Source organism: Cavia porcellus, unplaced genomic scaffold (assembly GCF_034190915.1).
Source record: "Cavia porcellus strain 051 isolate PalLab524CR breed Dunkin Hartley unplaced genomic scaffold, mCavPor4.1 scaffold_1, whole genome shotgun sequence".
NCBI classification, from domain to species: domain Eukaryota; kingdom Metazoa; phylum Chordata; class Mammalia; order Rodentia; family Caviidae; genus Cavia; species Cavia porcellus.
Window position 1 is genome coordinate 167,186,853 of NW_026947484.1, and position 288,358 is coordinate 167,475,210.

Here is a 288,358-nt window from a genome sequence, read left to right on the forward strand (position 1 = left end):
GTGTAGATGCTGTACATATTTTCCTTGCCACCAGCATGCTTCCCTTATCCAGGCAAGCAGGTCAGTCTGAAGAATGCCAACCACAGAAAGCCAAGCCACCAAAGAGCCAGCTTATCCAGTGGTCAACTGCTGAATGGCCACCTTGCTAATTCTGTCAAATGATGAACAGGAATGGCAGGCCAGTTTATCAAAAAATTGTGGGATCTTTACATTTTTGATGAAGATTTTCCCATGGCAATTTTTTTATTTATGCTGGTTTATATTGGAGTTATATTTTGGCAATTCTGATTTCATGTAAATGGTTTCAAGTTTGAAAAAAACCTTTTTGAAGAATTGATGAAAGAATACAATTCTTCAAAAAATTGTCAACATTTGAAACGTAACTGCCATTTAAAACTTCAGACCCCATCCCATATGATACACTGCAGCAACAATTGCACGGCAAATGAAATGCTGAAATTATAGTAACTAGTAGGAAACAACCAGGATGCATCTTCTTGTTAGCAATCTCAATCTGAAAGGGAAAAATATCAAAGAAATGAAACTAGGAAGCAGCAGAACTAGTTTATGCTCGTCTGGACATCTAACAAATATTACTTGAAACTTTCAACAACTCTTTTAGGTGGACTGAGTAGATTCAACTCACGACCTCGCACTTGCCAGGCAGGCACTCATGCCACTGAGCTAAATCCCAGCCCACTTAGCTCTTATTTTATAAATGATACAAATGAACTACAGATAAGACTTGGAAACATAAGCCAACCAAAAATTCATGTATGATAGATAAAAGAAATAGAAATGAGAGATGTGAGATGGACCAGAAACAGAAGAAGCATGTTGCCAGAGGAGAATGTTGACAAGACTTGTGAGAAGCAGCAGTGCAATTCTTATAAGGAAACCAGCTGAAGATACACTAAATACATTTCCAAATGAATACTAATTTTAAAAGTTACATTTTGGGAAACATCTTCACACAATTGCTTTTTCATGTTTTCCAATGGAATAAATCACTAATTCTTATTCTATTAAATGAGGACCATTGTATCTTATTTCAAAGTCTTGAAAGGCAAACTTCATGGAAAAACATTCTGGCCTTTTAGGATACTGCTGCTAAAGTTTGTTATGAAAGAAAACAAAATCCCAGCTACTTAGGAGACCAAGGCAGCAAGATAACAAGTTTGAGACCAACGTGGGGAAGTGAATGTGACCACATCTTAAAATAAACAAAAAAGCGTAGGAGGGTAGCTCAGTAATACAGCACTTTCCATGTATGTGTAAGGACCTCGGTTTGATACCCTAACTGCAAAGTAAATAGACAAATTTAAATTGAATTGTTACCAATATATAAAATAGGATTTATTAAAATTAAGCTTCAAACCTAACTTATTGATCAAATTTTTCAGACTTTCCCTATGTATTATTAATGCTCAGTTTAGAACAAAAAAAATTACAAGATAGGAAACAAAGCAGCAAAGCGTGGCCCATACCAAAAGAATATAGCCACAAAAAACTGCCTGAAGGTGCGTAGGCAATGGGATTTCTATATTGCATATCACAAATATAATTAAAGAACTCAAAAACTATATAAGAATAATGTCTGTAAACCCAGCACTCTTGGAGTCTGAGGCAGGAGGATCCAGGTTCTAGCCCAACCGTGGCAACTTAGCAATTCTGTCTAAAATAAAAATTTTTTTAAAGGGGGGAGTCTGGGAGTGTACCTCACTATGAACATCCTTGCTTCAATCACTAGTAAAAAAGAAAATGAATAAAAGAATACTATCTCACTAAAGGAGCAATATCAACAGAGGTGAAATTATAAATAAGAATGATGTAGAATCATAAGAATGATGCAGGTGAATACTAGGAAACCTGAAATGAAACATTCACCAGAGACATTCAAGAGTAGATTTGAGAGTACAGAAGAAACAATTGGGAATCTTACCGACAGATTAATTGAGATGATATGACTGAGAAGAAAAAAGGAAAAAAAGAAAAATGAAATCTCTGCATGCCATTTGGAAGACCATAACTGTACCGGCATATGCAGAAAGGGAGACCTCTGACACACCATCACACACACCAATATATGCGTAAAGAGGGTTCCAGAAGGAAAGGAGGGGAGAAAGGGCAGGGAAAAAATTTTTCTTTAATGTCTGCCTAATGATTTTTTTTTAAGAGGGTAAAACAAAACAGAGCAAAACAGAACAAAGCAGATCAGAAGAAAACAATGTAAGTGACACAGGATTTCAAAGCAAGACGATAGGAGATCAGCAGTGGCTGCCATCGTGTCTCCTGCTTTATCTAAATAGTTGTCTATATCTTCACACACAATGAATTCATACAAAACAAAATTGCATAAAACTGATCAAAACAGAATAATAAAAGTATTACTGGCTTTCAAAAACAGACAATAGGAAAATCAACAATGGCTACCATAATGTCTCTTGTTCTCTTCAAAATAGTTGTCCGTACCTTTATGTATGTTGAAATTAAAAAATACAAAACAGACTAAAACCACTCTAAACAAAGAATAAAAGCATTACTAGATTTCACAACATGATAGGAAATCAGCAATGGATACTATAATGACTTTTTCTTCAATGTAGCTATTCGTATGATCATGCATAATACAATCAATTCTCGTAAACCGTTTAGGAGAAATTATAGGCATGTATAAGCCTCTTCAGGTGCATCAATCCTTTCTGCATTAGAGGGAAAAACACAACAAAACAAAATAATTTACTAGAAAAACAAGAAACAAAAAAGACAAATAACAATAGCAAAGAGCCCAAAACAATGACAATATAGGCCTTTGGGCAGAAATTTTTTAAAGAAATAATGATCTAAAGTCAATTTCCAAAGGTGATGAAACTCTTAAACTACACCTTCAAAAACATCAATAAACTTTAAATCGGGGGTGGGCAGGGCAAAAGGAAATTCATATGATAATTTATGGTTCTCTTGAACAAGCTTTATTATTAAACTGAGGTTCCTTGTTAAGCAGCATCTCTAGCTGCATGACTGTTTACACAAGAATTGTGTGTAGTGGTTTCCACAATTGCCTCTCATTGAAGGACCGCCCTGAGCTGAACAAACTCCAGCCATGCCACTGCTCCCAGTGTGATCAACTAAAAGAGACCACACAGGGGTACATCACAATGATATCATCAAGTGCCAAACACTTAGAGAAAAATCTTGAAAATAGCAACAGAAAAGTAGCACCTCATGTAATCAAGGATCTGGGGAAATAAAGAAAGAAAACAAGCAGTCAACTTACCAGAAACCAAGGCCACAAGGTAGTGCTATGTTGTATTCAAAGTGCTAAAAGAAAAGGACTATCCATCCAGAATTCTGTATATGCTATTACTTTGGTGATTAGGATTCAACATAAAAATTTTAGGGGTCACACACACTCAGACCATAGTCTCAACTATCACAGAACCAGAAGGCACTTGTTCAGTGTTACTTATTTTATACTCTTAGGGCCGGCGACTTAGCTCAGCACCATAAGCGCCTGCCTAGCGAGTGCTAGGTTGTGAGTTGGATCCTCAGAACCAAAAAATTTAAAAATTATACTCTTAAAGGTTTCTCATCTTCTTGACATTCCTTGATCGCTGTGCCAATACATTCCTCTGCATTATTAGAGAAGGTTCTTCTCTAATGTGTGACATTTTGAGAGGTTTGTCCTGGGCATCAGATATGAGTTCACTCCTGGCTCAGTTCCCCAGAGCTGTCTGGCTTCATGGGCATCCAGCCTGTGCGGTTGCCAGGTCTCTGAACCCAGAAAGGCCCCGTACTTAGTCTAATGCTCTATTGCTGTCTTAATATTTTAATCCCTGTTTTTATAAGGGAAGTCATCATTGCTTGCCACCTCTGTCACTGCAGATTACTCACAATACTCCCTGATACAGAATTCCTGATGACACATGGCATGCAGAAGTGTAGTGTGACTCAGGGTTAAAACTAGGAAAATGTGCTAAATCTATGAGGAGCAGAAGGGCACTGACAACCCAAGTGTCCACATTTCTGACTGGAACCAGGATCTATTGTAAGCACAGAAAGAAGACAATAACATGCTGAAAAATAAGGAAATATCACACCCATTCTCACTCATTCCCCAGTGTCAGGCTCCTACTCACACGGATCATGCTAACAGCACAGAAAGAGGAAAAATAGGGCCATCTTTATCTTCTTTTCCTTCTAGACTTTCCTTAGTCATCAACTCCCAAAAATAGAGAGCATTGTTAGAATAAAGATGTCAAAAATAAAATAAAATGATTGAGTTATTTGTGTGCAGTATTTCTGCTATTCTCGGAGGAATGTATTGTAGACATCTATATGAACCATGGCACACTAAGTGTCACTTTGATAACTTCACATGAATGAAATGCTCTATATTTGTATTTAAAAACAGCTTTGTACAGTATTAAGATGAATTACAAAATTCATATCAATAATGTAAATTTTTCATTTTTCTTTACTTTCAATGACATTAAAAATAAAATTTAAGGGGCTGGGGATTTAGCTCAGCGGCATAAGCACCTGCCTTGCAAGCAGGCAGTCATGAGTTCGATCCCTGGTACCAATAAAAAGGAAAAAGACAAAAAATAAATAAATAAATAAAATTTAAAAAACAGCACAGCAAGTTAAGGGAGATATTACAGAAAAAGGAAAATGCTTTGTATTTTAATACCTTAACAGTTTTTTTATTCTCTTTTTTTTTTAACAGGGAACTCCACATTTTCATCCTGCACTGTGCCCCTCAAATTATACAGATGACCATGCTTCCTACTTTCTGTATGACTCCAGGTCATACAGAAGATTTATCTGTGAAGTGTGGAAATGCCAGATCACACCAGTCACTGTCTAGTGGCCTCCAGCAGGGGCCAACCTTTGGGGTCAGTGCAGGAGCCTAGCAACCACACCTAGCTACTGGGTGAGCAACAGCTGCTAGAATTAGATGAAGGAACTTATGTCGAATGAGAGGTAAAACTGAAAATAAGACAAGAGTCATCGGAGCCAAAGGAGTCAATAGGCTGAGCTTCATTCATTAGACAGTAGCGGATGGAGAGGGAACAGCTCAGTCCGGGTACTAAGCCATGAGTGGTGGAGCAGTGTGGCAACTTCTTTTCATGCTGTCTCTGCTTCCTCCGCAGAAAATGTGCTTAATTGCATTCCACCAACACTTGATTTCCTCTTTCAACTTATTATTTTCCACCCACCCCTACTCCTTACCCCGAAATACTTTCCAAAAATTGATTAGGGCCTGAAGTGGCCTTTTGGGTCATATTATTCCAGCCACTACTCTGGCAATTGCAAGAATTGAGTGTGAACGATGGCTTTCTTCTCCATCTTTCCTCAGTCACCCTTTGGGATTTAAATATAAAATCATCCATAGTGGATTGGGAACCTTATATTTACACAATTACTATTGGTGTGAATATTGATAGATAATGGCATGCTTTTTGTGTATTTAAGCATACACAGCAGTTGTTCTTTTTGTCTTATGTGATTTGCCTTTTTTAGGATTCTTGGATTCTGTTGTATGAATATCCAGTAATTTATTTGTCATTCTATTGTTTTAAACTGCATCTTAGTTATTGATATTACAAATAATACCACATGAGCATTCCTAGATTAGTGGCTTTAGGGTAGTGTGTGAAAATCTTTCTACAGTGTTAGCAAACCGTTTGGAGTTTTCAGTTGTACAACAACCTTCTGTGACATGCATGCCAGAGGTTCACCACCACAGAAGTATTCATTTTTCCATTAACCTGTGGTATGTAGTGGTCTGATGAGATGTTGACAGACTAAAGTTGAACCTAGAAACTGGCGCGGAATTAATAGGGGACAAGTGGTGCTTCCAGGGTCTGATGTTGATGGCTCAGGTCACTTGGAAGGAGACTTTTTAACTGAGGTGAAGACTGACCATGAGAAACAAAGAGACTGGTGTGCTAATCAGTTTCTGGTAGTATAACAAATACCTTAAATAATCAATTTATAAACAGAAAAAGTTTATTTTGGCTTACAAATTTGAAGGATCTGTACATGATCAGGCAAGCACAGTTGCTTTTAGGCTTTTAGGCTTTGGGGGACAGCATATCTTAGCAGGGGTGAGTGGCAGAGCAAAACCTTTCCCTCGTGGCCTGGAAGTGAAAAAGAGGGTAGGGTACAGGCCCCAGTAACCTTAAGATCTCCCACAACACCCCATCTCTTAAGAGTGTTACAACCTCGCAGTAGCCCCACTGTGGAAAACAAGCTTTTACCACATGGACCTTTGGAGACATACTAAATCCAAACTATAGCTGCCCGCTCTCCTTTGGTCTGATCAACTGAAAATGTTATTTCATTCAGATTTGGGTAAGCTGGTAAAGGGAAATGAATGGTTTTAAAACAATGTGTCCAAGAACCAGGGCAGCCAACAAGACCACTTTTCTTCTCCTACATCAACTCCCCTCTGCTTATACCTGTAAGATATGGTTTTGATTAATATTTGTGGCTAGATGTATTTCTAAATCCACTTAATACACACACACACAAGACAGTTGACTCAGGAGAGATATTTACTTTTAAATTCAGTTAGGTTCCCTAACTGAATGTAGCTTGTCCTCCAAGGTTCCCTTTCATATTGATGTTAATTTAAGGGAAATCACTTAAATCTGCTGTGTCTTGCAGTGTTGGAGCAGCAGCCCATGTATTACTCAACAAACTGAGAGTAAGAATAATTTTAAAGTATGAGACAGGAGGGGCTTCAGCCAAAAATCACACTGAGTGACAAATGGTATCTCACACTCAGAATCACCTAGTACCAGCCTATTTTTTGATATAAAATGCATGCTTCTCAAGTCCCATTTTAGAATGATTTAATTCTGAGCAGGCACTGCTGTTGCCCTGATGGCCTCCAGATTCAAAATAGAAACATGAAAATTACATAAATAATTATGGGCTACACCACCTGTCCTACACTAGCTAGGGATCAGGGATCTGAACTAGCCAATAGGATGAATTCTAAAAATGATAACACAATATATTCCTAGTTGTATCATTCTCTAACCTTTAATAAGGCCACCCTCCAAGTTGGCTGGTTTTGAAAATCATATATATAAAAGTCATTTGTTATGCATGAAAAACAGGTCTGTAGTTTTTATTACTAGAAAACTGATTTCTAGACGTTTACCGAAATGTGAAATAACTCTTTAAAGAATGCCCATTTGTCGATGTCGCTCCCGGCCGGCAGGAAGGACACACGACAAAGTCTGGCAGTGGACAACCTTTTCTTTTATTTTCTCTCCGTACAGCCTGCCCTGGGATCGCTCCCAGCCGAAGCCTCCTTTGGTCCGCTCCCCGCGGCTCCTTCTGGGCTTCTACTTCCGGGCTTCTTCTTCCCCCCCAGGGGTGGCACCAGTATATATACGGATACAGTGTCCAATCATGTTAAAGTAAGCAAGGCAAGCTGATTGGCTAACATCATCAGTTGCCAGGCAGACTATATTGTTGAGCGGGTTGCTTACGCGGTAAGCAGGAAACTAACGTGCTCGATGGGAGGGGTAATCTACCTCAGGCTTTACTCTTTACTACAGGCCTCACGTCCGCCAAGTGAGGCGACCGGGCTCGGGGCTGCGGCTCCCAACATCTCCCCCTTTTTTATTTTTTATGAATGTGCGCATCGTAGCCCTTCCTGGACTGGGTGCAGAGGCTTATGCCCTATGTGTAGGCCCACCGTAGGTCCTTGGCTTAGACCCTGGTCGGCCGTCCCATGGTCTGCCAAGGCCCTGAGGCCCTCGTCCTTTTTCTAGGGCCAGGCACAAACTGGACGGAACCTGGATGCACACAAGCTTGCACTCATTTCCTCTCCGTAAAGAAATCCCCTCGGAGAGAAATTTAGACCTGGGCAGCATCTAACAGTCCAGCGGCTTACGTGCAGGATGGGGTAGGGCCTGGCTTAGGTTGAGTCGCACCGGGGGAGTACGCTCTTACCCGTCATTGACTCTCCTACCCAGCTATGTCATAATTTTTTTAGAGGAGGAGTGTGGGAAGCTCACCGTCCCTAGACTCGGTCGTAGGCTAGGCGAGCGAGCCATGCATATGCCTGAGGATCTTCTTGTCCATTTCGGGCTACCGCTATTTCTATTCATCTTGTTGATTGGTCTGTGATGGATCTCCGGTAGGGCAGGTCTGATCTTCAGTCGAGGGCTTTGTCGCCCGTGTCAGTCTCTCCGGTACCCACAGTGGTTCTCGTCCCGATTCCTGTGGGAAAACACAAACCGCGCCTCGGTTCCAGCTGACCACTGGATCCGGGCCCATCCATTGTCCTGTCAGGACATCTTTCCACTTCACCCACCCTTTATGGTTGGGGGAAGGGTTGCAGTGCTCCACGGCTGGGGAGCAATTATCATTATTTAAATTTAAAAAATTGTGTGTGAATAGTGCCATGGATAATCGTGCCTTTGGGGCCAGGCCTTGGCCTACTCCCCCTTTTTGTTTAGCTAGAATTGCTTTGAGACTTCTATGGGCTCTTTCGATGATTCCTTGACCTTGGGGATTGTATGGGATACCATGTTTTAATTGAACCTCCATCATTTTGCAGAACTCATTGAAGGCTTTGCCTATATAGGCTGGTCCATTATCAGTTTTTAATATTTTTGGTTTGCCCCATGCGGCCCAAGCCGCCAGGCAATGATTGATCACATTAGACACTTTTTCACCTGTTTCTGCTGTTGCGAATATGACGTGAGAACAGGTGTCTGTGGAAACATGAACATATTTAAGAGTCCCAAACTCCTGTATATGTGTGATGTCCATCTGCCAAACATCACTAGGGATCAAACCTCGAGGGTTTACTCCCATCGGTATGGCAGGTTTGTATGTGGCACAGGAGTCACATAGTCGCACGATATCTCGTGCATCTGCTCTGGAAACATGGAAATGGTTTGCTAGTGTCCTGGCATTGACATGAAACTTATCATGGAAGGCACGGGCTCGCTCGATTGGTGTTAGTAAGGTAAAAATCCATAACGGGCGAGTGGCAGTATCAGCAGCCGCATTCCCCTGTGCCATGGGCCCCGGCAGGGATGTATGTGCTCTTATGTGGGTGGTGAAGACCTTATGGTGTCTGTTCTGAAGCAATGTCTGGATAGACAGGAACAGCCCAGCCACTGTGGAAGTGGATCTAATTAAACCGGCAGTCTCAAGCACTTGCATAGCATTGACCACATACCTAGAATCGGAGACAATATTAATGGCTTCTGAGAACCGTTCAAGAATCATTTTAACGATCTGCAGTTCCACCACCTGAGGCTGATCAGGTTCAAATTGTATGGTAACCGGGGGCTTGCCTAGGATCACATAGGCGCCTATCCCCGTCTTGGAGCCATCTGTGTATATTGTAGTTGCTGGGACTAATGGCTCAGAGGCAGTAACCTTTGGAAAAATTATAGGGTGCTGAGTGACAAATGACAAGATAGGGTCTTTAGGGTATTGATTGTTTATATCCCCATGGAAAACACATCTCAGAATGGCCCAGGTATCTATGCAGGCAGCCAGGGTCTTGATCTGGCTGGCGGTATAGGGTACTCGGATGGCTTGTGGTCCTGAGCCAAAATGTTGGACAGCTCTATCATGCGCTTCAAGGGCCAATGAAGCGACTGCCTCCGGGTAATGCTCTATGACTTTTGCAGGTGAGACCTTAGGGTGTATCCACAGTAATGGTCCTTTCTGCCAAATCACCGCTGTGGGCTGTAGACTAGTCTGTAGCAAACAGACATCAAAGGGTCGCCCTGGTTCAATTCTGTGTAAGGTAGCCCCACCTAAGGCTTTTTCCACTCTCTGTAAGGCAGCTCTTGCCTCAGGAGTGAGCCTCCTGTGGGAGGCTATATCTGGGTCTCCCTTCAGAAGGTCGAACAGGGGTTTGAGATCTGAATTTGGTATATGTAAATATGGCCTAATCCAATTAATGTCTCCCAATAGCTTTTGCATGTCATTTAGGGTCCTAACGCCATCCGTCCTAATGGTGACCTTCTGTGGAGAGACTAGGGGAGATTTTCGCGCCTAAGTAGGTCACCATTTCTCCTCCCTGAATCTTGTCGGGGGCAACATGCAGATTAGCTTGTCTCAGGGCCTCGACCAACTGGCCGAGCATATTATTTAGCATGTCTGGGTCCCTGCCGCTGAGTAAAAGGTCGTCCATGTAATGCACACATCTTATCTTGGGAAAGGATTTCCGTAGGGGGGCCAGTAGGGAATCAAGGTAAATCTGACACATAGTGGGACTGTTGGCCATACCTTGGGGCAGCGTTATCCACTCGTATCTGAGATCAGGGCTTTCTTGGTTAATGGTGGGTAAAGTAAAGGCGAACCTATGAGTGTCCTCTGGATGCAGGGGGATTGAGAAGAAACAGTCTCTAAGATCTATAATATAAACTGGCCAGGACTGAGGGATGGCTGAGAGAGCTGGCAGCCCCCTCTGGACCGCCCCCAGGGACTGCATCTGCGCGTTGACCGCCCTTAGATCATGGAGCAGCCTCCATTTGCCAGACTTTTTCTTAATTATAAAAATGGGGGTGTTCCATGGGGAGGTTGACGGCTTAATGTGTCCTAATCTAAGTTGTGTACTGACTATTTCTGACAAGGCTAATAGCTTCTCCTTAGGCAGGGGCCACTGAGGTACCCAAACCGGATCATTTGACCTCCAGGTGATTTTGATCGAAGTGGGTAGGAGAGCTTCTTCAGCGGCCCCTAAGAAAAACCCAGCCCTTGCCTACCTTTTTTGTTCTCTACTGGTATTGGGGATGTCCGACCCTGTAGGGCATTGCCCAAGCCTTTGCCGGGGGTATATCCCTGGTTCCTGAGTATATCCTTAGCCTGGGGGGAGCAGTTTGACGTAAGCGTGACATCCATCTGAGTGAGGATGTCCCTTCCCCATAGAGACACTGGCAACTGCAACACAAATGGTTGGAAATGGCCCTGATGACCCTCCTCATCGCACCAGAACAGGGTTGAAGCACTAACCTGAGGAGCTGACACCATCCCCAGGCCCTGCAGCGTGTTATCTGCAGTGTTGGTGGGCCAGTTGGAGGGCCAATCCTTTCTAGAGATAATGGAACGGTCAGCTCCTGTGTCTAGGAGCCCTGTTATATTCTTGCCATTGACCTTAAGTGAGAGCATGGGCCTTTTATCAAGTATTATATGGAGTCCCTCGAAGACTTCCCCTGAGGAACCGAAACCTTGACTTTCTCTAATTTTCTGCTTTGAGGGGAATCTCTTGTGGAGACTGGGGAGCAGCAAGAGCTGCGCTATCTTGTCTCCTTTATTGATTACCATAGTACCCACAAGAGATTGAACCATAATTTTAATGTGTCCTGTGTAGTCTGAGTCTATGACCCCCGGGACTACTATGAGACCCCGAAGGGCCGTGGAGGATCTCCCGATCACCAGACCCACGGAACTTTCGGGTAACGGTCCCTTAAAGGTGGTTTCAACCACTTGAACACCCATATCAGGCACTAATATAAGTCTGGAGGCGACACTGAGGTCCACACCTGCTGACCCAGGGGTGGCCCTTGTTGAAGGCTGCCATCCTGAGCTGTCCTGTCTCTGGGGCGGGGGCCCGCCTGTGAAGGGGGCCCCCTCTGGCCGTTTTTTGGCTCTCTAGCATCTCGTCCACAAATACGGTTGCCCTGAGCATCAAAGACCGACCTACACTCCTCAGCTTTGTGTGATCCCCTCTTGCATCGCCCACAAACATATGGTTCTTCATTCCTAGGGCGAGGCCTAGCATCTGCATTGTTTGGGCAATGACGTTTAATGTGTCCTGGCTCCCCGCAGGCAAAACACCCTTTAGCCTTACATTCCCCTTCTAACCCGCGAGGTCCCCTCTGCTGTACAGCCGCGGCCAGGAGAGCAGCCACTCCCGAGTTGGAGAGCGGCCCCCCTATCTCTCTGCATATCCTAATCCAGGCGTTGAGGTCCTTGTTCTTATGAGGAGCTATCGCTGCCTTGCACTCCTTTGTACATTGCTCAAAAATCAGCTGCCTTACCAGCGGTCGAGCCACTCCCGGATCAGAAAATATCTTATCGGCAGCATCTTGCATTCGGGCCACAAAGTCAACAAATGGCTCTGTGGTACCCTGAATTATTTTTGAAAGACACAAGGAGGCTGTTCCGGCACCACTTACCTGCTTCCAGGCGCGGAGCCCTATGGCATTGATTTGTTCATAGACAGCGCCGGGGAACTGAGTCTGATCATCAGCGTGCCGACCTTCTCCCATAAGCATTTCCTTGTTCCACCCCCGGTTTCCCCGACTGGCGTTTCTCTCAGCCTGCTCTGCAGAGAACTCTGCGTACCAGGCTCGCCAATCCAGGTAACTACCCGAGGGCAGACACGCCTTTGCCAGCTGAATCCAGTCTGCGGGGGTGAGGGGCCCAGAAGACAGGTTCTCCAGCATGGCAATGGTGTAAGGCGCAGTCGGCCCAAAGGTTGTAACTGCATTTTTAAGTTCTCTAATCTGCTTTATCTCAAAAGGCTCCCATGCATTACGTCCCTGGCCCATAGCTACTTGTACAGGAAATATCCCGTAGGGGCCACTATCTATTCCAGGTGGTGGATGTACCTCATGAGACAAACATCCCCCCTGCCAAAGCCGCCTGTAAAAATACCGACCCGCCGGCGGCGGAGCATAAGACGGCGGCCATGATTGGGCGGAAAATGGGGGCCCGTGCATCACTTCCTGTTCTGGCGAAGGGGAAGGGAGCTCCCGGGCGGCCGCCTCGCGGCGAGGGATCGCCTCCGGGAACAGCCCCCAAGGTGGGGCGGAAGGCTTCGCCTCCCTCTCGCGCCGGGGAGCGCTCAGGAGCTCCCTACTCCTCCGCAGACCAAGTTGAGCGGAGCGCAGTTCACGGCGCAACGCTGGGAAAGAACCCTGCGACTCCTTATCGAGCGACTTAGGCTCCTGACAGCTGGTCTCTTTGGCCTCCTTGCCATTCAACTTTCCCTCGTCCTCGGAGTCAGACGACTCCGAGGCTAGAGCCCCGTCCTTCTCCTTAGCATCTTTGTTCCCCTTGACGGGCCCCTCTCGGGAGCTCCCTGACTGGGCCTGCTCAAATACCCTGCGTACTTTTGTACTTTTGTAAGCTCTTGAGAGCTTACACACACACACACACACACACACACAACCAATAAAATATACAAATAGGATTCACACACAGGAATCAGTAATAGGACATTGAAAACACAGTATTAAGTGGACCAGATTAATTGGACCTTTTGAAGGTTGACATGAGATGAATTTACTGAGAGGGAATTACAGATACAGGAAGCAAATGAGAGAAAGTCCTAGCTCAAGGGTAACAGCTTGGAAGCAACACCAAATTAAGTCACTGATAGAAATTCCTTTCTGCAACATTCCTTGGTTGAACAGCAATTTCTCCAACATTAAAGACCACTTCAGAGATGTATTTTGAGTAAAAATGTATGAAACGAATAAAGAAATTAGTTTTGTGTGTGTTGAGTATCTTGAATTCCTATGTGTGTGTCGATGTCCGCTCCCGGCCGGCAGGAAGGACACACGACAAAGTCTGGCAGTGGACAACCTTTTCTTTTATTTTTCTTCTCCGTACAGCCTGCCCTGGGATCGCTCCCAGCCGAAGCCTCCTTTGGTCCGCTCCCCGCGGCTCCTTCTGGGCTTCTACTTCCGGGCTTCTTCTTCCCCCCCAGGGGTGGCACCAGTATATATACGGATACAGTGTCCAATCATGTTAAAGTAAGCAAGGCAAGCTGATTGGCTAACATCATCAGTTGCCAGGCAGACTATATTGTTGAGCGGGTTGCTTACGCGGTAAGCAGGAAACTAACGTGCTCGATGGGAGGGGTAATCTACCTCAGGCTTTACTCTTTACTACAGGCCTCACGTCCGCCAAGTGAGGCGACTGGGCTCGGGGCTGCGGCTCCCAACACCCATTGAGAGCTACAAAGTTAGTACCCGTCCAGGAGCAACTTCATGCCATGACAAAGCCAGGAAACAATCACAAGCCATCCAGTTACTTGGCTGAAATAAAGAATGGGAGCATAAAATCTGGAGAACCAAGCAGGACCTAAGTCAGGAGGGGCTGGCAATCAGGTGAAATTATTTGGGCTCCTCGATGGCAGATGGGAGGTGCCATTTTTACAAGAAAATTAAATGACTAATACAGTTTCTGCAAGATCTGAGATCTTTCTCTTTTAAAAAAGCAGTGTTTATAAAAAAAAAAAAAGCCAAAGTATTGCTCACATGTCACATTACATTAATAAAAATTCACCTTTGAGCCATGTTTAGAAGACAGATTGAGAATGTTTTTGTTAAACATAATGGAGGCTCTATACACATTATGGAACTTCTGTTCTGCAGAAAACCTTTGCGATCCACCATTCTTTAAATATTTTTACTACAGACACAGGCCAATGGTTTGCAGATACTGTTTATTAGAATTTGCTCTATAGCACAAATAAGCAAGCTTCTTTTCAGTTTAAATACAAATATCACCTATGTTGATTAGTGTTCTTGTTCTCTCTTAAATTCCTTTTCCCGAAAATGATGGCAACAGTACTTTGTTTATTTTAACTTGGCCCATCTTTCGCAACCTAGCTTAATTATTTTACAGACTTCCTTTTGAAATAAATGGGCTAGATGATCGGATGATAGTGACAGATTTTTGCCATTTCAGTGACATATGAAATGTATCGAGTTCTCCTCTGTGCTCCTTTTGTCTCCTAACAAATTCACTGTTAAAGAGTTAGCAAATAGAATCTTATGAATTCAAAACAAAGAATGCCAATGTGACCATAAAGAGCTGACTTACACAAATGTTTAGAGATACCTGTTTTATAGTTTAAAATGCAGTAAAATTGTATACTAAGGTAGAGCTTAGTACTAGTGAAAATAAAATAAAAACGTTCTAATGAACATAAAAATCCTAACAATAAATTTAATGAAAATCTTTAAAATTTTATTTCATCTAAATTTGTTATTAGACTCAGTTGTTGTAAGAAGCTTTGTGAGCCTTGGCTGATTCAGGGCCACTTGAAAATCATGTCAGTTTGAAATGAATCTGCGTGGGTGTCTGTTAATAGGAGAAAAAACAACTGGAACCTTCCAGAGGCCCTTTTAAAGATGGCACCACATCACAGAAAACACCCTGCCACAGAAGACATACCAAGAGGAAGATGATTCCTGCTTTTTTAGTCCCAGAGTCTCATTTTGGAGTCCTTTTATTTGTATTAATAAAAACAAGTCCCCCAGATATAAATTCCTGTAAAATAACTCCAGGCTTTATCGCTGGACATGAAAAGGTATACTAATCAGATTTTAGTTCTCTTACTTAAAGAGCTCTTCCTAACATTAATAATTAACCAGAGAACTATTTATCCAAATTCTTGAAGCTCAATTGAAAAGGAAGAGCATTTCCCAAAAGTTGTATCCATGGTTTAACACCACCTATAGCCATGGGCCTGTTGGGAATTCTTTGTTTTTTAATCTTCCTGGAGCAAAGTTGGAGTCAGGAACAAACGTAAGTAAAACAAAAACATCTTCATTTTACAATTTTCTTTCCATGATGAGTGAAAAAGTAAATTTAACAGATTGTGTTAATTTGAAAATCATTTTCTTTTTCTGAGTTTCAAAACCATCGTTTCATTTCTGAATGGAAAAGTGATGGAAGCATTTTCATTTGATGCGTGGCTAACAACATAGCTTTTGTCAGTTTGTTGTTTATATAAAAAAGAAGGAGGCAATTATTCAAATTCTTCTTTCAAGAAACTGAAAGGCAAACCCGAAATCATAATCTTTCTTGGCTTTTAATGCTTATTCATATTGGTGTTAGTTTTCTTTGTATTTGCCCTGGAGTGTACACAGCTAAACCAAAGTTACTTGGAGCCAATTCTAAGGCTGTGATTTGAAAATTTATTGTTGCAATTATTTCTATGTTTATGAACTCATTCTTTACAAATTTTAGTATCATTGAAATCCTTAGAGTTTTAAAGCATGCCTTATAAAAATCAATCTTCTACCTAGAAATAATGTCTTGGTACAGAATAGTAGGTTGATATTATCTAATGATATTATCTATTCATTTTATATACAAGGTAAGTCCAGATAGGGGAGGTGATTGGTTAAAGGTCCCATTGCCAGAGACAAAGGTAGGACATTTATTAAGCCCTTCCGTTTACTCTTTTTTTTTTTTTTTTTTTTTTGTCTTTTTCCTTTTTATCAGTGCCAGGGATCGAACTCATGATTGCTTGCTTGCAAGGCAGACGCTTACGCCGCTGAGCTAAATCCCCAGCCCCACCTTCCGTTTACTCTTTTAGGTTTTTTTCCTTGTCATAAACAGCATTTTTCTGTCACTCTCTTTACCAGCTGGCCATTCATTTTGGACAGGTGAGTAGTAGAAACTCATAGAGTCTGCGATTGACTTCACAAGAGTAAAAGAAGTGTTAGAACCTCAAGTTGTAAGATTCTTAGGGGGGTATTGTAAATTCTTTCAACTGTGTTACACTGACTTTTAATTGAAAAAAAGCATTCTCTTATTTTCTCTGAAAAAGCAAGAGCGTGCAACTTACAGCATGCTAATCAATGACTTTAATTGATTGTTTCAACAAATATTTATTGAGCACCAGCCATGTGGTAGGCAGTGAGGATGTACCAGATGGGAAAAGACAATTCCTAAAGCTTGCATTCTAGTGGGCAAGCCAAAAAACTAAATGGGGAAACCAATGAAAGAATGAATAAAAAGAACAACCAGTTACAGAATATGAAAGAAACCAATAATGGAGAATAAGAAGGTAACAAGGGGGTCCCTAGAAGAGTGGACAGGAAAGGTCTCTTCGGGAAGTGTTACTCAAACAGAGTTTGAAGGCAGTGAGGAAGCAAACACAAATATCTGGTAGACAAACACACTAGATGAAGGCCAAATGTCTTGGTTTCTTTGCTTGCTGCTGAGACAAAATACCTGATGCCCAAAGTGAAAGGAAGAGAGGTTTATTTGGCTCACAGTTTGAAGAGGTTTCAGTTCATAATCATCAGGCTCCAAGGCAGGGTAGCAAGGCAGAGGCACATCCAGAGGAGGAACAGCTCACAGCAGGTAGAAGGTGGGAAGGCGCCAAAGCAGCAAAGAGTGAGGCGGCAACAGCCCTACTTCTGTCCCTTGTATTCTAGCTGGGCTACGCACTGGAAGTGGGGGGTGGCACCCACACTCATGCGCCTTCCCGTTATCCACACCCAGAACTATACAAACCAATCAGTAGACTAATTCAATAACCATGTACCTTTAAGCCCAGTGTTACACATTCTAGATCCAGCCACCTCTGAAAAGCCCCACCTGTGACTGCATAAGGCTTTAAGGAACATCTAGACACGAGCCATCTCACCAACGTAACATTCTCCCCACTCTGCAAACTCTGGAGCCTGATCCTCTGCAGCTATTAAAAGAAGTAACTACGAAATTCTTCCTATGGATGATACATCAATAAGGACCGAAGTTTGATGAAGGATGGTCCCTAGAGCCATTGTTTAAGGGCTGCTAACCACCTAGTAGTTTATGTCTCATTACCACCAATAGACAATGAAAAACAATAGCAAACTGGAAAACCTAGAGCCTCTAAGAATATTGACATTGAAGCAGTCTTTGTTCCTTGATTTTTTCTGATTGCAAAATGCTTCATAAATTCAGTTCAAAATGGCTTTTAAAGCTGTTGATTCTGGAAGTAGACTGCTCACAATGAGTTTTTAATTTCTATAACTTACCTGGGGCAGGCGTATTCTTAGCTTGTTCATCTTTGTACGGGAACAGAAGACCTTCCTCACCAAGCACACAGATGTAGCAACACAATGAGTTGTATGTATAAAAAGTATTTAGAAGCTGCCTAGCACACAGGAAGGCTTTAGTAAATGTACCTTGTCACCATTCCTCCTTGCCTGTGGTTCCCTGCTAAGCACGTATGTCAGACAATGGTTAGAAATCTGGAGTCTCAGGTTCTGGTAAGTGACTCCCCTTTAGTTATGTAGAAAAACTGCCAGGTCCTTTAAAGGATTTAATTGTTGCCAACCTAATTTATTGCTACTAAAAACTTGCTTATTTTCGAAGAATTTTAAAATGCTCTAATGTTGCAGGAGACTGAAAAATTCTTCTGGGGTATGTGAGTGAGTGTGGACTCCAAGCCGCGTTAATTACCACGCCTTTTGGGATTGATAAACAATTCTTTCTTTGTAATAATACACAGCAATCACTACTCAAATTAGATAGTTTTGGGGTATATTATCACTAATCTAGTTAGTACTTGTAAGTTTTCATTCAGTGAGACAGTGAAACAAGCTACCCTTTTCAAAATGTGTTTTGAAAGCTTGTAATAGATCTATTACCATTGTTGTATAAAATGTATGAAAAACAATATTGAGAGAATAGTCTATGGTCAGGAAGGTACTTGTGACCTTCACCTCAGTGATAGGCATGATAATTGAGATACCTGACTATGCAACCCTGGTTCATTCAATTATAAGTCTTGTGCCTTAGTCAAATTAACCTCTGATCACATGACAAATAGGAATATTAGTGCTACATCACTGACTTATTCTAAAGATTAAAGCTATCCTATATAAAGTGCTGACATGGGTTCTGATATACAACTACTGAGTTACTGTTGTTATTGCATTGAAGGCTGCTGCTGCTACTGCTGGGTTCCTGCAGGTCCTCCAGCATTCACTATTTTCATTTCAGATGCACTTTTATTCTGTCTGTCTTTAGCCACTCATCAATATAATGCGAAATCTTAGTGAAATTGGTGAATCTTATTATTTATTGGCTACTAAGCATGCTGGGTACTTTCATAAACATGCTTTTATTTAACCCTAGCAGCAGCCTGATGTTTTAAAAAGTGATGTATTCCACAGGCGTACTATTTTGGCCTCAGAGATTAGTGACTTTTATATTAGTCACTCAGCCAGCAGATGGCAGAGCTGGAGTTCTAGTCCCTGCATTATTTATTTATTTTGGGGGGGAGAAAAAAAATGAAAGACACTGGCTTACAGTTCTAGTCAACGTCATTAAGTCCTCTCAGCTGCAGGAAGGCCACGGGAGGGAGGCGTCATTACTGCCTTCCTAACAGTAACCCAACCCCTAGCTCTGTTTCTTTGCTCTTAATTCCAAACTATTTTTTCTTGGAAACTATGTTGAAATTCTCATAGATCAGAAAGTAAATTTTTATTTTAATAATTGTAACTTGAAATAGTCCATTTTAAATTGAATCTCTCAAGGGTAAAGAAAGCACATCTGAATTTTACAAAGCGTTGTACAAAGATACTGCAACTTTTCTTTTTCTCTTTCAACAGATACGTCATTTCAGCATCAAAAGTATTGCGAGTTGGAGCATCTGAAAATATTGTAATTCAAGTTTATGGATACACTGAAGCATTTGATGCTACAATCTCTCTTAAAAGTTATCCTGATAAAAAGTTTAGTTATGCTTCAGAGTATGTTAATTTATCACCAGAAAATAAATTTCAGAACTCTGCCTTCTTAACAGTATGTTTTTATCCTTCATTTTCTTTATATGTGTGAAGTATTTTTAGTAAAAACGTGAACATTTGAATACTGATAATGTAGATATTGCATTTGTACCACTCTAGCACTGTGTGACTAGATGTTTATCAACCTCTAATAATAGTGAATCAAACAGAAAATTCTAAACAGAATCATATCTTCTGGGCCAGGGATGTAGCTCAGTGGCATAAGCACCAGTGAGCACAAAGTTCTAAATTCAATTCCCGGTACCAAAAAAAAGAATTGTGTTTTCTTTTGAACAATGCATGTCAATGTTTACATTCTCCCTCCCAGAAAATAAAATTGTGCTAATGTGAAAACATGTGGATGTGAATTAAAAATGCTCTGTTGCTATGGAAATTATCATTATAGAGGAATTAGAGAAATACGAATATCAATGTTGATCTGTGGTATATTATAAAAATTTAATGGGTGCTATTGAATGCTTAAACTCCAATAGTCTACAATTATACTCTTTAAAACTAATAAAAGTATTAACTACTAAGTTAAGTAGTTTTCACTGTAACCCCTAATTAATAGAACAACTTTGATCAAATAACTCTTATTTACATACTGTATATTATACATTGCTTAGAGACATGCTTTCAACTGTTTTCTTATTGCAAATTCTGATACTTAATGCAAAACAAAAAAAATTAGAGCGTATCAGACTTGGAACAGGGTTTCGATCAGTGTTTCTCTAAAATGAGTTCTTTATTTATAAAAGAAATTAAAAATCAAAATTTTATAGTTTTCAATTAAAACTACATTGAATTTTTAAATATTTTGAATTCATTTTGTTAGCTTATTTTTATTTTAATTATGTAAAAGTAATAACCATAAGATTATACCTAATTTTAGGTTTGTGTATATTTTAGTCACATTATAAGTTATTTTTTTTATAAAATTCTAAATAATAACTATAAACATAGAGTCTGCCATATCTTTTATGCCTTACAAGTGATCTAAAGATATTCTAACCAACATAGGGATTCTTTCATTAATGTTTTTATGGTCAATATCCTGGTGTCTTAACAGATACTTCCACTGACTTGTGAAAAGTAGATGAAGGTGAGAGGACTCATACAAATTACTACACAGCATAGGCTTTCAATTTTCCCTTAACGTTATAAAGTATGTTTCTTTGCCAAATATTTGATATCATGCTGCAGTCTTTTAAGTGTGTAAGTCCACTGAGTGAAGTGTCAAATCTTATTTACCAGATGTTACAAGTTAAACAAATCATCTTTGCTCTGTAATTTTTTTTCTTTAAAAGTAGAAAAAGAACTTAGAGACACTTGGAAAGCAATTTGAGTGCAGAATAAATGTGAATTTTTTTTACTGTTTTCCAAATTTCTACGATAAATTCATATACCTAATCCTACAGCAGTTGGTTTTAGTGATTAACTGTCATCCCATATTTCCAAAGGCTAAATTTTTATAAGAGCAAGTTTTTCCCCTTTTCTCATACATCATTATTATTAAATTCACATGTCATTGAACATAAAGGGGACTTTTGCAATTACATACACAAATTGGAAAGTGTGTGTCCACCCAGTGAAAGCAGAAACGAGTGATATAATACTAACTCTCCAAGGCAACACTCAAGACGCCATCCATGTAGAGGGAATGAAAAGTGCGAGTTAACCCAGTGAGCTGATTAATTGAAGACTTCATATGAGTTTCTATAGTAGTAGTTTTATTAGTGTGTATAAAAATTAGGAAACACAGAACCAAAAAGACTTTCAATTGCTTAAAACTAAATTTTAAGATAATAGACACTGAATAGCTATGAACATTAATTTTCCCCCTCTCTCCTGTATCACTTTTTACAGACTCAATTTTATTCTAATGAGATTAAGATGATTGCTGGAAAGTTGATGTGTTTTATAACCTTAGAATTAGTGTACTCTTTCTCATCAATGTTTTCTTTTACAGATACAGCCTAAACAGTTGTCCGGAGGACAAAACTCTGTTTCACATGTGTATTTGGAAGTTGTATCAAAGCACTTTTCAAAATCGAAAAAAATGCCAATAACCTATGACAATGGATTTCTATTCATTCACACAGACAAACCTGTCTACACTCCACACCAGTCAGGTAGAGTGTAAGATGTTTTTTCCTATGGGAAGGGGTGTCTAGGGAAACTGACAGTATATTTAGTTTTTAATACCTAGAATTGCATAGAGACAGATTTCCATCTTGCTCTAAAGGCACTCAACTTGTAAGAACTTTTATATTTTCCAACAGCGTTTTAAATTTAAATTTATAGAGAAATCACTAAATTGCAAAATCAGTTACATTATCTGCACTATGAAATACTTCCAAGCAGGAAAATAGAAGCTTTTTAAACATTGTCACATGTTGTTGCTTATGGAACAATTAAAGGCATAATTGCACATACAGCAAAGCATTTATTATACAACCATGTTCATAAAGAATTTCATTGATCCTGATGATGATCCTCAAATTGGGGAAACAAATCCAAGCCAGTGGGATTAATATTTCAGCAAAGAATGAACTAGACCAAAGAAATGCACAGATATTAATTTCCAAAGGGCATCTGCCAAAGAAAGTGCATGACTTTATCATTCTTCTGTTAGGAATGAAAAGGGTGGTGGTAGAGGAATGCCTGGATTTAAAACATGTCATCAAAATACGTGGTGAATGTTTAAATTTTTAAAAAATTTATTATGGTGAAAGAGACGCTGCCATTAATCCTGCTAAAAATACTCTCCTACACTTGGAACACACTTATCACATCGTTCTTCACATTCTCTGAAGCAGTTCTACAAATCCTTTTCATGAGAATCTTTATGAGAGGCGATAAAAGAAAAGTAATACCATGAGTGCTGCTACAGAGTACTCGCCAACAGAAAGGCAACTTAGAAAAGCATTGTGGTGCATCCTCATCCACTTTATTCACTAGATCTGGCACCGTGTGACTTGTGGCTCTTCCCCAAAGTCATGATGACTAGAAAAGATAAATGTTTTGAACCCATTCAGGACATTGAGGCAGCCATCACAGCAGCAGACACTCAGGCAAGAGAACTGCTTCAGAATGGTGGCATAAGTGGGTTTAAAGCAGGAGGAGCATTTTCAGGGAGGTTCATGGCAATGTGTTTCTACTATGCCACATTTTTTAAAATTCAGTATTCATCATATTTTTAATCACACTTTGCATTCTGAATGAACTGAAAGACACAGAAAAGAGTGAATGCCGCTCATTATATATATATGTGTTTGCAAAGCCTCCAATTCCCTCATCTCTCTTTCTTAACATTATTGATTTTAGAGTATATCAGAGTTGGAATTATGAGAGACTGATGTTTCATTCATTATATTGGTTGGGGAAGGACAGAGAAAGGGACCAGCAAATTTTGTTGAAAAACCGCAAATGGTAGAAAGCTGCTAAGTGTTGGTGCACCTGATGACAGAAATGAGGCAGGTGGGGGCTCTGCCTGGCGTATCTCAGAGCAGCTCCTGTTACAGTCTGCTCAGAAAGGAAGGCCGAGAGGTCATGGGATATTGCTATCAGCTAGAATACTATTGCCAAAATACTAACATGTCTTGGTTACAAAAAGATGATTTGCCTTACAGGGCAATACATTTGGATCCTCTAAAGCTTAATCATACTCAGAATTAAGCATAAACTCACTCTTTTCCTTCTCTTATATCAGAGAATGCTTTGCTGATTGAGTGCTGTTCACACTGCCTAAAACCTAATTAGGTACATGGTCTAATATTCAGAGCCTGAGACCTTTCTTAGTTGTCAAGATTCTTCTTAAGGAGGTCCTCACTATTATTTTTTAGGACTTTAAGAAAATGAAGCATTCTCAGCTCTTCTTATAGTAGAGGAAATCCACAGGATGCCCTTAATATACTGCAGGCACATTCACCAGGTCGTTAAGCATAATGAAAAGCAGATCCTGGAACCTGAGTACCTAGGTTCAAATCCCAGTCTGAGATGTTATTAGCTCTGTGATCCCATATCAGTTAGACTTTCAGAGTCCCACTTTCCTGATTTGTAAAATAAAGATAATTATATAATTTCCTTCCTAGAATTGTGAAAATTAAGTAAATTCATATATATAGGGGTGGGACTTAAAATAATGCCTAACAAATAATAAGCACTACTTATAGTAGTTTCCATTACTACCTAATCCATGGAATGATGCAAAACCTTTTTTGCACAAAAGAAAAGAAATTACTTAAAAATAACTTTTAAAAATGTGATGTCGGGTGTGGTGGCACACCTCTGCTATCCCATTGAGAGGCTGACGCAGGAGGATTGCCATGAGTTTGAGGCCAGCCTGGGATACCTTATGAGGTCAAGGCTACCCTGAATTATATAGCAAGATCCTAACTCAAAGAAGTGATTCAGTCTTACTGCTCATAGTTCTAATGTCCTGACACATTTAATCTGCAGTCTTTAGTGTATCCACCTTTAGGACTAAGATTTAAGTCTCTAAGCCTTTATAAGATAAAAGATGTTAAACTATTGACCCAAGTACCTCAGCCCTCTTCCCCAGCTTCATCACCTACGGGACTCAAGATCCTCGACCAAATCTCAATGCAGTTGCTTTCTCCACTTCTTCCTCCTCCACATCATTGCCGGATGTGCCATTATCGCTGCCCAGTACTCTCTTCTGCCCTCTTTTGCCTTGTTAACTCATACGCCAGCCTTTATGTGACCCCAGGCCCTGTGGAGAGCGGTCTTTTCTAAGCTCACTAACTACCACTTCAGTTCTGTCTCTGTCTGTCTGTCTGTCTGTCTCTCTCTCTCTCCCCCTCTTCCTCTATTTCTTGGTAGTGCTAGAGATCCACCCCAGGGAGCTGCACCACTGAGCCACATCTCTCATTCCCTCTGTGCTCTACTTTCAGGAAGCCAGGCAGGTGTCCTTTGTAACACTTCCCACTCCTGAAATCTCACCTGCACTTCTCTTTACCCCTCTTCTCCACTAAGACGTCTGTGCCTCCTTTCTTTCACTACTGTATCTCAGCACCTAGCATGCTGTCTGGAACATGGATGGCATTCAACAGTTTCTTTAACTTAATAAACCCTATTTTTAGCAGGAAAATTGCATTGATCTTGCCTTTGGTAATCATTGCTGTGGAGACAAGATTAATGATCTTAAACACAGGCTGGGTTAGACAAATACAAATCATAGAAACAATCATAAACGTTTATTGATTGCTTTTATGTGCTGCCCTCTGCAAAAGCATTGTTTCCTTCAATGCCCACAACTACACTGCGGAAACAGGCTAGGATTCCCGTGTTAACAATGAGATAATCAGGTTTAGAGAGATTAAGTATCCAACTCAAGGTCACATGAGAAAGTGAAAGAGGCAGGAGTTTTGGATTCCAGGGCCTGTGCTCTTAACTTTGGTGGCATACGGCCTGTGTTACTTTCCCCAGTGATGCTGAGGCCTGGACAGAGTGTGTCCTTTAAGGGAGAAAGAGTCAAGGCAGAAGACTGGTGTGAGAGAAGGCAGAGAGCAAACTATGGGAGATACACTGAGCAGCTTGCTTTTATCTGTGTCTTAGTAAAGTCTTTTGGGGGGGCAAGGTTTTGCACTAAGGTACATCCCTACCCCTTTATAAAATTTTTATTTTTTCTCTTGAGATAGGGTCTCACTAAGTTCCTGTTATCCAGTCTGGGTTTGAACTTGTGATCTTCCTGTCTTAGCCTCCCAGAGTGCTGGGATGACAAGTGTGTACTGCCACACCCAATTTAAACTTGGATTTGATGTAGCTTCTTTGTAGAGCTTTGTATAAAATACTGACCCTCTAAACAGTATTGAAATTACAGTACCATCAGTTCTGTTTTATAATGTGGGTAGAGTTTTGGCCATGGAATGATTTGAACATCAGCAAAGCCCTGAGAAATTACACTGTGTCATTGAAAGGGGCTGGATTGGTGTGTACCAAACAGCGAAGAGCAAAAAACTAAGCAGAGGCTTTGGTTTAAAAAGTAAAGATCTTGTATAGTATTGATAACCATATTATTAAGTTTTTGTTGGATAGTTGAACAGAACTGTTTGCAGTCTCGCTATTTGAATGCGTACTTTGTATGCTTCACTTTTGTAACTTGAACAACTATCTCTAAGAGGACAATATGTAATTCTCAACTAGTGATTTCTTACTGTTCATTTTTTTGAAATAATGTATTATGTCTACCCTTTTTCTGTTTTTTTTCTTTAAAAAAAAAGTAAGGATCTATCAACTGACAGAAAGAAATGAAAGGTAACAGCACTGAGTCCTGGCATCACTCATTTACCAATGAGAGGAAAATCTTTGGATTTGCTCAATAACTGTAACAAAAGCATATAATTCAAAGCTGCTTTTAGTACTACGAACTAATTTGGGGCCTTGTTGGTTTTTGTAAGTGGAAGAGAGAACAAACCTCTGAATCAAATGCCCAGGTTTCCATTAAAAATTTTAGTCCTGATATAAGACAATATATTATGCTTCCAATTACCACTATTTAGCTACTATGAGATTCATGATAAATAATGGCTTAATTACCGAAACAGCTAATGTTGTACGATGGATGTCTTTCCAAAAATTGTGAGTGTATTTCAACAAAGTAGATTCTACTTTATTTTTTTTTTAATATTGGAGTAGATTCTACTTTAAATTGGCCAGAAATAGCTCTTTAAGAAATGCCAGGGGATTCACTTTAAAAGAATAGTCATGTATATGTCAACAAACTAATATTTTTCTCCTTTATAATGTGTGTTTTCATGTGTGGATTATGTGTTGAATTTTTTTTAGGGGGTACTGGGAATCAAACTGTGTGTTGAATTTTTAAAGTGAAATTTGTCTCTTTTAAGGGTGATTGTTTCAAAAATCAAAATACCCTGTGTTAACAGAATTTTTTGATATCAATTATTTTTCCAGTAAAAGTTAGAGTTTATTCGCTGAATGATGACTTGAAGCCAGCCAAAAGAGAAACTGTTTTAACTTTCATAGTAAGTATTTTAGGAAAGAGTTCACCACTCATTCTTCTGGACAAGTGTCTCCTTCCATAACCTTTTCCTCACTCAGCACTCAATTGTTCAACGTTTCATAAGCAGTTATTATAGATCAAAATGAATATAGCTGTGCAGAGCTATGGACATTTGCAAAAAACCTCATTAGAACGAAATATTGCAGTTTGAAGAATTTTGAGGTAAATCATGTAAGTATGTCCCTTGGTGATTTCCTTTTTAATGAACACTCAGGTATCAGTAAGAAGTAATTTAATATTTATTTTGCACAAGATTTTTTATTTGTATAATTTTGATAAAGAATTATGTAATCCAGAGGCTGAGGCAGAAGGATCTAAAGTTCAGAGCTGGCCTCCGCAACTATGCAGACAAAATTGAGTGAGATGAGGGCTGATATAATTCTTTTAGGGAATGAAGTGAAGGAATCCTTGAGCTGGGTCTTAACGAAAGGAATTGATGTAGGTTGCTTTAAAACAGTGCAGGCTGTCTTTCATCAGAAACAGCATTGAGTTAATCTTTGGGGACAGGAAGAGGTAAAAAAATAGAATCTTTTAAAAAGTAAGAATAGTATATAAAGTGGCTGAATGATGGAAAATTTGGAAGAGAACTAAAGAGAGGCAGCATCAACTCAAATGCTTTTTTGCTGTGGAAGAATGTCACAGATGTCACAGATGTGGACATCAGCTCTTCATCCCTTGTCGCATGGTTGAACTCTAGGGAAGGACAACCCTGGCATCACAGGCAGAAGAACAGATGCCAGCCGTCCCCTGTGACTCCTCAGGGAGCAGCCTGAGGAAGCTGATCCCAGGGCCACAGGATCAGTATGCAGGAAGCACCCTGAATCTTACTTGAGAAAGATCACCTTGAAAGGACTGTGCACTGCTGATAATGGGATTATAGAAAGACACTTGGTTATAAGTGCTGCTCCTTGTTCACAATAGGCCCTTTTAAGTTTTTCAGTTTGTAATTCAAGGGAAAAAAGCACACCTTAACATTCCCGCTAGGAACTTTAAGTCATGGTAAGCGATGCTAAGTCCTTTAGCTAAGGCTAAACAGCACCGCCACGTGTAGTTCAAAGGTCAAAGCCTCATCTTACCATTTCAAACACACAGGGAAGCATATGGAAAAGCGTTATGAGTGCTCTCAAATTTGTTTAGCCACTTAGAGAGTTGTAGCAAACTCAAAATGTCCATACTGTGTATTTATCCAATGTCTAACTAAAAAACATATAGTTTAAAGAATATTCATTTTGAACAGCTTCAAAGCAGCATAGAAAAAATTAGATTCTGATATTTGTAAATCCTGCTAATTTTACATTGGTTTCATTAAAACCATCTGGGTTCACTGTTGTTTACATTTTGTTATACTTATTTTTAAAACATGCACAAGACAGTGGACTTTCTACATAATGAGGAGAAAGTGGGGAGGTTCCAGTAAAAGGAAGGGAAGAGGCTTTAAGGGCATTTTGTCTTTCTTAACATTTAATTGAATGTTATTGTTCTGTTTTTAAATCGAAGCTATATTTCTTTGTAATAATTTTGCGGGTCAAAGATTGCATAATCATTTTAACTTTTTAAAAGGCTGTAGGCTTTAAAGACTGATATGTGGGTTGAATATCCCCAAAAAGAAAAAAAAGAACAGTTATGTGTTAAAATCTTAACTCCCACACAGCAGTGTTGGCGGCAGAGCCTTGCTGGAGGTGTGTAATTCATGGGGCTCCACCCGATGGATCAATTAAGGGAGAAGTTAGCTCTTTGAGTGGCTTTGTCCTGAAGGTGAATTCTGCCATGGCCTTCCTTGCCCTTCCCCTATTCAACCATGAGCTGAAGTAGGACCAGGGCCCTGCCACATGCCACCACCAGCCTTTTAGACCTCCCAGCCCTCAAGCCAGGTGTCAAACCTCTAACCTTTATCAATTACCCATCCTCAGTATTCTTTCATAGCAAAAAAAAAAAAAAAAAAAAAAAAAAAGAAAGAAAGAAAAGCAGCTAAGACAGGCCTGTTTGTTTTTATTCAAAGGACCCTGAAGGATCAGAAGTTGACATGGTAGAAGAAAATGATTACACTGGCATTATCTCTTTTCCTGACTTCAAGATTCCACCCAACCCTAAGTATGTACAAATAATTGGTTAATAAAGTTTTCTATAAAAAGTATATCTCAAGGGACATGCTGCCTTTGCAAAAAAGGCGATTCTGAGACAGTTCCGTGTAATCCTCAACTGTTTTCACTCTCCGTCTCAGCATCTTGTGCTTTGCTTCCTGATATTTCTTTCCATATTGTAAGCATACAATATTTCAGATATTCCATATTGTTAAGCAGATATGTGATCACAGGGAGCCACCCAGTGTTACAAAGAGGTGTCACAAGAGTGGATGTGTAAAATCTTTTTTAGTCTAGTAAAAAGACAAATCTAGTTCCTGGCCAATCACTGACTAGAAAAAGAAAAACAAATTCCTGGTAGTAGATTTCAGTTCATTCTGCATGGAATATTTTATTTCCTATTACTTGAGAGGCTGAAGCAGAACCATGTGAGCCCAGGAGTTTGGGGTCACCTTGGGCACCATAGTAAGAGCCTGTCTCCAAAAACAAAACAGAGAAAAATCCCAATACTTGTCACTTAGTCTCTTTGCATATCAAAATAAAAATGGGGAAGAAGCAAAATGTAATCCCTGGGCTTTTGTTCATTAAAACCATCAACTTGTGTCTCTGAAAAAATCTAATTGACTGTTCGTCTAAAAGGCTGGTCCTTGCTGTGGGTGTTAGGAAATAAGGTCCTCTGGAGCCTTTGTTTGCATGGACTCCCAGAAGGCACTGTCCAAGGCGGAAAAAAGTGTTTTCGGGGCTGTTTCTTCCACTGGCTTCACATGAAAGGATTTAAGAGTGTGTTTTAAAAGGATTCGATTCAATATATATTTAACAAATAGATTTCTACATCTCTAAAGCACAGTAGGAGTAAGAGATGCAAAACAGACTCAGAGAATCCACAGTTCCTTCTTTCATGGAGCTTAAAATAGAACAGGATAAATAAGGCCATGATCCCTGCAAATGACTACAATATAATTCAGTGTATACTATTTTATGATCATTTTTCTTCTGATATACAGGAGAGGGTTTTAATTCATTATACTAAATTTTTCTAACATTTTGGGTTGAAATTGGAGAATATGTACAATTGGAGGAATTTAAAAATTGTGCACTTTTTAAAGAATTTCACATGCTTTATAGTACAGACTTGGAACTACTGTTTCTCTGCTATCATCTTCTCCAACTGCATCTTGTGCCATTGCTCCTTGAAAGACTCTAGATCTGCCATGGGAGTCTGTCCCAACAGGTGCTTTCTTGCCTCCTTATCTGTGCGCTGTGGGTCCTCTGCTTGGAATGGGCTTCACCTTGCTCCTCTCAAGGGACATGCTGCCTTTGCAAAAAAGGTGATTCTGAGATGGGTCGTGTAACCCTCAATTGTTTTCACTCTTGTGCATCTTGTGCATTTGCTTCCTGATATTTCTTTCCATATTGTAATTGCTTTGCAATTTGCTTGCCTTTTTATTACCTCACTAGACTGTAAACTTCTTGAAGCCAGAGGCCTTATCATTCAGTATAATGTTTCAGCACTTCAACATAGTGGGTCAATACTTGTTGATTGATGATGATGATTATCACCATTTAATGTTAATGTAACTATAACGGAAGGATTCATCTGCATGTTAATCATTAGTCCATTAATATGAATGATTTCAATATCATAATATCTTAAATCATCAAATAGATATATTAGAGATTTGTTTTCCTAAAGGCAAAGAACACTGGATTAGAAGTAAAGGCAATTAATACATAAATAACACTAATTACATGATATTAGCAATTATTGACTACAGAGGCAATCTACATGGTAGGTGTTATTTTTCTCATTTCACAAATGAGGTGAAGTCACTTGCCCAGATCAAACCTGGTGATGAATGGAAAAAGGGTATTTGAACTCCCATGGATCATTACCTCTATGAGGACCTTAGCCTTTCTGTCTTGTTCATTTTTATTTCCAGTGCTTACTTTAGTGCTTAGTAACTTTTTTTTTTTTTTTTTTTTTTTTTTGTCTTTTTTTTGAGACAGGGTCTCACTATGCAGTTCAGGCTGGCCTTGAGCTCACTTTGTAGTTTAGGCTGGTCTTGAACGCGCAGCGATCCTCCTATCTCAGCCTCCCAAGTGCTGGAGTAACTATTTTTAAATGAAAGCTGTTAAACAAATTAGCTCCCTCTTTAAAAAAAATCCTACATTGTCTTTAATCAGAATTCCGTTTATGTGAGGTATAAATCATATCATTCTTATTACATGTTTCTAGAAATATTATTATGAATTTTGTACTATATGATGGATTCTAGTATTATGTTATCACAATTAAACTTTAAGACTAAGTCAATTTTCAGTTTATCATCAGTTCTTCAAATCAAAGCTAAGTCAAGATAAAATACCTGGGGGCTGGGAATTTAGCTCAGGGGCATAAGCTCCTGCCTTGCAAGCAGGCAGTTGTGAGTTCGATCCCCAGTACCGATAAAAAGGAAAAAGACAAAAAAAAAAAGATAAAATACCTGGGGAAAAAAAGCAGTATATGAAAAACCTAACTACTAAACAATTTCTATTATCCTAAAAATCCTGAATTATTTCTATTATTATTTAAAATCTCTTGCAAGTAAAATATTTACTCAGGCCATATCTCTTTACAATAGGAATTTAGGGGACTGGGTATTTAGCTCAGTGACATAAGCATCTGCTTCATCTGCCTGGCAAACATAAGGTGGTGAGTTTGATCCCCTGGTATCCCAAAACACGTGTGATGGTACACACCTGTTATTCCGGCACTCTGGAGAGTGAGGCAGGAGGATTACCTGGAGTTCAAGGCCAGCCTGGGCTACATAGTGAGACCCTGTCTCAAACAATAATAAATGAATATGTAGGAATTTATTATATTTCCTCCATGTAAATTAAAAAATATTTGATGACACCCATGATTTTAAGTATTTTGTTTTCACAGATATGGCATGTGGACAATTAAAGCTAAATACAAGGAGGACTTTTCAACGAGCGGAACCACCCACTTTGAAATTAAAGAATATGGTAATTTCTGACAATTGCAGGTTTGCCTTTTGAAAATATTTTTGCAATAGTTTCTTTCATGAAGATTACTAATGTAAAATCACTCCATGGTGAAGAGGAGGCTGCTGGTGTGGTTGGAAGTACAGGGTAAGGGTGGGTAGGTGTTGGTGTTGGTTTGAAGGCTTATGTTCTAGATCCAGTGGCACAGGCTAACCTGGAGGGAGCAGCCAGTCTCCGTGGACTTGGGTTCCTTGTCAGAGAGCTACAAGAGATCTAATCCCCTGCGAAGCTTGGCTTATTAAGGTCCTCTCTAGAATTGGGAATTTAGGAGAAACTATCAGAGATGAGGTGAATGAGTAATAGGAATGAGTAAGGGCGAAGTGATTCACGGCAGATTTACAAACAACAACAACAGAACAAAGATAATTGAGTTTGGTTGTCCTGGGTTCAACCCCATTTTCCTTCTAGCTCACAAATCCCTAAATAGTATTATGAGTAATGACGATTTAGGGTATTCTTCTTTTGAAACCGGTCATGTTAACTACTCATTAGCATATGAATTGCAGGTAGTTGTTTACAATGGTCTCTATGCTCTGCTATCAAATTTAACTTTCTTTTTTATTTTTATTTATTTATTTTTGGTACCAGGGATCAAACTCATGTTCTTGTATTTGCCAGGCAGGCACTTATGCCACTGAGCTAAATCCCCAGCCCCTTTAACTTTGTTTTTGCTTGCAGTTATTTTTATTCTCATGAGAGATACCTAACGATAGGGAAAAGAATAAATACTTAGCACACATTTTAACAAATAACAAGGGAAACATTGGCAAAATTTTATTATAACAAAACTCAACCTTAAAGATGATAGGTTCCCAAGCGTGTGATCTAACTGGCCTCCCTTCCTCCGGGGCTTTTGCTGCTTCCCTGTAGCTCTGGAGTTCATTCACCCTCACCCACCCACAGTAGCTGCCCTCATCATTCATCACTAGGCTCCCCCCTGGACTATGGCAAAAGCCTCCTTGGTGTTGTATTAGCCAGAATAGTCTTGAAATGCAAGTGTCATCGCATTATTCTGCATTTGAAAGTCTCCAATAGCTCTGTTAATGAGAATCACAATCTTCATTTTTGAGTGGTCCCTGCCTGGTTCTCCTCCAGCCACATTTATAACACTCTTCGCCTCACCTAACCTGGAACACACACATTCCTTACTCAGCCAACTTCTCAGGTCTCAGATCTCAGTTTGAAAGCCACTTAGACCACATTTTTAAATTCTCTTTCCTGGGTAGGATCCACTGTATTTCATGTCAATATTTGTCATTGTAGTTAATGTTGTATAATTAGTTGCTTCAGTTTATGTCTAGCTTGGTCACTAGAGTACCCTCTTGGTAGCAGGTATCCAGTAGAAGATGGAATAATTCTCTGTGCCTCACATCCTTGACAGGACACACCTGCCTTGGTCTTCAGTCACACAGGAACACAGCCCAGGAACAAAACTGCTTTGTCTTTTCACTTTTAGTTTTCACTGTTTTAAAGCCCCTAAGCCATACCTGAAGCCAACCGTCTCACTTGGTGTCACTCTTTGTCTACTCAATGACTCACCCAATGAACTAATTTTCTATAACTATACAGTAAGTTATTAGAATTCATAGCCCTTATACATGGTCTGAGGTAATGCTAACTTGGTTCACAAACTTAATTTGTTCTACAAATGGAAAAGATGACCATATTTCTATTTGTGTGGGAAAGATGGCCATGGTCATGTTTGTCACCTGATGCAGACTTTGAAAACAAAAACAAAATTTTGCCAAACATTTCTGTTTGCAAACTAAATTGTTTACAAGCAAAAGCTCTTATGAACTGAGGTACCACTATATAAAGAAAAGATAGTACCATTTCAACAGATTAAATTGTCTTCTCTTAGGCCATCAAGTACCAAAGATAGAAAAACCCACAGCTTCTTTTTGCCTGAATTTTAATTCTGCCTTGATACACTTTCTCATATCCTATTTTAAGATTTCTCTGTTTAAAAATCAATATTAAGATTTTATGCTGACACTTGAATGGATTTTTATTGACTAGACCAAAAAGAAAGGTAACACTAGATAGCCTAGAATTTTTCTTTTCTGTCTTCAATTTGATAAATTCTCTTTGAACATCTACTGTGCTTAAGACATAGAAGAATGGAAGGGTGAGATATGCCAAGAAAAGTAGAGAATGGTCTTTTTTTTGTTTCTTTTTAAGGAGTCTATACTCTAGTGAAGTAATCTACTGCCCATAGTAAGTGCCATAATAAAAATACAAGCCAAATATTGCTGGCACACTGAGACTGGACTGATTCTGACTGCTAGAATGGAAAGTCTCCTCAGATACAATGGGAACATGGTGAAGGGGATGCCAGTGATGATGAGTTGGCTATTATGTTAATGCTACTGTTTGTGAACCTACACCAGAGAAAAGCCGCTGCTTGCTGTGTATTAAAGGCCACTGTAATTTAAATGGTAATATTTCCTCTTTGTTTCTATTTTCAGTCTTGCCACATTTTTCTGTTTCAATAGAACCAGAAAGTAATTTCATTGGTCATAAGAACTTCAAGAATTTTGAAATTACTATAAAAGCAAGGTAAGGAAGTTTTATTTCATTTCATTTTTCAAGTTACCAGCTAAATTAGTAATAGTTGTTCAAAAAGAGATCTGTGATTTATTTATTAACAGCATCTACCAGGACTTTGGAACAGACTTCAAAAATCTATTGAGGAGACTTCCATGCTAATACCATAGTTTATGTCCTCCTCTAATTTTAGCTTTGTTTGTTATTCACCGGTAAAAAAATGAAACATCTTGAAGATTCAAGCTCAATGTGTATATTTAGAAACCAACTTAATTTAGAACATTGAGACTCAAATACAAAGGCTTCTCTTCTTTTCATGTTTAAAATTCCTTAATCAGCTAGCAAATGCTGTGGTACTGGTTCAAATCCCAATGCTTTAAAACCACAAGCATTTCTGAGTTAACTGGGCAGTTCTGCTGATGTGCACCAGGCTGATAACACTTGGGATCACCAGGAGCCTGAAGTCAATAGGCAGATCCCTCTGGGGATGGCTGATGTAGGAGGGTCACATTCACATGTGTAGCAATGGCTAGCAATTGACAGGGACTGAGCAAATGGTTTAGGTGTGTATCACATCACCCAGCAGGCTGTCCCATGGCAGCAGCAATGCTGGGTGGGAGGAGCGCGAGAGAGAGAGAGAGAATGAACTAAATTCTCCTTGAGACTTTGGTACTTGGTACTGGCACACCATTCTTTCTACCACATTCTTTTTTCCAAAGCATGTTACAAGGTCAGCACAGACAAAGTAGACTGATATGTGGAATGGTAGACAGTTGGGCTTAATTTTGTAACAAAGCTGTCACAAAACTTAGGCCACTTTAAAAATGGCAATATCGAGTAGTTGTTAATAATCAATTTATGAAATTGCATTTCTAAGAACTTCTTATATTAGCACATTTAATCTTCATAGCTCTATGAGGTAGATATTATGACTATTCTGATAAAACAAGTGAAAAAATGAGTTACATGAATTTTACATAATTTGTTCAAGATGTCATGGCTAGGCAGCCTGTCTGCTCATGGAGTCAATCCTACTATTCTTCCTCTTTTGTAAGTATTTATTCTACAAATTGGGTGTTTGTCATTCAGCCTACACTGCCATAAAAGGCTCAGATGAAAGAAACTAAAACCTTGTAATGGAGACAATTTATTTGTTCAACCCATTAGTAAGAAAAGTTAGCATTAGTTATAGTATTATTTGTTATGCAGGAAGTTTACTTTGTTCTAAATTAAAAAGGAAACATACAGTTCAAGTTTTTTCAAAAGAGTAATGTCCTGTAGCACTGAGGTCAGGCATGCTCCTTTTAAAGACATAAAAGATAATAGCGAGTCGCTCCCCCTTGTTATCAAGTCATCTAGGAAGTAGTGCTGACTGGAGGAAAGGGCCCTTGGAGCTAGATCTTTTGATCTCCCCAAAATCAACTTTTTCATCTCCCACATACTAATAACAATCCATACTCTGACTGTATTATTGTGGCTTTCTGAAGAAAAAGTGTAGAAGCGGCTGGAGTATACGATGAGCTTTAAGTAAATTCAAATTGTCACATTTTACCTGAGTCTTAGTACTGCACCATGTCAACAGAATGATGTTGGAGTATTGCTTGACAGGTATTTTTACAACGAAGTAGTCACTGAGGCTGAAGTTTATGTCTTTTTTGGAATAAGAGAAGATATGAACGATGATCAAAAAGAAATGATGGAAGAAGCAATGCAAAGCAAAATGGTAAGATGTCCAGACCTAAAGATGATGAGAGGATGAACAGTTACTTCTAGCCTTCTTGTTCAGTCCCTCATTCTACATAGGTGTGAAGTTGAAGGTTAAAATCTCCAGGGGTTTCCCATCTCTACCTTAAGATAAAGGCCGCTTTCTTGACATCAGTCTCCCTTGCCAACTTAGCTCACTCTATTTCCTCTCATCTTGTCTTTTGTACTAATGTTACCCTCCCACTTCTCAAACTTAACATAGTTTGTGTTCCTCCAGGTCTTGTTCTTTTCCTCTGTCCCCTCCTGCCTCTTCTTTGCTTCATTAACTCCTTGTTGGCCTTTAAGTTTCAAAGTGGACACTTTCCCTGATTCCTCTGAACTAGGTTAGCTGCCCCACCTTTCCATCTCATAGGCGTCAAGACTCAGTTTATTAGCAGATCTTTCACATTTTCTTGCAGTGGTTGTTAACTAGGGATGATTTTTACCCACAAGAGCACGTTTGGCAAAAAAAAAAAAAAAATAAAGAGAGAGCGCGTTTGGCAATGTCCCAAGTAATTCATGGGTGTCACAAAGCGGGAAGAGGATGCTATTGGGATTTAGTGAGTAGAGGCAGGATTGGTGCTAAACTGTTACCGTACATAGAGCACTCTCTCTCACACAGTGAGGAATTACTCTGTTCAAAATGTCAGTCATGCAAAAAGTGAGAAACTCTTCTTTATTGGAATTTCTTATTTTTTTATGTATCATTTTGACCTTAAACTCTTTACAGTTGTAAATCATATCCATTCCGTGCCCAGAGGGAGCATATTTCCTACCAAAGAGTAGATGCTCCGAAAGTATTCGTAAAGTCTCCTGTCCATGGTTAAGGCAAGTAAGTGGTTGCTGTACCTGAGATCAGATACCTGGTCCCTTCCTCTTTTATTCAGTACACTTCATACAATAGATGGTATGAATGCATGTAATTTTTGCTCACTTTGGCATATTCCTGCATTTTGTGTCATCAATTTGTTTACCCTCTACATTTTTTAAAAAACAGCCATATTTATTGATGACATAAATTAAAGGTCATTTTTTTTTTCAATTCAAGATTCCACTCTAGATGCTGAGATTTAAAGCTAAATTAGGACTAGGAGGGCATGGCTCACTGGTAGAGCACAGGTGTGATATGTGTGAGGCTCTGGGTTCAATCCCAGCACCCAAGAATCTGGCCTCAAGTTCAATAATTTTAGAGTAAAAATAAAACAAAAATCTATTTTTAATAATTTAATAATATAATATTACTTAGTTCTATCCCTTTATTCCCTATAAATTAAATTAGAGTTTTAATTTGTAAACAGTGAAGCACAAATTAAATGTAAAAATCCAATAAACTCTTAGTGTCAGAAGTAGCATGACAGCTCTACAAAGCTGGATGAGCCATGGGGAATCAGAAAAGGCATCTTCAATAGCTGGACCAGAGACCTGTTGGGCCATGTGATGTTCAAGACTCTTTTACAACTATAATATTGTGCAAATAAATTGGAAAATAACATCCTGGGCTTCACTGTGGACTTGGAATCCACTTCACTGGTGATGCTAAACCAGTCCTCCCGCATTTGCCCTCAATCTAGAGGCAACCAAAGCAGGTATTGTCAGTCTTTATTTTTCTTAAATGTTCTTCTCTAAACTAATTCTTTCATTTTCCCTTTTAAAAAGTTGACAGATGGAATTGCACACATCACATTTGATTCTGAAAAGGCAGTTAAAGAATTGTCATATAACAGTCTGGAAGATTTAAATAACAAGTACCTTTATATTGGTGTAACAGTTGTAGAGACTAGAGGTAAGTTGTGTTTCTTTTAAGAAATATTGAATAGCATGTCAATAATGTAAATGATTTCTAGAGGATTTTTTGTATTTTTGTTCATATTTAAATGTCACTTTTTACATCATTAAAAACTTGGATTAAAGCAGAGCTCTGCTGCTATGTGGTCATTGGGTGGGCCACTGGGTCCTTATTATCTTAACGATAAAAATACAGTGATGCTGCACAGTCCCAAGTGTCTCTGCAGCCATCTACCCTGAACATCTGTCACGCTAGAGCTCTTACTTGGAGAAGAGGAAAATCAAATTGAGAGTATGTGTATCAAAATGTTTGATGTGTACTGTGGAAATGGAAGCTGTTATTCTTATCATTCTCCTGGTCTCCTTATCTGTGCAGTGACAGCTATTGAACTGAATGCTCTCTAAAGCCCTTTTTTAGGTATAAAAGTAAGGAATTCTAGCTAATGATTAGGTAATAATGTTCCTAAAGTGAGAACAATAACAGTATTTAACTCATAGGATTACGGCGGTGATCCAAGAGTGAAGATATGCAAAACACTTAAGCAGTAACTGTCCTATAATGAGGGCTGTCTATTGGACAGTCTCCTGTTTTTCTCTTCTTCCTTTCTTCCTCTGCACTTTTCCTTTCCAAGGGTCCACCTACTGCTTTCTTAACATACTTAAGCTTGTCTAGTGCTCTAAAACTCATGCCAATTTTTGTAATAGTCATTAATTACTGCTGCAAGCCAGATTCATTTTCTTATGCCTAGTATATCTTGATTACTAATATCCTATTTTCAGGTTTATATTAAGCTCCTGACTACTCTTGAATATGTAGTTTAATTATACTAACCCCATTTTTTTCATAAGATAACAAATGGTTCCGAAGACCCCTTTCACTCTTTTAAGTTTGTCCTTTCATGGTAACAGAATGAAGAATCCAGATTAATTACCTAGTTACGGAGCACTTACCTAAACCAGATGCTCAGTAGATGTTGGAGAGCAATGATGACTTTACATTCCTTATCCAAGCTATTGTTTTCACCATTTTAATATTTTAATATTTCTTGCTTACTTTTGTTCCTCAACTTATTTCAAATAAATTCAGCAGAAGTAATATTTATGAGATGGTTCAGAGCACTAATCACTACACAAGCTTGCAGATATGAATGATCCCAGCACACAAGTAACTTGCAAAATAGCATCAGGTTTAAGAAGTAAACAAAGAACCCTGTGCTTGAAGCAAGAGCTTAAGGCTATTGATTTTCAGAGATAGGTAAGTTTCTGATTGTCAGTTCCCAATAACCAAGAATGATATTGCAAAGATAATTAGCGAAGGAGGCTTTGGAAGCAGGGATAGTACACAGAGTGATGTGGGCCTCCCTTACAGCAAGAAGAAGGAAACTAAAGTTTGATCTTCAAGAATAACAGTCTTGCTGCAGTAACCGGTGTCTTGGTTACTTTCCTCATTGTTGAGACAAAATCCCTGAAGCCCAAAATGAAGGACGGAAAGGTTTATTTAGCTTACAGTTTTGGAGGTGTCATTCCATACTCAAGCTGACTCCAACGCAGGGTGGCGTGGCTCAGGGGCAACCATTGGGCAGCTTCAAGCAACAAGAGTGAAAGGGCAACAGGGAAAGGTATATCTCTTTGCCTCCCTTATATTGTCTGCCTGTTACCAATCCCTGAGCAGGTGCAGCACTCATGCCACCAATTCCAGCATTAGATAACAAACCAATTACAAATGCTAGACTCAGCCACCTCCATGATCGCATGTGGTTTGGAGGGCCACCCAGACACAAACCATAGCAACAGGACATGTGTAGGAAATGTTGTGGATGTAACACTAGAAAGGAGTTTGAGAATGCTAGAACTTCATGTGCTATTCTTAATGTTTAATTTGATTTTCAGCCATACAATTACATTATTGTGATTTCTCTCATGGACCCTTAGAGTTTTCCCTTATCAAGTTCTCCTGATTGTTCTCCATTTGTTTCCATATCCCTGCAACCTAACTGTGAAGTCATATAAGGCTAAAACTCTGGCCTCTACTGATTTCCTTTCCTAACTCTTGAACATATATCTGCAGAGACATAGGTTCAATGTAGATATCAGGCACATCATTAGGCTTCTAAAAATGGTAACATGATGCTTTTGGTTTTTTTTAGGTGGGTTTTCTGAAGATGCAGAGGTACCTGGCATCAAATATGTCCTTTCTCCCTACACACTGAATTTAGTTGCTACTCCTCTTTTCTTGAAGCCTGGGATTCCATACTCCATCAAGGTATGAGACTGGGAAGTAGCAGGTAGCTGCTGAATGTGCTCGTCTTTTTTTGTATATTGAAAACATGGAGATAGGAAATGGGAGAAATGTGTTGAAAAAATCCGAGGGAATGTACCTGCCCTCTTGGGAGTGATTTGTGCTTTCATGACGCGTGCGGGTATTCAGTAAGACAGCCTCTTATTAGGTATTCCCATTACATTATGTGTAAATAAAACCTCATATTTCCACCATGCGAAAACTACTAACATTTAAAATTACTTGGAGGCAAACAGTCTTAAGCTGAAGAAACCACTTTTTGAAAATAGGCTCCTCTCTCTTTCACTACTTTTTCTTAACCTCTGGAGTATCTCTGAGTATGCATTTCTGTGTTTTCCCACTTTGACCTGTACTGTTGTGCAGAACTCTGGTCTCTTGTCTATCTCTCCTTTTGTTCTCTGTCTTTTACATTTTGACTCTTTCTGTCCCTGACTCTTTTTATATCTTTTACGCTTCCTTTTTCCTCTTCAATTTTTATCTTCCCCCTCTACTTTTGATTTGAAACATTCATTTAATTTATTATATTTATTCTGTTAAATATTTCAATATAAATTATATTATGTATTATATTTTATTACACTTATTAAGTGGAAATTTTTATTTCCTGTCCTTAGTTTAGAAAGCCTAGAGGCTTATGGTTATGTTTTATTCTTTGAAAACATGTTACTTTTAGAAATTAGTTTAAGTAGCCCAGCATGGTGGTGCATACCTGTAATCTCAGCACTCTGAAGGTTGAGGCAGGATTGCAGTAAGTTCAAAGTCAGCCTGAACTACATAGTGAGTTCAAGGCCAGCCTAGACTATATACCGAGACACTGCCTCAAAAAAACCAAAAATCAGCTTCATTACACAATCAGCTCCCTATATTCTATAGTTCCTGTATCTGTGGATTTTGCCATCCACAGATTGAACGTGTACAGATTTTTTTCCTGTAAATGTTATAAAAACTAGCTATTTGTATAAATTTGTACCATGTTAGTTATTATAAGTAATATAGAGATGATTTAAAGTGTAAGAGAAGATCTGTGCAGATTATATGTAAATATTATGCCCTTTATATAAGGAACTTGAGACCCTTGGCTATTGATTTTTATGGGGCATCCTGGAGCTGATTCCCCATAGAAATTGAGAGATGGTTGTAGTTAATACATTGTCAATTATTACTTATAGAGGATTCTTGACTTTTAAAAGAAAAAGATTTACCAAGCATGAAGCAAGCTTTGGATATGCTTTTAACTTCTTACATACAAACATAATACATTCAACATACAAACATAATACATAATACATTCATATTAAATATGCATGAAAATGTGTAACACAATACATATAATATCATGTCATGCATATAATATAGGTATGTATAATATAATATGTAAATATATGGTATGATATCATATGTATAAATTAGAAATATCTTTTATATAATTTTATATCACATCTAAAAATATAAAAAAGATAATTTGTGGAAATTATAGATATTATATACCAATTATATGCATGCATGGTGAGAGGTAAAGGTTAAAAAAGAAAATATATCTATTTATAGTTTCTCACTTTAAAAAGAATCATCACCAAAGTGACTGCTTCATTTTCTCCTTTACTCCATGCTAAGGCAATTAAAGAAACAGACGTTAGGTAGCAGAAGATATTGGCATATCTTTGGTTGACATGTTAGAAAGCTTTTATGTCTGAGTCTGATTTATAGATGAAATCCCTCACTTGAGAAAGGTTAAGATAAATAGTATTGAGCCTTTCAACGAGCAGACAGCATATATCCCCTCAATGAATTATATTTTGCTGCACAGGAAGAACTGCTTCAGAGCTGTTAAGCTTTGAAAGGCATGATGAGTTGTTGAAATGGATCTGAATTGTTCTGCAAACAGGTACAAGTTAAGGATTCACTTGACCAGTCGGTAAAAGAGCTCCCAGTCATCCTGAAAGCACAAACAGTCGATGTAAACCAGGAGATATCTGACTTGGAACCAAAGAAAAGTGTAACAAGTCTCAGCGATGGAGTGGCTTCATTTGTGATTAACCTCCCCTCTGAAGTGAAAGCGCTAGAGTTTCGTGTGAGCTGAGTTCTCCTGCTGTATTTACTGGGACGATGTGTACTCTTGACTGTATGTTTTGGCTCGTGTGTAGAACAGATGTGGCAGGGTTTATAAATGAGTGCAGTAAACTTATTGCAAAAAAACAAATACCAGAGAAAATCTGCTAACTTCTTGAATGACTCTAAGGGAGACAAATCCATTAAATTTTGAGAATTAAGTGGGTTTTTTTGAGAATTAAGCATTTTCTCTTACACCAATTAGACTGTACTAGAATATGGAAACTGAGGACAGTGGTAGGAATACCTCCCTTCCCCCCACACACACATTCTTACTATCACCTCTCAGGACCACCAAAGGGTCAAATGTGGAATCCTATGTTTTTCCCAATGCACAAACCTTCTCTGCCTTCAAGTTTACTTACTGGCCTTCTCTTCCACATGTAGTATTTATAGTCCCACCTCAAATAAAATGTAAGCTAATAATGCAGGTCAGTGAGTACACCATACATCCACCAAGAACTTAATAAATACTAAGGCACTGTGCCATGAGCTTTTAAGGAACACATTTAATATCCACTTAATCAGCAAACAAGTTAGAGAATATTACCTTTGGACTTTTGTGGCTGAAGAAACTAAGGCTTCTAACCTCTCTTTTGATTAAGTAACTTATTCAGATGATAAAGGTTGGCACTGCAATACAAACCAATGTGTGTCTGACACCAGACTACAGACTAATAATCATTCTGCACCCTAGACTCAGGTATTAGTCCTACGTTAGCATGTGCAACCTGCCCATGTTTAGCCACACTTCTCTGTGTCACCCCATCACAATGGTCTCTGGCATGTTTGCTCATACCTCCTTTCCCTTGGAGAGTTAGAGCTGCCCCTGCACCACTGCCCCTCTTGTACCCTCAATTCCTGAATCCCATTGCCTAGGAAGAGAATGCCCCATGATGTCTCAGGAAGAGTGCCAGTTTTTGTTTCTGGAGTGTCCTTCTCACTTATCAGGCGTCTCTACCATAGCTCAGAATTATGTTACTGGTTTCTATAGTTTTATAATGGTACAGCTGTACAGACACTGGTGTAATGTAGTGCTGTTTTTTGTTGTCTTTAATATTTTATATTTTAAAACTTAGGTACTTGTAAGACTGAAATTTAGACAATATGTTTTACAAAGAGTGTTGCTCATAAACCATGTCTGTTTTTGAATTTCCTTCCCAGGTCCAAACTGATGTCCCAGATCTTCCAGAAGAAAATCAAGCCCAGGAAGATTACTATGCTGTCGCATACTCATCTCTCAGTGAAAGTTACCTTTATATTGATTGGACTGAAAACTATAAAGCTTTGCTTGTGGGAGAATATCTGAACATCATCGTTACCCCTAAAAGTCCATATATTGACAAAATAACTCACTATAATTACTTGGTACGTTCTGTAATTTTAGATTTACATCTTATTGTTCACTGATCCTTTGCTATATGGACAAATATTAGAAGGATTCCTTACATTTGTATTTATAAAACACTTTTGAAGGCATTATCTATTTAAATATCAGCTTTCAAAACAGGAAAAGCTTGATTTTTATGGTCATTTCACAAATGAGAAAACTCAAGACAAAATGTTTCAGGACTCACCAGGATCAGTCAGTTCAGAAGAGGGTTTTGATTTGAACTGACGACCTCTGACTCTTAATCTAATAACTCCTTCCACCAAAGGAAGCCTGATTAAATTGCATCACCTCTCTGTTACATGTCCAAAGATTATACAACTACATCTAGTTCAAAAATGTGCATTTCATTGACATAAAAGCAGGGACCTAAACCCTCTAAAGAATTAGGTCATACCATACCTGCTTCAATTCTGCAGTCAATAACACTTACATTAAACAGGATCAATCAAATCTGTGGTGAACCTTAGCAAAGAATGTGCAGATAATGTGAAGAGCTTCTTGCTCTGAGCCAAAGAAGTGGAATGAATTATTCCAATAGCCAGGTCAAATAGGTGATGGTGGCTTTTTCCACATTTTTGAGGAAAAAAATTGAAAAAAATAAATAAGGATGACTGAAAAATACTGACTGATGAAATGTAGAGAAACTGTGGACTACCTGCAGAACCATGTATGCGGTCCTGCTCTCCAAGGACAGTTTAAAGGAGCTTTGAAGCCATTTTGGCTTCATACGATCTTATTTCCACCTTAATCTTCCAATTTAGAATCTAATCCATGCCTTTAAAATTTAATCCTCAAATAAAATACACTCCACTTACTCAGCTAGTTTTATAAATCAACAAAATAAAGCAGGTTTTAACCACAGTGTGTGACTTTAAACAGATCTAGGTTCATATTTTAGCTGTTTGATTTCTACTTACATTGTTTTGAACTAAAATCAGTGTGACTTTTTTTTAGCCAGTTCCTAAACCTCAGTCGCTTCAGTGGAGGTGAATATTTCTACCTCTCGTGAGAATAAACAAATGTTAAAGTTCTTGATAAATATTAGGAACAAATACACAAGTTAACTTTACTTTTCTTTTTAACATAAGTGTTGCTCCACCTCCCAGCTTCACCCTGCAGCACAGATTTTGTTTATGTACTTATTGTTGCTTCCACTATTTATTTTTAGATATTATCCAAGGGCAAAATCATACACTTTGGCACCAAGGAGAAACTTCCAGATTCATCTTATCAAAGTATAAACATTCCAGTGACGCAAGACATGGTCCCCTCAGCCCGACTCTTGGTCTATTACATTGTCACAGGAGAGCAGACCGCAGAATTAGTGTCTGACTCGGTCTGGTTGAACGTTGAAGAAAAGTGTGGCAATCAGCTGCAGGTAAGACACAACCGCACATCACAACTGAATTTGCCTCTGATTGAAGGAGACTGTCAGAAAGACACTCCTGAACAAGTTTATCTTATGTACATGATCTTCTCTTTTTCAATTGACTTTTTAGGTTCAGCTGTCTCCAGATGGAGACTATTCTCCAGGCCAGACTGTGTCTCTTAACATGGAAACTGAGTCAGACTCATGGGTGGCACTGTTAGCAGTGGACAGTGCTGTGTATGGAGTCCAAGGAAAAACCAAAAGGCCCATGAAAAGAGTTAAGTCGTACAGTCCTGAAGTTGCTGTGGGGTGGGGCGGTCAGGACAATACTTCACAAAGTGTGGCCACCAGCACAAGCTGTAGGTGGAGAATTAGGATAACACTCACCCGGTTTTCTATAATGTGCCCAGTTTAGTAGTTTGCAGGAGGAAGCCTATTTCATGTTAGCTCTCACACCACAGGTCAATTCATTTTTGTTTTTTCCAAATATAGATTTAATCTCTTAAAAACAAAGGACCATGCTAGCCAAGAGTCAAAGTGTCATTGTTCAGGAGACATTAAGGATTTAGGGCAGGTTGTGGTACACAGTTACAGAGGCAGCAACAGAGAAGACAGGAAAAAATGCATAGGCTATCTTTGGATTTGTTCATTTAAATTCTTATTAAAATCTGTGGTGCTGAAGAAGTTGAAAATTAATTTCCTGAGTTGCCACTTATTTCCACTACACTCAGCTACTATTTTCTAGGCTTGCATTTTCTCTGAACAAAGAAAAAAGAGTAGAAAAATTATAATGGTAAAAGCATTCAGAGAGCTTTTGGGGGTTAAAATTAAAACTGAAATAAGCCCTGTGTGTAAGTACTCCCCTACTAAGAATTTTAAATCCTCGCCTAAAAACATAAGCGATTGTGCTCAATTTTAGTTAGAAATTTAAAGATTAAACTTTTAAATGTACTCTTTTATGTTTTCACTCATTTATCTATTCATTCATTTATTACACTGATTGCAATATGTGTTCTATGTACAAAACACCACAGATGCATTGGTCAGTTTTCTCATTGCTGAAACAAAAGATCTGACACACAAACAGTGTGAAGGAGAAAAGGCTTATTTTGGCTCATGGTTTCAGGGATTTCGGTCATGTCCAGCTGGCTCCAGGGCAGAAGCATCATGACAGAAGGGACTGACAGGAAAAAGATGCTCAACTCATGGTGTCCGAGACACAGAGAGCAGGAGGATAGCCAAGATAAAGAGCCCAGAGGCCAGACACGTTCCCCAGGGTCATACCTCCAGGACCCACACAGACACAGGCTTTACCAGTGTGCTTTGCTTGTCTCCTAGGCCTCTCTCAAAGCCATCAAGGTTAATAGATCAGTTTCTAAGAATCTGCCTTTTAATGGTGTTGCTTAAAATTTAGTTTTTGATTTAAAATTGAGTAGGTATGTTTTTATAAATACGAAAGAACAAACTAAAGGAATCAAGTTGGGAAATTGGGTCTTGGTCAGTTGATAAACGAATGCCCTGTGTGTTTCACAGGCTCAGTATAACCATGGAATGTGCAAGACCTTTAGTTCTCTGGAGAAATTCTTATACAATATTTGAATAAGCTTAACATTTTGGTTTTCTGGACAGGTGTTTCAAGCTTTCGAGAAGAGTGACCTGGGCTGTGGAGCAGGTGGTGGCCGTGACAATGCAGATGTGTTCCATCTCGCTGGACTCACCTTCATCACCAATGCAAATACAGATGAGTCTCAAGAAAATGGTAAAACGCTCAGCTTTTTTATTATTTTATGTTTATTAGTACATGTTTGCTGGACATGATTAAATTCATCATTTTTTAAACTGAATTTTACATTGATTTCTATCAGACATCACTTTTCTCTCTTCCAGAATATTCTCTACACTGCTCTTAGAATTTCATGACTGTGTAACTCCCCTGTATAAAATGTTTTAGTGACCTTAAGGATAAAATACAAATTCTTTAATGTAGTACTCAGACCCTTTATGATCTTCTCCCTGGTACTTTCCAATTATTTCTCCCTGCTCTTTCTTACTCCTCTGCAGTTCTTGGAGGGCTCCATCCTCTTTTACACCTTTAGGCCATAATTTATCAAGATTGCTTTCCCTTTTGTTAGCCTGGAGAAGCTAGGATGACAGTTGTCTCCTCTATAAGGCCTTTTCCCCATATAAAATCGATTATCTTCCCCACCTCTTTAAAAGAGAGGATATGGTAGGGACCAAATCTATACACAAACAGTATTACCCATTTTTACTCTTGGTTATAAGTCTGAACTCATACCCAGCACTGGGAGCTGTTCAAGGGCAGAGATCACATCTTAATCATTTTCTTTCTGGGGCTTTAAAGTTGTTCCTATTATACACAATATTATGGTATTCATATTTAAATCTGTAATAATATAGCTCAATAAGCAAATAAGAAAAATAGATTACCGAAAACTTTGTTCACTCCAGATGTTTTGGTACTTCTCTGTAATCAAAGGATCAAAAGGTTGCAGGATTCAGAGCCAAATTCAAATCAATTTTCTTTTAAAAAATCAACTAGATGACACTAGGAGCTCCACTATGATGAAACAAGTGGATGGTGCATAACGCCTACTTTGAAGCAGCTTCTCAGTGTGGACTTACTGGATGAACAACTTCTGAATGTTTTAAATACTCAAGTTTTATGGAAGGTTTTTAGATCTTATTTACTTCTTTCTTTTTCTTTGTCTCTATTTTTTAAACAGATAAAACTTGTAAGGAAATTCTCCGGCCAAGAAGAAATCTGCAAGAGAAAATACAAAAACAAGGTACTCTAAAGGTTTCATGTGACCCTTTAAGTGTTATGAGCATATCATTCAAAAAAGTTATAGAAAGCGAAAATTATATAATTTCATCTCATTAAAATAGAAGAGATGAGAAGAAATATACATGTGGCCCTCTAGCTCAGTTCTCTCAGAGAAACTAAAGCAAATAAACCCATTAGTTCACTCATCATAGACTTAATCTGAGGTAAATAAGTCTTCATTATGTCTATCTCTAAAATCTAAAATATTAACTTTCATTTGACACAAATATTTTCTCTCTACAAACTTCATATAATAATTAACATCACATTCTTCCATTTTATTCCAACAAAACTCATGATTTGGTTAACTTTGGGGAATACTAGAAATTACTTCTTTTATTTAACATTTAATAGCATTATGGGTTATTCTTTTGAAGTAAGGCTAGTGTAAATTATTTAGTTATTGATAAATGGCCACTGGAAGCAAGCACCAAATCTTGCAGTCTGGATCCTGAGTTCAGTCAGTAATCATACTTATGGTAATATAATAATATCTTCTATATGTATAGGAACTATTATAATTCTAATCTTCATTCTGTGTGGTCCTGAGATGAAAAGGCATAGACTGATTAATCTGAGTACTTACAATGAAAAACAATACCACTAGCAAAGGTCTACAAGCTATATCTCATAATAAATGTTTCAAAAAATAGAATAACATGCAGAAGGGAAGTTATGTAGTAATGAGAGGCATCTTCAGATACTTGAAAGCTTCTTGGACATTTAACTTATTGTATTCAAGGGATTCAGAACCCAAAGTGTCAGTTTCAAAGGATAGTATGTAGCTTAGTTGCAAGAAACTCTTTATCATGTAGTGTGAATTGGAATGGAGCACATGGTAAGGTCATATTCTTCCTATTCCTAGAGTAGTTGTAAGGAAAGGCTGGTCAGTCAATTGTGGGCATTGTAAATAAGGGCATCATTTGTCTGTAGAAACCAAGTATCCTTTGTGATTCCTCCTAAGCCTGAGATATCATGACTCTGGGCATGATCAAGGCTCATATACTATCCTTTCAGCTGCTAAGTACAAACATGTGGTGCTAAGGAAATGCTGCTATGATGGAGCCCGTCGGAATGACTATGAAAGCTGTGCGCAGCGAGCGGCACGGATTACCGTAGGTCCACACTGTATCCGAGCTTTCAATGAATGTTGCACCCTTGCAAACAAGATACGAGCTGAAGACACTCTTAAACCTATCCCGTTGGGAAGGCTACGTAAGTATTTCATTTGCTATCAGACTTCTGGCCAAAGGAGGGATTTTTTTTTTTTTTTTTCATTTTCTACTGCTCATAAAAGCAGTTTTGGGGTTTGGAGATTTAGCTCAGCGGCACAAAACCTGCCTTGCAAGCAGGCAGTTGTAAGTTCGATCCCCAGTACCGATTTAAAAAAAAAAAAAAAAAAAGCAGTTTTTAATGTTCTGGCTAAAATTGAAAGTAGAAACTATAACTTGCAAATACCTGTAAGAGAAATCTATTAGCATTTTTGGAAATTTGAAGAGGTATAATACAGAGCAAGCCCAGAGTCAAGACCCAGTGCAAATTTAAAGCAAATTTTACTCTACAAATCTGAGTGAATAGTTATCCTCTCTGAGTTTCAAGTGAGAAGTTTAGACCAGAGTATGTAGCTTAGTTGCAAGAAACTCTTTATCATGTAGTGTGAATTGCAATGGAGCCAGAATGCCTTTGAGTTTTAGTGTGCTATGATTCTCTTTGATAATGCAACATTAAAAATTCTGTTTATACCTACACTAACTAAATGCAGCAAAGGACTTCTAAATCTTAGAGAACTCTCACTAATATGTTTGTAGAACTTTTAGGACTTACCTTTCATTTGTTTAGGAAAATAAACAAAAGCAGCTAATGTTTAAAAAAAGAAACACAAGCAAAATAAGAGTTCCTATTTTTACTCTGATTGTCTTATTAAATCACATATGCTAAGCATCTCAAATAGATGGATAAAGAAAGTGTATTTACGCACAATGGCATACTAGTCTGCTATAAAGAAATATAAAATTTGAATCATTTGTGGGAAAATAGCTGTACCTCAAGACCAAAATGTTAAGTGAAATAAATCAGTCACATAATTTTACATATTGCATAGTTTCGCTTATATAAGAAATCCAACATATAAATAGAGAGCAAAATAAAAGGTAGATAATAATAAGAAAGAGGGAGACAGATATTTCCCAAATTGGAAGGGGATCTAGAGATGGAAGGAGGAGAGGGAGGGAAAGGGAATGAAAAAAGGAATTAGTATGTGTTATGTATGTGGATCAACTCCACACAAGGAATGTTAACATTAGTAGTGCAAACAAATAATAATTTTTAAAAAGCACAAACTAAAAAATTGGATATGTTTGTGTAAACATAAGTATTATTATGGTCTTTTACACACCATGTTATTACAAATATTTCTGGTATTTCCTATTTTTTATAAAATGTAGACTTTTCACAAATTTGAGTGGCATGCTTTGGGGTTATGCTAATATTCTCTGTATCGTTCCAATTTTAGTATATGTGCTGCCTAAGCGAGTACTTGTTCCTAGGTTTTACTTAGTACTAACAGCATTTTGATGAACAACGTAGAGCTTATGTTTTCACTGCCCGTTTTTTCAAGTAAAACCATCTGGTTTCAGCTGCACAGAGCTTCCCTCTGGTAACCCTGCCCCTCATCGCAGATGGTGTGGCCTCCCAAAACTCCCATCTGTCTGCTACAAGTCTTCAAGACTACCAGGCTCCGTGTAGTCTGTACTCCCTGATGTGGCCTGTTACCTCCTCCAGGCAGTACACTGGGACAGTCTTAGGGCTCACCTTTCTGTGGGATCACAGTCCAGTGTCACTTATGCTCCAAAGTCTGAACGTTGGTTTTGTTTTGGTTTGTTTCTCTTCTGGCACTGGGGATTGAACCCATGACCTTGTGAGTTCTAAGCAAATGCTCTACACTGAACTTTGCCCCAGCTCAGGTAGCTGGGATTAAAGGAGTGCACCGCTGCATTCAACCTAAAAATGCTTATTTTTTGTATTATGCTTAGTTTTCAAGATTTTTTCAGGCTAGGGGTAAATGCAGTCCCTATGATATGTCTCATGCAGAAGTACTTATTAAAGTAAATACAAATAAATGATCGATTTAAGGCAGGCTATTACGTAAAGCTTCCTTTTTTCTAATATAAACACAATTATTAAAATTATAGAAGTGCCAATAATTCCACACACTGGCCAGTATCTTGTAGAACATCAGGAACATTAAAAATTCAACAATTTAAGAAACAAATCATTTTATATATTTTATGCTTTATCAGTGCTTGTTCTAAGAGTTTCATAGTTTTATTCTGAAATCAATGAACACAATGTTTCATTTATTTTTCAGAAAACATTTAAGTTACAGATTAACACTATAAATTTCATGTATGAGTAGATTTTATATTGTTTTTTCTGTAATTGAATGTTTTCTTTTTCTCCCTAGATGTAAAAACCGTGTTACCAGTGACAAAGGTAGCAATTCGGAGCTACTTTCCAGAAAGCTGGTTGTGGGAAGTTCACCGTGTTCCTACAAGGTATTATGCTTCTTTGATGTTACTCTAGAAAAAAATGGAAATTTCAAGTATTATGGCCTGGACACGGTTTATTTCCCTACAGTTTGCTTAAGAGTTAAGATGTTTAAAAGTTAAAATTTAGTCTTATATTGTTTTGCCTCATGATTTTGTTTTTTAATATGCTTATTTTGGAAATTGGTTCCAGGGCAGCATTAATCATTGGTAAATAACAGTACTATTCCATTTCATTTCATTTCACTTTAGTATCTGTTTCCTGCATACAGACATGGGCTGTACTCTAGTAAGCAGCTCCTTTTAAACTACTAATATCTGGAGTATAAAACAAATGCTGGTAAACAAAAAAAAAAGGTTATTCTCTTGTTAAAGTCTTTGATTTGACACTTTTTGATGAAATAGCTGCTCTGTACCAATAATAAGAAAACAATAAGAAATACAGTCTCCAAGCATCATTCTTCCTAGATAGGCCAAAACCACTAGTTTTCAGGCTTATTTGTTCATGATTATTCTTGACTTGATCCTGCTCCCCTCTAACTTTTCTGTTGTCCTCTTATCTGACAGTGTTTATTAGCTAGCACCTTTGGCAAAATTTCCCAACACTGTTTCTCACCCTATATTAGGAGTTAGGTTGATTTACCCTTCCCAATTACAGTAACCCCATTTTGGATACCAGAGTACAGCACTGGCCTGTTTACTTGGCCTGTCTTCTTCATTAAAGTGTAACTACCTCAAAGACAAGAACTAAATTCAGATTACCATTTTGTACACAAGACCTGGCCTAGGACTCTGCTTATAAAGGCATTTAAATAAAGGTGTTGAATGAATACATACTGCCTATGAATTCTTTTAATGCTTTCTTGGTACAACTGCTACAGCGAAGTAGTTTATTCCACTCTACCTGACATAGAGTTGATATGCAACAGCTGTCAATAAATATACAAGTTCAATCACAATCAGAAATTTAATTGCATCAGTTTTCTGCCCACAGTATCAAGATGCATTACTTTGCTTCCCTATTTTAGAACATACAATGAACAAAAGTTTTCTTTGTTCTATTTGTTTTGCCTTTGCAGTGTTTCAAAGGCACCCTTCTAAACTTAAATGTTCACTTTACAGGTGTAATATTTAAAAAAATGGAATACGTGAGGGTTGCTGAATGCATTTTTCTTTAATGAGATTTTTGCTTACTAGTTGACATGATTTTGTCTTGTGATTTCTTCTGTCTTCTAAACTAGTTCAAAGAAAAAAGTTTGTCATGTTGGATTAAATAATGTTTAAATATAGTTCAAAATCGACTTTTTAACTTCTAGGAGTCAAATACAATTAAAGCTACCTGATTCTCTCACCACCTGGGAAATTCAAGGCGTGGGCATTTCAAACAGTGGTAAGAAACTTCCCAGTTAGACACTGACTTAAGCGGCGATTTGATTAGCAAGGTGCAGGTCTTGGTTATGTCTTTAGTTTCTCAGAACTTAAGTGATGTCATTGTAGAGTATATTCTTTATGTATAAAGGTGACTTAGAGATAGCCACATCTTTGAACCTATTGGTTTCTTCTTTTTCTCTTTTTACTTAACTGTCATTTTATAGCTGCTGTCAAGTCTCCACTTTCTTTCATTTTTTCAGTGACTAGGAGGTTGAGTAGAGTTAAAAGCAATGTATGACTTCTCCTTCATGGCAACTTAGTGCAGATACTTTATAAGTAACTTCAGAGTTGGTTTCATCTTTTTGCTCTTTGTGTTTCCAAAAATCTTGGTTTCCACAATAAAAATTCTTATTTATTAAATGGATCCAATAATATATATATATAAAGTTTAGGTACTTTTGATAATAAGTATTCTTGCACCTTAAGTAGAATTAAATAATTGTTGAATGAATGAAATGTCTACTAACACATGCCAGTAAGTATAAAAATAAAGATCAGTGGTCAATCTAAAAAGACATGGGATGAGAGAAAAACATGATCTAATATTCTTTTGTCCTTAAAGTAAAGTTAGTATAAGACATTTTAGTACTAATAAAACACGACAGGAATTCCCTAATACATGTCTATTTTGCTTTTTGTTTGGGCTAAAGGTATGTGTGTTGCTGATACTCTCAAAGCAAAAGTGTTCAAAGATGTCTTTTTAGAAATGAGCATACCGTATTCTGTTGTACGAGGGGAACAAATCCAATTGAAAGGAACTGTTTATAACTATAGAACTTCTGGGATGATGGTAAGTAGTTATTTATGGTAAATTAGAACAAATAGGCAAAAAGAAATGCTTTCTGGTTTTCTGAGAATGACATTAATGTAACACAAAACAGTAAAACTTGAACTCAGTTCAGCATGAGAAACTAAGCATCTGTGAGTATTGTGCTAGATGTGCTGTTTGATAGACGGGATATGAAAAGGAGGAAGAATTAAGAAAAATATTCATGTAACCTAGCCCTGAAGAAGAACACAGTATATAAAATATTCAGTATGCTGCAGTGGTTCAGAGGTGCGTTCACATTCAGTTTGCTGAGTATCTTTGAATTCCTTGATCTCCTTGACTCTAAAAACCCTTTCCTTTCCTCCAAGGTAGCCATTTATACTCATCTTCACTTCGTAGGTCTTATCGTTCCCTCTGACACCTTGATTTAAAACATCTGACTATACAGAAGGCCTCCTTCCTTTTCTTCTAATTCATTTCCCTTATTACTTCCAAAGCTATGGCTCTGCAGCATTGTGGAAATCAAACACATTGAAACAAACACTGTTGTAATATCAGTTAGTCCCCTGCTGCTGTCACTTCAGAATATCTGGCATCTGCAGTTTAGACAGAAGTTTATTTTGGCTCAGTTTTAGGAGGTTCAGTTCATGTTTGACTGGTTCCACACAGAAACATCATGGTGGAAGAGAGCAGCAGAGAAAAGATGTTCCACTCCTAGTATGGGGGAGTCAGAGAGCTGGGGAACAGCGCCAGAGAGGAAGGAGTCAGTGACTGATACAGACTCCAAGGCCGTGCCTCCATGACCCACCTAGACACACCTGAAAGTGTGCTTTTCTAGTTTCCTCCATGTCTCTCGTACCGACCAAGTTGACAAGCAAGATTAACCATCACTATTTTACTCCCCGAATGCACCATCATTTTAATCACAGCAATTAAAATCATACACCCTGACTCACTGCAAGGTACAATCTATGGAAAACTCCAACCATGAGGGGACCCACGAGTTGTCCTTTTTGTAGCACACCTTTAGAGAATATTACAGAGTAGGCTGTTTCCACTAGAAAAACCATAATCACAAAACTTTACGTGGGAACCCTGTGAAGTCCAAAACTCTACCTGCATTTTTAAAAGCTGTAATATTATTCTTAGAGATAACCATCTCAGCTGTCTCAAAAAATTTTGTTTCCATATTCTAAATTTTTTTGGAGAAACTATGTGTTCCATTAACACATTTTCAGGGTAGAATTTAAACTTTCTCATTCTAACCTTTGAAAAGATTCTAATCTGTAACTTCTGTATATTTAAATGTTGATTTTAAAATTAACACCATTATATCAAACTTTAAATGTAGGTAGCAGAATCTAAATACCATAACAATCCATTTTTAAATACTTGAATGAACTCATCAACAGATTATGTACAATTTTGTTTCTTTATAAACTCATATTTCCATTCTTTTATGTTTGAATTTTTTCTACTGATCATGCTATCATACTTTGATGCAATGAATACACATACATAAAAAATAAAATATTTTAAATTAAATTACTATAAGACTAAGTAGCAAATTGTTGTAGGTTTACTTATTACAAATTTTACTAGTGCATAATTGATAAAAATATAACAAATTTTAAAGTTACTAAACATAAAATCTTTATTTAAAAAATCTCATTAAATATTTTCCCTCAATTAACTTAATAAATAAATAATATTTATTATTAGAAATGAGCACTGACTCCACATACATTTATTTCAATTTTTCATTTCTATTGAGATAGGCATTTCTTATTCAACCCAACATAACCAAGAAAGTTGAAAAATCAAAATATTGTCAATTTTGTTACCCTTTTATTAATGCTTTGTATTTAAATGACTTTATCTTAACTTTATTGGAATACTGCTTTTTTTTTTTTTAAGAGTAGGAAGAAGTTGTTGAGAGAAAGAAAGCTTCCACCTGAGAGGGACAAAAAGGGGCATGGAAAGTAGGCTGCCCTTTAACATTTTTTTTTTTTTTGAGACAGAGTCTCACCATGTAGCTCAAGCTGGGCTGGACTCTGTGTAGTTCAGGTTGGCCTCAAACTCACAGCAATCTTCCTGCCTCTGCCTCCTGTGTACTGGGATTACAGGCATGCGTCACTATGCCCAGAAATCTGATTTTGTCTTAAACCTTCAAACTTCACATTTAGTTTATTTGATTTATATAATATGCAATATGGTTGCCATATAACCTAGCTGTTAAAAAACCAGTTTTCATTGTCACAACCAAAATCAGATGTAATTTTCACCATAGAAAGACAATTTTATTTTTAATCCAAATCATATTAAAAGAGGTCGCTCTTTAAACATGTCAAATTATAATTCAAATAGATACATAAATAGGTAAATAGAACAGAAAACTATGCCACAAAGGCCATAGCTAAGTCCTAGTCATGAAAGGAACAAGGAAGGGTTCCTGAGGTCACCTAATTAAACATACATAAAATAGGTGCGACACACACTAATGCACACTTTCAACGTGTGTTCTCACTAATATCATGAGAATCATTTTTCCATAGCAATATTTTATTTGCTTCCCGATCACATAGTAATTCACATATGGAATGTATTATATTTAACCATTTTTGTATTAAAGACATTCATGTCTCCAAGTTTCCACTATTTTAATAATCTTTGGGAAGTCTACTTTTAGATGTGGCCTTTCTTCATAAACATGGGTATTTCTGTAGGACAGATGTTTTGACTTAAAGTGGAATTTTATATTAAAGGGCATCAATATTTAACCTTTTGATAAGTATTATAATAATTGCCTTCCAGAAAGACTACACCAATTAACATTCTTATCAATGTATGGGAGAAAGATCCCAAATATTCTTATAATTTTTATAAACATTTTTATTCATAGAATGAATATTACCTATCAGTTGAAATGAGTGGACTAAATAGGTAATAAATGTATCATTTGGATTAAAACTCAAAAATCGTAATGTTTAAGAAAAGCAAATTTTAGGACATGATTGATGAATGCAACTATGTAATATTTGAAAGTATGAAAGACAGCACTCTGTATTATCTATAAATGCACACAAAATTGTACTAATATGATGGAGGAAAAAGGCCTGCCTTGGATACTTTCATTTTAGTACCCTGCTTTCTAACCATGTCAAGCCTCATTTCAGTTATCTGCCAGCCATTTGTATTCCTTCTTTCCTGTACTGTGAACTATGCCACCCTATGCACTAGCTTTACATCCCTTTCTTTAGCTTACTATTGAGTTGTTTCCTTGACAAAGGTAGGTTGCCTAGCCTTCCCTTGCCTAGTTTTTTGACCTGAAAAATGGGATAATAATCATTGTTGAAGGTTAAATGAGCTAGTTCATGTAAATATAATGCCTTGCTTGTAGGAAGTACTCCATAAGTGTTAACACTTGTTACTGTTTATAGGAGCACTTCATATTTAATGACGTTTAATTCCTCACCAGTTACATATATTGGTAGTTGTTTTCTTTCATCTGCTACTTGTATTTAAATTTGCAAATGAATTTTATCAAAGGCCACTGTGTGTGTGTGTGTGTGTGTGTGTGTGTGTGTGCGCACGTGTGAACTGAACTCAGGGGTTTCATGCTGAGCTACATATCCAGGTCTTTCTTATTTTTTATGTCATGACAGGGTGTTGCTAAGTTGTCCAGGCTGGGCTCTGACTGGCAATCCCCGGCCTCAGCTCTCAGAATTCCTAGGATCTTTCTTTCCTGCTCTGCCCCTGCTATACTATTGTTGGCCTCTGCTGACCAGTAATCTTCTTCAGTTGCTGCCCCACTCACTGTGGTTGTTGTTGACCCACAAAGATAGTTAAATTGAAACCTAGAAATTTCACAAAATTAGTTGTTGAATATTGATATTTGCTCATCTGTATTGTGTTGGTTTATTCCAGATTTTATGAATTTATTCTTTTGGGAGATAGTTCTTGATTCTGTCAGTTCACCAGATTTTAAAAGAAGTTGAAAAATATTCACTCCAGAATCAGTGACTACTATTCCTATTACAGTGTAACAATTAGGAAATGGAAAGTTAGAGAGGGTGTACATGCTATTCCCATAGCATGGTTAGTAAGGAAAGCCAAGGTGTGAATCCACAATTTTCAAGAGCTAAAGTTGAGTTGAAAAATGAAATGTGAGTGGGAAGTTTGTAAGATTGGAAAAGGAAGTTGGGGACATACTGGACATGCTTTGAATGGGTCAAGGGATGTAGTTTTCAGGCTTTTCTCAAACCATTCTTTATTGGATGTCAGAGGCTGAGCTCAGAGATACAAAGATGAATAAGACAGAATGCCCAGCAACGAGGCTGCCGCTATCAAACACACAAACGTGCAAAGAGATGCTGTAACTGTTGTTCTTTCACTTTGCTATTGCATGATAAAAGAACAACCATAGCTTTGCACCTATTTAGGCAGAAATGGTCAAAGGAAAGGGGTCATTTCTGAGCCAGTAGTAAGTTTCCTACTCATCGATTCGCATTGCTACGTTCTGCAGCAACTTTTGTGCATATGCAAGGAAATCCAAACCCAGATTCCTCCCATGCCTAGAACGTAAGCGCTTACTCTGGGTTTGGTAAAGCACCTAGAGAGAGCTTGTGCCTTGACAGCTAACATTCAGGGTAAACTTTCTTAGTGATGATAAAGATTTTTTTTTTTGCCATAATATGTATGACTCATGTAGAGCAAGATTTTGATAGGATTCTTCTCCTGTGATATTTCAGTTCTGTGTTAAAGTGTCTACCGAGGAGGGGATCTGTACATCAGGAGGGAGCCCAGCCACCGGCCGTCAGGGGGCAAAGACTTCTAAATGTGTGCGTCAACAAGTGGAGGGTTCCTCCAGCCACTTGGTGACCTTCAGCCTGCTTCCTCTGGAAATTGGCCTCCATAACATCAACTTTACCCTGGAGACTTCATTTGGAAGAGAAATTTTAGTAAAAACATTACGTGTAGTGGTAAGAAAAGCACTCTTTTTTTAAAAAATTATTTTTCTGGAAAAAAATGTCATTAACAATCTATGTTTAAATGATTAGGGTTGGGGGAAGGAAAGAGGGAGAGAAATGATAATGTAAATGTAACAACTGAGGAATCTGGACATTATCACAGATTTTTTTTCTACATTATTCTTGTGCTTAAAAAGTTAGCAATTATGCTTACAATTTTTAAATAAAACAATGACATTTGCTTATTATAGAAAATATGAGTACTGGAAAAACAAAGACACCAATAATCCCCACACTCTGAGATTCCAATTTGTAACAATTTGGTACATTTCTTCCAGGCTTCCCCAAAGCCACTCAAGACAAATCCAGAAAGTGTGTCTTGAAATGTATATGCCAGGTATTGAAGATAAAGCAATAAACAAAACACATTAAATCTTGCATTTAAAGAACTCACGGTCTAGAAAACTTTCCATTTATACTTGAGTAAACAGGCCAGAAAAGGCAAAAAATAAAAGAACATTTGTTAGATATTATTGACCTCACACTCTGCAGAGTGTTTGCATGTCACCAAGATGAAGATGCTTTTGCAGACGTTGAAAGAGTTTACTTCTCTTTAAATAATGCCACAATGAGTAAGGTTCTTATACAGTTATGTGCATAAATTTAAAATGGTGCTAATTTTGAAACAAGATTTGGTTCTTGCCAAGGGCAACATGGATAGTTATCAACAGATTAAGTCTTCTTAAGTCTTCATTTGGAGTTGTTTCCAGCTGTAAAATTCATGTCAGTAAACCTCTATTAATTTATTCTGTACAAGGCACATTCCTATGTATTTGCACTGTGGTTTCATGCACAGAATGGAGCAAGCTGCTTGGCTTTGAATTCTGGCACCATTAGCAACAAGACAGTGGATAAGTTACTTGACGTCTGTGTGAGTCAGTTTTTCCATCTATCAAATGGAGTAATTATAGAACCTCCTTCAGAGAAGTTTTCAGAGATAAGAGATAGGATACATAAAGCATTTAGACAAATTGCCTGGCATATAATAACTTGTATGGAAATGTTTGCTCTGACTGATACACAAATAGCCAGAAAAATCTTATAATTAAGATGCATATAACATACAAAATTAGCCTTTCTAAAATAAGAGGATATTTTTTAAATTGGGTAAGTAGTCCAGAAAAGTTGACCCAAGAAATTTGGGTCCTACAAATTTAATTATTTTCTTACTTGAATTTTTCTGTCTTTACTTTAGGCAGAAGGTGTCAAAAGAGAAAGTTTTGCTGGTGTTACTCTGGACCCTAGGGGAATTTATGGTAGGAAAATGATTTTGTAGTTTATGTATTGACTTTTTACTCTGCAAATTAAGTGTATGTGTAATTTAAAACATTACTTTTTAAAATGTTTAAATGTGTAGAATCAGAAATGCCCACTTCTTGAATCTACCTATCATGAAGATGATTTACAACATTTTATTATAAATGTCAATTCAAAGGGTACCTAATTTACATACTTATGTAACATGCATTGCTTGAAAGCCCAGTAATTCTAATTAATCACTTAAACTTAGTCCCTGTTGCTCCCACTTTCCTGCTTCTCTTTCAGTTGACATACTATGAATCCTCTCAAAGCTAAAATTTTACAAACATGTGAGTACTCAATCAAGGCCTCACTACATGTATGCAGTGTTTATTTAGAACATGGTCCAGTAACAATTATTTTCTCTTCAATAAGAGAAGACAGACTGCTGTAGTCCTTGTGCAGTGGTTATAATTTATCTTACTGTCAAATCAAATATTCTCACTTTCTTTCAGAGTTGTAGTGTTGTGTCCGGGGTCAGGGATAGGCACCACTGTTCCACCGTCCAAACAACCCACTGGAACTGGAAACTCAGACCCAGTAAAATATTAGCAAGGCAAAGTTTAGCAAAAGGAAGACACTTTATTTTTAAAGAGGAAAAGGAAGAGGAGGGGGAGACATACAGCTCCGCTTAAGGAAGAACCAGGAAAGGGGGCTTTGGAAAGGGGGAGGGCCCACAGGCCCTATGTTTCCATCTGCTTTTATAGGGGCAAGCAAGAGACCCTGGAACTTGGGTTGGCTTCCAAGTGTGGCAAGGGGTACTTTATTTGTGGTTAGCTCAGAGTTAAGGGGGCCTGTGGATATCTATTGTACTCTGTAATGATTCTAGAGGGACGCTTAGACTGAATGCACATGCACACATACACAGAGTATATATGTATTCGTTAGTGCATAGGTGTGAGTATGTACTGCCTTAAAGTTAGTTAGCCCCTTGTATTCTATTGAAGTAGTGGTGGCTTACTGTTCATTTCTGCACTTGGCTTGTTCTGCCTGTCAGCTCTTTTTCTGGTTTCTTGGTGCCAGTCCTAAAGCCATTGCCATTTGGTACTTGTCTTTACCTGTTCTCTCTCTTCTCTTTCTCCTCCTCCTGCTCCTGCTCCTCCTCCTCCTCCTCCTCCTCCTCCTCCTCCTCCTTCTTCTTCTTCATCTTTTCTCTCTCTGTCTCTGTCTCTCTGTCTCTCTGCCTCGGTCTCTCTCTCTCTCTCTCTCTCTCTTTCTCCCCCCCCTTCTCTCTCTCTCTTTTCGGTCCATCACTGCCCCACTTCCCAGAGGAATCTCCCTAATAAAGTTTGCTTTTAACTCTTTTTAGTCAGGATTAGCTAAAAGACCTAAGTAGGCCCCTCTTCTATTTTTTCATCCACAGACTCCTGGCCCTACAATAGGGCCACAGGGAAAAAAATATTTACTTATAAATCAAAGGCACTATACTCACGGCACCATTTTCTGTAGGAAAGCGAAGTGTTACCACCCTTATATTTGAAATTAGCTCAAATCACAAACTGAATGATTTCTGTAAAGTAATAAAGAAAATCCATCTTATCTTCATATATACGAATGTTAGTTGTTTTCTCTAATTTTACCTTCAAGCAGCACTCCCCTCCCCTACAGATTGCCTACTGTGGGTGATCTGCGAGCAGAGCTGTCGTGAGTTCTAAGGTTTTGGGCCTCAGAGCCATATGAACTCTCAGAGCCGGCATATTCTTTGGTTTCTCTTCCTTTTTACCGCTGATGTCTCTAGTACTGACATTTTTGCCAAAAGCTTTCTAAAATCTTACTCATCCTAGATATGAATATCAGGACAACAAGATGAGACTGATAATTTTTTCTAGAATAAATCTCTCTGGAGAAACTCTTAGTTTTAAAAATCTCTGGGCCAGAGAGTATATGTAGCTCAGTGGCAAAGTGATTGTCTAAAACACCCAGGACCCTGGTTTTAATGCCCAGCACCACAAAAACAGAACAAACAAAACAACTATGTTTCTTTTCAATCTTGCCGTAGTTTTTTTTTTCCTTATTATTTAGGCAACTCAGATTTAAACAGCTTTGTTGACATCTAGAAGGCCAAAGATTTTAAGATAACAATTCTGCACAAGATATGCCTGAGATTTTATTACATCTTTCAACATTTATGTTTTAAAATTGCTTTGCTAGTATAACACTTCTCCACATTTAGTTTAAAATAAAAACAAAAGACAACAATGCATTCAGAGGAGTAAACAGACAAGGTCTCAGAATAGGCTGTAAAGTGTTAGTAATTAAAACTGTGAGACACCAATACGAAAAGAGCCTAAACACAGAGGCATGGTGCTCAAGACTCGCTCTAGTGAGAGGAAGAGCTGGGCGGATCCGGAGTCCCTGCAGAAGCCCGTTCCTTTGTCTGAAGGACTGAATACTTCTGCAAGCAGGGAGGCATCACAGCTTCCTGAGGCACCTCAGCCTGTGGTGAGTGCCCAGCACAGTCTGCCCAAATCTCAGACTGTTCCGGACCCCCCAGGCTTCTGGGTGCAGAGAAGTGGAACAGTGGGTTAGAGGCCACTACAGCTGCCCCCCCCCCCCCCCGCTACACTTGGAAGTCTGCTGAGCTCCTGACGGATGGGCAGGCCTACACTAACCCCCGAGCCCAGCCGCGCCTAGCCATCTGCCTGCAGAGGAGGAGCTGGGCGGATCTGGAGTGCCTGCAGAAGTCCCTTCCTTTGCCTAGAGGACTGTGGATATCTCTGCAAGCAGGGAGGGATCACAGGCTCCTGAGGCACTGTGGCCTGTGGAGAGTACCCTAACCCGGCTGCAATTGAAGAGCTGTGGATCTTCCAAGGGGCAGGTGGGCGCACAGTGTCCCTGAGGCCCAGCTTGTCTGGAACTGCGGAGTTCTGAGCAGGCAGAGGAGGGACACTGGTTCTGCAGGCCCAATGGCTTGGGGTAGTGCGGTGTCAGAGGCTCAGTAGCTCCAAGCATAGAAGGGGATTTTCAACAGATCCTGAGGAAGCTTTCAAATAACACTTGAAACACAGAAATATACAAAATGACAAAACGAAAGACCAAATTACAACCTCAAACCTCCAGCCCATCTCAGGAAACCCTAGGAGCAATGTATATAGAAGAAAATATATCCCATCCACCTCATATATCGGACATAATAGCTACTGAAGTTGACAAACAACTCCAGGAAGCTTTAAAGAAATTCAAACTCGAAATAATCTCCCAGATAAAAGAAGAAATGATAAAAGAAATGAAAGAGATTCTAAATATATCTAAAGAAAACACAGATAAAAAATTGGAGGAACTAAACAAAAAGATAGAATCCCTAGACGAGCAATATAAGAAACAAACAGAATACATAATGCAGATGCACAGAGATATACAGGAAATAAAAAACTCCACTGAAAGTTGTAAAAACCGCCTTAATGAAAGTGAAGATAGAATTTCAGACCTTGAAGACATGATTGCAGCTAGTGAACAGGAAAGGAAAGATCTTTTGAAAATAACAAGGAATCAGGAAACAACAATTCAACAACTGCAAGACGATGCAAAGAAGAATAACATAAGAATGATAGGGATTAATGAAAGAGAGGGAGACAACATAAAGGATGTCAAGCGGATATTTAGAGAAGTAATAGCTGAAAATTTCCCAAGCATGAGATCAGAAACTGACATCAAGATCAGTGAAGCATATAGAACTCCAAACACTCATAACCAAAATAAAACTACACCCAGACATATAATAATCACCATCCCAGAAATCCAACACAAGAATAGATTACTAAAAGCTGTCAGAGAGAAAAGACAGATCACTTATAAAGGAAAACCTATCAGAATCACAGCAGACTTCTCAGCACAAACGATAAAGTCAAGAAGAGCATGGAGTGAAATATTCCAGATCCTAAAGCAAAATGATTTCCAACCAAGACTGATATATCCTGCAAAACTATCATTCAAAATAGATGGTGCAATACGATATTTCCATGACAAAGAACAGCTGAAGAACTTCATGAACACCAAACTGACCCTGCAAAAAATATTGAAAGACAGTTTAGATACACAAAGGAAAAAACCACTAAGCAAAGCAAATAATTAAACAGAACCGAAAGATAAAGATGCAACAGCAGAGAGATAACATTCCTACAATTAACCAGCATTTAACAGTAATAACCATTAATGTAAATGGTCTCAATGCACCAATCAAAAGAAACAGACTAGCAGAATGGATCAAGAAACAAAATCCAACCATATGCTGTTTACAGGAAACCCATCTAACCCAGAAGGATACTCACAGACTGAAAGTCAAAGGATGGAAAACAATTCTTCATGCAGCAGGAATCCAGAAAAAGGCAGGAGTAGCCATTCTGTTTGCAGACAACGTGAACTTTAAACCAACAATGACCATAAAGGACAAAGAAGGTCACTACATACTTGTAAGGGGAAAACTCCAAGAGGAAGAGATAACTATCTTAAATATATACGCACCAAACTCCAGAGCACCAAGTTATATAAAACAATTATTAACAGAAATGAAAACTCAAATTATCAGTAACACAATTGTAACAGGAGACCTTAATACGCCATTGACACCAAGGGACAGATCAACCAGACAGAAAATGAGCAAAGAAATAACAGAACTGAATCATACCTGTGAACAAATGGGTTTGATAGACATATACAGGATGTTCCACCCAACAACATCAGAATACACATTCTTCTCAGCAGTACATGGATCATTTTCTAAAATAGACCATATATTAGCTCACAGAACATATTTAAACAAGTGCAAAAGAGCTGAAATCATCCCTTGCATGTTATCGGATCATAGCGCTCTGAAATTAGAAATTAATGATAAAAGATACTGCAAAAATCCCACAAACACATGGAAACTGAATAACACACTCTTGAGTAATCAGTGGGTCACAGAGGAAATTAAAGAAGAAATCAAACAATACCTAAAAGAAAATGAAAATACAGATACAACTTACCAGAACCTGTGGGATGCAATGAAAGCCGTCCTGAGAGGAAAATTTATTGCACTGAGTTCCCACATCAGGAAAACAGAACGAATACAAATAAATAACTTGATGCTACACCTCAAACAGCTAGAAAAAGAAGAGCAAGTCAAGCCCAAAGCCAAAAGAAGAGAGGAAATTATAAAAATCAGAGCAGAAATCAATGCAATAGAGACTAAGAGAACAATCCAAAGAATCAACAAATCAAAGAGTTGGTTCTTTGAAAGAATAAATAAAATCGATAAGCCCCTAGCCAACCTTATTAAAAAAAGGGAAGAAAAAGCTCAAATTCATGCAATAAGAAATGAAAAAGGAGAAATCACTACAGACCCAATAGAAATACAGAAGATCATCAACACCTACTTCGAAAACCTCTACTCTCGAAAGTTTGATAACACAGAAGAAATAGACAGATTCTTAGAAGCATATGAAGTGCCAAAGCTAGATCAAGAGGATGTAAAACTGTTGAATAACCCAATCTCTGTTACTGAAATTGAAAATGTAATTAAGTCCTTACCCACCAAGAAGAGCCCAGGCCCAGATGGATTCACTGCAGAATTCTACAAGAAATACAAAGAAGACCTAATGCCGACACTCCTCAAACTGTTCAATGAAATTGAAAGGGAAGCAATCCTTCCTAAGTCGTTCCTGGAAGCAAATATTACTCTAGTACCAAAACCTGAGAAAGACCCAACTAAAAAAGAGAACTATAGACTGATCTCCCTAATGAACACAGATGCAAAAATCCTCAATAAAATATTGGCAAATAGGATCCAGCAAATCATCAAGAAGATTATACACCATGACCAAGTGGGATTCATCCCAGGAATGCAAGGATGGTTCAACATACGCAAATCAATAAATGTAATCCACCATATCAATAAAGCCAAAAATAAGAATCACATGATCATTTCTATAGATGCAGAAAAAGCCTTCGATAAGGTCCAACATTTATTCATGATAAAAACTCTACAGAAAATTGGAATAGATGGTCTTCACCTCAATATAATAAAGGCCATTTATGACAAACCAACAGCCAGCATCATTCTAAATGGCCAAAAATTGAAAGCCTTTACTTTAAAATCAGGCACAAGACAAGGATGTCCTTTATCACCACTCCTATTTAATATAGTACTGGAAGTACTAGCCAAAGCAATTAGGCAAGAAAGAGAAATAAAAGGGGTAAAGATAAGAAAAGAAGAAGTTAAGTTATCATTGTTTGCAGATGACATGATACTCTACATAGAAGACCCCCTAAACTCCATTGAAATACTCTTAGATACAATAAATAAATTCAGTAATGTGGCTGGATACAAAATCAATACTCAGAAATCAATAGCATTCCTATACACGAACAACAAAATTACAGAGAGGGAAATAAGAGAAACTGGACTATTCACATTAGCAAGCAAAAAAATGAAATATTTAGGAATTACTCTTACGAAAGAAGTGAAAGACTTATACAGTGAAAACTATAATACACTGAAAAAGGAAATTGAAGATGATCTCAGAAAATGGAAAGACATCCCTTGCTCATGGATAGGAAGAACAAACATTGTGAAGATGGCCATTCTCCCAAAACTCTTATACAGATTCAATGCAATCCCAATAGAAATACCATCAACATACCTTATAGATCTAGAGAAATCACTCCTAAATTTCATCTGGAACCAGAAGAGACCTAGAATCGCAAAGGCAATTCTAAGCAGCAAAGGCAAAGCAGGAGGCATCACAATCCCTGACTTGAAATTATACTACAAAGCAACAGTAGTAAAATCAACATGGTATTGGAATCAAAACAGAGGCGAAGATCAATGGAATAGATTAGAAGATACAACCACAACTACAAACACACTCAACCACCTTATCTTTGATAAAGGAGCCAAGCAGGTTCACTGGAAGAACGACAGTCTCTTTAATAAATGGTGCTGGAAAAACTGGCTCTCCATTTGCCGAAAACTAAAGCTAGACCCATGTCTATCACCATGTACTAAATTAAAATGTAAATGGGTCAAAGATCTGAATATTAAAACAGAAACACTAAATCTATTGGAAGACAAAGTGGGTAGAAACCTTGGAGACATAGGAGTAGGTAGAGAATTCATGAACAGGACTCAAACCGCACGGGAAACACTTCCCAGAATCAATAACTGGGACCACATCTTATTAAAAAGTTTCTGCATGTCAAAAGAAATCTCCAGCATAGTGAAAAGAAAACCCACAAACTGGGAAAAGATTTTAGTGAACTCTCTCTCAGACAAGGGACTCTTGTCTAAAACATATAAAGAATTAAAAAAACTCAGACCTCCAAAATTCAAAGATCCAATCCAAAAATGGGCATCTGAGATGAATACGCAATTCTCAGATGAAGAAATGCAAATGGCAAATAAATATATGAAAACATGCTCATCATCATTGGTCATCAGAGAAATGCAAATTAAAACCACACTGAGATTCCATCTCACTCCTGAAAGAATGGCCAGGATCAAGAAAACCAACAACAACAAATGCTGGAGAGGATGTGGGGAAAAAGGAACTCTCCTGCACTGTTGGTGGGAGTGTAGACTGGTACAGCCTTTGTGGAGGTCTGTCTGGAGGTTTCTCAAAAAGTTGGGATTGGAAATCCCATTTATTCCAGCTATTCCACTTCTAGGCATATTCCCAGAAGAACTGAAAGCATCATACCACAGTGATTTATGTGCACCTATGTTTATAGCAGCACAATTTGTAATCGCCAGATCTTGGAAACAACCCAAGTGTCCATCAACTGAGGAATGGATAAAAAAGTTGTGGTATTTCTATACAATGGAATATTATTCAGCTATAAAGAAGGATCACATTGAGATATTTATCAATAAATGGGCGCAGCTTGAGACCATACTCATAAGTGAAATAAATCAATCTCGCATGTACGAATACCGAATAGTTTCCCTAATGTAAGTAATGATTCAAATATATGAAAATATGTGGCAATCATGATTCCCCATTATGTGGCCTTGAAGCCTTATAAAATTTTCACTTATTAATTAGAAAGGCTTTATTCCGGGCTTCTTGATATGGAAATATTTGAAGCTATAGTATATGAAGTTTTATCCAAATATCTCAAGGAAAAAGACAGACACTATGGTAACTATTATTCTTTAAAAAAATTATTTAGTTATTTCTTATGTTTATTTTAATTAAGGGAAAAATTTAAAAAATTAGGATATATAATAGTAACTCTTTTCGATTTCCTATTAACTTGTTTTGAAGTCCTGTAATGCTCCCACGATCTTGTTTTGACTGATTAGACTCTGTTCCATTCTGTGGGATAGTATCAGGTCCGAGGGTATAGGCAACTACTTTGAAGGCAGTAAGATTCACTAAGATGCCCATTCTGGTTTGACTATTGTCTCCTTTGGAAGTCCTGTAATGTTTACAATGTCTAAGTTTTATTGGTCTTGTTCTCTACTGTTTTGTCCAACTTTATAATATCTAATGAGATAGACAAATCTTTTTAAGGAAACAAGAGACAACGTTGATAACTATTGTTAATAACCGTATACTCTGTTCTACATCATGTGCTAAGTCTATCCTTGGTTTTCACTGACAGCTTTGTTCTGCCATATTTGACTTTATTCTCCCCCCCCCAAAAAGTAATAAGAACTAAGGAGTAATAAAATCTAAAATGTGTAAATTTTGTTGTAAAAAGAGAGGAAGGGGAAAAAAGAGCTCTAACGGATATAACAGCAAGTGTGTATAGGGATGTTGAATAGCTGACTATATTAATGTTTTTGGATCATTGAACACAGCTGTTTGTAGTCTCTCTGTTTGAATGTCTACTTTGTATTCTTTGATACTGTGATTTGAGCAACTATTTCCAAGATGATAATATGTAATCTATTAACAGGTGATTTCTTACTGTTATGCTTTTTTTTGTAGTTCTGTATTATATGTAACCTTACACTGCTTTGTTTTGTTTTGTGTTTTTCTCTTTTTCCTCTTAAATAAAAAAAAAAAAAAAAAGACTAGCTCTAGTCCAGCTCTGTCTTCTCTCCTTCGCCATCCCTTGCTCCTGACTCTGTGATCTTAGCTGCAGAACATTAAGTTCTCCACTCCCTCAATTCCCGGCTCCCCAGCACCCTAGGCTTGGTGGATCATTCTCATGTTTTATCTTCTCCTTTTATCCTTGACCCCATTTTCACTTCCCTTCTTCCAAATACATCCACTCAACTGTGTTTGGCATATGTCTTCAAATAGGCAAGTACTATATATAATTTTCATATATAAAAAAGTTATTTCCCTATATTGTTCAGGTCTGTTTCTTAAATTTTTAAACTCAACACTAAATAAATGAACTCAACACTCAGTTTTAAAGAAATACCTCTATTGCTATATGAACATTTAATTCACTACTTTTACATAGAATTTCAGAGTATGTTTTCTCACAGTATTTCTTTCTTCCTTTTTTTTTTGTCTTTTTCATTTTTATCGGTACTCCCCAGGGGATTGAACTCACGACCGCCTGCTTGCAAGGCAGCTGCTTATGCCGCTGAGCTAAATCCCCAGCCCCCTCTCACAGTATTTCTTATTTATCCCCTGGTGATGGACTCCTCATTACCATTGAACAACATTGCAGAAAAAGTTATATATATATATATATATATATATATATATATATATATATGGAGATACATAGATGATAGGTAGATAAATACTTAATTTGAAAAAACTATATAAAAAGCTCAATAGGCATTTATCTAGACTACATTTCCAGAATCCAGCAATGGGACTGTTGAATCAAAGATTCTGCATACATATGTCATTCATTTCTACCATATTGCTCTTCTAAATGTCTGCATTATTTACACTTCCCCCAGCAGTGTGTGATGGTTCTCTTTGCTCCACATCCTCCCCAACACTTATTGTTACTCACCACTCAAAAACATGGCATGTTTGATATGCATAGAGTAGTAGCTCATCGTTTTAATTTGGATAATTCTGTTTACTAGCATTTTAAGCTTTTCTTCATATGTGTTGGTGTGTTTGGGTTCATCAGTCAATTGCCTATTCATGTCTTTTGAAGTTTTTCTAATTTCCATTTGAATTTTTCTTGCATATTTCTTCTTAGTTTTGTTTCTTTGTACTTCTTTGAGCACCAACAAATCTTCATGGATTTTAAAAAGGAATTCTTTATTCCAAAATAGTCAAATTCACCATAATGCCATCTTATGGTTTTTATTTGGGAGACAATCTTTAAGAAATCTTAGTCTACCTTTCGTTCACAAAGACAATTTGTTATTGTACTGATTGTCCAGATTTGACTTTTAAATGTTTTAACCTTTCTGGAATCTGCCTTTATATGTGAGGTCATGATCAATCTTGTCATGCTCTCTGATAAGTAAAGTTGACTTCCTTAGTTTTGTCATTCTTCTTTAGCCTTCTATCTCGTAGTGGAGTTGCCAGTGAAAATTGAAATAATCAAGTGCAGATATCAATGGAGAAAGTGGTGAAAAATCATATTTCAACATTCACAAACAATCCCTCAGTAATAAGTGCCATCTACTGAGGATGAACTGTATGCCAGGCTCTTTGTCTATATTATTTTTATCCTTACAGAAAGACTTTGAAGAAAATATCATTACTTCCATTTAACTAATGAACAAACTGGGGCACAAGAAAGTTGTGTCTTGGGTCAGGGATTTAGGTCAGCAGCTCAAGCACTTGCCTGGTAAGCATGAGGTCCTGAGTTTGGTCCCAGGTACCAAAAAAAAAAGAAGAGTGTGTCTTGCTCAATGTCCTATACATAGTAAGTTCTTTTGAACTCCATGCACTGGTAAACACATTGCAAAACTCTTAAGTGCCTTTGTGGAGTTTTATTTTAACATAAATACTCAGTGTTTATTAAGGATTAGTGAATAAAAAAGTTTCATGTGTACATTCCTGCATCTTTGGTTTGTTAGTTAAATTACAAGATGCTCACTGCTTTAGCCTCCTCCATGTGTCAAGGACTATGCAGAGTGCTAAAGCTGTAATTTGGGTAAGAGTTGCTTCCTGCTTTGAAAGAGATTTCTTGGCAATACCATGGGAGGTGTATACTCTTTATGAGGACTACAGTGGATTCTGGTAAAACCTCCTTGGCTCAGATCATGATTCCATCTGTACTAGTTCTGCAACCCTGTTCAAGTTACTTTCTAAACCCAATTTCCTTATCTATAAAATTAAAATAATAAAAATAGGCCCAGCATATGGGATTCATGAAGATTCAATGTAATTATGCATTTAAAGAGCCCAGTACAGTGGTTGGTAGTCTATCAGTACAATAATAAATGTTATCATTTTATGATGATGAAAAGCAGTGACAGATTATAACAGAAAAATTCTCGGATACCAGTGTGCTAAAATTCTACAATCAAAGGCATATAGAGAACATCTCTAAATTAGAAAGGAAGGAGAAAGTGGAAAACTTTTCAGATCTTCCCAATGGAGCTAGTGTTCAAATAACCTTGAGTAGGAAATTACATGCTGTTTATTTTTAGATTTCAGTTCCAGGAACAAATTTCTCTCTTTGGACAAAAAGCCATCTTACCTTTTACTGGTGAATAAAATTGATACAACCTATTTATTTCATATCTTGTTATGACCTGCAATCTTATAGCCAAGTTTAGTATTTTACTTAAAGATATTATACAAGCCTGGAGTTTGATTTTAAAATCTTTTTCTTTCTTTGTAACTTTAATAACATTATTATAAAAGAATATTTTACTCCAAAAAGTCTTTGGCTGCAGACACATTATAAATAATCAAAATAGTTTCTTCCCTGAAAAACTCTGTAAACCTAATCATTTTAAAAATTACAGGTACTGTTACCAGACGAAAGGAACTTCCATACAAGATACCATTAGATTTGGTCCCAAAAACAAATGTTAAGAGGATTTTGAGTGTAAAAGGTAAATTAACACAACCTATTTTTGTTACTTATTTCTCTGTGTATGTGAATGTGCGTGCCTGTCTGTGTGTGTGTGTGTGTGTGTGTGTGTGTGTGTGTGTGTGTGTGTATGTGATACTGAGAATTAAACCCAGGGCCTTCACACTGAGCTGTAGCTTCAGCCTTATTTACTCATTTATTTATCAGACAGCATCTGGCTAACTTGATCAGGTTGGGCTTATATTTGTTATCCTTTTGCTCCATCTTCTGAGTATTACAGGCATGTACCACCAAGCCCAACTTAATTACATCATTCTATTTATATTTATCTGATTCCCTGCGCACTCACATCTTCTTTGACCCACCTATTATTCGCCTACAAATACTTGATCACTTTTCCAACCATCTTTTTCCACTGGCCTGACTAAAATGAAGATTAATTCTCCCATGATGGAGAACAAAGACTGCCTGTGGTCAAAGACTTCTCTTAAAAAAGTGCAGCTGCTTATAGACTTAAAGAGTTTTTTATGGTTTCAACTCCAAAGAAAGCTTTATGCTTTACTCTGGCCCCAAGACAACATCACTCTTCTGCTGAATACTAGTTCCGGAAGGGTTATCTTAGTCGGATTATGCTGTTATAATGAAATACCTAAGCGTGGATAATTTATAAAGAACAGACATTTGTTTCTCACTGCTCTAGAAGCTGCAGAGTCCAAGCTCTAAGTCTGGTAGATTCGATGTCTACCAGGGGCTCCTCTTCACTTCTCAACTAGTGTCTTGTCTCTGCATCCTCACAGGGCAGCAGGAGGAAGAGCAGAATGACAGGAAGGGGTGAACAGCTCCCTCACATTTGTTTCATAACTTCATTAATCCCATTGAGGAGGACAGGGATCTCATCATCTCCCCAAATTCTCACCTTTTAATACCACACCCTTGCTGAGTAGATTTCAATATATGGGTTCTGAATGGACACATGCATTGGTAGGGACTCTCTTCTCCCCAGGACACTTGAAGACATGGCGTGTTTGATGGACTTTGCTGATGTCTTGCCTTAGCAATTCAATAATAGACCGTCAGAATGATGGAATGCCCTGGCTATATTTTACCTCACAGAAAACCTTGGAATCACAGGATGTTAGTTTGGAAAGTCCCTTTTTGATCTTGTGCAATCTTGTTGTTCAATCTATAAGAAAATGGTTTGTAAAAGATTGCACAGTGAGTTACAGAGTGATTACCATACTCCCTGCTCAGGCCTTTGCTTTACTTTGTAGGAGGACTGGTGAGTATGCAACGTCTAAACCCATGAACGGCCACAGATTTGCCATGTATTATGTCTGTGTAATCATGGCAGTTGCAATAATCTGTCCACTGCATCCTTATATCATCTACTACTATAGTATAGAGATACTGCTTAAGGCTTCATTTTGTTTCTTTTAAATTCAGGTTCCAAGCCAAATCCTTTTTCTCACCCATTTCTGAGAAGCAAGTGAACTGCTTAGATAAAAAAAAAAAAAAAGAATAGAGATAGTTGTTCTTCTCTTTAGCGTATGTGCTGCTGAAGCGTGCACAGCTCCTCTCCTTAGAATGCTCTATGATCCGCTGGTAGGCAGTAGTCATGTCTACTTGGCTTCTTCTTGTTTCAGGGATGCTGATGGGTGAGGTCCTGTCTACTGTCCTGAGTAAGGAAGGCATCGATATCATAACCCACCTCCCCAGGGGCAATGCGGAGGCAGAGCTGATGAGCATCGTCCCAGTGTTCTACGTTTTTCACTATTTGGAGGCAGGAAATAATTGGAACATTTTTTATCCTCATTCATTGACTAAAAAACAGTACCTGAAGAAAAAAATAAAAGAAGGTAAAAATAAAAAATACTCTCTTTTCCTTAATAATCTAGTGATTGTAAAATAAATATTATAAACTAGTATTTAAGTTGTTATGATTATATAAATGCTTTATTTCAAAAGCATTTTAGCCAAAAAAGGTTCTGAGAGGGATCCTACTGTGTGAATAAATATGTGTACTATTTCTGTAGCATTTTGGCTTCATGTACCAAAATGCCTGGATGAGAAACAAGACACCTGCATTCCAAACTCCTTGGAGCACTTCCTTCCTCTTTGAATGAGATCAGAATGTTCTGCTCGATAAATTCCCAGTTCAAGTAATTCGCATGCTTCCTTTGAGGAGCTCAGTTTTGGCTGCACAGCATGTGTTTACTGCCCAACACCAAAGGAAGCTTACCGCCCCCTGGGGCTGATGTAGTCCTGTGAGTAGAAATGAAGATCAGTAAGGCATTGTACCCTTCTGCTGTCTTTAGGGATGGTGAGCATCATGTCCTACAGAAATGCTGACTACTCATACAGCATGTGGAAGGGTGCAAGTGGTAGCACTTGGTAAGTAGCAAGTCTTAACTTGTACTTTCACATGGGAGCCAAGTAAAGCATAATAACTGTAATGGAAATTCCATTGTCCAGTTGCGCAGTCTTTAGTCATTCTAAACTTAGTCATTCTTCAACTCCTCTCTTTCTCTTACAACCCACATCAGATCCAGAAAGTATGCCTGGCTATACCTTCAAAATAATACATCCTGAGGGCCTGGGACTTAGCTCAGTGGCACAAGCACCTGCCTGGCAAGCATGAGGTTGTGAGTTCAATCCCTGGTACCAAAAAAAAAAAATCCTGAATCTGACTACTTCTCACCATGTCTACTCCATCATTCTAGTTCACACCATCCTCCTCTCTGAATTACTGCACTAGCCTCCTCTAATCTTCTGGGCTCTGACTTTGATCCTCTTTACTCTATACTCAACACAGCAACTAGAATGACCGTACTAAAATGTAAGTTGGTCATGGCACTCAGAACCATTGGGGAGTTTCCCATTGGCCCTGGATCATTGTTAACCTTCATATACATGTGATGTACATGATATATACGGATGTATATGACATATATGATATATATGAATTCATATACAGTCCCTTCTTGAGGGATTTAAATAATCATAACTAGTGTCAAACCATAGCTGTCATTCTGCAACTTGCCTTTTTCTTATCAAGATTTAGTCATTTAGCTCTAGCATAACTATATGTACAGATATAGTTCATTCCTTTTCCTTGTCATGTTATATTACATTTTTACAAATATATATATAGCATATATTTTTATCCATTCTCATTTGATGGACAGTTATTTCCGGTTTTTACTCTTAGAAACAGTATTGTAATAAACAGCTTCATGTGTCTTTTTATACATGTATATGCGTCTCTCTAGGTTACATCCCTAGAGATGGAATTGCTGGAGAATAAGAAATGCATGTCTTCCATTTTTATCATATTTCTCTTCAAAGTGACTTTACAGATTCTTTTCTACTAAAAAATTTTACTACTAGAACCTATTGAAAAGCTTAAGGAGTGAAATCAAACTATAAGAACATCTAGAGGTAGTCTTGGGACTACTATAAAAGCAAGTTATGTAACCTACTCTTTCTCTTTTCCTCCAAATCACAGTCAAAGTATGAATCTCAAGCCAGTGTGAAGAAGAGGGGGGGGGAAAAAAAAAAGACAACCTGAGCAGAATGTATTTGCTTTACTGCTAGGGAAGACCTGTCTAGAAACCCACCCTCTGAGGGCTCTAGGGCTGGGGCCATGACCAGAGTAACAAGTACTAGGAGAGAAGAGCGCTTATCCCTATTACACATTTAACTGCCAGAACTATTGTAGGTGTGTTCACACATTTACTCCTTATAATAAAACTCAAGAGTTGGAATCTTTTTTCTCCTTATTGCCATTGCCTGTTTCAAGATCAAACTGAAACACAGATTGGGAAATAATGGCCCAGCTGCTAAGAAACGGAGAACCAGCCTGGCAGTCTGACTACCTTCCTACTCCTCCTTAGCATGCTAGCAGAAGAGCCATCCTAATCCCAAATCCCAGGAGAGCCCCAGGTAACACACAGGCCGATCAGTCACCTGGTGTGGGATCAGTACAGGGACATAGTCCTCCTCTTCCGCCTGGGAGCAGACTGTGAGAGGAATGGAAGGTGTTTAAATTCTTTCCCCTAAAACTCCTCAAATGGAAAATGAACTTCTGTGTGTCACCAGAAGAACCACCAGAAACAAGCACTTAATTGTGGAGAGGCAAGTTCCAATTAATGTCAACAAATTTCTTCTAATAATTAAAGCTGTTAGAGCAAAGATTTAGAACAAGCTAAAAATTCATAACCAGATAAATTGTTTTGTGCATCTGCATCAAAATACTGTAATGAAATATATAAAATCATCTGTAAAAGAATGAGGAAATATTATATGTAAATATAGACCTACAAAGTATATAATCAAATATACAAAGCCAAGAACAAGACACTATAAGTAATATAAATGTTATTTGGTGTAGTTGGGATGGAAAGGTAGACAGGAAGCCTGAATCCCTATGCTCACACTTCAGAAGGAGACCCTAGAAAAAGTGCTAGCTGACTATTGCAAAGCAGAGGAGAGGAACATGGGCAGCAGAGGGTCATTTTATTATTTTATGCCAGTTATGCTCTCAGATTTTTTGAATCATATGAAGATTTCTCTCCTTCTTAAAAAAAAGTGTTTAACATACATTGCTAAACAGCAGGTGAAAGCAAAAATAAATAAGATTTTAAAGTGAAAGATGAGGTACAAGAATCAAATGGCTCAAGTCTTCAACCTCTGAGATGCTCAGAGTGAAGGTTTTTGGGGGAGCTAGAGAGGGAAGAGGCATTCAGGAAGCAAAGTGTGAATTGCATCTTCCCTGATCCTCTGCAGCAGATGTTAGTAGAGACCAAAATTGCTCTTTGTCTAAATATTCGGGACGTTACAACTTCCTTGAAAGGTAACAAGTTCTGTGTCAGTGATAAAGCTCGAGGGAAAGAAGTGAGATAAAAACCCCCGTGGCGCTGGAAAAGGAGACAGGAATTAGATGCTGCAGTTGTGCAGATTTTACATCTAGAATTGTATGATTTTACCTGTCCATGTCTTCTGTTCACAGGTCAGTGCCTTCTCCCAAAACTATCTATTTCACCTGTTGTCTTTAATTTTAGAGAATAATTATTTTGTGATCAGGGATCAATTTTTACTTATGCTTGTGAACAGTATTATAATCACAGAAGATGAGCTGTTGGCTTTTGCTGACTGAATATTTTAGAGATCTTCCAAACATCTTCCCTTGTCACCTTTTAAAATGCTGATTTACTATGGAATTGTGTGTTTTAAATTTTTATATTTTTTTCCAAAGAATAAAATTGTGTGAACTAAAATGCCCTCCAAGATAAAAGCCAAAAGGGGCTCAAAGTATTTGTTTGTTTGTCTTAAAGGTTAACAGCTTTTGCTTTAAGAGTACTTGGACAAGTAAATAAATATGTAGAGCAGAATCAAAACTCAATTTGCAATTCTTTATTGTGGCTGGTTGAGAACTGTCAATTAGAAAATGGATCTTTCAAGGAAAATTCTCATTATCAACCAGTAAAATTACAGGTAAGGAAACCAAATATACAAGTTAACAACTGTTTGATTTATAAGTTTTGAGTTTTCTTCTCATCTTATTATGGGAGGATGAAAAGAAAACAGGAAAATATATATTATCTGGCAAGGAATGTCTCCTGTGAACACAGCAGAATACAGAGGCCTCCCTTCCTATAGTCTCTGAAGTGGAGAGGTCTCAGGCCTTGTGGTGAGGTCCTGGACATCTGGTATCACAGGTGTTACGATTCACATGGGGTAAATTTCAGAATAAGTAAAATGTCCTCATTCATCTGTCGTTGGTATGGAGTCTGCACCTAAAGTTCATGGCCTCCTCACGGATCAAATTTCCATGGTGTCATCCTGAAAGATGAGATCCTATCTATGTGCTGCTTGTAAGAGAAATCGGGGCCAATTTATTCAAAAGGGAACAAGGTGTCTTCTGAGATTAGAATCTATTTACAAACTTGAACTACAGTGCAATACAATGTTGCTCCAAGATACTTTAAAATGCCTTCTACTCCTTAGAAGGCCACAGTCCAGTTCCTTTTTATCGGGCATGAATGACCTCTGTGGCTGCCTGTGGGTCTCATACTGGCCTGATGATTAGTGATGTTGGATATTTTATTTTCCTATTATGTCTGGCATTTTGAACTGAAAAGAGAGAGTGTGGTTGATTCGAAGAACTGGAGGCATAAGAACTATGAAATAAAGCTCAAGAGGTAAATAAACTTCACTGAAAGCTTATACATCCTGCATTGAATTATCTCTACGGTAAAAGGAAAAAACACGGAGGGATAAAAACCAAACAGTGCTTCTTAGAGGAGGTGGCACTGTAACAGGGGTCTTGACCAAGGGAAAGACTATGAATGTGGTGAGGGAGCATGAAGTGGGCTGGAAGGTGAGGGCAAGGGGCAATGGACAGGTGAAGCCACTGAAATAAAACACCCAGAGCCCGCGGAGACATGGTGAGCAGCCTGCTGGAGTGACTGAAAGAAAGGAGTAGACAGGCTCAAAATGGAGATTAAAAACGGATCGTTTGCTTTAAAGGCACCATCTTTAAACACTGTGTTTGTTTGTTTTTGTTTTAGGGCACCTTGCCTGTTGAAGCCCAAGAGAATGTCTTATATCTGACTGCTTTTACAGTGATCGGAATTCGAAAGGCTTTTGATATATGCCCTCTGGTGGTAAGCAAGCATTTGCTTTCTCTAGCACCCATCTATAGCTGGAGGACCCACTGGAAGGGCCACCAGTTAGAAGACCCTTAGCTTCAAAAGCTTCTTTTCGCATTCCTTCAAGGCAACCAGAATCAAAGGTTTTCACACCTATCAGATATTAGAGACCACTGAGCAAAGGTTGAGTACTCCTGTCTGTAAAACAGAAGTCAGTAAGATACAGGAAGCCCTTCTGGACCTTGTCGCAGTATGCAGTCCACATTTGTGATCCTAGGGAAAAGTTATCGGAATTCCATTATATAATTCCAGTCTTCTAGTTCATCCAAGACCAGTTCCCTGGGCCCTGGAGGACTAGTTAGACCCGGTGGCCAATGCAAGTGTGAGACACAGGGGGAGACAAGAGGGAAGGACCAACCAGGATATTAGTGCCCTCCTTCAGGTTTTCTCCTGACGCACTCATCCCAACTGAAATCCTCAGTGGCCTTAGCACAAAGTGACAGGGACCCTTTTCCCAGGAATTTGCAGGATCAAAAAGCACTTTGGCAGATGGCCAGTTTTTCTGCTGTTTATGGTTTTGTTATTTGTTAAGTATAATTTCTTTGAAACACATGAACCTGTCTCAGCCATGCTGAGAAGGAAGGATGAAAGTTGTATTTATTTTTGGTGCTGCTTCTTCCTGGAAGCCAGACCTGATGTTGGAACCAGGAATCAAGAGACCAAAACCTCTATGAGGAACATGGGAGTTCAGAGGCCAAAGCTTAACCCAATCTGGACAGCCACTTTCCTCTTCTGAGGTCATGTTCTACCCCTTCTTAGAAGGACATGCTCTGCTGAGCTGTCATCCACTTCCACTCTGCTGTCTCCATTGCTCCTTTTATCTCACCTGCCGCAGGATGGTGCAGCCTGGGTGCTGTATCCATCTGCTGACGGCTGACACAAAGAAACTTAGGTATCTTCTGCTCTTGTTTCCAGAAAATCAGCGCTGCTGTAACTAAAGCTGACACCTTCCTGCTTGAAAATACTGTCCTATCCCAGAACACCTTTACGCTGGCCATTGTGACCTATGCTCTTTCCCTTGGAGACAGAACACACCCACAGCTTCGTTCCATTGTTTCAGCCCTAAAGAGGAGAGCGTCTGTTAAAGGTATGCCTCCTTTCGTGCATTTATTCAGTGGGGATTTACTGAGCAATAAAGTTTGCTAATCCTAGGAAGTGGATGGCATAAAAAGTTGAGTAAAACACAGCTTGTCCCTCAAGGAACAAAGAAAGCATCACAATCAAAGCAATACATGCTCTTCACTTATGAATTCAGTTGGTAAATATTTATTTATTCCTTTATTCAACAACTGCATGTTAAATAGCCTAGGATATTTTTTGTGTGCAATTATTCTAGGCTCCAGTGATAAAGCAACAAATAAAACTGCCCAAAAGTATCCACATCTTCATAAACTAACATTCTAGTGGAGGAGTGGAGAAAAACACAATAAATAAGTAAAAATTTGTGAGTAGGTTAGTGATAAACTGAAATGAGGGAGGGGGAAGCCAGGAAAGGAGATAAGTTAAGGGGGTGGGGTGTGAGTTCAGATACGGAGATTGGACGTGAGCCTTCCTGGAAATACAGAAGTACATTCATGTGTCACTTGATGGGGATTTGGAGAAATACATCATTAGGCAATTTTGCCATTGTGTGAGCCTCATAGAATATACTTACACACAATATATGGCACAGTCTATTACAGACCTGGGCTGTCTGGCCCCAATGTATACATGGTTCTCACTGAAATGCCATCATATAGCTCATGACTATTTGAGTGGAGACCTGAGAGGAAGTGATGAAGCCACGTGGCTGGCTGGAAGGGTGTTATTGAGGGAGAAACTGCATAAGCAAATGCCCTGAGACAGGAGCATCCATGCTGCTCCAAGAATTGCGAGAGACAGTGTGATTGCACAGGAGTGAGATAAGGAGCAGGACATGAACTCAGGGAAAGAAAGGGTGAGGGAAAGTGAGCTGTGTAGCACTTTAGAGATCATTACAGGAACTCTTCGTGGCTTCAGTGTGCAGCTGTGCAATGTGAAGGCACCTGTTTGGATCCATTTTCTGTTACTATAACAGAATACCAAAGACTGGGTGATTTATAAAGGAAAGAAGTTTATTTTGGCTTATGATTCTGTAAACTCAAGAGCATGGTCCTAGGCTTTGCTTAGCTTCTGGAAAAGACCTCATATTGGAAAGTGCATGGGAAGTGAGCCCATGGGGAAGAGAAGAAAAGGGCTGAACTCCTGGAATAGCTCACTTTTTTCCACCAAAAAAAAAAAAAATCCATCCATGAGGGCTCCCCCACCCAAGCAAAACACCTCGGTAGCCTCCACCTCCCTACAACACAGCTAAACTGGGAACCAAGCCCCACCATGAGTTTTGGTGAGGACAAGGTACACCTGAACTATAACAGCACATAAGCAATCGGGAGAATCCAGGCTGAAATGTGGCCCAGGCTCCACAAACCCTGCTGTAGCTGCCTGCATCCAGAGCAGGGCCACCTGTGTCTCATTCATACCCGAGTGCTGAAGGGAAAGGGCAGAAAAAGTCATAGAAATTTATTTTCCACTTTGAATGAGAAAAAAACCATGAAGAACTTTAAGAAAATCAGTGTGTAGCCTACCTTATATCTTACCAGGTAGCTGAGGCCATTGGCAGAATTGGATAGTTTGAACCCTCTCCTTGCTGAGTTTTCTAAAAATTTTACAAATCTTATATAAGCTTTATGACCATCTGTAAAATTTCACATCACTTAAAGAGGACTAAATTGGAACATATACCTCAAAACTATTCATATGGTATTTCAAAAATAACACAAAATAAATCCCTTGGGTATTATCAGATATGAACCGTAAAATCATAGAATTTAGGAACTTGAAGGGAACTTAATGATTTAAATACTGTTTGAGCTGGAATTTTCTTTTAAAATTCATATTAAATACACCATCTCTGAGAGGAAGGGGAAACTATTTTGTCCAAGGTCATGACAATAATGTAATTAACAATTCTAAACAAATGCACCAAAACTGTGACCAACCTTCAAAAATAATTTCAAAATATACTTTACTGTGTTTTAATATTTTTTCCATAAAGATTTCAAGCGATTGGTTTATATCACAAAGCAGTAACAAATATAATTTATGAAAAGTGTTGCATATATGAAATGGCCTTTGTTGCTTTAAATTGAAAGAAGACAATAAATGACTGAAATAAGGATTTGGGTGTGATCTCATAATTTCCAGGATGTGAATTTTTCAGGAAAAATGGTTCTCTAATTTATCTTACAGTGTCAAAAATAATTTTTTATATGTGTGTGGTGCTTTTTTAGTTTGCAAATACTTTTCCATTTAAGATCTCATTTGAATTTCCCTATATTAAAGAAAGTATTGCTTACCTAAAGTCTTAGAAAATTGAGCCCCACATTACCAAAGGAACTTGCCCATGTTAATTAGTTAATTAGTAGTAGAATAAAAGACTAGAATCTAAGCTTACTAATTCTCAGTTTATTACACTTTCCATTCTAACTCCAACCTCTCCCTAGTACATGTGGCCTTTTCATGTTGGTCTTTATAGAGATGAGTAAGTAGCACTATACTAAAGAATCTTGATTGGCCACCTTGAAGAAGCTCTCACCAATAAAAATCCAGCTGTCTCCTAAAAAAACAAAAGGCCTTAATATACCTGCTATAATTATGTCAAATTCACATTTTTAATCATATTAACAAATATGACGTGTTGATATCAGGTAATCCACCCATTTACCGTTTTTGGAAAGACAGTCTCCAACCTGAAGGCAGTTTTGCACCTAATGCCGCTACGGCCACAATGGTGGAAACAACTTCTTATGCTTTACTCACCAGCCTGAACTTGAAAGACATGAATTATGTCAATCCTATCATCAAATGGCTATCAGAAGAGCAGAGATATGGAGGCGGCTTTTATTCAACCCAGGTATTATGTCTTTGTCTTGTATCATTCCTCTACGTGCTTTTTGTTTTCTGCCCCACACTTTCCACACTCTGCCCTCTATGTCCTTGTCCACCAAATGTCTAGCGTGGAAGGATCCCTAGAGAGGAGCTGCAGAGGAAGAAATATACTCAGCGAGCTTCAGTCAGACACACAGTGGCAGAGCCAAGATCAGCACTCTTGCCTCCTGAGTCTAAGCCCAGTACTTTCCTTTCATGATTCTTACTGACCATGAAAGTCTAAAAAGACCACCAGCAATTTTATCATGTTCTGTGTAATAGTAGTTGCTATGTAGAGGGAAAAACTGACATTTTTCTTCACCTGAAAAATATAAAAATTGAAAGAAATATAAAAATTAAAATAAAATTTGATGATTGTATTACTCATTAGAGTATTATATATACACATATTTATAGCTATTACCATGTGCCACCTAATGATATTTTTGTCAACAGCACATTGCATATTCAACAATGGTCCATAAGATTATAATGGAGCTATTATTTATATATATATTATTATATATATTATATTGTATATAATATATATCTATTATATAAATTATATATGACACTAGTAATTATAGCTATATATTGTCTACTGACACTGTAGTAATATATTATAGCTATATATTGTCTAGTGACACTGTAGTAATTGAAATGTCATAGTTCAACACATTACTCATATCTGTGGTGAGATTAGTATAAACAAACCTATTTCCCTTATCATCATATAAAAGTATAGCACACAGGCATAGTATACATGCTTGATAATGAATTGTAGAATGATAATCAGCAATGATGTTTCTGGTTTCTGTATTTAGTACACTACAGTCTCTGTGGGGAGAATCTAATCTAGGGCCTTGCTCGTTTCCATTGAACTACACTTTCTGCCTCTCTACTATGTTTTTAGCATTATCTTAAATTTTACTCATTCTACTTACGGAAAAAGTTTACTATAAAATACACTCCAGCAACAGCTTCATGCATCTCATGTTTACCGTGTCCCTTACTCTGTCAAGTGGTCACACTGAATGACTGACCTACACCACTGGTGATGAACCTATGGTATACGTGCTGCAGGGGCTGTCTGTATTACTGAGAGCTCTACAGAGTTCTCCCTCATGACCCACTACTATCCAGGCATATGTGAGTACACTTCAAGATATTTGCACACCAACAACTTGCACAGTGCATTTTTATATTTCTGCCATTAACTAGTACATGACTTTATATCTGTATTCAAAGTTTAGCTCAAGTGTCCACATCTGCACTGTGTCCAGGATGTTGAGATAATAACACAGTATGTATATGTAGACATGTAAAATTTAGAGGCACAAGGAACCTTTAGGATTGACTTAATGAACATTTCATGGGTTTCACCATGGGTACAACACAGGCGGGGGGTCTGCCTTGTATTTAAATCTCTGACTTAGTTACCTTCTCTGATTCTATAGATGAGGAAGATGGATTCCAAATAATACTGTTCATTCATTTATTCCTTCAACAATTATGTATTGAATAGCCACCATATGTATTCACTAAATGCAATGGACACTTTCAGTCAGTTTTGTGCTGCTAGAACAGAATACCACAGACACGATCATTTATGATGAACAGAAATATTCTAGAGAGATGCTCATGGTTCTGGAGATTGAGATGTCCAGGACTCAGGGAGCATCTGAAAAGGGCTTTTTTGCTGCATTATCCCATGAAGGAAAGACAAAGAGAGGGCAAGAAGGAACTAAAAGAGAACAGAAGAGGGGACAAACTCATCCCTGTATAAGGAATCCAGTAATCCACTCACTGCTGTGACCCGAGCTCCTCCCATTAGGCTCTGTCTCCAACCTCCCACATGGAAAATTAAGTGACAACATATCAACTTAAGGAATGCATTCAAGTCATAGGAAATACCAAGAAATATATGCTACCTGTTTGTCCCACAAATCTCACTTTATGGAGTAGGACAGTCAACAATAAACTAACTATAGATAAAATTATTATAGGTTGAAGTAGATGATAATAGAAATTGATATAATAGGTAGAAAAATCAGCATCATAACATGAAATAATGGAAAAAGAGAGTTTGTAGCCTCACTATAGAAGTAATTATTCTAAGACTGAAGGACAAGAAAGATAGCCAAGCAGAACTGAGGGCATTCCACAAGGAGTGACTTGCCCAAGGTTACACACGCCAGAGTACAGAGAAGTCCCAGATAGGAGTCTGTATTTCCTCTCTATTCCTGCTAACATCTTTATTAGGGAGAGAGAGATCTTTCTTCTCCACAATGGGCCTTTAGTTGGCTTCACTCAGTCAACTGGAGTTTTTTTTTTTTTTTCAGACAATGCTCCCTACCTGTTTATAGACATGGGTTATATAAATAAACATATTTCTGTCTCTCTTTGATTGCTGATAGGATACAATTAATGCCATTGAGGGCCTGACAGAATACTCACTCCTCATTAAACAACACCAACTGAATATGGATATCAATGTCTCCTATAAGCACAAAGGTGACTTCTACCATTATAAGGTGACAGACAAGAATTTCCTTGGGAGACCAGTAGAGGTAATTAATTTTTCTTAATGTTTTAACAATTGTATGTAACCACTGAAATCATCTGTTCCACCCTTAGTGTGCAAATATATTTCACTGTGTAAACATGTTGAGTACCTGATTTGTCCAAGGCAGGGACGTCTGTTATATTTTGGGCCTTAGATTTCAAAAATAAAACCCAAACACAGTCATTTAAACAGACAGTGAAAAATAAGATTGTTGGTAGGAATATCAAATGCAGAAGGAGAGGCCCTTAATCCAGGCTGGAAAGTGGGAAGTTTGTCTAAAACCCAGATGGAAGAAGCAGAATTAGCTAGCCAGTTGTAGAAAGGAGAACATTCCGGGCCTAGGTAATGGCACACACAAAGTTAGCATCATAGAGTAACAAGTAAAGATGTTAGGGAATTTGCTGGTGGTTTAGGTCTTGGTCCTATATGCAGACTCCAGCCAGGTTGAATATGGCTTTTAAATTTCCAAATTTCTTGCCTTGTGTCCTTTGCTACTGCTGGATTTTTAAAAGTGAAAACTTTGGTTTATGAAAATTTCCCAAGAAAAAGGAAACATTGGAGAAAAACAGACTGTATACTACCATTCACTTCCAGGATATAACTACTAATATGTATTTTTCTAATTATAATGTTTGAATTAAATGTACAAATAATTGGAAATAGTACTCCCTGTCCACACCATCCACAAATTTATGCTTGTGAAAAATAAATAAACATGAAATATAAAATTCAGTATAAAAACAAAAAACCATTGGTCTAAAAGAGAAATAATGTGGATATAAATAAAGACATACACACAGAACTATGCCAGTTTTTAAACAACAGATTTCAAATACAAATCTAATTCTCACCTTTCCTTGAGACCTGAGTCCAGGATGCTGCTTCCATGTGAAGCCTGGACTATAAAATCCAGGGCCTGACTGTTAAAGTTCTCTACACCAGCATTTTCTGAAATGTGTTACACAAAGAAAAGTTAGGTGGTCAAGTAAGCATGGAAATTCTAGTTTAAATGAAGTCAAACAAATTTTCAGTGCAAGATTTTCCTGTTCTTTAACACATATGATGGTAAAGCGATGGGTACAACCTGCAATGTTTTCCAGACTTGTTTGTCTTAGGAATCTTTTTTCTTGTAGCATCTCAGAGCACTTGTTCTCCATTAAAGGCTACTGCATTTTATCTGGAGAATAGTAAAAGTGGCCAGTTTCCCTAGGCAAAGGCTCAAGAAACTTTTATGCACAGCAAATCCAGGTTGTATTCATGTGCTAAGCACAGGAAAGGGGAAGCTGCACACTTGAAATGAAGGAAAGGCTGACTCTTCAAGCTCTTGCTCCCTTGATCTCCCCCATACTTTCCAGAAATTAGAAAGCATTTGGATCACAGATTTTCTCTGGAGAGGAGAGGAGAGGAGTTCACGTCTTCACTTTCCTCTTAGCAGAGCAGGAAGTAACAATGGATTTAGCTGGCTTGGAGAATGGAGGCAGGGTGCCAGATGTTTGGACAAAGGCCGGTGACAAGCAAACAAGATGAACTATCAAGATGTAGAAAAGAGGTGCAAAGGGAAAGGCAGAGAGAGCTAAAGAGATCTTGCACCCACTTTAGAGTCAAGTATCTCAGTGATAATAATGAAAACAATCTCCAACTACACATCAGATGCTGAAAATAATCCCCAGTGGTGGATACTAATACTTGAACTATAGATACTGAAAGAAATTTGTTCACTGGGCCAAAGGAAATGAAGATCCAGTTTTGCCATAACCATGAATAAGTAAAAATGCAAACGAAAGTGAGCTCTGAAGTGCTGGCTTTGTTGGCTCGCTCAGGAGATCTCAGACATCTTATTTACACACGGAAGGGAGAGAGGAAGTTCTAATGTCTTTTAGTGGTGACTGGGGGCATGGGATTTTCAATGTCTTATCCTTTAATCTCATGAGAAGCCCGGAAGTGTCAGCCTACGCTTTTCATTGTTTCCTAAGCACTTTTCATTCTTCCCATTATTAAACAATGATTGAAAGCCTGGTTTCTCTATCCGTCTTTCCAGGTGCCTCTCAATGATGACCTCATCATCAGTACAGGACATAGCAATGGCTTGGCTACAGTGCATGTGAGTGTTTAGTTGAGAGTCAATAAGAAGTTTTGTGTCCATGTGTTCTAAGTTGAGGACTTTGCTACAAAATAATACATCTGAGGTTGGATAACCATGACTCAATTAGGACTCCAAAAATTTTATAGTTCTTTTTAGCTATCTTGACCAGCTGTTTTTACAACTTTTTTATAATGACTATGTTAATCTTCATATATATATAAAAGGATGCCTTCTGTATATTTGTAGAAGTTATGTAGTATATAGTTATATATATTCATGCACTGCATAGTGATTTTGCTATCAAAGATGGCCTCATATATGACAGTGGTCACATTAATTTATATCATAAGTAACACCAGTTTTTTTGTTTGTTTGTTTGCTTGCTTTGTTTCGTTTTCTGGTACTGGGGATCAAACTCATGACATTGCACTTCCCAGGCAGGTGCTGTGCCACTAAGCTATATGCCCAGTTCAGTGTGTTGGTTTTTATAAATATACTCTATGGCATTTGCACAGGGTTAAAATCACTTAATGACTCATTTTCCAGCACACATCTCCATGGTTATGTGGACATGTCTGTACATAGATATATAATTTGTATTATATATGTGTATATACATATGTCACGTATACGCATATGTGTGTATATGTTTTCTGTGATCAGTAGGCATCGCACTTAGCCAGTACCTTTGGGAATTGATTATATGTAAAGATTTTAAGTTTCTTTTATTTTAAACAATTATCAGTTGCAAATTTTCCTCAGCACTTCATGAATGGCCATGCTATCTTAAACTGTATTCTAAGCAGAAATTAACATCTTATTGGTGCCTTAAATTATGCTCTTGTCTTTAGTACATTTATACCTTCCAGGACTCTATGTAAGACTGCATGAGGGAGAGTGGATCATCTGCTTCTCTGTCACTTCTGGTAACACCTTTGCTGGTCCAAACACACCCATAATTTGTTATTTATCTTGGTGGTGTGTAGGCTGGGATAAAATCACACTTCCAACTTTGTAGTGTTATATGTAAATTTAAAGTGTACAGAATCAGAGAGAACTTGGCATCTTTCCTGTAGTCTAGATTGTTCATAGATGATGAATGGCCTGAAGCCATTTTGTTTGTTTGTTTCTCAGTTGTGCTTCAGATTATGGAGTTTGATGAAAGTCCAGCTGTTGAGAAAATGACTTATTTATGTTCACCACTCCTTCTAGATGCTGAAAATGATACCACAAGCATGCCATTAGCAGTAGGAGTACTACCATAATACCTTTTTCATTTTCCTGTTTTAAATAGAATCTTCTTGTTTTCATGTCCCAATGTAGGTAAAAACTGTAGTTCATAAAACCGGTACTTCAGAGGAAGTTTGCAGCTTTTATTTGAAAATTGATACCCAGAACATTGAAGGTAAAACAGCATGATTTACATTGTAATTTGGGCTTTCATGTAGTGTCACATAGAGAGCTTCCCTTAGTAGGGAAAATGTTCTTGTTCAAAAAAACAAAATATCTTACTCTAATTCTCAAGCAAGTTGACATCTCAGTAAGCCATTGCCATTTATTATAATGTATATAACTCTTTAATAATAGGAACAAATGTTAAATAACTTAATAACTAACTATTCACTATGATGATGTTTTGATTAAAGGAATGTAACTATCTGTAAATTAGACCACAAAAAAAGGTCTAATTCCTTTGAATTTCCATGCATTTGTGTTGGCATTTCATTCCTGGGCCCTCAGTTTTCTTGTCACCCTGTTAGTTTTCCACCTCTTACCTCTCTGCCCTCTATGGGATCCCACAAGTGTACATTTCTCTGTCTGTATTTTATCTCAGTCTCTCTAATACATATGTTCTTTTCATTAGTGCCCCTCCCCACCTTTTCTAAAAAACCTGAGGGCTTCTCATTCCTCTGAAGGCTGGATCTCACTTCCCTCACTTCCCTCTCCAAAAACGAAAGTGGCCACTTGTACTGTCCAGTCCTCTTCCTCTGCACTTTGCCCAGGACCACAGTGTATACTGCTTCCATTGGTGGCTCAGTGGCCTGTTCCTACAGGAAACTTCCAACGACCAGCAAATCCAGGCATCTGCTGTTGCTCCTTTCACCGTCTGCCAAACACGTTTCCAATACATACTTAAGCTAAACAATTTCCTCCTGAAATTATAAATTCTTTGACAGCAGAGAACTGTTCTAATCACTTAAAATCTTCTTGATATGATCCATAGCCATGACTGGGCATTAAAATCACCCCAAGTGCCAATTTTCAAATTATAAATCTTTTTTTAAGTATGTTGCAGACTTTCTCATGGATGATCTGTTCTGTCAAGTTCCAAAATAACTAAAAACAGTTTACTTCCTGTCTGTTTTTACTAGCATCTAGATACAGCAGCATCGGTGACTCAGGATACAAGCGCATAATAGCATGTGCCAGGTGAGATATTTGCACAAAGTAGAATGTAGATTTCAGTATCTTACTTTTGCTATCATGTTTCTCTGCATCTTTTTGAATTTTAAGATGTCCAGAAGATACAAAAGTGTCCAGTTTTTAAATGCAGCATACAGCAAGGATACTCAAATACTTGCTTTGATTTTGCTCACATGTAGTTTTCTCTCCTGTTTGTCTTCTCATTCAAACTGTATGGCCATAATTTTTTCAATTTGGTCTTTCAGAAGGGTAGAGGTATGATTGAAATAACAGAGAAAAAAATGAAAAAGTTTCACCTATAACCAACTCCTGCTCTCTTAGAAAAAGCACATTCACCCAACAAAATTCTCAGCCATTCTCAACTCAGGCTGCACATTGCTGTCAAAACTTTCAGAAACAGCTTATCTCAGACCACAGGCTCAGATGTCATCCTAGCATAGCCAAGGTTAAGAATCTTTGATGCTGAACCACTAAATGCTGAGGCTTAAACTGGCCAATGTCATCTCTTAGGGTTGTTAGGTAACAATTTACTGAAACTTCATACAAATGTCTTCTCCTATAATTCTGAAGGTCAGAAGTTGTAAATCAAGGCGTTGTTGAGGTTGTATTTCTTCTGGAAACTCTAGAGGTGAATCCATTTCTTTGTCTCTTCCAGATTCTAGTTCCTCTAATGTTCTTTGGCTTTTGGGCTTTTCCTCTGTCATCAATACTAGTGCTACAGAGTCGTCCAGTCATTTTCGGACTCTGATTCGTGTTTCCATTATCACACCTTTCTCTCTTTTATTAAAACCCTTGTGATTCTACTGGGCCCACCCAGATAATCCATAACAATTTTAGATTTTTCCTTTTTTTTTTTATCGGTACCGGGGATCAAACTCATGACCGCCTGCTTGCAAGGCAGGTACTTATGCCACTGAGCTAAATCCCCAGCCCCCAACAATTTTAGATTTTTAACTTCAACTGTAAAGTCCCTTTGGTTCTAGCAATTAGGACATGGGCAACCTTGGTGACCTATTAATCTACTTATCACAGTCACCATCCTAAAATGTTTGTGAAAGTGTCCACTTGTTTTGAAAATATGTATATATTTTTTACATAAGTTATCACAAAAAGTGAGTCAGTTAGTGGGGAAGACAGAATTTAAACACAGATTTCTTCCCTCTTCCCCCAATCCTTCCTGCTGGCCTCTGCCTTCTTAATTCTTCATATTGTCAATACAGCAACACCCACGAATGGTATTTTTCTGTTTTTATTTACAATGGCACATACTACCAAGGCACTCAATATGGATAATTTAGTAGTTGGGTAATAGACTGGAGCACAGAAGGACTGTGGGCACAATTCAGAAATTCTTCTGTTTTAGAAATAAAATGAGACTCAAAAGGTGAAGTAACCTGCCAAGTTTTCAGTTAGAGGCAGAACTAGGGGTTACAATCCGTGTTTCCTGGTGTCCAATCTAGTATCCCAGCCAACTCTTCCAAATGGGGAAAACTGAGACCATTGATACCGAGAAACAATGAATTGTTTTCTACTGCCTCCTTCCTTGTTATTCCTCAGCTTTGTTTGTGATTTTGACAGCATCGCTCTTCTGCAGATTCCTTCGATGACCTCGACCTGCTTTCTCTCTTGGCAGTATTCCACCCTTGCAGCATTCCCTGCTTCCCGCCTTGGCCAGTTCTCTTCTGCTCTCTGTTCCCTCTCAAACATCTTTCCTCACTTGTTAGCCCTTTTCTAGCAGCCTCTTTCTTCCTAACTACCATTCTTCCTCTTGGGTACCTCCAGAGGCATGGTCATAGTTACCTTTAAACCCATAACAGTAGTCACAAGGAGGTGTGAACAAACTTCTGAGCAGAGCTGGGGTCAACATGAGACTGTACAAGGAAGTATCTGCAGTTGGCATGAAGAAAGATCCTCTAATAATAATGGAGTGGGAGTCCTGTGGGTTTGCCTCTGCCAGGAAGTACTCTAGTGACCTTCAGCAAAAAAGCCTGCTTCTGCAGAATTCCTGTAAACCAAGGATGCTGGGCCATCTCACCTCAAAGTTCCTGCCAGTTCAAATGTGTAGATCTACTCTATATAAAAAGGCTGTTACCAAAAACTCATTCTTTTGACTTCATTAACAGGAGGCCAATTTCCACAGTGTCAGTATATAAAAGAAAACAAGTAAAAATGTGATATTGAATATTCTGACCTTTGGTTTTTACAAATTGGAGACAGAATGTTCAAGAAAGGTGGGTGGAATATGCATTTGGCTCTGTGACACTGAAGTTAGTTTGGGTAAATTCCAAAAGTAACTGTGTAGTCCTTATTCATGTAAGAAATTCTTTGCCTTCAAATATTCTGTCTCCTGATTAAAAAACAGTTTCTGCGTTCAGAGGGCCTCTTTTATATATTTTGTTTTTTACAACTCTCTGTTGTATTCATAAAGAAAAAAAGATTTAATTTTTCTTGCAACAAAATGCCTTTGGGGAAGATTGCTGGTTTTGGCAGCAGGCAAAGAGCTTCTTAAAAGGAGGATTTCAGTTCCTTGGCTGAAATGGTCACCATGGCAACTGGTCATCAAGGCTCTGGCAACCTTTTCACAGACACTCTGCCTTGGAGGCCCTTTTCCATTTTGGTGCTGGAATATTTGCATCTGTGAGCAAAAGTTCTTTGCCTCTACCCATCCAATTAGGGAAAAGCTTAGGTGTCACCATACAGTTCAGAGATGCCTTATATTCTGTCTTAAATGGTGCATTTGGTAAAGAACAGGATCACATTTTTACAAGTCAGAGATTTTCCAATACTTTCAATTATTTGGTAGATATTGTATCGAAAAGCTTCTAACAGGGACTGTTTTATGTATGCTGTATAAGGTATAATTGAGAAAAATATACGCCCTGACATCTCACTAATTCATGTATCTCCCATTTCACAAATATTTATTCCACTGAATTCAGATCAATTCATTTCCCCCTTTTATGAAGCTATCTCCTCAATTTCTTCTTTTCATTCTGACTTCAAATTCCAGCCTCCAATTTAGGTCAGCTTGTGTAGACCCTGCTGTCTTTGCCCCTTCCCACAACCCGTCCATAGCACCAGGCCTTTGCCATTCAAAGCCTTAGTCTTAGAGTCATAAAGATAAGTCTAAACCACAAGTTCATATTTCCTGTATAAATAAGCTCAGAAAGGAGAAAAGATTTGTGGAAATCCTCAGCAAAACGGGGATAAAACTCATTTCCTAAATCTTGCTTTTAGTGCTCCTTTCTTTCTTATGAAACAAAACAAAACCTCCCATTTTATCACCTTTGCGATTCTCGTTAACTTGCCATTAGCATGATTCCTAGGCAAGAGACAGCCCTTGAAACATTATTTTTTAAAGAAGGTATCTATTAAGGAAAATATGGGAAAGAGGAGGCATAATCAAATATAACCTCATCATTCAGAAAAAGTAACTGCTAATGTATTTCTTCCAGTCTGTTCCTGGATATGTCTCTTTTCAATATACAATCAATCTTTTTTTTAATTTTTTATTAGGAAATAGGGGAGTCAATCTTTCACAGCTAACTTTACCTTTAAATCTAGTCCATTAGAAAAAGAACTAGAGTGATAACCAAGAAATCTGGATTTATATGCAGCTGTGCTTGTACTAGCTACGTAACCTTGGAGGAGTGTTTTCCTTTCTTCCTCAGTATCCACAGCTAGCTCACTTGGGGTGAATGACTTCTGTGCTCAGAATGGTGGTCCCTTGAAATTACTGCCAGGTTGAGTGAAGAGTTGAGATAGATGACTCAAAGATCTCTTGCAACTCTTAACATTCAGGGATTCTGACCTACGTGTTACAGAGGACCAAATAAATAGAGCCCCAAATTCAAAAAGTAAAGTCTGCTAATGAATAAAACCCTATTTTAAGGAATCTTATGCATATACTTATTCTGTTTGCTAATCTCTTATTTGATTTAGCTACATTCCCAGCAAGGAAGAATCGTCATCCGGGTCCTCCCATGCGGTCATGGATATCTCCCTGCCTACGGGAATCAGTGCAAACCAAGAGGACTTACGAGCTGTAAGTGTTTTCCTGTAAACGCTGGGAATGCTTGGGATCTTTCCTGCATTGTTTTAGAGACAACAGATAGGCTTTCATTTTAATATGCCTTTCATACCAGTGCCTAAAACGTTCTTTCCAAAACAACAATCTACCTAAGTTTCGGTTTATAAAAGTAAATCAGGAGCATATTGTGATCCAAAAAATGTCAGTGCCTGTGCTAACCTGTTCAAGCTTTTTAAGAACTGCCCTTCAACTTCTTTGACTAGTGGGTCACATGCTTGTGGTTTAACGGCCCACCAACAGATGAATGCAATTAAACATTAATATGATGAAATTAAATTCAACTGTTTCCATTTCTTTCCTTAGCTTGTGGAAGGGGTGGATCAACTATTAACTGATTACCAAATCAAGGATGGACATGTTATTTTGCAACTGAATTCAGTAAGCTTCACCTCTTGCTATTTTTCCCATACTGTCACCATTCAGAATTCAAGGCTAAACTAATTGCAAAGATCCTCTCCCTCATAATTTTCTTAAATCTTCAAATTTGTCAAACAGATTCCCTCCAAAGATTTCCTTTGTGTCCGGTTCCGGATATTTGAACTTTTTAAAGTTGAGTTTCTGAATCCTGCTACTTTCACAGTATATGAGTATCACAGACCAGGTAATCCATTCTACTCTGAAATTTCTTCAGAAGATTACATAACCTGTAGAAATTCACCAAAGGCCTATGAACTGTACATTGCTTCTCTTAGCACCTACTTTATAAACCTCTCTACCTGAACATTCAGACTACTGCATACAAGCTTTAACTACTGTATTCAAACTACTTCATGATAATGAGAAAATCATTTCACATCTCCAACTTCAATGTCTTCATTTTCAAAAATCACTGGAGCATATTACCTCCACCTTTAACATTCTTTGCCTCAAACTTATCCATGGTGTTCATTGTTAGTATTCACTGTATCTCTCATTCTAAGAGAAGCCAGTTTATTCTTACTCTCCTGTTTCATTAATCCAAGAATAACTTTTACCTGTCTTTATTCTCACTGCAACTTGACAAAGCCTTATTACAATGATTGCCACATCGCACTGAAATTATTTTATATTATGTTGTGTATCTTTCTTACTTACCAATCTCAGACAAAATATTTTCACCTTTGTATCGCTAGTATCCAACACAGTGTCAAATTCATAATCTGAACTTATTGTGTTATTGAATGAATTATCCCATATTTGATCGCTCAACCACTTCCACGAAATGTTAAGTGACAGATGATTAGACCTTGGGCATTTTTCTTTGTTAGAAAATTCTTAAAGCGAGCCAAACTCTAACACCAAGCCTAAATAATTGCAATTCTTTCAGTCATTCTTCATGTAACTATTTTCATCTCATTTATGGGAGTATCAAATAAGTTTCATCTGAAACGATGAATAATGAACGGCAAAATTTCAAGCACAGAACATAGCTAATAAAGGGCTAGTACCAGGATCTTTCCCAGATCAGCCAATTCAAAATGTAACCACTCTTGGCCTTGGCCATAAAAAGTGTTTGGAATAGGCAATTTCTGAAATTTCTTGTAAGAGGCACCCTAATCAGTACATGTGTTATATGTCAATCAAGCCGTTTCTCATAACCACACTCTTTTTGACACAGATAAACAGTGTACCATGTTTTATAGCGCTTCTGACACCAAACTTCAGAAAGTCTGTGAAGAAGCAACATGCAAGTGTGTGGAAGGTAAACTCCATTTAACATGTGGAGGTTGCAGTTTATTTAATGCAGCCACTTCTAATCGGGGGTTAATCTGGGAGGAGCTGTTTGGCAAACTATCATTTCTCAGAAGTAGAAATGTAGGAAGTAGAAAGGGAATGACCATTGTAAACTCCTTTTCTATAACCCCTGCACAACCCGATGGAATACTGTACAGGAGCAAAGAAACACCATCTAGATGGTTGTTTGCTATCATCAGGTAACATGGTATGGAATTTCCACTTTCAACCAATCTTTTTAACGTAAGACCACAACCCAGGACAACAAACTCGGGCTAAGCCTAAATTCCGCTCTCTTCCACTTATACCACCCAGTTAATGTAATTCTCTTTTATTGTGTAGCTCCATTCGGTCTTTTGTAAATCAAAGAGTCTTTTTGACCCAGCAAAAGATCCAGAATTCACCAATGGAAATTCCACACCATGAGGGTCTGAGTTACTTTTGGTTTCATTTGCAAAATCTTTACTATCTACACATTGCATAGGCAATGTGTAGATCTTATAGTTATTAATCTTATAGTTATTAATCCATCATATTATCACTTTAAGTCCTTTGAAGAATTTTGGGTACACTCAAAATGGAAAATACGCCCCTTTATTTAAAAGAAGCATGTACATTTCTAAAGAGTTGAGTGTCAGTGAATGCCAATTCTAAGAATGTCTTATGGTCAAAATTTTGTTTTTGTTTAGTTTCATTTTTGCTTTAGATAATTTTTTGCTTTATATAATGCCTTAAGGAAGACAGGAAAATAGGTCTTAGGATTCGGGCATTTAAGATTGTACTGGAAACCATGTTTACTCCCAAAGATAGTGAGTTTCTTTATATTAACCTAACTATTCTCTTTTTCATATAATCCAGCTGACTGTGGGCAAATGGAGAAAGAATTGGATTTGACAATCTCTGCAGATGCCAGGAAAGAAATAGCATGTAAACCAGAAATTGCATATGGTAAGTTCAAATATAGTTTTTTGTATGTGAAATTTTATGAATACACGATCAATTAGAAAGATCAAAAACCTTTTTCTTTTTAAAGAAAGACTAAAGACAGTAAACAGGTAGATATAATACATACTTTCAAAGAAAAAATAAACAGTAATAAATCACTAGTTGATGTTTACATATTGACCTCTTACAAATAATTGTTCAAGATACAAAAGTGGAACATATAAGTGTGAATTCAAACAGCGAGATTGCAAATAGTTCTATTCAACTATCCAACAAAAACTTAGTAATATGGTTATCAACCCTATATACACTTAAACATACATGCAGTTCTCCATATCTTCATTTATGTTGAGATTAAACAAACCAAAGCAGACTAAAATCACTCTGGACAAAGAATAATAACATTGCTGGATTTCACATCATGATACTTCAGAATTAGCATTGGGTCCGGTAGTACCTTTTTTTTTCTTCAAAGTATTTGTTCATTTCATCATGTGTCATAAGATCAGTTCTTGTAAACTGTTTATAGGTTCTACACATGCATGAGTCTTAACATGTATTTCTATCAAAAAGATCGAAAACTTTATTTAATGATTTTACAAATATAGCATTCCATTTGTTCCCTGGAAGGAAAATGTCCTCAATTTTCAGTGTGAAGATGAAAAGTTACTTATTCTTCAATAAGGAAATGTGATTTTCATTTAAAATAATGGAACTGACATGCATACCCAGCCAAGACACTTTAATGTGTTTGAATTGCAGGCACTAAAATGTATTCAAAGGAACTTTTGGAGAAGCTACGGAGAGACATTTAAGATTTCAGTTTTGTATTCTGGCTGATAGAGCAGAGGCAAAACAAGTGAGGTTTGGGGGCTCAGTTCCTTGAGTATCTCTTCAACACAAAGTAGAATCAAGTAAATAATTTTTATTATGTGCTTAGCTTTGATCTGTATTTGAGACTCTCTCCATTTCAAAAACAAGACATCGTCCTGGCTGTCCGCACCTCAGAGTTAAATCAGCGCACAAGGACATTTATAGTTGTTGTCACGTTCCTGATAGAATTAGCTCTTGCTTTTCTATCCATATTTATTTTTACCACATTTATTCTTGGCTATTCTGTTTTGAGAAAGAGATTGAGAGAAAAGGAGATACACACACACACACACACACACACACACACACACACACACACATATGGGGTACAAAGATAATAGTGTGTATTATCTCAACTTTATTTTTAAAGATTAAAAGGGTACTACATATAAATAAAACTAAGCATTGCTGGTTTGGCACTTTGTATTTACCTACTGATTTCATATGTGGTTTTTCATTAGGGTCTATAAGAACCTTTATGGGCAACAGAACTTTATTACTATTTTACCAGTGAAGAAATTGAAGCTTTGAGAGATCAGTTTGCTCAAAGCCATACAGGAAGTGCACGGTGAGCTAGCATGCAGCCTGCACTGCAGTACTATTTCCTCCATAGTCTACTGAAGTCCTTTAATGGAAACACCCCATTCAGAATAAATTCTGTGTACTGTAATTCATGTTGGCTTTTTTAAAAGCTATAAAAGCTGCCTATCTCAGCCAAGAACAACTGCAGTCTTAAAAATGATATATCAAGACCTGAAGAGTGTGCTATATTGTTTTAGCAAGCAACCACAAATTTCACTGAATTATTTTTTCCCTCCCTCTTAAAACTATTTTAACTCTGAAATGTCAGAAATCTATCCTATCACAAAGAATAAATGTCATGTGAATTTTTTGTACTACTTTCCAGAAAACACTTTGCTGATTTTTTCTTTGAATGGTACTCATGGGCATGAATCCACTCTGGTTCCTAAACGGTTTGTATCTGAATTTTGCCTCTAACACAAGTTTAACTTGTCTGTTTATTTCATGTGTATCTATTATTTGGTATGACTGTTATCCTAATCAGCCTGTTCGTTAGCCAGGGCTACGGACTGTAACAGTTTGATCAAAGGGATCGGGGGAGGATCCTTCCAAAGATCTTTTTTTTTTTTCCAAAAAAAGGATCAACTTCAGGGTGACCAGTATGGTTTGCCCTGCTTCAGTTCTCATCCATTTGACCAATTCTAGCTTTTTTTTACTGGACCTGGCATTAGTAATATTCAGCCCAAATTGTTTAACTTTTGTCCTGTTTTGTTTTGTTATCAGTTTATAAAGTCAGCATCACATCTATGATGAAAGAAAATGCTTTTGTCAAGTACACTGCAACTCTTCTGGATATCTATAAAGCGGGTGAGAATTCATTCATTCATTCTTTCATTCAACAAATATCTAGTACTATGTGCTCAGAATTATCATAGACACAGAGGACATACCTTGAATAAAATAGGCTTCTGCTTCATAAAGTTTATATTATATTTGAGAAGACATATCTTGAAAAGCCCAAATTATAAATAAAAAGCAAAGTAAAAGGCAGATAATAGGAAATAGAGAGATCGAATTTTCACAAATGAGAAGGTGATCAAGAGATGGAGGGAGGGAGATGGGTGGGAAGGAAAGGGGATGAAAACAGGACTGAAGGTTTGTGATGTGCGTGGACCCACTCCACGCGGGGAACGTAAACTCCACACGGGGAATGTAAACATTAGGTACCGCAAACTTACAATAATTACAAGTGGAATTAAGTTTTTAGCAAGTCTACATAAATACTTCCCACTGACTCCTTTTACCTCAAAGTGCAGCAAAATAGTTTGATTTTTTTTTCAGTTATTCATTCTAGTAGCTTGGAATCAGTAAAGAATCGTAAGCCATCTTCAGAGTCAACTTACTTTTAAGTTACTTAAAACAGTTTTCTTAAAATTTATCTTACTGCCTTATTTATATCTTCCAAAAAGCTGTTTGCTCATTTCAGTGGCTATAGATTCTGCAATAAGTAGAACCATAAATCTAAATTGCAATGTTATTTCAACTTTTTCTCTCTTGAAATTCTCTCAACTATCTGATCTGAAAATATTTGATTATTGTTGGCTAACGATAATCAAGTTGGCTACTCCAAAGAGGATTAAAAATTCTAATAATACTCTAAAATTTTTACTTGCTTTATCAACACTGACAAAAACTTCTCTATTTTTGTTATACTAGTTTACTATGTGTATTTTATTTCATTATATGAAATTGGCATGTGATGTTATTTTATTTTTTTCTCATTGATGGCCACAAAGTTCCTTTACTGGAATATCTAATTGACATCCTGATGAAATAAGGAAACATTTAGCGCTATGATCCTTCCTCCACCCAAATGTTGTGCACCATTTGCCCTCTGTATCCAATTCACAGCATTGATAAGCCATTTTTCTAAACTGAGATAATAAAATGCTTTTCATTCCAGAAATATAAGTTGTTTTACTTTGTATCAACCTTTTTTAATAATTTTATTAGTATATATTTGTAATACACAGCAGTTATTTCTGTGTGGGGGAATTTATATATCTATATATACATTACACAAATATATAATTTTGATCCTTTTATCTTCTTTCCTCGTACTCCTCTCTCTCTCTCTTCCTTTTCCCATCTCCAAACCGCTCGCCTCCTTTTTTTTCTCCCACTTCTATTTTTGCATAGTATGGAAAAACATTCTAGACTATTTGGAATTTTGTGCAATATCAGATGATTCCCAAGATGCTATGGATTCAGAAGATTAGCTATTAGGTTACCTAAGATGAAATGTTAAGTAATTTTTAGGTATTTTACTCTCCTAATTCTGGATGTTTCTTTTTTTAATACTTATTACATTTGATCAAAATGCTGCGTACTACTACACAAGAACTGCTGTACACTAACAGTTAACTACTTAGAGTCAAGGCTAAACTATGTGGTTTCTGAACCTTGGTGAATTCTTATTTCTCCTGGAACAGTGGATATTTAACTGCAGGTGAGGACATAGGTGAAAAAATGATTTGCGATTGTTGCAGATGAGTTAATCTTCTTCTGCCCTTTTCTAAATAGGATTGAAATTTCCTACTGACAAAAAACTTTTTAAAAGTAATAAGACTAATCTTTTGCAAAAAGGAAGGGGACCAAGAGTTGGAAGGAGACAGAAAAGAGACAATGGGCAAATGATGAGAAAAGAATTAAAATGTGTTATATACAATTACCAGTTCATTATGCACTATGGACTAACAAAAATGAAAAGTTGGAAAAAATAATAAGGCTGCAATACCTGTACTCTCAACACACTGGAAACCTGAGGCAGAGGGATCACAAGTTCAAACACAGCCTGAGCAATTTAGCAATTTAGTGAGACCCTGTCTCAAAATAAAAAACAAAAACAGGCTAGAGATGTAGCTCAGTTCCAAGCCTTTGGGTTCAATCCCAGTAGCACAAAAAAGTAAAACTAAGGCCCCATGTTCCCACACTGCTTACTATGACAAGGATCAAAATGGCAGACAGTACTGGGCCTGTGGGTGGGATGTTGCTGTGACAGGATATCTGCCTGACACATTTCTTCAAGAAGTTTCTAGTCTATCTGAGGAGACAGACACGTGAGTAAAACACTGTAGTAGGGATTTAGATTTTAAAAAGTAAAGGAGAAGGCAGGGTGCAGCTCAGCAGTAGAACCCTGGCCTAGCATGTGTGAGACCCTGGACTCAGTCAGCCCCCTTTACTCTCCTGAGAAAGAGTAAATAGGGAAAGTTTGTTAAATACTGTGAGAATGTAAGGGGGGCTTAAAGACAGGTAAAGCTCAAGAGGCCAACATGAGGAGTAACACATTCCTGGAATGGAAATCAGTTTCTTGGATGCTTCTGAGCCCTTTGGAAAACCAAAATTTTTTTCCTTAACAATTTCCAGGTCATTCATGAACTTTTACTTATCTACAAGTCTTTTGGACTTGGACTTATCTACAAAGTTGATTGTTTCCAGCTACCAAAATACTTTTAGATTTTGCTATATAATATCTAGAGGTTAATGTTGTTCATCTACAATAGTAGTAGCAAAAAAAAGATGATTCTTATTGTATTCTAAGCATTGTCATATAGTAACCCATTTAATCTCATAACAGTTCTACAAGGTAGGTTTTATTATTGTGCCCATTTTCAGATGAGGGGACTGAGTCCTCATCCAGAAAGCATAAATCATCCTGCCAGAGCTACACAGGTGAGGCCCCGAGAAGTGGCACAGCTAGGGTTTAACCCAGACAGTCTGGTTCCAGAGCCTGAAGTCTTAACAGTGTGAATATTGCCACTCTCCAGCTGCCCTGAGGAGCTGGATATCTTGACTGAGTTCATATTGTGACTTTAAGATGTCGATTTGACAGTCTTCCTTTATGTCTCTCAGGGGATGCTGTTGCTGAGAAAGGCTCTGAAATTACCTTCATTAAAAAGGTGTCCTGTGCTAATGCTGACCTGGAGAAAGGAAGACAGTATTTAATTATGGGTAAAGAAGCCCTCCAGATAAAACACAATTTCAGCTTCAAGTAAGTCATCAATATTGTGGCGTCTCTGACCTTCCCTGTAAAACTGAGTGTAATTCATTCCTACATACCTCTTATGTACCCTGCCATTAACCAATAAGCCATGAAAAACATGAAATAATAGGAGTTCACAACAAAGAACTGCTGAAAACACTCCTGACAGCTGAGCACTTACTTAGCGGAAGGCTACACCATTTAAAAGGCTGACACCAAGGGTCAGTCTAACCACTCTCCCGACCTCCCTTAGTCACGCCACTAGTCCTTCAGTATGTTCTCAGACTGGTCTGTTTGTAAGGAAAAGTTTAAATATCCACCTTATTACCTGTTTTTAAAAAAAAAAAAAACAGACCTTGCTGTAGATGTCGTTCCTGCCTTGAGTCATAGGAGCATTTGAGGATTTGGGAACCTTTCCCAAGCTGATCCTGAAGTGTGGTTGGCAGCTGGGCCCCTGGGGACCTTCAAGGCAGCTTCCCTCCATGTGTAGCCATCATCACAAACCCTATGTATTCATTTTTTCTTGGTAGGTACATCTACCCTTTGGATTCCTCAACGTGGATTGAATATTGGCCTTCAGTCACATGTTCATCGTGTCAAGCATTTTTAGCTAATTTAGATGAGTTTGCTGAAGACATCTTTTTAAATGGCTGTGAAAATGCCTGAAAAGATTCTGTGGCATATAGTTTTCACTTATAGACTCCTATTGTTGAAATTCCTCTTTTTGTTCCCTTTTTTTTTTTTTTTTTTTTTTTTAAATAACAGTCACAGCTGGTCTTATTTGGAAAGCTCACTTTCCTTAGAATTAATAGCACTTGCTTGTATTAAAGGACAATTTTAAGAGCTGTAACTTTCTAAAGTAACATGGTCCTGAGGGGGTGTGAAGACACAGATCCTCCAAGTTTATGGGCCACCGGAGCAATGAGCTGGAACGCCTCCCACAGCCTACCATTCGGGAATGTTTTCTGGAACCAAAAGAATAACCCCATTGAAATGAAGTATCTTACAAAAACATGGCCTTTGCTTGAAAGAAAATACCAAGGAACCAAAAACTGATCATTAAAGCTTAATTCTGCTTTCAAAATGCTCTAAAAAGCATGATACTTTATGCTAGGCCAGCTTCAAGCATACAAAGACAGACAAATCGCGAGTCGAGCAGGAGGCAGCAGTAACGAACTCCGACCTGAGAAGGCCAAAGCTCAGAGCCCTGGCACCCTGGGCAGGTGGGAGAGTTTGTCTCTGGCCCCTTCCCTTCCTCTGTCCTCCTTCCCGGTGACTGGAGGTCTCTCTACCCTCCTCCCTTGCTCCCCCTCCCAGCACAGATTCATTTCCCCAGGAACTTGCTCTTGCCAATAATTGCTCTACCAGAAAGTGGGCTCCAGTGCAGCAACCTAGCAAAAAGAAACCAAGTAGGAGTCGAGACTTTTCGGTTCCAGCCTCATCTCTCCTTGAGCCTCCGACAGAGTTTACAAAAGAGTATTCAAACCAGGAGCTTAAGTTTTCAGTGGTGTTTTATAGCCCTTTAGATCTTATAAAAGAGTTCTCCACATACACCCATTTAATGTTTCAGAAATCTCACAGAGTACAGGGATTGTTTTTACCCCCATTTTTCAGATGCAGAAATTAAGGCTTAAAAGTGAGGAGCAATTTCCAGTTCTAGGAAAAGGCAAAACCAGAGGTCAAATCACCAGGCTCCTTCTGAATCTAAACACATCCCTTTGCTGCTCACTGTACATTGCATTACTTGTTAGGTTTAATTTTCTAGGACAAAAGCAGATGTCACTGGAGTCTCCTAGACACAGATGAACCTGCACAACCAGAAGGAAACATACAGATAAACCCTGCATGTAGCTCGGGGATGGAAAGGCATCTTCTTTTGAAGAATCCACATTTTACCGCTTAGATGAGCCTAAATGAGGCTTTGTGGTGTGTCTTGTAAATACAGTAACACTAGCATTTCCCACTTCCAAGAACTAAGGACTATTTTTGTTGTTGTTATTATTGTTGTTTGTTTTTTGTTGTTAATGTCAAAGCGTACACTGTAGGGACTCCGTTGGCAAAATAACCAACATGTCCAAGATGTCCAAATTCTGTCAATGAGAGGGCAGAGGTCTCCTCCAGGGCAGGCTTGCCAGTGTCTCCTGTCACCTTGCTGAATGCAAACAGAGGAAACCACTGGAGTTACTGCTGAGATGAGAGAGTCTCAGAGCTACTTGGCTGCCTTCCCCCTGAGTATGGTGGCAAATAGGAAAAGCCACCCTGGTCTCATTAAAGCAGCCGAGTTGCCAGAACCAAAGCAAGTCTGGCACTATTTAAAACCTCCGCAGGTCCTCCTCAGTGGACTCCTGGGTCTACTTCCTTGGTCAGGCTTGGTGACCCTCCACACTAGGCTGGCTTCCATTCAGAGTCACAGTTCAACTTATTCATGCCCTTGCAGTGATGTCCTTCATCATATAAAGTCATTTGCATAGTGTGCGGCTTCCTGAATACACCCACTGTAAGCTCTCTGTGGTTGAAATCTGACTCTAATTCATCCTTAGCCTCTGTGCCTGATACAAGGCCAAGCACATGATAGGGCCTTAATAAGTGTCTGAATTCCCACTGAAAGCGATGAATCAGAAGGCTCTATTCTAAATTTAGCTTTGCCCCTTAATTGGCAATGATTTGGGACAAGTCTCTTAATCTCTTTGATGGCCTCCAAAATAGTAGAGTTGAATACTCTTACATCTCTTTACCATAGCTCTAAGAATTTATTTTATAATCTTGTGGTGTGAAGCATAAAACAAAACCAAATGTTTATAAGCATCTAAATTATGGATTATGCATTTCTGTCTGCCAGTGTGAGGGATACTCAGAGAAGTCAAGCCAGAAGAGCAGCCAGGGCTTCCTGGAGAAAGATGGATTTGGGGGAGCCAGAGGGCCAGGAAGGCCTTTCTGATGGAGAGGAAAGCATAGGCAGATTACCACTGAGACACTCAGCATCATCCTAGGAAATACAGATGAAGGTTTTATAGCTATATGTTCATGTAACAGCTCTATATGTAATCTAATGGCTATAGATTCAATAGCTTTATGTTTAACAGCTATATGTTTATTTTAATATATGTTAGGAAAATTGAACAAGCACATCAACACCATGATATAAAATTTTCTTTTAAAATAAATTGATTGATCAGACAGTAAGTCTATTTAAGGCAAAGAAGTAAATAAAAACTATATATTGCTCTTTGGGCAAAAATCTCAGGTTGACATCCAAATAGTTGAAAAATTCCATCCTAAGAAAATACATGGAGTTAATGACAATGAACCATATCTGAGGAAAACACCCTCACTCTCTTTTCCTCAGTGGACCACGGTCATTCAGTCCCTTTTGCCAGCCCTGTGATACTTATTCAGCAACACCCAGTAAGCATGTTGATGGCAAATGTAGGCCAAGTCATTCTCAGTGACTGGTACCGAGATCCAGGACTTTGTGAAACTTAGATTCCAACTAGGGAGAAATGCAGCATATCAGTCAGGCTTTTACTAGAGAAACAGACATAACGCAAGATAAACGAATGTATAAGAAATAACAAAATCAGCTTACCGTTGACGGTCAGCCAGGGAGTTAGACAAGGAAGAAAGCACAAAGGCCATCTGCACACTGGAGATGGAAGGTTTGAGTCCAAGATCTGGAGTGCACAGCAGTGTTCCAGGCAAGTCTGTATTAGGCGGTCAATGGGTCAGGGATAGAAGGCTGAAGAATCCAAGGCAAAAACCAGAGTCGGCGCCAGAAGCCAGGAGATGACGTCCAAGCTGAAGGCGGAGACTGGGTGGAGCTCCTCCAAAGAACAAGCCCATCCCTTCTCATGTCCCCTTTATACTATCTAGGGCAAGTCCTCTAAACCCTAGGATGTAGAACTGTTGAGCCAATTTAATTAAGCTTCTAAACTTCTCAAGCTGACACAATCAACCACTACACACAGTAAACAATAAACAGAAAAACTAGGGATTTGATCCTGAATGTTAAAAGTTAATAAAATCTAATGGGAGGATATGAATGGTCAGGGGAGGGTTTTCAGTTTTAAATAGGTCAGTCAGGTCAGGGTGGGCTTCAGTGAGAGGTAAGATTTGAGCACACGTTGAAGGCTATGAAAGAGTGAGCCATGTGGCTAGCCAGGGGAAGTGTTGCAGGCATTCTTGAGGACTGAGGCCTATGCCTAAAACAGGGGCATGCTGGTGTCCCACAGAGAAAGCAAAGCAGCTGGGAAACAGGTGCAGAGGAAGTAGGAACCGCTGCAAAGTTTTGGACAGAGAAGTAGCATAGTTTCACTATTTAAAACTGCAATCAACCTTATTAAAGGGTTGTCCTAACTGCTATGTTGAAATAAGGCAAGAGCAGAAGTAAAGAGACCATTAGGAGGCTATTGCAATGAGCCAGGTAAGGCATGCTGGTGCTTCGGGCAGAGTGGTAGATACATCTTAAAAGATTCACCTGGGTTCTCTGATCTGCTGCAAGTAAGTATAAGAGGAAGAGTCAGGATGATACCAAAACTTCAGCTGGAGCAATTGGAAGAATGGAGGTGCAGGTGGCATAGGTTGCAGGGAGGCAGAGTCGGTTCAGTGTGGATGTGCTGTGCTTTAGGAAGGAGTTATGACACGTTCAAGTGAGAGTCCAGAGGCAACCAGTTGCGTAGTTTGGAGTTCAAGAGAGAGGTCTGAGCTCAAAAATAAAAATCTGAAAGTCATTGGTATATTGAAGCCAGAAGGCTGGAAAAGGTCACTGAGCAGGATAAAAAATAACCAGGGATACACCTTTGGAGTATCCCAGGATTAATCGTTGGAGAAAAGAGATGGAGGACCTATTGAGTGAGGAGACAGACTAAGAGAGTGGGGTATCCTTCAAGGTTAAAAATCGTGGGCTTTTAGGAGCAAGAGAATTGAATCATACCAAATTCTGCTGAATGAAGATGAAGATGTGTGACTATTGGATGCCAGTGATTTCAACAAAAGCATTTTAGGTGAAAGAATGAAATACAAGCCTGACTGGAGTGAACTTTAAAGCGAATGGAAAAGAGAAGATTTGGGGACAATGAGTACAATTCTTTCAAGAAGTTTAACCATGAAAGGGAGCAAAGAGAAGGGTTGGGAAAGCAGAATAAAGAAAAGGCTAAGATGGAATAACACATTCATGTGTGGAAGGGGTGATCCAGTAGAATAAATGATTGGTGTTGCAAGGAAAGATAGGAAGCTTGCTAGAGGAATGTCCTGGAGGAGGTTAGAATAGGTGAAATCTGGAATACAAAAGGGGACTGAACTTTACCCCCCGCTCATCTGTTCCAGTGGTTGCCAAACATCTATAAAGATCCATGCATTAAAATATCTGTAAACAGTTTAGAGTTTGGAGGGAAGATGGTTTATGTTACAACTGCACAACTGTCTCACTGCGGCACAGATGTTGCTGCAGATAGTACATGAAGCAGTAGACATAGACAGGGCAGGCTGGATTTAGCCCTTGGGCAACCGTGTTCCCAGCCCTGATCCATGGCAGTGGGCAGGGAGTCAGAGGACTGGGCAGAGGTGCTGGAGAGCCTGGGGGTTCCTTCCTCAGCGAGGAAGATCCTCACCTGAGGTGGGAGAGATTGGAAGCATAAGGGAAAGTGGCAAAGGTAACACCGTTGTCTAGAAGAGACAGAAACTGAATGGACTAAGGGCTGGTGATATAATTGCCTGTCAATTATAGGTTCACTTGAGGTCTCTGGCAATTAATTTAAAGAGGGACTAATCAGCATGGGGGCTGGGATTTTCTCCAGTTACATTCAGACCCTTTTCAGACTGTCATGAGACCTATAGACTTGTCAGTTTCCTTCAGGCAAGATGACCAGGAACAAAGTTAATTTTATTGATTGCAAGCATAAGACAGAGAACATACACCATGGGTCCTCAAGCAAGAGGGTATTAGAAAAGACAGAATTTGGGCTTGTGGTAAATTATTCTGAGAAACATTCAAGGCAGGGAGCCTTTGCTCCGGACTGGATGCTGTTAAGAAGTAGAGGAGGTGTCTGATCCTCCAATGGGGCACCTTGATGAAGCAGTACTCACATTAGCCAGGAAAGGGGGATGTGTGGTTATTTTTGTGGCTTCAACAGTGTTCTTGTTTTCATTCTCGGATCAAACATGATTGTGGAGCAGTCTTTTTTATCTTGATCCATTTCATCTAGTGTTGGGGTTCAGTCACTAACACCACAGCCCAACTCTCAGCAACAGGCCAGCTCCGAGAGACTCCTCGGCTGACCTCCAAGGCCAAGAGCTGCTCTTTTCTCTCACAGACCCCTTTCTCCAGAGAAACACACATGCACATTACTTCCAAGGTTCCCTAAAAGTCTATGCAGGGACCTCATGATTGAAAAATACCTGTCTTGAGGGCCAGGAATTTAGCAGTCAAAATTGAAAGGTCTTAAAACCACCCTGAATTGTTTCTATGGTTTTCCCCTTATTCCTGAAAATACATCAGTTCTGTTTGTTTAATGAGTTATGAGAAATGCATCACAAAAGACGTCATCTTTTACTGTGATTAGGACAGCAAAATATTCCTTTGTGCATTAAAATGGAAAGAAAAGAGGGAGGGGAAAAGAAAGGGAAGAACACAGAAGAGTGAAAAGAAAGAGAAAAAAGGAGGGGGAAAAGAAGGGAGAGAGACTGCGGATTTGGTTTTAAGACAAGATGAGAATTCTGTTTTTGAGAACCTTCTGGAACCTTCTCAACTGGCAGGTTCACCACCCTCACAGACGTGTTGGCAGAAACAGATCTATTCCTTGGAACATAACATCTCTCCTTCACTGTTTCCATCATTATAATCAGATATGTGCATGTTACCCACACTGTTCTGAATTATATAACTAACATGTCTAAACCAGAAAAGACCCGGAGTCTATCTCATCCAGTCCCTTCAGACTCACCTGAGAAAACGGAGGCCCTGAGGAGCCACTTCTGTGTAGCTCTGGTGCTACACAGCCCGGGCCCTCTGACTCTCGGCCCGGTGGGCTTTTCCCCACACAGACAAGCAGAAGCCACAGAGGACCAGAAGTGGACTCCCTGTGAAGAAGCACAGTCTCCTACCCGGACCTGTGGAAAGACAGAGTAGGGCTCTCTGAGAGAGGCCAAGGGCCCTGGTGCTGGGGACATCTAACCCAAGGGTCCACCTCCCAGAAGGTGGCAGGGCAGTTCAAGGTGGAGGCTGGCCCTGAGAACAGTCCAGTGTGTTCCTTCAGCTGTGAGAAGCCACTGGTAGTCTACTTCAGTTCTACTAACGAGGAAAACTGAACATTGACTACAGTTCTTTCACTCTCACTTTTCACATCTGAAAAATGGGAGTATAATAATTCCCAAATCAGAAGTTTTTGTGAGCCTTAAATTAAATAATTTGGATAATGCATGTAAAATGACTAGCATAGTGCCTGGCACAAGAAAAATAACTTGTGGTTGGCTAATTACATGTCACCATAGATGATAAAATCGAATTTTTTTTCTCATGAATATCCTACTTTGAATCATAAAATATTGACATTTAAAGATGCCTTGAGGTTATTTACTCAACCTCTCCCCATTTCACAGATGAGGGGCCAGGCCCAGTGAGGAGGAGCAAGGGTCGCCATGGTTTCAGTACGAAGTGGGCCAGATGCACAGCACCAGGCTCCCCTTTCAGGGTTGGCAGCCTGGTGTCCCCTCCCACCAGCTGGGCTTGCAGATGAGCAAAGGCCAGAGCCTGGGTGCGTAGGCACGTCCAGGGCTAGCATTTCTGAAAGTTGACATGAGAGAAATCGGAAGTGTCTGATGAGAGAAGTCAGTTTTTGTTTGGTTGGAGTTGGTGTGTGTGCAGAGATGTGTGTGCATGTGTGTGTGTGCATGCATGTGTGTCTGTGGCACGTGTGTGATAGTGATGGGAGTGTAGGTGGAAAGCAGTTGAAACTGAGATAAGAGAAACTGGGCTTGAGGAAGGATTGCTTCCCTGAATAAAAAATTTCCAGAGTCCTTAGGAAATTAGAGCCAGGAATGGACTCTAGTTCTCTGAGAGCCACCGAAGAAGGGAAGGGAGATATGTTCAGAGCTGGAGAACACAGAAAGGTCTCCTGGGTCTGTTGGGGCCTTGGAGCCATGTGTCATCATTCACCCTCTTGTCACCTCCTTTCATCTCTAAAGTCAAAACAAAAGGCCGAATAGTGATCTGTGTGGAAGTCAAAATGGACCTTTTGTTCGGCTACCATGGAGGGTGGTCAGACAGACATACAGACAGAAGGACAGACAATGACAGAAGGACATTCTTTCTACTGTAGAGAAATGACATGAAGAAGTGAGGTGTGGAACCATGAGACAGAAGGGCTACATTCCTGACGGAAGCCTGGAGCTTAATTCTCTGGAACTCTGTCTGTCTGTGTGGAGCTGCCCTGGCTTTTGGAAATTTCCTGAGCCTGCCCGGGTGTCCATGTGTCCATCGACAAAGCGGGAGCGAGTCGCAGGCCCGAGGCCTGAAAGGGTTGCTCAGTTGGCCTGGCTCTCAGAGCTCCCCATACCTCATTCTGTCCCAGAAAGCAGGTCATAATTTTCTCCCAGCCTAATTTATAGACCTGACACAAAGATGAAATAAGATCAGAGAAGTCAAGGACCTGTAAACTGGAAAATTTTGAGCATAGGCATTCGTAGCATTAGTAACTATCACCATCTTTGTGCTCTGATACCATAGGTGTGCTCTTAAAAATTTGGAGAAAGGCTACCATCTAAAACACAAAAGCAACCTCCCCAAGGCCGCCAGCTCCCCTGGTCTTGGAGGCTGCCACCCTCAGTGCAGTGGTCAGCAAAGTAAGCACCCTGCCACCGGCATCCACGTCACCCAAGAGCCCATTAGAAACAGATTCTCAAAGGAAGGTAAAAGGTGGGGTGACATAACCAATCATGGAAGTGATACAGGGAAAGCCATTAATTGTATAATTCGTACATAGTAATAAACATACTTTTTAAAAACAAATTTAGGTTTTCAGTCCCTACCCTAAAAGCCTATAAGCTTATCATTTAACAAGCTCTCCAGGAACATGCTAGTCATGTCAAGGTTTAAGAAGTGCTGTTTAAGGGCTTGTGAAAATGCAGGTTCTAATCCAAGTCCTACTCTGTGTCCTGGCTGCCAACCCCTCCCAGCCTCCCAGCTAGACAACTGGGACCTTGCTGAAGCCTCGCCAAGCCAAACACCAGGTGCACCTGTCAGCTCTTCTGCTCACCCGCAGCACATGCGTGTCCCACCCTCAGCCCCGCCGTGGGAGTGAGGCTTTGAGCCTGGCTCTTGTCCCTCCTGCCAGGCCTGCAGAGAGTGCTGACTGCTGCCGAGGCAGCAGCTGCTGGTTCCCTGACTCCTACTTCCCGCCTCCCTCCCTCCTCCCCGTGACAGAACTCACTGCCTTGGCACTGACAATCCAGTAGGTTGCCTAACAAATAAAAACCAGTCTTATCTCTTCATGAAGCAATTTGGCAATATATTTTAAGAGTCAAAACATGTTTATATCTCTTGATCCAATAATCTCCTCCTGTTCAATTATTTATATAAATTCCCTAAAGGAAGAAAAGAAATAGCTCAGACACAGAGCTCTTCTAGAAAGAACTATTCACTCAATAAATCTTCCATCCAGACTCAGTTCTAGATGGAATGTGTGGAATCAATGTCTCTGCTCTCTTGGAGATTCTAATTGTTGGGCTAAAAAAAAAAAATAAAGTATATATATAAAATTTTAAAATAATATATTTACTAAGTTATTTGCAAAATAAAGGTCTGAGTCCAGTGTGGTGGTGCACTCCTGTAATCCCAGCACTTGGGAGGTTGAGGTAGGAGGATCATTGCAAGTTTGGCTGGGCTACAAAGTGAGCCCACAGCCAGCCTGAACCACATATTGAGACCCCATCTCAAAAAGACAAAACATAAAAAATAAAATAAAACAAAATGAAGGTCTGTGACAGAAAATAATTGGGTGGCCAGGGGACATCTACCAAATACCACCAGGAAAGATAACGTTTAAGCTGGGATCTCATGACAAGAAGGAGCTGCTATATTTGGCTCCAGGAAAGAGCATCCTAAAAGCAAGGTGAAGCTCAACATCCCAGGGGTCCAGGGAAGGCAAGAAAGCTGGTGTGTGCTTGGGTCAAAGAAAGCAAGTGAGGGAGCTTGCTGTGATAGCACATGCCTGTAATTCCAGCAATTTGGGAGGCTGACATAGGCACACCAGCAAGTTTGAAGTCAGCCTGGGCAACCTAGTGAGACAAACTAGTGCAACTGTCCCAGTAAGAAGTGACAGTAGCAGTCTGAAGAAACCAGACCAGTCACCACCTATTACTCTTTCAAGGTGGTTTGGGTTACTTCTTCAGAGAGGGGATTGTTATAGGCAGCTGAGTTAGATATAAATATTATAGGCAGACAGGACTAGACCCTCAAAGGAGCCAGCACAGAAGGCCGGATACTTTGCAACCTTGGAGGAGACAGACACTTCCCTCTGTGGGCCAGACCTCAAGATAAAAGATCAAACAAATACCCCCACATCCTAAGGACTGATATTCTAAATAGGTCTCTCACACTAAGGAAGCCAGGAGTCACCATCCCAACCTCCAAGCTGCTCTTTAAGCATGCCCGCTTTTGCTATGTGATTGACTTCCCAATTTGTCCCCAATTTAGTCAATTTTACCTGAGCAGTTATCTCATTGGTTGGCCACAATTCTGTCCCACCTCATGCCCACCTTGCTAGTTCCTATATTTTCCCCACCTTAGGCCTACCTCACTTTATGGTTTTGCTCTATAAAAGTCCGTAGAAAAGAAGTCTCTGTCAACCCACTCGGGACCCCTTCTGTCTCTCTTTCAGACAGAAGCCTTTTTTCTCTCAATAAATATATTCTGCTCTAAAAAAAAGTAATGGTAGCATCAGTGGAATGATAGAAATGGAGATGAAGAATATGGATGTATTTGGGGTAGTTTTGGAAGTGAGGTTGAAAAGATGCACTGAAGGAATGGGGGATGGGTCAACAAAAGCAGAAGAATCACAGATTATACGTGGATTCTTGGCTTGAGCTTCTATCAGTGCCATGTAGATAGGCGGAGGAGACCAGAGAAGGAGCAGACTCAGTGACATAAGGAAGAATGACCTCATGGGTTAGACTGTGGGTCCCCAAAAAAATTATGTTGAAATTCTAGCCCATACTACCTCATAACGTGATTTCACTTGGAAATAAAACTGCCATAGATATAGTTAGCTAAGGTAAGATGAGGTCATCCAGGAATGGGATAAGCTCTTAGCCCAATGGGGCTCTTGTCCTAAGAAGAAGAGGGAACTTTGGATGCAGAAACAGACGTACAAGCCAGACACAAGCCAGGTGAAGACATAGACACAGAGGCAGAAACCAGAGTGACATGTCTACACGTCAAGGAGTACCAACGCTTGCTTCCTGCCACCAAAGTAAGGAGAGGCACATGGGACAGACTCCTTCACAGTCCTTAGGAGGAATCAGTGCTGCTGACATTTCGACTTCCGGCATCTAACCTCCAGAACCATGGAAGAATAAATCTCTGTGTTTTCAAGCCACACAGTTTGTGATAAAGTAATATGAGTGAAGATAAAGCTTTCCATGACAGCCTTGTTACAATTCAGAAGACTTAGATACGCTGGTGGAAACATTAAGTAATTGGATATGTAAGTCTAGAATGCTGGTATATAAAGTAATGCACCATAGCTTATTGAGGTACTTTAGGTGACCTATAAAAATATGACATATAAAGTGAGGTCCTAAAATGGAGAAATGATTGCATAAATGATGGAATGTACATTCCATGAGATATTATGCCACCTCTTAAAAGAACTGTGATAAAGCCAGTGGCTGCCATTAGGTAATAAATATAAAATGGGTAAGAAGCAGGTGTTAAACTTCTCTAACTCTTCCAGATGGCCTGGGATGCATCACATGTCACTACCCTGTGAGTTATATTTCTCAGAATGTTTGTAGTATTAAGCAAGGTACGTGGACCCAGGGCTGAGTTGCAAAGTGCTAAGAAGAAAGAACAAAGAAGCAATTAGAATAGAAATAGAATTAGACAAGGAAGACTTTCTGGAGGAGCTGAACTTTGAAAAAGCAGTGCATCACCCAAGGGAGGTGCTTACCGTGGGCCCAGATACTACCCACACACCAAGAGGCAGACTCAGTACGGACTCCAATAAGCGCTCTCTGGGGATCTTTCCATAGCTGTGCTGGGGCTCTTGCCGCACAAACATCTGATTGCTTTCTGGGTCTCCCCAACCCTCTGGGAGCATCTTCAGGACAGGGTTCCTAGCTCATTCTTCTCTGTTTCCTAAGCATGAGACCTTGTGCAGGTAGGTATAAAGTCTGAAAAACACTGGAATATCAGAATCAGAATCTGATTGTCATATAAGAATTTGCAGTGGAGACACATTGACATGAGTCACTTGACTGAGGACCAGGAGAGGTAGTGGCTTGAGGCCTGCAGCACAGGTGAACTCCCCGGTGACAGTTATAAGGTTTTGTCTGTGGGGAACACAGACTCTTAATTTAATGGAATCAGCGATCAAAGCAAACTCCCTCAACTGAAAAATATAATGGAAGAAGAGAGCCTGTTTTACAGCAAGTAGAATTTCTACATTGATTAAATAAGATTCCCAGTATATACTCCTGAGTCAACATTACTGTGTCTTCCAACCCCCTAGAGAAACATATTAAGAGGGAAGAGAGAGAAATCCTTTCTTTACCCATTAATAAAAACTGAAGCCTCCTCTGACTGTTGTGATCACTCTTACGCAGTAAAAAGTCCTGTGATCACATCGATTACTAAATAATTCTAATCACAAAGTAAACATTCAGTACCACACAAAAGCAATATTCCAAACTGGATTTACAATCTAGGCTTCTTGGGTAGTGTAGCTACCCAAGAGTGTGTAGCTCAAAGTTAGAGTGCTTGCCTGCCTTGCCTGTGTGAGGCCTGGATTCCATCCTCAGCACCGCAAAGAAGGAAAAGACTTTGAATCCCAGCTCGCTGAAGACAGGACCCCTAAAGCTGGGATATGATCATGGGCATCGACGTTTCTCCCCTCAGTTTTCTAACTGTGACTTCTTTTTTCTAACGGTGGCAATGCATTTAAAATGCATAATATGAAATGTGCAATCTAACCACTCCTAAGTGCACTTCAATAGCATTAAGTAGCTCCGTGCTGCTGCAGACACTATCTGTGACTTCAGCCCTGTTTGGGACCAGAGAGGCGCAGTAGGGGGAAGAAGTGGAGGAAAGGGAACAGCAGAGCTTGCACATGTCCAAATCCATTGTAAGATGATTTCAAAGGGCTCTAAACCTGACTCTCATGTGGGCACATCCATGGTTTTCAGGCACTTTCCTCACCTCCAGGGGCCTCTTGTCCTTACACAGCCCTGCACTACCCTCTATCCTGTTGCTCACTTCTGCATCCCTAGAAACCCAGTAGAATCTTCCATCCCCCACCCCCCGCCATAGGACAAACCTAAGGGTCTTCATACCAGATTTTCTTGTGCATGGCCCACTTCCTGTAGACAGGAACAGGCTACTTTGCCCAAACCACCTTTGGGAGTTCAGATTAATCCCAGCAGAGCCACTTCCCCTTTGTCTCATTTGCCTAAGGCAATGCTCGTCTACCTTTAATTTTTCAGGACACTGTCAGGTGCTACCGTGAGAGAAAATCCATCTTAGCTCTTCTCCTTAAATGAAATGTATTAAAACCTCTAAGTCAATTCCACAGAGCAGGAGGATTATCATCAACCCTCTACCGCAAAAATTTTCCTTCAACCTGGCCTTCCAGTGATAGGACTGAGGGTCTCAGGGCTCTCTCTGTAGAACCTCAAGTTAAGCAGTATAAGGAGCACATGCATACATATGTGTATGTGCACACACACAGAGACCCCGACATGTTTGTTAAAAAGAGACAGGTGGAGGCGAAGTCCAAGTGTGCCAAAAATGAACAAGGCAAGAAGCTTAGGTTTTTTCCCCACAGGAAGTGAGAAGTCTGGAAGGTTTCTGAACAGGGTAGCAGGATGGAGGATGGCTGAGGGAGGGCGGCAACTGACTCTTGATGAAACATGTTGTTCATTTCCTTGCATCATTAACCGGGTCCTATTAAGAAAAAAATAAAACAGAAACCGTCCAGGAGCCACTTTCTTTTCCAGGAAAGCTCCTGCCCCAGGGAGCCTTTCAAGATATGGTTTATAAAGACATCCAACTCTCTGTCACTATTCATTAAGGGGCCAAGGCACAACTGCCAGCCTTAGGACCCCACTGCCAGCTCTGAGGCCTCAAACTCTTAGAGGTCGGGGTGCTGCTTGACCCACTCACCTCAGCCCCCCCCAACAACATTGCCTTCTGAAGAGTCCAAAAAGAGGGGCTTCCCTCTGTGAGCAGAAGGACCAATACATCCTGCCCTGAGACTCCAGCCGAGGCCCCACTGAATTCAGACCTGAAGCCAAATGAGAAAAATCCAAGAGGCTGCAGAGCCAAGAAAACAGTGGGCTTAGATTAAAATCCCAGCCCTTCCCTCTTCTTTTTCTGATCTTTGGACCTCACTGGGCCTTTGTCTTAATCTTTTAAATGAAAACAAAACCACCCACCCTACAAAGATGCTTGTGAAGATTAAATGATAGAGCTTTGCAAATAGAAATAGCAACTAGCAGCTGCTCAATTAATAGTCCTCCCCAGTAACACTCTGCACCGCAGCTTCCTCTATTCATTGTGGTGGGTATTTAAGAATAAAACTAAGTCAGACAGCCATCTGCCCACAGAGGGGCCCTGGGAAGAACAGAGGACCTTCATTTGAGCTTTGAAAACTATTTCTTTAGTATTTTCAACAACGGAAAAAATCACAAAAGACCAGTTACTGATAGTACACATTGACACACCCTTGGAATGAGCCTGCGCCCTCTAGCCTTTCCCCTCTTAACCACTGTCTGTTTCCCAGCTATAAAGCAGAAAGGTAGGTCTGACTCTTTCCTCCCAGAAACTGTCCACTAGCTTGGGAGAACGGTGTCCAGCAGAGGGCGCTCCAACTGTAATCTCTTGGCCAAGGCCCTGGAGAAAGGCAATGGGCCAAGGAAAATTCTAGTGGAAAAAAATGAAAAAAAGATTCCAGGTTTATGAGTCCCAGATTTTGAAAAACAAAACTGCTGAGTTGTCTCCTGAGTTAGGGAAAAAGAACACCACAACCGCCTCAAGATTTTCAGAAAACTATTTGTTGAAGGCTTTGGGCTAGGCAAGGGGATAGGAAGAGGGAACTTAAGGCAGCCCGACTTAGTTAGGCTCAAGAGCCCCGGGAGGTGGGAAACAGAAGTGGTGGTGCACATGAGACCTTAGGCCTGGAGGCACTACGTGTGCCACGCTTCTGTGTGCCACGCTTGCCAGTGTGCTTGTGTGCAGCTGCAGGTATACCCTGATAAATATTTATTGAGCAACTTCTATAGCCTGCTGGGCTCAGTGTCGATGACTGAGATGCAATAGCAAATAAGACATCGTCCCTCAGCTCATGGAATTTAGTTCAGCTGAGATGCAAAATAACAAGTAATTTCAATTCAGAGTGTAGACATTGGGGGTAGTTGGTGCGGCAGTTGAAAACATTGGCTTTGTAGTCAGGTAGTATGAGATTCTAGTCCAGCTGCTGCTGGCTATGTGACTTGGAGAACTCTCCAATACTCAGTCCATAGCTAGAAAATACAAACGTAAAAGCTACTTGGAGGAGACAGAGTGCGTGCACGCCAATTTTTAATGACGTTTTTTAATGATTATCCTGCAAGCACAGGGTCCACATCTGGATGAACGCATGTAGACTTGTGTATAGTCCAGATGAGTTACATGTCAGCACATTCACGCGTGTGCTTATAATGTGTTTATGGAGTGCCAGGTCCCACTAGAGGTTGCAAATAGTGGCCCACAGACATGGTTTTTGGGGAATCTCATGTGGTTTGGGTTTGGTTTTTGGCTCATGGAATCTTCTAAAAATCAAGACATTTCACATAAAATCCCAGATTTCTATTTTCTCTTGAAGCCATTGGCAATCCAGCTACCCTGCAAATGTGTGCATGTGTGCACTTGCATGCCATGGCCTCTGCTTCCTGAGAGATGTCTCCTTCCCAGGGGCACCCTGCTCCTGGCTGGTCTCCAGGGCTGTCCTTGGAGGGGTTCCAAGGCGACTCAGGAGAGCTTGTGTGCAGACATGTTCTCTGTGAAAGGAGAAGTGGCAGGAGCTGCGCCAGGCCCTGGGCCTCCCCCGCCAGCTCTGATTTCAGCAATCGGAGGGGCCAACGAGAGCTCCAAGCTCAGCCCAAGTCCCTCTGGCTGTGCAGCTGGATATGGGTTACAGGAGACAGTAACTGAGGATAACAATTATACTGGATGTCTTTTCTTGTCTATTTAATGTTCCATTTTAAATGATGCAAATATAAATCAAAAATGAGTAAATGACAATGATCTCCCTAGAAAGTATTGCCAGATGTAAATACAAAGAAGATTCTCTCAAAAAAAAAAAAAAAAAAAAGTGAGCAAAGAAGCCCAGACATGGTAAGGCATGTCTGTAAACCTTGCACTTGGGAGGCAGGAGGATCACTGTGAATTCAAGGCCAGCATGGGCAACAAAGTGAGTTCAAGGCTACCTTGAACTGCATATGGTGAAACTGCCTCAAAAACAAAAGTAAGTAAATGAATAAGAGCAAAGAGACCAGGTACACACTATAGTCCCAGCCACTCCAGAGACTGCAGCAAGAAAATCACAAATTCAAGGCAAACCTGGGCAATTTAGCAAGACCCTGTTCCAAAATAAAAATAAAAATGAGGATTTAACTTGGTGGTGAAGCACTCTGAGTTCAATCCTTGGCAATGCCAAAAAAATTAAATTATTAATTATAGTATAAGAACTCACAAATGTGCAAGGTAGGATTGATAATTTTCTAGTATTTATGTCATTGGATCCTCATGGGATGGTGAATCGGCCTCTCAGTAGCTGGTACTTGGGTCCTTCTGTATGCAGGATGTAGGCTGGGCACAAGCGGTCCTGTAGAGATGTACATACCCTGTGGTTGGTGCTCTAGAAATTCAGTGCCCGGGAGACATATCCAGCAACAAACGAATGCAACCTCCAAAGGGTGGAGTATGACTGAGCTATTTTGGGACAAAAGGGCAGCAGAACCTAGAGGAAAAGGCTTCTGACCCTCTGACTGTGCAAGCTGGTATTCCTCTCTGGGCTCCCATTTCCCCTTTTGTTGAGATGAGGAGGTCAGAAGGGATGAGTAAATGCCCTTTCACAACCCTGCTGGTACCTAAAGTTAGAATTCTTTGAGGAGTGAGGGCTGTGGTCATTAGACTCTCCTTCCTACCCCACTCCTGCTCCCAAGTCTTGGCTTATGCTGAGAATTCATCTGGCTCAATGCAAGAAATCCAGCTGAGGAGGTTTTTCAGGTATCTTCCCTTAAAAAAAATAGTTTATAGAGTCCAAAAAGATCAGGCCCCTGGTGGGAATTTCCAGGATCTCTTATTGGGATTCCTGGTGCCACCTCATGCCAGATGAGAGAACAGCCCCAAGACAGGCTGGAGGGCTGCTCTCCTTCCCCAGCCCCAGCGTTTGAATGAATGATTGAAGATTAAGTGATTAAAAGGTCGAAAGGATTCCTCTGAGGCCATGCTCTCACTTTGCAGGTGGGAGAAAAAGAGCTTAAGCGAGAGACTTCCTCAGGCAATGGCCAAAGTAGGTCTCCGGGTTTCTGAGAAGAGCTCTCCTCACTCTGATTTTTCTTTCTCTGGCTGAGCCTGAGATGGGGTGAGTTGGGGACCACCAGGCCTCACTCCTACTCAACCAGAGGTTGGCTGCTATTCATTTAGAACGCAAGTCATTCTCCTGCCATATGACCAGTGCCAGGGAACCAAAGGTCACAAAGCTAAGCGTGAAGGAAGAGTAGTAATTCCACAGCCAGCAAAAGGCCCCAGTCTGGTCTTCCTTGGGAAGGACTTTGTTTCCGCCATCACTAAAAGAAGAGATTAACACATTGCAAAACCAGGCTCTCAGAATAGGAGGCTGAGCCAGCAAAGAGAAAGAGGGGGTGGGCCAGTATCAAAGTTTTCCTTGTCCTTATCAGAAGATCCACCTGCTGGGGGTTCCCTGGACCACACCACCTGCTTATGAGTTTCCTTGGCTCCCTACCCACTCATGAAGTTTAAAATCCCTGCTGCCTTCAAAGTGGCCAGTCTCGTAGTCAATTGGAAGACCTCCAGGGACGGCATGGTGCCCAGAATTCAGAGATCTTCAGAGGCGCTTGTCTTCTTCTTAAATCTGTAAACCTTTTGAGATAGAGAAAATCACCAGACAGAAACTCCCTTCAACACGTGATTCCAGATTTCTTTTCAGATTTTTACTAAAATAGCATTTCTAAGCACAACACCCACAAAAGGCCAGGTCAAAGATAAGCTTGGTAAATGTTTCCTAATGAAGGTGAAATCCTCCTTACCTCTTGTTACCTGAAGTACCAATTTTCTGCCTAGTGTCCTGCATATTAATCATTAAATATGGGACTCATATTTAGTGACTGCCTGCTAGGCCCAGGAAAACAGCAGTGGAGAAGTCAGACATCACTTTACTCTCACGTTTTCATTTATAAGTTTAATATACGTATTCTTATATATTAATGTACTCAGATACTTTCCTGGGGAAGAAACAAAAAATTTATATAAGCAGACACATCCCTTAAATTGCCAGTTATAATAAATTTAACGCGAACCAAGATGGAGAAAGAATCTCAGGACCTTTTAAATCATCACTCCTAAGCAAAAAATACATGCAAGGTATTCTGGGTTTTATAAGCTCATTCAGTGTATTTCTTTGTTTTGTTGGTATCAGCTACTTAGGTACCATGAGGAGATTCTGTATTTGAGTTGAGCCCAGTATCATCTGGTCTGCTAATCTAGTAGGTTCCTGATAGCGTGTAATCAATCATCTGTGTGATTAAATTTCCCAGTCTGTAAGTCAGAAGCACTCAGAGGAGATTAAGAAGACCCAAACAGGAAAACTGGTCACTACGCAAGCCATGAATGTGACAGACGGGCAGAACAAGGGATATTTGGCCTTATTAAGTAAAAGGGCTCCGTATTGTAAGGGCTGGTGGCAAATGGGAGATACTCAGATGGCTATCATTAGACTACTGGATTTATTCACTTTTCTGTCCACATCACCTGCTCTAGGAGGAAGCTGTCAGGACTCTAGGAAATTGTTCAGAACATTCACAGCCATCAGCTAGGGCCTGCTTGTGCCCTAATACATTACATGTGCCAGACAAAAGATGTAAAGCAAAGTCAATGAAAGCCACCATGGCTAATTCCCTGTCCCCTCTGCCCTCATCTTCTTCCCTGTCACCTGACAAATGAGGAAACGGAGTCCCAGAGTAAAATAACAAACCAAAGCTTGCCAGTGATAAAACCAGGTGATATCCCAGGTTGGTCTGAACAAGTGGAAAACAGAAACACACACACACACACACATACACACTCCCTAGAGTGAATGCCAGCCCTTAGCTCCTTAGTGCTGCCAATTTCTGGGTACTTGACCCTGACCAAATTACTTAGCTCTTTTAGCCTTAGCTTTCTCAGCCAGAAAAACTATTCTCACCACATGAAACAGAATAGATACTATGCTCGGAGCAGTGTCTAACACAATTAAAGATAGCATTTTTGTTTTTGTACTGGGGATTAAACTCAGGACCTTCACACTGAACTACACGTCCAGGCTTTTTTATTTTATTTTATTTTATTTTAAGGAGAATAAAACCCAACAATACAAAACAGAACAAAGCCAATCAAAACAAAGCAGTGAAAGTGGTACAGAACTCCAAATCAGAACAATAGGTTATCAACAGTGGCTACCACAATGTGTCTTATTATCTTCACAATAGTTGTCCATTTCCTCACACATAGTAAAATCAAATAAAACAAAACAATAAAGCCAACCAAACACAGCATCGAATAAAACAAAACAATAAGTTAGAACAACACAGTGAGAATAATACTGAAATTCAAAAGCAAGACAGAAGGAAATCCCCCATATTTGCCATATTGCATACTGTAATCTTCCCAGTAGATGCTCAGACTACGGGCCTTAGGCCTGCAAAGTCAATCAAACAATACAAGCATTTAGTTGTTTTTGTATCTCAGTTGCTATCAATTCAGCCTGTCCTCCGAAACCAGCCAGTTGCTTATGGGGGAAGGAAAGTCTTCTTTCTCAATAACGATGACTTAGGAGTATATACAGTGAATCTTATGTAATCACTGTAGAACTCAGGACCTTGCATTTGCCAGGCAGGTGCTTGTGCTGCTCAGCTATATTCTCAGCCCTGAGCCCTTTTTAAAATGTTTTATTTTAAGACAGGACCTTGCTAAGTGTCTAATTTGTCCAGTCTGGGCTCAAACCTGTGGTCCTCAGCCTCCCAGAGTGCTAGGATTACAAGGGTGCACCACTACAACCGCCTAATTATTCTTCTCATTATTTTTACTACACTCACAAATCCCAATCTTCCAGACGGGCAGGCCTGGGTAGAGGGCTAACAACCCAGGCCAGTGCATGGTCTCCCTTCTGTAGTACCTTGTCCCTTGGGCCACCAGGGTTTTGAAATACAACACAAGTTAGGACACCTTTGTCAGGAAAAAAAAGTTGTAAAGGCTGGGACAGCAGAGGCAAGCCAGCTGCGGAGGGAATCCCACAGCACAGAACATCAAATTAGGCCTGAGATTTTCAAACCGTGTGGCTCTGTGAGGACCTAAAGCCCCAGTCAAGGTAGACAGCGCACCTGCTCTGCTTAATGGAGCCTCTTGGCCTCTGTGTGTGTGTGTGTGTGTGTGTGTGTGTGTGTGAGAGAGAGAGAGAGAGAGAGAGAGAGAGAGAGAGAGAGAGACAGACAGACAGACAGACAGACAGCATTTCAAAACAAGGTCGCGCAGCAATGGGAGGTTTGAAAATCTCAATGCATGCTCTGATCATTTCTTTCTTCTTTCTTTTCTTGAAGACCCTACATAGGGTCTCCCTATGTAGTTCATGTTGGTCTTGAACTCACCATGTAGCCTAGGCAGGCCCCAAACTCACTGTGATCCTCTTGCCTCAGCCTTCTAAATGTTGGGATTATAGCTATATGCCATGCCAAACTAAGATTTTCTTGTGCTGTGTGTGTGTGTGTGTGTGTGTGTGTGTGTGTGTAACTTAGGCAAACATTTATTAACCCACACCCCAAAAAATCAACTGAGTAGGTGTCTGGGGAAAACAAAGTGGAATACAAATCTCTTAACTCCCACATCACTACAGATTTCAGTTGGGGCTGGAAGGAAGAAAGGAAGATGCAATTCTTTTCATCCTTGAACTCAAGACTCAGCTTTCACGATTCTCCTACTCTGAATCTTCTCATGCATTCTCAATCTCACTTGAGGAAACGAGATAGGCCAGGAGGCTGTCAGATACCATGACTGAGGAACAAGACAGCAAGTGGTAAAGGAGGCGACGTTTGGGCCTCAGCCTTTTCTTGTATCCACATCTGTTCTCAGAAGAGCCCAGAAAGGCTTTCACTCTCCGGTTTTGCCCCAATCCTTCAGCTGCCAGACCCCTGATGTCGAAGTGGTCTGCCTCTTGGAGAGCTGTAGCTATCCAGAGAGAGCCTGGGGGGAGGGGACACCTGTGCTCTCTCATCTTCCATGTAGACAGCCTATACCTGTAAGCATGCAGACACCATCCTGGTCATCTGGTGCTTAGCCACTGTGCAGGAGCTGCAGCTCTCTATGGGGAAGACCGCTTTGACATCAAGGGTCTGCCAGCCAAAACCAGAGAGTGAAAGCCTTTCCGGGCTCTTCTGAGAACACCCTGAACAGATGTGGATATGAGAAAAGCCTGAGGTTCAAACATCGCCTCCTTTACCACTTATGTCTTGTTCCTCAATCGTAGCCCCACACTCAGACCACTAGACCTGAGACCTCGGACAGATGGGATATTTGTCTTTTGAAACTTACTTTTAGGGGAAAAAATTCTACTGGGTAGAGATGAGTGATCTCCAAACGGTTTTAGTTCTCCTTTTAAATCAGGTTCAACCTTACAGAGCTGGACTTTCAATTTCTGTAGCTTCACTGTTTCCTGGGCACTCAGAGGTCCTTTGGTGATGCCCCCTCTATTTCAAGACCCACCAAAATTAAACGGAGTGACTACAGATAAGTTTTTGGTACTTTCCAAAATTAAACTATTTCCCTTGGTAAATTTCCAGCAAATGAGCTCACTAATCTGAAAACAGGATGTGGCACATGAGGAGTGTGAGGTCAGACTGCCTGCTCTTTTCACTCATACTGGCCCAGCGGGGACAGGGAAGAAGGGGGAGTGGGACAGAGGTGAGGCAGAGAGTGGCTCTTGCAGACCTCAGATCCTTGAGACAGGGTTAGCCTGACAGCTGATGCACTGTTAAATCAGCACAGGGGAACTTGGATGCTTTACTGTTAGACTTGAAAGGCCTCACAGGCTGCCGCTGGGCAGCTTCCTGTAGATTCTAGGGGTTCTCTCTCAGCTCCTGAAGCCCCTCAGTTTGTTCCCCCACCAAAAACACCTCCCTTCTAGGTGGGACCCCACAGTCTCCTTTTACCCACGGGACCCTCCTGCAACATCCACCTGCCAGCCACTTGCCTACATCCCAGGTCAAAAAGTGAGAAAAGCAAAGGGTAGCTCCCCCTCACCCCCTCTTTTAAGGCCAATTGGGACTCAAAACAAAAACAGACAAGGACCCTAATACATAAAGATTGTGTCATGTGTGCCTCATGTGTGAAATTAAAACCGAGGAGGACAACATCCCTCCTCCCTCAGCAGCTGGACCTACAAGTGTTAAATCAGATTAAAGAAGAGGTGTCAAATTAGTGGTTTGCAAAAATAAAAGTTGAAAGTTGTTTGTATTTTCTTTCTTTTTTTTATTTTAAAAACAAAAAAAGAACAAAAGCAATGACACAGAATTTCAAAGCAAATAATAGAAGATTAACACTGGTTAATATATCGCGTATTGTTATTCAGTTGTTTGTATCTTATAAACAAAACTCCTACTCCAACACCAAATTCCATTAACTCTTGTGAGTAATATAAACAAGCTCACGGAGAATAAGTGGCAGTGCACGCGTGCTTGTGTATGTGTTCGTGTGTGTGTGCGTGCGTGCCTGTGCATGTGCGCACACACGCTGTGTTTAGACTAAAAAAAGCAGAAATGGCCCCTTAAAATCCCCGGGTTTGCAAACGCACCGTTGGAGCCGTTCAGCACAACTCTACAGATTGTGCCAATCCGCTAGCGAGGAACTTGGCAGCGCGCTGGCTCCGTGCGGGGAGTCCACCAGGGTAAGACTTCGGTTGCTACGTTTCAAATCACCGGGCTGCGGGATGCCATACAGGCCGGGAGCCCGCAAAGGTTCAAAGGCCAGGCCTGTGCAGGTCTACACTGGGCGAGCGCTGCAAACGTACTCGGTGTGCGCGGACGCGGCAGTAGGCAGGGGAACATGGCGCGCTGGGGAGGGCTGCCCGCCGGTTAGCCGCCAGTGGGAGCGCGGGGCCTCAGTTTCCCCGTCCGCAGAGTGCTCGCCCCGCCCCTGGGGGCGGCCTCCGAAACTAGTTTGGTGTGCAGGGACCCGGCCCCCAGCCCTGCCTTTCGTGGCTTCCGCCGGCCGGGAGGTGTCATCCTCTGCGCCTCACCGGAAGCTCCCGGACTGGCCGCAGGGAGGCGTCGGCACTGAGGTTGGTTGCTCTGCACCCCTCCCACCCCAATCTCTCCGCCTTGCGCGGCCCAGCCCCTGATCTGCCGCACCGGGGTGGGGGCTTCCCAAGCTCTAGCCCCACAGACCTCGGGACCTGGGCTCCGCGGCTGTGGCCCTGCTCAGCTTACTGCCCCCAGCCCCACCTACGCGTTCCGGGGGGCCGCAGTGAGGCTGCTAGAGTGTCGGAGTGTGCTCGCACCTGAACATTAGCTGCTTGCCCTGGGGTCAGGGCTGGGGACCACAGAGGCCTCCCGGGCAGCAGGCGGCTGTGGAGGTCTGGCAAGCCAGGGGTCCAACTCCATTGGCCCAGAGAGACTTCCCAGGGGGAATTGTGGGGTCCCTGGAAGGAAGAGTGGGAAGGCTTGGAGATGGAGGTCATGGCTCCGAGACTGCAGTGCTCAGAGCCCTGCAGATGGACCAGTGGAGGTTCCCGGTGGAAGAGAAAGGGGTCAAGAGGATAGTTAAGAAGCACAGTAGTGGTGATGGGGTTAGAGGAGGGGAGGAAAGAAAGGAGGGATTCGGGAAGAGCTAAGAGTGTGGACCAAGGGCTGGGAGGATATACTGGGACAGGCCCAGGCAGCTGGCAACCTCAAGGGAATGGTTCCAGAAGATGCAAGCACCTCTATAGACAGTCTTTTCTGTACATTCTACTGCTGAGTGAGAAGACAGAGTAGAGGAGAGAGGGGAATTGGGGATGAAGGTGCAGAGCGTTTGGAAGCATGTGTGGTTAGAGTGCAGGCTTTTGGTTCCAGCATCCTGGCTCACTAACCAAAGATCAGGTAACTCCTCTATACCTCAGTTCCCTCCTCCATAAAATGGACGTGATGATGGCAATATCTAGCTCTTAGGGGTCACGTGACAATTGGATGACATGTCTAAAAGTACTTAACAGCACTAAAAGTAGTGCTTGTTATTTTGCACTTAGTAGAGTGACTTGCACATATTTTGGTGCCGATAGGAAGGAGCTGGTAGAAGGAGTCAGTGAACAGACAAGACAGCAGAATGACTAGTGAGGAAGGGACACAGAAGCTGGATGGGGAGGTGAGGCTTGGGTGCCTCTTTTGTTCCAAACCAGGGCGGGGAGCGAACAGGGGGGACATGCAGGAAACTGGCAGGTTCAGACAAGCAGTTAACATAGTGCCTTTCTGATGATCTCAAGTGGACCTTGAGGTGCCTTGCTGAAAAGGCCAGGCAGGCCCAGGTGAGGGTGAAGTCCTGATATAAACTGCCACCACAGGACACAGTGACCTCTATGCCATCTGCCCCAGCAGCTCTTCTATCCCTGGGAAGGCTGGCAGTTGAGTTTATCTAGGATCAGATGACAACATCCAACCTGCCCTACCCAAGTGGGAGGCTGAGGTCAGTGGCTATGAGAACATTATATTGGTGGAATTTACACTTTTTGTCCTCTTCCCTGGTTTTCAGTAGAGGAGCTGTGGCCATGAGCTGAGCAAAATGCTGAAGCCTTCCAAACATTTCACTTGGGCCATGAGCCATGCTACACTTTCACCTCTTGGTCATCACAACAATTGGATGAAGTAGGTATTATCATCCCCACTTTATAATGCACAATTTGAGCTTCAGAGAAGCTAAAGACCTTGTACTAGGAGCCATAGCTAGTAAGTAATGGACCCAGGATTCCTACTCAAATATGAGTGCCTCAAAAACCATGATTTGAAACCACTGTGAAAGTTTGAAAACACCTGTCACAGCCCAGTGATTTTTCCATTTGATAGGTAAGACAAGGTGGATACTCTGATTTCCATCCTAGGCTCCAAGGTTCCATCACCCTGCCTTGCATTCATCGCTTCTGTGGTGGAAAAACACAGAACTTGAAGTCCCACAACTCTGGTTTGGAGCGTGCATCTTGCTTCTCTAAGCTATATGTGGCTGCAGAATTCCCAACAGGTTGTGGTGAGTGTTGGAAGGGCACGATAGCCTCTGTTTCCACAGCTTGCTTTTCCTACAAACATAGAGCTCCAACTCACTTGGCTGCTGAAGCCATTTCAGCTATCTTGTTCAGTGCTTTGTTCTCCCTGGGGCAGGGAAGTGGTGGCGCCCAACCTGAGCACGTATGACTTCCTGAGTAGGGCTGTGGGGAGAGGGCTGTATGGAGTCTGAGGTCCCTTAGACTTCAAAGGAACGGGGGAGGGCCCTGTTTGTCACTGTCATGATCTGCGCAGGATGCCACAGGCAGGGTTGAGTCCTCAGAGGCCTCCAGCTGGTTCTGGTGGCTTTGGTCATAGGGTCGCAGAACTGTAGAGCCTGAGACCATTTGTTGCAACTCTTTTTTTTTTTTTACAGATGGAGTAACCAAGAGCCACTGTGACAAAGTGACTCCTACCTGAGGTCCCCCACATGCATTGAACAGATGCGCTAAAGACCTTAGAACTTGAATTTTTGGACCTGCCCCCTAGGACCCTGGGGATTTCCACCAGGAAGGCGAGCACCCCTGCTGAAAATTCACTGCTGCTCAGAGGTCCCAGGTAACAACACAAGTGGCCAGCTCTGGCCTCTCCACCAGTGAGCCCCTGAGGAAGCAGAGGAAGTCCGAGACAGCCTGCAGATCTCAGACAAGAGAAACTCTGGGGTCTCTGAAAGTCTGTGACAGGGTTCTTTGACTGTGATCTGCTCTCTTGCTCTTGTTCACTGTGAAAAATGACTGGACACTCCTGAAGCCTTCACTCACCGTCCAGGGGATTTTTTTTTCACCACAAAGGGTAATTCCTGTTTCATCCTTGCTGTGACTCAGCTGTGACGTTGAACTTCACAAGCCAGACAGAAGATAAAGTCACTAGAGACTCCTGCTCACCAGAGAGGGTGGCCCAGGCCTGTCTCCCCACGCACTCCACAGAGCTGGTCCTCTGCCGGCCCTGCACCCTGGGATGGCCTCCAACTCACCCAGCAGCCCCCGCCCCGCACCCGATGAGAACGAGTTCCCCTTTGGATTGCCCCCCACCATCTGCCAGGACCCGCCAGAACCCAGAGCCCTCTGCTGCACAGACTGTCAGCCCGAGAACCTAAGGTGAGGGTGTGAAGAGTGGGCAGGAAGGAGGTGCGGGCAGGGATCGTGGGGTGGCCTGGCACAAGTGCTGCTGGCGGTGCGCCTCTGCTTTCTTATCTGTCCAGCTGTTTCCTGCCTCACAGAATTGCTGCAAGGCCTGGTATATTATATTCAAAAAGGTGCTTACAATAATGAGTATAAACTCCCTTGATAAATGACAAATTTATTTATATTTATGGTTTTTATTTGTTGTTGTTTATTTAATTCTGGGTCTTGTTGTTTTGGGGAGTGATGGGGATTGAACCCAGGGCCTTGTAATCTACTACTGAGCTATCCCCTCAGCCACTTATATTTATATTTAAAACATAAATGGCTCAGAAATGTGGGACATCAAAAGTAACATTAACATCCCACGTTTGGCAACTATTAGGTACCTACTGTGTGCCAAGTTCTCTTTCCTGGCGTCCTCAAAACAGCCTGCAGAGGTGGGTAATGTTACTGCCCTATTTTACAGATAAGGACACTGAGGCTTCCTGCAGAGAAGAGCTCAGCTTGTCCAAGGCCAGTTTGGCAAATTTGCCCTTAAATGGTCATGCAGCACCACCATGACCTTTGGCTTGGGTGTAACAGTTTAAGAAGGTGGGAAACTGAATCAGGCAAGTGAGAAGTACAGGGTGATAAAGGGCAGGTTGTGGGAAGCAGTAAGAGGCCGTGGTGATGGAAAGGCCAGGTGTAGGACGGAGGAGTAAATCCTTCTGCCTTTCTGGATTGCTGTGGACTGCTGTAGAGTCATCTCGGGCTTTGGGGATGGCTCTCTGGGCCTCTCCACACAGAGGAGGGGACAGGAGCTGACCAGAAGACAAAATGGCTAGATCAGTAGCACTCACTGTGAGTCAGAACCACTTGGAAGCTTTGTGAAAACCCAGGTACCCATGTGCCACCCCACAGAATCTGACACCCACTCCTGACTCAGAGCCTTCAGGGGAGGCAGTTTCTGAGGCCCCTTCTTATTCTAATAAGAATGGCCATGGTCATCTGTAGCTATTAGACCAAGAGGTGGCAGCCAAATACAGTGGTCCACACCTGTAATTCCAGCCCTCTTAGAGGCTGAGGCAGGAGGCTCACAAGTGCAAGCCCAATCTGGGCAAGTTATCAACTTAGCAAGAACCGATCTCAAAATTTTTAAAAAAGGGACTGTGGATGTAGCTCAATGCAAAGGCCCTGGGTTCAGTCCCCAGCCTATACCAAATCATAATAAAAATATCAATAATAATAATAATAATAGACCAAAATCACATAGAGGCTGCTGAACAGAGCAAGTATAATCATGCATTCACCATCCCCTCCCTAAACCGTTGGGGCAAGATATGTTTGGGAATTCTTTTTATTTTTCAGGGTTTAGAAAGGCTAGCCAGCACATGATATAATTCTTCTAGTGGGGACAGAGGCTGCACCCTGTAATCAAACACTTTAATGTTTCTACAGTGCAAGATAAATGTACACACCAAGTGGGATGAGCGAGGTCAGGTTTAGCTGCAGAAAAACATCCCATTTCCTGTGCTTTAGCAATTTGGGACAATGGACCTGCCTGCCTGATCACTGGTATCGGCACTCATGCTGGGCAGAGGTCAAAGAGTTTGGCACTGCAGGAGAATGCATGGTGCCAGGGAGTTGCACACCTCACTCAGCAGGATTTGTTCATGTTTCCCCAGGAACGGCGGCGAGGATCAGATCTGTGCCAAATGCAGAGGGGACAGCCTCCAATCTGAGAGTCCTGGAAGCCTTCTAACCCAGGAGAAGGTATGTTGGTGTGGCCAGGAAAGAGTATTTGCCTGTTCTCCTGATGGGTCCAACTTGAGGCCAAGTAGGTTGAGGTGGCCCTGGCAGACACCTTTCTCCTTTGCCTTTAGCCTATGCTGAGTTCATTTTACAAACACTGAGGAGCCTGATGTCCACAGAGGTGAGGCACCTTACCCAAAACTACCCCCATTGGTCTGTGAAAGATTCAGGGTGAGATCTACTGTCTGAATCACGAGTCCATGAATTGCAATGCATGGGCCATGTCCAGCCCACCACCTAGATTTTTGTATAGTCCTGAAGTGAAGAATGTTTTTGTTTTTTTAAATAAATGGGGGGGGAGGAGAAGAATGGTATTTTGGGACACATGAAAATTATATGAAATTCATACTTTGTGTCCATAAGGTTTTGTTGTTACATAGCTATGTCCATTCATTTATACATTGCCTGTGGCTATTTTCTCCTTGCAATGGCAGAGTTGAGTATTTTCAACAGAGACATCAAAGGCCAAAATACTACACTCTGACCCTTTACTGAAAAAACTGTGATGTAGCCAGCCTGTGATGTAGGGAGAGGCCACTCTCAGCTCCCTGCCTGGCCGTGCTTCTAGGGTGAGAGATATCTTTAGAAGTATAAGAAGCCACAGAAACAGCCTTGGGGACCACAATTTATAACTCTGGTGGGCAGGACCCTCAGCCAAGCATCTGTCTAGACAGATTCCCACATGCCATGCAGAACTTGTCCATTCCCACCACTTCAGGATCCCATAATAAAAATCAGGAAACTCTAGTCAATTTCTTATGACATTAAATTGTTCCAACTGAGCAATCAGCCTTTACTCTGAGCCCACCACGTTCCCCTGATATATTTCATTGTGTAAATGTGATGGTACAATAGTAGATGATTTTTTTCAGTAAAGCCATTACTAGATATAACAAAATGATGTCAATCTTTGCATTAATCTCCCAATTTAAAAAAAAGTATATGGGTCCATGGCGACAAACATATAGAATCACTGCTTAAAATCCAACCCCCTTATTTATTTGTTTAGATATGAGGCCCAAGACCCCCTGGGAAGTCCCAGGGCCAAAGCTCCCCACTAACCAGCCTCACTGCCCCCGCTGGGAAATAGATGCAGTTCCATTTTCTCCTTTTAGCAACAGTGACCTGCAGATTTCGGGGACAGTTTTGTGGCTAGTGATAAATCCCAGGCCTTGTTTTTCCCTGTTTGCAAATAAGGCCTGACTAAGTTGGCTCTGCAGGGCCTTTCCAAGGTCTGTGATACCCAGGTCACAGGTCAGTGGCTCCCACAATTGCTTTCACCCTCACCTTCTTCTCCCTGCTATGCACTGGTCCTTGTCATTTAGAAAGTTTGGGGGAATTTCCTGCCCTGTGCAGGAAAGTTTGGAGGGCTTTCCTGTCCTTTTCTCAATGGTTTTTCCTTAGGCAGGGCCTCAGAGAAAAATAATCAGGATCCAATGCATTTTCCTGCCACTTGACGTGCTACATTTTGAAAGAGTCGTTACAATATACTTTGATAAGTGGAGAATTTCCTGAACCTTCTTGTTTGGCTGATTTAGAGCACTGGCTATGACACAGGAGCAAACCCCTGACTCTGTGGGCTGTCTAAGGCCCTGCCTGATTGCATGGTCCAGGGCTACTGTTTTGAACTTGTTTTATTCCTTGTCAACAAAGTTAATACCCACTCATTAGATTACACAGGTAGGGTAGGGCAATCTCTTAACCTGGTGACTTTCATTTCTTCCCCCTTTGTCAAAGCAAAATCCAATATGAGCAAGGGGAACCTGGAACCCCATCTTGTTAGTTACCCTGGCTCTTTTGTCCCCACCCCTAAAGGACTCTGGGTACTCACAGAGCCCCACAGCACACATGTGACACTTGCTGCCATAAGCCCAAAGTGGCTGCTGCTTACAGGGCACGCTGCTGCCTGGGTTTGGGGGACAGGAGCCTCCTTGACCCAGCCAGCCCCTCTCAAAGGAGCTGCTGGTTTCCCACCCAGTGCAGTCATCAGTGCCCAGGCAATGAATTCTGCACAAAGCCACAGAGTAGAAAGACCAGGGACTACTCTGAATCCTGCCCTTCGTGGAAACTTTGGGGGACTTTTGACCAAAAGAAAGAAGCTAATAAGAAGTTAACACTTTGCATATGTGGGAATTTCTAAGATTGTCTGTGCCTCTGAAAGAACATGGGAAACAAAAGCAAGGCAGAAAAGCCAGGCTGGACTGGAGCCCTGCTGAGTTAAGTCCATCTCAATCAGAGGATCAGCCAGGGCTTCCAGAAGGAGGTGGCAGCCATCCTTGAAGACATTTTCTGTGCCATCTGCTTATCAGTTTGTGTTCATCCTCCGACTATTCAATTACAATCTCCTGGAGAAGCGCACAGAGCCACGGACAGGTTACCTAATATAAGAAGCAGATAAAAGAGGATTGATGTTGACCTAGTTAGAGACTAGGTTTTCGCCTGGATTGATCTTCCTGATGAGGTAAAAATGAAGTAAGGGCCAAACCAGTGGCTGGGAAATAACATGCAAATTTATTTACCAAGACCCCTGCATATGATATTGTTTCTCTCACTTCCTTCTGAGACCCTTTCAAAAAGGTCAGAATTATGCTGGCATCTGATACTGGTGGCTCACAATAATGCCACAACTTTTTCTAGAATCCAAAAATGACAGGAGCTTAAATTTCTTAGTCCTATTTCCATCATGTACCTGATTCCTGCTGCTTGACTTCATGCCCTTCTAAACATAGGGCGCTCTTTACTCCATGGATGGCTGCCTCATGTTCCAAGGCCTCTGAGTATAGCAACTGTTTCTTCTTTATTTGTGCAGAGCTGAAGTCTGTCTCCTTTGAGGGCCACAAAGGGCAAGGCAACCTCCATTCTGGGCTCCATTCTGAGGAAGACACCAACCTGTCCCTCTTATATCTGTCCCCAGTCTTCGTGCATCTCAGGCAAACATGTTCCTGTTTATCTGTGTCCCTTGAGATGAACTTCCAAACCCTTACACTTCGGATTTCGGCAGTTTATAAGCTTATCAGTCCAGTGGCATCTCACATGGGGGTGGTAGTGTTGCCTCTGTCTTACTAACAGGTGATGTATCTAAGGCCCTGCGAGGAGATACTGACACCCGGACCAAAATCACATGGCAAGTGAAAAACAAAGGCAGGCCCCAAGCTTCTGCCTCCTAGGCTATACTGCCTCCAAATGGGGATTACGCCCCAAAAGCTTTATGTATGTTTAAATAACACAAACATCCCTAAGTGCCAGAATCCAGTAAGTGCAATGGGAACGTCCAAGACTGCTCTCAACCAGAGAATCAGCCAGGGCTTCCAGGAGGAGGTGGCAGTTGAGCTGAGCAGAGGAAGGCAGGCAGGAAACAGGCACTGTTACAGAGGAAGGCAGGAGCTGACAGGCAGCGACAGACTGACCAGGTCCCCTCTGTAACTAGGGTGCTCTGCTTCGGCACCAGCTGAGGCCTGAGCAGCAACAGTCCCTCAGGCCTCCAAAGCTGAGCTGTGTCCATGCCCAGCCCAGCAGGCAGGCAGCCCCGGAATGCTCAGCTCCTGTTCTATGCAGCAGCTGCACAAACTCAGCACTCAGGCAGCTGGCACCCTCTCAACACTCACATTCTTGAGGCCCCCAGGTCTCGAAGTGGGGGCTGCCCATTGGGACCCTCTGTGACCTCATCACAAAGGCCCTGAGTGGCTGAATGACTGAAAACACCCCCCAGCCTGAGGCCTTGCGGGGGCAAGTGTTCCTGCAGGTCCAGGACTCTCTTTTCTCTTTTTCTGTTTCTTCCTCAGAGTAAATTCCACTGCCAACTTTATTTTTAGTAACTTGCAAGCAGTACAGTCATTCACACAGGGGCCACTTGTGGCACCGAGGAGACCCCAGAGTTGGCTCAGGACAAAGCACTGTTCTTTCTCCTCAGCCGGGCTTAATTCCCTCTCTGTCCCATCAGTCCCCAGCCTTCAGGAGAGGCCATACTTTGGTCAAGGTGGGGACTCTGGTAGAGAAGGAATTCAGTAGCAGGCTGCAGGCCCTGGGGCTGCTTTGCTCGGCCTTGCTGCCTCCTATAAGCCCCTTCCACCCAACTCCCAGTTTCCTTTCCATGGTGAGGAAGCAAAACCTGAGCCCTGTCTTTTTCCTCCGGGTGCTGGGAGGATCTGACAGGCCACAGACGACACACAGCTGAGCAAGTCACAGTGACCTCAAGCAAACCATCTGCTCCGTTTCTCTGTCTCTATTAAGGTGAAGCTAATTCAGCCCTGCCTGCCACAGAGAATTGTCAGAGGAACCCTTTGAGATAGCATGCAAAAATATTTTGGTCACTGAGCATGGTGGCACATGCCTGTAATCCCAGCACTGAGGCAGAAGGATCACCCCAAGTTTGAGGCTAGTTATATAGTAAGTTTAAGGCTGGTCTGAACTACATAGTGAAACCCTGTCTCAAAAAAAAAAAAAAAAAAAGCTTTACTCCTCTATAATTAGATGTTTTAGGGGCTTACATGTGTAGGAATGTGCCTTGTCTGTCAGAGAAAATCCAATGAGAAAACAAAGTTGTATTGAATTAATTGTTAAGAGTTTGAGATGTGAAAATTAAATGAGATCCAGGTACTGGCAGATGGGGGGGCCGTCGGCATAGTACTGGTAACAGTCACTCCACTACGCACAGCTAATGTATCTTGAACACTGTGTTAGACAAAAAACATTCCCCCAAAAAAGATGTCCACATCCTGATGCTGGGAAACTGTGAATAGATCATCTTGCATGACCGTATTCATTCACTAGGACTGCTATAACCAAGGGCCGCAGACTAGGTGCCAACAACAGAAGTTTGCTTCCTGAAACACAGTGTTGGCAGGGTTGATTTCTTCCCAGGTGTCTCTTTGTGGTTTGTAGATGGCCATTCTTTCCCATGTTCCTATGTTGTTATGTGGTCTCCCATGTCCACACCAGTCCTATTGGATTAGGGCCCACCCATAATAACTTCATTTTCATTTAATGGGCTCTTTAAAGGCCTGTAACCACATTCTAAGGGATATGGGGTTAGAACTTCAACATACAAATTTGCAGGGGAGGCACATGAAGCCCATGATCCAGGACTCCTAGGTGAACACGATGTGAGCACAAACACTCTCGTAAGAGAGAAATAAAAGATTGGCAGATGCTGTGCTCCTGGCTTTGAAGCTGGAGAAAGAGACCCCAAGCCAAGGAAAGCAGGCAACCAGTTGAAGCTAGAAATCAGGAAAACAGACCTTCCTCTACAGTTCCAGAGGAAACACAGCTCCTGATACCCTGGTGTTAGGACTTCTGGCCTCCAGAACTGTAAGATAATAAATCCCTACTGTTTTAAACTATTAAATGTATGGTATTTTGTCACAGCAACAATAGGTAACTAATACTAGCATTTCTGTTACCTCATTTAATCCCCACAATTACTCCCAAAAGGGTAGATACTGTTATTATCTTCCTTTTACAGATGAGAAAACTAAGACTGAGAAGTTAATGATTCCCCCAGGGCTACCTCTCTGGGATATGAAGTAACAGAAATAGGCTCAAACAGGCTGGTTCTGGGACCCACACCCCTAACCTCCATACTCTAAGGAATCAGGGACTACAGGTAGGCCAGGTAGCCTGGCTGGCCGCCAAGGCCTCGGAAGTCCTCTGGAGTGACCCCTGTCCCCCCTCCATCAACACACCAGGCCACACTGGTAACACATCCTACATAGTAGGACCTGGACATCCATGAAGCAGGCAGTCACCAATCACATGACACGGGAGGCCCTGCTGCCCGAGGACGCACCCCCTCTACTCAGGTGGTGTCTGAAATGCCACTTTTAGCTTGACCTTTCGCCTTCTATCTCTGATGACTCACATCAAGCTTCCACTGTTACAACCACAAACGATTTGAGTCATGGGCGTTTAGAGAGTTGTAGGGCCCAGGGGTTTCCCAGGTCCAGGTACCAAGCACTCAGATCCTCAGCTGGCTTCAGGCTTCTCTTGTTCCTACATAGCATCAAAAGCTCCCTGTGAGGAGAGGCTTCATGATCACTGGTTTCCCAGAGTTCACTCCCCATAAAACATCTGCTTCTCATTCTTTGTTGGAACATTTGTCCCCAAAGCAGCAGAGTGAGCCATGGTCTGTGTCCCAAACCAACTGGACTCAGCAAGCCCACTGATTGGGCTTGCTTGACTTGTAGAGAGGAATAACTAGTGTGGCTTTGTATTTGTTCAGCCCAAGAGACCTTGGTCCTCTTTTCTATCCATATCCTCCCTGATTTTGACTGCATCAGATCATTCTACCAAAACAAGATTATAAAGCTGTGTATAATGACATTACTATTTTCAAGCAATGACATTCACTCATTGTTAGCGAACAGTTTAATGAACCTTCATTACTGAATATAGTCACATGACCACTATTACTGTCAAGATGGCAAACACTTCTGCCCCAAAATAGGCTACTTTGTGTCCTCAGTCATCATTCTCCTGCCCCCCACACACACCCCTGCAGCACCAGGCAACCGCTGATTTACTTTGGGTCACTATCATTGTGCCTTTTATAGAAACGCTTCAGAATGGAATCAAAACATGCTGTCTTTTGTGTTTGACTTCTTTCATTTAGCATAAGGTTTTGGAGGCTCACCCATGCAGTTGTGTATATTTAATTCCATTTAATTGCTGAGTGTTTTGTTTTCTAGAATGGATATACTGCGGTTTGTTTTATCCACTCACCACTGACTACTGTAACTTGCTTATAGTCTGTGGCTATGGTGAATGAAGCTGCTATGATCATTCATATCTGCATCTCTTTACAGACATACATTTTCACTTCTCCTGGGTCAGTTTCTGAGAGAGAGATGTGTGGGTTATATGGCAACTTTGTAAGTGCGGTTTGTAAATAAGTTATTTTATAAGCATGCTTTAACTTCACAAGATACTTCTATAAAGTTTTCCAAAGCATCTGTACCATTTTGCATTCCCACCAGGAGTATAGGAGAACTCCCATTGTCACTGTTTTCCATTTTAGCTGTTCTAGTGAATAGATAGTGATACTTCACTGTGGGTATAGTTTATATTTCTCTGATGATTGGTGATATTGAGCATCATTTCATAGGCTAATTATCACTTGTGTGTCTCCTTTCATGAAGTATCTGCTCAGGCAGCTGTGTGGACCTGTCCTGCCAGAAATAACAGTGCTGCTTGGAATGACAGCTGGGAATCTGGTCCTATTTTGAAGGAAAGTCACAAAAGGGCCAAGGGTCAAAGAGTGGAAAGGAGTTACCAGGCAAGGAGAACTGCATGTGCCAAGTCATGTGCCCAGATCCACTCCTGCCCTGGTGGATATTGGTGCCTTACGGAGAGCCTTAGGAGTGGTCACATGAATCCCTGTAAGATCTAATGACATGGGGCTGGGGATTTAGCTCAGCGGCATAAGCGCCTGCCTTACAAGCAGGCAGTCGTGAGTTCGATCCCCGGTACCGATAAAAAGGAAAAAGACAAAAAAAAAAAAAAAAAAAAATCAGGAAAAAAAAATAAAAAGAAATTATTTTTTTAAAAAAAAAGATCTAATGACATGCTTGTTATTTCCAGGTTCCCCCTGATGTGGCCAAGGCTGGAATTGGGTGTCCCTTTGCAGGTGTTGGCTGCTCCTTCAAGGTAAATGTTGTTAAGAGGATCTGTCCACTGCAGTCCCAGAACTTTGGGTCTCCTCCATTCAGCAGCTCCCCATACCATAAAGCTACCCTCTGGATGTCCATTGTACTAATGACTTTCCAAGCCATTGATCTCACTATTAAGCCATGGTATTAGGTATAGTATTCAGAGAAGTTTTCATTTTTGTTTCATTTTATGTACTGGGATATTGAACCCAGGGCTTTGCCACTGCACTAATTTCCCAATTTTTATATTTGAATTTTTGAGATAGGGTCCACCTAGTTTCTAAGTTGCCCAGGCTCAGCTCAAACTTGTGATCTTCCTGCCTCAGCCTCCCAGAGCGCTGGCAAGAAAGTTCTTAGTTTCTTACTGAAACCTTGGCAGTTAGTAATTAAAACCACCCCTGCGCCTCTCTCCATGGTCCTGAATCATTACTGTGCTCAAAAGCAGGGCAGGATTTTTGCTCTAGAGGTTAGGATTCCTGAGGCTTGGGCCATCATGTCTGATACCAGAGTCTTCCGGTCCCTCCCACTGTACAGAAAGCCACTTCCCTCTGGTGAGCAAAAGAGTCCAATGTCCCTTGGCAGCCTCCAGTGCCAGGGTGCTCCAATGTTCCCCAGTCCGCCCTCCACCTCTCTTCTCATGATGGTTCTTTTCTCTCGGCAGGGTAGCCCACCATCCCTACAGGAACATGAGGCCACCTCCCAGGCCACCCACCTGAACATGCTTCTGGGGTTCATGAAACAGTGGAAAGCTCAGGTGGGCTCAGTCACAGGTTCCGGACCCACAACACTGGAACGGAACCTGTCAGACCTGCAGCTACAGGCAGCTGTGGAAGTGGCAGGGGACCTGGAGGTGGATTGCTACCGAGCCCCCTGCTCCGAGAGCCAGGAGGAGCTGGCCCTGCAGCACTTCATGAAGGAGAAGCTGCTGGCCGAGCTGGAGGAGAAGCTGCGTGTGTTTGAGAACATCGTTGCTGTCCTCAACAAGGAGGTGGAGGCCTCCCACCTGGCCTTGGCCACTTCCATCCACCAGAGCCAGCTGGACCGTGAGCGCATCCTGAGCTTGGAGCAGAGGGTGAGCGGGAGAGGCAAGTTTGCCCTCGAGGCCAGCTCAGGGAGCACCTGTGGCCCTATCCGGCCTTCCTCCTAATCATTCATCCTGCTCAGAGCAGCCACACCCCATTAAAACTAGCTCCCTTGAGTCCTAAGACACTCTAAGAAGAACCTTGGGTCAGAAACGCTAGTCAAGGCCAACCCCTTGCCCCGCCCAATGCTTCAGTCCCCTTGCTTGAGCTTCTCCTGGGATAGGACTCTCCCTCCTGAGATGGCTTTTTCCACTACTGGACACTTTTCACTGTCAGAAAGTTCTTCCTTCAACTAAGCCAAGATCTCCCTGGCAACCCTTTAGGGATAGAGAGTAGCAATTATGTCTTACCCCAGTCCTTCTTTAGACCAAATGCCCAGCATCTTCTTCAGGGAATGCTTTGCTTGCCATCCCTGTATGCTCTGACCTAGTCTCTAAAGGATTCTGTAGGTTTTGGAGGCTGACCCCAAATAATCCATTTATCCAGCTGTTCTTGGCTCAACAGAACTGTCCCTCATGCCACGGCTTATACTTTTCCTAATGTAGCCACTCACCACGCAAGTGTTGCTTTCTTGCAGCAGTCCTGCATCATACTGAGTTAGGCTTATGTTTCACTTCCAGCTCCACCATTAATTTGCTGAGTAGACCTAAGCAAGTCACTTTCTCTCTCAGGACCTCAGCTCCCCCAGCAGTAAAATTAGGGCTTACATGTCTTTAAGGAGGCTCACTTCCATTCCTGATTCCCCGTACTTGTGCACACCCAAGACTATAGCTGTCATCTTTCAAATCTCACAAGGAAAACCTAGTAGGAGAACAAGATACCGGATTCATATGGCCAAATAAGGCCTTTGTTTATGTACATAGCCCAGTAAAAGGTAGGATCCATGCAGGCAGCAACTGTGTCATTTTCCCACCAATAAATTTCCTGGCTCTACTCTTCCAGGCCAGACACCAGGCAAAGCATGGAAACAACTAAAATGAGCATGGGTCAGTCCAGTGGTGGGGGAGAACAAATAGTAGGAAAAACACAAAACCATTGTAAAACTCTGTGGGGACACAAGCCAACTGAGTTTAGGCAATGGTTGAAGGTTTCCCACAGGAAGGGCTAGATGCGCTGGATTCTTAATAAATGAATAGGAGAGAAGGAACTCCAGGCAGGCGTAGCACATGCAATCACAGACTCATGCACCCGAGTGAGGCATGGTCAGGAAAACATTTGGGGACAGAACTATCTCTAGACCTTGCCATCCTACCTCATCCCCAAGGTGGGTCCCTGGCTGAGTGAGTGTCCTTGCAGGTGATGGAGTTGCAGCAGACCCTGGCCCAGAAAGACCAGGCACTGGGAAAGCTGGAGCAAAGCTTGCGCCTCATGGAGGAGGCTTCCTTCGATGGCACCTTTGTGTGGAAGATCACCAATGTCACCAGGCGGTGCCATGAGTCTGCTTGTGGCAGGACCATCAGTCTCTTCTCCCCAGGTAACTGCTCAAGGGGGCACAGAGAGCAGATGGGGAAGGAGGCCCCTATTGCCCCAGAAAACAAGCTGAGAGAACAGCTGTCCTGGGACAGCATGGTAGGTCCCAGTTAGACCACAGTCCATCCCAGTCACCTGTTGCAACCCAGATCTGTATTGGGACCATGGGGGCAGTGGGCAAACCATGCTGACCCAGGGCTATCACCCACTCACAAAAGTGGGCTTCTTGGCTCTGGGAAACCCCTTTTTGCTCCCTGAATGATAGCACACTCCACAAATAGAAAGGTAGCAAACATTGTTATCTATTTCATGAGGCTGCCAGATGTGAGAGAAAGGACCCTTAGAACCAAAGGGGGTGCAGGTGAGAAAGATGTAGGTGGTGGCTTTCACAGGGGAATATGTGGGACCCACATCCTCAGGGAGCTAGCAGTCTGCAGTTAGCTAAGTGGAGGACTGAGGCAGAGTTCCACTTGTATACAGTTGCGGGCCACCTGTGGATGTGTGTTGTGTAAGCTGGGGCAGTTCTTGGGAAATGTTTTTCTTAGCTGATGTGTATTAATATAACAGTGCTTCTACTTGTGTGTATAAAACACTTTCTCTTTCACACATGCACACAGCTGTGGCTCCATTTAAATAAACTAAACCCCAAGAAGGCCAAGTCCCTTCCCAGAAGCCAGCTGTAGATACGGGCTCAGCCTTCTGTACTTGTCCCCTGTATAACACGTGTGACACAGTAACCAGGGCAGAAAGAATGGGGAACATGAAGGTGGAGTTCTGCCTACCCTGCCTGGGCTTCTGCCCTTCTGAGTTCTAATGTACCCAAGACCAGCTAAACTGGATTCATGAAGGAGCAGTGGAGTTTGCCTGGACTGTGGAGCAGCACAGCTTCCAAAAGTTGTCCTCTTATGGACATGGCCCTCTTCAAGGGTGGCCACACCTCCTACCCACAGACGGTTCCCCCTGGAATCTTTGCAAAAAGGAAAAAGCAAGTAGTCCCTCTGGCTTCCTGTTCCACCACACGTAGTGGACAGAGATGAGTCAGCCTGGCAACATGTTCTTGCTCCACCCCCTTCCTGCCCAGCCCCACACCCCGTCCCCACCCAGGGAACTGTCCCCAGATTGCAGCAGTTGTCAAAACCCATGCCCAAAAGGACAAACTTTTCAGCTGCCCAGGGAGCGAGCCTCATAGGTTCACGCGCTTAGTCATCTGCAGTGATTTGTCTCCTGGGGCATTTGCCGGCCAGTTCCCTTTGGTAGGCTGTTTCCACACTGTAAAATGAGGCTGGTGAAAAGGACCGTTCTCGAATGTAGTCCCTGGGCCTGCCACGTTGGCATCGCCTGCAAACTAGTTAGACATGCAGATTTTTCGTCCTCTCCCAACACCTCTGAATCAGAAACCCTGAGAATAGGGCCCATCCGTGATCTTAAAAGCTAGCTGACAACCACAGGCTGGGCTAGGAGATCTCAGACAGCTCCTTCGCTCTTCTATACTGCTGTATAGTGAAGGAAGGCTGACTCCAGCCCCAGCTGTCCTACAAGCGAGCCACTGACCTTGGGCATGCCTGACCAGTACACTCCAGTCTCATCTGTGTGATCAGTGTTGCCTCGCCACATCCAGGCTGCACTGACTGTGGCCCCCACATTTCAGCTTTCTACACTGCCAAGTACGGATACAAGTTGTGCCTGCGGCTCTACCTGAATGGGGATGGCACCGGCAAGAGGACCCACCTGTCACTGTTCATCGTGATCATGAGAGGGGAGTACGATGCTCTGTTGCCATGGCCTTTCCGGAACAAGGTATGGGTCAGGGTGAGGGGATGAGGGATAGCGAGGGGAGCATGAGAACCTGGGTTTTAGTCCTGGTTATGAATTGGCTGTGTAACCTGGGCAAGTCCCCACTCTCCTTACATTATCAGTTACCCCTTTTATACTACAAGAAGCTGAGTTCAGATCTAGAAGCCAAGGCACTCCCTGAGCCCAGGCACTAAAATAAACTCTGAAATAAAGCATTCCTGAAGGACTTGTAGAGGCAGAATCCACAAGTGGAGTGGATGAGGGGATCTTTCCAGAAGAGGAGATGTGAGGCCAACTTGAACCTGTAGAACTTCAGAAAAAGGGAAGAGAACAGAGGCCCCTGGCCTCTCAAAATGCCCCAAATCAAGAACATTCACCACACCATGTGCTGGTAAGGATGTGGAGCAAAAGGAGCTCTGATTCCTACTGGTAGGGTGGAGAATGGGATGGCCCCTTGGGAAAAAAGTTTACTAATTTCGTACATCAGTAAGCATACTCTTACATATGATCTAGCAGTTACACTCCACGTATTTACCCTGGAGTTGAAAATTTTTGTGAGTCCTACTATGTATGACTGATGAAAAAGGCAAACCTATGAAGACAGTAGAAAGATCAGTGATTTCCATGGGGTAGAAGAGAAGGAAAAAGGTACAGAGGAATCACCAAAGGTAGAAGGCCAGTGAAATTCTTCTGTATGATACTACAGTAGTGAATAGGTGTCCTTACACATTTATCAAAACTCAGAATGAGCACCATCATGAATTCAAGTGACAAAGATGTATCAGTATAAGTTTATCATTTGTAACAAAAGCTCCCCCCAGGTAGGATGCAGATGGTGGGAGAGCTTGTGCATGCAGGGAGAAAAGGGAACTCTTATTTCCTGCCCAGTTGACCTAAAACTGCTCTAAAACATAAAGCCTATTACAATGTTTAAGGGAGAGTTGGGAAGGCGAGGCTTTCCCTTCCCTGCAGGTTAACAGCCACGTGGAGTGAGGGGAAGGTGTCAAGCCTGCAAGCTTCAGCTGCAGTGGGAAACAGGCAGATGAGCAGGCCAGGCAGGTCTGAGAAGGAGTCAGTAGGCAGCTGTTCCCCTATGTGTTGGGGACATTTTACTTTCTGGTCTGAGGATGGTATACAGGACTCTTGCATGCTAGGTATGTGCTATACCACGGAGACATAGCCATCCAGGGATATTGTTAAAATACCTGGAACTGGGGCTCACCCTCATAAGGGGTAAGGCCAGGGCATCCAAGTGTTTGAGCCTCCCCTGGGGATTCTTAGTGCAGCCAAGTTTAAGATGGAAACTTCAGTTGGAAACAGAGGAACAACCTCAGTTCCTGATGGGCATTTCAGGACATGTGCCAGGGAAGGGGGTTTGTGTCCTGGTCAGATGAGCAGCTTCTTTGGGATGTGTGCATCTGCTCTGTATGTGTCCCAGAGTGTGATTAACAGGGTATCGAGTGACAGCCCCTCAGGAGAAGGCCTATCCATTCTCACCCCGTGCCTGCTCAGGGTAGCAGGTGCCTTTGATTATAGGGGTTGTGCATAGCACAAGTGTGGTCCATACATTGTTTCTTTGGTTCCTGGTCAGTCTGAGCTAAGGGTTCACACAGGCAACAGGTTCAGTGCCCTCTAGCCCTGTACACTGGGCCTCTGAGCCTGGATGCTGCTGCCTGGGATCTGATCTCCCACCTGGCCCTGTCCTGTCCTGCAGGTCACCTTCATGCTGCTCGACCAGAACAACCGTGAGCATGCCATTGATGCCTTCCGGCCTGACCTGAGCTCAGCATCCTTCCAGCGGCCCCAGAGTGAAACCAACGTGGCCAGTGGCTGCCCACTCTTCTTCCCTCTCAACAAGCTGCAGTCGCCCAAACATGCCTATGTGAAGGACGACACCATGTTCCTCAAGTGCATCGTGGAGACCAACACTTAGGCCAGCTCTTGAGGGAGCCCCAACCCAGACTGGGGCTCAGCAGGGAGACTGATTCCCTCCCATTGTACTTACAAGCCCAGGAACAGGATAGATAGCTTGGCTGTGGTTGCTGGTAGGATGACAGGAACTTGGGCTAGGCCAAAAGGGTAGATGGTTCAGAAGGGGGCAGGGAGAATTGCTCCCCTCAGCACAGACCACACAACATGGGGTACCAGCGAGCCACTCAGTCTTGAAGATTGGGGTAGAAAGACTGAGCCAGGCAGGGGTAGTGCCTGCCTATAATCTCAGTACTCTGGAAGGCTGAGGCAGAAGGATCGTAATTTCTGGCCCAGCCTGGGCTACTTAGTGACTTAGTGAGATCCTGTCTCAAAATTAAAACAAGAAATAAAAAAGGGGACTGGGGATGTACCTTGAAGGCTCCAGGTTCAAACTCCAAATACTACCAAAAAAAAAAAAAAAAATAGGGAGAGACTGGACTGGATCTGAGCTATAGGTGGTAAGCCAGAGCTTTGGGCCTGAGCAGAGAGGCTCTCAGGATAGGAAGGTCTCTCCAGGGCCCCCGTGGAGACTTGTCAAGAAACGTACTGGCTCCTCCCTGCTGGACTCAGAACCAGGATAGGAGATGGAAGCAGGAGATACCAGCATGAATTCAGCCCATCCAGGCCTGTCACCGCTGCTGGAGGTGGACGTGCAAATCTAGAGGAGTGCCATGGGGAGCGACATCAAATTGGGCCCTGGATTTAAAGACCTTAGGGCCATACAGGGGCTCACCCCTCTGCCACCTTCCCTCACCTTCAGCATCACAGGCAGCTGAGCTGGCACACAGGGCACCATGCCCTGGGTCTGGAGGCTTCTTCTTCCAGAAGCCTCCAGAAGGAGTGTGAAGAAGGCCAGGGAAGGACCCACTTTTCCTGCCTTAAGGCCTACCCCTTGAGACTTTCCCAGAATTCCATGTCACCAATTCACCAAGATATTCACTTCTTTCTGTTGAATTATCAGGGCCTCTGAGCCACCAGGGCAGAAGTTGTCCTTATAAATATATAAAACTAAAGAATTTTTAAAGTCCCTTTTGAAGTTTTCATAAAGTATATGGCTGTGGGATTCGGTCATCCACAAAGGTCATCGAATCTGAGGTGGTGGCGTTAGAGGCTGATGTGCTGGCAGGAAGACCCATGCCTGGCCTCCGTCTCCTCTTCCCTACAGTTGGGGTAACCAGCCCACCTGCCTCCCACATAGTGTTCTGTGACCCTCTGGGGAAATGCTACGTGAGATTATGAGGAGAACTGTGTCATAGTTGTGGTTTGTCAGTGGTGTCTTCAGAGGTACCAGGCACAGACCTTGTTCCCAACCTGACAGCTTGTGGTCTCAGGGACTGACTTGCTTCCCCTAGACAAGTAAAGGTCTGGCCCATCAAGTCCAGGTGGCTTCTGCTTCTAAGCTAGTGTCCTAGCAGGTGACATCTTCCTCCATTGTTGCTGAGTGCTGAGCTTCAGTGGGGTGTGGGGCTCACTACTGCTCTACTCAAGACAGCTGTCAGCCTGAGCCTTTTGTTGCTCATTTCTGATGGGAAGAGACATGTGTTGACACCTGCACATGACATTGGCTGTGCTGGTCACTGGGGGTGACAGTGAAATATGCACCCTGCTCTTTTCATTCAGTAGGGGAAACAGGCACAGTAGCAGATTATTATCACCCAAAGTATGAGAAACTCAGAGAAAGCACAGAATCCACTGGGCAAAACTGGCAAGACTTAGTGGTAGAGACATCATGTATACATAGTCTGAAATATTTTGAAATGCAGAGGATGGGAGAATAGGGAAGAGTGACCTCAGAGATGGGGGAACCTTAGTGGCAGGCAGGATCTAGTGGCCAAAAGATAGAGAAAAAAGGAATGAGGACAGGAATCAGAGCACAGAATGCATCTGAAACTGAATCACACCCATTACACTTCTGTGCTCTGCTTTTTGCCTGTAACATTCCACTGTCACCTATTCTACCATTAGCCCCTTTCTTACAGGCAAAGACAAAGAAATCAAGGAAAGTGAAGTTGCTCAAGGCCACTCCAAATAAGTGGTGGGATCAAGATTCATACTCAGGTCTTTTGACTCCAAAGCCAGGGCTCAAATTATCATGACTTTTCAGATGGAGAAACTGAGACACCCGTGGGTTGTACCTGAAATCACAAGACCAGTTCCTGAGCTTCAAACCCACACTTCAGGTCTCCCAGACTCTTCTGGGTGCTGAGGAGAGGACTCAGTTCAAGAGTATGGAGTAGTCAAGGGACCCGGAAGTTGTCAAGTGAGAGCTACTCACAGAGGGACAGACCAGGCAGGATCCACTTCCCTTTGCAGAGCTGGGGTGTGGAAATTCTCTAAGCCTTGATCTCTCCTTCTACCATCCAGGTGGCATTCGCAGTGCGGTTGTGAGGCTGTCAGGATCACAACAGGCACTCATTTTGTGCATTGAGAGTTCCCATCTAATAATGACAGGATTAAAAACATCCATGGGTGCTTAGCTAAGTGCCAGGCACTTCCCTGAGGTCTCTCTGTATAAGTCCCTGCAATTTCCATCAAAAAGCCACAAGAGAGGCAACACTGTTTTTATCTATGTTAGAGAGGTGTCCCTATCTCTCTGTGTTTTCAAGGAGTAAAAGTCATTCATCCAAATTCACACAAACGCCAAAAGCCAGTACTTGAAACCAGATCAGGTTATGCCAGGTTCAAATCTAAATCTAGTGATTTGATCAATATAGCCAGAAGCAGGCTAATGTTGTGACAGCTGTCAGCTGAGATCCAATTTCAACTTTCTACAGACTGAGACTTAATTTTTTAAATAGTCATAACAAAATGGCAATACCTATCATTTATTGGTATTATTTTTTAGTATCATTACCTTACTTCCTATAGCATCACAATAGGGCTGGGAGGAAGACAGTGTTTTCTCACTTTATAGATGAAGAGACAAACTCAGAGAAGTAAGGCAGTTTTCCTGAGGTCATATGATCAATACTTGTCTCTGCCTCCACAGCCAGAAGCTTCTCCCACTGTGGTGTCATCTGCAGTGACTTGGGGGACCAGGAGGTAGTTGAATGATTCGTGATGAGCATGCTGGATAGTCTGCCAGCTGTTTCTGGGATTCCCCCATCCAAAGGAGGTGGCCCTGGGCTGGAGTGCTCTGCTTTAGAGATCTTCATATCTGGGGTTCACAGCAGCTTTGGGTCAGATGAAGTCAGAGAACCCACTGCTGTGCCAGTGACCCTCTGCCAGGACCTGGGTTTCATCTGCCCCCTCAGCATCTGGGAAGTGGTTGTAGTTAACAAAGCACATTCTTGTGGCCCAGATGAGCTGGGGACCACTCCAGGGGGAGCTGGGTATGCACTCATCTGGGCCAGTGTATTCTTCTTTATTAGATCTCTTCCTTAACCCCCTGCTTCAAATCATTTTTCTCCATGGAAAATTGGGGGGGGGGCAGTGCTAATGTCATCATAACTGTCACAGTTAACCACAGTAGAAGCAGGGAGTTCAAGATGTGGAAAGAATGTATTAGTCAGCTCTCCCATCACTGGAGCCAAATACTCACCACACACAATTTAAAGCATGACATGGTTCCACTTGGCTCACAGTTTTGGAGACTTCAGTCCATGGTTGGCCATCTCCAAGGTAAAAGGGCACAGCAGAGCAGAGCAGAACAGCAACCAAGAGGAAGGGACTAAGGAGCAGACACAGACCCTGAGACCACACCTCTGTGACCCACTCAGACACCCAGAAGTGTGCTCTACTAATCCTTGGATGGATCCCAAGCCCAATCAAGTTGACACCTCACCCTAACTACTACAGGGGGAAAAACACTGGACAAAGCCTCCTGGTGGTTGATGGCTTGGCCTCTTCTCTCATGGCAAGAAAGTCAGTAAAGCATCATCCTACCCCATCCTTCACCCCCACCTTCCCACTGCCCCTTGGGATAGTTGGATCCATTCATCCAGCAACAAGAACTCTGCTCCTTTGAACAGAGAAAAGAAGATCAGAGGGAAGGAAAGGCCTTCTCGGGGGTGCCTAAAGGACACAGCCCCTGAACCTGGGTCCTCTGACTACCATTCGTAACCCTTCTTGATGCATTCCCCTGATGAACAGAGTTGATTTCTTTCCATATGTCCATCCCCAAAACAGCTCCATCTATGGAGAAGTGCCCAGGTCAGCAGTGGAATGGAATCTACTTGGGACACTACCCTCTGGAATTAGGCGGATAAAAGCCCCTCACTGCTGCCAACTGTCCTCCTTGGGGAGTCACCAGCCTCCATGCACAGGCAAGACCATCACAGAGTCCAGCATTCAGCCTGCCAGAGATTCTATCCTCTACTGTGAAACCTTGGGCCAATCACCTGCTGTCTCTGATTTTGCATGGTAGACTGGTAGGTGAGATAGGTACAGGCCTGCAGCTCCAGGTCACACTGAGGGAGGCCCTCTTTCAGGGGGAGGGGGGCTGGTGGGTCCTTTTGCTCATCCCAGGCCCAAGCTTCTTGGAAAATTAAAGATCTGGTCCTGCCCTCCCTCACAGGACCACCAGTGAACATCCCCACAGCCTAAGTTCCCCAGCTTAGGAATTCGGAGATCATTTGAGACAACATGCCCAAGCCTTGCCCTGACACTTGGTCAGGAAAAAATGTGTTAAGAGTCCAAGAGTCCAGTTCCAGGCCTGACTTAGTCATTTAGTACCTGTGTGTCCTTGGGCAAGTTATTAACTTCTCTGTACCTTGGCTTATTGTTTGGAGTTCTCTAGAGGAATCCATAGAAAAAAAAGAATATATATGTATTTTTTCCAGGTAATGTATTAGGCTTACAGGCTCTCCTATAAGGCAGAAGAGCTCACCATGGCCACCTGTGCCTTAGAAATCCAAAAGATCGGGGTCTGGGAATTTAGCTCAGCGGCATAAGCACCTGCCTTGCAAGCAGGCAGTCGTGAGTTCGATCCCTGGTACCGATAAAAAACGAAAAAGACAAAAAAAAAAGAAATCCAAAAGATCCAGTATGTGATCAGCCCAAGAAGCTTGAAGCCAAGGCAGGTAAAATGGCCCATGCCTATAATCCCAGCCATCAGGAGGCTGAGGCAGAAGGTTCACCATGAGTTTGAAAGCAGCTGAGGCTATATAGTGAGTTCAAAGCCAGCCTGAACTATGTGGGGAGACCCTGTCTCAATACCGAAGAAAGAACAGGAGACAGAGGAGGAGGAGGAGGAAGACAAAGAAAAGAAGGAGGCTGGAAGCCACAGAGAAAGAAGTATCAAAGATGCAATACTAGTCTAAGACCAAAGAGCCAGAAGTGCCTTAGAGAGCTGTTGGTGTGAGTTCTCATAGAAAAGCTGAAAAAAACTGGAGACTGAGGTCCAGCAAGAGATGCACCCACCCAAATGCAGTGGCACTTCCAAAAACATACAGCGACTTTCTTTTTTATTCCACCAGGGCTACAAGCCCATTGGATGATGTCTACAATGAGGGTAGGTCCTTCTCCCTCTGTTTGCTGGCCCACATGCCAATCATGTCTGGAAACACCCACAGATATACCTGGAAGTATCTCCTAATCTGCTAGTCATTTCTTAATCCAGTTGACATATCATGACTTAGTTGACATATCATACTCAGTTCCCCATTTGTAAAGGTGACAGTCAAGCCAGGCATGGTAGTACATGCCTATAACCCCAGCATTCAGGATGCAGAAGCAGGAGGATCACAGTTTGAGGCCAACCTGGAATACACAGTGAGCTCAAGGCCACCCTGAACCACAAAGTGAGACCCTGCTGTCAGTATCTGTCTGATTGCTTCTTGCCCACTGTGCAACTGTGAACGGCCCAGCCCAGCTTAGTGAGCACATGGGGTGGTCAGCAGCAGTCCCTCAGGCTGGTTACTTCTCCAGGCTACAAGGAGACCTGGCCTGGCCCCTGCCCTAGGTAAAATGCAATCCCACAGGAGGAGCAGAGCTGGGTGAGAGAGAGCTAACGATGCAGAGGGCACCTACCAGTGGCCGCCGCTGAGGCATGGTTCTAGAAGAGGGTAAGGCGAAAGAACAAGACAGGAAAGGCTTTGAGGGCTATAACAGTCTCCATGAGGTCCTCTGAGGTGTCCAGAACCCTCACCCTCACCCTTAGCCCAGGGCCATTTCATAACACCTGTGTCCAGATGACTTTGTGACTCTTCTATACATCCCTCCAACTGTTCCAAGAGCCCTTCACACCTGCGAGGTCTCTGATCTCCACATTGGCCCCCTTTGTATTTTTACAGAGGAAACTGAGGCGCAGAGAGAGGATAGACAGTGTGATATAGTGGGCAAACTGTTACAATGGGGTCCCTTTTCTGGCTCAACTGTCAGCTCACCAGGAACTCCCAGAGAGCCTCTCCCTTGGTCTGGGCCCTGCTTTTCTAGTCTCTCATCCTCCTGGCTGTCGGATTCCCTACCCCTGGGGATCAACTGCCCCTAAACTGCCAGATGATTCTGCCCTGTACAGATAAATAAGCTCTTATGCAATTGGTGGCATACTGCACCTGCAAGGCAAGCACAGCCAGCCAAGGAAAGGAAGGAGCTTTGCCCACCATCCCACAGCCCATTCACAGCTGAGCTGGGCCGAGACTCTCCCCCTTTGTTCCCTGGCGCTGCACTGTCCAGGGTGGTAGTCACAGGTCCACGAGGTAGTAAGCACGTGAGGCAGACAAATGATTGCACATGGCAGAGAGGACCTGGAAGACATGATCCAGCTAAACATCTTCGGATGAGTGAGTAGTGTCCTGGTTACACAGGTGAAACCCATGTCATCACAAGGGTCATTATAGGGAAAGTCAGGAGGGCTCAGGACAGAGAAAGCAAAGTGACAACAGTAGCAGAGAGAGAGGCAGAGACAGAGAGATACAGTGACACACACAGAGCCAGAGAGACAGAGGAACAGAGATGTGACAATAGAAAGGAGAGTGAGAATAATGCCCTTGGAAGACAGGATTATAAACCATGGAATGCAGGCAGGAAAGGACAAGGCTCAGATTCCCCCTGGGCCCTTCCAGAGGGAATATAGCCCTGAAGACACCTTGATTTGTCTCCTGAGTCTCATCCAGACTTCTGACGCCAGCACTCTGAGACAGTAAACTGTTGCTGGTTTGAGCCACTACGTTTGTGGTAATGCGTTACAGCCAGCCACAGGAATCCAACACAGCACTTGAAATGTGGCCAGATTAAGATACGCTATGAATCTGAAACACATAGCAGATTTTGAAGGCTTCATATAAAAGAGAATTTATTTTGTTTGTATTTTGATATGGATGACAAGCTGGCATGATAAAAAGTACATTACTAAAGTTAATTTCACTAGTTTTTAACATGGCTGCTAGAAAATTTAGAATTATGACTGTAATTCTCATTATATTGCCATTGGATAGCACCAGCCAGACTTTTCTCTGCCTGGCCACAGGGAACAGTGGTCATAGCCAGCTCTGTTGGAGTCTGGAATGGGGGCCGTATGCTAGGTAAAGGAGTCACCCACCCCCCTGCACACACACGCACACACGCTGCAGGTGGGGAGTGCTGGGTGGTGGGTGAGTGTCCACATCCCTTCTTCTTCCTCTCCCATCTGTCTCTGGGACAGTCCATGTCCCTGTAAGATGTGCTGGTTATTTTTAGAACTCTCCGCCTCATCACAGCTGGCTCCAAAGCTTGCTGGGTGTGAGCCAGCCTCAGGACTGCCATCTCCTGCCAAAGGGGCACGTCTCAGGAGAACCCAATTACGTAGCTCTGAGGTCTTTCGAGGCCTGCAAGCAAGTTTCCAAAATCCCTGGCAAGTAAAGGGTCGTAATCTGCTTGTTTTCAGATAGTGAAACCAAGGCAAAGAGGTCTCTAAAGCTACAAAGTGGCCCTACTGGCCCTGGAACTTAGAAGTAAGTCATCTAGCCTGCCTTCCTTCCTCCCAAAGGCCTGACACCTCCTGAGACTGGTTGCTATGGATCGTGCCCACTTCACTCCAGAGTTTGCGACGTCTTGTTCAGGCTTTCTCTGGAAGCTTTATCTACATTGGAGAGGAATGTATTCTGTTTTGCCGTTTGTTTGTTTGTTTGTTTGTTTGTAGGGCTGGGGATAGATCCTGGAGCTTCACTAAGCATGAGTTCTACCACCGATCTATATCCCTGGCCCAAGGGAAGTATTCTAAGCAAGATAAGAGCAAACTGCACATTTGGAGGGAGGCAGGCAGGCACATGAAGCTTAGCTTCTGGATGTGAGACTCAACACCTCCAAACAAAGTGGGTCAAAATAATTCAAAAGGCCCATAAAAATGACATAAAAACCACAATTGCCTTGTGGTTCAAACCCCAAGCTCCAGTCCCAGGAGAACCTGTGTTCTGATCCCTCACGCTTCTTTTCAGCTCCCTAAACCTCTGTCTCTTCTGCCACCCAATTAACTTCAGAATGGTCAGAGGGCTAAACGAGGTGACAGGCACAATGTACATGCTTAGTATAGTGCCGAGTACTAGCAACCTTTCCCAAATACTAGCTATTGTGGACTATAGCTCAGCACAAGCACTTGCCTAGCATGCCAGAGGCCCTTGCATTCATCCCCAGAACCACAAAAAACCAATCATAAAAACCTATCGGGTGGTAGTGCACTTGTATCAATGCCCAAGGCCCAAGGCCAAACCCCAGCAATGACACACACACACAAAAGATCACAACAAACCTCATGGTGTAGCTGCTCTTGTTAATACCATTTCACAGACTAAGAGAGCGAAGCTGGGAGCAGAGTTGGCACTATTCAAGGTCACATGGTTAATGAGAGCAGCGCTTGGGTTTTGGGGGCAACAGCTTTATTAAGATACTAACCACATACCGTGCAATTCATTCACTTAAAATATACAATTCAGTGGCACGGGATACATTCAACAGTTGTTCAACCAATAGCATGGTCAATATGAGAACCTTTTCATGATCCAAAAGAAGCCCTATGCCCTTACCAGAGCTCTCCTCAAGCGGGCCCAGCCCAGGCCTGGCAACTACCCACCTACTCTCTGTCTCTGTGGATCATCCCATAATAAACATTCAGCATCTCACATGTTTTCAAAAGTTTATCCATGCCATAACCTGTATCAGTACATGATTCTTTTTTGTTGCCAAATAATATTCCATTAAATGCCACATTTATTTATCTTTCCATTCATTTATTCATTATTCACTCTGGACATCTGGGTTGTTTTCACCTTCTGGTTGCTATGCATAATGCTACTATGACTGAGTGTACCAGTTTTTATGGAGGCATTTGTTTTACCTTCTCTCAGGAATATTCCTAGGAATAGAATTAGTGGCCGCCTGGTAACTATGTTGAATCTTTTGAGGAGCTGCTAGACTGCTTTCCAAGGCAGTTGCACCCTTGCCTCTAGCAGTCCAGGTTAGAAACTCAGTGCTACCACCTAGGCTAAAACACTCGCTGTCCTTCATGAGAAGGAGCCACAAGATGAAGCGCAAGGAGCCACTGAAGTGAACTGTGTCTTCTACTCCCTGCCAATAATTTAAGGAGCGAATAGTTCCTTTTCCTTGTCTGTAAAATGGTGTGATGATTCATATTGATTAACAACTTGATTGGCTTGAGCAATGCCTCAGAGATTTGTACAGCACACCCTGGGTATTTGGGTGAATGGGTCATGCAGGCAGGACCATGGGGACCATATCTGGTCCCTGGTCCATTTCCTCTCTGGGTCTTCCCCACTTCTCTACTTCCCAGCTGCCATGGGTGAGCAGCTTTTCTCCACCAGGCCCTTCCACCATGTTTCTGTCTTGGAGCCAACCAGCCATGGACTGAAGTTCTGAAACAGTGAGCCTAATAAACCTCTTCTCATTTAAGTTATGTGTGTCAGGTATTTTGTCTCAGTAATGGAAAGCTGACCAATCAAATGGGATCAAATGGGTTGGTGTGAGTATTCATGCATTAATCCACATAAAGGGCTTGAAACTATGTCTGACTCAGTGAACATTTAATTAATTTTAGTCATTGTTGTTATTTCATTTGACCCTCTCAAGAATCAGATAGGCATTCAAGAAATTTAGTTATTGCTTGTTTGGTGCCGGGTGTAACTCAGGGCCTCGTGCATGCTAAGTACATGCTCTACTGCTGAGCTATACCCTAGCTCCTCAAGAAATGTTTAATGACTGATGAAAAACAAGTAACACTATCAGGATAGTGTCCACAACCCTCTTCCTCTATTGTTTTAGGTCTTGGAGATTGAGCCCATGGCACGGCACACGCTAAACAAGCACTGTAGTACTAACCTGAATTCCTGTGCCCCATCCCCCTTTTTAACTTACTAAATTTTGAGACAGGGTCTCACTAAGTTGCTCAGGCTGGCCTCAAACTTGACATCCTTCTAACTCAGCCTTCCAAATGTCCTCCTAGGGTTACAGGTGTGTGCCACTATGTTGGGCCCATACCCCATTCTAAAAACCTACAAATCGATGCCAAGAGAGTTTAGGGAATGTGCTCAAGGTTAAGCTATTATATCAAGAGTCTATGAAGCAAATTCAGGTTCAAAGTGCACCTTCCTGGGCCCATAGTGATAGCTGGCCAGCCCCCTTGTAACCTGTCCCTTAGGATGGCACTAGGCCAAGCCTGAACCTGGATCTAAGTTCCCTGCATGGTTTAGGCTGCCTCTCTCAGTCTGTTGCACATCCCATTAGACCCAGGAGACAAAAACTTTATCCCCATGAGGGTTAATCTTACTTGGCCAGGCTCCCCATTATGAAATCTAATAATTATCTGGGTGTTGTAGATATATTTAATATTTCTAATCCATTGACTCTAGTAAAGGAGATTAAACAGCTTGGTCTGGGTGGGCCTGATTCAGTCAGTCAACAGCATTAAGAACAGATCTGGAACTTCTCTAGAGAAGGAAGAAAGTCCCCTTGTACCAAGACCCTCAGTTCCTGCTGAGAGTTCCAGCCGACCAGCCTGCCTCCTGCCCTGTGGGTACAGACAGGCCTTGCCGGGCACCACAATCAAGCAAATCAGTCCTGGGGCTGGGGATTTAGCTCAGCGGCATAAGCACCTGCCTTGCAAGCAGGCAGTCGTGAGTTCGATCCCCGGTACCGATAAAAAGGGAAAAAGCCAAAAAAAAAAAAAAAAGAAAATCAGCCCTGCTGATCACAGTCTAAAGACTTGTTTATAAAAATCTTATTTTCTAAATATGAATTTGTTTTTAAGTGGACTAAATATAAAAATAAAGGTACATTGCATTATACGATAAGTAAACTATACTTCAACAAAACTATTCAAACAATTACGTTATTTGTGCCATGGTAGGTAGCCCAAAAGCACCAGGTGAAAGTCATGGACTCCTCTTTGTGGTGATCACATGCCCTTCACTAAAATGCTCCAAACCCTCTCAGAGAGGAGCAAGTGAAATTTGCTGGAGGATTCTATGCTTTGTTTTCTCCAGGGAACAATTCCTTACTTTGTGAGTCTTAGTGAATCTGGGGTTCCAGGAAGATAAACTGCCCAGGAAGCCAAGGCAGACTTTGCTTCTGGGAAGAAGGGCATCCCTCCCTCTGGGATTGCATAGAAAGAGCACTGGACTTTGAGTCTTCTGATGGAGATTAAGATTCTGACCTGCTCTTTCCTAGCTGTATGACCTTGGACAAGTCTCATTGCCAGCTCTGAGTCCCACGGGTGCACACAGTTGTAGAACAAAGTCCCTGACCTGGACTATAAGCATGGGTCAGCATTACATATAGAAATGAAGGGACTGTCATCCACCAAAAGCTCCCAAGAGCATCTACTGAAGTCGAGACTCCCAGTCATGTGCTGGGTGTACTCAAGGAGGAGAATCTTGGGGCTAGCACACCAAAGGCCCTGGACTTGATCCCAAATACTGCAAAGGAAAAAAAAAAAAAAGACTCTCTAAAGTCTTCCAGCATTTAGTGTTCATCCATCACATCCTCTTGATACGCCTGTGTGCCCACCCTGGGTTAGTCCTGGTAACGGGTGATAAACATCCCAGTACCCAGGCTGCTGGGTGACACAGACAATAAATGAATGCAAGTCAATGCTCTTTTGCGCAGCCAGAGGCAAGCCAGGGGCTGAGGGAGAGGCTGGTTGCCAGTCATCCCTCCCATCGTCCCCCTAGGTCGGCCAGCCCGGGCCTCCTGCATCCGCAGCCATATGGAAGGCATTGAGCAGCGCTCATATTCCAAACGCTTCGTCTCAGGTCTCAGCTCCCAGGCGCCTGTTCCTGAAACGCGCTCGCCGGCCGCTGCTGGCAGCCAAGGCCTCCTGCGATAAGCAACAGCCGCTTCCCCCCTCCCCACCCCCACTCCGCGCCTGCTCCTTCACCCAGAGGCCACCGCCAGAGATGCAAGGGTATCGCGAAGCCCGTATGGGGGTCGGCGTGGCCCTCAGGGGCCGCTCCATCTGCCCTCCCGCACTGAGAGGTAGCCCCAGGCACAGCAGAATCCCAGAAGCCCATTGCTTTGTTGAGAAAAGTAAGGGAAAGATGTAAGCCTCCATCGCAGGCAGACTAAAACTCCTAAGACTGGCATTTAGGGCTCTAAGCTTTCAAATAAGAATTTTCTTACCTTTATCCTGCTTCTCCTCTCTGCTGGGGGCTTCTCTTGGGGTCTGACTGGCACAGTACAGCACTGGCTGGTTTGCTGACCCTCTACAATCAGTTTGAGGAAACAGTTGTGCAGCATCAACTAACAGCCAGGCAGCGACTCCACTTTGTCCTCATGCCCATTTCAGGGCTGCATGAATATAGTCCCTGTTTTCAGGTGAGGTGACAGAGGCTGAAACTGAAATCCACTGAAGTGTCCAGAGCTGTCAAAACTGACCCTGCATCTGGTCACCCTGCAGGGCTTGTCCATGAACACAATGTGGGGTTTCCCCCTAGGAGATTTGATTAATAACCTGGGGTGAATGGAGGTTTCACGTTTATAATAGGCTCCCCGTTGACAGGATGCTCTTGGTCTGGGTCCAGGCTTTGAGAATCTCTGCCCTGCACAACAGGTCTTCATCTCAATACTGTACATTTTTGGCACTTAGGCAGACCCTAAATTCGCAGCAAACAGACTGAATTTACCATAGACTACTGTCTACCACACAGATCTCTGGCAAATTACCTTCTACTCAGCAACACTAGAGGTTTGGTTTCCTGACTGTCCACCTGGTGTCCTATGCCTCTGAGGGGGACCCTCAGGGGTCACTGAATGCACCTCCTATGCCCCAGGTGACCTGCACTTCCACAAGAGTGCACATACCGGCCATGCAGGCAGAAATCTGCCAGCCGTTTCCAGAGAAGGGAGAGGAGAACGGGCAAGTGCCAGAGAGCTGAGTGAGCCCAGCGCCTGAGCTTCCCAGGAGAGTAATGGGGCAGCCACACTGTCTTCGAGCCACCTGCCATCACTGCCATCACTGCTGTTCCCAGGTGAGCCCTGGGAGATCCATGAGCTGGGAGACTCATGGATCTCTGCCTTTCTTGTTATCCTGAAAGAAGCTGAGTAAAGAGTACCCTCATGCAGAGCACACACCTCATTTATTTAGTGCTTTGTTAATGATGCTCATACACCAGGGTATATACTTACTATTAAAATAACCACAGTTATTGTTTATTGCCTATTATGTACATACACAGATTCATTCATTCCTCCCAGAAACTCCCATAAGGATGGTTTGCTGAAACCATCCCCATTGCACAGATGAGGACACTGAGGCTAACAGAGATTCAACAATGTGGCGAGGTCCCGGGCATAGGAAATGACAGGGCTATTATCTTGTCTTCTCTTAACTGCTTCTTTCCTTCTGTCATCCTGCCCCTCATTTCCTGAACACCTGCTCTGTGCAAAGTTCGGGTCTGGAACCGCAAAATGAATCATTCAAGTAGTCATCTATTCAATCACCTTCTTTTTCTTGAACGCTTACTATTTTTACAGACTTAATTTATAACATGTCATATTCCAGAAAGCACTTAACCTCTTTAGTTGATATACAAGAAAATAGAATTTTCCAGGAGTGGCCACATGACAAGAGACAAGTGGAAAACAGAAGTTGGAAGCTCAGAAGAACCCAGGAATGACACAGGTATGCAAAGCATGGACCTCAAAGTCCCTCAGGCCAAGTCACAAATTGCTCTTGGAGCTTTCTAGACCCCACACAGCTCACAGTGTCCACAAGACACTGACACAGCGGTTGCTGAGACAAAATAAAACCTTCAGCAGCCCCAAGACTATCGAGGTCTTTGCCTAGTGAGTTGGCATGAAGAGAACATGTGAAGCATAAGCATCAATGTCCCCACACAGCCTTCTGATTGCACGTACAGCACAAATCTCAGGGACTGTTTTCTAAATCCCCTCTGTGCTGGCCCAGGTCCCAAAAGGAAAGGCTGCCCAGAGAATCAAGAGGCTACCCACCAATGTAAGGCAGGCATGCCCCGCTCTAGCCTAATCCACAGGCCTGTTTATAGCAAATACTTGTAGGCAAATGTGAAAGCTAAATTCATTCTGCAAGTGAGCTTTATTTGGCCTGCATTTTGTATTTAAATTGTTTGACCTAGCTGTCAACTTTTAGCAGTTAGTATTCACTGGAGGAAAAAATTCCAGATTTTGTCTCTCTATAAAAAAAAGGAATTTTTTTAAAAAAGGATCTGACAAGAGACCCATGATCCCAAGGACAAGAATTAGCTAATGCTGGTCACTTTTGGTCACCTTGAAAGCCTTTGTTTGCCTTTGGTGCCCCTACCTTGCCCCAGTCAGGATGTTTTGATCTGTGGCATCACAATCACCTGGTAACTGCAGGGTCTCAGGTCAGGGTCCTTGGGTTGGTGGCAGTGGAGGTGGGGGGAGCATGTTTGGTGACTGTGATCTCTTCTAACAGCACAAAAAACTGAGTGGGGCCTGAAGTTGGGGGACAAATTCTTCGCTTGCAACACAACTCAGCAAATGTGGGGATGCAAGTTCAAGCTCATACTCCCTTACAGGCGGGTGGCCAAGAGCAGCTCTGTGAGTGGCTGTGTCAGCCCTGAGTCACATGCTGCGTGTACATGAATGTCCTCCACCTTGGCTGCAGATGAAAACCACCCGGAAGCCTTTCAAGCCACACTTTCCAACCCTGTGCCCAACCCACAACCCAGACCAATTAAACAGAACCGAAGAGGAAGAAAAAAGAGGCCGTGCGGTTGTGCATGGTCCCAGGGGATCCCCATGTAACAGTCTGTGTGAGGAGCAGGGCTTAAAACCAAGCATCCTTCTCAGGGCTAGGTCTGGTATTGACTATAAATAAGCAAGAGATGAGCAGAGCCCCAGGGGAGAGGCAGGGGAGCAAAGGGACTGTTACATTAACTGTGATGAGTGGGAACATGGGGCACTACAAGGACCCCCCAGAGCAGGGGAGCCTAACCCAGCCCAAGGAACCTAACCTACCCCAAGACAGTCTTCAGCTGCACTTGGGGAAAAAATACCATCCAGCTACATAAAAAAGGGAGGCAAATCCTAGCCAAGACAGCATCCAGTCCAGGGCTCTGAGGCCCAAACAGGAGGCTGGGGGAGCTGGAGGTTGTCAGACACATCTGGGGCAAAGGGTGGGGGTGGGGGGGAGCATGAGAAGAGGCCAAGGAGGTAGAAAGGAGCCTGCGCACACCAAGCTACTACGGAGACTGAACTTGACCTTAAAGCTAGGAGGACCCTCTGCAGGGCTTTAAGCCAGGGAGTAGCACCCATGAGCAAACCCATGATGGGCTGGGGTTACCGAGGAGGGCTTCCTGAAGAGGGTGAGGCTTGAGGCCAGTGAGGGACAGGACTGGGAAAACTGGGGCTCTGACCAGCCACTTGAGTTAAAGCTGCGGAAACCCTTCCCTTCCCCACGCCCTTTGAAACAGTTTGAATCACAGACTGCCTGTGTTAAAGATGTGTGTATCTGTTATTTGAAAGCTGTGGTTTCTCTTTAAGAGATGCTGGGCCCCATTCTTTGACTAGGAACCAGAAAGAAATGAAGGACACATTCTCTTGCAGAGAGAGCTAATTACTGAAATACAGTGGGCCTCACTATGGTCCGTGGCGTCACTGACTCTTCCTCCAACAGTTCTTAAATTCTAACTGGTCAGAGTTTTTCAGTACATTTTTATGGGCTGCCCCAAAGCCAGCTGGAAGCTCTTTTTCCATAAAGTCTCCCTGAGACAAGTAGCTGGGTTTCACATATTAAAATGAAAATGTCAAAAGGGTTGCTTAAAAGAAAAAAATAAATAGGCAAAGCAACCCACTCATTTGTGTGGGCTCTGTATATGAGGGCTAAGTAGATTCCCAAGGCATCTGCCCATTTGTTGGGTGATTTTTGGTTTGTTTTTGCAAAAAACGGTGGTCAGGTTAGAATGGTGATCATAATCACTTGTTTATCAAGCCACTCAGCAGATTCTAACTGGACATTTCTGAGCCTTAGCTGGGTGCCAACATGAGAAGCTGCCCCTGGACTGGTTGTTCCCTCCCCACTGCCCTGCAGTTTCCAAATACTTCATCATTGACAGCATTTTCACAGGCAATTTTGTGAGCTGTATGTGCTGTTAGTACCTCAGCTTTCAGAGAAGGAAACTGAGGCACTCAGAAATTACATATCTTGCCCATAGTGGCAATGCTACTAAATAGCAGAACTCGATGTTGGGTCATCCAAGTCCAGATGCTAAATTCTATGCAATATCTCTTGCTCCTTTTAGCAACACCAGCCAACTATTATTGGCTTAAGTTAGGCCACCATTCCAAGAGGTTTCATTGTCACCTATAATCTGCCTAGCATCTAGCTTTGCCCTAAAACTCATTTCCCTGTTGCGAAAGTTCCTATTTTACAGAAGGAAAATCTAGCGCCTATATCCCTTGGTCATCTTGACTACAAAAGCCTATTGGAGCCAGATCATTTCCCAGCATGTCTTCTTGCTTGGATGGTGGACAGGTATGTGCCTGGGGCTCTTCAGTGGTGAGGGAACCCTTAGGTTGATCCTGAATCAGACTGTGCCTGCAATCTTCCCTCGACTGGAGTTCCTGCAGTTTTCTGGGCTCTGCCTTGTGTCCAAGACTTTTCTCCAGCCTCCAGTTCATTCTGTGGAGCTTTACATTTCTCCAGCAAATTCCCCCTCTTTTAAGATGAACTGAGTTGTTGGTCCTTGGTTGCTTGTAACCAAAAATCCTGGTGGATAAAAATCACAGCACTCCAAAATACAAAAAAAAAAAAAAAAAAAAAAATCACAGCACTCTATCTTGTTTGCAGAGCTGGCAGAAAATACCTACCTCCATGGCGCTGTGGCACTTTTAGATGCTATGAAAATGTTGGCACAGCCTCTTGTCCCAACGTCTGAGGAACATCACAGCAGAGAGGCCCTGTTGCCCAGACTGCTGCTTGCACCCTGTGGAATCTCCTGTTCCCGAGTTCCTGCTGGGCTCCAGACCTCTTGGCTCTCTGGGCGGCCACCAAGCTTGTCGTCCTTGTGATTCAATTCCTACCAAGGCCCTGCGCACCTTTTAAGGGTGGTGGATGTGGAGAAGGAGGCTGAGTAAAAGCCATACGTCTGGTCTGCTGAAAGGAGATCTATGGAGGGTGCAGCAGAGGGCCTGGCAGCTAATGAGGTACTCGGGAGTGAGCCTGGAGGGGATTCACCAGCCTCCGCTCTCAAAAACTGCAAAAGGGGTTTTCCTACCAGTTGCTGGAGAAATAGAACCAATAGGAAACACAGACATATATATTATTCATCTGAGATGTATTTATTTTTAAAGAATGAGTTCGGGGCTGGGGATTTAGCTCAGTGGCATAAGTACCTGCCTTGCAAGCAGGCAGTCATGAGTTCGATCCCTGGTACCGATAAAAATGAAAAAGAAAAAAAAATAGTTTCTTAAAGAATGAGTTCACAGGATTTGGGACTGGCAGGTCTGGGGTCTGCAGAGTGGCCAACAGACTAGAAATGAAGTCTTAGTCTGAAGAAATGCTGCAGTCTCGAGGCAGAGTTTTTCTCTCAGAAGCCTCCGTGCTCGCTGTGAAGGCCTTTGCCGGATTCCTGTGGGCCACCCACACTCTCTGCCCTAATACTAGCTGGTGGGAGATGTGAACCACATTGGAAGAGACAGTCCCAGCTCCACAGATTGGTGTTTCATTATACAGCGGGATCCTATAGATTAGGAAGGTTGACACAAAAATTAAGCAGCGCAGAGCAGTTGGCTCCATGACACCTCCTGTGATGGTCAGGAGGACAATTGGAAATAGTCAAGCTGATGTTGGGTCGTAAAGAGGACAGGTCTCCTCAGCCACACCAACAGTGGGGTTGGACATGAAGGGTGGGTGAGTACATTTCTCACAGTTCCAGTCTGAGCTCCTATTTGCTTTTCCTTGACCTAGACACACTAAACCCCTTGCAGTCTCACTGTGTTTTTGCTCAACACCCCTCTGTTTTGCTTTGATGTTCAGTGAAACTCTACTCTCTATGCCTACCTATGTAACCCTCAGAATCGCCCCCCTATATGCTGGCTGTCTCAGATTTTCTGTCCCTTTATCCTCTACCCACCCCGCCTCCACTTACCACATACACCTAGAGCAATGGAAGCCTCACAGGTGGGATCCAGACCTTAGTAGTCCAAAAATCATCTGGAATGAAGCACTCTCAACCCGTGGCTCCCACACAGATATCTCACCTCTTTCATGAGAGAAAGATGGGACTTGCAATGTGATCTTGGGAGAAGACATGGATCTCAAGGTTCCAGCTAAATCTTTTGGGGCTATGGCCCAGCTCAGGCCCAAAGACTGAGAGCAGAACAGACGAGAGACAGAGAGCAGTAAGAATAAAGGTTATCTTTAAAAACCCACAAGGGTCTAGTGACAGAATCAAAACCTCTTCAAGCAGAAAGAGATCCTGAACATCACAGAGATGTTCCCTCACCCAGACAGGGACTCCCCCTGAAATTCATAAGAATGTCACATGTCACAGAACACTCAACTAGAAGGATTTTTAAACAAATGCGGACAATGGAAAACTCAGGAGGACTGCTAAAGTCCTGAAAAATCAAAATGACATGAATCTCTGGACAGAGGGAAAGACCCTGGTCAAATTATGGCTCATCTGCTGACTGCTCATTTGACCTTGAACAGCCTTTCCTGCTTTCAAGTCGTCAGTGTCATCATCTGAAAATGAGGAGAAGAGTGACAGCTTGGAAGGTACTGTCTAGTGGACCACTAACCCTGACTCTGAGTCTTACATTTCCTAGCTGCATGGCCTTAGGCATATCTCTGAATCTCCTTAAACCGCATTTTCATCATCTACAAAATGAGAGAGCCCTTGTGTGACTCACCTTGCAGAAGTGCTGCAGGGAGAGGATAAGAAAAGGATTACACCTTGTTTAAGCCCCAAGAACTTGTTCTTATCAGAGGTATTACGTAACATGAATATCGATGTGCAATATTGAGGTGTCTTAAGCTGTGTAATACGTAGGAGAACAAGTAGCACCCACAAGAGCAGAATAGTGTGGTGGCCAAAGGCTGGGGGAGTCAGATTATAGGGTTTGTGGCTTACCTCTGCCCCACAGGAACCCATTCTCATGCATAAAGTTAGATAATAAGCACACACGAGACCCAGGATGGTTCTTGGTATGTAGTATGATCTCTGTCCATGCTCAGGATCACCACGATTGCCCTGCAGTCATGACAAAAGGGAGGCAGAGTGGGGAAGTGGGGTGAGCATTGGCTTTTGGACACATCAGACCTGGGTTCAAATCTCAGTTCCACCATCACTAACCAGACCCTATGAATGATCATGTTACTGCTGCCAGTTTCTCGTTTGCTCTCCTCTGACTATTTTTTGAGTCGTCAATGTATATTTTGTCTCCTTTATAAAAATGCCCAGCCAGGGGGATGGCTCCTGGGGAATATAAGGAAGCACAGAGGAGGAGACTAAAAGAGGAAAGATGCACCTGGTCCTACATCAGGAAAAGAGTGGAGGGCACTAGGGTGTCCTGCCATCTGCCTGTCTCTTCTACGTCTCCTACTCACAGACAGGCCAGACACTTGACCTCTCTCATTTCTCTAAAAAGCCACAGGGGAAGGTGTTTATGGCTTGGCTGCCAACTGAGGCCACACTTCAATATGTCATAGGCTGACCCTGTCAACCCACTTTTTAAAAAACAGTGTTAATGACTATGTTTTCTACTATGATTTAAAAACTCTCAGCACCTCCACCCTAAGCACATTTTAAACTGACCCCAAAATTCAGGCAATGAAATACAGACCCGTCTGACTGTCACCTGCATAACCATTTCCAAAGTCTGGATTATAAGGATGATGATTCACAGTTGTAAAAGGTACACTCTGCTTTACAGTGCCCTTTCATAGATGCTAAGTTCGAACAAGTATTTCCAAAATAAAATTTTGCTGTCTCAAAATAAACTAGTGACTGTACAGCTAAATAGAATTTATCCTCTGTGACTTATACTTCAGTAAAACAAACATCACAAGTGACTTTTATTGTCTTCCTTGAAGATGTATGTTTTCTTTCATGGAAGACTAAAGAGAACAACACAGAAATGGAGGAAGACAGGTTAGTGAAAGACAGGAGACCCACTTTCAAGGTTCTTTGGCTTTCCTTTTCCTCTCCCCACAGCCAGGTGTTGAAACCCAGTCAAAGGTAAGGGACATGTGTGACAATGGGGAAATAAATAACACTTCCATTCTAACCTCCATTTTCTCCCTGATGCATGCCGAGCCTGACTTTCTAAACTGTGAGTTTTCATTGAGGATGGCGACCAATGTCAGACATAAGAGGTCACCGTGAGCTATACGCACCCTGCACCCCTAGCAAATGTCACTGTACTCAGAACCTCCCCTAGTGCAGTCTTGTCGCGGCCTCCCTGACCCTCCCATCTTTACAATGATCAGAGAGTTCAAAGGCAAAGAAAATAGATGGAGTTGGAGAGTAGGGAAGGAGAAGGACCAGACAGAACGGCTATGGACCAGTCACCCACCTTTGTCAGATCCTGACATGCGGCCACATTTGCTTCAGATCTTTTCACTTTTTCCAAGAAATAAAGCAGCATAGATGTGATTAAATCCCCTGTGTCTCTCTCTCTTTATTTCAGTCAGTCTTATTTTTCCCTTCTAAATTTGGAGCCTTTCATTTCCCATGCATGGTTTTGTTTTTTGTTTTGGTACTGGAGACCAAACTCACGACCTCGCGCTTCCCAGGCTGGTGCTTATGCCACTGAGCTAAATCTCCAGGCCCTATGCGTGGTTTTTATATTTCTACATCCTACCTGATGCTCTAACCAAAAATATACACATAATAATTTTTTAATGTTTTCAAGAAAATTTTTCGTGTATGTGTGAGTGTGTGTGTGTGATACTGGGGTTTGAACTCAAAGCCTTTGTATTAAGCTACATTCTCAGCCCTTTTTAAATTTTTTATTTTTGAAACACACTTTCTCTAAGCAGGCTGGGCTTGAATTCTTAATCCTCCTGCCTCAGTCTCTCACAGTGCTGGGATTACATGGATGTACCACCATGCTCAACTTTATTGTATTATTATGTACCTCTGCTGCAATTTGATCTTTGTTTTGACCTAAAATATGTATATGTTGAGACTTAGAGCCTTAGTTTTACTCTCAGTACATTATCATATGAATAGGTGATAATTTATCTAAACTGCTGTGTAAATGCCCAATTTTTACTATTGGATGTTGAATGAGGCGTGGTCCTTGCATTGTAGGTATGAGTACCTTCAGCTTTATGAGCCGCTACCAAACTGCTATCCAAACTGTATCAATTTACATCCCCATCAGTGGGGTATAGGGGTGCAGCAGTGTGACATTCTCATGACCTCTACTGCCCCAAATCAATAGACTTGTTACACTTTGCCAGACTGGTGGGTGTGAAATGGGGGTAACGTGGTTCTTTTCATTTGAATTTTTCACATGACCAGTGAGGTTAAACTTTTTTTCTTATTTTTGGTCATTTTGGCCATTTAGGCTTCTTTTTTTGTGAATTACCTGTTGATATCCCTTACCATTAAAACAAACAAACAATAACTTGGATTTTTTTTTTTTTGTCAGCTCACTAAACTTCCTCCACCTGGAACTCTAACCCGCCATTTCTGCATTCTATCTAAATGTCACTTGTCCCACAAAACTTAGCTTCTAATCAACCACAAGTATCCCCCACCTTCTTGTGGCATTATAAATTCCTGTTTTATAGTGTTGGAACAACTCATTTTGCATTCTGCTTGGTAGTTTATCAAACTACCTGCTCCTTCATCATTTTACATCAAAACAATAGCCTTTATCTAACCTTTATCTAGACAAAGATAGTATTATTACCGCCTTTGAACATGTCATTGGGACTGGTTCACCTAAGATCCCACAGTCGATAGAGACAGAGCTGGTCTCAGGCCTGGGACTCCCCAGTTCCATGTCCACTACACAAGTCCCTCTTATTGGTACTGCCTTGCTACCTTATCCAACAATGACTCCCCCCAAGATCATGGGTCTCCTGCTCACTTGTATGCCCCAAGCTCCCAGCTCTAGCCCCACCCAAAGGAGCACCGAGTATGGAATTCTTGACACTCACCTTCTGCATCCACTGGGCATCAGAGGCTCTGCAAACATTACTTCCAACCTTCCCATCACTATCTGGAGGAGGAAACTGAGGATTATCAGTTGAAATAACACTCTAGGTTCCACAGCCAGTAACAGGTGGAGCTGGCCTGTGAACCATAGAGGGGTGGGTGCCTTCCCCTACAGTCTCTGCCCCCACATCTTGGTCTAAGGTGCACCAGACCACCTCAGAAGCTGATGTAAGTGTCCTGTTCACTTCTTCAGTGCTGCATGCTCTCTCTGCAGAGCCAGGGTAAATGGCATAGTCTTGCAGGTCCTCTGGGGACTCACAGATTTGCTGGGGAATTCAAGAAGGAGACTGGGAGACCCTGTCTAACAGGGCTGCTGCCACCTTTCTTTCCAGGTTTGCCAGAGAGGAGGCAGGTGCTCAAAACTACTGGGATTCTGTTTCAGCTCACAGAGTCAGAACAGGGCACTGAGGCAGGAGGGGCAACAAGACCCAGGGGGAGGTAGAAGGAAGCAAGGAAAGGGTGAGATGTTCCACTCAGCCTGGAGGACTGAGCCAGAGGGCCGAGGGTGGATCACTTGACAGTGAGCAGGTTCTGGGGGAAGGTGTCTACTGGCCACACCCATGAGTTCGGCCTCCTGGTTGTCTGCTGATCTTAATGGTGGCAGGTAAGGGGGCACTAAGGACTGAGGGCAGGGATGGTGATGAGGGTTTGTTCGCCAGAATTCTCTTCTTGTCCTACCCCTACAGGGTAAGTCTGGGTAGGGACAAGTCTGCCTTTTCTCCAGAGGGCAGGGACCTTATCTGATTGGAACCATGCCCACTGTCTCAATCTGTCATTCTCTGACCTTGGGTCTGTCTTTCATTGCATGCCACTTATATGCTGTGTTGTCGTATATGGTGTGTTATTTTTCCGTGCACGTGTGTGTGCAGTTTACAGTTGTATTCTCCTGTGTTTGTGTTACATATTGCAGCCCTTGCATGCCAAGCTTGTCACCTTTTATGTAAATGCTCCTGGGTCCGTACTGGGGGCACTGCAGCTCTCCCTGTATGTACGCCCAAGCACTGTGTGGACTGTAATTCATGGTACGCGTTTGTGCCGGGTGTGTGTTGACTGTGTCTGAGCTCCGGGCGCACAGCCTGTGTCTTGGGCTGTCCTATACTGCCGCTTTCCCTCTCTGGGTGGAATGTCTGTGTTGTAATGCAGGTGCTGGGCGACCCGTTTGGGTTTTCCTGGGTCTGTGGTTATGCTCCGCCCCGCACCTCCCCGCGCTCGCCCCGCAGTGTCTGTGCAGCCGCTAGCAGTGCAGGGCGCTGGGCTGTTTCCCCCGCGGCTGCCCGCGGGCTGTGCCCGGAGCGCGGAGCGGTGTTTCCGCCGTGGGACCGCGCGGGCCGCGGGCTCTGCGTGTCTGCGCCGCGGCGGGCGGGGACCCGGCGGCCGCGGGCTCCAATGGCGAGGCCAGCGCGGCCCATGCTAATTACATAAGCGGGACGTCAGTAATTCGCGGGAAAACGCGAAAAAGATGGCGCCCCGAGCCCTGGGGGCCCCTTCCTGAGCGCCCCGGCCCCTCCCTCCCCCGCCTCCCCTCCTTCCCCGCGGCGCCCCCGCCCCGCCCCGCCCCCGCCGAGACCCCGACCCCGGCCCCACGGGCGGACACTCGGCCGGGCAGCCGCGGGCCGCGCGCAGCCGCCTCCGCCGCCGCCGCCGATGCGCCTGGTGGCCGGACGCCAAGCGGGACCCGCGGACACGCAGCCTCGCGGTAAGAAGCTCCGCGCTGCGGCCGCCGCCGCCGGACCCCGCAGCTCGCTTCTCCTTGCACGCGTGCCCCTCTCCGCAACCTGGCTGAACTTTAGGCGGACTAGCGCCCGGGTGTTGCAGTCCTGGGGGCCGCGCGCCTGGGAGACGGGGACGAGAGCGATCGGTGCATTCAGGGCGGCAGGAACCCCATCGGGGTCCCCAACCCTGGGGCGCGTGGGTGACAGGTCGCTCTTGCTTGCCCTCAGCCATTCTTTTCTCCGCGGAGCGGCTGGGAGGGAGGGTGGACGGACGAGGCGTTTGGGATTTTGCTCACGTCCAAAGTCAGGCTGCGGCGGGTTGGACGGGGTGGGGGGCGCTGAGGAGAGGAGCGCTGGATCCGAAAGGGGCACTTCTGCGAGGTCCCCCCCCCGCCCGAACACTTTTTAAAAAGCCAACGGCCGCCTTGGGAGAGGCCCTGACGCATGAATCACCCTCGCTTCCTGCCCCCGCCCGGCCCCGCGCCCCGCGCGCGGGGCGCCGCAGATTTGAACTGGACGCAGACTGGAACCCGCAAACAGCATTTCTTTGCAGATGTGTTTGAATCAGCCAATCACGGCCCGCGGGGGCCTCTCCGGGAGGATGGGGCGGGGGTGGGGGCAGCCGCGGAGGCCCCCGCTCGGTCAAGTGGGGTGCCGCGACCGGGCAGGCTTCCAAAGGCGCAACTGGGGAGGAAGTGTCAGTTTGTGAACCTGCTGCGACCTGGCCAGGCAGGCGGGGACCTTGCAGCGCTCCAGGGGCCAGGTGGTGGGAGAAGACAGGAGTTCCCATTGCAACCCCTGCCCACTGCTGGTGCTCTCTGCCCGGGAGAAGAGAGGGACATATGGCCACCCTTCTCCTGCAAGCCAAGACCCCGGAGTGCCCTGCCCACCCCAAGGCCCCTTACATGCACACAAATACTCATTTATGCATACGGTGCTGTAGGAATCCTCATACACAATCTCACAGGAGTGCTCATGCACACACACACACACACACAAACTCCCATGCAAACATGGATAGGAGTCTGGATGGACCGATAGTCATGACAGCATGTGCCCACTGCCACCGAGAGGGAGGAGACCACATTAAGAGTTGCTGGGAACCAATCAAGGCCGTTCAGCTACAGTGAAAAGGCAGGGTGCAGTGTGCCTGGAGCCAGGTGAGCCCAGACAGGAGGAGGAACCACCTGAACACTAAGGAAGGCCATAAGATTTCTAGGAGAGTCTGGAGGAGAGACAAGAAAGCAGGACTGCCCTGGGCATGATGGCGAAATTCCAAAGCCCAAGGGCCCAGCACAGGTGAGCACCAGGCTCAGAGAAAAAGTACTGAAAAAGTTGATGAATAAATGGCCCAAGCAAAGGAGACCTGGGCCCAGACCAGGACAGAGGGATGGAAGAGAAGGCACAGACCCAAAGTCACTGTGCTGGAAGCTGGCCAGCTGTGACAGTTCACTGGTTGAAGTCTGGGTGTCTGGGGCTCCTGGGGACCATGGTAGCAGCTTCAGCAAGGAAAGAAGACAAAGTGCAACAGGATGGGGAGAGCCAGACGTTGGAGGCTAATGGGGCTGGCTGCATTGCTTAGAGCAAATGTGCTTTGGGGTAACAGAATGAGCAAGTTTGAATACCCCAGAACTGGTATCCATGAAATCATGCCATAATTGAGAACACAAAAGGGGATTACAAAAAATACAGGTGGCCAACTCTGAATTAATTCACAAGCCACTCAAGGAGTTTTTCCTCCTAGAGGTGGATCTCAGGAATAAGGATGGGTGCTCCTTGGAGATAGGGTCAACCAGAGAACATTAAGTGCATTTGCATAATAAGAGAGAAAACCTCAACCTGTTAGGACAGGGTTATAGCTCAGGGGTCTTGGACAAGGCCTCGTTTTTTGTTGGTTCACGGATTCATTTTCATTAGAAGCAGCAGGGTCTGGGGTAGGACAGCAGGACTTAAAGTCAGCTTACCTGTTTATGAACTAGGTCTCTGTCTTGCCACCTGCCACTTGCCATACCTGTTTTCCCATCTGCAAAATGGGAATAGTAATGTTTCCCTCCCACGAAGTTGTCATGAAGGTTCAATGAAATAATAAATGTGTCTGGCACACAGCATTGATGACAGAAAAAACAGGATTTTGTTTTTTCATTCCCCTGATGGACTCAAAAGCAGAGAAGCAAGAAGTAAAAACCCTCCCTGTTCTTTTCCTCTTTAAGTGTCAGCGGAAGCTAATGGAGAGTCGAGCTCTGGATTCAGGGACTCGGGATTCCTATGGTGCCACTAACCACCTCCCCAACAAAGGGGCCTTGGCTAAGGCCAAGAACAACTTCAAAGACCTGATGTCCAAGCTGACCGAGGGCCAGTATGTGCTGTGCAGGTGGACAGATGGACTGTATTACCTTGGGAAGATCAAGAGGGTAAGGCTTCCTTTTCTGGCCTCTCTTCCCAGGATCAGCTTTTCTCTGTTCATTCCCTGTCAGGTATGCATATTAGTGATAGATTACTAGAGAGTTCTCCTTATGACCCTCATGCTCAGAAGCTGATTGTGGAAGGAACCAGAACCTAGTTTTTCCAGGACCATCGCTAGGATCACCATTCTCCAGCCAGCTTCTTAGAAGAGTACCCTGAGAACCCATAAAGCAAACAGAAACAGGCTAGAGAGGAGCACAGGTGACCACGTGACCTGTGTGTCTGCTTTTGCCATGGCCAAGTTGCCTGCCAGCCCCTGGCTGTCAGTTCCAGGACTAGGAGTTAGCTCCTAGGAAGCTAACATCTTCCTGGCTTAGCCCTGCTTTCTGAAGCACAAGGTAACAAAAAGTTGGGCTGTTCCCCAGCTACTGTCTCACGCTGTTCCTCTCCATGCTCCAGGTCAGCAGTTCTAAGCAAAGTTGCCTTGTGACTTTTGAAGATAATTCAAAATACTGGGTCCTGTGGAAGGATATACAGCATGGTGAGTATTCCTGATATTTAGGATACTCCTACCCTCCCCTGTCCTCTCTCCTCCACTTACTTCTGTGTTTCCTTCTCTCCTTCCATCTCTTATTCCTGGCATCTGTCCTAGTTCGTGAACTTCATGATGATCAGTTTATCAGACATGTGACACTTGTCCTCACCCTCAGTGCTCAGGACGCGTGAGGGAGACAGCAGATGGGGAAATGGCTCAGGGAGCTGTGGAGAGCACTGGGACTGGGTCTCAGGCCTGTGTTTCCTTGCCCCCACTCTGTTTCCTGCTGCCCAGAATTCTCGGTCAGGGGAAGGGGGTTGCTAAGAATGAGGAGGACAGCTGACAGTCAGAATGTCACCTGTAGATTTGAGCAGTGCCCCAACAGCATGTGAAGAAAGCTAGTAAACAACTTTTTTCCTGGGGTAAAGGATGGAGAAAGACATAGAACACAGATCAGTCAGGCAGCATGAAGGTGAACATGCCTGGGTAGGGCCGAGCCTGCTTTCAGGATGGAAAGGGAGCTGGATTGATTACCCTCCTGGCCTGCAGAGAGCTGACACTGCTGTCTTATAACAATCACATATCTGGGGCATTTTTGTCGCCATTCTCTCTCCCATGCACATAAACAGATGTCAACAGACAACCGTGACACTCAGAGCTCCAAGCAACCACTACGAGAGCTGGTGTAAGAGAAGAAATCTTTTTGCCATTTATCCTAACAGGAGAACAGATGCAGCCCTTTGGAAGCAAGAAGCAGGTTTTAGTGTCAGATACACCTTGGACCAAGTTCTAGATTTGCTTGTTACTAGCTGCAGAGCCTTGGGCAAGTAATATCACCCAAGTTTCAGCTTCTTTGTCTAAAAGAAGATAATGAAAGTCCTGACTTCATAGGGTAATTAGGAGGATTAAATTAAGTAATCCATGTAACATGCATAGCCCACTGATCCTGACAGGAAAGCAGTTTTCCTTACAGGAAAGCAGTTTTTAAAGGATATGTTACAATAGAAGGTGTTTCCAAGAATCTGCCAGCTGGAGACCTCGGAACCAAGCTGGTTGGTAGATCTTTCAAATAGTGCCACCTCCAAGAACTAGTGGCCAACACACACCGACTCTCTCCCAACCCCTTACCCTAAAATGATAATATGCAAATCCAAAACCATGAGACTCTCCTCTCCTACCTATCCTCTTATTGAAAGCATAAGGACCCAGGGGGAGAATAAACACAGTTCACTGTTGCAGGGCTTCTGTAGAAGGCCGACTGCATCCAGGCACTGTGGAGATACTATCGTTAAGGAACAGCTGTGTCACCAGCTGGATGCCTGTTCCTCCTGGGCACCATTGTGGCCCCCTTCTAAGATGAGAACACCGACTGGGCACCCTGGGGTTATGATCCATTGCTTCAGTAAGCTAATGAGAACTTAACTAAGACCAACAGTGGTACCACATTTCCTGGATCACATTCAGGAATAGGAAGCAAGGTCCTTAGTTGGTGAATTATTCAACAAACATGTCTTGACCACCTATTGCAGGTCATATTCCAAATGAGGTCCAAAGGATATAGCAATAATGTGACATCATTTTTGCCTTTACAAAACTTTCAGTCTGCATACACACTGAAATGTATTCATACAACTCTTACAGACATAAAAACATTTTTTTTTTTTTTTTTTGGTCTTTTTCTTTTTTTATCGGTACCAGGGATTGAACTCATGACCACACACTTGCAAGGCAGGCACTTAGGCCGCTGAGCTAAATCCCCAGCCCAAAAACATTTATTTTTCAATAACAAAAAAATGGAGATACAGAGGACCAGTAGATGAAAAAAATCCTAAAAGTGTATCAACTGATCACTACATATGAACTTTATTTAGATCTGGATTTTAAAAAAACCAAAATTATATTTTTGAGAGACAAATATGAGCACTAACTGAATTTATTGATAATTAGATGCAATAAAGGCTCTGTTGTTTGTTTTTAAAAAGAGTCCTGATCTTTCAGAGATACAACCTAAATATTTATGGGAAAATGATTTTGATTTAGATCTTGATTTAAAATAATGACAGGAAGGAAAAATGGGTTGAACTGTAGTCAAAACAAAGTTAGCCAGCAGTTATAATTGTTGATGAGACCATGGAGTACCATAACATACCATTATTACCCCATAATAAATGTTATCTAACGTAAAAATGTTTAACAAAGCAAGGTACAGCATGCAGGAAGGGGTGTATGATATAGTCAAAAGAACAAAGGACTTGAGGTCAAACAGCCATGAGTTTGAATCCCAGTTCTTTCTAGCTAAGCAAGGGGCTGGTCCCCCTTGAGCCTCAGTTTTCCCATCTTTAGATGGGATAATTATAACTGGCCCCTTAGAAGGCCTGGGCAGATTCAGTGAGGTGGCCTGTGAGGCCCATCTTGGAGTAGAGGCTTGGCCTTGAACTAATTTTAACTTCTAATTCCTATGAGCTGGACCTGATCCAAGGCGGCCTCTTTTTCAGCTGGCGTTCCAGGGGAGGAGCCCAAGTGTAACATCTGCCTGGGGAAAACATCAGGGCCGCTGAATGAGATCCTCATCTGTGGGAAGTGTGGCCTGGGTGAGTGGGTGAGCGGGGCACAGAGAAGGTCCTGGCCTGTGGATCCCTGCTGCACTGGCCTCTATGGGCACTGCCCCCACCGCTGTGGCTTCAGCTGGCTTTCTGTTTCTCCCAGAGCACCAGGGAGTCCTCTGGGAATGAGGACCCAGGGGGGAAAGTTGAGAAAGTACAGCGGGGTATGCAGTTTGGCGCCCTCCCAGGTAGACAGGATGGATGGGAAAGAAAGAAGAGATGCAGGTGCTGAGGCCAGACCTTGGTGCTCTGCCCATTGATCAATGCTTTTAGTCCCCAGCCTGGACACCAACTTGGCTGAGTGAGCATCACCAGGCAGTCCCCTGGCAGCTGGTGGGCAGAGCTCCTCCTACGGCTTGCTGTAGCCTTCCCAGCCTTGCTGCCTTTGGGCCGACTGGCCTTCGGTCACTGCTTCCTCACAGGCACTCACCTCCCCCTCCTCTGCCACAGGTTACCACCAGCAGTGTCACATCCCCATAGCAGGCAGTGCCGACCGGCCCCTACTCACTCCCTGGTTCTGCCGACGCTGCATCTTTGCACTGGCTGTGCGGGTGAGCCCTCCATCCTTTCTGCCTCCTCCCATGGGGAGCCCAGAGGGCCCCTGGGTTCAGGCCTGACTGCTGATCACAAACGATAAGCTCCAAGCAGAAGGGCTGCCGTGGGGCTTTGCAGACAGATGGCATCTCTGCCTCTGACCAACTGTATTATGTCCATGGTTTAGTTCTGGAGCCTTCCTGAACCTCAGTTTCCTCAGCTGTAAAATGGACATGGATAAGGTGTCAGGAGTAGGGGGCTCCTGATTAATGGTGCTTTACTATTAAAATTCCCATAAATGCCCACACTCAATATCTATTGGTAATTGCTCCCTGTATTATAGGTGCTCACACTAATGCTATTACCATTGGAGATCCATCTGGCACAGAGGATGAGCTTGGAATTGGGAAAAAGCTTCTTTTGTTGTAAAATATTTGTCCTCCAAGCCCTTTCCTTAGTAGCAGGGTGCAGACTTGTGTGGCCCGAGCAGGACCAGCAGGTGACTTTGGCCCTTGTCTCCCCCCAGAAAGGCGGCGCGCTAAAGAAAGGAGCCATCGCCAGGACACTGCAGGCCGTGAAGATGGTGCTGTCCTACCAGCCTGAGGAGCTTGACTGGGACTCGCCCCACCGCACCAACCAGCAGCAATGCTACTGCTACTGTGGCGGCCCCGGAGAGTAAGGCCGCGAGGGTGGGGCCAGGGCTCCAGGCAGGTCCCCAAGCTTCCGGAGTCCAAGCTTCCGGAGTCGGGCGGGGCGGAACCAGGGTGTCAGCCGCGGGGGCGGGGCCTCAGGGAGTGAGCCGGGCATGTTGGGAGCATCCTACCCCCGGAGAGTCCGGAAAGTCGCCCAAGGACCTTGAGAAGTGGGGCCTGAAGGTCAAGCTTTAAGTAGGGCCCCACGGGACAAGATCCAAGGTGAGAACCTGAAGCTTAAGGCTGGAGGACAGGGCTCCTTGAGGCATGCAGCACTTTCCCTGCAGCTGGTCAGCAGCCAGGAGCAGAGTTACTTTCTTGGAGCCCAGTGGGAAAGAAGTACTGAAGAGTCGCTAAGTGACTAGGCCTCACACTGGGTCCAAATCCTCCCAGGATCTCCAGAACTCTGACTCTCCCCCTTATCAGCTCAAGTGCAACCCCTAAGCCGTAGTTCTCTTATTATTTTTTATCTCATGTGGTGGTTATGAGCCAATAATTCATATCAAGCCTCACAAAGTGTCTGGTACTTGGTAATTACTTAAACTTAAGCTCCTGGTGATGATGCTACTGTTGCATGGCAGTTAAGTTTGTCTTTGCACTGTCAGAGCCAATTAACCGGGTAAGAGCCTTTGCCCTTGAGAAGTGCAAGCAGGGGGCCTTTGCTGGGGATGCTGTGGAAGGAATTCTTGCCCTGCTATGGAGCCAGTTTGACTGACTCTTCCTGGTGGACCTGGGCCTTGGCTGGCTGCATCAGGCATTGTAAAAGGAACTGCAGACATAAGAGATTAGGTCTTTGTCCCCAGGAAAGCAGCCTGTGGGACCCCCTAAATTCAGAGTCGCAGACTACAGTCCTTTTGACAAGAACTGAAGGCTTAAAGGCTAAGCTCTGCTGGGTAACTCAAAAAAATTACTGAAACTATTGCCTGTCTTAAATGGATTTAGTTACCTTAATAGCCCATGCACTTCCCAGAGGGTTGGGAGGCCTAATGGATAACAGATGGACAGTGTTTATGGAAACCTTTACAGCTTCTCACTAACAGTGAGTTTAAAAATGCATCTCTAGATGCTTCCCCAAAGATTGAACCGTTCCAAAGTGGACCAAGGAAGCTGCATGTTAACCTGCACCACACCCATCAAAGGGTAAAAAAACTAACTACTGTTAACAGAATACCTCAGGAATACCTCCTTCATAATCAGTGACTAACTGTTGAATGACCATGAAAGGGCGGATACAGTAACAGGCAAGCAGACACAGGCCTGCCCCCAGTGGTTTACAGGAGGCCACCATTCTTCCACTTAGTCTCTCAGGCAAACTGGGCTTGTCAGTGATGTTGGGGAACCAGTGTGTGGGGGCACAGTCCAAAAGCGAAAGCTCCAGTGTGCCATGGCAGGAAAGAACATGGGCTCTGAAGCTGAGGAGACTAGGATTTGAGGTGCCATCATCCGCATATTTTCTGAGTGACCCAGAACTTGGAGCCATTTTAACCTTTGACTCATCTGTACTATGGGGACAGTGGTTTACCTTTCATAGATGGTAAGATCCAATGAGGGGGCATGCACCTGGTTCCCAGCATGTACCCTGTAATAGCCTGAAAACACTTAAGGGCAGTTCTCTTGTCTCTCTTCTGGTGGAGGGTAAGTCTGTGTTAGGAAAGATTGCTGAGCCTCACGCCTAGCTCACCCTGGTTCTTCTGCTTCTCCAGATGGTACCTGCGGATGCTGCAATGTTACCGGTGTAGGCAGTGGTTCCACGAGGCCTGCACACAGTGCCTCAATGAGCCTATGATGTTTGGAGATCGGTAGGTGCTAATTTGGTCCAGCTGGGTCTTGAGGGTCTTGTGATGACAGGACAAGAGGGATGGCAGCAGCAGATTCCTACAGATTGCCTGCCAGGCTCCCTACAAGGTGGGGGACATTTCTGTTAGCCTACATACAGGAAGTAGCTCAGGGTAAATAAGGCCCCCTGGCTCTGCAATAAAGGGTGTGCTAGACTGCATCCTTAATTGCCATGCTTTGTGGGGTACCTTAAGCAAATCCTACCCTTCCCTAAGTCTCTTCAATGGTCTGAAGAAGAAAAGCCAACTGTCACAGTTCCTACCCCAGCTCCGCCCAGAGTTGTGGGAGCCATTGGGGAAATGGATGATTTCTGACCAATGGGACTATGCTACTGGGAGATATTATATATGGCAAACCAGATACTGCATGTTTTTGGTTGGTGTCTCTTGTGATTGTGTGTGTGTGTGTCTCAGAAGGAAGAGGGTGACTACTACAGCTAACCTAGCTCAGTGAATTCTGTGAATTCAGCTGCATTCCACAGCAGTATCTGGGGGAAGGGCTTGTGAATAGGGGGATATTCTTTGGTCTCTGTCCTGCCCTGTCCTTACCATTCCCACCTCCCCAGAGGCCAGTGGCCCCAGCAGTATTAATGCTAACTGTGGAGACAGGTGGGAGGTGAGGGACCTGGCCCAGACTTGGATGTCAGAACCCTTCCTACCACAGGCCCCTTTGTGCCTCCTGCAGGTTCTACCTGTTCTTTTGCTCCGTGTGTAACCAGGGCCCAGAGTACATCGAGAGGCTGCCCCTGCGATGGTGAGAGGGTGGGGCTTGGTTCAAACTCACCGCTGTCCTTTCCCTGTTCTCCCTTTCCTCTTCCTCCAGTTGGCCCCTGCTCCTCCTGGGGCCCATCTCCTTGCTTTCTCGCCTAGGGTGGATGTGGTTCACCTGGCCCTCTACAACCTCGGGGTGCAGAGCAAGAAGAAGTACTTTGACTTTGAAGAGATTCTGGCTTTTGTGAACCACCACTGGGAGCTCTTACAGCTTGGCAAGGTATGCAAGGCAGCAGACTTGAGTGGCAGGAGTCAAGGATGTTTGTGCAGGGCCACACAGTGCAGGGCTAGGGCCTAGGTGTCTCCCTTGAGCTGCTGCACCCAGAGTTCAGGCCTCTGACCCAGATTTTGACAGTGGGCAATTGCCACCTCATCAACTCAGCCCCTAGGATCTAGGACAAATCTGGGCAGAGCAGGGATTTTTGCTAAAGCATTTGGACCTCCAGATTTGCCAGTGAGGATTGAAAGTGGAGTGGGGCTGCCCCCTGCTGATCCTGTTCTGAATAATGGTCTCTAGGGGCCTGGGCACCTCAGATCCATGCAGTGAGGTAACAGAGACTTCGAAAATGTCAGAGCTGGACAGAAAGTTGCTGGTAGTCACTGTTAGGCTGGGGCCAACCTAGAACTGGAGCTAGGACCTTCCTAACAATTTCTGCCATGGGGATGCACTCTTCGAGCCCTGCTGGCACCTTCAGGATCACCCCTGCTACATGCAGAGCCAGGCATCTTCTCCACAGACTGTCCCAAAGTTTCTTTGAAGAAAAAAGTAACCTTTATGCTTCGTAGAAGTTTTACATAACATTTTCATTAATAGTGTTTAATCATTTATAAGACATACCTATAATAAGCCTTAAAGATAGCATTTTAAAAACAATTTTCCCTGATTTATAAAAAATTCATACATGTTCCTATTAGAAAAAATTTAAACTGGCAAAAATTCTCCATATTAAAGTCCATATTCTCATGTCATACTACCTAGAAATAATTAGAAACACTGCATAGGTACATTTTCTTCCTGTCTCTCGTCTATATATATTTTTTCCTGTTTACAAGGTTTAGATGATATAATTATTTTTAAGTCATTTTTTTCAGTTTACATAGTTATTTTCCCATATTAAAGAACCTTCATAAAGCCGGGTGTGGTGGCTCACGCCTGTAATCCCAGCACTCGGGAGGCTGAGGCAGAAGGATCACTGCGAGTTCTAGACCAGCCTAGGCTACCGAATGAGCTCAAGGCCAGCCTGAACTGCATAGCAAGACCCTGTCTCAAAAGACAAAAAAATAATCAGAACCTTCATAAACATTTTTTAGTGGCTGTATTAGTTTGTGCCACAGTTACTGGTTTCCTTACTATTGAATATAGGGTTTTTTCTCTCAGTATGTCTAGCACAGTAAAAAATTTTGTAAAGTTTTAGTTACTAAGGTTTTCTGTGGCGTTCCATATGTTTTTGTTGTCGTAGTGTAGATCAAACCCAAAGGCACTCTACCATTGAGCCACACTGCAGGCCTTGTTTTTTATTTTGAGATGTCTCACTAAGCTGCCCAGGTATGACTTAAACTTATAATCCTCCTGCCTCAGCTACTCCCAGTACATAGACTTCATCGAGAACTGTTCCTGGGTTAAGGGTATGAATGTGACTAAAGCTCCTGAAAACTTTAGGCCAGGGGATTTGTCTCTCCACTTAGAGAGGGGGAAATGATACCTGAAGGACTTGGGAACTTCAGGAGGGGTAGGGGAAGGGAACAGCAGGGCCTCCTCAGATTCTGCAGGCAGGGACTGACCTTCCTGGTGCTCTGTTCTCACCTAGCTCACCAGCACCCCTGTGACAGATCGAGGACCGCATCTCCTCAACGCCCTCAACAGCTACAAAAGCCGGTGCGTGCAGGGATGGAGGAAATGTCTCAGCCCCCAACAGGAGGAACTGCAATCTGAAGGCTTCTCCTGCTTGTAGCCTTTGCCCAAGCTGTGCTTCCTGCCTGTTTTCCTCCCCTTCTCTTTGACTGAATCATTCCTTCCCGTTCTTTAGGGTCCAGGGAGCAAAGGAAATCAGGGATCTTCTTTTGCCAAGCACCCCAGCATCCTAATTCCTCTGAGTACTGGGCTCAGTTCCATAGGGGAGAAGTCCTGTTCTCAAAGAGTCCCTCCTGCTCAAGCCAGCTAGGGTCCTGGGCCAGGCACTGAGTGGTGAAATCACCATCTTTTTAGTGGGCTGCAACCTCCTAACCCAGCCCCAGCCCATGTCTTGCCCTTGAGTTCTCAGAACCCCGAGCCAGCTACATCCCTTCCCCACCCCACCCCCACCACAGGAAATGCCACAGCTCCCTTCCCAGGTATTCAGGGTCTTTTGTGATCAGGCCCTGCCTTCATATTTTCTGTCATTGTCCCTTTGCTTTGTGCCTTAGTTATTTTTCTCTCATTGTTGAGACACAATACCTGACACTCAAAATTAAAGGAGGAAAGGTTTATTTTGGCTTATAGTTTGTAGAGATTTCAGTCTATAATTGGCTGGCTCCAAGGCAGGGTGGCTTGGCAGAAGGGGATCAGAGGAGAAGCAATTCATTGCAGGTAAAGACAGCAAAAACAACAAGGAAGGGACAAAATATGCCTCTTTCTGTACCTTATATTATATCCAGGCTAGTGGGATTAAGACAGTGCCAAACCAATCAGGGGGCTGATCCAGGAATCACCCACCCTTAGTTCTAGCACGGCACCATGAATCACTCACTCTGTATTCAGCCACCTCTGAAAAAGCCCCACCTCTGACTGCATGAGGCTTTGGGGGACATCTAGCCATAAGACACCTGGACTGGATGCCAGCCACTGTTGCCCTTGGCTCCTCCACCTCCTGCAAGTGCCTCTGCTGGTGCTCTTCCCTCTGCCTGTGACGTTCTTCTATCCCATTGAGTTGTTGCTGTTGGGCCCCGTGTAGGTCTGAGCCACTGTGGGGAGTTAGACATGCACCCATGAAAGCTCTGCACACTTTTCTAGCGGAAAGACCCACTTCTACTCCAGGTTTGGGGCCCAGCATAGCCCACTGTTCAGTGTGCAGCCTCTGGCCTCCCTGTGGACAGGGAGGCCTGGGTCCGAGGCATCTCTGCAGCCTTGAGGCTGCTTGGATAGTGTTGAGAGGAGGAAATGCCTGGCAGTGCCTCTCTGCTTTTGAGGGAGAGTAAGATGGAATGTATCAGGGACCCCAGGAGTTCCACTGTGAACTGAAGGGTGCTTTCCTGTAGGAGGTAGCCTTGGAGCTGCTTGAGATCGAGAAGAAAAGGGAGGAGTGGAGCAGTGAGAGCCATACACTTATTGGAGGAGGCACAGGGAGGAGTCCTCAGCCACATTCTCAGCTGGGACCCTCACTTGGTGGGCTTGGGACAGTCAAGGGAGCCCAAGAAGCTTGCCTAATATTAGCTCCTCACAAGGACAGACTGACTCACTGCAGGGACTTACCTCCCTGTCCACCCCCAGGTTTCTCTGTGGCAAGGAGATCAAGAAGAAAAAGTGCATTTTCCGCCTGCGCATCCGTGTCCCACCCAACCCTCCAGGGAAGCTGCTACCCGACAAGGGTCTGGTACTGAGTGAGAATGGTGCCTCCTCCTCTGAGCTGCGTAAGAGAAGAAAGAGCAAGCCTGGGTCAGTGCTTGGGGACCCAGGGCTAGGGTTGCAGCCAGACTCAAGTTCTCTGCTCCCAGCTCCCATGGCCATCAGATGGGCCATGCAGTGGGCCCACAGTCTGGTGGCATCCATGTAAGCCAGAAGTCCCTACAGCCAGCTAGTCCCAAGCTGCAGGCACTCTGAGAGGACAAATTAGTGGTTCCCAGGTGCCTTCCATTACCAACCTTTATGCCTTATTCAGGGGAAGCCAGAGCAGGAACCCAGCCTGTTGCATTAGGGCTGGGCTATGAGAAGAGGATGTCTGAGTGTATTAAGGCACCCTTGCCCTCCTGGCTGAGGCTGCCCCAGCTTCCTGGGTGTCGGGGCAGGGCATATGGACACACATGACCTTTTCTTTTTCCGCTAAAGAACAGACGTTCCTATACCTTCCTCCCCAGAGGATGTGCCCTCCTCCCCAGGCTGCATGGGGAGGTGCTGCCATCTGCCAGGCTTCTGAGCCCATCCCCACTCCCACCAGTGGTGAGGCTCCTCCCTCTGGTCCATCCTCTGGCCCTCAGGCTCTGACTGGGCCACCTCTCCCTTTTCTGTCTCCACAGTTTGTTGCCTCACGAATTCCAGCAGCAGAAAAGGCGAGTTTATAGAAGAAAAAGATCAAAGTTTTTGCTGGAAGATGCTATTCCCAGTGTTAGTTCCTTGTTTTCTTACTCTCCACTTTCACACGCAGGGCCAGCACACATTAGGGATTCCTTGCTGAAAGGAAAGTCCCCCAGGCCCAGGGAACTGTCCCATTCCCTATCACAGTGACACAAAGCAAAGTGGAGCACTCCTGAGACCACTTCCGAAACTTCCCAAGACCTCCCTGAGAACCCGGGGGCAGGGGCATGTAATATCCTCGCCCGCACTGAGCAGGTGGGGAAACAGAGAGAAGGGCGGGGCAGTGAATTTCCTGTGGTCGCAGGTCAAGAAGCAGGACCCTAGGGCACATCTTCCACATCCTTAATTAAGCCCTCCCTGGGAACAGTGGTGGTAACCATCCTCATCTCCCTAGCACTTTACAGTTTATAAGACACTTTTCCAATCATTGTTTAGCGTCATTGTACTTCCAGACACCTCTAGGAGTGAAGCAGGGAAGAGGTTACTGTCCCCATCTTGCAGCTGGGGTAGTTGAAGCCTAGAGAGATCAAAGGTCATCCAGAGGACTGGAGATACCAAGTGACGTGGCTCTTTGGTCAGGACATGGAATAGAGGAACTGATTGGCCTTAACCCTAGTAGTCCTGGCAGGACAGCGGACAGCTTGTGTGGCCCTCAGCTGGGGAGAGGGTATGTGGGGGAGGCAGATTTGACACTCGCTGACAGTGTCCCCGTCCTTTTCTCCTTCCTGTGTCCACAGAGTGACTTTACCTCGGCCTGGAGCACCAACCACCACCTGGCCAGCATATTTGACTTCACGTTGGATGAAATTCAGAGTTTAAAAAGGTATTAGTGAGGGTCCCAGCAAAACAGGCTGCTCGAGACTGGGATAAAACTGATGGAGGGGCTCCCCTACACCCCAGCAGTGGGCATGGCTTTGGGAGGGGACAAGGCAGAAATCACATTGTGAAGGAGTGGGGCCTCCTTAGGGTCCTTCTAGAACCTCCAGTTAGAGTCCACATCGCATGGGGCTACAAGAGGCTGTCTGAACACTAGCACTTGCTTGCTTCCCAGGGCAGGCCCCTTACCCCCTGTGGCACTCCCTGCCTCACACAGTGGGCTGAAATCTCTGTGGTTACCCCACCTTCATCTTTGTTCTTGTCGTTCTCTGTGTGCAAAGCGCAACCTGCCCTGCTGCACACATCTGGAAACTCAGGAGCTGGCTTCCTCCAGGAGGCCTCTGCTGCCCTCTCCAGCTGTGTTGGACACCTTACTGTGTCTGCCCACAGCACCCCAGAGGAGGGACCATCTTATTTCCAGTGTCACCAAAGGTCATTCAGTGCTTTCTGGAGGCTATGGAGGAGTGAGAGACTTAGCTTCAGAGAAATCTGAGCTCTAGACCCTGCTTAGCAGTAAATGTGGCTTTTAATTAAATTCCTCTCTGAAACTTCAGAGAGTTTTCCCCAAATAAGATAACAAAGCTCTTCATCTATAATGGAAGCACAAGTGTCCTGTGGCTCATTAAATATTGTCACTAGAGCGTCCATACCACCCATGGACAGTGGGCAGGGAAAGCTTTCTCAGCTATAGAGTTTGAAAGCTGGACAAGTAAAACACGGACAGGCAGGTGTGAGAGTGGGCAGTGCAGCACTCTGCTGGCATGAAGGGTAAATCTTGGACAGAAAGAGGCCTGAAGTCCCAAGGGACCCCCAAGAGCCAAGCTGGCAGCACCCTGCTGGGTCGGGCTAATGTTAGGCTCCCCCTCTCCCCTGTCAGTGCCAGCTCAGGCCAGACCTTCTTCTCAGATGTGGACTCCACCGACGCTGCCAGCACCTCTGGCTCTGCCTCTACCAGTCTCTCCTATGACTCCAGGTAAGCTTCTTGGGATCTACCCATCAGGCTTTGCAAGCACTGCCGCCGGCCCTTGCCCCCACTGTTGCAACCTGTGAGGCTCATTCTGTGCAGCTAAGTCATAGCTGGGAGACTCTGACACTGGGATGGGCTGGCCCTCGGCTGCCCTGATTCCAAGTGACTGGGGTTTGGTCGGGGCTTAGGACAGGCATTTGGGCTCCATCTCCTTGGAATGTTCCTTGGGAGCTGTGGAATGTCCTGTGACTCCTCTGACTGATTTCAGTTCTAGGGTTGTTTGATCAGAGACTGCTTCATTCCGGGGTTCTTGGCCTCTGCATGCCATGTTTTGCATGACTGTGCCTCTCAGACTGCAGGGTCCCCTGCTCCTGGTTCTTGGCTGTCTGAATCTGGTGTCTGTTTCAGGCTTAGGGAAACAGCCATTTATGTGGGTGGAGGGAAAGATGGCAGCTTGTAGAGTTCTGCCTTGGAAAGGGAACAGAAATCCTTGGGGACTCAGTGAGGCTACAGCCTCTTTGGCAGCAGCAAATTGTAGTACCATCAGGAGGGGCGCATTGCAAAGCACAAGGATTTCTTTTGCTTTCAGAGGCCTCTAACTGTATTTTAGGATAGATAAGGCCATTGCAAAAGGAGAACACCAGAAGTGTGTCTGGAAGTATCTCTCCATCTCCAAAGAGCTCCGTCTAGGTGTCTTTCTCTATTTTCTCTGTACTTTTGTTTTTCACTGCTAGGGGCTGAACTCAGGATCTTCTCATACATGCTAGGCAAGCATTCTACTATAGTTAGCCCTGTATTTTAATGTCTTCCTGTTTCTTTGGTTCTCAATAATGCTTTAGGTTTGGCTTTTGTTTCTAAGCATCTGTGAATGTGTACTTTGCCTTGTTTGTCCACATCTTTAATACCTCTGCCTGTGTGGTACAAGAATCTTTACTTCATGATCCCTTCTCGTCCCTATCCCTACTTGTCCCAAAGAAGTCCCGGTGAGGGGTGTGGCGGCAGAGGCAGGATCTCTCTACTGTACTACTTAAAGAGGCACAGAAAATGGCAGGAACACAGCTACACTTGTGCAATCCTGGGTCCCAGATACAAAAAGCACATGCTTTAGAGTCAGACTACCTGGGTTGCATCCTGGCTTTGCCAGTCCCCAGCTGCTCATTTCTCCTCTGGAGCCTCAGTTTCCCTTATAAGACTATCATGAACATACGGTGTGATAATCCAGGGCCTGGCACTGTTCCGAAAACCAAGATGATTGCTTGCGGCAAGAAACTGTTAGTTGTTCCACCTCATTCCCATCTTCTTCCTCTTCCCCTGCCTCATACAGACGGACAGTGGGCAGCCGCAAGAGGAAGCTGGCAGCCAAAGCATACATGCCGCTGCGGGCCAAGCGGCGGGCAGCTGAGCTGGGCAGACACTGCCCCTCAGACAGCAGTGCCGAGGGGGCTTCAGGACCCGAGCGGCCAGATGAAGGCATCGACAGCCATACATTTGAGAGCATCAGTGAGGATGACTCATCTCTATCCCACCTCAAGTCCTCGATCACCAACTACTTTGGTGCAGCTGGGAGGCTGGCCTGTGGGGAGAAGTACCAGGTGCTGGCTCGGAGGGTCACACCAGAGGGAAAGGTTCAGTACCTGGTAGAATGGGAAGGGACCACCCCTTACTGACAGCCTCTTGGGGGGATGCCAGGAGCCCTGCAAACCAAAGGAGGGACAGCAGAAGCCATAGCTCCCACTTTTCCCCAGGCTGGGGTTGGGGAGGGAGGCAGGCCGCAGCTGCAAGTGCCTGGCCAAAGGCCCCACCTACCTGCTCACTAGGCCCGAGGCCAAAACCTGCACTGCTGCTTTGCCAGTTCTCTGGTTTTTCAAGGCCCATCACCCCTGTGCCTGGGTCTGAGGTCCCGCTGGCTCTTTTTCAGTGTCTATACACTCCACACCCCTTGAACTTTTCATTAGGTCCTCTGAATTTGTGTGCCCTTGGCTCTGTTAACCCCCTTTCTCCTCAGACCCAATTTTTTTGTTCCTAAGTCTCCATTCCTGCACCTCTCACCTGTTTTGGGTATGTTTGTGTGTTTACACATCCTCCACGTGCACATCTGTCCCTCCACTGGAATCCTTCACACCTGACCCCTCGTCAGCAGTGCTCCCTGGAACCCCATTTTGAGAATGGGAACATGAGGGAGAGTAGCTGAAAGTGGAGCTTGCCTCCTCCCTTTCCTGCCACTTCCTCCTGCTCCTGGAGAGAGTGTGTGTACGTGTGTGTGCATTGGCCTCTGGGAAAACCCATGTGGCAGAGACACCGGGACCCAGGACCTGGGGAGTGAAGAGCCAGATCTCTGATGCAGAAGGCATCAGCATCAGGCCCCATCTCAAGAGAAACTTTAAGTGGGGAGTGGGGTGGACCCCTCATTTTCACCACTTCCAGAGATACTAGAAACTGACTCACTTGATTGGAAAATGGAAAGTGCCTTGACTGGGAGTAGTGGACAAGGGTACCAGACTAGCACCAGCCTTGCTAACTGCTGCTGTGGCCTCCAGCTTGGCTGGGCTTTGCAGCCCACCAGCTGGACCTCGAAGGGAAGTGAAGAGAGAGGCAGCAGCAGGACAGCAGGCCTGAAAGCTTGTTTTTCCAATACTAGCCCTGTGCCCCCTACCTGCCTGTGAGCATTCAGAGGCTCTCTGACATAGGTTAGACCGCCTCTGCCTTAAACTTGGGCTCCTCCAGTACCTCTCAAAGGGCTCTTATCTCCTAAGCACAGCCCGCTTACTTCTCTCTGCATCCTTGGCACAGTGAGGCAGGGACAAGTAGGCACTGGGCCCAGATCTCAGCCTCACAGCTGCTGCCACTGAGCCCCCCAAATGGGGCCACGTGGAAAGGGAGCTGGGAAGCCATCCCCCAAGCTCAGCAGGTGTGTGGGAGCTGGGATGCAGTCTGTGGCTTCCTGCTGGTCCCAAAGCACAGTAAGCTCACAGGCCTGCTTTTCAGACCCCTGAGAAGCCAGGATGTGTGGGACCTGTTTCAGCACCTTCCCCACTTGGGCTCCAGAGACTGGGCTGGAAGGGAAGGGGTGCCCACTTGGGAAGACAGCACAAGGCCTAACAAGGTCACCTGACCCCCCACCCTAGCATTTCATTCATACCAGATAATAGCTGCATTACTGCCAACTGACCTTAATAACCCTGTGCACCTTCTAAAAAGATCATGGTTTTGAATTGCTGCTTTTAATAACATTTGTTATATTAAAGTTATAATTAATGTGTCTGGTTTACAATGTAAAAATTCTCTTTAAAAATTCCTGTCCAATAGCGGAATGAACTGGCTGTGGCTCCTGTGGCTTCTTGAGGTTAATCTTAGGATGATGGCTAGACCCTGTCCTCTCTTGCTGTCTACAATCAACAATATTCCTGTCCTTACCGCTAGAGAAAATCTGGGAACCTTTTTACTCTGAATCCCTGATACATGGTGTGTAGTGGTTAGGGGGAGAGGGATGGATTAGCTGAGTAACAGAGAAAAGATGGAAAATAGACCCTATTAAAATGTATAAATACAGGCACTACAAGTTTCACTCACTACACCCAGGCACACAATTCCAGGAACGTGAGCTAGTTCTACAGTACAGCCTGGCTGTGCTGGTCATGACCTGAAACACTTTGATAATCGCAGGGACACCTGGCTCCCCACATGTTGGGAGGGTAACTTCATATGGTTTACTAATTATTACTTTAAGCCTCTAAATTTCAGAGTTTGGAGAGAAACACAGATTGAAAGGATAAAGAACAGGTCAGCTGTATAGAAAGATGAAGGACACAAGTTCAGTGGAATTCTAATAGTTCTGGAGATGTAGTATAGCTTCTTAACCCCGAGTGGAACGTTTAGTTGTGTTAATAACAGCTGCCTTTAGACATCTGCTGCTGCAGCCGTGTCGTCTTCCTTGGAATAAAACCACAGTGAAGCTGGGATGTGGGGATTATTCTTTGGGCTAAAATCAACAGACTGAAAGAAATGACTGGTGTTAGATGTCAAAAGACTTCAGTTCTGGTCAAGTTTTGGTCTATTGTGAACAGCTCTCTAGCCCCTCAGGAAGCCTGTGGGCCACTGGGCTACAGAGTGCTGCCTCTGTGATCTGGACTAGTGCTTCCAAATTCACAGCAAACATTCACCTTTGGGGTTGTGGGACAAAAAAATCAGAATTCTCCAAACTGTAAGTTATTCTTCAGATACTTTATTCCTTAGGCTTTTTCTTCATCATCATAAGATACCCGAAAATATTTTATTTAATAAAAAGGCATATTAAGGTTAGTAGTATTTATAAAGGACTGCAGAGGAGATTTAGAAGACTAGAAAATGCCAGAGAACATCTACTGGATGTATTCAAAAAGCACAGTAATATTTGATTCTTTTTTTTTTTTTTTTTTGTCTTTTTCCTTTTTTTATCGGTACTGGGTATCGAACTCACAACTGCCTGCTTGCAAGGCAGGCGCTTATGCTGCTGAGCTAAATCCCCAGCCCCAAAAAGCACAATAATATTTGAATATCCTAGAAAGGGTAACAGCTCATAAAATCAACCAGGGATCCAAATTGGCAACTTAAGAATTTATTTTGGTTCTGAAGTTTATTTCTTGGAGTGCCACTCATAGGATCTATATAAAGTATACTATGCATATAAAATTACCTACATTGATTGCAGCAGACAGGACAGGATATATACACTCCTGGCATGTAACAACCAACAGCAGGACTAAATAGATGGTAATCTTTGCTCTCTTACATGCTCCCGTCTCAGTTCTCTCTCTAACTCTGCATGTTACTATTTTGTGTTCCTGTTTTTAGCTTAATACAGGTAGATTTTTCAAAGCAGTAATGTTTTTATACTAATAAGCTTTAGTACTCACAGGATAATTATGAGACTTTTCTTCATTTCCTCAATTGATTTCTCTAGAGATTCTAGATTTAAAACAGATTGCCTAAGAAATCCTAGAAAGGGATTTTTCACATGGAGGTAATGGTCAAGGATCTAGCTCTGACTTCTACGATGTCATCCTGGAAAGGCAGTGTGGGACAGTGACCATACAGATCCTAAAGGTCACTGAACTTCTCTAAATCTAGTCTTATCTGTGAAACTGATCATCAACTCGCAGATCTCTGGTGAGAAGTGAGGGATGCAATACATGTGTAAACACAACACCAACTGACATAGAAAGATATGTTTTAAAAACTAATAGTCTTTAGAGCTGACTACAGCAGGTTCTCTAGATCTACAGGGATTTTTATCTAGTTTCTTTGAATCAAAGGTAGTAAGAACATTAGGTTTAGAATTATAGACTCAGGTTGCTAGCTTGAAGTGTCTTATGCTTTCTGTTCTCAGATTTCACCTACCAAAGGAGGACAATGAACAAGCATAACTTTTAAGATCTTAGACGATAGGACAGTACCTTGCTGACAGAGCTAATGCTTAGTAACTGTCCCTCTCCACTCCCATTTCCTATAATAGTCAATTTAGACACTTAGGCAAATGCAAACCACCAAAAAGTTTTCTGATAGCAATGTAGCACAGAAACTGAATCAAAAAAAGACCACAGACAGACAAATTTCCTTTGGAATTAGTTCCCCTTTAATAAAGTTCAAGGAAAAAAGTTAAGACTTCTCCATTGCCACAACTTAATAAAGAAACTGTACTGGGCAGAAAGTTTAAGTCCTTGAAACATCAATCAGAGATACTTAACAAATTGTGTACAACAGATTAAACAGATTCAGACATACATGCCCCTGACCTTGAGCAGGTCACAACCCAACAATACAAGGCCAAGAAAGGAAATGCACAAAGCTAAAAGGAACACCAGGGCAGAACACACTCCACCTGGGGAACCAAGCTTTACAAAGGAGCAGCCACATTTCACAAGCATTCAGGTAGAAAGGGGACTACAGGAGCACAGGAATGACATCACACAGTGCAGAGGAACCATCTGTCTGAGGGAGATGATGATGATGGAAGAGGTAAATTGAGGCAAGGTTCTGAAGGGCCTTAAAAACTAGACTTAGAGCCAGGCATGGTGGTGTACTCCTGTAATCCCAGCACTTGGGAGGCTGAGGTGGGAGGATTGTTTCAAGTTTGAGACCAGCCTGGGCTACAAAGTGAGCCCAAAGCCAGCCTGAATTGTATAGCAAGACCCTGTCTCAAAAAGAAAAAAAAAAAAAACTAAGAAATTGGACTTTATCCTAAAAGTAATACAGGCAATCAACAAGAAACTGTAATGCATTTTAAGTAGTGTTTATTTTGTACAAGATTTGCATATGTGTCAGAAACTGATCAATTAAAAAAAAAAGATCAAGGGACATCACCATTAGCATTCTCCAGTCCTCTCCCCATGCAGCTCCCCAAGTCCCTAGTAGCATCCTCTGGACCCCTGGAAGCGCCTCAGCTAACAGTTCCTACAATGTTTTCATAGATGGGTCCTTGGACATCACTCCCATTTCATATCTGGGAGTACTAAGGTGAGGGAGGCAGAGCAGGTGTCAGAACTAGCACTGGCACACTTGGCTCACACTCTGCCCCTCCAGGGGCCCCTGCGTACCATAGCTGCCTGTGCTTCCTACCTTAACAGCCTGTGGTCCCCACAAAATGGAGTTACTTTGTGAAAGTTTGTGAGTCAAATTTCTCACTGCTAGGACCCAGCACTCTGCCCTCCTGTGCTCTTCCACCATGGAGCTGACACAGCATGAGCCGAGACTGAAGCACCATGTGGAACCACACGCCACTGCCTTTCTGGACATCTGCGCAATTCAGTCTTCCTTAATAATAAAATGGTGACTAGCTTCGAGCAGTGGTTTACTAACCTTTGACAAAGAAAACTTTCCCAAAAAATCCTCGAGTCTTAGAAGGAAGCTCAGTGGCTAACAAGCAAAGTCACAGTGCATCACATGTAGAGTAGGGACCTCCAACCTTACCTGCACCTCAGTAGCACCAGGGAGCTCTGTCAACTCCTGGAGCTCAGTGTTCCCAGGGCTTAGTTTCTGAGCTTAGAATCTACATGTCACTGAGCAAGGCACCAGAACCTTGCGATGTCTGTCACACTGAAACAGAGTCAAGACACTGCCAGTCCATGAGACCATGTTTCAGCCCTAATCCCCAGTGCCACTTCCTCAAGACTCTGGAGCAACAAAGCCTCTTTAGGAGAAGTAATCCTACTGATCTCTGAAATTCCACTATTACAACTCATCCTTTTGAGCACTGCACTTGCCTAGTCCCTCAAAGAGGCATCACACACTTTCAAGTGAGCAAGGTCACTGGATCCACTCCTCCCCATAAGCAGCAGGGGAGCAGTTCATCTCTTCCAGCCTCAGGAACCACGGACTCTCAGCCAACATGTGTTAGCTGCTCCTCTGTGCTGAGAGACACAGAATCCACAGATTCTAGGAGGTGCAAGAAGACTCACTCCTCCCAGAGTGCAGCCACTGAAGGGCAGAAGCAGTCAGCAAGATGCACAAGATTACCCCACTCGGTCCACCTCCATGCTATCTTCAAGCCACTTCAAATAGTGCACATCTCCTTGATCCATGGCAAGACTGAAGACCTCTGGGATTTCAAAGGGATGCACTGACCTTTGGGAAGAAGGTGACCAGGATTAGACTCTACCCAACTGGCCAGCCCCACAGGAGGCCCTCTAGTCAGCCACAACCCACCTGGCCAGCACCACAGCCACTACTCCTGAGGCCAAGTTTTCCAATCGTCAGCAGTTGTGAGTTGGATTATAGTTCTAAGAGGCTCACAGATACAGGTTCAAAGTCTAAGGTGGCCCTTACCAGTTATGTGGCTATGGACAAGTCACTTACTTTCTCTGAAGGCTGCTACAAAAGAAGAGATAAAAAAAACACTGCCTATGTAATGGGATGGATGAAAACTAAGACAAGGTAGACAAAGAACTTGCCTAGTATCTGATCGGCACTCATGCTCATTACAGGTTGGCTACTGTTTCATCACTGTCTCACCCTATCCTTGCCTTCCCCGGGGTCACCGCTGTCTCAGTGCATCCCTGTCTTCCCTGGGGTCACCACAGTCTCATGCATCCCTGTCTTCCCTGGGGTCACCACAGTCTCAGTGCATCCCTGTCTTCCCCGGGGTCACCGCTGTCTCACCCCATCCCTGCCTTCCCTGGGGTCACCACAGTCTCATGCATCCCTGTCTTCCCCAGGGTCACCGCAGTCTCACCCTATCCCTGTCTTCGCTGGGGTGACCACAGTCTCATGCATCCGTCTTCCCCGGGGTCACCGCTGTCTCACCCTATCCCTGCCTTCCCCCGGGGTCACCCCTGTCTCACCCTATCCCTGCCTTCCCTGGGGTCACCACAGTCTCATGCATCCCTGTCTTCCCCGGGGTCACCGCTGTCTCACCCTATCTCTGCCTTCCCTGGGGTCACCACAGTCTCAGTATATCCCTGTCTTCCCCGGGGTCCCACCGCTATCTCACCCTATCCCTGCCTTCCCTGGGGTCACCGCAGTCTCAGTGCATCCCTGTCTTCCCCGAGGTCACCGCTGTCTCAGTGCATCCCTGTCTTCCCTGGGGTCACCACAGTCTCATGCATCCCTGTCTTCCCTGGGGTCACCACAGTCTCATGCATCCCTGTCTTTCCCGGGGTCACCCCTGTCTCACCCTATCCCTGCCTTCCCTGGGGTCACCACAGTCTCAGTGCATCCCTGTCTTCCCCAGGGTCACCATGTCTCGCCCTATCCATCCCTTCCCCAGAGTCATCACTGTGTTCCTCCCAGCCCAAAACAGCTTTCTTGATCCTGTTAGTTGGTCCAAAGCCTCTCTCTTCCTCAAGGTCAGTGCCACCACTGACTTCTTCCAAAGTGTCTTCACTGACTCTCAGGCCACAGTAATCTATCTTCACTGTTTCCTGGGTCTTGTCACTCTCCAGACTAAGGAAACATGAGGATGTGGGCTTCAGGAAAACTGTAACATTACTTTGTCATTCATCTCTTTCCTATGTTGTTTGCTTGATGGTGCATTAGAAATGATGGGTAACATTACTGGTACCTTAGTATGAATCAAGACAGGGCCACTGACTGTACTCACTCACTGTATTCTTTACCAACACACACATGTATTTTTAAACAGTTTACTTAACATCTTTGAAGTGGTAAAGATTACTATTTTTATTAAAGTTCAGCCCTTCACTATGTGTCTTTGTAATATTCTGAGAGGAAATATGGGAAGTACACATAAAGCACTTCTGCTGTATACCTAGGTTCAAAAGTTAGCCAGGTATGGTAACACATGCCTATAATCCCAGCACTTGGGAGGCTGAGGCAGTTCAAGGCCAGCCTAGCCTATAAAGTGAGTTCAAGGCCAGCCTGGACTACGTAGCAAGACCCTCTCAAAAGAAAAAAAATCTGTTACAGACTTGTGTACCTGAGTTATAGGCAAACTAAACAACTGTTTTTGGAACAACATTCTTGCTCTGCCATAATTTGTAAAACTGAGAAATTATGATAACTCCTTTGAGTATTAGGTAGCCATTTTCTTAATTAGGAACAAAGTCCATAAGTCAAATAATGACTGTTTATATCATTTATTTCCATTAATATTTTAAAGTGAAAAATTTAAGAATTTTAGAAAATCTGAGTTTATCAAATGCATAACATTGTCCCAACAGGGTTCTAAAGAGATACAGGTGTCTTAGTAAGCCAGGTCTTAAAAAAAATATGAAATGATTTCATTTTTCTCACTAATTCCTTGTTTTTGGAAAATCTTATTTCTATAAAAATGCATGTTTGGGGCTGGAGGTACAGTTCAGTGGTAGTATACTTGCCTACTGTATATGAGCTCTGAGTTCAATCCCCAACACCACACACACAAAGATAGGAAAAAGGACTTTTTCAGAGCTGGTGGTTCAATTCCAGTTCTCCTGCTGCTCAACTTGGTCCCCAGGACATCCAAGGCTGATCTTGTGTTAAATGAGTGACAAAAGATGCCAGCCTTACCTGATATAGCTGGAGAGAATGGGCACCTTAGAAGTCCTTGTCTTTATTAACTATTAAAAAAAGAAAGAAAAATTCACTGCTGCAGGACTGGAGCCTCAGCTCCATCCCTGCTCATTCATCTGGGTGCGTAAGAGACAGTATTTCTCCCAGGTCACCCGGGCAACTCATTGGCTCCCAGATCAGCCTTGAACATCTCAGGTGAGCAAGAACTTCAGTCATTTGATCTTCACTAACTTTTAATTAGGACCTGGGAAAAAGCGTTTGTCTCATTCATTCCCCTGTTAAGACTTCCTCTGCCCCACCTCACTCACCAACAAAATCTCAGTGGCTTCTTCTATTTCCCCCTTCCAAAAATACCTGAAGAGCAGAACAAAACCAAATTATAATGCTCACAAGATGACCCAGTGAAATGTCAAATTTGGTCCAAGTAGGTGACCCACTGCAGAGGAAACTTTAAAATCTGCCCAAGCCCATATACTGAAGGTTAGAGTTGTCCAACACCACATGGTCATCTAGCCCAACCATTCGTACACATCTAACATTGCCAGAACATTCCTGGAGGCAAAAAGTTCCTCTTTCTTTTTTTTTTTTTTTTTTTTTTTTTTTGGTTACCAGAATCAAACCCAAGACCTTGCATTAGCCAGGCAGGAGCTGCGCCACTGGGCTATATCTCTGGTTCTCCATTCCTTGAAGAAGTCCAAATATAAAAGTTTTTACATAGGATTTTTCTTCCCTCTTTTGTACTCCCTCCTTCCCTCTCTCCCTCCCTCCATTTCCTTTGCTTTTTTCCCTTTCCCTACTCCTTCCCCTTCCTTTCAATGCTGAGGGTTGAATCCAGGGCCTTCCAAATGCTAGACTCTGCTAGTGCTCTGCTACTGAAATACTACTAGAGATGCTTTGCTCTTATAGAATGCCAACATCTGCTACCTAGTTGTTTCCTGCAACTAACTACATGAGAAGACACACCAGTACCAGACACACCAGTCCTCGGGTATTTCCTCACTCTTCCAAGCCAGGTGTCTCTCCCCATGCTCTTTCTACTTATGGCTTCCAAGCCCCTCCCCACCCTCTGGACTGGCACAACTTTGATGCCACTACTGACTCTCAAAGCTAAGTACCCATGAATGGAAAAATTTAAAACCTCAGATGGCTGCAGGGTAGAAGAAAGTCTTATATGGAAAGTTTCAGAAGTTAAAAATAAAGTCACTACATTTCAGAAAAGAGTATAAGAATAACATCATGAGAAAAAGAGAGATTTAGCCCCAGATCTACATCAACTCAGGACAAACCTAAAATTACCTAGGCCAGTGGTGGCAAACCTATGGCATATGGCCATAGCAGGCTATTTGCATCATTGAAAGCTCTAAAAAGTATGCCACCAGGGACCTGGGTTATGGACCCTCCAGTGTCATACAGCTGTGTTAAAAGAATCTATTATGAGCAAGGATGTACACACAAAGGCAATGCTAGGCTGATATTCTACTTCAGTTACCAAACACTGGTACCTTCCACTGAGTCACATGACTAGATCCTGTACAACTTTAAAAGATTCAGAGACCTGGGGGGTGGGAACGCAGCTCAGTGTTAGAGCACTTGGCTAGTATTTTTAAGGCCTTGGGTTTAATCCACAGCACTGCAAAAACAAAGATTCAGAGAACTGGACTCTATCCTCAGACTGAGTAAATCGAAGCTGAAGCTCAAAAATAGGAATTACACCCAAATTTGGGAGCTGCTGCTTTAGATATGTGAGCAATTAGGGAATGACATCACTTTTTTCTTCCTTTCTTTATAAACAGCCTAGTTTTGCTTTTTGTAAGTGAAATAAACTGACTGATCACCCCTGAATATTAATCAGCTGTGAACTATTGATTAACTGCCCTTGAATTATTCTCTGACAATTCCCTGCAGCCAAGACCTAACCCTGACTCCCAATTCCCCTCCTTCAGTCAGCTATGGCAAAACTCACAGTGAAGATGCCTTGGGTAGGATGTTCACAGAGGCAGCAAGCTTCTTCTCCAGTACTGCTCTAGAACAAAGTAAAAGGGAGGTAGTCACTAGACGTCTCAGGGTCTTCAGAGAAGGAAGACTGGACTAGTGCAAATTAATCCTGGAAATTTGAGTCTAAGTAGACCACTGTTTAGGGTCTCTGTGATGCTATGATTTTGGTATGGGCCCCAGAATTCACTGACAGTTACAGCTCAAAGTAGTATGCTAATGGTATTTGTAGGTGGGGCCTTTGGAAAGTACTTAGTGGAGAGGAAATGGGTTGGAGCAGTAGCAGAGTCCTCACTAAGGCAATGCCTGTAAGAATCACAGGGGCTGCCTGTCACTGAGACCCAAGACTGTAGAGCTACTCTCATGTGATACCAACCATAGTGAGCTGAATTTGGTGTGTAGCCAGCAATGCCACGAGGCCTGGTAGCCCAAGGACCTAGAAGTCTTGGGCCCACTATAGCCAGGTAGGAAGACATAGACTCAAGGAAGATTATTCTGGCACCTTCAGAGTTACTACTGTTCATCCTATTGGGTTTTGGGCTTACACGTATAAGCTGCCAGTGACTCCTACTTCTTGCCTGTCTCTCCACGTTGAAGTGGAATGTCTGTCCTTTGCCTGTTACATTATTGTACCTCAGAAGCAGGTGACTTGTCTGATTTCACAGGCTCATGGCTGGAGAAAATTTGGTTCAGGGATATTTTGAGTCTCACCCAAATCTGACTCAGAAGAGACAGTGGACTTTGTACTTCTGAGATGGTACTGGAACCAGTTAAAACTTCAAGGCTATTGGAATGGAAGAATTGTATTCTGCATGTGAGAAAGTGGTGAACATTGGTGGCCACAGGTCGAATGCTAGGGTTTAAGTATGTCCCAGAACTCCCAGAATTCATGTGTTGGAAATCTAATCCTCTAGATCTTGAGGGTGGTCTAAAATGGCATTAATGGCTATGTGTATGTTACTAACACTTGAACCCAGGGCCTTAGCAATGAGCTACATCCTAGTCTATTTATTATTTTTTAATTTTAAGATAGGTTCTTGCTAAATTGCTAATTATTCCCTAGACTGGGTTTGAATTTGCAGTCTTCCTGCATCAGCTTCCCAAAGTGCTGGAGTTACAAGAATGTGCCACCATAACTGGCTGCATTAAGTGGCTTTAGGAAAAACGAGAGACCAAGCAAGATTCTTGCTCTGCATTGCTACATGACATCCTCAGCTATGTTATAATGTAGGAAGAAGGCATCACAAGTTGCCAGCACTGTGTTCTTAGATTCCTCAGTGTCATGATTTGTGTCTAGATAGCCCTCCAAAGCCTCACGCAGTCAGTCAGAAAGCATGCTTTTCAGAGGTGGCTGCAGCTAGGATGTGCTGTGCTGATATCAAAGGTGTGTGATTACTAAATTGGTCCACTGATTGGTTTGGTATAGATTTGGCTAAGATTAAGGATGGGAGTGCTATACCCATGCTAGGGTGGTTAGCCATAAAATATAAGCAATAGAAAGAGGGTTAATGTGCTGTTACCTGCCCACTTGCTGGGGATGATTATTCCTCTATGATACCTCTGTCTCTCACCCTACAGTGGAGCCAGCCAACTATGGACTAAAACCTCTACAAACTGTGAGCTAAATAAACTTTTCCTCCTTTAAGTCTGGGTGTCAGGTATTTTGTCTTAGCAATGAGAAAAGTAACTAAGACACTTAGCCTCCAGAAATATTAATGAACTTTTATTATTAATAAATGACAGCAACCAGAAACAGACTGAGAGATCAACTCATCACCTCCCTTCCTCAAACTAGCACATTCTATAACCCCCACACACAGAACCTCTGAATACAGAGCTAGTGCTAAGTCCTTTCCTGGGTATGAAGTAGGGAAGCAGCTATGGCTAGGCAGTTTTAAGGACATATTCTGGGATACAGAAATCAATTAACACTCAGCTCCATTCCCAGTCCTGCAGTAGGATGACTGTGTGACCCTAGGCAAGTTCTCCCTCTCCTTCTTGAAATAAGTTTTTGAAGATATATTCTGACAGGCATCTTTCCCTTCTCAATCTCTCCTGCAGTACTAGAGAACAATTTTGGTCGGTGGTTTCAAACTTTCTTACTACCAAGAACTACCTGACTATACCACCTCTCCCTTAACTCTTAGATGCACCTTCATGACATGCTGTGCTTTGGATCTGTAGACATCTGTGTGACCCCAGACAGCTGATACAACTCTGTAAAACCAAACAAGATCATACTCGGTGTTTATTTTGGCAAACATACTTTTCATTTTTTAAAAAAAGGTTTCTACCTTAGTCTGGATTTCCCTTTTTGATTTCATTTCATTTTTTCATTTTTCATTTTTTAAAAAAAGGTTTCTACCTTAGTCTGAAGAGCAGAATTACCTCCTCTGCAGACCACTAAAATTTTTTTTCACATATATAGGTTAAAATCCCAGGCCAGATAATCTCTAAAGCACCAATCACTTTCAGTCTCTGTTTCCTGTGCAGAACTCAGATGAACACAATAAGGCGTATCTTAACAGGTATTACAGAGAAAAGAGCACCACTGTCTGAGTCACTTTCCTTGTTACGGGAATAAAGTACTTGATGCCCACAAATAAAAGGAGAGGTTTATTTTGGCTCATAGTTTAAGAAGTTTCAGTTCGTAGTGGCTGGCTCAAACTAGAAATGGCACGATGGAAGAGGCTGCTACAAAGGAAAGCTGCCCGCATCACGGCACCAGGAGGAAGAAAGAGTGGGAAAGAGCCGGGGAAGGAAATACACCCTTCCAGGTCCTCCCCCAGTGACCTGCCTTAACCCGGCCCTACCTCCTAACAGCAAGTCAGCAGTAATTCAGTCACTCCATAATTCAGTCACCTTTCCCTCCAAGCACAGGAGGCTTTCGGGGGTATATTCCAGACCTAAAGCATAACAACAAGTCATCAAGCAAGAAGGAAGTATAGCCAAGCATCTACTTCAAGGCCTCAGGGTCAGGCAGCTCTGGCAAACCTTTCTCAGATCCCAGAAAGATTAAAGAGCCTTGTCTCTGTTCTCTGAAGTGCTCAGGCCCAGCCAAACAAACCTTATCTGAGGCCTGGTAACTGATCCCTCCTTCCTTCAGCTGTTGCCAAGAGAACTGACCTCTTTTTTCTTCCCTTGAGTCCCAGGCTGGAGAGTATTCTATTTAAGGACCCATATTAATGAGACATTATCGCCATCATTATTCTCTTGGAAAATTCCCCAGTGTAAAAAAAGACCTGTGGCACAAACTTTAGGTAACTGCTCGGAGTCTTGCTCAGTCATCCACTAAAACACTATTATGGTTTTTCTCAGGATGACAGGCAGACATGATGAGTTAAGTTATACATCTAGAAAAACTAAGCCCATTGCCTCACAGGCCTTTCCCAATCTCTTTGGGGTGCAAACTTCTCAGTGACTGAACACACCAACTTGTCTGCAGGGAAGAGATGGCAAAACTAAGGGGGATTGTCACACCAAGGCCCCTTGGCCTTAAAAAGGAAAGACGGGGTGCTTGGGCCTACTGACCTCAATTTTAAAGCACACACACAGCCACTCAAAACTAGCAGTGAGCCACACACAGAGGGCTCAGGCTCCAGGAAACAGAAGAGAGAAATGCAGAGCTGTTAGGGCCCCTAGAAACTGCATAGGTCATAGGCCAGTGCCTCACAGACCAGATTCACAGTTTTGCCCTCTGGCAGTTAAAAAATCTTGAATTTGTCACCAATGTTTAATATCAGGATAGTCCATACTAAAAAAAAAAAAAAAATACAGATTATCTAGTTCCTTGCAAAATAATAAATCAACAACAATTAGCCTGGGGGCTGGGGATTTAGCTCAGTGGCATAAGCGCCTGCCTTGCAAGCAGACAGTTGTGAGTTCAATCCCCGGTACCGATAAAAACGAAAAAGACAAAAAAAAAAAAAAAAAAAAATTAGCCTGTAATCTCACTAGGCCCCATTTTAGCTAAGCTAGTGCTAAGCAGCAGCTACTCCCTCTAGCAGGAATCGTGCATCTCAGGTTAACACAGTTCCCACTGCTCCTTTCTCCTAACACTCAGGAGTTGGAGGGTTAGCATCTACCCTCATCCTCCACTGTCACACCCCAGCCCACTTTACTAAGTTACAGGCATTTGTTTCTGTGACCCTGGATTACTCTGTCTACCATCAACTTCAAGAACGCTAAATTGTAAAGTAAAAAGAAAGGAAGGAAAAGCCACTAGCTCCACTAGTCTTCTTCAAACCTACATCTAAACAGCCAAGCATAGCAGCACATACTTGTAGACCTAGTATTCAATAGGCTGAGGCACGAGGAGGATCACTTCGAGTTTGAGGCCAGCCTGAATTACACAGTGAGACCTTGTCCCAAACAAACAAATACCCTAAAAAAGGTACAACTATTCACAGAAGGGAAATCCAGATACAACCAACACTTATTGAGCATTAACTACATTCCATTTGCTGGGGTACACACTATATAGAAGGGGAGACAACGGGAGGCAAGGAAAAAGGGGAGGGAGGTCAAAGCAAAGCAAAGTAACTTGCCCAAAGGTCCCTTAAGGTCCATATATAATCAGTGGTTCAGTCAGTATCAGCCTAATCCCAAATTCAGTGCTCTGTCCCACATAACCACATCTGATTCCAGAAACTTCCCAATACTTAAAATAGCTTCTTGCTCATAAACAGCACATGTGGAATGACTCCATGAAGCAAGAGAATACCTCAGTGAAGAGAATTAGGCCAACAATTGGGTGAACTAAATTGTCAACCTGTAAGGTTCCACTATTCTCTTACTTAATGCCTTCAACAAGCCATACATCTCTGTAGGTCTTACATCCCTCCCTTTTATGCCCCATGGACTGGTCAGCATTTTCAGGCCTGGCAGCAGGGTCAGCTGATGAATCATCCAGCTGAGTTCTTCCTGTGCCCCCAAACAGCCTGGAGTCCACCTTTGGAAAGACAAGGTCATCAGATGCAAGGGGCCCCAAAGTGTCTTTCTGGTGCATCCTGATGGCTCCCCAGACATATGGAGCAGCACTGGTGCCCATGCACTGTACCTGGCAATGTCTCTGGCAATTTGCTCGTTGGGACAGTTGACGAAGACAACAGAGTGAGTACCAGAGACATAGCTGCCCATGATGGCTGAGTGGAGCTGTAGGCTCAGGGTCCTGAACATGGGGTATGTCAGAAAAGCAGCTGGCACGATCTACGCGGTAGAAAAGAAAAGCACAGGTCACCAACTCCCAGCTCAAGCAGACTGGGACCAAGGCTGAGATATCTTTTCATCCCCTCACCCGATCCACAATGCAATCCCTGAGACCTGCACTGAGTTTTAGTGCTTATGCAAAGTTTTCATGCCTAGATATTTTCCTTCACAATTTTTAGATGAGAAAAAAATGGAGGCTCACAAATATTTTTTAAGAATGCTTAAAATCTCTTTTGGTTGGATCCTTCTCTAGTTTTGGTATTAAGATAATACTTGCTTCCAGGAATGATTTTGGAAGTAGTACTTCCCTTTCAATTTCACTAGAGTTTCAACATTAGTGGCATAAGTTCTTCTCTAAATGTCTTACAGAATTCAACAGTCTGGGTTATTCTTTGTTGATAAGTTTTTAATTACATTTTCAATTTCACTATTGATACCAGGTTATTTAGAATTTTCGTATCTTCTTGATTCAGTTTTGGCAATTCGTATGTGTCTAGGAATCTATCCATTTTTAAGAGCTAAATCTTGGAAACAACTCAAATGCCCATCAATTGAGGCATGGATAAAAAAGATGTCTTTTATTATAATGGAGTACTACTCAGGCATAATGAAAGATAAACTTGACACATTTATAGGTAAATGGATACAACTTGAGACCATACCCATAGTGAAATAAATCAAACTCACATATATAAACACTGTATTATATCCCTAGTGTGAGCAACTGAAAGAGTAAATAGGAACCAAATTGTACAATAGTATTTGTGAAGTGGGAAGAAATTGTTTAAAAAGAAATAGGAACTAGGGTGGGGGAAAGGGGAAAGGGAGGGGAAAAGAAAAAAAATACAAAGCAGTTATGCTACTAGTTTCTCCTAGTTCACTGAAAAGGACGGCTTGTGCTAATATTCTTTGGAGAATTTTTTATGCTCATATCTTGTACTTTGAGTAACTACTTTGAAGATAACAGTACATAATGTATTAACTATTGTTATTTTTCTAGTATCTGTTATAACATTTTTTATTTTCCTTAAAATAAAGAATAAAATAAAATGCTTAAAATCATAGAGCTTTAATCAGTGAAACCAGAATTTGAACTCAAATCTGGATGACTTCATATTGATTTTTATTGTACAAAACTGCAGGCAATACTAACTGGAATCTACTAACCTGATGTCATCCTGTGGAGATTATAATGAACAATAAACTCTTCCATCTATTAATGTTTGGAAGAGTAATTTCATGTGCATTCATCTGTATCTGCCAGCTGCTATGCAGAGTCTAATGTAAAACATAGGTATGCAAACAGAGCAATTCTAAAATAATATAACCTGTGTCCATATGAGGAAGAGCTAGGACATCCAACAGGAAGGCTCTAGAAGAGAACAGAAAAAGACCTTCGAAGAGAAGGTATGACATAGAACAGAAACAAAGGGATCTCAGCTGAGTTGGATCTGAAACAGTAAGAATCTAACCAGGTACAGCAGCGTACAGCTATAATCCCAGCACTCAGGAGGCTGACGCAGGAGAATTACTAGTTTAAAGCAAGTCTGGCTACACAGCAAGACCCTAGTTGTAAAAAAAATTTTTTAAAAAGCAGATTATAAGAGGAAAGGGGCCATTCTAAGCAAATTACTACATGTGCAAGTGAGCAGGTACTAAGGACAAATCAAATATCCAATCTGTGTGGGCTTTAGTGAGTACCAAGAGATCAAGAACTAACAAGGCTGGCTAGAATTAAACAGAAATGGAGCAAACCAAGGAATTTGGGATTTATACTCAGGTGACAGGATGCTTTTAGAAGTTTCTAAGTAGGGCAGCAATGATATAGTCAAGCCAAGTAGAGTTACAAAAAAAGGTCATGAATGGGGAAAGACCAGAAGGCAGCTTACTTAGGTACTTTGCTGACCCTGGAAAAAGATATTAAGATCCTGATGCAAGGTGGAAGAACCCATGTGAGACGAAAAAACATTTCTTTAAATGACAAATAAAATAAGAAATGAAATAGACTAGAGACTCTCATTCTAACGTTCTCTACTGAGGGGAAATAACAGAGATAGAGGCAATCTGAAAGCAGGCAGGCCATGACTCAGCCACTAGGAACAAGGTCTGTTTCTCTGGCCTGACAGCCCAGGGCTCAGGCTTCACTCAAATAGACCTCTGTCCTCCCCTCGCTGTACATTTATTGCCTGGGCCCTGGCTCCTACTTCTTGGCAGGCTCTGAGTAGCATGTTTATGCTTCAGTTTGACTACGGCAGTTACAAAAGGTTTCCATTTTCTTCCTGCCACCTCCAGCACTGCTTCCAAGTCAACACTCTACACCAGTGACCATGCAAGAAGAAAGAAAACTTAGTGGTTGTTCTTAGTGATAACTTGATTATAGGAAAAAAATAATAAAGGACAGGATTTAAATCCTGGTGCCAGTACTGCCTGTAGCCTCTTGACAAGTTACTTCCTCTTCCTTTATAAATCTCATTAAGAAATTAAAGATTATGACACTCTAACTCAGAGTTGTCAGGCTTTCAAACAAGACAGGAAAAGCAATTTGTAATCACTACATCAGTCAAGGAAGTGACTTATCTTTGTTCACCATGCCCCAAGAAAGTTCCTGGCACACAGCAGGTTCTCAATACTTGTAGACTAGAACACACAAGAAATGCAGTTCCCATAACTAAATATCCTCGTGATATAAGGGCTACTTCGGGGAGGGAACAGTCAGCCTCTGTCAGTAGTACTTATAGACCTAGATATCCGAGAACACTGTAAGGTGGATGTAATTTCCTAACCAACTCCAAGGAGGCTTGGAGTCTGCCAGCGCTTACCACAGGATGGTTGGTCCAGGCAGAACAAAAATGCAAGGTGGCTGAGAGAGGGAAGCAACATGTAAGCCTGTTCTTAAAAGTCACTCTTAAAGAAGATTTGAGGTGATTCAGCCAACAGGTATAAGGGGGCCACAGATCTAATCGGGTTAAATACAAACCCACCTAGAACATACTCGAAGTCTTAGTTGAGCACATAGCCAAAACACTAAGAGGAAAAGAGGCCTTTGGGTACAACCAAAGCCAACCCTTAATTCAGCAGAGCAGGTAACCAAAGCAAAACATATGGAAACCCAGTGACAGAACCAAGTCTTGCCTCCAAGACTCCTGCCTTCCATTTGAGGTTCAATGTATCGCAGTAGTTAAGGCTAAGAACAGACACAGTGGGACCTTTCTAGCTTGACCTAATCCAGTGCTTCTCAATTAGGGTGATTTTGTCCCCCCAAGGAACACTGAGCAGTGTCTGAAGACAATGTAACTGTCCTTATTCCTATATTCCTGAGCAACCCAGGTACAGAGTATATACTTGGGAAATGGCCATGAACCACATAAACAAAGTATCATAAGCATAAAAGGTTAATTTGGACCCAATAGTGGAATGCATTTTAGAAAGTCATATTACATGAACACAAAATCTATGGAAAATACATTAGGAAACATCTACTATAATGAGAAAAAATTTATCATTACTTTTTAAAAGTATGTATAAGGCTTCATATTTATGTTCTTTATACTTTTTATTTATGTGTTTTACTATACATTTTTTATAATTATGCATTCTTACACATTTTACGTATTCTTCAGTTATTTTCTTTTTTTGGTGGGGGGGATACCGTAGATTGAACTCAAGGCCTCCGCATTGAGATATACCCCAGCTTTGGAGACAATGTCTTGCTAAGTCACTAAGTTGCCCAGGCTGGGTTTAAACACGTATCCTCCTGCCTCAGCCTCCCAGTGTTGGTATTAGAGGTTTGTGTCACTACATCCACCTACTCTGTTTTTTCCTATTTCATCAGGCCTTTTTCCTTTTTGGGTCTTACGAGTATATACATAACTTTTAAAGAGGTTATGGTTGACTTTTAGTCTGTAACTGGGCAGAAGGGGCCTCAGAAACTACCTAATCCAGTAGCTTTAAGCCAGTAATTTCCCTAGTTTTAAGGAATTTGTAAATATTCTAAAATCAAATGCAACATTTCCCCAGGGTACGAATTGAAAACTTTCAAAAAAAAAAAAAAAAAAAAAAAAAGAAAGAAAGAAAGAAAAAGAAAAAAAGAGATTTATAATCCCCAAAAGTTAAAGAGTCACTGATCCGTACCACTTTTCATAGAGGAGGAAATAATGGCCAGAGAAAAGCGATCACTCCAAACGTGAGCAGCAGAGCTGTGCCAGAGCCTGAACTTGTGACTCTCTCCTACAGCTCTCTCCCCTTGAATCCCTCACCATTGGAGTTACTGTAGTCTCACTTTCAAGATAAACATGTTAAGATATTTCAAAGAAGAGAACACGTAGCTTCCAGAAAATTACAAAGAAATTAGATGGTAACTGCAAGACGATCTATGGCTTAGGTGGGACTTCCGCGGCAAACACCCCTTCCCCTCCCCCACTCTAAGAATGACCGCCCAGTCACCTGTCCCACAAGGTGGAGTAAAGTTATTCTGGTAACCTTGAGAACCACCCCACAATCTCCACACCAGCAGTGCTCCAAAGATCTTCTTACAGTTCACCTCCTACCTGCCTGCCCCCTGCTCAGAATCCCATGAGCTGTTATGAGAAACGTCTTCTTCCCTCCAATCCTTTTCCCTCAACCCTCAGATTTAAGGTTAAGGGGTTTGCAGCACTACTGATTGGGGTACTCACCAAGAGGCATATAAGGACAGAGGGCCGAGCGTGGCCTGGCAGAGGGCACCGTGATCCCAGCATGTTCATAGTGCTGCAGGTAGTTTGGCTCAAGGCACAGGCAGTGAACTACAGTCCGGATGGAGGGCGGGTACATAGGTCCTTAACTGCCCTCTCCCCGCACCCCACGCCTTCCGCCTGCAAACTGCTGCGCCCTGCCCCTCTCCTTTAGGGCGGGTAGATACGGCAGCCAGCCGCAAACACCCATCCTTTGAACCGCAGAAGAAACTCTCTCTCTCTCCTCTCCTCTCTGTCTCTGTCTCTCTCTCCCTAAACATTAGGGGGGAAAAAAAAAAAAAGGAGAAGAAGAAAAATCCCCAGAGATGTACAGATAAAGACAAACTTTTCTTAAAGTACCAAACCTTCGGGAACCACAGCACACAAAGAGGAACACATCCCACTGTTCTCTAAAGGGGCCTACCAACAAGCCATGCGAAGTACACTGATAGCCGCTGCCTCTCTGTTCCTCCCTTGGCTTAGAATACTGTCGCTTCCTACTCCTCTTTCCAGACCAGCTACTCTGGGTAGCCTTGCTTAGAGGTAACTCAGTCCTCTTCTTAAGGCACATTCCACACACTGAGTTTGAAGGCATTTAATACATATTACACAAAGCTGCAAACAAATAAGAAAACTACAAGCCAAGAGCTAGCTGTTGTCCTCTGAGAATACAGTGTCCACTTTTGCCAAGGTTCCCACATTTTTAATCTAGCTTTTTAAAGTAGACTATCCTAATTTCAAAAGGGCAACAACTCTGCTGGGCACAGTGACATATACCAGCAATTCCAGCACTTGGGAGGTGGAGGCAGAAAGATCAATAGTTTCTGGTCAGCCTGGGCAACTTAGCAAGACCTCAAAAAAATAAAAATACAAAAAATGATGACAACTCTGGTCAGAGGGAAAGAGATTTAGTGGACAGGGATACAGGTCAATTAGGTCAAGAGAACTGTTTTATCTTCATCTGGTTGTAGTCACACACGTGTTAAAAAGTTCAATGAACTGTACATTTAAACAGGTAACTTTTACTTATGTAAATACCTTGAAAAAATAGAAAATGCTGGAAACCAATTAAAAATTTTTTCAAACTGGAGAAGTAAAACAACTGGTGGATTTTAATCAAATCTGTCTTGCAAATTGTCAGTTCACAACCTCCTTTACTGTAACTACCTGTTTAACTATTTCGCTCTTTTATGCTGAATTCTTGAAGGCTTTATGCACTTTGTGGCAAAGTATATGACAAAGAAGTTAATCAGTGGAAGTCCTAATCCTATTGTTTACATTATTGGTGTGCAGCCTCAAGCATACTCATTAAACTGTGAGTGTTGGAATTTTTTTGGTAAAAACAAAAAAGGATTAATATTTCCTTACTAGGTATGAAATCAAGATTAAGAGATTAATGTTGAGAGTTTTATAACATGTAAAGCAATACCATTTCAAAAGCAAGTAGAATCAACTATCAATCTTTGTATGACTGAAAATTTTATGTATAAAATGTATTAGAAAAAAGGAAGCTTAGTGGACCTAATAAAACCTTTATATTTCAAGTCCACTAAAATAAACCAGAACCATGATCTTTATATCCACTACATTAATAAGTACTATGTAATGACTATTTATCTCAAATACTCAGATGGTTTCCTGATGATGTTTAGTGCAGGAATCTGTGAAGTTCACTCTCAGTGTATGTTGAATGAAGAAATACTACAAAATGGTTGGCAGCTGATGATAAGAATGGAAGTGATGAGGGTGATACCGAGGTAACCAGAGAAGGATGCTAAAGAGGAACTGTTGTTTGGAAGATGCAACCTCTGGATCCTTTTCATCCTTCATCTCAGACCCCTCATTCTCTTTGGATTCCATTCTAAAGCTACACTCCAGAAGTCCAGTTCTTATGGTCTAGCAGTTTCTTCAGATATCCGAGTTTTAGTACAGCTGCCTGAGTATCCAGGATCTCCTGGAGATTTTTATTTTTCCACCTTTCCTCCTTCTCTGCCTTATGGGATTCTGATTCAGCCTTAGACTGAGCAATATCCCAACTTCCCTTCAGACTCACACTGTAGCCATCTTCCTCACCCACTTAATCATCTTCCTTCTTTTATTAACTCCTTTATTTTGAAGGCTCTTTTACAGGTATGCAGAAATTTACTAAAATCTTTCTGAAAAGACAAACTTTATTTCAGGAAAGGATCCATAACAACTACAGCACCAATGAGGTCTGAAACACAAAACTGCATTCAGTTACCTTAGACTTTTCTTTCATCTTTGGTGGTGAGGATTGGTCCTCTTTATTGTCTATGAATATACTCTCAGTTATTGCCAATGATTCAAACTTCAGTAGCTCATTAATTTTATTTTCCTTGATGTCAATGAATTTATAACACTTCCATTTTGCAGACTAGGATTTTTTTTTCCAACTTCAACTCTAAGAAAACATGCAGACTCACTCCCAGTATTCTCGTTTCCACCAACCTTTATCAATAATGGCTGGTTTTATATTACCCATCTCTTTTATTACTACTCAAGCATCAGCAACATTACAGTATCATCAGCTGTGTTTTAAATAGGGTGTTATCAAAGTGGTCAAATACATGCTTGATATAATACCTTGTGAGCCCTTTAATTATATCCAGTGATTCAAGAGAAAGCCAGTGTCTTCATAAAGAAGAAACACAATAGCAACATGAGAATGAGCAAAGAACACTGGGCTTAACAGTGACTGTGAAACTTTTAGAGCTTTCAGTGATGACAAACAGCCCAGGGTGGTAAATCTACCATCAGTTCATGACCAGGACTTCTATCCACAATTGGCAATGCTTTGAATCCAGAATTTCTTTTACTACTAAATTAACTTTGAGCTTCATGGTCAAACAATTAACAAACTAATCCAAGCTGGATAAGGTGATGCATTAGTAATCCCAATTATGAGGCTTTCTAGTTACAATTAGTAGGAGCCTCGCTAGTTGAGGATCAGATGGGGCAACAGGACCATCTCAAAAATTTAAAAGGTGAGGGGGTAATTCGGGATGTAGCTAAGCAATAATCATCTGCCTAACATGTATGAGGGCCTGGGTTGATCTCCAGTATCAAACATACAAATAAAATACACTATAAATCTAAGAGAGGGCAATGGTTATGAGTACTCTTGTGCTGTGATCACCAGAATACAAGTTATCTTTTTCTAAGACAAGTGGAACTAATGTCTTTGTGAAACTGCAATGGTTTTTTATTTCGTTAACTGGGGCACTGGCGAAAGAGACAGACAGAAACAAGAAATTCTGTCATTAGTTTCCACTAGGACTTTTGCATATTTCCTTAAAATAAGCATGCATTTCCAAAACAGGCTCATTGCCGTGGCACTGAGAACTATTTAGGAACACAGCGCCTATCTTTGACCAGTCTTTCTGATTGCTTGTGATATATATTCTGATTGCTTGCCAAGTCAACATAAAACGGTTTTTCCTGCCCCTGTTAACCTTTTATACTGCAAACCGCGATTTTTAAACTTCTCATGCAATCCCTTGCTTGCATGAAAGTTATCTAGCCAGCCCTGACCACTGGTTTCCACTAGACGCCAACAACTGTGGTTAACCTGTAGAAAATGACCTGAGTCAGAGGCCGCCCCGATAGTCTGCTCTTCCTCTGAAAGTCAACGCACTTTCTATCTTCTTGATGTTTTCATCACAGGAATGTCCAGCATCCTCGAGCAGATGAGTGAACATTCTCCACGCTGCCCAGTGGCCCTCTGGTTTGTTTTTTTAAATCAAGCGTACGGTTGAGTCATCGATGCCAAAGAGGCGCCCCAGCACCGTACTACTCACGCCTTCATCCTGCTTCCCTAGCTCAGTCCTGTTGGGCTCAGGAATGCCGCTCTCCCTACCACGGAGAGTCCGGCTAACGGGCCGGCGGGCCTTCCGAAAGGCTGTATGGCTGCCGATGCGTTCTCATCCTTTCCGTTCCGACTGTCGAACATCTGGTGAAGGTTCATTCTCTGTGTCCTTTACCAAGCCGGAAAATCGGCTGTGTAACCAACTGCACATTGTCCCAAATATAGCCAAACACAGGCGCCAACCACTGGTGACTTTTGACCCTTTACAACCCCATCTCGCGATATTTACAGATCAGAAGAGCGGCTACTTCCCCAGATCTCGCGAAATTTAGAGCAGCTACCCGGGAACCTGCTAGGTGGGCGGGGAGGAGCCGGCATGATGGCGGCTCAGGTGCTGTCCCTGCTGAGGGAAGTGGCACGGCTAGAAGCTCCTCTGGAGGAGCTACGTGCGCTGCAATCGGTGATACAGGCTGTACCACTCAGCGAGCTTCGAGAGCAGGCGGCGGAGTTGCACCTCGGCCCCCTTTTCTGCCTGCTAAATGAGAACAATCGGTAAGAGAACCTCGAAGCTGGAGCATGGGCGAGAGTATCGCCAAGTATGATGACGAGGTTATGTGGATGCGGAGGGAATCATTTTCCTAATTTTCTGCCAGGCAGAAATTAGGCAAAATTGCAGAGAAGGGAAGGACCCAGGGCTGAGATTCAGGGCCAGTCTTTGAGAGTTGACTAGACCTGATCGCCTGGCCTCACTGATTTATCGCGGAGCAGGAATTGGAAAAAAAAGCAGCAGCAAGGTTGCCCACCTACAAAACTGTTAATTTCTTCCTCTTCCCTGTCCTGGCAATGTGACAGGATCAATCAATATTTTAAATTTTCTCAATTGCTTTAAATTTTTTAATTTGAGTCTTAGAATTTAAGAATGCAGATTATACGCGCATAAGACGTATTTTATCTTTTTTTTTAAAATCGGTACCGGGGATCGAACTCACGACCGCCTGCTTGCAAGGCAGGTGCTTATGCCGCTGAGCTAAATCCCCAGCCCCAAAACGTATTTTATATACAGCAATGTTCATAACCGATGGTGTGTGGCAGCGAAGAAACCCCATAATTATAAAAGAAGTTATGTGACAGTGTGTAACTGTGCAACTATTTAAAATATTGAGGTAGGTGTCAATATGGAAAGATCTCAACTATACATTGTTCAACGAAATCGCAAATTTTATGATCCCACAACGTATAATTTTAAAAATGAACTACATCACTCATCTCACTCTCTACCCTCAAGGTTTGTATAGCTTGTACAGCATGGGACTGTCTGCACAGGTACAGTACAAATTGCTCATATGGAAGTGGAAATTAAAATGTTAGGACAATAACTTATATTTTTATTAATACACATCAATAATGTTCGATTAAAACTTTTGTATTTGATAATGTGACCATTTAAAGGAATTTTTAAATATTTGTGATCCATAATTTAAAAATGACCTTTCTACTTTAAAAAACCTATTGCTAAGTTGACACTGGATGATTTAAGGCATCTTCCCCTGGCTCTGGCCTTTTAAGATTCCTGCCATTTTTATTATGAGTTTCTCCCCTCCTTAAATCCATGATTAAGCTCTACCTATAAAATATCTCTGATTTGTTCTCTTTTTTAGGGTCTTATTTTGTCTCTCTTGCTAGGTCTGTTGTAGTTGTGACTGTCATTACCTCTCAGGTTCCTTTCCTAACTAGTCCTTCCCATCCTCTAGCCGCAGTGAAATTCTTAGGATAGTTGGCTCAAATCATTCCAGTTTCCCTTTCCTATATGTGAAATCGTGTCTTATGTATTACCACCTACTTTTCCATCCTCATCTTTTCCCTTTACTCCACCTGTTTTGCTGACCTTGCAACACCACTGACATTACTTAGAGCATGACTTGCATTTTCCTAACAGTATTCAGTTGTCTCTCTATTACTCCAGTTCCAAGTGACTGTGCCTCAGATCTCCTAAAGGACATTATCATTATTTCTTTTAAGTATTCTAGATACAGTTGCCTTGTTATAGATCTGTGTGTATTTCTGGTTTTTAGTTCCTTAAAAGTTGAAAGGTAGGGGCCGTACTTTGTTCATCTCTGCATCCCTCCTAGGACACATGAAATACCCTAGATGCTTGATACACGATGAGGCTCATGGAGGTTAGACGGGGTGCCCAGAATGACTCCTGAGGAAGACAGTTTGCAAAATGATGAAGTAATGTTCTAGGGGGAAAAAATTAATGAAAATTTAAAGACAGAGCAACTTAAATTGGATATGTACTGTAGGAATAATAATTCTCTGGATAGTATACTGGCAGTCACCAGGTATATTGCAGTTATCCTGGCTAAGTCACATAGGTTGCTGTATGTTGGTTCAAGTTCTGATCTTGGGTATACAAATTCACAACTTTTTTTTTTTTTTAATGACATGTTACAGATCAAACTCAGGGTCTTAGTACAAGTTAAGCAAACATTCTACCACAAAGCTACAGTAAATCTAGACTCAACAGTTTTCATGAGGAAAATTAAGTTTTAAGATTATAACTTTATAATGTGAAAGGAAAACAAGCAGATTATAAAACATAGTGTGAAATTTGTACACTATGCTGTTTATCCTACTGCTGCTGCTTTTTTAAAAACTTTATAATGTCCATGCAGTGAACTGCATATAATAAACTGTACAATTTGACAAATTTTGACATATGTGTATATTCATGCCACTGTCATCACAATCCAGATAGTGACCATATCTTTTGCTCCCAGAAGCTTGCTCATGCCCCTTGGTAATCCCTCCCACTTTAGACAGGCAACCAGTGATCTGCTTTGCATCAGTAGAGATATGTTTGTTAGCGTTTTGACTGGTATATGGGGAGGCGTGTAACATATTCAGTCATTCAGTATGGTTTTTTTTTTTTTTTTTTGTCTTTTTCCTTTTCATTGGTACCAGGGATTGAACTCACAACTGCCTGCTTACAAGGCAGGCACTTATGCCGCTGAGCTAAATCCCCAGCCCCATATGTATTATTTTTTAAACATTTTGTATATGACTATGTGACATATAAATGAATAGTTCATTCTTTTTTCTTGGTGAGTCTATTGTAAATAGTCCATTGTTTCTAGATATACTCAAATGTGATTATCATCCTCCCTATTAGTGAACATTTGAGCTGTTTTCAGTTTGGGGATATTACAGATAGCACTTATGAGAATATTCATATACAAGTCTTTACATAAACATAGTTTCTTTACTCTTTGAGTAAATATTCACAAATGGAATAGTTGGGTACTATGCTAGGTATGTGTTTAACTTTTTAAGAAACTACCATAGTCATCCAAAGTGATTATACCATTTTACATTCCCACTAATAGTGTATGATAGTGGTTTATAGACCCAAATATAAAATCCAAAGCTATGAGGCTTCTAGAAGAGAATATAGGAAAAAACTTTTTGTGATGTTGGGTTTGACAGATTTCTTTGCTGTGACAGCAACAAAAGTGTATTCCATAAAAGAACAAATTGATAAATTGCAATTTATCTAAGTTAGAAAGTCTACTCTTCAAACATCACAGTTAGAGAAAGTGCAAAGACAAATCATAATGGAGAAAAATCTTTATATAGGTTATATCGGATAAAAGGTCTTAGATTCAGAATATATAAAGTACTCACCAAATTCAGTAACAGAAAATAAAACTACCTGATTAAAAATTGGCTAAAAGGGTCAAGGATTTAGCTCAGGACCCTAAGTGCCTGCCTGGCAAGCACGAGGTCATGAGTTCAATCCCCAGTACAAAAAAAAAAATTATAAAAATTGGCTACAAGATTTAAACCAGAAGATATATGAAGAGCAAATAAGTACGTGAAGAGTCTTATCATTAGTCAGTCATGTCATCATTATGGAAATACACTCACAATGAGATTTTATTAAACATTAAAATAGCTAAAGCAAAAAGGGGATGAGTAACTAAAATGTGTGTATCTGCCTAAAATGAAAGAAATGCTGACTAATGAACTTTGAAAGCATTATACTAAGTGAAATAAAATATAAAAGGAAAAATATGATTCCATTCATACGAGATATCTAGAATACTCAAAATTTAGGGAGAAAGTCGAATGGTGCTTGCTAGAGTTGAGGGAGTATTTGATAGCTCCAGTGTTTCAGGTTGCAAAGATAAAAAAGATGGACAATGGTGATATGAATGTTCTTATTGTACATTTAAGAATTGTTAAAATGGTGAATTTTATGTTATGTATCACTTTTTTTAAGACAGGTTTTGATCAGTTGCTCTTGAACTCTCACGCTTAGGAGATCCTGCTTGTCAGCCTTCCAAGTGGTTGGGATCATAGGCATACACTCATTGCCTTGCTCAGCTTTATTCACAGTTTTTCTTTAACAAAGAAAATGAAACCCCATTCCCAGGAGCAGTGAGTTCCCATTTCTCTTCTATTCCTTCCCCTGGTCCCTAGTAATCAGGAATCTACTTTATATCCCTTGTGAATTTGTCTTGTTTATTGTCCTCCAAAGAAACCTTTTGTTTCTAGCTTCTTAGCGTGTTTTCAGAGTTGGTTCCACTGTAACATGTATTATGAGTACTTCCTTTTTAAAAATGTATTTAGGAACTTAGTTTACTGGTATATATTTGTACTACATAATTTACATTCATCTTGGGGAGTGGGAAATATATAATACAGCTTGTTTCTTTTTTTCTTTTAAATCCCTTTCCCCTTCTCATCCTCCTTCCTCCCTAATTTTTTGTGACTGAAAAATTTTGTATGGCTATAACACATTGCATTTATCCATTCCTCATTTGGTAGACACAACACTTAGACTGTTTCCATTGCTGTGAGCATTCATGAACAGGTTTCTGTGTAAATGTGTTTTCAATTATATTGCGTATAAAACCATTCTTAATTATCCCTGTAGAGTCATGTAAGCAGTGGAATCCCTTAAAAAAATGTTCATTTTTAAGCTTTTGATTTGTATTTCTTAATTAACCATCTTTAAAAAGTAACAGAACTAACTGTACTGACTGTTTACTCCCATTAGTATATTAGTGAATTTATACTGTCTAGTAAGAGGCAAGAAAATCATTCTTGAAATGAGTCTGTATCTAGTAGTCATGAAATACTGATAAATTTACCTCTTTATTAACTATTTTCTTTTCCCTGTTCTCCATTGCCACTGCTATTTTCCTACACACTCCTTTATCCCTTCCACACCAATTGCCTTCTAATTGACAATTTTTTCTCTCTCTGGACAGTGATGGTGTGTGTGTGTAGAGGTGCTAGGAATCAAACCTAGGGCCTTGCACACGTTCTATTGCTGAGCTACATTCCCACGCATAGAATGATTTCTGTAAATCATCTGTCTCATCGAGTAAGTTCTGTGTTAAAGCCATTTCATGACTTGCCATTGGTTTCCTGTAAGAATTCCAAAACCACGCCTGATACAAAAACCTCAAAATCTGGTTCTGTGCATCTTTCCTGTTCATTCAGCTTTTGCCTTTTCCTCTGACCCTGATAGGTTAATCCATAGATAGGTCTCTACTGACCTATCTCCACTCCTAATCTCATCTTAACCCTAGTCATACCAAGCTCCATGTGTTTCCTTGAAAATATCACTGTGTCTTATTCCTCTGTGCTTTTTCATGTGCTGCTATTTCCTCTGCTTTGGAGCACCATTCTTCTAGATCACACCCACTTTTTCTTACAATTTAGTTTAGGCATTGTCCCTCTGGAAAGCCTTTCCTATAGCTTACATTCTTTTTTAAATTCTCATACCTTCTAGTTAGTATATAGTATTTACTGCACTATAGTTGCTCTGATTTTTCTGTATCTTTATTAGACTGAGCTCCTTGGGATTATAGAATGTATTATCTTTTGTAACCCAACACAGATATTGCGGATTACAGGCACTTAACAAATGTCTAATGAATGAGTGGAAGCCATTGTTTCGAAGACGAGCCTTGACGGAAGAAGTCCCTATTGAGCCAAGTGTCAGCCATTGTTAGTTTTTAGTTCTAGTTTGAGACATGAACTAGCAAGACATGAACTAATGAGATGGATGGTGTCTCCTTTAGAGAACAGAATGCTTTGTGTGTATCCATTCTGGAGAGATTGCTTCAAGCTTTGGAGCCAGTTCATGTGGCCAGGAACCTCAAGATTGACCTACAGAGGGGACTGACACACCCAGATGATTCTGTAAAAATTCTCACTCTGTCCCAGGTATGAAATTTTACTAGCACATATAAGAAGGTACCAACATTAACCAGCTGTTCTAGGCCAAGTCCTGTGCTGGGTACCAGTCTCTTTCCCTAGGCTATGTTTATTCTATTTTGTTGTGTCTACCTAACTATAACCTGGAAAATACAGGCTAAAGTAAAATGTTCCATCATGCACTCAATTAAATACTGACCAAAATAAATAAATAAAAATTAAATATTGACTGAATTTCTTTGATGCCAGGAATTGTGTTATATGTTCTTGGAATTACCAAGGTAAATCTGGGTTTTATTCAAGTAGCTCCTAAAGATAAAGATTTCCCAGTGTTCAAACTGCTTCCCTGTCTTCAATGGTGCTATTATAGTACCCATGAACTAAGTGCTATTGTACAAGTCAATAAGTCCACAAACTAAGATAGTAACTCTTATCCTGGTAACCAAAACATCCTACTTTTTGAGTGAAGAGCTGCTACTAAGGATGATCTTACTGAAATGTTAGGAACTGAAGTTTTCTTTAGACTATCTAGTAGTCTTCCTTTTGTTAACTGAACTGTTTATTCAATAAAAAGGAAAGAGGATTTAATTTATTCACTGACCATGTATGTGTTAGACATGGTAATCAGTTCTTTGCCTACTTGGTCTCATTTTTACTCACTGATCTAGCTCCATTGTTAACGCATTTATTTATTACTTTCATTTAAAAGTGTCACCACACCATAGATATATTTGGCTTTAATAAATTTGAATCATTGTGAATTTTTAGCAACTTGTCTTATGGCTGTAATCACTAACTTTGGGTAATTGGGCACTGAAGAATGTGGCCATCATGTATTCACATTTTGTTCTGCCTTGGAAGTGTTTATGATTGCCTTTTTTTTCCTTTCAGGTTGAAAGAATTGTTGAAAATTCTGATGCTGTTACAGAGATTCTAAATAATGCTGAACTACTAAAACAAATTGTTTATTGCATTGGTGGAGAGAAATTATCTGTAGCTAAAGCAGTGAGTTTTCTTAGAACCTTCAACTTAATATGCAGAAATATTAGTTCCTAAAGTCAAAAATGGTTTCTGAATAGAGAGATGAAGGATTAGAATGGATGATTTGTGGTAAATTGATTTTTAATTTTATAAGGGTGCTAGTAAATAAATGATTATCAGATAAATAATAGTGTGCTCACTTTGGCAGCACATATACTAAAAAAAGATAAAAGTAGTGAACCCCTTCTATTTTCTAGGATGTAGATATCTAATTATCTGTCAGGCTTCCATTGGGTTGCTTGACTTTGCCTGTTGTAAATACCAATAGCTAATTATAATGAATGCTCATTGGGTGAATGTATTTTATGCACTAGTTTTCACATAAGTAGATAAAAGATATTCTTTATTTTTGTAACTTAGATTTTTTTTTTTCTTTCCTTATAAGGCTATCAAATCCCTGTCAAAAATGTCACTAACACAAGCTGGACTTGAAGCTTTATTTGAAAGCAATCTGTTGGATGATTTGAAAAATGTAATGAAAACAAATGATGTTGTTCGATACAGAGTGTATGAGGTAAAGCATACTTGTGATTCTTACAAAGCAGGATATAGTAAACTTGTAATGGAAAGCAAGATGGCTTAATATCCATTTCTTCAGTATTTAGGCCCTATATACCCAGCTGGGGATGCAAAGATATGTTCCCAACTCTGTGTCTGGTGTAGTCATATAAAAAAATTTATAATGCAATGTAAATACTAAAAGAGCCTTGAAACCAGACCAAAAAAGTTAGTAGTCATGAGAAAAATAATAGCTCTTATTTCCACTAGCTTTTCTACATATAGTCTGATAGTAAACTTTGTGTGTTGTTATTAACCCCAAGAGTTTCTGATCCAAGAGTGTACCTTAATTGCCTACATGTTCAAAATGGAACCCTATACAGTCTTAAATCTTCTTCAGAACAGTTTCTTACTTTCATGCCACACTACCCTGGTTTTCCTTGTTTCTTTCCTATGGTTCATTATCCTCTATTGAGCCTTTAATTGTCAGAGTTCACGAAGGTAAAGTACCAACACCTGCTTTCACCATAGTCTTTATTCATTCTTTTGTTTTTGTTCAGTAATGAGGTATAATCTAGGGCCTTTGCACTGAACCATATTCCCAGCTCTTTGTTTTTTATTTTCAGGCAGGATCTTACTAAGTTACCCAGGTTCAAACCTAACTATATGTCTGCCAGAGAGCTGGATTACAGGCATGCACCACCACAACCACCTCCTGGGCACTTTTATTTTCGCCTATGTGATGATGGCTCTGAAATGTAAACTTCCAACCTAGATGTCTCTTCTGAAGAAAGACCTTCATGTCCACTACCTACTTGTCCTAGTGGATATATTCTAGATGCCTCATATCCCTAAACTAAATTTCTGATCCACCACATTCCTTCATAAAAAAGACAGTGGCAACAGAATGTCCCTGTGTCGAAGTCCACATAATTGGTTGTTAGACTTTGGACTCATTCTGTCAAAAGGGCTTGTTCTTTCACGTATCCATTCAGTCATCATGTTGTGTCAGGTTTACCTAAATCCAGGCATTTTTCATTGGCAGAGCCACATGACCCTAGAATAACTTAGCAGTGTCCAGCCTAGTCTTCCCCAACCCACTTTGTCATCCCTGGTCTATTTTACATACAATCATAATGATCTTTTTTCCCCTAACATTCTTTTTGAACTTGACAGGTAAACAGCATGACGTTTTAAAGTATATTTTAAAATGATCTTTAAAAATTCCACATCTGATTCTGTCACTTCTTTGTTTAAAACCCTCCAGTGTCCTTTCTGTATCAGTAAGCCTTCTGTAATCCTTCATTGTTGAATAAAGAAATGACTCACAATGCTTGAATGAATTTTGTTTCTTTTCGTGGTGCTAAGGATTGAACTCAGGGCCTATACATATAAACAAGTACTCAACCTGTGAGCCACATTTACTGAATTAGTGGTTTTTAGAATCCATCTGTTCTTGCTGATTCAAGCTTTTATACCCCGATCGATGGTTTCAGGGGGGAGTACAGATATACTCAGAGATAATGGAATATTTTGATACCACAGTATTTCCTTATATGTTCAGTGAAGTTTTCCTAGAGAAAATGGAGTTTTTAGAAATTCATGGGGTTCAAAATGTACCTAGTTCCGTATTTAACTTTAAATGAACCTAACAAGTTTTAATATGATTTGACCTTTCTTCCTTTTTCTGTTTTCTTTCAGCTAATTGTAGAGATTTCTTCTGTGTCACCAGAATCTTTACAGTATTGTACCACGAGTGGATTAGTAACCCAGCTCCTGAGAGAGCTGACTGGTGAAGATGTACTGGTCAGGTGTGTTGACTAAGAGAGTTATTAAAGTGAAATGTCCTCTTCTGGAGAATCAGGAATTGACCTTGGGACCTACCATGATAGGGATGTAGGTCCTCAAATGAGTGTGAATTCCAATCTTTTCCAGCTCCCTGTTCCCCAATTCCCCTTTAATATGTGCTAAAATGTTTGCTTATTGATATTCCACAGTTTACTAATAACTTCTTCTCTTTTGGGCACCTCTTGTTTCAAGTATTTTGATGTTATAATAGCATTACAATTATCTTTTTGTGTATATATTTTAAATTTTCCTTTTATTAGGACTTTCTTTTTGTTTTTTGTTTGTCTGTTTAGTTTTGGTTTTCTGAAATAGGATCCCATTATATAATCCACGCTGGCCTTGAACTCACTGTGTAGCACAGACTGTTCTTGAACTCACAGTGATCTTCCTTTCTCAGCTTCCAGCTGGGATTACAGGCATGAGCTACTACACCCAACTTTATCATGATTTTGGGTTTGTTTTTTGGTTTTGTTTTTTGTTTGTTTTTTGTTTTTTGTTTTGTACTGGGAATCAAATCGGGACCTAGCACTTGCCTGGCAGGTGCTGTGTGGCTAAGCTATATCCCTGGTCCTATCATGATTCTCTAATTATCTTGTATTCTTTAAATGTGATTTAACTTGTTAGTACATATAAATAAATCAGTTATTAATTACGTTGTCTCAAAGCATTTATTTTAGTATAACAAGGGCATAGGAAAAAACTCCAAGTAATCAGTGAATAAACCCTACTGTAAAAATACAGTTTTTGGTTATTTGAAGCACTTTGATCATGATTAGATATTAGATGATTCCAAGGAATTGTTAATTTAGTATATGATAATGAAAGTGTAACTGTAAGGAAATATTTCTTCACATATTTGTACTGAAATATGCAGAGGTAAATGATAAGATGACTAGGATTTCTTTATGATAGTTCAGCAAAAAATGAAGCAAGAAAGATTAAAAGTAAAATCTTGGCAACTATAAAATCAAGGTTATAGGTGCATAGTAATGTATTGTGCTACCTTTAGTTTTGTGTATTTGACATTTCAAAATAAAACCAAAAAATTACCTTAAGAATCAGCTGTGTTGGGGCTGGGGATTTAGCTCAGTGGCATAAGCACCTGCCTTGCAAGTAGGCGGTCATGAGTTTGATCCCCGGTACCGATAAAAAGGAAAAAGACAAAAAAAAAGAATCAGCTGTGTTACAGTAGAATAGTAGTGAACTTTACGTCGTAAGACTAAGTCATAGAAATAAAGTTTAAACTCTACCTGATATAACAAGTGTGCTTCCATGTAAGTCACTGCAATGTTGTAGGTCTTGTTTCCTCATCTGAAAAAAAGAGCTAGGAGTATGGACCTTTCAGATTTGGTGGAAAAAATTAAACAAGATAACTTACTTGAAAACAGTTTTTAAAACATGGTGTTCATATGGAAAATCTTGATTTTGTCCTTTCCTTTTAGGGCCACCTGTATAGAGATGGTGACCTCACTGGCATATACCCCTCATGGGCGACAGTACCTTGCTCAAGAAGGAATAATTGACCAAATTTCTAACATAATTGTTGGGGCAGATTCAGACCCTTTCTTTAGCTTCTATTTGCCAGGTAAGAGACACTGATGCCTCTGGAAATGACTGTGTATGGTGTTTGTTTGTTTGTTTGTTTGTTTTTGACAGTGTATGTTTTACTTCTGGGTTAAATCAGGGAAGTCTAAGGATAGTTCTCCTTAGAGCTGATTACTGTTAGAAGATACACCCACCAAAGTCAATTATACATTAAAAGGATCATTAATCATAATCAAGTAAGATGTATCCTAGAAATGCAAGAACGATTGAACATAATATAAATCAGTATACGTGATACACCACAGAATGAAGAATAAAACCCATGTGATTGTGTTAGTTGATGCAGAAAAGCATGTGAGAAAACTGAATATCCTTTTGTGAAAAGCTACCAATAAATTAGGTATAGAACGACAGTATCTCACAGTGAAAGGTAACATCACATTTAACAGCAAAAAGTTAAAAATACTGGTCTTAACAATCAGAAACAGAAAAGGATGCCCACTTTCACCACTTCTATTTAACATAATACTGGAAGTCTTAGCCGGGACAGTTAGGTAAGAAAAATAAAAGACATCCCTATCTGAAAAGAAGTTAAATTGCTGCTGTTTGCAGATGATGTGATCTTAATGTAGAGAGTATCTTGCAGCCATCACCAAAAGCCCATTAGAGCTAAAAAATGAATTGATAAAATTTGCGTCATATAATAGCAATATAAAAATATAACATTTATATAGACCAGTAGTAAACTATCTGAAATAGAAAACAAGAAAATTCTATTGCAATATCATCCCAAAGGAAAAAGATACTTAGGAAAAACTTTGGCTAAGAAAGTAAAAAAATCTACACAATAGATTGAAAACTAAAATACTGTTAATACGTATGAAATGATATCTGAGTTTATTGACTGGGAGAATTAATACTATCACAGTGTCCATACTATCATTTAAAGAATTTACAGATTGAATGAAATTTCTGTCAAAATTCTGATAATATTTTTCACAGAAGTAAAAGAAGAACTCCTAAAGTTTGTGTATAAGCCAAAATAGCCAAAGCAACATTGAGTGAAAATAGCAGAGCAGAGACATCACACTACCTGACTTTAAAATATACTGCAAACCTATATTAAAGCAGCATCATACTGCTCTAATAAAGAGACCCAAAGACCAGTAAAATAGAATAGAAAGTCCAAAAATAAATTCATGATCAATGGTTTATGGCTAATCAGTTTTCAACAAAGTGACCAAAAACACATAATAGGGAAAAGATAGCATAAGAGAAAACCTTGATGACATTTGTCTGGGCCAACATTTTTAGAGATGACCCTCAAAAGCATTTGCAAGAAAAACTAACACAAATGAGATTCTGTCAAACTTCTGCAAAGCCAAAAAAATACCAGCAGAACAAAGAATCAACTAATTTTAAACTGTCTAGTAAAGAATGAATGCTAAAATATACACAGAACACAAGTCAGTAGCAAGAAAACAGCTCAAAAATTGAGCAGAAGATCTGAATAGAAGACTATAAATGCCAAATAGGTACATTAAAAGATGCTGAACATTACTAATCAGGGAAATGCAGGTAACAACCACATGAAAAATTTCCTGAGACCTTTTACAGTGGCTTATATCATAAAAGATAAATGATAACAATATTAACAGTTATATGAAGCCTGTAATCCCAGTTTCTGGGAGACTAAGGCTGGAGAATTGTGAGTGTGAACCTATTCTAGGCAACATAACCAGATCCAAGATTTAAAAAAAAAAAAACCTGGTATAATGACACATACCTGTAAGCCTAGCACTTGGGAGGGTGAGGCAGGAGAATTCCAAGTTCAAGGCCAATCTGAGCTACATAGTGAGACCCTGCCCCCCCCCCCAAAAAAAAAGATTTACATAAGATTATGAGAAAAAGTAGAAGTTCCTCAAAAAAGTAAAATTAGAACTAGTGCCATTACTAGGTATTATAACCAAAGGATATGAAATCATTATGTCAGAGATAGCTATGTTTCCATGTTAGTTGAAGCATTATTCAACCTCAGTGCTCATTAATGGATGAGCAGTCAAAGAAAATAAGTATTATATCCACAATGGAACACTCTTTAGCCTTAAGAACAAGGATCCTATCACCTGCAATAGCATGGGTAAACCTACAGGATGTTGTGCTAGGTGGAATAAGCAACACACAAAGACTACCACATGATGTCACATATATACACAATCTAAAAAATTGAACTCATGAATTACTCATGACATAAAGAAGGGCTGGTGATACAGCTCAGTGGTACAGCTCCTGCTTAGCAAGTGCAAGGTCCTGAGTTTGATTCCTGATATCAAAAAATAAATGTAAAAAAAAAGTGGAGATTATAGTATAATCACAGGGGCTGGTGGGGTAGAGTTGGGTAGTTGTTGGTTAAAAGATACAAAATTTGTTAGAAGGAAGTATAACATTGACTAAAGTTAATAATGTATCATGTTCCTAACAATTCCTCTACAGTAACCATTTCACAATGTATACATGTTTCAAAATGTTATATACTATATATACTATATATATATATATATATATATATATATATATAAAATTCTTGTCAATTCAGAAAGTTATACTGAGTTTAGTGATACACACCTGGAGTCTTAACTATTCAGGCAACAAGAATGCAAATTCAAGGTTAGCTTGGGCAAGTTAGCAAGACCTTATCACAAAATACTGTACAGTGATACAGTACCTCAGTTGTCAAACTCAGTTCATTCCAGAATTTATTCTTTTTTTCTTCTTTGGGGATGTGGGTACTGGGGATCAGACTTATGACTTCATGCTTACCAAGCAAGCACTTAAGCCACTGAGCTAAATCCCCAGCCCCAAATTCAGTTCATTCCACATTCCTGTTCAAGCATCAAAAAGTTTGAGAACTGAACATATTTTCCCCATAAAAAATATTGGAAAACCAAATAATTGGGTCCAAGGCCCAAAAATTGTGCTTGAAAATTCATTTCTTCAGGACTTTAACAAATTTATTGATTTCTTTCTTTAACTCTATCATGGTTCTGTTTTCCTCTTAGCTTTACTGCTGATACCACTTTCTTCAGAGCCATGATTATGATATGAAAAACAAAAAAAGCACCGTGCTCAATGTTTTAACACATAAATACTAACAGAAGTGCTCTATCTCATCAGGGTGAGAGGGCTGCTTAGACTGAAGCGTCACCTCTTTATGCGTCAAGAATTGACATGTGACTTCCTCTCAGCCCAGACAGACTTTTTCAGGTTAGATTTTCTGTTCAATTATTGAGCAAAATTGTGAACACCAAAAGAATTTTTTTTAAACTTTATTGTTTGGAAAGTTTGAGCTTAGAGCCATTTGACAACTGAGGTATCATTATATATGGGGCTCAAGAAGCAGCTCTTTGGTAGAATGTATGCTTAGCATTTGTGAGAGCCTGAGTTCCAACCCTAGAACCACCAAAAATTTTTTATAGTTAGAAAAGGATAATCACAACCCTCTTAAGGATATGGAGTCTAGTGCCCTGGGAGCCACACACTGTTGTCTGTTATTTTCTGCTAACATTGGGTCATTTTTTAAGAAGCTCAATGAAAAGACAAAAATACTAATAATGACATTTACAGTGTATGTCACAGATTCATCAAATCTGAGTTAGAATCTAAGATGAACTCGCTTAGTAGCCAATATTTTTTGTTGGTTTTTTTCTTTTTTTTTTTTTCCTTTGGTGGGGGGTTTGTTTGGTCGGTTGGTTTTGGAGACTGTATTTCACTTTGTAGGGCAAGCTGGCCTTCAACTCACTATATATCTCTGTCTGGCCTCAAACTTGTGGCAATCTTTCTGCCTCAGCCTCCCAAGTTGAGATTATAAGCATTCGCCACCATCCCAACAGTTTTAAACAGTTATCTACCTGTTTAAAAGTTTCTCCAATGACAATTCCAAAGGCTGAAGCAGGAGGGTGAAAAGTTCAAAGCCAGCCTGGTTTACACTGCAAGTTTAGGCCTGCACTATATAACAGTACCTGTCTTTACAAAAGTAGTAATAATACTGATTTTAGCTTGTTCTCCTATAATTTATATTTACTAATCTTGATTCTCCCTCTTGCACATAACAATACTTTGGTGTTCAGACCTACCTTCATTGATGCGCTGGGGTTTCTCTTCTCTCAGAACCACACATTACAGGTTCTTCAGATGTCTTCATGATACCTGTTTTCTATGCAAAGCTGTACTCCAGCTTTTTTTTTCTTTCTGGCCTGTGTTTTATAACTGCTGTTATGAGAATACAGGGCGCTTAGTTTGTAATCTTACTTCTCTGTTAAAATATATTTTTAGGATTTGTGAAGTTTTTTGGAAACCTGGCTGTCATGGATAGTCCTCAGCAGATCTGTGAGCGTTATCCTATCTTTGTGGAAAAAGTGTTTGAGATGACAGAAAGTCAGGATCCCACCATGATTGGTGTAGCTGTAGACACAATTGGAATCCTGGGATCCAATGTTGAAGGAAAGCAGGTTTTACATAAAACAGGTTGGTATGACTTATCTGGGCTTTCTTTAGGTGTGTCTTAATTTGTGACAAAGGTAAAGTATTCAAATTCATTTGCTGGTGGGATAAGTACTTTATGGAAACTAGTCTTACAGGTAGTAGTCTGTGACAGAATTCATCTCTAAATTTGCATTTATTGCTACTGAAAACCTTTTTACTTCATACTGTCTAGGGTTCTACCAACCAATTAGGACCCAATGCTATTTCTTCCCCACAGCTTTTTGACTAGTATTCGTGGTACAAAGACCCTGTCAGGTTCTAGTTCTAACATTTCCTAAGCCCTTTGAATATTTACTCTTATCATTTTTCTAGGCCCCAATTGTTTATAAAAAGGGCATTAACAACTACTTCTCACAATTCTTATGTATAGTTAATGAAAACTTCTTTGTATTCTGTCAGAAAGGAATCAAAATTTTGTTACAAGATTTTGTTAAGAAAGATACTTCTGTGGCACAGCCATAAGTATCAAAAATAGCACAGTGAATTCTACACAAAAAAATATGCAGCACCTTGAAGAACCTTGTGAAATAATATTGAAAGTTAAATTAATATGCCATTGTATATTGGAGCTAGTATCCTTATAAAAAGACTGAAAACAAACAAATGCAAAAATGTATATATACTTTCCTAAGCACTTTCATCTATGACATAATCCTTTATAGTCCTGTAAAGAACATACCATTGTCATTCTCATTTGACAGATAAGGTAGCTGAAACTCAGAGAAGTTAAGAAAATTTTCTAAGATCATACAGACTGGGGCAGCTGCTACTCAAATCCAGGTCCTTTGATTGCAGTCCTATACACTTTGCCTTACATATGCTGCATTACATATAATTGTGTTGTAGGTCTATCGGTTGGTCTCTGAGTACATACATATTTTTTTGCTGGTTTAACTTTCTAGGAGTCATGCTATTTGCAGGTATACTTCTAAAAATTTCACTTTTCACTTTATATCCATTAGGATATTATTTAAATTTTTAAAAAGTTAAAATAACAAGTGTTAGTATTATAATCCTATGTTTTCTGATGGAAATATGAGGTGATGCAGTTTAGAAAATAATATGGAAGTTCCACAAAAAATTAAACATGATGCAATAATTTGATTTGTAGGTATTGAAAGTATTGAAAGCAAAGACTCAAGCAGATATTTATATACCCATATTCATACCGGTGTTACTGCAACCAAAACTAGTGAAAGGAACTCATGCTTCATCAAATATAAATAAATAAACAAAATGTGGTGTATACATAGAAGGGAATCTTACTTAGCTTTGTAACAATATGAGATTGTGGTACATGCTACAGTACAAAGTTTGAAGACACTGCACCAAGTGAAATAAGCGAGACATGGGAGGCATACTCTACTGCATAAGTCCACTTACATAAGGTACATAGACTAGTTAAATTTATAGAAACAGAATGTGGGGTGGTAGTTACCAGGAGTTAGGAAGGGAGGGATGGGAGTTACTGTTTAATGGATACACAGTTTCTGTTTACATTATTCTGGAAGTCTAACATGTAGTAATGATGATTATACAACAGAGTGAACATTCCTAATGGCACTCGACTATATGCTTAATATGGTAAATTTTACGTTATGAATATTTTACCACATTCAAAAAAATCTTCATTATCCTTCAAAGGAACTCGCTTTGAAGGCTTGCTCATGAGAATAGGACATCAAGCAAAGAATGCCTCTACAGAACTAAAAATTAGATGCTTGGATGCAATTGCGTCTCTTCTGTATTTACCAGTAAGTAAATTGGAAAATTAATGAATGACACTGGGGCATATTTGAAAGTATAAATCTGATCTGTTGTGAGTCAGTTTAAGTTAAAGGAACATTATAGGATGTTAGAATGGAAGAGACCCTAGTGATTGTTTCACCCTAGCCAGCAAAAACTAGGAAAGGTCTGATCTGGGTTTGGGGAGAAGCCTTCCAGACTTAGCTCATACAACAAATTCAATACTGAGTGCCAGTAAGTCCTGACTTTTTAGTATGTGAGTTTCTCTAGATGTTAAGTTTGTCATGACATTTTCCTTTTCTGTCCTGTAGCCTGAGCAACAGACTGATGACCTTCTGAGGATGACAGAATCCTGGTTTTCCTCTTTATCTCGAGACTCACTGGAGCTTTTCCGCGGCATCAGTAATCAGCCCTTCCCTGAGCTGCATTGTGCTGCCTTAAAAGTGTTCACAGTAGGTAATCTGTTGGATCAGTGAGTCCTCTGGAAACTTATAATGAGCCAGTACATAGCTCTGTTTCTCCTCTCTACTGTTTTGGGCCAATGAGAGAGACAAATGTATAAACAGACTGCGGAGTGAAAGGTATTAGGTTTGGAGTCTGAACAGGGTGCTGTAGGATCACAGAATTACTTTCAAGCTCCTTATGTGCCACACTCAAGTCACCAAGTCCTTTCTTCTTGAGCCTTTTCCTCTATTTCTCTTCTGGCACTTAATTCTCTAGTGATACCAGCCCACTGGTTTCATTATCTTTGGACCTTTGTTGTATTTTCTGTATCCAACACTCTTCCTTTACCTTCTTTATTTCTCTTTTATATACTCATCAGGAACTAGAAATCTCTTCAGTATGCTTTGCTCAGACCAACAAGGTTAACACAGTCACTGTCAGGCCATAATTCTGCCTTGCTGCCAAGCAGCCCTGATTTGAATTCAATCATCCTGCTAACTTGAACCACTAGTGATACATGCCTATCTGAAAAAAATGGGTGCTACTCTGCCACAGGAAAACCAAACATTATGACATTTTGTGAACTCTGCATAAATCAGCCATGTTTATGCACAAAATGCTGTAAAGAAATTCATGAATATAAAATTATTTTAATGAAATAAACTTCTTGTGATAATATTTAATTGGTATAAATACTACTAACATTTATTTTTGGGTAGTAATTCTTCCAGTTTAAGCAACTAACTAGATTTGGTCCATTTATGCACTTTATTTTATTAGTATAAAGGTTGATAAAAGTGATTAGGTCCATTTATACCACCAGTGATACAAGCTGCCCGATGACAGTTGTGCGTGTACCACAGGTGTTGGCAAGCTGGCAGGAATGTGGATAAACAGTGCTAATGCTCGTACACCTCATTCATTCATCCATTCAGCAAATATTTGTTGAGGCTTGTTTGTTTTTGTTTTTGTTTTGCTAAGTGTAAGGGATACAACAGTGAATAACATATGTATGATTTTCCTTTCCTGAAGATACCTGTCTATTATGGAAGCCAGACAGTAAATATATTTGTAATATTACTTATATAATTATAACTGTGATACAAATTATATACGGAATCCACCAAAAAAAGTATACATACCTCAGGAAAAGAAATACGTGTGTCAGTATTTTAATACTAAATTTATTTATTCATTTATTTTTTATTTTTTTGTGTCTTTTTATCGATATCAGGGATCGAACTCACGACTGCCTGCTTACAAGGCAGGTGCTTATGCCGCTGAACTAAATCCCCAGCCCAATACTAAATTTATTGACACATCATGAGATTAATACAAGTTAACTTTGGCCTCTGCAGTTACAAGGGGTGCTCAAAGAGGTGGCTGTCAGCTTCCAGACATGTATTAGTATGGCCAAGTGTTGCTGGGTTACCTTTGGTCATTGAGATTGCCACACATGAATTTTCAATTTCTTCTCTAAGGGCTGGCAGTATAGCAGGTTTTCTGTAACACATAACATCCTCTAGGTAACACCATCTTTTGAAAAAACATACTATTTTTCTTTCCCTAAAATGTGTATACATTTTTTTGGCAGCCTCTTTAATATATTGAGAATGTTTGTTAATTATCTCTTACCCTATTAAGGAGAATAGGCGCCATAACCTGATTCACATTTGTAGCCCCAACCGTTACCATGATGCCTGTGCTCCTTGAAATCTAGTAATCACCTTCGTAATGTTACAGTGGGGTTCAGGCTGCATCTAGACTAGGAGGAAAAAGGAAAGGCAAGGCTTCCTAAGGATGTGATATATAGTGACAGATATTCCTATCTTCAAGAACATCTTTTTTTCCCTTAATTTTTATTAATGTTTTCATTACATAAGAACATCTGCTTTTAGCCTGTTTTACCCAAGTAGTCATTGATAAGATGGCCATTTTGGCTCATGCATTGGTATTAGTTGAATTTTTGTTCTTTCATTTTATACTCTGCTTAGTTGTCACAGTTGGTCACAGTTGTTAGGCAGAATTTTTGATTTACTGATTGTGATGGTTGTTTTGTTTCAGAACCCTGAAATAGTTAATTTAAGGAATCTTTTAGAATCGTATAATTTTAGAGATCCCTTAGAATCTAATCAGTAGAACTTGAGAGCTTGAATTTCTAACAAGTCCAGGCAAACCTTATAGTGTCAATCTGTGGAAACACTGAGAGAAACAAAGGTAGGTTATAAACGTATTATTTGTTTTTTATTAAAATGTAATGTTTACACTGGAGTGATGGTTCATGCCTATAACTCCAGCACTTGAAAGGCAGAAGCAGGAGGATTGCTACTAGTTGGAGGCCAGTCTGAGCTCTAAGGTGAGTTCAAAACAAACGTGAACTACCCAGTCTTCAAAAGAAAAAAAAAAGTGAGAGAGACTAAAAGGGGTCTTTTTAATGTAATCTTGAAATTTTAATCGATATAAAAGTTGTTTATCCATCATTTTAAAATGGGAAAAAACTGCAAAGTAGAAATTTTTAAAATCACGTAAAGTTGTATTTCGTTTTAATATTTATTTTGAGTGGAAATACTGTAAACAGTCGTACCTTGCTATCCCTGCCCAATCTTACTTCCCTGCCTTCCTCCTTGGATATAGTCACTGTCCCAAATTCAGGATTTGTAAGGTCATACATGACTTTGTATTTCTACTATATATTATGTATTTAAACAGAACAGTACCTCACATATTTTTAAATTTTATGAATAGCATACTACTTATATTCTACAATTTACTTTGTTTCTAAGAAGCAATTAGAAAAAAAATTTTAAAAATAAAAAAAAGAAGCAATTAGTCAAGATTTCATTGAATACTAACAGTTTATCATTCTCATGTAAATGAAGATTTAGGTAGCTTGTGTTACAACTGATGCTATAATGACCATTCTCAAAAATTCTGTCTTGTGTGCATGTATGAGAGTGTCTTCAGTATATTCATTCTTTGGTTTCTGCTTTCACTTTTCTACTGTTATGATCATGTCTGCATATAGCTAGGATCTGCTCTTTTGTGTAACAGGTTTGTCCTTGTCATTACTACTTAAAAACTGTTTCTTTTTTATGTTATATACCATAATTTATTTAACCATTTCTTCATTATTGGACATTTATATCGTAACTGTCACGCTGTGGTGACCATCTTTGTATAATAAAACTTTAATATTTAGAATTTTCTTAAGCATGTTTTCAGGAGAGATTTTAATTTCTAAAGGCCCAGATGAGTTCTATTCTATCTACTTTCTATTTTTCTATTTTAGGCTATTGCAGACCAACGCTGGGCTCAGAAACTTATGTTTAACAGTCCAGGCTTCGTAGAGTATGTGATGGACCGGTCTGTGGAGCATGACAAAGCTTCAAAGGATGCCAAATATGAACTGGTGAAAGCACTTGCCAATTCCAAGACAATTGCAGAAATCTTTGGAAACCCAAATTATTTGAGGCTTAGAACTTACCTAAGTGAAGGTCCATACTATGTGAAACCTGTTGCCACAACAGCAGTGGAAGGAGCTGATTGATTTCTTTTAGAGCCCAATGTAGAGGACCATGTTTTGACCAAACACTTCTCCAAATACATTTGCCTCCGTCTATATTTTATAAAACAGAGATGTCCCTTCCCCCAGAATACCTTGGAGTGTCAAATGTAACTTTATCTGCAACATTGTGTCTTTTGTGTGTTGAAATATAAAGTGGAACCAAGAGTTTGGAATACATTAAGAGGAACCAAACATGATCATAAAAGAACAAATGTTTCTCAGATTCTTATGGCTACCTTAATCTTTGCAAGAAGATGGAAGTTCTGTTCTGAGAACATTTTCTTGGATCTACTCATGGTTTTAATTAAAAATCTATTCAACCATATGAAACCAAATTATTTTGGAATTCTTTCTCCTTTTTGTTATTTTTCATCTTGTAATTCCACTTTCATTCAAAGTCTTGGGTTCTTGAAATTATGTTCTATATATGAAAAATAAATACTTTCAATAAGATCTCAATTTTTTTGTTGTGTCGTTGAAAAAGTACATAAACCTTATAAGAAATGTTCGTGGTCGTAAATCAAATTAAGCCTCTTTCATTTATTATTTTAAATTTGGAGGGGTTTTGTTCTGTTATTTTGAGGATTTTGCTGTGTAGTTCATAGGGTCAGGCTGGTCTTGAATGTATGGCAATCCTGCCTCTCCTGCCAAGTGCTGGGATTATGAGTCAGTGCAACCATATCCTGTCTCTCCATTTAAAAAGAAAAAAAATAATTATGGTTGTCCTTTCGATGCTTTTTGCTGTTTACCAGCAAATTGTACCATGTTACTGTTGTAAAGGAAGGAGAATGGACACCAACCAGAAAGGCTTCAAAGCTGTTCTATCAGTCATTGTTGAGGATTTTGCTATTGGTTTTTCAGATTCATAGTCATCTTGAGTAATCAGACAGGGATAATGACTTCTAATGTGCAGAGTCAGAACACATATAAATAAGAATACCATCTTACTAACTTACAGAGGGTTAAGTTTTTATTGACAATTCTGCCCACCTGTTTTCTGGTACAATTTGCACACCAAATCACTGTGCAGAGGTTTTCTGTATGAGCACATTGCCAGAGTAACAGCTTTAAAATTGAGAGATCTGTTTCTTTTAGACCATGATGAAGTTTAGGTGAACCATCCCTTAGCTATAAGAAATGGTTCTCAAATGACTGGACTCCTGAATAATCTCTTGGTTATCAGCAGTATTTCTGGATCTCCTTTTTCTGTGTTTATATTTTGGCCATTTCTCTAGTTATAATCACTAATTAGACTACCATCAGATTTTTCCTGCTCTAAAATGTTCTCTTTAAAATGACTTCTACGGGGGCTGGGGATTTAGCTCAGCGGCCTAAGCACCTGCCTTGTAAGCAGGCGGTCGTGAGTTCGATCCCTGGTACCGATAAAAAGTTAAAAAAAAAAAAGGTAAAATGACTTTTGCTTTAGTTTCATTCATGATGTTAATTTCTTATTGGGGTAAAATATACATAAAAATGTATGCTTATACATATATAACAGTAAAGTTTACTATTCTAAGCACTTTTAAGTGTATACTTTAATGATATTAAATATATGTGCAAAATGTGTGATTACCACTACCATCTCTCCAGAATTATTTTTATGTTGTAAAACTAAAACCATATCCGCTAAACAGGTTCCTATTCCCTGTTTCCTCCAGCTTCTGACAGCTGCCATTCTAATTCATGATCATTTTATTCACTCAAAAAAATATATAAGAGACTACAGATAAAATATGAAATCAGAATCTGATGGAGAAATACAAATTTATGTAGAAAGTGATAAGAATAAGGGGAGTATAAGTTTTTAAAATTCATTACAGTCAAAGACTTTGCCATTGATCTCCCCTTCAAACACTCCCTCCTCACTTTTGATGCATTTGTCCTATTGTTCTTGCTACTTTCTGAAGCAGTTCTGAAAGTCCTGTTTCGTCAATGCCTTTAATGGTGCTGTTGTGACTGCTTCAATGTCCTGAATTCTTTGAAAACATTTACTTTTCATGGGCACTGTGACTTTCAGGGAAGAGCCAGAAATCACATCGTACCAAACTCTTGTGAATAAGGTGGATGAGGACACACTGTGAGATTTTCATTTGACAGAAATCACTAAATATTTTGTATAAATTCAGCTCATTGAGGCACAAAAAGGCACAAAAGAGAACTTCCACAACTGTTCAGAAAGTAGCAAGACTGATGGTGTAAGTGTTCAAAGTGAGGAAGAGTATTGTGAGGGAGTTTGATGGCAATATGTCTTTTACCATAATACTTTTTAAAACAATAACCTTTTTGATCAACTATAAGCCTTCAGTATCCTGAACAAGATGCTCCACCTGAGGAAAGTTGCCAGCATAAATGGAGAGGTGGAGAAGGAGAAGGAATGTGTTAATGCGTTACTGTGTTGAGATGTTGAGGTGTTGAGGCATTGTGGGTTCTCCTACGAGTTGCTGTTTGAGCCGTTGGTTCTCCTGGAGAAGCTCTGGTCCTCACATCAAGCTTTTCTTCCTGGCTCCGGAGGAGAAGATGTGTGCTGCTTGGTCTCCAGGATGAACTCATCACGCTGGCTTGCTGGCACATACCCCACTGTGCTTACTGTTGGAGGAGCTCGGGGCCTCCATGTCGTTAAGGATGGTTGTGGTGCTTTTCAAGACAACCCTCATCTTTGTTGTGAGTGTGACTTTTCGGCTTCAGCGTAGAACCCTCATCCCACCAGCACAGCTCCTTCACCCCGCTGGTTTGGACTTTCTGGCTTCTTCCTCTGCTGACCTTTGGGCCTTTCCCGACACGGATCCCTAAAGAGACTGGCCTGAGTCCCTCTTGTGGGCTCTGGATCTCCAGTTGGACTTGTAGGAGGCATTGTCATCTGGACTCATGTGGGACATTGCTGTGGGGTGTAGGCCCTTGACTAAATATTCTATGTCTTTGGTGTTGCGGATTTTCTGCATTTTCTTGTGTTAACTCCCGGTGACGATTATAAAAATAATATTATAAACTCCATGTTCTGATTCTAATTGTTCTCTGCACAACCCCTAACTACAACAATTATTATCTTGATTGATTTAGCCTCGACATAAATTTTGGTGTGCTCATATTCCAGCCATGGCAGATATGTTTCACCTTTAATGAAATACAAATTGAAAGTGAAAGAATGGAAAAGATATCCCATACAAATGGAAATGTGAGACAGCAGTAGTTACACTTCTAGAAAAGGTATACACATAGAAAATTATAAAAACATTAAATACTAAGTCAAAACCTATCAAACTAGACAAAAGAGGTCATTATATAATGACAAAGATAAATTTATCTTTAAATTGAAGCTGTACCAATTGTAAATACATATACATGTAACATCAGAGCACTAAACACAGAACAAATATCGATAGATCGGGAGGGAAGGGAGAAAATAAAAGTATGGAATTATAAGCCTTCAGTATCCTACTTTAATAATGGACAGATCAAATCCAGACAAAATCAATAAAGAAACATTGGATGTAAACCATTTTGGTTAGGGTTTTCTTGAAGAACACAATCAACATATAGCAAGAGTGACTGGATGTCACAGTAGTCCACAATGGCTCTCTGCACACTGAAGAGTCACAGGGCCCAGCAGCTTCTCAGTCCAAGAAGCTGGAAGCTGCAGAACAACATTTAAAGACGCAGTGCCAGTCTGAAACTGCAGCCCTGAAATCTCCCTGGAGAGTCACTGATACGAGTTCAACTTGAAAAGCTCAAGATATTAGAGCCTGATGTCCATAAGCAATGATACGAGCTCAAGCTGATGGAGCTTTTCAAATGCAAGCTGACTGTCTCCTTTTCCCCCCTATCATTCCATCCTGGCTGCAGCCCTGGTGGTTGGTGCCATGCAGGGTGCCCCCCTCTTAGTTTGCTCACTTATAGCCAACTATCTCTGGAAACACCTCGCAGACATTCTGAAGTATGTTTTATTAATCTGCCAGCTATTTCTTAATGTAATTAAGTTGACAGTTGTGACTAATGGTCTTATAAACTTTGCTTTAGACCAAATGGATCATATATCTATATATGATACATATATATTAATGCATATTCTAGTCTATATTGATGCATATCCTAGTCTCATTTCTTTATAAATTGCTTGCATGCATATTCTTCTGAAGAATATAGAATAGCTCACATATTAGGCTATAGCATTAATTTTAGCAAATTTAAGATATACAAAAATCATACTATTTTTTCTAACCATAATGTTATCAAACTAGAAGTCAATAGTAATTTTAAGAAATTATTGATCAATATATGGAAATTAAACAATATACTCCTAAACACCCATGAGCTAAAGAATAACTTAAAAGGGAAATCTTAAAAGGGAATAACTTAAAAGGGAAATCTAAAAATATCTGGAGACAAAGCAGAAACACAACATACCAAAACTTATGGGATGCAGCAAAAGCAGTTTTAAAAAAGGAAACTTACTACAATAAATATCTACAATAAAAAGGTCCTGAACAAACATCTCAATGTTATAACTCAAGGAACTAGACGCATAAACTAAAACTCATGTTAGGAAGAAGGAAATAAAGATCAGAGGAGAAATAAATTAAGCAGACTCAAAAAATAATAGAAAATATCAACAAAACTGAGTTAATTTTTTAAAAAGAAATAAAGTCAACAAATTGCTAGATTATCAAAAAAGGAAAAGGATTCAAATAAAGAGAGGTGTAGAAAAAAATCAGGAATACTATAAGGATTATAGTGACTACTGTGAATGATAATACACTGGCAAATCAGAAAACCTAGAAGAAATGGAAATATTCCTAGGCAAATTAAACCTACCAAGAGCACATTGTGAAGAAATGAAAACTCTAAACAGAAAACAGACAGTAAGGAGACTGAATTAGTAATAAAGTGTTTTCTATTAAGGAAAAAACCAACACCTGCTGGTCTCACTGTTCAATCTACTAGATACCTAAAGAAGTACTACTATCCTACTCAGCTTTTAGAAAATACACAAAGAAGTACTGCTTATCTTACCAAGCTAGCATTATAGATAAAGTCACCACAAGAAAATCTAATTACAAGCCAATATCTCTGGTAAACATATATACAAAAATCCTCCAAAAAATGCTAGCAAACTCAATGAAGGAGCACACAAAGGGGTAATTCCCCATGGTGAAGTGCAAACATAAGGTCACTTTTTGAGTTGGCTCAATATTTGTAAATCTACATCTGTGACACACCAAAGTAACAGAGTGAAAGAAAGTCATATGAGTATATCAACAGATGCAGAAAAGACATTTGATAAAATTCAACACTCTTTCATGAGAAAAAATTCAGTAAATTAGGTACCCTGTGATAAAGACATGTATGACAGCTACACAGCTAACATATACAGAAGGGTGAAACATCAGGGATAGGACAAGATTGCCTACTTTCACTGTTTCTTTTCAAAATGGTACTAAAAGTTCTAGCCAAAAAATTAGAGAAGAGAAAGAAAAGACATCCAAATTGGAAAAGAATAAGTTAAAATGGTTAGTTTGCAGATGATATAATTTTATATCTAAGAAATCCTAAAGACTTTATCCAAAATGTTTAGGACTAAGAATAAATTCAGTAGTTTCAGAATAAAAAATCAACAATAGAAATCAGTAGCATTTCCATAGACTAACCATAATGTATCCTTTATACCAAAAAATTACCTAGGAATAAACTAAGGAACTGGATGCACAGATGAAATAATCAAAGAAAACACAAAAGAAAGAATGATGTCCTGTGTTCATAGGTTGGAAAAATTAATATTCCACACTATTACCCAAAGTTATCTACAAATTAAATGTAAATCTATCAAAATCCCAATGACATTTTTCACAGAAATAGACAGAAAATCCTATAATTCATGCAGAAGCACAAAAGACCCCAAATAGAGCGATATTGAGCAAAAAGAACAAACCTGGCTTCATCATACTATCTGACTTTAAACTATACTAAAAAGTTATAATAAAACAATATGGTACTGCCATCGGTATAGACAAATAGACCAATGAAACAGAATAGAGGGCTCATAAATAAATCCTTGCATTTAGGATCAATTGTCAGCAAAAATGCCAAGAACACTCAATGGCAAAGTACATTCACTTCAATAAATGCTGCTTTAAAAACTGGGAATCTACACACAAAAGAATAAAAATAGATCCTTATTTCACAGTATGTACAAAATTAGCTTGCATTGGGCATGGTACAATATATCTGTAATTCCAGGTCTTGGGTAACTTGAAGAAGGAGGGTCAAAGTTCAAAGATAGCATGTACTGTTTAGTGAGACTCTGTCTCAAACAAAACCAAACACTGTGGATGTAGCTCAGTGGTACAATAGTGGCATATTCTGTGCAACGTTTTGAGCTCAATGCCCATGACTGAAAAAAAATCAACTCATGGTGTATGAAAACATTGAACATAAGACCAAAAACTGTAACATGACCAGAGTAAAGTGTAAGAAAAGAGCTCTATGACATTGATCTGGGCATAAATATTCTGTACAAGACCAGACAACACAAAAACAGGTTAATGAGATTATATCAAGCTAAGTTTTCTTTTTTTTTTTTCTTTCCTTTTTTCCAGTACCAGGGATCGAACTCACGACCACCTGCTTGCAAGGCAGGTGCTTATGCTGCTGAGATAAATCCCCTGCCCCCCAAGCTAAGTTTTCTGCATAGCAAAGGTAGTGATCAACATAGTGAAGGGACAGCACATGGAATTTGAGAAAATATTTGCAAACCATACTATTGGTAAGAGATTAATATTCAAAATTATAAGCCACTCAATTCGATAGCAAGAAAACAACCCAATTATAAAACAAGCAAAGGAACCCAATAGACATTTCTCAAATGAAGACACAACCGGCCCACTGTGGAATGCTAGTGGGAACGCAACTATTCAGGGACTAACCTGGAAGTATCACTTGAGCCCAAGAACTTAAGAACACCTTGGGAAATCTGGCATGATCCTGTCAAATAATACTCCCCCCAAAAAACCCAAAAAGCATAAAAGGCCAAAGACTGTACGGAAAAAGTGTTCAACATTAATAATCATCAAGAAAAAACAAATTAGAACCACAATGAGATATCATGTCACACCAATTAAAATGGTTAATATTTTTTAAATGAAAGAAACAAGTGTTGAGGAGGATGTAAAGATAAAGGAAGCACTGTGCACTGTTGGTGAGAATAAAATTAGTATAACCATTATGAAAAACAGTATGAAAGTTGCTCAAAAATTAAAATTAGATCTAAAATATGACCTGGCTATTCCACTACTGGGTTTATATCCAAAAGAAATTAAATCAGTATGTCAAAGACATATCTATACTCCAATGTTCACTGAATCATTATTTACAATAACAACGATAAGGAATCAACCTAAGTGTCCATCTGTTTTCTTTAAACATATAAATAAAATGTGAATTATATCTAAAATGGGAAAATTGTTTTAGCCTGAAAAAAGGGAAATCCTGTCATTAGTAACAATATGGATAAGCTGAGAGGACATCATGGTACGTGAGATAATCCAAGCATATGATCTCATATGCAGCATGTAAAAATGTCAGACTCAGAAACAGAGAGTAAAATGGTTACCCAATGCTGGAAAGTGGGGGGATCAGGGAAATGTTAGTTAAAGGGCAAAAAAGCCTGGCCAGTTTACATGAGAAATAAGCTCAAGAGTATTGTTCACCTTGATAGTAATGAGCATTCATAGCCATAATGTATACTTGAGAATTGCTAAAAGAGTAAATTTTAAATATGCTCACCACAAAAAAGTATGTAAGATAGTTGGATTAAATAGATAAGATATTAAATAGCTGGATTTAGCCATTCCAGAATGTACACATATAAAACATTATGTTGTATATCATAAATATACACATTTTTACATTAGTTTTTTAAAGGACTGTGTAATAATTAAATATAGCTCTATATTCTGAAAGATTTTATTTTGAAAAAAGTTAGGCTGCATTAACTTAAATTTCTTAAAATGAGACTTCTAGAAGATTGAGTACATCAAAGCATTAAGAACATTTGGTATCTTGCAAAGTATGAACAAAGATTCAGAGAAACCACATAAAACGTGAGGACAGTGGGCTGCTTTCTCTAATGAGTAGAAGGAAATTTAAAAATAATAGACTTACAAGAAAAACAAAGAAATCTTAATCACCAAAATACATAGCATTGTTTTTTATGGTCCCCATGCGAAAATGTTTAAAGCTGTCAAGGTATGTCAGAAGTTTGCAGGAAATGAGCCCATAGTAAGTCTCAAATAGTGAACAGTCTTTCCCATCATTAAGTTCCTTCCATGCCAAGGGCATTTCAGCATCAATAATTTCTGAGGATGTAAAAATAAACTTATAGCAACATCTGTTGTATCTGACATGCCTTTTTCCAGAAAACTTTGAACTGTGTATAGGTTTAAGGCCAATGGTCTTTGCACAAATTCCTACAAACACATCGGCAGGCACCATAGTGGATACTTCTTTAAAAACCACATACATCATCCGGGCCACATTTTGGGACATTATAAAAGCCTCACCACTGCAGTAATCTGGGTAGTATGTTTCAGGATACTCACTAAGAGAGACAAATCCTTGGCTATTAGGGTCTCTGTTGGGTATATCATGATGGATAACTCTTCCTACATAAATATCTTCAAGATGTTCTTTCAGATTAAGAAGGTAGGCTACCAAGGTTGGTAGATTGACAAACATCTCTTCATCGACCTTGAGGATGAATAGGGCATTAGGGCAAAAACTGACAGCCCACTGAGTCATTTCAATGATCTTTAGGGTCTGGTTCTCAGAACTGTCTAAAAAGAGTCCTTCAATTATATCATTATTTTTATGGGATTCTTTGTCTATCTCTTTCTGAGTAGTTACCAAAACAGGCATTCCCAAAACAAACAGTGTAAGAATGGTGTGCCCTTGGACACTTGTCACATTACCCCAGGTTTTCCTAATGAGATCTCGTCTTGTTCTATTTTCTGGACTACTGAAGACAAGAGAGAGCAGAAAGATACTCTTTTCTTTACACACCTCTGGCTGGCTCAGAATATAATATTTGGAGGGAATACTTCGTATAGATTCCATGTTCAATTTTCTTGCCTTATCTTTAATTTCAAGAACTTTCATATTGACAGGAGGCAGAGAGTGCAGAAAGTATTCTTCCATAAATTCAGCCCCAAAAAGCAAGGCGTGAAATAGTACGACATTAAACAGAATGAAACACCATTGATGAGTCCGAAGTCTGCAGAATGTCATCTAAATAAGAAAAAGACACATCATTAAAGTGTGGTCTCCATTCCCATTTTTTGCCCCCAGTGAATCCTCTACAGATCATTGTAGCACTCAGTAGTCTAGGCTAGGTGTTTATTATTTATTATTATCTGTCTCTTGTACTGGACTGTGATCTCTTGGGCAGCAGGCATCATGTTTCTTTCTTCTCCAGTGCTGCCATGTCCAGTATTTGACACAAAGTGGACACTGAGCAACATGTTAGTTGCTTTCTTCCTTGTTTTGATAAATGCTGACTTACTATATGCAGGACACTATGTTAGAAACTCAGAGTATGAAGCAGAATCAGGCATTCACACATGGGTATTACAAAATAAGTAGTATCATTGTGACACAAAACTATTGGAAAATATATGATGTTCTCTCTTGAATGGAAGCACTTGGATCGAATTGAATGGAAGGACTTCTCTAATTACAAAGGTCAAGGACTATTTTTCCATGAAGCAGTTGCTTTTGTTGGTCACCATACACTGGCTATTATGCAACATTTATGTTCTTCTAGGATGACTTTATAATTTAATCTAATACTGAATCAGAGTCTGTTTGGACAATGTCTCCTAATCCATCTGAAATGTCTGTCAACATGGGCAGATTTCTATGACCTACATAACTAGTACCTCTTCAAAGATCCAGGATGGACCTGTGCCAAGCTTACTCACAAAGGAGGTGAAAACTTTCCATCTGGAAAGGAAATATGCAGAACTTTAATATAATAGAACTAAGAAACATTAAAGGAATTAAATCTCTTTTCACTAGATCTTTGATCAACAAAGCCTTCCATAATAATAGTTACCTCTTATTGAGCACTTCCTGTATACCAGATGCTGTGCTAAATACTTTAGCTCAATTTAGCTCTGATAAAATCCCTTCCAGATAGCTTCAAAATTAAGCTGAGCAACTGATTGGTAATTTGCCCAAGATCACGCAGTGGGTAAAGCATTGGAGTAGGACTATGATTTGAATTAGACTGTCAAATTCTAAAATTCACTCTCAAGCACTAGCAGATCCTGAGTCCTGCGTTTCTTTGTCCAGTCCACTGAATAAGACAAAATGTAACAAACTCCTATACTTATACTCTGAATTCCTTTCCATGTTCTCAGTACTGATAATTTACACAAAAAGAAACTTATATTCCTCAAAGCCTGTTTTGGTAGATAGCAAATGCTTCAAATATTATCAGAAACTTACCTGCATAATGTGTCTGTGAACAATTTCAGGTCTTTGGAAGTTACTGAACCCGGATGCCAACTTATGTCCAAATGTATCTCAGGATCACTCCAGGCAAATAGCAATAGCAGTATAGTATTTTGCATCTCAAACTTTAAGGATAAGGTTTCTTGCCAATCAACCTGAGCTTTTGTCCTGGAAGAACAGCCTATTGCATAGGAGAGTGAGTGCTGATACTGTTACAGCTAGAGTGAATTCAGAACAAAGAATAGAAAAAGCAAACTCCTTCAAATACTTCTAGCCTTGGTATCTCATGAAAAATGATCTTCTAATTTATGCTGAGTTCCTGGCGAAGTATATGTGAGCATTCAAAGAACAGTTTACTCATACAACTTCTCCATAGCATCATCACCCAAGGAGAAATAGTGTAGAGTGGGGTTTTTTGGAGTACATCTCAAAAAGCTAAAAAAAGGATCTAATATGTGCTCCCTGGTACATGAACATATTAAAACTGTTTTCTATACATCAAGAAGCTTTTTCCCAAAATACATTTTGATTTTTGTCACCTCAAGGAAATATCATAGTGAGATTGGTGTGTGTCTCATTGGAAAAGATTTTGAATACCTATGCAAGAACTTTAGTAAGTCAATTGTAAATCATGAAACTACCTCTTTCCAGTAAGTGTATCTCCAAATAAGAATTACAGATGTTCCTTTTTTAACAATGGAGTTACATTCCTGTGACTAGATCATTAAACAAATTGGTCACTAAATGAGGAACTGTATATAATGTATATTATAAAATTCAGAACAAAGAAATGGCCAAAGGAAACTCCAGCTTGAAAACTTTGCTTTTATTTGCATAACTTACATTCAGTACTGTAATATATAACAGAACATAAAACTATAGCACTATACAGTACAATCAGCAAAAAATATAGAACTATGTAAACAAGGAGTACTATATAGAAAAGACATCGAGGCTATATCAACAAGATGTACAGAACTATACACAAAAAGGGGTGGATTTTAAGTCCAAACAGTGGGTCATAAGTTTGAACAGCATGCCTCAGTTGTAAACCCTATTTTAAATAGGCTGTTAAGCAATGAATATCTGTACTAGACATATTATCAAAAAATTCAATGAAAATGATTTTTCTTATGAACACATGTTCTCCAATAACTTTTCAAATAAAATACAGTAGCCAGCGACAAATCATCACATTAGCTGGGTTTGGGACTATTGATCCCCTACATGTCAGAAAAAGCAAGGATGAAAATTAATCAGAAAATTCAGGGTATCTTATGATACAGTAATGATATAGAAAGTGTTCATCAGTCGTGATTGCAAAACAGATACAATCAAAGATATGATTTTAGCAAATCAATAAATCATCTATTCCTATATTTTCTCATCTGCCCTTTCCTGGGATTTTAGCAGTTTCCATGAATGCTTCATATTGTTCACACAGCAATCTCGATGCATTAATGAAGGCATTTCTGGGGATCACTGCAAGAGATCAATGAAACTAAAGTATTGCTAATAAGATCATGAACCATGAACCTGCTTGGCACTAGAAAAATAATGGGAAATGTCAAATATCTTTGATAGTGAAATTATTGTTAATGGAACCACCACTGTCTACCTCTGCAGTAAATACCTGGAGGATAGGAAATAATATAAAGTACATAGTAAAGGATCTTACTAGCCAGAAGTGTAAGACAAAACTTAAAAACATAAAATAATCACAGAGCCAAAAATAACAGCATTAATCACTCAATTGTTTTCTGTGATTCAGAAGTATATACATAACCCTTGAGAAAATATATGTGTCCATATAATATGAGACATCTCTACATAGCAAAAAGTTTCCAAGGTAATATCACTTCTTAAAATTTTGATTCTATCTCTGAGAATTTATTTGACTTCAAATTACTCAGTTTTATTATCACCTGAAGGACTGTTGGAAGCAAATAGTCCTTATAAGTGAGCCAAATAAACATTGAGGTCCTATCAATATGCTATATAGAACTGTACAAAAAAAGGCATGGGTCTTAAATCAGAGCACCAGGTCATGAGTCTAAATAATCATTAAACAGCTAGGCCATTTAATGAGAAACATCTATATCATATAGCTCCTTTTAGTGTGAACAGAAGAAAGTAAGCATTTGATGTTTATCAGTTTATCTTTTTGTTTTTTGAGCATGTAGGAATTACTCTAAATACCATGTCTATTAGCAAGTTTATTTCAAGAAAAGAAACAACATTCATTATATTTTCATGTTCTTGTTACAGAACCATTCTGTTTTCATTTGGAGTTATATTTTTATCTTACTTTTCACATAATGATCTTCCTACTTGCCACACACAGGAATTTGGTAGTTACTGTTCATATCTGGCTAGGAATAACTTCTCGTATTTACAGATGGCTATTCCCTCTCTCCACCCCCTGCTTGCTTTCTTCTTAGTAACAGCAGGGAGTGAACACTGGGACTTTACACTGGGTTACTTTCTCAGCCCCTTTTTAATTTTTATTTTGATAAAGGGTCTTGATAAATCACTAAATTGCCTAAGTTAGTCTGAAATTTGTGACTATCTTGACTCAGCCTCCCAAAGTCCTGAGACTATGTGCCTCCATGTCTGGTCTTTAGTTGTCTATATTTTCTGAACAATCATAACGCAAGCTTGGAAATTTTTACCAAATGAGAATGGCTAAGCTAACAAAATTCAAATGAAAGGGGTTTTTTTTACATATACTAGATCTAACAATTACATAGCTCATAGCTCATGTGAGTCGTGTATTTAAACATGAATTATATTTTACATTTTTTATAGTCATACATTTTCCTCCTGGACCTCTTCTGGTCTCAGACTTACATAGTTTGGTTTCTTTGCTTTGAGACAAACAATACTATCCTTGAAGCAGCTCCATCTGGAATTTTCAGTTTATTTATCATACATCTATCCTACTGGGGTTGAGACCATTTTCAGCAAAGAGATAATACTTGCTTAGTTTTATTACCTTTTCTTTCATAGAGGTAATCTATGTCCATCTTTTCTTAAGTGTCTTATAATGTCACCAGTCACTCTTTGGCTTAGAAGTCTACAATAATTTATCAGATGGATCCCAGAAGGTTCCCTAAAGTGGAAATAACATGGGGTACAGATAAAGAATTTTCAAGACATGGCAGTGAAAGGCATAAAGAGGTTTATTAAGCCAAATTTAAAACATACACACTCAAAAAGAATAAAATGTGGGTCCTTGAGAGAGGCTCATTATAGCCAGGGTTTGGAGGGTTTATATGGCCTTAGCAGGTGAGCTAAGATGGGTGAGCTAGGATGTGTATTTCTACTGTTTATCAGGTTACTCATGGGGGTATTTCAAAATGTAAACTGTTTACATGTGTTTGAAGCGAGCTATGCTACCTGCTTTCTGTGGTAGGAAGTGTAGTTTACAGGTGAAATGTGTGATTCCAGGTTTACTGTGTTTTTAAGACCGTTGGGAAATCAACTTTCTTCTTTCCTTCCCTCCTTTCCTGAATTTTCTGGATGGGATTAAGGCTCAAAATTTTTGTGTCTTGAAATTCCAGTTTTTCTCAAAGTGCAAATTAAAAATTATGACTTTGTTTTGGTCTTTTTTTTTAGGATTATCAATGGCTTCCTTTGGCTAGCAAATAAAATTTGTTCTCTTGTGGACTGACCTTGAGGACCTATGGTTGACTTCCTTCTCACACAATTTTTACTTATTTCCTGTGTTTCAACTATGTTTCGCTTGTAACACCCAGCTGAACTGAATCAGGTTACTCAGCCCCTTAGCTATGCTACCACTAGCTGGATATGTGACTTTTTTACTGTCTACATTGTGTGTTATGCCTATATAATTGGACTATTCTGTCTAATATGGTAGCCATCAACTGCATGCAGTTTTATAAATTCACATTAACTAAAATTAAAATTAAAACTTTAGTTCCTTAGTTACATTGGCACTTTTCAAGTGTTCAATAGCTATAAGGTTAGTGACCATTTTAATAGCACCAAGAGAGAACATTTCCATCATTGCTGAAGATCCTAATGGACAGTGCTGTATACATACATGTGAATATACTTAATGGGCCCTTAAAAACACACAAGGAGACTTGGGCCTGGCACAGAGGCACATGCCTGTAATGCCAGCATTGGGTAGGCTGAGGTAGGAGGATTGCCATGAGGCCAGCCTGGGGTATTGTGGTTGACCAATGGTCAGCTTCTAACATCCAGCTGAAATGAATCAGTGTGATGCTGGGTGTGGAAGACCCTCCTGAGGACTGCTGCCAACAGCATAAAAGGGGAACTAGTGTGGAAGGTCACCTGTGCTGTTGATCCTCCTGGAGAAGTTGGATTTCCTGGTATGAACTCAGCTGTTCTATCAGAGGAGTTCATCCTGATTCTTGGGTCTCTGGTGTGTGGGCAGATTTCCCACACTCTTTTTGTATTTGACTCTTTGGGTTAATATTATAAAATAATCTCACTATTTGTGTCCTGTATTAAATCCATTACCATGTAAATCCTGATCACAGGTACATAGTTCAAGGCCAGACTCAACTACACATCAAGACCTTGTCTCCAAAAAACAAAACAAAAAAAGGCAAGTTGATTTAGATTGAGGTTCTAAACCACTTTAGACTTTAGTTTCCTCATTTTGGATATAGAGGTAACAACAGTAACTACTTTGTAATACTCGTGTGGGATCTGAACTAGAGGGTACTTACACAAAGTTTCATAGTCTGTATGCTTGGTGCAATTTTAGTCCTTGACAGCATAACCCTTGTCTTGTAGTCTTCAACCCTTTAAACAATCAGATGGGGGATACAGTAGTATCGTTATGCAAAAGTGCCAGAGGTTAACTACTCTAAGTTTATCTCCTATGTAGTATAACCAGAGTTTAAGTGTTGTGATTCAAATCACCTGACTGCTTTTTACTTTTCTTCCTAGCACTTGTTAAGAGTTGTCCTGTATCTTGTTTATCTGGCTTTCGCCTTCCAGATACAAGCCCCAGGTAGAAAATTTTGATTTTTGTTCACTAAACCAACTCCTAGAACAATGTTCGGGATATAACAGGTGTTCAGGAGATTGTTTGAATTTGTCAACTTCTCTAGCAATAGCTCCCTCTTTTCTTTGAAGTAGGAATAAGAAAAACTGCTGCTGAGCTGGTGCAAGATAAAATTCGGCGACATTCAGAAGCACTCAGATAATTAAAAAATACAGCACGGAAGGAAGCTTTGGTGAGGTGCCAGAAGTAAAACAGGCAGGTTCACGCCACACTCCCGCCGCCCCTTTCCCTTGGGACTGGGGCCGGAAGTGTAGCCGCTTCCGCCGACAGCAGCGGGGCTGTGAGACGCGCGGAGATGACGTAGGCAGCACCGGAAGCCGCTCCCCTGTGAGGCTGCGGACCCTGAGCGGCGGCCGCAGGTCCAGGTCTGTGTGTTAGGCGGTGCCCGCTGGGGAGGGGGACCTATGGGGCTTCGGTGCCTGTGTTGACCTCCGTGCCTCGGGCTGTTTGTCTTTCCTTCCCTGCAGGCGCCATGGCTGCGGAGCGGACCCGGCCGCTGCGAGGCTCTGGCGGCCCAAGCGCCCCTAGTCGGTGTGAGCCCGGCGCGAGGTCCCAGGCCCCGGGGCGCTCGCTCAGGTCAGTGCCCCGCAGAACGCGGCTGCGGGAGCAGGATACCTGGGAATGACAAACGGGCTAAGGGACCAGGAGTATGTTTTAGGGATTGGAAAATTAGGTCTCGGAGTCCTGCCACTTAGTTCCTCCCTCCTGGTGCCTGCTTTCTTAGCTGTGAAATGAGTTATGTTCCCGGGCTGCCAGGAGTGTAGAAGATGGTGAAGCGCAGAGGTGGTTTCTGAAATACAAAATGTTGTAATAATGTGAGGGAGTGCGCCATAATTGTGGGTATGCCATGGAAACAGGAGTGTGTGCAAGGTGCAGTGCTTTAAAGAAGAAAAAAACCGTAACAACATTAATCCTAAACAATAATAACTAGCATTTATTGTAGGCTTACAGTGCCGGGTAATATGCTAAACAGTTTATGTGTATTGTTCTGTCTAAGCCTCACAAAACCCCTTGTAGGTAATGCTGTTTGTGGCTACATTTTACAAGAAGCTGGGCTTGTGAAAGGTGAAGTGATTTAGCCAAGGTCACTCCACAACAAGTGCAGTTGCAGCGGTGGTATTTTATAAATATATTTTAAAATTGACTCTATATTAAAACTAATAGCTTTTCAGTAGGAACCAGATCCACACTGTTTCAAATTTGAAATCGTATGTAATTAAAAGGAACTTCCTGCCCCTTTTTCTCTCTGGAATTTGCCAGTGTTACAAGTTTCTTAAATACTCAAAATGTATTTTGTGCATATATAAGCTTATAGGTATACATACATTTTCAAAACCTTTGTATCTTATAACTGGTTGTGCTTATAGGGAAAAAGTGTAAGGTGACTCCTTCCTAATAACAACAAATGTCTGGCTTTCATGCCAAGTCCTGATGGAGTAGCCTGGGAAACACATTCACAGTTTTACCTGGAATGCCCTGTCTCTAGGTTTTGTTTTGCTTTGAGGGAGTGAAGACTGGGCAAGAATCTGAGCATGCTGTTTCCTATGCATCTTTGGGAAATCCACTACACCTCTTGGATTGTAAATTTCCTTGTTAAGAGTGATACTACTGATACGTCCTATGAACTTGTGAAGATCAAATGCGCTAATGTTTATGAGCAGTACATTAGTCTTTAAAACCAGTACAAATGTTAGAATTGCCCAAAGAAACATAGGGGATCAATAGTAGAACCATAGACCAAGCCCAGATACTCATCTCTTAATTTAGGAGTCTTCATGTCACTCATACCTTTTGTGATTGTTTGTATCATAAACAGAAGAGCAAGTTTAGTGTTTAGTTTGTGGTGGGAGTAAAAGGGAGCAAGACAGCAGAGCATGTGGAAAGGGTAGAGAGAAAAAAGTACTTGGCAGTTATAGCCTCAAGTCAGTGACTGTCCTTAATTTTAAAACTAAGCACCCAGTAACTTTGGTTCTTGAGTTTTTCTTCCAGGTGTTAAGAAAAACTATAATATGATCATAAAGTTGAAAGAGATGTTAGTGGTCATGGCTGTTCCAGCCTCAGTGCCACAAAGAGGATTCCTGCCAGGTTTCATAATACTGAAGTTAATAGAAAGTGTTGTTTGGGTTATCCTAAACTGGCTTCACATGTCCTTTATTTCTGATTCTTAGCTTCCCACATAGAAGTTTGTTCAACATTCCTATGATAATGTAGGAAGTGGCTAAAGAAATAAAATAGAGTAGAAAGCATTTTCATTCATTTCACGTTCTGCCTTTTATACAGCTGTCCTTTCACAGTAATGGGAAGCTTACTATTTGGAGGTGGCTAGCCCATTTTTGGAAAGCTTTGATGATTTAAAAGCTCCTCCTCCTCCTGTTGAATTGAAATTACACTTCCTGTGTTTTCCCCTGGGGACTTTGTGCTACTGTTACATGATATTGCTAGAGTTTTTCTATAAGAATTCAGTTTAAACCTAAGACCTTAAGGAAGTCCCCTCCAATGTTTGTTGATTATTTAAAAAAGTAAAAATTGATGTTTTTAAATAATACATTCTGTAGAGTTAATGACTTTTAAAAAAAAAATACATACCTTTTCCAGCTGGGTGTGGTGGTGTATAATTGTAACCCCAATTACTTTAGGAGCTCAGTCAGGAGCATCACAAGTTTGAGGCTAGCCTGAGTAACTTGGTGAGACTTTCTCAAAAAATAAAAAAATGATTTGGGATGTAGCTCACTGGTAGAGCTCCCCTGGTCTCAGTACTCAATACTAGGGGGAAAATGTTTTTCATAACCATCAGAGATGAGGAATTAGAAAACAGCCTCCTATAAGGAGTTGAACAGCTTATAGGACAATCTGTAATGTACAAGCTGGACAAAAAAATTTATGTAAAGATTTTTTATAAATCTCAAAAATGAAACAACATTTAAAAGGTTCTTATTGGAAATCTTGTGGGCAAATTTATTTGGCCTGTTTAGGGTATCTTTCTTTCTTTCTTTATTTTTGTCTTTTTCCTTTTTATCGGTACCGGGGATCGAATTCACAACGGCCTGCTTGCAAGGCAGGCGCTTATGCCGCTAAGCTAAACCTCCAACCCCCTAGGGTATCTTTAGCTGGGAGCTTGATAATATTTTAGGGGGTACTATAGATTTGCCTTGTGACTGTTTAAATAATTCAGCTCGTATGAATACAACATTTTAATAATAGCTGTGTGTCATAGTGTATGTGCAGATATAATGGAAGAAGCCCTTCCCTACTTTTCACTGTGAAAAATAATTTAAGGACTTTGTTTTCCCCAGTACTGGGGATTGAACTTAGAACCCTGTGCATGCTAGACAATGCTGTACCACTGACCTACATTTACAACGTCCATATTTTTTTTGATTGACCAGTATTTTTTAGTCATTGTGACATTGTATGAATGCCTACAGAAAATTGTCATGTGAATGATTATTCTTAAGAAGCTGAGATAGGAAGATCACAAGTTTCAGCCCAGCCTGGATAATTTCCAAAGACCCTGTCTCAAAAAAGAGGGGAAGATAACTCAGGATGTTCTGGGTTCAATCTCTAGTGCCTCCGAAAATGAAGGTTTGGGTGCTTCTGTTAATAAATCATACTTTTTTTTGTATGAGATTTTTTTTTTTTTTTGTGCCACATTTGCTACTGGAAACTTGATACTTAATGCAGTTGGAAGAGCATAGCTGAGTTTTTGTGTAGGTCTGATCTAGGTGACACATCTGAAAAGAAATGTATTTTTCTCTTACACATTAATGTGGGCATAAACCCTTAAAATTGGACTAGGGTCTTGTAAGGAACTAAGTAATCAGATTTAGTGTTTGTAAGCATCAGAATTACTATGTTTTGGTGTTTCGTTTTGTTTTTTTGGTACTAAGAATCAAACTCAGGACCATGCATTTACTAGGCAGGCGCTGAGCTGTATCCTCAGTCCCTTGTTTTGTTTTTGTTTTGTTTTGACATGGAGTCTTGTTCTGTTGCCTGGACTAGCCTGTAACTCATGATCCTCTTGCCTCAGCCTCATAAATAGGGTTACAAACATGTGCCACCACACCTTGCATCATCAGAATTATTAATTTGCCTTATTTGTCTAGTCTTCCAGAAGTCTCATGGCTCCCTGGAGAGTTGACATTAACTGATATGAAACTTATAAAAATAGACTTTATAAAGCCTTTGCTAATTCATGTTATAACAGGTAGTAACATAAAGGAAGTAAAAGAATCAGAATACCTGAGATATATAACTTATTACACCTGTTCATTTTCCCTCTTCAGATACTTTTACCTGAATATGTGGTTCAAAAGCAAGTAGTTAGTTATATGTTTTTGTGACAGGTTAGGTTGTGCCTAGCATGATAACTAATGTCTCAGGTTACTGTTCCAAATACTTGCTTTTTGGTTGTCATGTGCTGTTGTTTGCTTTTGTGATTTTAATCCCGAATAAAGGTATATTAAGGAATTCACTAAGGAAGTAGTTTTATAAAGGTTTTGATAGGAGAGGGTATATTATAGAATACAGTTGATGAATAAATGCTGTGCCACTGACCTACATTTGAATCATCATGAATAAATGACTGAATATTTTGTAAATCTTTTACTGTGACAGTGCATGTAGCATGTAATAGACTTCAAAAGAAATAAGTTACACACACCAGTCTTATGCTGATTTAGATTTCAGAGATCATGATTTATTACAGTATGTTTTGTCAAATGTACTTTCTTTTGTGTGCATGGGAGTTGTTCAGATAAATATAGGGTATTAACTATAAAGTTGTAATGTAGCAACTAAGCATAAAGTTGTAATGCTGAATTTTTTAACACTAATTTTTAATACTTCCTTTGTTAGCAGTCTTGCTTGAATGGTCTTTTTGAGCAGAACTAATACAATATTTTGATGTGCCACAGGTAAATTTTTCCATAACCTTATGGAGAGAAAGGACTTTGAGACATGGCTTGATAACATTTCTGTTACATTTCTTTCTCTGACGGACTTGCAGAAAAATGAAACTCTGGATCACCTGATTAGTCTGAGTGGGGCAGTCCAGCTCAGGCATCTCTCCAATAACCTAGAGACTCTCCTCAAGCGAGACTTCCTCAAACTCCTTCCCCTGGAGCTCAGTTTTTATTTGTTAAAATGGCTCGATCCTCAGACTTTACTCACATGCTGCCTCGTCTCTAAACAGTGGAATAAGGTGATAAGTGCCTGTACAGAGGTGTGGCAGACTGCATGTAAAAATTTGGGCTGGCAGATAGATGATTCTGTTCAGGACGCTTTGCACTGGAAGAAGGTTTATTTGAAGGCTATTTTGAGAATGAAGCAACTGGAGGACCATGAAGCCTTTGAGACCTCATCATTAATTGGACACAGTGCCAGAGTGTATGCACTTTACTACAAAGATGGACTTCTCTGTACAGGTAAGAGATGTAATAGATTTTTTTGTGTGTGTGCTTTGCTTTTTTGAGACAGTGTTTCACTATGTAATTCAGGCTGGCCTTATTCATTATGTAATCCAGAATGGCCTCAAACTCTTGGCTCCTAAGTGCTGAGATTACAAGTGTACCATGTGCCTGACTGTTTTTGTTTTTCTAAGCTTACATGCCTGCTTCTTTTCTTTGCTGTTGTAGGGAAAAAAAAAAACCCACTACTTAGGTTTCAGAATGGCAAGTGTTGACCCAGTCGTTAGATATCTATAATAGCGTTCTCTATTTGGAAAGATTTTCCCACCACCCTTATCGTCATCTTTTCTTCTTGAGAAGACATTTTTATGAGGTTTTATGAGAAAAACACTTCAGACATTCTTTTAGGCATGATATAAATCAGAAAGCTGCAGATTACTCAGTATTGAACCCAGGGCCTTTGTAATGAGCTACATCCCCAGCCCTTTATATTCTTACTATTTTTAAATTTTGAGACAGTTTGTCACTAAGTTGCCCAGGCTGAGCTTGAACTTTCATTTTTTTTCTCAGCCTCCCTAAATGCTGGGGTAATAAGCATGTACCACTATACCTGGCTTCATCAATGACTCTTTTTGGGGAAAGAAGTTAAAAAAAAAAAAAGGACATTTGTTGTAATCCTAGCAAATTGTTAGATAATTTTACATGAATTAATCTGTTTCTTTTTGTGTAAAATATACAAAAGGAAGTAAAAGCAAGTATCCCTTCCTTGATCTGTGATTCTAAGAATTGGAAGTTGAGATTGAGGGTATAAGAATGAAGGCATTTATTTTTAAATTAGTTGATTAAATAACTTTGTATAAATGTATACATTAAAATGAAAAATTGTGTTATTGTTGAATTATAGATAGGTGCTTCTATATGCGGTTGCCAACTGTCTCACAATTTATCAACACTTTGATAGGCAGTGTAAATAATTCTTAGTGTTTACAATTGCTCTCAGCAGCTCTTAACAAGTCTTATTTACTTACATTGTATATAAGTGTGCATGGTGCTCTTTTACATCCAGTAAAACTTGGTAATGTTTATGTATTAACTATATGTAGTTGTCACTTTTAATAAGTACAAACTTCCTTTGTATAAAAGAATGTGATATCATCAGCTATTTCCATTAGTGCATATTCAGGGGTTTGTTCTTTTTAAAAATGTTTGTTTGCTTTATTTTTTTCCTCTTGAATTATTTGGGACAGAAGCTAAAGAGTAGAGTTATCAAATCTAGAAGTACGAAAGATTTTATAGTTCTGTCTTAGTGTCCTTTGCAGCTATACTAAATTTATGCCATTCCCACAACAGTCTTAAGTAACTTGTTTCTGCTTTAGTCTTACTGGAGTGTGATTGATTGATGGAGTGATTGAAGACGGGGGAGGGATTGAACTCAACTTCTTGCCTGCTAGTCAGTTTTAATACTTTCAATAGTTAAGAAATATATAGGGGCTGAGGATTTAGCTCAGTGGCATAAGCACCTGCCTTGCAAGCAGGCGGTTGTGAGTTCGATCCCTGGTACTGATAAAAAGTTAAAAAAAGAAATATATAATTGCTAAGGATTGTTTTAAAGTTATACATCTTTATTAAGATGTGTATTTTCCCATATGATAGTACCTAAAATGCCAGATACTTTGTCAGTTTAATAAAGTAGGTATTTAATTTAAGGCATTTTGTGGTTTGGTTTGTTACCCTGAAGTTATTTTATGGTTACATTGTTTTGCCTGTCTAATATGCTGGATTATTTGAAAAACATCATTCATTCTACTGTACTTTGATGTACATTCCCATTTGTGGTGATGGCTTTCCCGTGTCTTTTTTGCCTCGTGATGCGTTGGAGATATTTTTAGAGTAAGATCAGTGTTGCTTTAGAGCTCATTTCCACTTACGTAAACTTTGGCAGTTGACTCATTGTTTTTACAATCATCTACTACAGCTCTTTAATTTTTTTTTCTCTCATCACACTTTACTTTTGAAATGTATTAAAACCTTAATTACTTGGAGTAGAAGTAAATGGTTAACAGTTACTGAATTCTCTAATTGCAATACTCGGAAAGTTAAAAAATATAATTAGTGGACCCAATCCTACATTTAAAAAAGATTATTTAATTCATTGGGATTAAACTCAGGGCCTTGGGCATGCTAGATGGGATTTAACCCCTGAGCTACATCTTTAGCCCCCTAACCCTGCCGTTGAAGATTAGTCTAAGTGGATCTATATGTTATGTTACTTTGATTATGTTAGCAGATTGAAAATTATGCAGTGGCGAGGTGGTCAGACATCCACACCCAGAGCAGTGCACCATGCTGGAGACTTAAAGTCTGCTGTTTGTATTAGCCCCATATTTGGGCAATGCTTATGTCATTGCAAAATAAATTTGATACCAAAAAAAAAAGAAAAGAAAATTATGCAGGGGTGCTGAAAATGATCTAAAGTATTATTATTATTATTATTATTATTATTTTTAACAGCAGCAGTTTTGGGACTTCACTAGTACGAGAAGTACTTGTTACAGAACTTGTTTGTGTCATCTGGTTTCTTAAGAGTATGAATTTTTGTAGAGTTGTGAGATCCTAAATTTGGCAGTAAGCTTGCAGTGACTGAGGTTAGCACCTTGAGCAAGTAATAAGATAATATTATCAATGACCGATGGAAAATGTGATGGTATAGATTGTGAGATAGTTTTTTGTTCTGCAGTTTATTTTTGAAATAGTAAGAAACGAACCAAGTGTGCTTTGTGATGTTTGGTAGAAGACAGTGTGAGAGCATGCCTGGAAGAATTAGAGCAGTTCTCCCAAGAATATGCCCAGTAGGGTCATGAATGTGATTTGACTTAGGTAAAAATCTCCATTTGATGAACTATGCCATCCTAAAGAATGTAGGCACCATTATAGTGAATTATTATCATGTATGATTTAGGCTCAGAGTGGCCAAATCTCACTTGTAAGAGAAGCCTTAAATCTAGATTTATGTGAAATAGTGGGGTTTTTTTTCAGTATTGATTTTTTAAGTGTTACACAGATTGTTTAAATATGATCAGGTTGTGTGCAGCTGGGAGCTGCTGGAATATGACCTTTGGTTTAGAGTTGAATAACAAAAACAATCTCTAATGATTAAAGTGACATAGTTGAAAGTGCACGGAAAAAAAATTATACAGTTGTTCAGGAAGAATAATCTCTTGCACTTGTAAAAATTGCACAGTTATTTATATTGGCGCTTGAAGAATGAGTAGATCTTAGATAAGATACAGAATAAGGATTTTCCAATATGGAAAGGCATGGAAGTGCTAAGCATGGAGCATGTAGGAGGAGATAAAATTCATTTTAGTTGGACTTTTTAGACTACATATAGAACTCATATGCTGCTTAGACTCATATAATATGAAAAATAGATGTACCTATGTTGTAAAAAAATGGAATCTGGGAACATGAATTTGGACAACTTTCTAGAAGTAAAGCCGTAAAAGATTCTGAGTAGAAAAAAGCCAGGGTTAGAACTTCTTGCTCCATGTAGACCAGTGGTACATATTGTCATACTCAAGTTCTCTTTTATGAAATTTTATATTTTCTTGTCTTGAATTCATAGAAATAAAACCAGGCTTGACTGACAGCTTTGTTTTGCCATATTTGACTTTATTCTCTCCCCCCCCCAAAAAGTAATAAGAACTAAGGAGTAATAAAATCCAAAATGTGTAAATTTTGTTGTAAAAAAGAGAGGAAGGGAAAAAAAAGAGCTCTAACGGATATAACAGCAAGTGTGTATAGGGCTGTTAAATAGCTGACTATATTAATGTTTTTGGATCATTGAACACAGCTGTTCGCAGTCTCTCTGTTTGAATGTCTACTTTGTATTCTTTGATACTGTGATTTGAGCAACTATTTCCAAGATGATAATATGTAATCTATTAACAGGTGATTTCTTACTGTTATGTTTTTTTTTTGGTAGTTCTGTATTATGTGTAACCTTACACTGCTTTGTTTTGTTTTGTGTTTTTCTCTTTTTCCTCTTAAATAAAAAAAAAAAAGAAAGAAAAGAAATAAAACTAGGTGTGGTGGCACACGCCTATAATCCCAGCATTCGGGTGGCAGAGACAAGAAGATCCTTGCAAATTCAAGACTAGCCTGAGCTACAAAATTGAGTTCAAGGCCAGCCTGAACAGAAAAACCCTGTCTCAAAAAGATCAATAAATAAAATAACATGGAAATAAATTATCAACACCTATACATATTTTTAAAGTTAATAGAGTGCCTAAATACTGACTCAGAGGAGTAAAAAGGGTTAATTTATTTAAAAGAACACTTTTAAATATGTAATGCTCAAGTGTGGCTGTGCAGGAAGATAGTGAAGTCAGTGAAGTAAACACGTGATTACACTTGTCATCATGAATGTAAGTTATACATGCATGCTGTATTTGTGTTATAGTTAGCATTTAATGATGTACTTTCACTTGGTGAATGACTTTCTAAGTTTCTAACAATTCAAAGTACATTATTCTTGAATTTATCTGGCCTTTGAGCTGATAGAAAATTCAGTGAGTAGTTAAATATACTTTGCAAAATAGATTCTAGGCTCAAAAAACTAAAAATAATTTCTTTTCTGAGTTCTGGCAGAGCCATCAAGGGTTCTTTTTATCTACTGCCTCAAATATTCCAAGATATCTGGTCTTCATAGTTGATGACAGTAAGGTCCCCCATCTACTTCACTGACAATTGAAACAACTTCCACAAGCCTCTTAAAATACTCCTTTAGGTGGTGGTACCACTCCTTTTGAGACCGGACAGAAGTTTCAAAACCTCTGAGTTCTGAGTGTAAAAATTAAAGTATTAGTCTACTATAATGTAGGTCAGGATAAATAGGTCTGGAATTTTAAAAATAAGAGAAGATTTTAAAAAATACCAGTTGCATAAAAGAGCAGTCTTTAAATAGACTTAACATGATTTGGATTAAATATGTGGCAAGGAGAGATTTCAGAAGTGGATGAGGTTTCTCACTTTATTTTCCTAGGAAAGTAGTAGATATAACAAGACTAGGAAATGAAAGAATGAGTTTTAGAGAGCAGATGAAGTTCAACTTGGAGATGAACCGAATTCATTTGCTTATTGTATAGTCAAATGTTGGATTGCAAGTAGCTTGCTCCACGAGTGTTTCACAACAGTAGCAGACATCTCTAAGACATTTAACTTGATAAGTGAGTGATATCTTGTAATACGAGTAATATGTCATGCTGAACATCACATGATCACAACTGAGTCTCCCTCTCGCTGCTTTGATATACAAGTGCTTTAGATTGCAAATGGAATTAATTAATCTTTCAAATTAAAGTTTTATTTTTATCCCTAAGTAGAGATTTCCATAGTACTTGGAAATGCAGAGTCAGAGTTTTGAATAGTACTCAGAGCTGGACAGAAAGATTAAGAAGTTAGTAACATCACAACTATGGTTAGAGCAGTGAAATTTGAAAAGCAGATTGAGAAAGGAAAAAGAACAGAGCTAGAGTAGATCTTTGATGAATGTACTTGGAGAAAGAAACAGAAGAATATGAAGAGTTTCAAGGAGAATGACGGCTGGCTTAAAGAGGCACTGGTAAATGGTTATTCAGATGGTCAATAGAGCCAAATGCCTCGAGAGGTGTTTGAGAGCTGAGATCTGGTTCTTTTAGTTAAATATTTAAACTGGATAAGATAGTTTACTCCATTTGGGTATACAGTTCGTTTTTCTGTCTCTCTCTTACATACCCATCCCTGTGGGCTTTTTAAAAAATCAATATATTAAATAACATATTAATAATATATTAATATATAAATAATATATTTTCTGAATTGAGAGTGATTTTTTTCTTTCATGCAACCTAATAGTTCTCTTTCTAGTGGTCTTTAGTCCTCTTTCACTGCTAGGATTCATATTGATTATCTTTGTTGGGTCAGTGCAGCAAATGGGATGGGAGGACTGTAATATAACCAGAAAGAGAGACAGCAGTGGCCTGCGTAGGATTAACAGGAGTAGACTTGTACCACTACAAAATGGAGCTCAACCTTATTTTTTAAAATGTTTCTTTAGAGTTTAAAGGTTTTTTCAAAGCATAGTAAAGCATATATAACAAAAGTTATAATTTTAACCATTTTTAACTGCAATTTCATGCCATTAGTACCTTCACAGTGTTGTGCAGCCATTGACATCATTAATCTCCAGAATTAAACTGTCCATCTACCTCCCACCCTCAGGCTGCAGCAACTGTCCTACTTTCTATGAATTTGACTCTTCTGGGAACCTCATATAATATAAGGCTTATTTCACTTAGCATAATGTCTTCATGTTGTAGCATGTGTCAGAGATTCATTCTTTTTTTAAGACTGAATACATACTCTGTTGTAAGTAAGGCTTGCATTTTGTTTATTCTCTCGTTAGTCTTCTTGCCCCTAGTTTTGTTTCCCCAAAGCAGTTTCCATGATACAGTCATAATTACCTTTCAGAAATGTGGATAAGGGACCAGCAGCATAAAGTGCTTGCCTGGCAAGCGCTAGGTTGTGAGTTTGATCCCTGGTACCAAAAAAAAAAAAAAAAAGAATGTGGATAAAGTTATAGAGCTCAAACTTACTTTACTTCCCAATCATACCAAAAACATAGTTAATATCTTATACAGTGCATTTTGTGGTGTGATGGAAATAGTTCTTTGTTTTTATGAGGCTTCCAAAAACTTGTTTATGGATTGTCCTCAATGCTTATTTGTATGTATTTAGTATACACATATGCAGTAGGTATATCAGGGTTTGGCAAATAGTGGACTGTGGGCCATATGCTACTGAAAAGAGTAGACAACAGAGACTCCTCGTAAAGCCCATGTATTTATGGCTGGTTTTTTTTACAAAAGAGGTTTTATTGATCTCTGGTATATATGTAAAAAATTATTTTTGACTTAGTTAACTTATTCATCCTTTAAATTTCAACTAGTTAAAACATAAGTTTTTCAAAGACATGAAATCCCTTCTTCAAACATCCCAAATCCTCACTTGAAGACAAGTAAGAGTGAAAGTGAGGAGCGTGTAATTCCAGCTGGTGAGGCCTGTATGTGCAATGCTAGCATGTGGAGGAGCACAGTCACCTGTCTCAGTAGGGCTTTGTCACACACTTTTTGTCCCCATCTTCTGTTTGCTGTGGACTTTGTGCTACCTAACACTGAGTACACTGAAATTATTGTTTGTTTGACCTTCTTGTCTTCCCAAATAGACTAAGTACCGTGAGAGCAGAGCCAGGACAGAACTTCCATTAGTATGTGTTGAAGGAACGAGACCCTTGTTGAACTTGGCAGTAAATCAGAACCAAGCTCATGTAGGACCTAAAATGATTTTTTTCCCTTTTCTGGCTTCTTAAGAATATAGTTACAAAATACCCAAGGTAAAGAACCTGAAAAACTATCTATTCAGATGTGTTGTCCAGCGTAGTAGCCACTAAGCCCCACTTCACACTTGAACTATGGTTAGTTAATGCAGATTGAGATGTGAAATGTGAGGTATCAGACTTCAAAGACTTTTAAAGTGTAAAAATGTAAAACATACATTAATAGTTTTCTGTACTGATTACATATTGAAGTGTTGACATTTTTGACATATTGAATTGAACCATTAAATTGTTTTCACTCGTTTCTCTCTCTTTTTTTTTTTTTTTTGAGTCAGGGTCTCACTATGCAGACCTTGACTCAACTGGCCTTGAACTCACTTTGTAGCCCAGGCTCTCTTCAGATTCACAGTAATCCTCCTGCTCGGCCTCCCAATTGCTGGGATTACAGGCACGCACCACTATGCCTGGCTCTTTTTACTTTTCTAAATATTAGAACATTTAAAATTGTATGTGTTTTAATAGTACTGTTCTAGGGTGTTGGTTCTTAAAATATTGCTGATGAGTGAGAATCATTTGACAAATTGTAAAGATTATTGGATTCTACCTCAGATACTTTGAACTAGAATCTCTGAAATAGGGCCCTGCTTGTGGGGTTTTTTTCTTTTTCTTTATTTAACATGATTGTTCACTCTACCATTGAGCCATGCACTCAAACCCGTCTATGTGTTTTCATAAAACTTGATGATTCTAATGTCATTGAAAACTCAGTCCTTCCCCTCATTTTTATAGAGATGGAAACTTGAATCCTGATTCACAAAGTAACAATAAATAGTTTTCATTTTACTGTGCCCACATAGTTTGCCAGAGTCAAAATCATGTTTGTTTGTTTTTCCTAAGTGGTTTTTTAAAAAAATTGAAACAGTGGTTCTTGACTAAAGTTGGGATTCTTATTGTCTTTATTTGGTCATTTCAGCTTTTTGCCTTTTCTGATGTAAGTCCCCCCCCCCCCTTTTGAGTACTGAGAATTGAACTCAGGACCTCACACTTGCCAGGCAGGTACTGTGCCACTGAGCTATAGTCCCTTCCCCATTTCAGTTTTTTGAAAACTAGTTATTTGATGCTTTTCTGATTATAGTTTATATATTTAATGTCAACCTCCCAAATGTCTTTCTGTTGAGTCTTTTTTTTTTTTTTTTTTGGTGGCATCGGGGATTGAATTCATGACAGGCAGGCACTTATGCCACTGAGCTAAATCTCCAACCCTTTCTCTTGACTCTTTAAAGGTAGGCTGTAAGATTCAGGTTTATCATGATTTTAAACTGATTTAAAGCAAAGTCTTGAATTGTCGCCATGGTTATTGTAACACTGTGGTTATTATAACATTTTTTTCAGAGACAAATAAAATATACTTTTCCTTATAGAATGTTAAGGAACTTTACAACTTCTTAGTGTAATTGCTATGAATGTCTGGGGCTAACTTATCTCTGGTTTTCTTTGACTTATTTCATGATAGTTCAAAAAAGTAATGGCTAGCTTTTGCAGAAGTTAGTCTATAATCTGAAATTTACCTTTTCTTTTTTAATGTGTACATGTTAGGGGAAGATGCCAGGGATTGAACTGACCTACAACCCCAGCTCCCTCTATATTTTTATTTTGATTCAAAGTTGCACTGAGTTGCCCAGGTGAGCCTTGAACTTGTGATCCTCTTCAGTGTCCCTCAGTGTTGGAATTATAGCCATAAGGCGCCATGCTTGCCTCTAAGGCTTATCTTTGACTTGCTTTAAAGTGGGCTATATTCCAACATACAGCTTTACTAGTCAGCATTCCTTGTTTATTCTGGACTGTTGTGTAGAGGACAAGCATGCAAGTGTAAACTTGACATTATAGGTTAATAGCCATGCAATTCAAGTTCAAATTGAAGAACTTACAATAACTAAAGATGTATTTGTTTGTTTAGAGCCAAGGTCTTGCTATGTAGTCCAGGCTGGCCTCAGATTCATGGTGGTCCTCTTGAGTGCTGGGACTACAGACATGTATCACTATGCCTGGGTGATTTATGAAATTTTTTCAAGTGGAAGTGCCAAGCTGTGTTTCAGTGTAATACTCTTTTATAGCTTAGAAAATTAAGGTAAAAGGACTAAACCAAAAAGCTTGAGTTCTGTCCTAGTGCATTTGATATGATTTTGGTGACTGTTGTGGTTTATGTCAGATATTTCCCCCAAGTCTAATGCTGTCATGGACACCTACCATTTGTGATTGGTTACTGTCTGGCACTGGGTTGGTGGTGTGAGTGCTATACCCACCCATGGGTGAAGCCAGCATACAGAGAGAAAAAGGCGTGTCTTGCTTTTTTCTGTTCGCACTTGTTGTTTGCGGCCACCATGAACTGCTGCCCCTCAGCCATGGCACTTTGCCTTGGAGCCAATTGAGTATATACTAAAACCTCCAACCTGTAAGAAATAAACCTTCGCTTAACTTTGGTCATCCAGTATTTTGTCTCAACAACAAGAAAAAAAAGTAAGTGTGATTGAGGCAAGTTATATTACTGTCTACTTTGGTTTTCTAAGTATTGAAGTGGGAGTGCTGGAGAATACTAGAGAAGGTGGCCTTTGAGACTCTCCTTTGAATAGCATGGTTAGGGTCTGATTTTTTTTTTTTTTTTTTTCTCTTTCTTCAAGGTGACTTTTCATATTAACCTCCCTGCTTTTCTCTTGAAGGGTCAGATGATTTGTCTGCAAAGCTGTGGGATGTAAGCACAGGGCAGTGCATTTATGGCATCCAGACCCACACTTGCGCAGCGGTGAAGTTTGATGAACAGAAGCTTGTGACAGGCTCCTTTGACAACACTGTGGCCTGCTGGGAATGGAGTTCCGGAGCTAGAACCCAGCACTTCCGGGGGCACACGGGGGCGGGTGGGTTGCCTTTTTTTTTTTTTTTAAGGGTTTTAACAGTTGCTTTATTCTCATTTAAAACATGGAGTCAAGTACATAAAACCTTTTCTTTTTCATGTGTTTTAAAATTGCGCTTCCATTTTATTCTGTTTCTCAATTGCAGTTATTTCCCTTTTTTCAGTTATTCTTAGTTGGGCTATTTTGTACAATTTTACTTTTTCTTGTTGCGTTTAAAAATTCTATATACCCTTGTGCTGGGAGAGTTACTTTCCCCTTGCCTGTTTTCATTTATATTCTGTTTAACAGAATCTAATTCCATATTAACAAACTGGATTAAGTCCCACACTTGTAAATTCTGAGGGCTTTATTTGTAGATTCAGGGCTGACAATCCTTTGAAATAAAGGTGGTTCACAACTGTTGTGGTCTTCTCAGATTACATTTTTCGGGAGTGTGCTTAACAAATTATTAAAGGGAGTAATCACTGAGAGATAAAAATATTCCTGAATATTTTCTAATATAAGTACAGCAGCCTTATTTTGCAGAAAACTGGTCTTTTAAATGTAACCTTGAGACTCAAGCTTCTCCCTCTACTGTATTTTGGGGCTGTATATAGAAATCATATTGAGCTATTTCCCAGCCTCTTGTGCAATCAGCTCCCTCTCTTTTTGCCTTTATAAATTGCAAGCTATGCCCTTAAGCATCACATTTATGGGAAGCCTCCTGGGACTTCCTGAAAAGATGGGGCCTGTCTGTTGTAGTTTCTCCATAATCTGTGCTGTCACAACTTTCATCATACAAGTAAGTATGATAGTCTTGCTTGCTTACCAGACCATAGCCTTCCTAGGACAGGAATCCTTCCTGCTTTGTTCACCCTGTGTCCTGGGTTCCTTGTACTTTTATCTGGTGCTCAGTAATTCTTTAGATTAAGTATCTGTTTTGCTGCTAAAGCATCCTCCTGCCCTCCCTTTTTGTTTATGCACCTGTTAAATTTTTCTTCTTTATTTGCTATCTGCTGCCATTTATTGTAGAAATATTTCATGACGTATAATATAGTATAGAACTTATGTATTAAACTGTATATTGATATTCTACAATGTCAAGATACACTATGACATCAGATGCTTTTACTCCTGACCAGCTTTGAGAACCCTATGCTAAAAAGATATTCTACTTGCTGTTTCCTGGACATTGATGTGGCTTTTCCATGTCTCTGCTGTTCCCTCTACCTACAATATTCTTTTTCTTTTCTTGATAAACTCTACTCATCCTTCAGGGCCCATCTCCAAAATCGCCTCTTCCCTGAAGTCCTCCCTGGTAGCCCTGGGCAGAGTTAGTCATTCTCCTTGGTGTTTCCCTAGCAAGAGGTAAACTTTTACTTTTTTCTGGACTTCCTCCTCTTTTCTGTGCTTAGAATTTCTTAAAGGGAGGACCAATGTCTTCATCTTTGGGTCCCCAGTGTCTCTTGGCAGATACTTAAAACAAGTACTGAGTATTTGCTGTACTGTCTGCAATGATTTAGGTGCTAAGTATACAGCTGGGAAGAAATTCAGACACTTTTGAGTGAATGACTTAGTCTGACCTTTTGGTCCTTGGATTTTCCTATGTTGGCTTTTCTTGAGTCTGAGTAGTGTTTTGCAGATTGTGTTCTTTACATTTTTGTCTTACTGTCATTGCAAATCTGAGTAGGGCTATGTATGTTTTCTCTCCTGCACAAGGTAGGCAAATTTTTGTCAGGTGTCAGGGAGGCAGTCCTAAGAAGGGATGGCATTACTTTCATCACTGGTTTTGCCTTACTCTGAAGCTGGCATGAATACAAAATTGCATTGTTCCTGGGAATTTCTAATCTTAATAAACTATAATTGTAATAAAAATTTTAAAATTGTTCTTAATCACAAAATTGCTGGTTGAGTAGTACCATTCGTGTAATAACTCTGATTAGAAAGCTTTTGAGTAGCTAAGGAAAGAATAAACGTTTTTGAACATTTATTATAAAAAATTGCCTTGACAGAGATGTATTTTAATTTTGTGTATGTTATATGTACTAGTGTTTAGCGTGGACTACAATGATGAACTGGATATCTTGGTGAGTGGCTCTGCAGACTTCACTGTGAAAGTATGGGCTTTATCTGCTGGAACATGCCTGAATACACTAACTGGGCACACGGAATGGGTCACCAAGGTAGGAAAACTTAGAAGAAACCTTCTTTATGTCAGGCTTTTCTTGATGGGCAATGGAGGTTGGTAGACAATGCCTTGTAAGTGTTAGACACTGCCTTATAAGTATTAGATGATTCATAAATGAACTAGATGCAGTCACAAAGAGTGATAGCGTATGACAATGACCAGCATATTGAAGACATTTAGTAAATAGTTTAACAAATGAGTGACATAAATGTTTATGCACCAGTTTTTTTTGTTTGTTTTTTGGTGTTTTTGATACTGGGAATCAAACTCAGGACCTTGCACTTCCCAGACAGGTGCTGTACTGCTGAGCTGTATCCTTGGCTATGCACCAATATCTTGAAGGTGAGGATTGTGGATACTTTATTTTCCCCTTTGGAATGAGCCTGTTTCTATTTTAACTAAACTAGCAGTTTTCATTATGAGAAACTGATGTTTCCAGAGTGGGGCAGGTGCTAAAAATATGGCTCAGCAGTAGAGTACTTCCTTAAGGTTCAATTCTCAGCACTGCAGAATCAACACTCCCCCTCAAATGGAGCAAAGAAACGTGTACAAATTCTTTTAAAAAGTGCGTGGTATTACCCAGTTTCAAGCCAAGATTGGTGTGAGATCAACTTTAACATGGATATGCTATTTGGAAGCACTTTTCTTCAGCTTTTAGCACTCTTTTGTAAGGGACTGAGGACACTGGATTGAGCAAAATACCACAGATCCAAACTTTACCCCTATTGATGTTAGTGTAGTAGGAGAAAGATTTTACTAAGCAGTAATTTTGCAAATAAATGCTGTATAGTTACAGATTATGTTAAGTTCTGTGATGGAAAGTACAGTATTCTATAAGAAAGTTAAGGAAAAAGGGGTGTTTTTTTTTTTGTCTTTTTGATACAGGGTTTTGCTATGCAGTTCAGGCAGACTTTGAGCTCACTTTATAGCCCAGGCTAGTCTTGAACTTGCAACAGTCCTCCTGTTTCAGCCTCCCAAGTGCTGAGATTACGGGCGTGTACCACCACTTCTTGCTAGGGAAAAGCTTTTTGAGAGCAAAAAATCTGATTAGCAGGAAAGAGAAGCTGAAAGAGTGTTTCAGAAGATGTGATACATATATAGACCCAGGAATGGGAAAGAAATTTGAATATTTAGTGGCCAGAAGGTAACTGGTGAAGCTCTGCTGTAGTTGGGGAAAGTGGATATGTAAGTGACAATTGTATATGATTTACTAAGCCATAGTAAGGACAGTGGACCTCAGAATTTTACTAGGAAACATCAAGAAGTTCTGATCAAGGGCCTGATGTGACATGTTTTGAGAAACCCAAGGTGAGTAAGGAGTGGATGTATTAGAGTGAGGCACAATAGTAGATACAGGATGACCAGTTAGGCTTAGTGTAATCAAGAGTTGCCCATGATTTGGACCTAACTTGTGTGGCAGTGAAAAAAGAAAGGAATGTATCTTTAAGGTTAAAAGCACCTGAATTTGCTCATTCACTTTGGGGAACAAGGAAGAATGAATTAAAGATAACTGAATGAATTAAAGATAATTGGGTGGGAATTAGTTGGAGCTAAAGGGTGAACAGTGTGAGATCAGTAACTACATGTTCAGTGCCTTCAGTTTTTAAACAGAAGTCACTAGCATTTACAGATTATCCGAAGTGCTAGTGGAGTGTCAGCTTCTGTTAATTACTATTATTTACATAGTTTTTATTTCATCTTCATTTACCTGACCTGAAGTAATAGGTGCTTTGACTCCTATTTTCAAGATGAGGAAAGTAAGAAACAGAGCTTAGATAAGACTGGTGATGTAGCTTAGTGGTAGGATACTTGCTTAGCATGCCAGGTCCCGAATGTGATTCTCAACACGTTAAAAAAAAAAAAAAATTAGATGATTTCTCCCAGTTTTGCAAAGTTAGTACATGGCACATTCTTCTGGTTTCAGGACTAGTGCTTTTTCCTTTGTAATGTATATGAAATGTGTATGTATATGAAAACAGATCATTTGCATATACTGCTGTGTCTGTATTCTCTTTTCCTTACATTTTCTATTGTTATATCACATTTTATAATTTTAAAAATTAGTCCTAATGATTGTTTCCAGACTAAAGATTAAATACTGCCGACATTGAATACTTTCAGATACTGCTAATAATATTGAACCTAGTTTTGGTAAAGTTCTCAGTAGCAGTTAACTTGGTAATGGAGTTTTAGCTTAGTTCTAGCATACCATATAATTTCAAGTGCACTTTCATATTTTAATTTAAAAATGAAATGAGAGCAGTATAAACATAGGATTCATGTTAATGTTTATGTTTGCAGGTGGTTTTGCAAAAGTGCAAGGTCAGGTCTCTCTTGCACAGCCCTGGAGACTATATCCTCTTAAGTGCAGACAAATATGAGATCAAGGTGAGGTTTTTTTCTCCATTGCTTTGTTTCAACAATAACGACAACAAAATATATGACAACTACAAGAAAATTAAGTGATATAGCAAGGGAGACTGTAAGAGAGAGGCTGAAAATGTCTTCCTCCAAGTCATTATACCCAGTGGAAAAGGAGATGGTGCACTAGCTCTGTGTACTGTGCAGTTTGTAACTCTGATTTCTATCCACAGAAAAAATTTTCACTATTACTTTTAAGACAGCTGCCTACTTGTATTAGTTTCTAGGAATAAACTATGGAAACAGTCGTTTGTTATAATAATCTGCAAAGCATTTATAGATACATATATTCTTATTGGATCTTTTAAATCATCTGTGTGGTAGACATTATCTTCTTAACAGGAATAGAGATTCAGAGGTTAAGTATTTTACATAAGATTATACAGATGAATCAGGTCTCAGATCTGTGACTCTTGACTATAACACCTGAGTCTTTAGGAATATTTTACTTTGTCTCTTATATTGGGAAATGCAAGCCAGATTGTTGAAGGGCAGTTTTTTTCTATGGTGATGTCACAAGTTTCCTAATTTTTTTCCCTCTAGATTTGGCCAATTGGGAGAGAAATCAATTGCAAGTGCTTAAAGACACTGTCTGTCTCTGAGGATAGAAGTATCTGCCTGCAACCAAGACTTCATTTTGATGGCAAATACATTGTCTGTAGTTCAGCACTTGGTCTCTACCAGTGGGACTTTGCCAGTTATGATATTCTCAGGTGATGTTTTGTCAGACCTCATATTTTAACTTTGAAAGGCTGCTGTAGTTCAGTACTAAAGAGAAGACTGTTTGAATATACTAGTAAATAATCTTATTTTGGGGAAATATTTACTATAACAGTTACAGACAGTTATATATGTATTAAATGTAACAGATAAAATGTTTTGAGGCAGTAAGTAGATGAAAAAGGGTTATATGCTGAAACCTAAAGATCTTTAGATTTTTTAATACAGTTTTGAGGTTTGAACACAGAGACAAGCTATGTTCTCAGCCCTTTGTACCCCTGTCTGGTCCTGCCCCCCCCCCCCCCAGCCTTTTGAGACAGGGTCTCCCTGAATTATCCAGGCTGGCCTTGAACTTGGATTACTCCTGTGGCAGCCTCCTGAATAGTGGGACCAGATTCTAATTCCTTTTTTACTCTTTTTTTTTTTTTTTTTTTTTTTAATTTTAAAGGGGGTAAAATTGAACACAATAAAACAGAACAAAAAAGGACATAAGAAAGCAATGTAAGAGATAATAAATTTCAAAGCTAGATAACCTGAGATCTTCACTATCTATCATATTTGTCTCTTGTTTTCTTCCAAATAGTTGTCCATGTCTTTGCATACAGAGAATTCATACAAAACAACATAGTATAAAACTGATCTGAATAGAATGAGGAAAGTGTTTTAGGTCTTCAAAACCAGATAATAGTGGCTGGGGATTTAGCTCAGCGGCATAAGCACCTGCTTTGCAAGCGCATGGTCATGAGTTTGATCCCTGGTACGGATAAAATAAAAAGACAAAAAAAAAAACCCAGACAATAGGGAAGTCACTAATGGTTGTCGTAGAGTCTCTTGTTCTCCTCAAAATAGCTGTCCATGCTTTCATGTTCATTGAAGTTCAACAAAACAAAACAGGCATGGGGGGAAGGGTTGCTTGGTTTCTCAGCACTCCAGATCCCAGCACGGCATGGGTCCCAGTAAATGCCAGTGACTCCTGTCCTGGGCCACCGCAGCCTGCCATGCTCACAGTCGCTCACAGGGTGGTGGCTGCTTGGTTTCCTGGCGCTCCAGGTCCCAGCATGGCGTGGGTCCCAGTAAACGCCAGTAGCTTCTGTCCTGGGTCGCTGGAGCCTGCCTCGATCACAGCTGCTCACCAGGGTGGGGAGGAGTTGCTTCAAGCTGTTTTTTTTCTAATGAATTGACCATTTCACTGCCCAAGTTCTGAAATGGCCAACAGACCATAGAAAGACATCTCTTTAGGCTCCTGCTTGAAACCAACAGTGTCAGGAAGCTGCCAGCCTTGATTCAGGATCAGTCCTCTTTTTATCTTTTTTTTTTTTTTTTAACTGTTATTGGGGATCGAACTCACGACCGCCTGCTTGCAAGGCAGGTACTTATGCTGCTGAGCTAAATCCCCAGCCCCAGTCCTCTTTTAATGCATAGAAATCTTGAACTACTTCCCCTTACATGATTTAGCATGCTTTTCTGAAAAATGAGGGACTCAGATGAGACTACTAATATTTAAAGTTCTGCTTTGTAGTTCGTTGCAGTTCTGCATTATTATATGACCCTTGCCACCTTAGTGGGGTTGAGAGATTATGTGGTATTCTATTGATGAGTAGGCAGAGGAACCTACAGAAAGTATAGCTTGTAGGGTTTCTCTCCAGAGAAATAAGTAAAAGGTTCTTGGACAAATAATTTTGTGATTCATCCCATACCATAGGTCAGCTTGGATATTAGCAGTGTCTGTTGGCATATTTGAGGCTGGTAGCAGCCAGTGCTATGTGATAAATTAGAAAATTTATTGATAGGCTTTGGTTGAAGACCCAGTGCCATCTATTACGGGCTGCATGATTTTCTGTAGATTTCTCAATTCCCCTGTGCCTCAGTTTCCCCATTTATAAATAAATATTAAATATAGTGAGAACCTAGTACAGGGCAGATCTTTACTAGCAAGAACTCTGAGAAACCTTACAGTAAGAAAGCTGTTAGAATTTGTTTAACCTGCTGTACTTGCCTGTTAACAGTTCAGAGTTAATGTTACATAGCATAGTCTGGAAATGCTGACCAGGCAGAATAGAGGAAACTGATCATTCTCTTCATTGTTTTTATGCATGACTATTTGATGCGCTGGTGTGGGAAGCAAAATTTTTATTTATTTATTTTTTAAAAAATATTTAAAGAAGAGAAAATTTAAAAAGCAAAATAGAAAAAAAAAGTAGAATACAGAATTTTTAAAAAATTAACATAAAATTGCTAGTTGTCATCTTAACAATAGTTGTTAAAGTTACAAAATCAAAGCATAAAAGTTAGCCAGCAAAATTTTAAGAGCTTTTTTTTTTTTGTCTTTTTGAGACAGGGTCTCGCTGTGCAGTTCAGGCCTTGAGCTCACTTTGTAGCCTAGGCTGGTCTCAAACTCGCAACAATCCTCCTGCCTCAGCCTCCCGAGTGCCGGGATGACAGGCGTGAGCCACCACGCCTGGCTTAAGAGGCCACATCTTACTGGTCATGAAGTTTATAACCTCAATTCTTGCTGAAGTCTGATCAGTGTTGTGACCAGTAAGATTTCAGAGGCATCAGAATCATTTCTAGAAATAACTGATGATTGTGCTTTGAGAAAATAAGATTGAAACATCCTTAAACACATTAGCCTAAGGTCTTTGTTTTATAGATGGGGAAATCGAAGCTGAGACATGATGGAGGCTTTGCCCAGCATTGCATATCTTGCATTCATCCATCCATGGCTGGGCCATCCAGTAGCCATGTAGTTAATGTACAGGGGAAACGATGAAGTGAGAAAGGAACTTTTGGAAGAAGATGATATTTTTTTTAAAAAGTCATGGGATGATCACATCTTCTGACTGAATATTGCTTTTACTTTGAATTACAGTTTTTGAAGGAGGATGCAAAAGTAACACGGAATGGAAGTATCATAGCTGTTTCATTGCTTAGTTGCTAAAGGTTTTAATTTGATCCTGCATTTATTTTTTTCACATATAGTTTATACTCAGAATGGCAGTTAAAGACCCTAGAGCCCACATGAAGGATCTGGTGGGTTTTAGTGTTTGTTGCACTGGCTCTAAAAATAATGAATCAGCAAGATTGTTTGATGATGGGAAGTACTAAGTTCAGAGTTGTCTTTGAATTTTCTGTTTTCTCTCTTATCTGCCCTTTATCCTCCAAAGACAAATAAACTGATCTCTTTTGAGACACTAGTATATATCCTGTGGCCTCATAGGCTGGATCTGGTAGGGCCACTTAAACTTTGAAGCTAATCCAAAAGAAGCAAAGTACAAGTGATAGAATGTTGCTAGGTAAGTCTAAGGTGTGATTCAGTCTCTTCAATTTGGTTATCTCAGTGTAGCAGGCAAAGTTACTTAGGGTCAAGAGCCCAGTTTCCCAGCAGGGATACCTGTTTACAGTTTTACTTATTTATTTACTTATTTTTGGTACTGGGGATCGACCTTGTGCTTGCCAGGCAGGTGCTTATGCCACTGAGCTAAATCCCCAGCCCCCTCAATGATTTTTGTTTTTTAAAGTTTTTAAATGATCAAAGTAAAAGACCTGGCAAGCCTATCAAGATCTGCATTTTGTTTCTGCAGCATATTTGTGTTTCTGTCTTTGGAGTCATCTTTACCATTCTTAAGCCCTATTTCTAGACCTATGCAGTTTCCAGTTGTACTCTGCTTTACATTGATGATTGAGGAATTACCAGACTTTCCAGCTGTTTTTCCTAGTCCTTTTGGATCTTGTTAGTAGGAATTAGTGTTTGCATTCATTACAGTACTGCTTTGTTTACTAGCAACATTTATTGAAACTTGTCTGTGTCAGGCATTGTGATGCATACTGGAAGATAAGAAATATTTATCAAACCCATGGAAATTGCTAAAGAGAATATTGATACTTAGTAGCTAAATATAGGGGTTGGTGTAGCTTACTGATGGAGCACTTGGCTAGCTTGTATCAGGGTCTATGTTCGCTTGCTAGTATGAGAGTAACAAGAAAACAAGCACAAAAATTTGATTACATACAAGTTATTTAATGCTTGCAATAAAAGGAACACAATACAGGGTACTTTTAAATATATATATATATGCTTTAAGATATATAGATTCTAAGTGCCAGGGCTAGGTATGTAGTGTTGGTGTGCTGCAGAGCAAGAGATTGCTGTTTGAAGAATTCACGTGTTAGAGATGGGAAAACAGTAGGAAACTATCAAAATATTTAAAAATTTAAGCAAGGTGGTAATAGAATCAGATTTTAGGGTGAAATTTACTAATTAAGAGTATATGAGTACATGGGGAGAGACCAGTAGAAAATTTAGCAATTGTGTAGGCCAAGATGGTGTCTTGCGCCAGGGCTGTGGTATTGGAGAGTGTAATGAATACATTAGAGAAAAAGTTAGACAGTAACATCAGTAGAGCTTGGTGATGAATCTGTGATTTGAGTAAGGAGGAAAATTAAACGGTTACCATGTTTACCAGCTTGAGCAGTTAGGTGAGTGAATGAGGAAACAGAGAGTGGTGGTGCACCTGTGGCTTTGTGCTGCAGCAGGCTGTTTGTTATTCAAGGCTCTAATAGGTTTGCTGTCCCAGAAATAGGGAAGCAGGTTTGGCTAATATATTTGGCTTTGGGCAGACTATAGGTGAGGACCTTTGCTTTATTTACTGTTCATTGCTGTTTCCAACCGTGGCTAGCATATTTTACAAGGGTTTTCAATAAATGCTGAGTAAATGAACATGAGTCATGCTGATGGAAAATAGTAATGAGTTCATGATGGTAACTCATCTAGAACACCTTATCCCTTTTTCTTGTGGTTAATTCCAGCTTTCCCAGGGATCAGACTCCATCTTGACATGTTCATAAAGGATTGCACCATGGGATATAGTTAGAAATGATTTTGGATGGATGCGCTCCTTGAACATAACCTATGGACCTAAAACAGCAATTTATTTTCCATCTAGAAAGGTGAACTCATTCTAAGCAAAAGATCAGAACTTACCTGTTTTCTTATTTTTATAGATACTTTGTGTGTGTGTGTGTGTGTGTGTGTGTGTGTGTGTGTGTGTGTGTGTGTGTGTGTGTGTGGTTTTTGAGGCAGGGTCTTGCTATGCAGTTCAAGCTGGCCTTGAGCTCACTTTGTAGCCCAGGCTGGTCTCAAACTTACAACAATCCTCCTGTCTCAGACTCCCGAGTGCTGGGGTTTGTAGGTATAACCCACCACACCTGGCTCCACAGAATTTCTTTTGCTTTGTTTTAACAATAAGTTGGACATGGTGGTATATGCCAGTAATCTGAGCACTCTAAGAGGCTAAGATTGAAGGATCACAATTTTGAACAAAGCCTGGACAGCTGAGTGAGATGTTGTCTCAAAGGGATTAGCAATATAGTTCAATACAAAGGCCCTGGGTATGGTCCTCAGTATGGCAAAAAAAAAAGAGCCCCCCACTCCCAACCGTTATTAATGCCACTTAAAATGCTCTCCCTCACTTTCAGCACACTTATCCCAGTGTTCTTGCTGCTTCATGAAGCAGCTCTGGAAGTCCTCTTTTGTGTCTTTTGTAGCACTGTTGAGTCTCCTTTTATTTCTTAAATTAATTCAGAACATTGATCTTTCATGGTCATTCTTACTTCGTGGAAGAGCCAGAAGTCACATTGTGCCAGATGTGGTAAGATGGATGATGACACGCTGAAATGTCTTCATGAGCCTGCCTTTCCACTGACTGACTGTACTTGGCAGCAATATTCATTAAAATCTTGCCTATGCAGGGAAATTCTTAAAATGTAGAAAGACCTTTAGTATTCTCTTAATGTGGAATACTCAGTTCCATTTCTTCAGGAAAAAAATACACAAAAGCAAAAATGCTTCTAAGTCCCCTGATAAAAGAACAATTTTGATTACCTTGATATTCCCATTATATTTATTGCAGCATTTGTACTGAGCATGTTCCTACCTTCTCAGTCACATGTTGTTTCTTTCTTATTCTTATGGACAAACATTGTTTAATCATCTCTACCCAGGTACCAGTCATCACTCAGCATGTCTGACACTCAGAACATCTATTCAGTTGAAATCCATTCATTTGTCCTCTGATTCATTCATTTAGGAGTTATGTGTCTATGAGTGGAGATGTCTTCTTGGGAAGCAGCTGAAAATGAAAAAAAAAAGCATGGATTCAGGAGTCAGATCTGGACTCAAATGCTAGGACTCCATTGTATTAGCTGTGTGATTAGCCTCAGTTTATTCACTGGTATAAAGGAGATAATATCATTACCCCACTGCATTATGAGAATTGAGATAACGTTATTTATTAGGGTCAAGGCCTGCCATTTAGTAAATGATAAATAAATGTCTTCTTTCTTTCTAACATTAGATTGAACTCTACTTCTTTATAACTCTTTCTCTTTCATCTTGGTTCTGTCTTCTACAGCAAGCTTTGCTCTTAAACATCCTGCTGAGAAGTAATGATGTATAGTTTCTTGGCTCTGCCATTCTCCGCCTCTCAGCTAGTATCCTTCAACTGTTCCTTCTTAATCTGGTTACCAGGCCCTCCCTGTTCTCACCGGCTTTGTAGATACATATTAGTTTGGTCAGTGTACTTGTTAACACATAAACTCTCTCTTCCTGGAGCCAGTCATACTGTATAGAGTAGTATTTTTATACCTTTTGTCTTACAGCTTTTGCCAGTGCTTCTAAAAAGAAACCAGATTTTCTGGTCAACCTTGTACTTCACTAATCCAGACAACAAAAACAGTGCTTAACTGTTTTGTTTTTTTTTCTTTTCTCATTTGTGCTGCTGTTTACTTCTATTTCTCCTGTTTTGTGCCGTTGTCATTGATGTTTTTGGAAATTGCCAGCCTATGAAAGTTGGAGCTGCCCTCCCAGCTCCTGCAGTTTTCTCTAAAAGATCTTGGGAACCTGTTATTGTTAAATATTTCTAAATTATTTTGAGAACTCTAAATGTTTGCAGCTTCTGTTTTTAGAAAGAAACCTATGTGTTTGGTGCCTGTTGAGTAGAGAAGCACTTCAGTCACTTAACTTTAGGTTTCCTCTGGGCTTCAGGATGTTTCGGCATTCTAGGAGCTGATAAGTCTTTTTAGTGATAGGAGTTGACTGTAGCCTTCTAGTTCTGACTAGTAACTGACAAATTGGGAATCCTTAGCTGAAATGTTTACCCTGCCTGGGCTTTAATTTTTCACCTCAGGAGTAAGAATGCTAGATGATATGTAAGAGCCTTCTTAGCCTGGATGGATGTTTTGTGCTTTTATGAACTTTACCAGACACTACTTACCCCCAACATGTTAATCAGACTAAAAGCCTCCTTCCAGTAAGTGGACTGGACTTTGTCTTATTTTCATTTTTAGCAAACTCTTTCATTTAATGATAACTTTGCTTGAATTTTATGCTGGTTTTAAGTGTCCCCAGAAATGATTACATTATCATCAACAGAAGCAAAATTGACTTCTGCTTCATGATCCTTTAACTCTTATTCTTGTAGGGTCATCAAGACTCCTGAGGTAGCGAACTTGGCCTTGCTTGGCTTTGGAGATGTCTTTGCCCTGCTGTTTGACAACCGCTACCTGTACATCATGGATTTGCGGACAGAGAGCCTGATTAGCCGCTGGCCTCTGCCAGAGTACAGGAAATCAAAAAGAGGCTCGAGTTTCCTGGCAGGCGAAGCTTCCTGGCTGAATGGACTGGACGGGCACAATGACACAGGCTTGGTCTTTGCCACCAGCATGCCTGACCACAGTATTCACCTGGTGTTGTGGAAGGAACATGGCTGACACCAGGAGCCACCACCACTGACTGACTTTGGGTGCCAAGGCTGCAGGTTTTGGGTGCAACCTCTCTGGTAGCCGACTGCATGAACCAAAGTTCTCTTCTAATGATATCATCACGCAGTGCACAATCATTTATCTATGTTTGCCAGGGGCCAGGGTTCAGGGTGGGGGAGGGCTTGTTTTATTGACATACAGCACAGCATGCTAATGGGGTACACCATTGACTTCATTTGTACTTAGTTTTGTTGGTCATTGTAAGAGGATGCATTTGGAGTTCATCTTTCTTCAGTGGAATATTGGTTTTAAGTAAAGTTAAATGTTTCATCTGCTAATTGGTTGCCTATGAAATCACATTCAATCTGTTATTAAAAACTTTTACCATAGCTTTTTTTGTTTGTTTGTTTGACATTGAAGCAAAGGTGCTATGATGTTGTTACAGCAACTTTTTCACATGGGGCTTAGCTTTTGTAAGTGCCAGTGTTACAAAGACCACCAAGTCCTGTGACTTTCATGAACTTTCACCAAATACCAGTTCTACAGAAAGTCTGTCTTCCAGTACAAATCTAATTCTATAAATCGATTGTTTGTAACTTGTTCTAAACCTTAGTTCTTGGCAGAGTCACGATTGGCATGATTAAAATGTGACGTACTTCTGTAGTTTATGTATTTCCATGTGAAGAAAGCTTCCCTACCAATGCTCCTGGGTGAGTGCAGCACAGAGGCAATTTGAAGTAGTACAAGGGCCACTGGGCTGGAAGATAGGTGACTGGGTATTACCTAGAAACCTGCAAGCTCAGGCATATTGTTTCTCTTGGTTCTTGTTTGTGCAGGCGGGTGTACAGTAAAGATTCCTTCCTGTACTGCATCAACTGAAGGGTACAAAGTTGATACTGCAGTTTGGTTGAATTCTCTGATTTTTTCTTCAATAATATTTAAATGAACCTCTGATACAAAGTTATTATCTGTAAGGAAATCAATGACATAAAAAGAACAAATAAAAAGGGAATGTAAAGTATGTAACAGGTTCCACTGGGAAAACATCAGGAATTGGTGGAGGAGGTGCTGTAGGAGTTAGGCTTCTGTCCAGAAGCAATGTGCTAACTGGGAGGGAAAGACCCATGAACCTGACTTCCTCATTTGCCCCTAACTTGATCTGTGACATCAAGCAAGTTACCTTTCTCTCCCTAGAACCTCATTTTCTTCATTTTTAAAATGAAGAAGTTATTCTGGATTGGGGTTGGTAAACTCAAATGCCTTAGGAAGTCATGCAGGTAACAAAAATGGGTAGGATTTGTGGGGTCCTGGAAAATGCATCTAAGAGTGAAGTTACTCAGTTCTAGCTGTTTTATCATTAGCAGAAACAACTCAGTGTTGACAGGCATGGTTTTTCTCAGGAGTAGGTAGAAATTCAGATTTTTATTTGACATCCCCTGATTTTTAAAATTTTGACAGCTGATGGGGATTATTTATAATAAAGTGGGCTAAAAAAACATCTACAGTCTGTAGATCCTCTTTAAAGATCTTCCATCCTCTTTAAAGTCAGGGAATTTAGGGCTGGGGATTTAGCTCAGCGGCATAAGCACCTGCCTTGCAAGCAGGCAGTCGTGAGTTCGATCCCTGGTACCGATAAAAAGGAAAAAAAAGACAAAAAAAAAAAAAAGTCAGGGAATTCTATAGATTAACAGTGGAAGTGGTTCGACATTATTGTCATGAGTTAGAAGGTAGAAGGGACCGATGATGGAAGCTGTCTCTTGTGCTGTAACAGGAGTAAGGGAGCCACATGTTTTATTGTGGCCTCAACAGGACAGTGGTGTGAAGATGAACCTGAGAGTTGGAACCTCAGTGTGCCTAGGCACACAGCTTATCCTTTCTTGCTGCCTCTGATACTAAGCATGCCATTTAACAGATGGGCAAAGGGCTCTGGCAGAGCTCAGTGATGTGAGCTGTAATGTGGAAACATGGCTTTTCTCGAATCTGCAATATTGGCACTGAGCAGGACCATGGACCTTAGAATCAGTGGTTGGTTTTGAGGGCAGGTTTAATTAATAATTGTGTTGAAATTCCAAGGGGATTAGGTGAAAGAAGAGCATCTTCATCCGCGGGCCAAGTCTGGAGTTAACACGTTCCGCTGGCTTGAACCAACACCGAGTACATGTGCGACCTATCGGGCAGCCTGTTCCCCTGGGTAGAAGTACTGCTGTCCCTCGTGAGATGGTCACACGTGTACCACTGGTGGGTGATTCAAGCTGCCTGGCAGTGACGTGTATGAGTTCTGCCCTGTCCTCAGTGTGTTGATCCATCTCACATTGAATTCTATACATGAGCTCTGCTTTGTCCTTGTAGAAAAGGAACCAGAATGCAGCTGGAATCTTTTTAAGGAGTCTGTGGAGACTTTGGGCAGTGATGAGAGTAAGTGACTTCATTGTCAATTAGCCTGTGACAGTACTTGAGGTTACTGATTTAATGGTCATCTCTGCCCTGCATATATCTGATAGCTTCATGGACAAGTGAGAGTAGGCATCTCTGGGAGAATTTAAAAAAAAAAAAATGACCAGCTTGAAACTATGTCTGTCCCTTTTCAGTTTTCCGTGACGAATACACATGTTATCAAGATGCTGCTGCTGGATTTTGACAGCAGTACTTGAGGCAGTAGTTGGAGTTTTAGCTTCAGTTCCTCTCCACAAATACCTTTATTTTATCTAGCCTGCAGTTAATTGCTTTTTGGTGCTGGATTTATTCATACAGTTGACTTTTAAAAATAGAAAGCTAGCTCTTTCACAAAACAAAGCACAGGTACCAGGCAGTTTATAATGAATGCTATATAATTCCTTAGATTCCTTTCACAGAGTTTGGTGCTGTTCTGTGCAGCACTAAGTTTTGCTTTTTTTTATAGCACAGAGGCAGGGAAGGAGTGAGCAGGTAGGAGGTTTCGGTAAACTTTATTCTCAACCCATTGAAAGAAAGGTTCTGGTCTGGGGATTTAGCTCAGCAGCATAAGTGCCTGCTTTGCAAGCGTATGATCGTGAGTTCAATTCCCAGTACCGATAAAAAAAGAAAAAAAGAAAGGTTCCTTCAGTTTCTTTATTTGAAATCTGACCCAAACTCGACAGTATAGAACATCAGAGAAACAGGAAGGAAAGACCCTTCAGAAGAACTAGACGCTCAGAAAATCCTGCAGGAAGATACATGTATTTGCATTTCATACATGGGGAGTATTACTATTACAATCTAAGGTTTGGACTTCAGTTTTCATAGTTGAAAATGTATTCCATTCTGGCCATTGAAAATGTTTGGTAAGAATTGAGGGAGGGCTATATAATTTTGTTATTTGTTAACAGGAGAATGATTACTACTGTGCATTTGTAAAACAGGGAGAAAAATACTCTGGCAACAGTATTATTTTAGACATGAAAAATTGTCATTCAGGTTATCTTGACCTAAGGATGGTGGAGTCTGGCTTTGCACTACTTTGGCCAAACCCAGCCAGCTCCTTTAAGTTACAATTATGTGTCTTGTTTTCTTGGGAACCTGGAGATGAATCTCCTCACTCACCATCACTCTTACAGCTTTCTGTGCTTCATTTTCTGGGCCTTGTTGCATGAACCACCTGTCTTTCTCTAACGAAGCAAGCAGAAGCCCATCAAATCTCATGGCTGTTCCCAGATGTAATCAGGAGTAGGGCTCCCTAGTCCCTTCTCTTTCACACACAGGGCTGTCAGGATAGGGGAAAAGCCCTTTAGGTCTGCTTTCCTACCTGATTATGCGGGTGCTTTTGTTATGATGATTAAGACAAGACACTTGAATTGTGCAGTTCTCAGGTAGAGTGATGAAAACAACAGAATCGCCTTCTTGGGTTTTTTTCCCCCCTCTAGTGCTGACAGTTGAACTAAGAGCCTCTCTCTCTCTCTCTCTCTCTCTCTCTCTCTCTCTCTCTCTCTCTCTCTCACACACACACACACACACACACACACACACACCCCTTTTTGTCTAATTTTGAGGTCTTGCTTCTAAATTGTGCCTGTTGGACTTGAACTTAATCCTCCTGCCTCAGCCACCACAGTGCTGGGATTACAGTCCTGTGCCACCCTGTACAACTCCCAGGTTAGCCTTCTGGTAAAATGCCCACTGACCATCTTTGGCAGTGTCTCTGATCAGAGGTTCCTTGTGCCTGCTCTACAAACTGAAATCTTTCAGAATAAATCTTTCAGTAAATTTCTGAATTTTCTTTACACCTTTCCCTCAATGATCATGCTCAGCAAATAAAGACATTTTGCTGTCAAGTTGTTTACGTTTTGTCTTTCCCTGAAACAGTTCAGTTGCCTCAAGCTAGTTTTTCAGTCCTAACCATTGTAAACCCACTTAATGCATCCCACAGACTCCAACTATCTAGTCTTTGCAAATGTATCCAGATGAATATGTTTTTATATTTTCAAACCTGGCAAGGTATTCAGGTGACAAAAGTTCTTAATTATTTGATATTCTTACACTTAATGAACAGATGTTATTTCACTGATTTAGACTTAGGATGCTCGATGAGAATGCGCAGGTTGAAAAGGCTGGTCTCTCAGCAATCCAGCATCTGTAAGCAATTTCACAAACTGATCAGTAATTTGGCGTGTGTTGTGATCTAGAGGGATTGAGGTGAAGCTTCCATATTTGAACTGTGGTGGGGGTTGGGGGGAACTTGCTTAAACCAGTTGCGGAGTGATTGTGGAACAAGATGACTACAAAATGAGAAATTATTCTCATGTGTCATAGAACCATTCTTTTACCCATGAGTGACTGTGCTAGTTATAAATCATAGCTATACATGAAAGCAGGTTCCTTCACATAGGTGACATTGGTTGCCAGCCCAATGTACTTGTTTGTAATTGAAAGTAATAAAGTTACATTTCCTTAAAAATACCTTGTGCAGTTGAGACTTTTTTCTTGGCCACGCCCCCATCTGGTTCAGTGGACTTTCAAAAGTATATTTGGGGCTGGGAGTGTAGTTTAGAGTGCTTGCCCAACATGAGTAAGATTAAGGGGTTTTGTCTTCAAGGCACAAAATTTTGTGTATTTTTAGAAATGGAGCTGTTTTTCCTGTGATCTAAAGTGGCTCTGCCCCCCCCCCCCCATGTTCACCACAATGTAACAGTAAGTAAAATGCAGGGAAGGAATTCTTATGACTTCAAGGAATAGATGCGTTTGGAAGGGAAAGGTGCCATTTTACGGATTCCAGACCTTGGGATTGTCTTCTACCCTTTTTTCATCCTCCTGTTTTGTGTAGGTTGTTTGTTTTTTGCTGGAGTTTGAGCCCAGGGCCTTCAAAGTGAGCTGCATCCCAACCTTATTTGTTTAATTTTGAAACTGGGTCTTGTTAAATTGTCCAGACTGGATTTGAACTTGCAGTCCTCCTGCCTCAGTCTCCCATACTGCTAGGATTACAGGCCTGTACCACTGCACGTGGTTAATTTTAATATTTGGGGCCTCTCATTTGCTTAACATGGTTCTGTACCTGTGATCTCCCAATGGCACCTTACAGGACAAACTCATTTCTGTTGTTACAAACTAGTAAAGCTAGGGATGTGGCAAAGGTGTGGTGAAAGCCCTGATTTTCAGCCTCCCGATTTTTCCTACCTGTATTTTTCCTACCTTGTTTTCCTTCCCATTCTCTCCCTGGGTCATCACTTAAAAAATAGAGCTGCTACTTTTCCCTTTCCCACTCGGGTGGGCACTTTTGCAGTTGTGTACCTGAACGCTTGCTTGGCTTGTGTTACAGAGTGTGTCTGGGTTCTCACCTGAAGTCCCAGCTCATTTCTTGTGGTTATCATTCCCTTTCTCTTGTACTTTGGGCTTGTTCTTCCTTCATAGAAAGTCTTCATGTTCCCTCTCACCAATTCTAGGACCAGCTTTTGAACGATCCCATTAATCTCCCACTGTTTTCTTGTCCCCACTATTTTTAAAATCTGACCACCATCTTCCACTTAGTCTAACCAAGCATTTTGGTCTGTGGAAGTTAGTTGTGCAGTGCATTTAGCAATAAAACACATAACTTTTGCAGTTGACGTTAAGTTTTACCTATGATCTAAAAAATTTCCAAAATTCAGGTGACTGTCTTGTCTCCCCAGCAACCCTGTAAAACTGAGTGTAGGGCTCTCCAGGTTCAGTAAGTTCTTGAGTGTTTAATAAATTCTATAAGTTATTTTAAGGACTATGTGAACTAAGAGAAAAACAACTTAGAACATCAGAACACTGAAAATTCAGAATAAATGTCACAAGTAAAATGAAAGACCAGTTCTGCACAGTTTTTCTCTATTCTTCCACATCCTGTGGACGCCTATTGTATGGAGAATAGTTGGGTAGAGTATTTGATGGCCACGTTGTAATTTAGATATGAGTATTTCTTGCTGGTGGGATATTCCTTGTCCTTTGTGTTATAAGCACATGTTCTATTTGGTTTGTGATAAAGGTTGTTAATAAAAACTTACAGAGGGGGGATTTAGCTCAGCGGCATAAGCGTCTGCCTTGCAAACAGGCAGTAGTGGGTTCGATCCCCGGTACCGATAAAAAAGGAAAAAACAAAACAAAACAAAAAAACCTTACAGAGGAAATTATCTGGAGTTCTTCATCAGTATGATTTTTAACATTCTTTTCTAATCCTTAGGCACATGTATAGATTTATATGACTGCAATCATGGTTGATAGTGTGCTGTCAGAAATGTGTTTTAAAGTCTTTATAACTGACAATACATTGTAATATTCCTTCATTATTGTAATTTGCTAAACTATTCCTGTTTGGGTAATTAGGCAATTTCTAGTTTTGCCTGTTAGATAATGCTATATGGAAGTCTGTATTTCCTCAGAATAATTTCTCTTTTACTGGTAAAAGCAAAGAGAAAAAAAAATCTGTTTTTCTCTTACCAATACAGGTGAGTGCATAAAAATAGTTTTGCTGAACAATTGCAAAGTGAATGTTGTCTACTTCTTCTCCAAGTCAAGAAAGAGCATTTCTGGCACCACAGAAGTATTTGGGTTTAAAAAGAGCACTCTAAATCTTCTACTTAATATTTAGTATGGGACTTTACAAAGGGGGCTGGGTTGACTTATGTATCACAGTGCTGGATTGGTGTACATTTTACAACACACCATCACTTTTGAATGATTTTTAAACATCTGCCAAACTAACGAGTAGAGTACCCCAAAGTTATTCCCATTGACATTTCTTTAATGTGTGAAAACATTTTTATGTGTTTCTTTTGATCTGTCTGCATCTTATACCCACTGAGATTATAGGGTTTTTTCTTTCTTTCTTTCTTTCTTTTTTTTCTTCTTTTTTTGGTACCGGGGATCGAACACATCACCTTACACTCGCCAGTCATGTGCTTATGCGGCTGAACTAAATCCGTGGCCTCAAGAACACTCACAAATCCATTTTATTATGTTTTCACATGCTTGTGAGTTGAATTATAGAATTTTACTAATTTAGATGTCACTTAGAAATAATTCAATCCAAGAAGTAAAGTTTATTACATGAAAAGGATTGTGTCAAGTAACCTATCAGTGGCATTTATAGACCATTAATTACTGTGATATATTGCAAATTATGCATTGTCTCCTAGAGTAGGTCTAGTAAAACCCAGTACTAAAAAATAGTTAGTCAACAGTGCTGAATAGATACCAGTATTTTAATTTAACCTTGTACTAGTGATGTATCATGGGTGATCAGTAATGTTGGAAAGGAAACATGAGCAATTACAAATCAAGCTCCCCCCCCCAAGATTAGCTATAATATGTATTGAAGTTCAAAGTGAGGAATTAACCTGGAAAGCCACCAAGTGCAGCTTCCCAGCACATACTAAGCCTCGGGTTATTCATTGAGTCTTAATGCAGAGCCAGGGAGGGGCTGTCATGTGTGCTTTTCTGCCTCTGGCTGGCCTCTCAAGTTTAGAGATTTTGCAGGATAACACATTCCGGAGTTTGTTAGTTCAGCAAGTTCAGCTGTGTAAAGCAGCTCTTGAGCCTGTTGATTATTCAGGCTTTAAGGGCACAAGGCTTGAGTTCTATTTGAGGGGAACCGAAAAACACTAAAAGTTATGCAATGTCTGTGTATTCGAAGAATCAGAGAGGTAAAGTTTGTGTTGCTTTTTAAAATGACCTCTCTTCCCCACCACTTGGATATGGAGAACAAAAGCTCTTGTGTGCTCATCCTGTCTGGTCTGGTACAAAGTAAATTGGAAGTGGGGATGAGTAGCCGCCAAGAGGGGTGTTGCGTTAGTTCCCGTTGTTTTCCTGTAAGCCATTGCTCTCAGGTGTGATTCTTTTATAGCATATGCACATCAGCTGGAGGCTTGTTAGAACTGCAAATCATAACCAGGGCAAATGAATCAAACTTTGGGACCAGAGCCCCGCATGTATTGAGAAACCTCTAAGGGCACAAATCACAGCTGTTATCTAGACTGTCCTGCCACCTAGTGGAACTTAATGGAGTAGCATCTGGTGATGAGTTAGAGCTAGATTGTGTTGCTGCTGACCAAGGACTTTCTTGCCCTTCAGGATGCACCTCCCTTTGAATGTGTTCTAGTACACTCACAAGTTTTGTTTCCAGTTATCTTAGGGCACTTCACATCAAGACATCGCCAAGCAGTCTGAGAAAACTAGTCCTTGCTGTTTTAGAAATGCCTTTAATTTTTAAAATTTTTTTTATTTAAAGAGAAAAAAAAAAAAACCACAAAGCAGTAAAAGGGTATAAGTAATACAGAATTTCAAGAAAAAAAATATACTGTAAGAAATCACTAGTTAATAGATTACATATTGTCATATTAGAAACAGTTGTCCAAATTACAAAATTAAAGCACACAAAGTGGACATTCATACAATGAGATTGCAGTAAGTTCTGTTCAATGATGCAACAAAAACTCAGTAATATGGTTTTCTATCCTACACACTTAACTATACATGAAGTTATATCCTTTAGCCCACTTTCTTTTCCTCTCGTTTTTACAATAACAATTACACTTTTTGGGTTTTATTACTCCCACAGTTCTTACAACTTTTTTTTTTTTTGAAGAGAAAAAAAAAAAAACACCAAATGTGACAAAGCAAAACAGAGTCAGAACAGAAGGATGGACATAGTACATGATGCAAAAACAGAATACCAAGTGATCAACAATGGTTACCATTATGCCTCTGCTATCCTAAAAAGAGTTGCCTATATCATCCGGTATAATAGAATTAGACAAAACAGTACAGAACACCAATAAAACCTACATTGGAGACCTTATAGGACTTCAAAAGAAGATAATAGTCAAACCATAATGGGCATCATAGTAAATCTTATTGCCTTCAAAGTGGTAGCCTATACCCTCAAACTTGATACTATCAAACAAAACAGAATATAGTAAAATAAGTGAGAACAAGATGGGGAGAGCAATATAGGGGTTCAAATCAGGTTAATAGGAAAACAAAAAAGTTACTATAATATATCCCACTATTTTTAAATTTAGTTTTCCCTTAATTAAAAAAATAAGAAAAAATAATTTTTTTTTTTTAAAAAAGGGGGAGATTGAGATAAAGGAGGACATAGTAACAGAACAACTCAGGTCAGAACTGAACAATTTAAGCATCATTGTGTTTCACCACCAGATAACCTGACATAATAGTAGTCACCATAGTGTCTCTTTCCTTGAATTATTTGAGTATAACTTCGTATACTATAGCATAAAACATATCAAGACAGTGTGAAGCCATTCAAGAGAATGAAAGAATTACAGGGTATTTAGAACCATGTAACAGAAAACTAACAACGGTTTCTATATTATGTCTTTGCCTATAAAAATTTTGTTTATACTATCGCATATAGTAAAATATAATAAGATACAACATGTTAAAACCAATGGGAACAGATGACAACAGCTTGATGGGACTTCAAAACAAGATGATATTAAATCAGCACTAGCTATTACAATGTCTTGTTTTCTTCAAAATAGCTATTCGTACTATCACAGACAATAAAATCGAACAACCCAGATTAAAACCATTTCTTTTTCCTTTTTTTTTTAAAGCCAATCAAATTTAGCAGTGGGGGGGGTGGTATACCAACATTAGTGACACTAATGTTAATAAGTTCTGATAACCCACTGCCATCGGACCAGCCAAAACCATTTCAATTAATGAGTGAAAACATTATATGGCTTCAAACCAATATGATTGGGAATCATGATTACCACATACTTTTATGTATTCTTATCATTTCTTACACTAGGGAAACTATTCAGTATTTATACATGTGAGTTTGATTTATTTCACTTTATGAGTATGGTCTCAAGCTGCATCCATTTATTTATAAATATCTCACTGTGATCATTGTTTTTTTTTAATTTTATTTAAGGAGAAAAAAACAGAAAAAGGGTACAAGTTATACAGAATTTCAGAAAAAATAAACAGTAGGAAATCACTAGTTAATTACATATTGTCATCTTAGAAATAGTTGCTCATGTTACAAAATTAAAGCATATAGAGGGGACTTTCAAACAGTGAGACTGCAAACAGTTTTGTTCAGTGATCCAGCAAAACTCAGTAATATGGTTATCTATCTTATACACTTAAATATATATGCAGTTATATATCCTTTAGAGCACTTTCTTTTCCTTTCTTTTGTACAATGACAATTACACATTTTGGGTTTTATTACTCCCACAGTTCTTATTACTTTTTTTTTTGAAGAAAGTAAAACCAAATGTGACATAAAGGACAGAGTCAGTCAAATCAAAAGGATGGACATAATACATAATATAAAACCAAAATACAAGATGATCAACAATGGTTACTATAATGCCTCTTGTTATCTTAAAAAGAATTGCCTATATCTCAGTTATAATAAAATTGAACAAAACAGTAAAGAATAAGACCAATAAAACCAAAACATTGGAGACATTAGAGGACTTCAAAAGAAGATAATAGTCAACCAGAATGGGTGTCACAATGAATCTTATTGTCTTCATAGTTGTTGCCTATACTTTCAAACTTGGTACTATCAAGCATAACAGAATAGAGGAAAATCAGTCAAAACAAGATAGTGAGAGCAATACAGGATTTCAAATCAAGTTAATAGGAAATCAAAGTGGGTTACTATAATATATCCTGCTATTTTTTATTTATTTTTCCCTTAATTAAAAGGATAAAAATGAAACGTAGATAATAAAAAGGAGATTGAGATAAAAAAGAGGGCATAACAACAAAACAGCACAGGTCAAAACATAGTGATTTAAGCAAAATAGTGTTTCACCCAAGATAATCTCGACATAAAAGTAGTTACCATAGTGTCTCTTCCCTTAAAATCTTTGGGTATAACTTCGTATACTGTAGCATCAAACATATCAAGACAATGTAAAACCGTTCAAGAGAATGACAGTATTACAGGGTATTTAGAATCAACTAACAGAAAATGAACAATGGTTTCTGTATAATCTCCTTGTCTATAAAAGTTTTTGTTTATATTATCACATATAATAAAATCCAATAAGATACAACATGTTAAAACTGATGGAGACAGAAGAACAAAAGCTTGATGGGACTTCAAAACAAGAGGATATTAAATCAGCACTACCTATTATGATGTCTTGTTTTCTCCAAAATGGCTGTTCCTACCATCCAACCTTCTCTGCCTCATTTCTGTTGAGCTCTTTTTCTGTCATTAGTTGTCAGTTTGTCCTCTTCATTTCACTTTCTGCTCCATTCATTGTGGCCGCTCTGCCACTGTTTCTGGAATCTTGGTATTTTTCATTTTTAGAATATCCTGCAGTAATCTCTGTAGAGTTGAATTGGTGGTTGCAAATTCCCCTAGTTCCTCTTTATCCTGGAAGCACCTTGTTTTTCCATCAGTTTCTAAGGACAGTTGTGCAGGATATATCAATCTTGGCTGGAGGTTATTATCTTTCAAAGCTTGAATAATTGCCCCCATGCTCTTTGTGATTTGATAGTTTGTGCCGAGAAGTCTGCTGTAATTCTGATGGGTGTTCCCTTGTAAGTGATCTGTTTCTTGTCTCTGACGGCTTTTAGTATTCTGTTCTTGTATTGGATTTCTGGAATTTTGATTATTATATGCCTGATTGTAGCTCTGTTTGGGTTGTAGATGGCTGGGGTCCTGTATGCCTCATATATCTATCGTTACCTTTTGCTAAATTAGAAAAATTCTCCTGGATTATTTCTGTGGATAGCTTTTGTAGTTCATTGGTTTGTGTCCCTACTTCTTCTTTTATGTTCTTAGTTCTTAAGTTATAGATCCTCTTCTCATCTTCTAGCCTTTGTATTATTGCTGTTTGTTTTTTTGTTATTTTTAAGAAGTTTTTCATTTCATGCTCCCTCCTTACAAATCTGTCCTCCAGTTCTGATAATCTATCCTTAGTTTCTTTCAAGCTGTTATGCCAGCTTTCAATAGAGTTTTTAGTTTCCTGGTAATCTCTTTGAACCTACTTCACATATTCTATGTTTTCTCTATTTTCTCCATCAAACAATTCTCCCCTTTTTTTCTGTTCTTCCATTCCACCATCTGTTTTTTCTTGGGCGGTGCTTAGCATTTCTCTAACTATTCTACTTATTTCTTGCTTTATTTCATTAAATACTTCATTTTTGAACTCGTCTATGAGGCTCCAGAAATACCGCTTTATGTCTATAGGTGCCGTGTTGGATATTGCATGTTTTCTGTCTTCATTCTCTTTTGCTTTTACCTTTCCTGGATCAGTGTTCTCAGGATTGGGGACTGAGGACTCTTTCTTGTT

The 288,358-nt window shown here is 40.9% G+C and overlaps 7 protein-coding genes, 1 long non-coding RNA gene and 2 other non-coding genes across 33 annotated transcripts; 5 read left to right on the forward strand and 5 right to left on the reverse strand.

Annotated features, from left to right (window-relative positions):
- Positions 1-15,405: 15,405 nt before the first annotated feature.
- Positions 15,406-102,765, forward strand: C5 (complement C5). Its single transcript, XM_003479135.4, has 41 exons — positions 15,406-15,540; positions 19,353-19,545; positions 21,502-21,664; positions 26,469-26,539; positions 28,577-28,668; positions 31,585-31,667; positions 34,175-34,265; positions 35,862-35,976; positions 37,653-37,779; positions 39,929-40,044; positions 41,966-42,151; positions 43,354-43,557; positions 44,751-44,960; positions 45,082-45,228; positions 46,581-46,710; positions 47,696-47,758; positions 48,814-49,011; positions 51,260-51,350; positions 52,658-52,731; positions 53,423-53,562; positions 58,293-58,523; positions 59,767-59,827; positions 71,701-71,790; positions 73,412-73,624; positions 74,084-74,159; positions 77,102-77,261; positions 78,338-78,433; positions 79,394-79,565; positions 82,204-82,409; positions 84,841-84,993; positions 87,028-87,090; positions 88,396-88,477; positions 89,445-89,502; positions 93,439-93,541; positions 93,890-93,964; positions 94,082-94,187; positions 95,184-95,267; positions 96,158-96,247; positions 98,423-98,506; positions 101,552-101,690; positions 102,212-102,765. The coding sequence occupies exons 1-41, from the start codon at positions 15,476-15,478 to the stop codon at positions 102,345-102,347; spliced, it is 5,037 nt and encodes a 1,678-aa protein (XP_003479183.1). The 5' UTR covers positions 15,406-15,475; the 3' UTR covers positions 102,348-102,765.
- Positions 50,230-50,332, reverse strand: LOC111754400 (U6 spliceosomal RNA). The gene has a single exon (XR_002789091.1). It is a non-coding gene; the product is annotated as a U6 spliceosomal RNA (small nuclear RNA).
- LOC111754280 (uncharacterized) lies at positions 82,404-108,792 on the reverse strand. The gene is made up of 4 exons (XR_002788974.2): positions 108,620-108,792; positions 105,268-105,417; positions 85,841-85,937; positions 82,404-82,745 (listed from the first exon to the last, which is right to left on the reverse strand). It is a non-coding gene; the product is annotated as an uncharacterized LOC111754280 (long non-coding RNA).
- A 15,930-nt stretch (positions 108,793-124,722) lies between these two features.
- Traf1 (TNF receptor associated factor 1) lies at positions 124,723-145,326 on the forward strand. 6 transcript variants are annotated; one of them, XM_063259828.1, is made up of 10 exons: positions 124,723-125,476; positions 126,922-127,034; positions 127,233-127,410; positions 127,801-128,521; positions 130,213-130,300; positions 137,915-137,980; positions 138,644-139,054; positions 140,361-140,538; positions 142,183-142,331; positions 144,043-145,326. In XM_063259828.1, the coding sequence occupies exons 4-10, from the start codon at positions 128,382-128,384 to the stop codon at positions 144,259-144,261; spliced, it is 1,251 nt and encodes a 416-aa protein (XP_063115898.1). In that variant the 5' UTR covers positions 124,723-125,476; positions 126,922-127,034; positions 127,233-127,410; positions 127,801-128,381; the 3' UTR covers positions 144,262-145,326. The 6 variants fall into 6 exon arrangements, with proteins under 6 accessions (XP_063115898.1, XP_012998296.1, XP_012998294.1 ...); XM_013142842.2 differs by having other exon boundaries at positions 127,268-127,410; XM_013142840.2 differs by lacking the exon at positions 126,922-127,034.
- A 22,161-nt stretch (positions 145,327-167,487) lies between these two features.
- On the forward strand, positions 167,488-187,354 carry Phf19 (PHD finger protein 19). 9 transcript variants are annotated; one of them, XM_063259800.1, is made up of 15 exons: positions 167,488-167,504; positions 170,823-171,023; positions 171,475-171,556; positions 174,046-174,141; positions 174,604-174,704; positions 175,214-175,362; positions 177,083-177,178; positions 177,900-177,968; positions 178,085-178,205; positions 179,794-179,861; positions 181,452-181,616; positions 182,195-182,282; positions 182,990-183,075; positions 184,006-184,101; positions 185,420-187,354. In XM_063259800.1, the coding sequence occupies exons 2-15, from the start codon at positions 170,838-170,840 to the stop codon at positions 185,760-185,762; spliced, it is 1,746 nt and encodes a 581-aa protein (XP_063115870.1). In that variant the 5' UTR covers positions 167,488-167,504; positions 170,823-170,837; the 3' UTR covers positions 185,763-187,354. The 9 variants fall into 9 exon arrangements, 5 of the variants coding, with proteins under 5 accessions (XP_063115870.1, XP_063115867.1, XP_063115876.1 ...); XM_063259797.1 differs by lacking the exon at positions 167,488-167,504 and adding an exon at positions 168,440-168,596; XR_010051093.1 differs by lacking the exons at positions 167,488-167,504; positions 182,195-182,282 and adding an exon at positions 168,440-168,596 and having other exon boundaries at positions 185,420-185,510.
- Positions 187,355-190,347: 2,993 nt separating this feature from the next.
- Positions 190,348-210,067, reverse strand: LOC100733564 (protein CutA homolog). 9 transcript variants are annotated; one of them, XR_001199110.3, is made up of 7 exons: positions 205,953-209,623; positions 201,131-201,279; positions 196,043-196,102; positions 194,388-194,433; positions 194,077-194,126; positions 191,776-191,940; positions 190,348-191,694 (listed from the first exon to the last, which is right to left on the reverse strand). XR_001199110.3 is itself a non-coding variant. In XM_013142850.3 (6 exons), exons 2-6 carry the CDS (start codon positions 201,247-201,249, stop codon positions 191,583-191,585), a joined length of 387 nt encoding a protein of 128 aa, XP_012998304.1. In that variant the 5' UTR covers positions 201,250-201,279; positions 209,644-210,067; the 3' UTR covers positions 190,348-191,582. The 9 variants fall into 9 exon arrangements, 8 of the variants coding, with proteins under 8 accessions (XP_012998304.1, XP_012998303.1, XP_012998305.1 ...); XM_013142850.3 differs by lacking the exons at positions 191,776-191,940; positions 205,953-209,623 and adding an exon at positions 209,644-210,067; XM_013142849.3 differs by lacking the exon at positions 191,776-191,940 and having other exon boundaries at positions 209,592-210,067.
- Positions 210,068-210,153: 86 nt separating this feature from the next.
- Positions 210,154-231,733, forward strand: Psmd5 (proteasome 26S subunit, non-ATPase 5). 2 transcript variants are annotated; one of them, XM_005007952.4, is made up of 10 exons: positions 210,154-210,366; positions 215,910-216,054; positions 216,937-217,050; positions 217,472-217,600; positions 219,286-219,395; positions 220,875-221,017; positions 225,310-225,501; positions 227,164-227,273; positions 227,577-227,721; positions 230,999-231,310. In XM_005007952.4, the coding sequence occupies exons 1-10, from the start codon at positions 210,191-210,193 to the stop codon at positions 231,037-231,039; spliced, it is 1,305 nt and encodes a 434-aa protein (XP_005008009.1). In that variant the 5' UTR covers positions 210,154-210,190; the 3' UTR covers positions 231,040-231,310. The 2 variants fall into 2 exon arrangements, with proteins under 2 accessions (XP_005008009.1, XP_003478886.2); XM_003478838.5 differs by having other exon boundaries at positions 210,156-210,366; positions 227,577-227,717; positions 230,999-231,733.
- A 7,713-nt stretch (positions 231,734-239,446) lies between these two features.
- B3galt9 (beta-1,3-galactosyltransferase 9) lies at positions 239,447-240,550 on the reverse strand. Its single transcript, XM_063238251.1, has one exon. The coding sequence runs from the start codon at positions 240,548-240,550 to the stop codon at positions 239,447-239,449; it is 1,104 nt and encodes a 367-aa protein (XP_063094321.1).
- Positions 240,551-247,052: 6,502 nt separating this feature from the next.
- Fbxw2 (F-box and WD repeat domain containing 2) lies at positions 247,053-275,983 on the forward strand. Of its 2 annotated transcripts, XM_005007953.4 has the most exons (8): positions 247,055-247,204; positions 247,307-247,415; positions 251,753-252,262; positions 262,337-262,531; positions 264,557-264,690; positions 266,997-267,083; positions 267,660-267,829; positions 275,315-275,983. In XM_005007953.4, the coding sequence occupies exons 3-8, from the start codon at positions 251,773-251,775 to the stop codon at positions 275,601-275,603; spliced, it is 1,365 nt and encodes a 454-aa protein (XP_005008010.1). In that variant the 5' UTR covers positions 247,055-247,204; positions 247,307-247,415; positions 251,753-251,772; the 3' UTR covers positions 275,604-275,983. The 2 variants fall into 2 exon arrangements, with proteins under 2 accessions (XP_005008011.1, XP_005008010.1); XM_005007954.4 differs by lacking the exon at positions 262,337-262,531 and having other exon boundaries at positions 247,053-247,204.
- Positions 268,994-269,130, reverse strand: LOC111754337 (small nucleolar RNA SNORA2/SNORA34 family). Its single transcript, XR_002789040.1, has one exon. It is a non-coding gene; the product is annotated as a small nucleolar RNA SNORA2/SNORA34 family (small nucleolar RNA).
- Positions 275,984-288,358: the final 12,375 nt, after the last annotated feature.

Bases quoted from the DNA above. Each gene is read 5' to 3' on its own strand.
- Psmd5 (XM_003478838.5), top strand. From the start codon at position 210,191: ATGATGGCGGCTCAGGTGCTGTCCCTGCTGAGGGAAGTGGCACGGCTA. The intron at 217,051-217,471 runs GTGAGTTTTCTT...TTTCCTTATAAG, and splicing joins AATTATCTGTAGCTAAAGCA to GCTATCAAATCCCTGTCAAA. The intron at 221,018-225,309 runs GTAAGAGACACT...ATATATTTTTAG, and splicing joins CTTTAGCTTCTATTTGCCAG to GATTTGTGAAGTTTTTTGGA.
- Phf19 (XM_063259800.1), top strand. From the start codon at position 170,838: ATGGAGAGTCGAGCTCTGGATTCAGGGACTCGGGATTCCTATGGTGCC. The intron at 181,617-182,194 runs GTCAGTGCTTGG...CTGTCTCCACAG, and splicing joins AGAAGAAAGAGCAAGCCTGG to TTTGTTGCCTCACGAATTCC. The intron at 184,102-185,419 runs GTAAGCTTCTTG...TGCCTCATACAG, and splicing joins AGTCTCTCCTATGACTCCAG to ACGGACAGTGGGCAGCCGCA.
- C5 (XM_003479135.4), top strand. From the start codon at position 15,476: ATGGGCCTGTTGGGAATTCTTTGTTTTTTAATCTTCCTGGAGCAAAGT. The intron at 34,266-35,861 runs GTAAGGAAGTTT...ATTGCTTGACAG, and splicing joins GAAATTACTATAAAAGCAAG to GTATTTTTACAACGAAGTAG. The intron at 58,524-59,766 runs GTAAGAAAAGCA...TCTTTACTTTAG, and splicing joins TAAAAACATTACGTGTAGTG to GCAGAAGGTGTCAAAAGAGA.
- Traf1 (XM_063259828.1), top strand. From the start codon at position 128,382: ATGGCCTCCAACTCACCCAGCAGCCCCCGCCCCGCACCCGATGAGAAC. The intron at 130,301-137,914 runs GTATGTTGGTGT...TGTTATTTCCAG, and splicing joins GCCTTCTAACCCAGGAGAAG to GTTCCCCCTGATGTGGCCAA. The intron at 137,981-138,643 runs GTAAATGTTGTT...TTCTCTCGGCAG, and splicing joins GTGTTGGCTGCTCCTTCAAG to GGTAGCCCACCATCCCTACA.
- B3galt9 (XM_063238251.1), bottom strand. From the start codon at position 240,550: ATGACATTCTGCAGACTTCGGACTCATCAATGGTGTTTCATTCTGTTT.
- LOC100733564 (XM_013142845.3), bottom strand. From the start codon at position 206,021: ATGAACATGCTGGGATCACGGTGCCCTCTGCCAGGCCACGCTCGGCCC. The intron at 196,103-201,130 runs GTACAGTGCATG...ACTTTGTTCTAG, and splicing joins ATTGCCAGAGACATTGCCAG to AGCAGTACTGGAGAAGAAGC. The intron at 191,695-194,076 runs GTAAGGCTGGCA...TTCTTCCCAAAG, and splicing joins ATTCTCTCCAGCTATATCAG to GTCAGTGCATCCCTTTGAAA.
- Fbxw2 (XM_005007953.4), top strand. From the start codon at position 251,773: ATGGAGAGAAAGGACTTTGAGACATGGCTTGATAACATTTCTGTTACA. The intron at 262,532-264,556 runs GTGGGTTGCCTT...TATATGTACTAG, and splicing joins CCGGGGGCACACGGGGGCGG to TGTTTAGCGTGGACTACAAT. The intron at 264,691-266,996 runs GTAGGAAAACTT...TTATGTTTGCAG, and splicing joins ACACGGAATGGGTCACCAAG to GTGGTTTTGCAAAAGTGCAA.